The sequence below is a fragment of the Cnephaeus nilssonii genome, assembly GCF_951640355.1.
Source record: "Cnephaeus nilssonii genome assembly, chromosome: 6".
Taxonomy (NCBI): domain Eukaryota; kingdom Metazoa; phylum Chordata; class Mammalia; order Chiroptera; family Vespertilionidae; genus Cnephaeus; species Cnephaeus nilssonii.
The window spans coordinates 106,075,133-106,361,133 of record NC_137077.1 but is presented as its reverse complement, the minus strand read 5'-3'; the positions used below and the strand labels follow the sequence as shown (position 1 = coordinate 106,361,133).

General features: G+C 44.6%; 1 protein-coding gene and 2 pseudogenes across 10 annotated transcripts; all 3 read left to right on the top strand.

Moving 5' to 3' along the window:
* Window positions 1-97,855: 97,855 nt before the first annotated feature.
* LOC307102392 (tubulin beta-4 chain-like) lies at window positions 97,856-98,835 on the top strand (annotated as a pseudogene). The gene has a single exon. The product of its transcript is annotated as a tubulin beta-4 chain-like (transcript).
* Window positions 98,836-98,889: 54 nt separating this feature from the next.
* LOC307101447 (tubulin beta-3 chain-like) lies at window positions 98,890-99,483 on the top strand (annotated as a pseudogene). Its single transcript has one exon. The product of its transcript is annotated as a tubulin beta-3 chain-like (transcript).
* Window positions 99,484-102,989: 3,506 nt separating this feature from the next.
* MICAL3 (microtubule associated monooxygenase, calponin and LIM domain containing 3) lies at window positions 102,990-284,954 on the top strand. 8 transcript variants are annotated; one of them, XM_079774887.1, is made up of 38 exons: window positions 105,555-105,894; window positions 108,830-109,037; window positions 111,068-111,184; window positions 111,582-111,683; window positions 112,245-112,400; window positions 113,386-113,486; window positions 117,997-118,254; window positions 118,650-118,765; window positions 120,342-120,468; window positions 122,819-122,915; window positions 123,880-124,027; window positions 127,992-128,188; window positions 129,918-130,030; window positions 130,126-130,188; window positions 130,648-130,818; window positions 132,529-132,612; window positions 135,674-135,772; window positions 137,845-137,901; window positions 140,908-141,015; window positions 143,385-143,492; window positions 144,074-144,260; window positions 170,218-170,306; window positions 171,066-171,153; window positions 209,434-209,629; window positions 220,016-220,260; window positions 221,958-222,044; window positions 223,934-224,071; window positions 225,450-225,512; window positions 238,123-238,215; window positions 238,999-239,145; window positions 239,545-239,627; window positions 240,857-242,693; window positions 243,211-243,305; window positions 249,505-249,615; window positions 251,627-251,720; window positions 279,024-279,123; window positions 279,254-279,327; window positions 279,414-284,954. In XM_079774887.1, exons 1-38 carry the CDS (start codon window positions 105,631-105,633, stop codon window positions 279,596-279,598), a joined length of 6,606 nt encoding a protein of 2,201 aa, XP_079631013.1. In that variant the 5' UTR covers window positions 105,555-105,630; the 3' UTR covers window positions 279,599-284,954. The 8 variants fall into 8 exon arrangements, with proteins under 8 accessions (XP_079631007.1, XP_079631008.1, XP_079631011.1 ...); XM_079774881.1 differs by lacking the exons at window positions 135,674-135,772; window positions 137,845-137,901; window positions 140,908-141,015; ... (1 more) ...; window positions 221,958-222,044; window positions 223,934-224,071 and adding exons at window positions 102,990-104,238; window positions 208,236-208,286 and having other exon boundaries at window positions 279,414-283,646; XM_079774882.1 differs by lacking the exons at window positions 135,674-135,772; window positions 137,845-137,901; window positions 140,908-141,015; ... (1 more) ...; window positions 221,958-222,044; window positions 223,934-224,071 and adding an exon at window positions 104,316-105,254 and having other exon boundaries at window positions 279,414-283,646.
* The last annotated feature ends 1,047 nt before the right edge of the window (window positions 284,955-286,001 follow it).

Genomic DNA, 286,001 nt, shown 5'->3' with positions numbered 1-286,001 from the left:
GCCCGTTCCCGGCGGGGCCGCCGCGGGGTCCTGGAGTTGGGTGCGGCGCAGACGTGCGGGCCCCGAGTCCAGGGAGGTTTCAGCGCTTTGTGGAAGCGGGAGCGGGCCTCGGGTGGAGGGCCTGGGAGGCACTTGGTGCAGCTTCTGGAGGCTGATGGTGGGTGGGGCCTGCCCGCTGCGGGGCCCCGGCCTTCCCCGGCGCTGGGGACCGGACCCTCCTCGTCGCCTGTGGCCGGGCGGGTCGTCAGCCTCCACGGGTAGTCCTGTCCGGAGAGCCTTGGTCTGCAGGCCTGGGGCGGGGGCCGAGCGGGCTGTTGAGGTCTGTGTGGCAGATGTCCAGGAAAGGACCTCAAGGTCTTTTTCCTTTTATGTTCGCGGACAGGGTGCGATGATGGCAGCCACACGCATCACCTATCTGTGAGCCACCCCTCCCCTTCCCTCACTGCCTCGCCAGACCTCGCTGTCGGAGGTCTGCCGGCACATTGGAAAACCCTACTTTACAGACCGCCTCCGGGAGCCCCGTGCCCAGATCGAGGCTCCCCGGTGTTAGCAGGAAGCAGACGCCGTGGCAGCCGGGGGTTCTGGGAGGATGGTAAGCTAGACAACGCAGTTGTTGGGCCCTCAGGCAAGACCTCTTACCTCATCCCGTCCAGGACATGGACATGGACTGGCCTTATATCTTGGCTGATTTTTCTCCACAGTCATAATTCAGGGAAAGCGTTTCCACTGAATACAAACCACATTTATGTTCTTTCAATGTTGGTGTTTAACGCAGACGTTAATTATGGTTTACATGAAATGCGTTAATGCAGAGGAATGTTAATGGTTTACATTAAGTGCAGAGGATTGGAGGTGAATTGTAATAGTGTCTTTTTTTTTTTAAGGCTTATCACTTTTTTTTTTCTTAGTGGGATATGGATAAAGAGAATGACATTTAAACATCAGAACATCAATGTGTATTTGGTCCCATCTGACAGTTTTCAACATAGACAATCATTTAGGATGACAGCTTGTAACCTGGGAGTGAGAATGAGTTGGGTTTTATAGTGAGAAAGTCTTCGTACTTGGAATTGTTGCTGCCAGCAGGAAGGCTTTGCTTTCTCATTACCTGGCCACACATATGCCAGTTCATTGTTGTGGTTGCCTTTCCCTGTGAGCACATCTGTAAAAGGCCTTTAAGAGGATCTTATGAATTCCTTATTTGTCAGATGTGCTCGAGTCAGAAATCTGGCTCAGGTTGTTTTAGCCCTACATTGAATTCTTGTGATCCAGGCTTAAAATTTTTTTAAACTTTTAAAATAGTACATTAAATAGCATGAGTTAATTCCAGAATTTTAGGGAAAATGTAGTTTGGGAGTTCCTCTTGCGAAGGATCTTTAGGAACTTGAACTTGGTTCCTAGCCAATACTCTTTGTGTTCACAACACTAACCATTGAAATATCTAGGACTTGATTACCAGATTGTGACTCCCCCCACCCCCATCTTCCTGGTATGGTTCCCTGGTTCCCTCCCTGGTGATGGCTGTTTGTGGTGTTTCTAAGTGTGGGAGAGAAAATAGGCTCTAGAGTACATAGTAGGTGTTTAATAAATGTAAGTAATCTTTTTTCTCTCTGAACATTTGTGGGTGATGAAATTGGATGCAGTTTGATTACGTGCTCCCCTCTTAAGTTAGGAAGATTAGCCCCTATCAGTCTTCTTCTCATCCTAACCTCTAGCTCTCACATTATAATTTTTATGTTGGGTTAAAAATAAAACTCAAACCTCTGGACCTAGAAATGAAAACTAAACAAGGAAAAATTGAGCACTTCCTCCTGGCTTGTGTTGCAATTTTTCAGAAAGGATGGTACACACTTAAGGACAACTCTGTGGGTCTGTTGCGTAGTTTGTGGGTGAGGATTTTGGTTGTTGCTTTGACATGTCCAAGTGGAACCATAAACCTTTCCTAATTTCTGGCACTGGCATCAGAGCTGGGCCGGATGGGAGAGGCCTGACTGGCAAGTAAGGGCAGTTTAAGTTTGATGGGCTCTGCCTCTGACCTGGGCTTTGTGAAGAGCAGCTGTTTACCTCTTGTTGCTTCTAGCAGGCTCCATGTGAACAGATTAAAAGGCTATCAAGGCCAGCCAGAGTGGCTCAGTGGTTGAGAGTGACCTATGAACCAGGAGGTCACGGTTAGATTCTGTCAGGGCATATGCCTGGGTTGTGGGCTCGATCCCCAGTGTGGGGTGTGCAGGAGGCAGCTAATCAATGATTCCCTCTCATCATTGATGCTTCTATCTCTCCCTCTCCCTTCTTCTCTGAAATAAATAAAAAAAATATTTTAAAGGTTATCAAAGAGTTCTTAAAAGAGTAAGAAACATTACTGGCTTATTTACGTCATATTATTGGGCGTTACATTTTAATAATAATCATGCTCTGAATTTACTTACTGCTTTTCCTTTGAAGAAGTGAAAGCTTTTTCAAAACCTGTTATCTCATTGATTCTTACTTTGTGAGGTCATCAAAGTTTAGTACAGTATATTATATCCATTTTATAGGTGAACAAATGGAGGTAACATGATTTACTCTGCCTTTTGCTCGGTGTGGGTTTCTAGTTCAAAGACCTAGAACCTCTTATTGCCCTAGCTCAGCTACTTTATGATTTTTATTTCATGTATTTAGTTGTGTTTTTTTTTAATTAATTAATATTTTTTACCTTTTTTTTAAATTAAGGTATTATATGTGTACATATCTTACCATTGTCCCCCCGACCCCACTCCCATACATGCCCTCACCCCCCAGAGTTTTGCATCCATTGGTTATGCTTATATGCATGCATACAAGTCCTTGGGTTGATCTCTTATCTCCCCCACCTCTCCCTAACCTTCCCGCTGTAATTTGACCTTCTGTTTGATGCTTTACTGCCTCTGTATCTATCTTTTTGTTCATCAGTTTATAATGTTCTTTATTATCCGTAAATGAGTGAGATCATGTGGTATTTTGACTGGCTTTCATTGACTGGCTTATTTCACTTAGCATAATGTTCTCCAATTCCATCCAAGTTGCTGCAAATGATGAGAATTCCTTCTTTTTTATGCCAGCATAGTATTCCATTGTGTAGATGTACCACAGTTTTCTGATCCAGTCATCTGCTGACGGGCACCTAGGCTGTTTCCAAATCTCAGCTGTTGTAAAGTGTGCTTCTATGAACATAGGGGTGCATATATCCTTTCTGATTGGTGTTTCTAGTTTCTTCGGATATATTCCCAGGAATGGGATTACTGGGTCAAATGGGAGTTCCATTTTCAGTTTTTTGAGGAAACTCCATACTGTTCTCCACAGTGGCTGCACCAGTCTGCATTTATTTAGTTTTTTAACCAAACTAGTCTGGGATCCTAACCTCTGATTGGAACAGAACCTTTTACCCAGTTTGATCATTACTAATCACTCATTTATTTCCCTGTGAAAAAGAAAAAGGGAAGATTTTAACTAGTGACATAGAGATGTGTTAGTTTGTTTTCAAAATAGGTAGGTTTGTCTCAAAAGCAGACATACAGAGGTAGGGGAAAAAATCAATCTGCTTTTTAGCATTATAAACATCATTTAGATAAATGGTTCCTATGGACAATTATATAGTAACTAGAGGCCCGGTGCATGAAATTCATATACTGGGGTGTGTGTCCCTCAGCCCAGCCTGCACCCTCTCCAATCTGGGACCCCTCGAGGGATGTCTTGACTGCCCATTTAGGCCCGATCCTACTGGGCAGTCGGACATCCCTCTCACAATCCAGACTGCTGGCTCCCAACTGCTTGCCTGCCTGCCTTCCTGATTGCCCCTAACCTCTTCTGCCTACCAGCCTGATCACCCCCTAACCACTCCCCTGCCAGCCTGATAGATGCCTAACTGCTCCCCTGCCAGCCTGTTTGCCCCTAACTGCCCTCCCCTGCAGGCCTGGTCGCCTTCAACTTCCCTCCTTTGCCGGCCTGGTCACCCCTAACTGCCCTCCCCTGCAGGCTTGATCGCCCCAAACTGCCCTTCCTTGCAGGCCTGGTCCCTCCCAACTGCCCTCCCCTGCTGGCCATCTTGTGGTGGCCATCTTGTGCCCACATGGGGGCAGCCATCTTGTGTGTTGGAGTGATCGTCAATTTGTATATTACTCTCTTATTAGCTAGGATAGAGGCCTGGTGCATGGGTGGGGGCCAGTTGGTTTGCCCTGAAGGGTGTCCTGGGTCAGGGTGGGGGTTCCCTTGGAGCGTGGGGTGGCCTGGGCGAGGGGCCTGTGGTGGTTTGCAGGCTGGCCACGCCCCCCCCCCCCCCCCCCCCCAACGACCCAAATGGAGGCCCTGGTATCTGGGATTTATTTATCTTCTATAATTGAAACTTTGTAGCCTTGAGCGGAGCCAAGCCTCCTGCTTGCTCCGTGGCCACAGCCATTTTTGTTGGGATTTATTTATCTTCTATAATTGAAACTTTGTAGCCTTGAGCAGAGGAAGCCAAGGCAGGCCAGGGCTGCAGAAGCTTGGCTTCCTCCATCGCCGGGGGCAAACCAAGCCTCCTGCTCTCTCCAGCTCTGTGACTGCTGCCATTTATGTTGGGATTTATTTATCTTCTATAATTGAAACTTTGTAGCCTTGAGCGGAGGCCTGGGCCTGCCAGGGTGTGCAGAAAGCTTGGCTTCCTCCATTGCCAGGGAAACCCAAGCCTCCTGCTCCCTCTGTGGCTGCAGCCATCTTGCTTGGGTTAATTTGCATACTTGCTCCTGATTGGCTGGTGGGTGTGGCTTGTGAGTGTAGCAGAGTGATGGTTAATTTGCACATTACTCTTTTATTAGATAGGATAACTGTCACTTACTGAGTATTATTGTGGACCAGACACTGTGCCAAGTGCTTTGTATACACACATCATTTCTAGTCTTCAGGTAGGTCTAATCACTTGTATTTTACAATAGAACTATTCCAGAGAGTAACAGGTCCATAAACCCAGTCAGTTGCAGAGGCTAGATGACTCCAAGTCCTGTGTGTTTAATTACCTAGCTAAAATGGTGAAGTGCAAAGGGAGTGAAAGGAAGAGGAAATGGAGAAGAAAAAGTATGGGACGGGAAAGAAATTCGTGAGATGGCAACTTGAATCAGGCTCCAGGATTTACTGTATACAGTGTGCCCAGCCTTAGTGGGCAGAGTGGGCACAAAGAAGTTATGGGCTTCAACCACCATTAGGGAGCCAGGAAATATAAGAACTTTAATTTACACACTGGGACTTTCTTTCAGCACATTTAGTAAGCAAGTACTATATACATATAAGGCAAGTGCCAGATAATAAGATGATGTTTACCTACAAGAGGCCACCACAATTCTACCGGAGGCAGACACAAATGCAGAAAACCATAGTGTTGTGATAAGTGACTTAATTGGCCAGGGAGCTCTGAACATGAAGTGGTAAGAAAATTTATACTGCCCTGGCCAGTGTGGCTCAGTTGCTTGAGAGTTGTCCCATATACCAAAAGGTCGCTATTCTGTTTATTTTTTTTACACTTTGTTGTTTTTTGTTTGTTTGTTTGTTTGTTTTGTTAATCCTTACCTGAGGATATTTTTCCATTGATCTTTTAGAGCGTGGAAGGGAGAGGGAAAGATAGAGAGAAACATCGATGTGAGAGAAACACATCGATTGGTTGCCTCCTGCACTCTTGGTTGCCTCCTGCACTCGCCAGGGCCAGGGCCAGGGCCGGGGCCAGGGCCGGGGCCAGGGCCGGGGTGGAGTCTGCAACCGAGGTACATGCCCTTGACCGGAATTGAACCCAGGACCTTCAGTCTGCAGGCCGATGCTCTGTTCACTGAGCTAAACTGGCTATGGCAAGGTTGCTGTTTTGATTCCTTGTCAGGGCACATGTCCAGGTTGTGGGTTCGAACCCCAGTCCTGGTGTGTGCTGAGGCAACCGATCTATGTTTCTCTCTCACATTGATGTTTCTCTCCCTCTCTCTTCCTCTCTTTAAAAATATATTTTTTAAAAAGAAGGGGGGAAAAAAGAAAATGTATAATAACTGGCAAAATAGTTCTTGATTATGTTTTGTTAATTTTGCATACATAGATTGAGAATTCCTAGAATTTACCTACCCCCTGTGGCTATTGTTTCTGGATTGTTTGTGTTTTTGCAAACAGAGGATCAATTTACAGCTCCTCTCCGAGGACCAGCCCTGCACCTTGGTTGTAGGAAAGGCTGGGGCCACCGCTTCTTCCTGCAGGCTGCCTGTAGGCCCATCATCCTGTGGATCTGTTGGGCCTGGCAGACTGTCTTAGCAGTCACTGCTTACCTGGAGTCCCTGCTCCAGTGGATTGGCAGCCCTTGCTAGAGGAGCCTGCTGTCAGGTTGTGCTCTTTTCCAGGTGTTTCAGCAGGGGTGGGAGTAGTCCTGGGTATGGAGTTACTTAACTGATGCTTTGGGAATTAGAGGTGACCATGTTATCTCCAAGGCTCTTTTCTCACCCTAGAACCACAATATTGCAGGGACCTTGGAACCCGGTGGTAGCCTTGGAGTGGTGTCTGCCAGGCCTCCCACTCCTCCATCTTCCTTAAGTCCATTCAAATAGAAATTACTTACGTTTTCTAGAAATGAGGTAAGCAACTTCTGACAGTTGCTCTGCTATATTAATTGAGTTGACTCGGTGTGGTAATAACATTTAGACCTTTTACATGCTGCTAAGGAAAAGTTCTCTCTGTCCATGACAGTGACCCCAGAGAAGGGATCATCAGCTTAAAAAAAAACTTGATGTATAGAAATGTGGATTAACTTCCAAAATACTGTGTGTGTCTATACTTCCTGGCTTTAAATTTAATTCTTCACAGTATAAGAATTTGGCAACAGAATTTCTTCTCTAGGAATTTAAAATTTTACTTCTCTAGATGTAACTATTTTAGGAAGTCTGATCTCCCACCATTGGTGGGAATGACTGCCTGTCCCTTTTACCTGCCTTGCCCTTTCTGTTGCCCACCACACATGCAACCTTAGAGCCATGGGTGTTACTGGGCTCTGCCCTCCAGGCCTCCAGGCCTGTTATCCCCGCTGTTGGTGTGGCAGACAGAACCAGGGCTGTCATGGCTGCTGTCAGAGCTGGCCTTTGCTCCTAGAGCATTAACTGCACAGGAGTCATCGGGAACGCTGCCAGCGGTGCTGCTTCACTGAGCTCCTTGTGCAGTGGCTCTCCTTTCATGCTTGTCTCCAGGCTGGTTTTTGCAGGCTTTTGTGGGATCCAAAGGCTTGGGCATAAGCATAGGCAGGAAAACCCAGGGTGGAGTAAGATTGTTCCCTATTAGTAAAGGAGGTCAAGGAATTTGGCTAAAATCCTTACTTATATTAAGGGTTATATTGAGGTGTATGGGAAAGGTGGGAAGGGAACTAATTTATCAGGAGTTTGTTTTATAAATACACCTTATGACAGGATCTCCTTTAATTCTTTCTTTTTTAATTGATTTTTTTAAGAGAGAGGAGAAACAGAGAGAGAGAGAGAGAGAGAGAGAGAGAGAGAGAGAAACATCAATGTGAGAGAGAAACATCAATCGGTTGCCTCCCCTCAACCCCCGTACATGCTCTGACCAGGAATTGAACCCTCAACTTAGGTATGTGCCCTGACCTGGAATCGAACCTGCAACCTTTTGGTGCATGGGATGATGCTCCAACCAACTGAGCCACCCAGCCAGGGCAATGTCCTTTAATTTTTACAATGATGATGCATTTAGGTTGGGAAACATGGGGCTCAGTGAGGTTAGATGACTTACATGAGCTCTCTCACCTGGTAAACAATGGAACTACATTAGGTTAAAAGAAAAACCTCCAGCCCTGGCCAGATGGCTCGGTTGGTTGGAGCTTTGTCCCATACACCAAAAGATTGCAGGTTCAATTCCCAGTTAGGGCACATACCTAGTTGTATGTTTGATTTTTTCTCTCACATTGATGTTTCTCTCTCCCTTCCTCTCCCTGTAAAAATCAATAAAAACATATCCTAAAAACAAAACAAAACAAAACAAAACCCAGTATGTCTTGGTTAAGAGCATGAACTCTAGAATTAGACTGTGTATGACTTTGGGTATGTTCTTTAACCTCCCTGGGCCTCAGTTTCTTCATGTATGCAATGGTCTTAAGCATTTAGAATTCTGCCAGGCACTGGGTAAGTACACAGTGAGCACCCTAAGTGTCAGCTAGTACTATTTTTGATCCACACTTAGGAAACTCAAAGTGGAATTTTAAGACTTTGGTTTCCTTTCATCCACGAACAGCCTCCAGGGAGCATGAGGGGGTTTGTGCTTATTAATATGAGTTCCCTCAAGTGTCTCCCGCCCCCAACTCCTGCTCTCTATTTCATTATTCTCTGCCTTATCTCTGGCTCTGCATTATTTTTCTTATTAGCAACTCTTTAGACTTCTTGGGATAATTTGCTCATTAAGTTACCATTTCTTAGGCTCCCCCTACATATGTTGAGCTATACTGGGTATTAGGGCAGGGCACAGTTTGTAGAAGTGTATGACATTATCCCTGCTCATGAACCACTCATTCGGATAAAGGGGGAGGAAAAACAATAAAATACCAAAATGGGACAGACAGGTGACTTCATTGAGAATTTATTGTATACCAAGCACTGGTTTGATGTTTCCATGCACTGTCAACCCTGCAGGTTAGGTGAGGCTGCAACATCCCACTTGACCAATGATGACCCCAGAGGTCATCTTATCCAAGATCACACAGACTGGAGTGAGAGGAGCCTGGGGTTTGAACCCTAGTCTGTACTGACTGTCATGGACCTGTGTAGACTGTGTCCCAGGTCATTGGTAGGATTATCTAGATGAGATGAAGGGGTGCTGGGATGAGCAAAGCTTAGGGTTGAGAGTGAGCCTGGTGGGGTTGGGGGAGAGTTTAGTATGTATGGACTGCTGTGCCAGGTTCTGGGAGGGGAGTAAGATATGTTCCTTGCACTCAGGAATCTTACTGTAGCTGGAGAGACAGACACACAAATAGGTGATTTTAGTGTAGAGTGGTAAGAGATTGATGAGGGTAAGTATAGGGTGCTGTGGACGCAGAGGAGAGGGAACCGGGAAGTGTTCCTGGGAGGTTAAGTTAGCAATGAGCTTAGCAGTTGAAGGCCAGAAGAGTTTTCTAACAGGCAGAGAACAGCATGAACAAAGGCATGGCCTTATGGGCTTTTCTTGCTAGAAGCAAGTTTATTCATCTGGTCTGATGGATGCTATGGCACAGTGTGTAGTATAGGCAACAGGGAGTTCATCAGAGGTGTCTAACACGGAACAATAGTACGAAAGTAACATTTTATGTTCTTTAATTGCGTGGAAGTGCGAGAGATGACAGGCAAGCAGGACCAACTATGGGAGAAGCCAGCAAACTTTTTACTATAAAGGGTCAGAAAGTAAGTATTTTAGGTTTTAATGGTCCATAGGTCTCTGATGCCTCCGCTCTGCTATTGTAGTATCAAAGCAGCCTGACAACTGGTAAATGAATGGGTGTGGCCATGTGCCAATGAAGCTTTTATTTATGTCCCCCAAATTTGAATTTCATATAATTCTCACATGTCACCAGTCTTTTAATTTTTTTTTTTTTGCCTCAGCTATTTAGAAATGTAAAAGCCATCTTTCACTTGCAGCTTGGATTTGGCCCACAGCTCATGGTTTGCCCACCCTGAGCAACTGGTGATGTTCAGGTTTGCCAAGACCAGAAACTGGAACCGGATGTTTGTGATGGAAATAGAGAGGAAGGGACTTGATACCAGAGAACTTTGGTGAACACTGATTAGATAGAGGAGATAAGGAGAGGTCAGAGCCCCAGATAACACTGAAGTTTCAAGTTTGGTGCCTGCCCAGCCCCGTTTTGGTAAACCTGGTCTTGTTTTCCATGTACGAAGAATATGACTTGATTCTGAAGAAAACCCCAGAAAATATGTCCTGATTTTAGGGAAAAGCCCAGAAATAGCTGGTGTCTTAGGTGCTCCCAGATTCTATCAGCATGGTTAATTGTTCTGATTGTCTCCCTGTGAGTATCACAATGCCAGCCACCTTGCTGCCTTGGCCTCCAGGTGTTTTAGGCCGGAAGTGGCTCTTGCTGTGACTGGGACCGCCTGCCCATCTATCTGTCAGAGAATAGGTAAAGTTCCATTTTTGGATAACTCTTTATTTTGGTAATATTTCAAATTTATAGAGGAGTTGCAAGAGCAGTACTCGGTGCCCCTTCTAGCTGTTACCTACATTTCTTAATTGCATTTTATTAATTGTTTACATTTTGCCCTGTGTGCTTTATCTTTCTCCCCCCGCCCATATATATGCATTTTTTTACCCACTTGAAAGTTGGAGACATTGTGCCCCTTTAACCCCTATTTACTTCAGTGTAGGTTTATCAAGAATAAGCGTACCCTCTTCTATAACCATATTATAGTGATCAACATCAGGTACTTAACATTAATACAATACTATTATCTAATAGTTGTTTTTGAACCTAGCACCCCTCCATAGCTATTACTCTAAAATTACCTGTCATGTGTAAAAAAATAATGCTACTGCTCCCTTTAACAGCATTATAGACACAGGTAGGTACCTGCTCTGCTCTGGAACTCACACTCCCATCATTTACCTAACTGAGCGGCTGCTTAGTGGGTAAGGACCAGTAATTGCCTAAAAAGAGAAGCAGTGTAAGAGCTGAAGGATCACTTGTTATCTTGAGCTTCCAGCTGCTAGAGGGCAGGCACTATGTTTTGCTTCACATAGCACCTGCCATTCCCTGCTGTCTTCATGAAAAAGTTAATCTCCTAAATGGAACAGCAACCACAGTACTCAAGATCTCAATTTTAGTTACAAACATGTTCTTTCTGGGACCTCCACTGCATCTCAACCTATAGAAAATGATTCTTCTAGGATGGATGGTTTTTTCTAGGTTTGATCTGGAAAATAAAATGAAATTAGATTGGAGTAATTTATTTGGGAAATAAAATGAGAAGAAAAGGTATCCTATCATTTCTGACTTAGTTCAAAAAGAGATTTTCTTTTTGCTACTTTAAAAGACTGAAATCAGAGATAGGGCAATGTCTAATGCATATTTTGTAAAAATAAGAATATTATTATTCTAAGTAGCTAGAGCTTGCTTACTTCCCTGGGAACTATGGGAAAAGGAGTCTGGAAATACTGCACACGATGAGAAAGGAGTACAGAGAAGGCTCTCTGTGTAAAGGGGGTGATCACTGCATTTAGCTACATTCTCATTGATGTAACTAAATGCTTGTGTCTTATTATGCCTGTGTTGACGTGTTTGGTACACTGTGTCACTGTGTTTGGTTCACTGTATCAATCATTACTGTCTGAGAAATCCTCACTGTCTTAGGTCTATAAGGTTCTGTGCTGGGCATGAGAGGGGATGGGTGGGCCACAAAGGAGGATCAAGCTCTCATGGCCTCTACATTCCCTGATTTCCCAGACTAGATGAGAAAACTTTGATTCATTTGCTGCTGTGCAGTGAACTCAGGGGAATCACTTAATTGTTCTTTGTCATAGTTTTGCCATTTGTAGAGAGATGTTGGCTGTCAGCTAGTTTAAAGGAACATAACTAGAGATAAAATTTGAGTATAATCTTGGCAGGTGTGCTTGGAAACAAAGACAAGTACCATTTATATACTGATAGTTGCACAGTAGTGCCCTTAACACAGATGGAGGTCACTGTTCTCCACTAGTGTTGGAGGACTGGTGGGCAGAGGTATCAGAAGCTACGCAGAGGGGATCTGCTCGTCTTCGTGGACCTTATGGTTCATGGAATCTACAAGGCATGGCAGAGAGATTCAATAAACTTCAACTTAAAAGTACCAGGGACAAACAAAGAGAGTTCACAGAACAATTTGGGAGTCAAGATAAATAATAAAAGAGCAGCTAGTAAACACCAGGGAGATGCAGAGAATCGGGTACAAATCATGCACAGGCATTCTGCTGCTCAGAATGCAGTAGTGCCTGGCTGGTGTGTGTCAGTGGTTGAGTGTTGACCTATGAGCCAGGAGGTCAAGGTTTGATTCCTGGTCTGGGCACATGCCCAGGTTGCCGGCTCAATCCCAGTAGGGGGTGTGCAGAGGCAGCTGATCAATGATTCGCTCTCATTGTTGATGTTTGTTTGTTTATTTATTTATTTTTACTTTTATATCTTTTTAAATCTTTATTGTTGAGAGTATTACAGATGTCCCTCTTTTTCCCCCCACTCCCCCTCCACCCAATTCCCTACCTGCCCCACGCCTTCACCACCCTATTGTCTGTGTCCATAGGTAGTGCCTATATGCATATAAGATCTTTGGTTAATCTCTTCCTGCCCCCTTCCCCCTTCCCTCTGAGATTCCTCCGCCTGTTCTATGTTTCCATGCCTCTGGTTCTATTTTATTCACCCTGTTATTTTGTTCATTAGATATCTTGTTCGATTAATTTTATATTTAATTGTTGATAGATATATATTTTCTGCCATTTTATTGTTCATACTTTTCTTCTTCTCCTTCTCCTTCTCCTTCTCCTTCTCCTTCTCCTTCCCCTTCCCCTTCCCTTTCTCCTCCTCCTTCTCCTTCTCCTTCTTCTCCTTCTCCTTCTCCTTCTCCTTCTCCTTCTCCTTCTTCTCCTTCTCCTTCTCCTTCTCCTTCTCCTTCTCCTTCTCCTTCTCCTTCTCCTTCTCCTTCTCCTTCTCCTTCTCCTTCTCCTTCTCCTTGTCCTTCTCCTTCTCCTTCCCCTTCCCCTTCCCCTTCCCTTTCTCCTCCTCCTTCTTCTTCTCCTCCTCCTTCTCCTTCTCCTTCCCCTTCCCCTTCCCTTTCTCCTCTTCCTTCTCCTCCTCCTCCTCCTCCTCCTCCTCCTCCTCCTCCTTCTCCTTCTCCTTCTCCTTGTCCTTCTCCTTCTCCTTCCCCTTCCCCTTCCCCTTCCCTTTCTCCTCCTCCTTCTTCTTCTCCTCCTCCTTCTCCTTCTCCTTCCCCTTCCCCTTCCCTTTCTCCTCTTCCTTCTCCTCCTCCTCCTCCTCCTCCTCCTCCTCCTCCTCCTCCTCCTCCTCCCTCCTCCCTCCTCCTCCTCCTCCTCCTCCTCTTAAAGAATACCCTTCAACATTTCCTGTAGTTTTGTGGTGATGAACTCCTTTAGATTTTTCTTGTCTGTGAAGCCCTCTTTCTGACCCTTAATTCTAAATGAGAGTTTTGCTGGGTAGAGTAATCTTGGCTATAGTTCCTTGCTTTTCATCACTTTGATTATTTCTTGCCACTCCCTTCTGGGCTGCAAAGTTTGTGTTGAGAAATCAGCTGACAGTCGTATGGGTGCTCATTTGTAGGTAACTAACTGCTTTTCTCTTGCTGCTTTTAAGATTCTTTCTTTGTCTTTAACTTTTGGCATTTTAATAATGGTGTGTCTTGGTGTGGGCCTCTTTGGGTTCCTCTTGTTTGGGACTCTCTGCGCTTCCTGGACTTAGAAGTGTATTTCTTTCACCAGGTGGGGGAAGTTTTCTGTCATTATTTCTTCAAATAGGTTTTCAATATCTTGCTCTCTGCTCCTTCTGGCACTCCCATAATGCTAATGTTGGTACACTTGAAGTTGTCCCAGAAGCTCCTTACACTGTCTTCATACTTTTGGATTCTTTTTTCTCTCTGCTCTTCTGATTGGGTGTTTTTTGCTTCCTCATATTGTTGATTTGATTCTTGCAATCCTCTACTCTACTGTTGAATCTCTGTAAATTATTTTTTATTTCAGTTAGTGTATGCATAATTTCTGACTGGCCCCTTTTTATGTCTTTGAAATTCTCACTAAGATCCTTGAAAGTCTCACTAAGTCCCTTGAAGCTCTCCTGAAGATCCTTGACTAACCTTACAACTGTGGTTTTGAGCTCTGTATTCAGTAGTTTGCTTTCTTTCATTTGTGACATATTTCTTTGTCTCCACATTTTGACTGCTTCTCTTTGTTTGTTTCTATGTATTAGGTAGAGCTGCTATGTCCCCTAGAGTTGGTAGAGTGGCCTTGTATAGTAGGTGTTTTGTAGGGCCCAGTGATTCAGCCCCCTCAGTCACCTGAGATGGGCACTCTAGTTGCACCCCTGTGTGGGCTGTGTGCACAGTCTTTTTGTAGTTGAGCTTGATTGCTGATGGTGTCACTGTGAGGAATTGACCTCCAGGCCAATTGTCTGTGAGGACCAGCTGTGACTACAGTGGGAGAGATGCTGTGCAGAAAACACCCCTTTGGAGCAGGACTTGTTTCAGTGAGGCTTTGGTGGTCACTGAGTCTGCCCCTGGACTGTGTCACTTGTGGATGTGTAGAGTTGTAATCTGCTATGGTCTGAAGCTGTGCACTGGGTGCACTGGCTGTAGGATCTCCAGGGAGTTGCAAGTCAGCCACTTCCTGGGGCCACCCGGCAGGAGCTACAGAGGGATCTGTAGATGGCCCCTATTTGCTATTTTTATTGGGCTTGGAGGTGCCCAGGTGAGGCCCAGCTGTGCAGCAAGGCAGGCTGCTGCTGGTGCCGGATATTGGTCCTTATATTGACAGGTTTGGGGCATGCTGACACCAGCTGCTGCTTGTTTGAGAGATTTTAGCAAAGTCTGAAGCCTGAGCCAGTACAGACCATTCATATGGAAAAGCTGCTGCATGCAGGTTGGGTGGGGCTGCAAACTGGTGGGGTGGGGTGCTAGGGAATCCCCAGCGCAGAACAAACAGTGTACTCCAGGCTGATGGAGACTCAGATATGGCTGCCAGTCAGCCCTGGGACAGAGTAGGTCCCAGCACAGGAACAATGATCCCTGTGAACACTCTGGTCTGGGAGAAAGCGATCCTGAGTTCCTGTCCTGATGCCAGACAATTGAGTCTTCCCTGTATGTGTCTGGGTCCCCCAGTGCCTCCCGGCACTAGAGATCATAAGGGTTGCGTCTGAGTTAATTTGTGGGCTGGCCCTTTAAGAGGGACACGTGGGACTCCAGCAGCCTCCTTGTCACTAAGTCACAATTCCGCTGGTTTTTACATCTTGGGCAGCCTACACAGTGACGATCTCTCTCCCAACTAAAACAGTGGCACATGTGGGTGTCAGACTAGCCCGTTCAGTGCCTCCACTCCTCCTACCAGTCTAAATGTGCTTTCTTCTTTACTTCTCTAGTTGTAGGACCTCAATTCAGCCGTCTTTCAGGTGGTTCTGAATGATGGTTGTTCTGTATTTTAGTTGTAATTTTGATGTGGTTGTGGAAGGCTGCAAGTACCTGCATTTACTTACACTGCCATCTTGGTTCTTCCCTCATCATTGATGTTTCTATCTCTCACACCCTTCTCTGAAACCAATAAAAAAAAAATATATATATATATATATATATATATATATATATATATATATATACACTATATATTTTTTTTATTGAAATGCAGTAGTTGCTATTCCCCTCACTCCCTCTACTCAAGCTTCTCTGGCACCTTACAGTTACTCCCAACACTCCAGGCATACCCTTGCCTCAGGGCCTTTGCACAGTGTTTCCTCTCCCTGAAATACTATTCCCCAAGATGGTTAATTCCCTTAGCCATTGAATTCCTTTTTTTAGATGTTACTTTCTCCATGAAAGCCTCTCATGCCACCCAATTGAAATTTCAACATGTCCCCTTTTCCCTAGTACTCCTCATTCTTTTTATCCTGCTTTATATTTTCCTTTTCTCCAGGGTACTTTCCACCCTCCAGCATGCTTTACTTAAAGTTTATGGAGAGGCATAGTAAGTATCCTGGGCACTGGATCCAGACTGCCTGGGTTTAAGTCTTGCCTTCACTAATGTCCTTCTTTATGCCACCTTGGGTAGATTAGCCCCTTTAGCTCGGTTCATTTGTAAGAATGATACCTAACTCAGCTTTTTTATGAAGATTAAATGAGTTAACAGAGTAAGCGCTATATACGTGTTTGATAACTACTGCTTTTATTGTGTTTCCTCCCACTAAAATGGAAGCTTCGTGAAGTTGGAGAACTTTATCTGTTTTGTTCTCTAATGCCGTGGTCACCAACTGGTGGTCATTGAGGTCCGAAAGGTTGGTGACGCTGCTCTCATGTATCCCCAGCATTTAGAACAGGGCCTGGCATGCACTGAGTAGGTTGCAGGTGAGTTGGTCAGGAAAGGGAAACAGTGAGGGGTGGTCAGCTATGGATAGCAGAGGCCTCCCTGGATTCCCAGTCCAGCTCTCTACTTAATGACTACGTAATTTGGACAGGATCTTTCTTAAAATTACAAAACAAAACAAAATGTAATAGTTTAGAATGTTTTTAAACAACTTTCATTTTTAGACAAGATATTTTGACTTCCTAGTATACATTCATAGCTTGTTTCCAACTCCCCTTCTAATACTATCTAATTTTGATTTATTAATTTTATCTTGTCAGATACTTGCATTCACTAGCATAAATCCCATAGGACTCAGTGGTAATTTCTGATTTTTTTTTATTCTGGCTTTTCCATTTTTGGCTTCTTTATTTTGATTAATCTCTTACTTGCTTGCTCTGGACCAGTGTCTTAATCTCGCCAAGTTTCAGGCTAATGCCTCCCATGTTAGAGTTGTTAGCAGAATTAGATAAAATAATATACAATGAGTACCAAGCATTATATCAGCCTGGCTGGTAGCAAATGATAAGTGTTAATTCTTTTCTTTCTTCAGCACTACTGGAAGAAGTGAATCAGTGAAGGAAGTGGTTGTTGGTCAGGAGGGGTGGGGGAAATCCTGAGTTGAGGTATGGAGAGAAGGACAAAAACAAGATGATAGGTAGAGGTGTGATCATCACAGGCCAGCTTGACTGGGATGGTTAGTAAGAAGGAACTCTTTATTGTCAAACTTGATGCTAAGATGAGGAGTTTAGATTATTTTTTTATTACTTTATTTTGACATAACTATAGAAAAGTGTACGAGTAGTACAAGGAACTCTTGTTTACCCTTTACAAGAACCACCGATTGTTTTCTTTTTGTCTATTTGCTTTTTCATATTTTTCTCCTCTCTGTATGAAGTAGAGACATTGCACCCATTGGATCCCTAGATACTTGTGTTTTTCCTAGGAACTGGAATATTCTCTTAGATTTTGACAGGGACCCTTAGGTTCTTAAATAAGAATGTGGCACGATGTGAAAAGTACTTGGGGAAGACGGCAAGGCCTGTGGGCAGGCAGTTTGGAATAATTTCCACTGGAGGGTTATGAGGACATTGGTGACTAGAAATGGAAAAAGGGTTAGAAACCCAGGATAGGTGTAGTGGAGCCTTGGGTGTGTACTGCTTGGGGCGGGTGGAGGACTAGGACGAGTGGAAGGGAGAGGGGGCTCATATGCTATTAAAAGCAGCACTGCTTTCTGGGGAGAAGAGCCATGTGCATAATCTGAAAAAGCAAATTTAGCTTTATTTTATACTAGAGGCCTGGTGCACGAAAATTCATGCACTGGGGGGCGGGGTGGTCCCTCAGCCCAGCCTGTGCCCTCTTGCAGTCCGGGACTCCTCGGGGGATGTCTGATTGACAGATTAGGCCCGCTTCCCCGGGGACTGGGCCTAAGCTGGCAGTCAGACATCCCTTTGGCAGCCCGGGAGCCCTCGAGGGATGTCCAACTAATGGCTTAGGCCCGCTCCCCGCAAGGGCCTAAGCTGTTAGTCGGACATCCTTAGCACTGCCACGGAGGTGGGAGAGGCTCCCGCCACTGCCAGTGCACTGGCCAGCCATGAACCGGCTTCTGACTGAGCGGTGCTCCCCCTGTGGAAGTGCACTGACCACCAGGGGGCAGCTCCTGCATTGCATGTCTGTCCCCTGGTGTTGAGTACGCGTCATAGCGACCAGTCGTTCCGCCATTAGGGTCAATTTGCATATTACCCTTTTATTATATAGGACTAGAAGCCCGGTGCACGAAATTTGGGCATGGTAGGGTCCCTAGGCCTGACCGGCAATCGGGGCCGATCGGGGCCTTCTGGCTGCTGGCCAGGGCCTTCCTTTATTCTGCGCTGCCCCCTGGTGGTCAGAGCACATCATAGTGAGCGGTCCAACTCCCTGTCTCCTGGTTGAACTCCCGAGGGGACACTTTGCATATTAGCCTTTTATATATATAGATTTGGGAATATGAAAATCATTCTTCTCTTTTTTTCTTATTATAGTCTGCGAAGATAAAAATCTGTATTCTTAAAGGAGCAGCTGGGACATGCTTGTGCTTGTCAAAGGCATAGAGATGCAGTATGGTCTGAAGGACACTGCAGTTGCTGATTACTTTATGCTTTCTTATAAAGATAGTAAGTAGAGATGAGCATTCAGGTAGTCTGGCATAGATCTAGGTAGGGATCATTAGTGGTTAGGTGGGGTGGATGGTGGGAAGCCAAGGACCAAAACCAGCTTTAGGAAGGGGAATCTATAGGGAACCAAGGAGGAGTAAAGTCCAGAGGAAGAAGCTTAAAGGGAGGGTAGCAATAGCAATTTAAAAAGAAAGAAAGAAAGAAATAGAATTAAGGAAGAGGACCCAGCCCTGGCTGATGTGCTCAGTGGTTAGTGTCTGCCCACACACCGAAGGGTCATGGATTTGATTCCTAGTCAAGGGCACATACCTGGGTAGCAGGTTCAATCCCTGGCCCCAGCTGGGGCACATGTGGGAGGCAACCAATCTATGTGTCTCCCTCACATATCTCTCTCTCTCTCTCTCTCTCTCTCTCTCTCTCTCTCTCTCTCTCTCTCTCTCTCTCTCTTCCCCTTCCCATCCTGCCTTCTATTGTCTCTAAAAACCAATGGGAAAAAATATCCTCTGGTGAGGATTAATAAACAAACAAACAAAAAAGAAAAAGAAAGAAAGAAGACCCAAGCTGAGCCCGAATAAATCCAGTGAGTGAGCTCCCAGCCGTTCTCAGTACCAGCTCAGTGCCCTCTGGGGCCTGGAGGTACTGGTTGGGCTCTGTTTTTCCAGAGCCGTAGCCAGAACTAAGGAACACCCTGGGAATACTGCCACACAGGGTGCTAAACCAAATCAGACTGTTGAAGGATTTCAAATTAACTTCCGAGGGCCTAAGAATTTTTGTGGAAGAAATACCTCAGAGAGACTGTATCAGAGATTGTTTCTTACATTTGAGCTTATACTAATAATTAAAAGCCCACCCCCCTTTTCAAAGATAATGTGTTCTATGGAAGATGGTCGTATTTTCTGTAGCTTTCAAAATTTCCATCTGTAGGAAAATCTTTTTACAGGCAAGTCTAGATTGCCTCTGGAATAGCAGATTCTTAGGAGTGAGGTCACTACAGGGTTATATTATACTTTGTTCCTTCACATATGCATTGAGCACTTTTTGAGTAGTAAACACTGGGAATATGGTAGCAGTGAACCATGAGGGCCAGAGCCTGCTCAGTCAGACCTCGTGGTTACATTTTCAGGAATTCTGCAGCCATTATTAAAAATGAATTCTATAAACTTATAATTAAATAGATTATATTAAAAACAAGGGTAATAAATACTCATATCTTATCACTTCCTCATTATTTTAGCAATGACTATGCTCTTACATCTCTTGTAGCCACATGGTAGAAATACTATGTAATTATGAATGATGGCACACCTCTTCCCAGCCATGTGTCTGTGTTCAGAGATGTCAAATTGGTGGTTTGAAATTGGCTGTGGTGGGAGTATTTACACCACGGAAACCAACAGACACTACAAATCATGGCTTCATTTATTGTTTTGTTCATTGTCTCAGAAAGTGATGTAGAAATGTTAACATTTGCAGTTTAAATTTAAAGTGAATAGCACCCTAAAAATTGAGGAAATATTTTTCTTGTAGTTGAAAACTAGGGTCCAACTCCTCAAATAATTTGTTCCGATCATGTTTGATATACATCTTCCTTGTTCCAGTTTTGTTCTGTTTCTTAAAGTAAATGAAAATATCAATCACCATTCACTTATCAATTTTATCCATAGTTTGGCCGCAGAGATGAGACAAAAGTCTATGACAGCATTCTGTGAGAATCAATTGGCTATATGGAATTAGCAGTAAAGAGTATCATATATTTTATTGCTACATACTTTATTATATATTACTATATATTTATTACTGTATTGTATATTTTTTACTGTTGTATGTAATGCATCTTTTATGTCAGTAAAATTTATAATAAATGCATATGTATATAATATATATATATTTCCTATACTAGAGGCCCGGCGCACAAAATTCTGAACAGGGGTGTGTCCCTCAGCCCAGCCTGCACCCTCTCCAAATCTGGGACCCCTCAAGGAATGTCCGACTGCCTGTTTAGGCCCAATTCCAGTAGGGTTGGGCCTAAACGGGCAGTCAGACATCCCTCTCACAATCCAGAACTGCTTGGCTCCCAACTGCTCGCCTGCCTGCCTTCCTGATTGCCCCTAACTGCTTCTGCCTGCCAGCCTGATCACCCCCTAACCACTCCCCTGCCAGCCTGATTGATGCCTAACTGCTCCCCTGCCAGCCTGATTGCCCCTAACTGCCCTCCCCTGCAGGCCTGGACCCTCCCAACTGCCTTCCCCTGCTGGCCTGATCGCCCACAACAGCCCTCCCTTGCAGGGCTGTTCCCTCCCAACTGCCCTCCCCTGCTGGCCATCTTGTGGTGGCCATCTTGTGTCCACATGGGAGCAGCCATCTTGTGTGTTGGAGTAACAGTCAATCTGCATATTACTCTTTTATTAGATAGGATAGAGGCCTGGTGCATGGGTGGGGGCTGGCTGGTTTGCCCTGAAGGGTGTCCCGGATCAGAGTGGGGGTTCCCTTGAGGTGTGGGGCGGCCTGGGCGAGGGGCCTGTGGTGGTTTGCAGGCCGGCCATGCCCCCCGGCGACCCAAGCGGAAGCCCTGGTATCTGGGATTTATTTATCTTCTATAATTGAAACTTTGTAGCCTTGAGCAGAGGCCAGGGCAGGCCAGGGCTGCGGGAAGTTTAGCTTCCTCCATCACCGGGGGCAACTCAAGCCTCCTGCTCGCTCCGTGGCAGCCACCATTTGTGTTGGGATTTATTTATCTTCTATAATTGAAACTTCGTAGCCTTGAGCAGAGGCCAGGGCAGGCCAGGGCTGCGGGAAGTTTAGCTTCCTCCATCACCGGGGGCAACTCAAGCCTCCTGCTCGCTCCGTGGCTGCCACCATTTGTGTTGGGATTTATTTATCTTCTATAATTGAAACTTTGTAGCCTTGAGCGGAGGCCAGGGCTGACCAGGAAGCTTGGCTTCCTCCATCGCCGGGGAAACCCAAGCCTCCTGCTTGCTCCATGGCTGCAGCCATCTTGGTTGGATTAATTTGCATACCCGCTCCTGATTGGCTTGTGGGCGTAGCGGAGGTACAGTCAATCTCCGTGTTTCTCTTTTATTAGTGTAGATAATGAAAGGGTACTATGCAAATAGACTGAATGGCAGAACAATTGAACAACCAATCAAAGCGTAATATGTTAATGATATGCTAAGGCTGCTCAACCGCTTGCTATGACGTGCACTGACCACCAGGAGGCAGACAGTCATCTGGTTGACCAGTTGCTATGATGTGCACTGACTACCAGGGGGTAGATGCTTTGATCGGTAGGTTAGCTTGCTACTGGAGTCCAGTCGATCAGGACTGAGTGAGATGGGCTGGACACGCCCTGGAGCCCTCCTGCGGTCCCTCCCTGGCCCGATCATGCATTGGTGGGGTCCCTCAGCCTGGCCTGTGCCTTCTCGCAATCCGGGACCCCTCAGGGGATGTCGGAGAGCCGGTTTCAGCTCGATCCTGCAGGCCACTCCCCTTGGGAGGGCACCAGATGCAGGGCTCATGGCTGGCGAGCACTGCTGTGGCAGCGCGAGCCTGCGGTAGTCATAGTGGGGCCGGGATGAGTGGCAGCGTTGGACTGCAGGTTTCGGCCCAATCCCTGCAGGTCACCCAGAGGGACCCCACCTGTGCACAAATTCGTGCACCCGGCATCTAGTAGGAACATAATTTTGGAGACTAGGTTGTTAAGCATTTACCAGCACATCACCAGAGTTAAATAATCAGTGCCTTCAGGGAGTTCCTTAGTGGAGGAGATAGATATATAATCACAGAGATACCTAAGTGTGTGAAGGGCCATTGAAAGTCCAAAGAAAGTATATGATAAGGTACTTAATCTAGGCTGGAGGAGGAGTTCAGGAAGACCTCAGGGAAATGATCCTATATAATAAAAGGCTAATATGCAAATAGACTGAACGGCAGAATGACTGGTTGCTATGACGCACATTGACCACCAGGGGGCAGATGCTCAACACAGGAGCTGCCCCCTGGTGGTTAGTGCGCTCTCACAGGGGGAGTGCCACTCAGCCAGAAGCCTGGCTCATGGCTGCTGAGCGCAGCAGTGGCGGCTAAGCCGTCAGTCGGACATCCCCCAAGGGCTCCCGGACTGTGAGAGGGCGCAGTCCGGGCTGAGGGACCCCCTCCCCCAAGTGCGTGAATTTCGTGCACCAGGCCTCTAGTACTATTTATATTAAGCACAGATTACAGGTGACTGGGGAATGTGAGAGCACCTGGGGCAGAGGGAACAGCTTCTGGTGAGGTGTGCAGGCTTGAAGAGCAAAAGGAGCAGTTCCTGTGACTGGAGGATAAGAGCGAAGGAGGTGGGCATTCTGGAAAGAAAGGTGGGTGTGGACCAGATTGTGTGCGTGCTAACTGTAGGTCATGTGAAGGTTGTGTTAACAATCTAAGGATTCTGCTTTTAGGCAGGTTGGCTGCTCAGTTACTACAGACACTAAAGGCAGTGCTCCATTTGGCTGACTAGATGTGGCTTCAATAAAGACGTGTTAATATTTTTTTGTGAAGTGAATAGTTAAATTGGACAAATGTGAATTACCATCTTACTGTGTGCAGGACTTTGTGCTAATCGTTTTCAGGGACACAGAAATTGTAAACATTGTCTTTGTCCACTGGGAATGTATTACGTGGGGGAGCAGCCAGATATATGTAGAGTGAACTATAATATAAGGTGACTGTGAACAAAATGCTGTGGAAGAAGCAACTAATTCTGATTGTGGGGTGGGGAAGGCCAATTGGACAGGCATGACAGTGAAACAAAAATGTGGGTGTTTGAGTACGAGTTCATTGTTTCGTGAAATTGAAGAATTGAAGTCATGGACAAAAAAGGTTAGTGGAACCGAAGTTTACTGAGAGCATCCATGCTGTAAGAAACATGCCTGTGATTTATCTTCATAGAAAAGAAACAGCATGTGTCCAGGCCATTACTTAATTTCCCCAGAGCAAACAGGATGTGGGGGTGGGGAGAGAGGATGAGAGCTGTACACGAAGCTGACAGCATCTGTCCTCAGAAGATTACCCTAGACAAAGGGTAGGAGGCAACTAGAGAAGGCCCAGCTCATTTTTAATTAATTAATTAATTAATTAATTAATTTCTTTATTGATTAAGGTATCACATATTTGTCCTCATCCCCCCATTCCCATCCCACACCCCTCCCCACACATCCCAGCCCACTTTTTAAAATAAACCAATGGGAGACAGCAAGACCTAGGTGACCTATTAGGAAATAGGTGATCAAATAGTACTCAGCCAGTGAGGGACTGGAGGAGGGTCTAAGTAAATAGGCTGTGTTTCTTGCCCTTCTAGTGATCCTGTGCAATGGACGGCCGCTCTCAAGAGTGTTTCTTAAAAGACTCATTTTCTCCATGAGACTTTTTCTGTTTCCTAGTCCGTCATTTGAAATTTGGACAGGTGAGCCATTTCTCACAGTGCAAATTGAAGGCTATTAGTCCGCGCGTGGAGTCCCACATGGCCACAGCCACGCGGGTGCAGGGCGGTGCTCCTCCGCGGCAGGAATGCCAGGAACCCATTACCTGCTGGGGGGGAGGAGGCCAGAGGAAGCACAAGACTTCTAATCTAGGCCAGTGACGGGCAGCCTTTTGAGCTTGGTGTGTCAGACTTCGCCAGAAAACTGAGCATAACTCGGGTAGTGTGTCACTTTGAGGAAAAAACATTATTTCGCAAATGTTTCATCCTCAGGAGCAGCAAATGTTTCATCCTCTTAGGCGGCCGCGTGTCATCAGAAATGGCTACGCGTGTCAGTGCTGACACGCGTGTCATAGGTTCGCCATCACTGATCTAGGGGGGTGGATACAGCCTTGCTAGCTCCTGATTGGTTCTTTTCAAAGAATTCTGCAACATCCTTGGGGTTGGTTTATATGTCTTACTGCCTTTTGATTGATTATCTGCAAGCTGTCTGTCTTAGCAACATTCACCCATTTTAAAGTTTATGTCTCCTATGTGTGTGCCCTTCCTTTCCTGCCTTAGTAACTCCACCTACCTGGCTTTTCTGGTTTTATTTCCTCCTCCCGGCCATGGTCTTGGTTCCTGACTACCTAACTTCCCTCTGTCTCCTCAAAAATAGCTTATAATAATTTACTTGGGAGACCCCAGAAGAATAATCCACTTTTGCCCAGAGCCCTTACGGTCTTTATTCCTGATTTATCCCCATCATCTACTGCCCTGGAGTCTGCTTATTTCATGAATGCTAATTCTGCCTCTATCAGACTCCTAGAGAGGGCCACATCTATACTTCCCTCCCGGTCCTCCTGGCACCTTACATGCTTTCAGAACTATGTGTTGGTTTTTTTATCCACCAGAAAAGCATCATAGAATAGGTTTAGAAGAGACACTAGACAAAGAATATCAGCCTTATGTTTAGGAGATGTACTGGGCTGGGAGAAGGTTCTGAAGAGGGGCTCATGTCTCCTCCAGGTGGGACTGTTGCAGAAGTCCCTGAATGCAATGGAGCATTCTTCTAATGAAATCTTCGGCAAAAAAAGCTCAACACTTCTTTTTCTTTTACTAACATTTGTTGAGTATCTACTATGTGCCACGTCCTGTGTTACTTATGAGACTATAATGACACATAAGACATGGTTACTGCTGTAGTTGAGTCTTGATTGCTGTTAGCACATCAGTTTTTTAAAAAATTATTTATTTATTTATTTTGCTCTCAGTTTTTTAACAGCTTTATTGTATTATTCATATACCATACAGTTCACTCACTGAACGTTTACGATTCACTGGGTTTTAGAACATTTTTGTTATCCCAAAAAGAAACCTTTTACCCATAGCAGTAACTTTTTACTTCTCTTCGGTCCCCCTTCCCCCAGCCCTAGGCAATCATTAATCTACTTTCTATCGATATAGATTTGTTATTCTGGATATTTCATATAAATGAAGTCACACAATATATGCGATTTTGTGACTGGCTTCTTTTACTTGGCATGATGTTCATTTTGTAGCATGCACGAGAACTTCTTTCTTATGGCCAAGTGATATCTCATTTTATGGGTATACTACACTTTCATTCAACAGTTGATAGACATTCCACTTTTGGTATTTTGAATAATGTTGCTATGAATATTCATGTACAGGTTTTTGTGTAGACATATGTTTTCATTTCTCTTGTATATATACCAGGTACATACCTGGGAGTGAAATTGCTTGGTCACATAGTAACTCTATGTTTAACATTTTAAGGAACCTGCTGACTGTTTTCCAAAGTGGTTGCACTATTTTCTATTTCCACCAGCAATGTGTGAGTGTTCCAATTTTTCCACCTCCTCAGCAACATTTATTATTATTTGTCTTTTTTATTATAGCCATCCTAGTGGATGGTGAAGTGTTATCTCATGGTGTGTGTGTGTGTGTGTGTGTGTGTGTGTGTGTGTTTGTATATCCCATTGACCAGACCTTACATAAATTAATATGTGATTATCCCATTAAATCCTACACCTATCCAATACCACGCCTAGTTATTAGAATATTATTATTATTTTAAAAACGATTTTTATTGATTTCAAAGAGGAAGGGAGAGGGTGAGAGAGATAGAAGCATCAATGATGAGAGAGAATCATTGATTGGCTGCCCTCTGCATGCTGCACACTGGGGATTGAGCCCACAACTCAGGCATGTGTCCTGACCGGGAATTGAACCGTGATCTCCTGGTTCATAGGTCAACGCTTAACAATTGAGTCATGCTGGCCGGGTGAGAATATTGTTGACTATATTCCCTATGCTGTACTTTATATCCCCATGACTGTTCTGTAACAATCAATTTGTATCCCTTCACCTTTTTCACCCACCCCTCCGAATGCCCCTCCCATCTGGCAGCCAACAAAAAGTTCTCTGTTTCTGTTATGCTTGTTTAATTTGCTTGTAGATTCAGTTGTTAATAGATATGTATTTATTGCCATTTTATTGTTCATATTTTTGATCCTCTTTCCTTCTTCTTAAATAAGACCCTTTTACATTTCATATAATACTGGTTTGGTGGTGATGAACTCCTTTAGCTTTTTCTTGTCTGGGAAGCTCTTTATTTGTCCTTTGATTCTAAATGAGAGCTTTGCAGGGTAGAGTAATCTTGGTTGTACTAGTAGGTCCTTGTTTTTCATCACTTTGAATATTTCTTGCCACTCCCTTCTGGGCTGCAAAGTTTGTGTTGAGAAATCAGTTGACAGACTTATGGGAGCTCCCTTGTAGGTAACTAACTACTTTTCTCTTGCTGCTTTTAAGATTTTCTCTTTGTCTTTAACCTGTGGCATTTTAATTATAATGTGTCTTGGTGTGGGCCTCTTTGATTTCCTCTTGTTTGAGACTCTGCTATTCCTGGACTTGTAAATCTGTTTCCTTTACCAAGTTAGGGAAGTTTTCTATCGTTATTTTTTCAAATAAGTTTTCAATTTCATGCTCTCTTAGTTCTCCTTCCAGCACCCTCATGACGCAACGAAGTTGTCCTAGAGGCTCCTTATACTATCCTCCTTTTTTTTGGGGGGGGGGTTCTTTTTGTTGTTCTGATTGGGTGTTTTTTACTTCCTTATATTTCAAATCACTGGTTTGATTCTCAGCTTCATCTACTCTACTGAACCCTTTGCACTCGCTTGCTTTTTTCGATTCCTTTATTCTACTGCTAACCGTGTCGAGTCACACTCGACATCCGAGTGCAAAGGGTTAATTTCCTGTAAATTATTATTTATTGCAGTTAGTGTAGCTTTCATTTCTAACTGGTTCTTTTTTATGCTATTGAGGTCCTCACTAAGTTCCTTGAGCATCCTTATAACCAGTGTTTTGAACTCTGCATCTAGTAGCTTGTTTATCTCCATTTTGTTTAGTTCTTTTTCTGGGGTTTTGTTCTGTTGTTGCATATGGGCCATGTTTCTTTCTCTCCTCATTTTGGCAGTTTCCCTCTCTTTGTTTCTACATATTAGGTAGAGCTGCTACATCTCCCAGCCTCCCCGATCACCCCAGCTGGGCACTCGAGGTGTGCGCGCCCCCCCCCCCCCCCCAATGGGCTGTATACCCTCCTGTTGTAGTTGAGTCTTGATTGCTGATAGCACATCAATGGGAGGGATTTATCTAGGCCCATGGTCGGCAAACTGCGGCTCGCGAGCCACATGGGGCTCTTTCACAAAATGCCATGGCCTGGGCGAGTCTATTTTGAAGTGGCATTAGAAGAAGTTTAAAAAATTTGGCTCTCAAAAGAAATTTCAATCGTTGTACTGTTGATATTTGGCTCTGTTGACTAATGAGTTTGCTGACCACTGACCGAGGCCATCCAGCTGTAAGGACTGGCTGTGACCACTGACCACCAACCTCTAACCACCTTGGAGGATCAGCTGTGTGGAGACCCACTGGACAGAGCAGGACTTACTTCAGTAGGGCTCTGGTACTCGCTGAGTCTCACCTTGAATATGTTGCTTATGGAGGTGGCTGGGTGGTGGTGCTTCGACATGGTCTGAAGCTGTCCATTGAGTGCACTGGTTCTAGGGCCTCCTGGGAGGTGTAGGCCAAGGTCAGCCACCACCTGTGTTCTGCCCAGGGCCACCAGGCATAAGCTACAGAGTAATCTGCAGATGACTGCTTCTTGTACTGGGCTTGGAGGTGCTCAGATGAGGCTAAGCTATGAACCAAGGCAGGCTGCTGCTAGTGCTGGACCTGAGGCCACTTAGTGAGAGGTACTGGGCATGCCGAGACCAGATTCTGCTTAATTGAGAGATTTTAGGGAAATCTGAGGCATGAGCCAAGACAGGTCATTCCTATGATAAAGCCACTGGAGACTGGTTGGGTAGCCTAAAAGTGGGGTGGGGCAGGGTCTCAGGGGATTATCAGGGTGGGATAAACAGTGTAAGCCAAGTTGATGGAGTCTCAAATATGGTGCCCCTCTGCTGGTTCTGTGGGGCAGGGCTCATCAAAGGAACAATGGCTTCTGCCAGCAATTCTGTCTGGGTGAAAGCACTTCTGTCGGGGAGAAAGCTGCTCCTCTAGCCTTCGCCTTGATGCTAAACAATTTAGTTCTTCCCATATGTCTCTGGTGCCTTTCAAGCTGCTGTCCCTGTGCTTGTGCTCAGAGGGAATAAGTCTTAGTAAGTCCATGTGCAGGCTCTTTAAGAGGAACTGTCTGGGACTCCAGCAGCCTCAGCCCTCCTCAGCCTCAATTCCCGCTGGTTTTTACAGCTAGAAGTTGAGTAGAACCCTGAGCTTGGGTGTCTGGTGTGGGGCTGGGACCCTTGCTCCTCAGTGGGGACCTCCACAGCCAAGGTATCCCTCCCAGTTTTTGTCCCCCACATGTGGGTGTGGGACCAGCCCCTTCCAAGTCTCTGTCCCTCCTACCAGTCTCAATGTGGGTTCTTTAATTTCGTAGTTGTAGGACTTCCATTCAGCTTGATTTCAGGAGGTTCAGAATGATGGTTGTTCTGTGGTTTAGTTGTAATTTCGACACGGTTGTGAGAGGAGGCGAGTACCGTGTTTACCTACGTTGTCATCTTGGCCACCAGCAGTCCTCATTGTGGTTTTGATTTACATTTTCCTAATGGTTAATGATGCTGAGTAGCTTTTTGTATGTTTATTGGTCATTTGTGTGTCTTCTTTGAAGAAACATAATCAAATCTCTAGCTCATTTAAAAATTTGGGTTACTTAATTATTAAATTGTAACAGTTCTTTGCATATTGTGGATATAAGTTCCTTTTCACATATGTGATTTGCAAATATTTTACCCCATTCTTTTCACTTTCTTAATGGTGTTCTTTATGCTGTAAAGCATAAAATCTTTTAATTTTTATGAGTCAAATTTTCCCTCAGTTCTTGATAAACCCAGATTTATATGACAGATTTCTAAGCTTTCAAGTGTTTCTGTTATATTTCTTTGTTGTTGTTATTTATTTTTTTTAGTTATAGATTTTTAAAATTATTTTTTGTTTTTTTCTTTATTGATTAAGGTATTACATATGTGTCCTTATCCCCCCAACCCCCCCCCCCCAATCCCCCACTCATGCCTCACCCCTTTGAAAGTCTCTAGAGTTGAATAGTATATAACCAGTTTCATAACTTTTAATACTCAGAGCCTCTTATGTTGGTGACTTTGTTTTAGCTTTTAAACTTCCTCCGCATATTGCTGGTGAAAAAAACCCATCAGCTGATGATGATTACTGAACAGGTTGATTTGGGGCTAGACTTCTGAGAATAGTTGGAAGCAAATGTATTGAGGTTGTATTTAAGCACATGCCAGGAAAATGGAGCACTGTCATTTCCCATTGTAATGTCAGTCAACTCCCTTGTGTTATCTAATATTTTTCAGCTTTATTTACTCTAGTATATGGCATAGAATTTAATAACAAGAAATGCATTGGGTTATGTAGATAAATTACCAGAATGAAAAGCTTAAACTGCCCTAACCGGTTTGGCTCAGTGGATAGAGCATCGGCCTGCGGACTGAAGGGTCCCAGGTTCGATTCCGGTCAAGGGCATGTACCTTGATTGCGGGCACATGCCCAGTAGGGGGTGTGATCGATGTTTCTCTCTCATCGATGTTTCTAACTCTCTATCCCTCTCCCTTCCTCTCTGTAAAAAATCAATAAAATATATTTTTTTAAAAAGAAAAGCTTAAACTATCTCCTATGCTGATTCCTACAAAATAACTTAGCAGTCCACCCTCTCCCTTTATTGTTTTGACAAGGGTAAGAAGTATGACATTTAAAAAATATCAATATTTTATTGATTTTTTTTTTACAGAGAGGAAAGGAGAGGGATAGTTAGAAACATCGATCAGCTGCCTCCTGCACATCCCCTACTGGGGATGTGCCCTTGACCGGAATCGAACCTGGGACCCTTCAGTACGCAGGCCGATGCTCTATCCACTGAGCCAAACCTGTTAGGGCAAGAAGTAAGACATTTTTAAAAATTAAATTTATTGGGGGTAACAGTGGTTATTAGGATCATATAGGTTTCAGGTGTAGATTTCTCTGCTCCAAGATCTGTATATTGCACTGTGTGCCCACCACCCGAAGGCAAATCTTACGTCACTAAATATTAGGCTCCCTTCACACACCCCAACCCCCAAGGACATTTTACTTGCACAATAAAGTTCGCTTTTAAGTCATCTGTAACATCTATAACAGTAAGTACCTTTCCTGGTCGCTAAGGGAGGGAGCAAGCTCAGGAGGTGTGATCTTGGATAGGAAACAACGTGTCCAAGATCACATTCCCACTGGTAGGTGGTAATACTGGGTTCACTTTTGGGGAACATACTTGTGATTACTTGCAAATGTGTTATTTCAGAGCCTTATTTGTTTTGTACCCTGTTAACTCTTTCTCAGGTATTGTCATTTCTAAGATGGGGTAAATAAATGTGTTGGGTTTTTTTCTTTGCATGTAATCTGAACAAGTGGATTTAAATCATGTAGCTGGGGGATAGAGGTGGGTGGTGGAGCATAGGAACAAAAATGTGAGGAGAGGAACTTTGCTAAGGAAAAATGGAGAATGTGAGAAGTTCTTTTTTTCCAGATGCAACAAAGTTGTGGGAATTTATTAAAAAGGAAATGAATCAAGTATGGGATAGTACAGTTAAAAAATTCCCAGGCTTGTTCATTAAGTATTACTCATTGGGCACCAAAATGCTTGGATGACTTTTTAGTAGGTGTAATTTTGAGATGAAGCATGGTTCCATATTCCTTTTTGTTTTGTTTTAATCCTCACCCGAGGATATTTTCCCCTTGATTTTTAGAGAGACTGGAAGAGAGAGGGAAAGGCAGAGAGAAATATTGATGTCAGAGAAACACATCGATTGGTTGCCTTCTGCACGTGCCCCAACCAGTGCCCAGGCTGGGGAGGAGCCTGCAACTGAGGTATGTGCCCTTGACCATAATTGAACCCAGGCCGATGCTCTACCACTGGGCCAAACAGACTAGAGCCCATATTCCCTTTGTGGATGGAGTTGCCTGGGATCAAGTGGATGCTACTGGGTGTTGATGGCATCTTGGATCGTTCCGGTCTTTCTCTTTTGTAGAATACAGAACCATTACATATGGTTTTATGGTCACAAGTTAACCTGAGGGTGACAGTTCTTCTTCCAGCAGAGGAGAGCAGTTGGGGGAGACCAGGCCAGCAGAGGAGGGCAGTTGAGGGGGACCAGGCCTGCAGAGGTGGGCAGTTGGGTGGGGGGTACCAGGCCAGTCATTCTTGGGATGTTTTTGGAACCTGTGATACTTTGGCTTCTTTGCCTACATTATTCTTGGTGTGGGGACAGATTTTCATACTTTGAAGATGGATCTGATATGGTTAGATGCAGGCTTGGGTTCAGTTCTACTGTCTGCCACTTAAAACTATGTGACCTTGAGTACAATACTAAATTTCTGGTTTTTCATTTATAAAAATGTCGATAACACCCATCTCAAGCTCTTATTGTGAGGATTAAGTGATATTGCGTGAAGTTCAAAGAATAGTATGCAAAATAGTACTCATCACATAGTAAGTATGTATTAAATGTTAGCTATATTGTTGTTGCTTTGAAACAACCAAATCATTAATTTCCACCCAGCTCTTGTAAATGAAGTAGATGATCAAATTGGCAGCAGTATTTTTAGTAAAACATAAAGTATGAAAAGAAATAACAACAATACTATTCCCATTTAACATCTCATGTGTTAGGCCCTGTAGTGTGTGTACATCCTCCTATCTAATAAAAGAGTAATATGCAAATTGACCGTCACTCCAAGACACAAGATGGCCGCCCCCATGTGGTCAAAGATGGCTGCCCCCATGTGGACACAGATGGCCACCACAAGATGGCCTGCAGGGGAGGGCAGTTGGGGGAGACCAGTCCAGCATGGGAGGGCAGTTGTGGGCTATCAGGCAAGCAGGAAGGGCAGTTAGGGGTGAATGGGCCAGCAGAGGAAGGCATTTGGGGGAGACCAGGTCAGCAGGGGAGGGCAGTTGGAGGGTGCCAGGACTGCAGGGGAGGGCAGTTGGGGGGGGCAGACCTGCAGGGGGAGGCAGTTGGGAGGGACCAGGCCTGCAGGGGGGGGCAGTTGGGGGGAACCAGGCCTGAAGTGGAGGACAGTTGGGGGAACCAGGCCTCCAGGGGAGGGCAGTTGTGGGCGATCAGGCCAGCAGGGAGGGCAGTTAGGGGTGACAGGGCCAGCAAGGGTGGGCAATTAGGGGTGACTGGGGCAGCAGAGGAGGGCAGTTGGGGGAGACCAGGCGAGCAGAGGAGGGCTGTTGGGGGGGACCAGGCCTGCAGGGGAGGACAGTTGGGGGGATACCCACACCTGCAGGAGAGGGCAGTTGGGGGGGGGGGACTAAGCCTGCAGGGGAGGGCAGTTGAGGGGGCAGGCCTGCAGGGAGGGAAGTTGGGGGGGACCAGGCCTGCAGGGGAGGGTGGTTGGGGGGGGACCAGGCCTGCAGGGGAGGGCAGTTGGGGGTGACCAGGCCGGCAGGGCAGTTAGAGGCAATCGGGCCAGCCAGGAAGCAGTTAGACGTCGATCAGGCTGGCAGGGGAGTGGTTAGGGGGTGATCAGGCTGGCAGGCAGAAGCAGTTAGGGGCAATCAGGTAGAGGAAGGCGAGCAGTTGGGAGCCAGCAGTCCTGGATTGTGAGAGGGATGTCCGACTGCCCGTTTAGGCCTGATCTTACCAAAATCAGGCCTAAACATTCAGTTGAACATCCCTCAAGGGGTCCCAGATTGGAAAGTTTGCAGGCTGGGCTGAGGGACACGCCCCCCATTGCACGAATTTCATGCACCAGACCTCTAGTACATATATATAAATACTAGAGGTCTAGTGCACAAATTCGTGCACAGGTGGGGTCCGGCCGGCCTGCCCCAATGGGGGCCGATCGGGACAGGCCAGATGGGAGAGAGGATGTGAGAGGTTGGCTGGTCGGCCCGCCCCTGATTGGGGTGGAGGTGGTCGATCGGGGAGGGGCTGTTGGGGGGGAGGGCCGTGGGAGGATGGGGGCCGATTGGGGCCCGATCGGGTCAGTTGGCCACCTCAATGCACGTTATAGCGACTGGTCATTCCAGTCGTTCCGGTCATTCCATTGTTCCAGTCGCTTGGCTTTTATATACTATCTAATAAAAGAGTAATATGCAAATTGACTGTCACTCCAACACACAAGATGGCTGCCCCCATGTGGTCAAAGATGGCTGCCCTCATGTGGACACAAGATGGCGGCCACAAGATGGCCAGCAGGGGAGGGCAGTTGGAAGGGACCAGGCCTGCAAGGGAGGGCAGTTGGGGGCAATCAAGCTTGCAGGGGAGGGCAGTTAGGGCTGACCAGGCCAGCAGAGGAGGGAAGTTGGGGGCGACCGGGCCTGCAGGGAAGGGCAGTTGGGGGGACCCAGGCTTGCAGGGGAGAGCAGTTGGGGGGGACCAGGCCTGCAGGGGAGGGCAGTTGGGGGGAACCAGGCCTGCAGGGGAGGGCAGTTGGGCGGTGACCAGGCCTGCAGGGGAGGGCAGTTAGAGGTGACCAGGCCTGCAGGGGAGGGCAAGCAGGCTGGCAGGGGAGCAGTTAGGCATCAATCAGACTGGCAGGGGAATGGTTAGGGGGTGATCAGGCTGGCAGGCAGAAGAGGTTAGGGGCAATCAGGAAGGCAGGCAGGTGAGCAGTTGGGAGTCAGCAGTCCTGGATTGTGAGAGGGATGTCCGACTGCCCTTTTAAGCCTGATCCTACTGGGATCGGGCCTAATCAGGCAGTTGGACATCCCTCGAGGGGTCCCAGATTGGAGAGGGTGCAGGCTGGGCTGAGAGACACACACCCCTGTGCACGAATTTCGTGCACCGGGCCTCTAGTGTATAGATAAATATAAATAAACTAGAGGCCCAGTGCATGAAATTCATGCACAGGGGATGGGGGGGGGGTCCCCTCAGCCCAGCCTGCACCCTCTCCAATCCGGGAATACTCGGGGGATGTCCGACTGCCAGGCCTAAACCAGCAGTCAGACATCCCTTTCACAATCCTGGACTACTGGCTCCTAATCACTCATCTGCCTGCCTACCTGGTCACCTCTAATTGCCCCCCCTGCCGGCCTGATCACCCCTCACTGCCTCTGCGTACAGGCCTGATCGCCCCTAACTGTCCCCCCTGCCGGCCAGGTTGCCCTCAACTGCCTCCTCCTTGGTGGTCTGGTTGCTCCTAACTGCCTCCCCCCCCCACTAATCTGGTCACCCCTTACTGCCCCCGCGCTGGCCTGGTTGTCCCATGCAGCCTGCTTGTTCAGTCGTTTGGTTGTCCCTCACTAACTCTCTTGCTGGCCTGGTCGTAGGCAGCCATCTTGCGAGAGTGTGAGGGTCAATTTGCATATCACCTCTTTATTATATAGGATCCTATCTAATAAAAGAGTAATATGTAAATTGACTGTCACTCCAACACACAAGATGGCCGCTCCCATGTGGACACAAGATGGCCAGCAGGGGAGGGCAGTTGGGGGGAACCAGGCCTGCAGGGGAGGGCAGTTGGGGCAACCAAGCCAGCAGGGGAGGGCGATTAGGGGCAATCAGGCCGGCAGGGAGCAGTTAAGCATCGATCAGGCTGGCAGGGGAGTGGTTAGGGGGTTATCAGGCTGGCAGGCAAAAGCAGTTGGGAGCTAGCAGTCCTAATAATGTAAAGAATCTTTAACATAAATACCCTTTAACTATTCAAAGGAAATAAATGAAGTTAGGGGCAATCAGGCAGGCAGGCAGGCAAGCAGTTGGGAGCTAGCAGTTCTGGATTGTGAGAGGGATGTCCGACTGCCCGTTTAGGCCCGATCGAGGGGTCCCAGGTTGGAGAGGGTGCAGGCTGGGCTGTGCAGGCTGGGCTGAGGGACACCCCTCCACCGTGCACGAATTTCGTGCTCCGGGCCTCTAGTACATAAATAAATATATGGCATCATTTAATTCTCATAACAATCATGCAAGGTGGTTTTATGAGCATCACTGAGGGCCATGCTCATGGACAGGTAGCTGTTCAGTAGAGCTAATCTTAGTCACACATCTCTCAGGAACTGGGCTTTCTCTTGTCTGTGTGTATCTTGGGAGCCAAAGTAACAAGAACGTCATTTTTTCCCTGGCCGGGTGGCTCAGTTGGTTGGAGCATGGTCCTGTACACCAAAAGGTTTCGGGTTCGATTCCCAGTCAGGGTACATACTCAGGTTGCGGGTTTGATCCATGGTCAGGGAGCCTATGGGAAGCAACTGGTCTATGTTTCTCTCACTCCCTTCCTCTCTCTAAAAATCAATAAAAACATATCCTCAGGTGAGGATTAAAATACAAAAATCAGTGCTTACTTTGGCAGCACATATACAAAACTAGAGGCCCGGTGCATGGGGTGAGGGAGGGTCCCCTCAGCCTAGCCTGCACCCTCTTCAATCCAGGAGCTCTCGGGGGATGTCCGACAGCCAGTTAGGCCCGATTGGATTGGGCCTAAACCGACAGTTGGACATCCCTCTCACAATCCTGGACCGCTGACTCCTAACAACTTACCTGCCTGCCTGCCTGATCTCCCCTAACTGCCCCCCACTGCCAGCCTGATAGCCCTAACCACCTCTGCCTGCTGGCCTGGTTGCTCCCAACTGCCCCCCCACTCCCGCCGGCCTGGTTGACCCCAGCTGCCCCCCTCTGCCATCCTGGTCGCCCCACGCAGCCTGCTGTTCAGTCATTTGGTCACCCCTCACTGCCCCCACTGCTGGCCTGGTTGCCCCATGCAGCCTGCTGATCGGTCATTTGGTTGCCCCTCACTAACCACCCTGCTGGCCTGGTTGCCTCACACAGCATGTTCGTTCGTCCGTTTGGTTGTTTCAGTTGCAACTGTCGCTTAGGCTTTTATATAGATAGATTGGAATGATACAGAGAAGATTACACTGGCCCTTGCAAAAGGATGACACCCAAACGTGTGAAGTGTTCCATTTTTTTTTGCATTTTTTAAAAATAAATCTTTATTGTTCAGATTATTACAATTGTTCCTCTTTTTTACCCCATAGCTCCCCTCCACCCGGTTCCCACCCCACCCTCTGCCCTTACCCCCCCTACTGTCCTCATCCATAGGTGTACGATTTTTGTCCAGTCTCTTCCCGCAACCCCCATACCCCTTTCCCCCCGAGAATGTCAGTCCACTCCCATTCTATGCCCCTGATTCTATTATATTCACCAGTTTATTCTGTTCATCAGATTTCTTATTCACTTGATTTTTAGATTCACTTGTTGATAGATATGTATTTGTTGTTCATAATTTTTATCTTTACCTTTTTCTTCTTCCTCTTCTTAAAGAATACCTTTCAGCATTTCATATAATACTGGTTTGGTGGTGATGAACTCCTTTAGCTTTTTCTTATCTGTGAAGCTCTTTATCTGCCCTTCAATTCTGAATGATAGCTGTGCTGGGTAGAGTAATCTTGGTTGTAGGTTCTTGCTATTCATCACTTTGAATATTTCTTGCCACTCCCTTCTGGCCTGCATAGTTTCTGTTGAAAATCAACTGACAATGGAATGGGTGCTCCCTTGTAGGTAACTAACTGTTTTTCTCTTGCTGCTTTTAAGATTCTCTCTTTGTCTTTTGCTCTTGGCATTTTAACCCTTTGCACTCACTTGCTTTTTTTTCGATTCCTTTATTCTACTCGGGATTTAATTTTTTAAATACCCCAGATTTTACAAGCGCGGCAGTAGAATAAAAAACTGGAGTTTCTTTTCATACAAACTTATTTATTTGGATTTTTTTTATATTTCAAATTATTAATACATTCAATAACTGTCACACTCGACATCTGAGTGCAAAAGGTTAATTATGATGTGCCTTGGTGTGGTCCTCTTTGGATTACTTTTGTTTGGGGTTCTATGCGCTTCCTGAACTTGTAAGTCTATTTCTTTCACCAGGTGGGGGAAGTTTTCTGTCATTATTTCTTCAAATAGGTTTTCAGTATCTTGCTCTCTTCTTCTGGCACCCACATAATTCAGATGTTGGTACGCTTGAAGTTGTCCCAGAGGCTTCTTACACTATCTTCGTATTTTTGGATTCTTTTTGCTTTTCTGGTTGGGTGTTTTTTGCTTCTTTGTATTTCAAATCTTTGACTTGATTCTTGTGACCCTCTAGTCTGCTGTTGGATCTCTGTATATTATTTTTTATTTCAGTCAGTGTATGCTTAATTTCTAGTTGGTCCTTTTTCATATCCTCAAGGGTCTCACTGAATTTATCGGCCTTTTCTAGAAAATTCTTGAAAAAACCTTATAACCGTGGTTTTGAACTCTATATCCAGTCGTTTGCTTTCCTCCATTTCTTTCATTTGTGACCTGTTTCTTTGTCTCCACATTTTGGCTGCTTCCCTGAGTTGATAGAGTAACCTTGTGTGCTAGGTGTCCTATAGGGCCCAGTGGCTCAGCCTCCCTAATTACCTGAGGTGGACACTTGGTGCACCCCTTTGTGGGCTGTGTGCACAGTCTTGTTGTAGTTAAGCCTTGATTGTTGTTTGTATCACTGGGAGGAATTGACCTCCAGGCCAACTGGCTGTGAGGATCAGCTGTGTCTATGATGGGAGAACTTCTGTGCTGGAGACACCCTTATGAGACAAGACTTGATTCAATGGGGCTTTGGTGCTCACTGAGTCTGCCCCCTGAGTGTGTCCCTTATGGATCTGGGGAGTTGTAATCTGGATGGTCCCACTCTGACCCCTGGGTACACTGGCTTTTGGATCTCCAAGGAGGTGCTAATTTAGCCTCTGCCTGAGGCCACCCAGCAGGAGCTACGGAGAGATCTGCAGATTCCTCTTCTTTGTTTGGGTTTTGGAGATGCGCAGATGAGGCCCAGCTGTGAAGCAATGCAAGCTGCTGTGGGGCCTTGGGCCTTCTTTTGGATGTTCCTGGTGTCACTGACTCAGCTGCAGTTTGTTAGGTAAGTTTAGATTTCAAAGGACCCGGCCTTTCATATGCAAAAGCCTCTATGCACAGTTTGGATGGGGTGGAGTCTCAGGGCAGACCAAACAGCAATGGCTTTCCGTCAGCCCTGCCCTAAGAGGCCCCTGGGTCTCAGTGTCCCGAGGTACTCACTCCAATCACCTCTGAGAGAAAGCCACCCTCGAGTTCCGCCCCCTGCCAGACAGTCCAGTTTCTGTGTCCCCAGAGTCTCGCCCCGGAACTGGAGTTCAGAGCAGTCGGGAGCTTTGTCTCCCTCCTACTTGAAAAAGACAGATGCGAACTCAGTTGCCAGCCCTCTCTGTGCGCCCGCCTCCGTACCTCTGCCTTCCGCAGTTCCTCTGAGTCTCAGTGTGCTTTTCTCTTCCCTTCTAGTTGTAGAATTTCCACTTAGCCAGTCTTCCTGTGTTTCTGGATGATGTCCATTTTGTCTTTTAGTTGTAGTTTTGAAGTTGTTGTGTAAGTCAGCAATTTCAGGTGTTTACCTATGCCGCCATCTTGGTTTCTCCCAAGTGTTGCATATTTAAAAACAAAAACAAAAAAAACACAAAAGTTATTCTTTACCCTGGGACTGTTGTTTCAGTTATTCACATAAAGCCATGGCCCAAAGGGAGATAGGATATCAACCCTTTTGGTGTGAGTCTTTTCAGTTGCGATGATTGAACAGCATCAAGGAAGACTTCAGGGGACTTGTGTTTTACAAAGGCCTATGATCACCTCTTTTTAAGCCAGGCCTTATTGGTCTCTCTTCTACCCACAGGCAGATAGATACCCACAGCCTTAACAGTCACCCCAGGCTGGGGGAAAGGGTGCCAGAGCCTCATGTCCCCTCCTCACTATCATAATACAGGCTGCCTCAGGGTGGGTCAGGATCTGTATGACCCTGCCAGTATCCTAGCCTCTCTTAGGAACATTTGCCTAGTTACATATTCTCTAGAAACAAATCGAGATAATATGATTTGCAGAAATCTTCCATTCTCTGGGTTTCCTTTTCACTTTTGACGGTGTCTTTTGAAGCCTAATATTCCTTTGCCACCACTCCAACTGCTCCCTTTGCCCTGTCCTGTTTCCCATCCTGTGAGGATTGGCAAGTATGATGCTACAAGATACCAGAGAAGAGGGAGGTAGCAGCCCTTACCCCTGTATGTACACACTTCTCTTCTCCCTCTTAAGGTAGTTCAACCCATGGGAGAGTTAAGATTAAAGACCTGAAGTTCATTAGGCATTGAGTCTCAAGGTAAATCTCTGCCTTAAAGACTTGGAGACTGCAGAGAATGGCTGAAGGCTTAAAGCAGCCTGATGTGGACAGTCCAGGTGGGTTCTGAGCAGAGCACAGATATAGAACTGCCTAGTGCTACTGAGCAGCAGGTATGTGCGGGTGGTGAGAGTACTGAGCATGGTAAGTTGCTTTCGGTTCTGGCAGTGCCAAAGACTACATATGTTGACAGGTCAGGTTATAGTTACTTTGGGAACTGTGACCTTTGAATTTCCTGTCTTACACATGAAATTTCAGTTGCATAATTTGCCTCTTCTTGCCCTCCTGCTTGGCATTTAATTTTTTATCTCAGTGAATTAGATCCATATCTCTCTGTCCAACCTTCTCTTATTAGGGCAGTCTCACTTTTCTTCTCCAGCTCCCCTAGAGTGTCAGGCAGGAGACCAGCAGGGAGGGGGTGGGCGGGGGGAGGACCCTGGCCTGTAGGTATTTTCCTTATATCTCCAGGCCAGTCCCCTAGGCTGGGTGAACCCACCTGGAGCTGCCTCTGGGATGGATGGCAGTATGTTTCAGGGTGGGCCCAGCTGCCCTTTCTACATCTGTACTTCTGTGCACACTGCTCTGCGTGTAAGCCGCACTCTGTCCAGACGGCTTAGCCGAATTCTCCCCAGACTTCCGTTTCCACTTGGAGTTCCTTCAACTCTAGGAAACCTGTTTCACCACCATAGCCTAAAATTATCCCCCTTCCAATGAACTCTGTATAACCTGAACATTTCATTTGGCCTCAGGATATTTTCCTTGTTTCAAGAATATTTGTCATTTGTGTTGAAGAGTAGTCTGGTTTCTTTTTTCTAAAAATTAGATTATAAGATTCTTGAGGGTCAAGATTTGACATCATTGCATTGTTTGTTAATGGTCACTGGATCTGCTGAAATAAACATGTATTTTCTTAGTGTCTGCTATGAGAAAAGCCGTAGGCTGGGAGCTATGAAAGACATAGGAAAAGCAAGGTCTTTAAATTAAATTAAATTAAATTAAAAGGTCTTAAAAAGAGGTGATCATAGGCCTTTTTAAAACACAAGTCCCCTGAAGTCTTCCTGGATGCTGTTCAATCATCGCAACTGAAAATACCTAGACTGGCCTTGCAAAACTTGGGTTTGCCTGCCTGCCAGCTTCTTCTTCATCTCCCAGTGAACTCTAATCCACTGGCCTTGATCCCTGGAAAATCTACGAGTCTGTTCTGTTCTCAAACCTGACAGACTGTGTACGTGTGAATACTTCTGCCCCCAGAGAAAGCTCCTACCTTTACTTAGTGCCATTCTTCCAGCCTCAGTCAAGACATCACTTCATTACTGAGGCCTTTTCTGATGACCTCAGCCAAGGATGCCCCTTACATTCTGTTATTATTTTCCTCCAAAAACCTTTTTACAATCCAGAAGTGTCTACTGAGCCTTGACTGGTGTGGTTCAATAGTTAAGAGTATTGGCTCAGGCACCGAAGGGTCGCAGGTTCGATTCCTAGTCAAGGGCACAAACCTGGGTTGCAGATTCCATCCCCAGTCCAGGTCAGGATGTGTGTGGGAGGCAACTGATCAGTGTGTCTCTCTCACATCAATGTTTTTCTCTTTCCCTCCCTTTCTTTCTCCCTCCCTCTCCCCCTCAATCTCTCTCTTCCATATTCTCTAAAAATCAGTGGGAAAAAATACTGTCCAGTGAGGATTAATAAAACAAACAAACAAAAAAGAAGTATAGACTGATTTGTCTATTTGAATTATTGACATTTTTATACTAATGGTTATCACTCCCATCTGAATTTCCATTTCTGGGACATAGAAGACAGCATTTTATTCACATTCTGTACTTAGACCCATCATGATGTCTGGTATTTACTAGGTGTACCAGTTAATAATAGCGGATTTTGTAATAAAAGAAAACAGGATAATTTGAAGAGAAACATCAGAAGTGCTGTATTCAAAGTAATGTCCATCGCTAGCTACACATTTTCCCCATCTTTCAGGTAAGTTGTGGATACCGTCCCAATAGAACTTTCCTTGTTTTGAGGCAAACCATTCAGAGACCCAATTTTCCACTTCATATGTTTTGAAGTGCTGCTCAGAAAGTGCGTGTGCCATCGATTGGAACAAGTGGTAATCTGAAGGAGCAAGGTGTGGTGAATATAGCGGGTAATACTTCCCAGGCAAATCTATTAACGTGTCTTCAACAGGTTTTGAAGTGTGTGATAGTGCATCATCATGAATCAAAATTACTTTGCTGTGTCTTCTGGCACACTCTGGTCGTTTCACGATCAAAGCGTGGTTAAATTGATTATTTGTTGTCGGTAGCGATCAGTATTAACGGTATCACCTGGTTTTAGAAGCTCATAATACACCACAAAATGCAGAGCATTGTCTTCTTTCCAAAGCGATTTGGCCTTGAAGTTGATGTTGATGGTTGACCTGGATCAATCCATGATTTTGTGCGTTTGGGATTCTCAAAATCCACTTTCCATCGCCAGTCACAATTCGATACAAAAAAAGACTTTCGTACCGTTGAAGCAACATTTTACTGATGATTTTTCGGCTTTCCTTTTGTCTTTCATTCAGTTGATGTGGCATCCTATTTTCCTTCCTTTAAAATCTTTCCCATTGCTTGTAAATCATTGGAAATTGTTTGCTGAGCAACGTTCAACCTTTCTGAAAGTTGTTTTTGAGTTTGACACGCATCTTCATCTAATAATGCTTGTAATTGTTGGTCTTCAAACATTTTCAGTTGACCTGTTTGTTCTTTGTCTTTCACTTCGAAATCATCAATTTAAAGTGTTTCAACCAGCGTTCACAAGTATCTTGAGATGGAGCATGTTCACCATAAGCTTCGTGAAGTATTCAGCAGCACTTTTCTTCAAAATAAAGTAATGAATTATAACTTCCCGCAAATGCTCTTTTTTTGGCATGAAATTCGACATTTTTAAGTGTAAAAATATCTATGATGTTAACAACTTAAGAAATTTGACATATGAAGTTTTGAAGCTGTTGTCATTACAACAAAATAGCATACATATCAAATCACATATATATCAACATATGTGTAACTCCATCTATGGAAAAAATCCGCGTTTTTAACCGGTACGCCTGGTAGTAGACTCACAGTAGACGCTAAATGATTGAGTGTTCTTGTAGAAATGTATGTACTTTTTTTTCAGGGACAAGAAAGAAACATAAAACGACGAGCGATTTATCCTCTAGTTACATTGCTTTGGTTTTATGTAGTAGACAGGCCTTAGGGAACCACCAGTGTCCCTGTCTTGAGATGAAAATTGGAACTTCTTTGATCTAGACAAAATACATGTGCTTTTGTTTTCCTTCTTTGTCCTATCTTCCTTCCCTCTTCCGTTTTTGGCTTGTCTTAGAAATAATTTAAGGCAACGTGGGCTCTTGATCTGTGCTGTACGATGAGGAGGGTAGGCAGGACTATTATTCTCTTGTGTAAAATTCTAGACACTTATTTTGAAACCTTTGGGATACTCAATTTTCCTGAAACTCTCAGAAGTATTTTTAGAAGCAGCCTATGCCACCAAGAGATATGAGAAGCAGAGCTCTTAGTTTCTGCTCTTTGCTGATTCCCCCAGAGGGTATGTGTGCTTTTCCGAATCTTTGATATCTCAACTTTCCCATGTACTGGATATTGTTTATGACTTGCCTGTGAAATCCTATCTAATAAAGAGGAAATATGCTAATTGACCCTCATGCTGTCATAAAGACGGCGGCGCCCACAGCCAATAAAGAGGGAATATGCTAATCGACTGCCCTGCCCTCAAAGATGGTGGCACCCACAGTCACAAGATGGTGGTGCCCAGTCTCCTCAGCCCCGCCGGGGTGGCCGACACATGGCAAGCCTGGGCCCGCCCCCAGGTGGGCCTGGCCACTCTGCGATCCTGCCTCTGGAGTCCCCCAGTCCCCTCAGCCCCCCAGCCACCCAGGGCCGGCCCGAGGCGCAGGCAAGCCTTGGATGGCGACTGCCCAGCTGCCTAGGGCCGCCCGAGGCTCAGGTAACCAGGGCCGGCCGAGGATTGTGCTGCCGGCAGTGGCAGCAGCAGAGGTGTGATGGGGTGTCGCCTTCCCCTGATCGTCCGGTCACCTCCCGCCCCTGAGGGCTCCCAGATTGTGGGAGGGGGCAGGCCGGGCTGAGGGACCCCCCCTCCAGTGCATGAATTTTCATGCACTGGGCCTCTAGTCTTTAAATAAAGAAACTTAAGTAATGCCTACAAAACACCAAGTTCATCAGGGAGAAAAGAGGTGCTTTGTAAATGCAGAGTATAATTATTAATCAGATTTTTCTTTCCACTTCTTTGTCCTGGGTTTGCCTTCAGCTCTGCTCAGACTGCGAGGATTAACACACAGAAAATAACCAGACCATCCCTTCCAACCCCCTCCTGGCACAGTAGCAACAGACTGGAGATAAATACAACTTTCTAAGCCAGTTATTTTCTGACACCCTGAGGCAGCGATTTTCAACTTTTTTCATCTCATGGCACACAAACTAATTACTAAAATTCTGTGGCACACCAAAAAAATTATTTTTTGTTGATCTGACAAAAAAAATAGGTATAATTCTGATTCAGTCACATTGGACTGCTATTGTTGTGTTGGCTCTTGTCATTTTTTCATTTGACAGTCAAAGGAAAAAGAGGTCTGTGCCCCTGATGGTATTGCATGTTTTAAAAATTATTTTTGACACTCTGGTTAAAAATCCCTGTTCTAAGCGACTGTCATTAGTGTAAAGGTGGCAGCAGTCTCTTTGAGCAGCACTTTGAGGGAGTCTTGCTCCTTCTGGGTATCTCTGGCCTCTATCGCCTTCAGTCCTGTGTGGCATTTTCAGCTGCCTTTGATACCCACTTTTCTTAGCCTGGCCAGGAGAGGGGACGGGTTCCCCTTCATTAGCCCCCACTAGTGCTTTTGAATACTAGTTGGGAGTGGATATCAAGTTCTAAATATGTCTTTCAGTCCACTTCTGAGTGAGCAGTTAACCAGCTGTGGAGCCCACAGGTTTAGGGTCTCCATTCTCCACCCCAGTTTCCACTGGTCAGTGCTGCCTTTGGCAGTCAGATAAAGAGGCCCCTGCAGACAGAACTGTGTCCATTTTACTAAAGCAGCAGATTTTATTTGTTTTTAAGCTTTAGTTTTCACTTCTTAAAAAAGTATCAGATTTCAACAGTAATATTATGTGTACATTTTTGAAAGAACAAATTCAGAAGCAGAATTTGATAATTATCCCCTTACTGTCTCTTTCTGTGTTCCCTTCCTTCCAAGAAGACCTATTCCCCAATGCCTGTAATATTCTTGGCACACAGTAGGTCCTTTAATAGTCCTTAAATTAGGCATGGTAGGAAGAAGTATCAAGCCTAACTGTCTAAACCAGCAATTTTCAACCCTTTTTCTCTTATGGCACACATAAACTAATTACTAAGAATCTGTGGAACACCAAAAATATATTTTTTGCTGATCTTACCAAAAAAGGTATAATTTTGATTCATTCATACCAGATGGCTATTGTATTGGCTGTTGTCATTTTTTCTTTTAATTGGTTTTTTTTTTTTTTTAGAGACAAAGACATTGAGAGAGAAAAAACATCAATGTGAGAAAGAAACATCGATCTGTTGCCTCTCATATGTGCCCTGACTAACCCACAACCTGGGCATGTACCCTGACCGGCATGTACCCACCACCTTTTGGTGTATGGGAGGATGCTCCAACCAATTGATTCAAACAGGCCAGGGCTGTTGTTGTTGTTTTTTATTTGATAATCTAAGGGAAAAAAGGTCAGTGCCCCTTGATTAGTCAGGTGTTACATGCTTTAAAAATTCTTGCAGCACACTGGTTGAAATTCACTGGTCTAAGCCATATAGTTTAGCAGGATTCACAAAAATGTAGAAAAATGTTTTTTTATTGTGTCTTTCTAGTTCCTATTTATCTTGTCCTCTATTTTAGCATCCCACCCCATTTTGAGGCAATACTTCCTAAACTGTGTTCTATGGACTGTTAAAAAGTGTTCTGGAGAAAATTAAAACATGTTCATAATCAAATGATTGGATTTTACTATTTTTTTTTGTAAGGGGAAAAATTATAAAGCTTTTAAAAACTAATTATGTTCTTCAACTGTTAATTCAGCCGTCAGACCTTTTATTAGTTGTGTTTTTTTTATTAAAAAAATTATTTTTTAATTTTAGAGAGGAAGAGAGAGGGAGAGAGAGATAGAAACATCAATGATGAGAGAGAATCGTTGATTGGCTGCCTCTTGCACACCCCCCACTGGGGACTGAGCCCGCAATCCAGGCATGTGCACTTGACCGGAATCAAACCCGGGACCCTTCAGTCCGCAGGCCAACGCTCTATCTACTGAGCCAAACCAGCTAGGGCTGGTGATTTGTTTTGTTTTTTAATGAAGTCTTTTTATTTATTTTTTTAAATTGATTTCAGAGAAGAAGGGAGAAGGGGAGAGAAAGGGAATCATCATTTTTTTTTTTTTTGCTATTTCAGAAAACTTTATTTTTTTATTACATATATTTCCTTTTTTTACCCCCATTGACCTTCCCCCAGCCTCTCCTACCCTCTGTCACATGCCCTCATCCCACCCGCCCAGTGTCTTGTGTCCTTTGGTGTGCTTATATGCATGCATACAAGTCCTTCGGTTGATCTGTTTCTCCTCCCTCCCCAACACTCCCCAGCATCCCCGCTGTAATTTGACAGTCTGTTTGGTGCTTTACTGCCTCTGTATCTATCTTTTTATTCACCAGGTTATAATGTTCTTTATTTTCCATAAATGAGTGAGAGCATGTGGTATTTTTCTTTCATTGCCTGGCTTATTTCACTTAACATAATGCTCTCCAGGTCCATCCATGCTGCCGCAAATGGTAAGAATTCCTTTTTTTTTATGGCAGCGTAGTATTCCATTGTGTAGCTGTACCACAGTTTCTAATCCACTCATCTGCTGATGGGCACTTAGGCTGTTTCCAAATCTTAGCTATGGTGAATTGTGCTGCTATGAACATAGGGGTGCATATATTCTTTCTGATTGGTGTTTCTAGTTTCTTGGGATATATTCCTAGAAGTGGGATTACTGGGTCAAATGGGAGTTCTATTTTTAGTTTTTTGAGGAAACTCCATACTGTTCTCCACAGTGGCTGTACCAGTCTGCATTCCCACCAGCAGTGCACGAGGGTTCCTTTTTCTCCGCATCCTCGCCAACACTTGTCGTTTGTTGATTTGTTGATGATTGACATTCTGACAGGTGTGAGATGGTACCGCATTGTCGTTTTGATTTGCATCTCTTGGATAATTAGTGACTTTGAGCATGTTTTCATATGTTTGTTGGCCTTCCTTCTGTTTTCTTTCGAAAACATTCTATTTAGGTCCGTTGCCCATTTTTTTATTGGATCATTTATCTTCCTTTTATTAAGTTGTATAAGTTCCCTGTAGATGTTGGAGATTAAACCTTTATCAGGGATAACATTTGCAAATATGTTCTCCCATACAGTGGGCTTTCTTTTTGTTTTGTTGATGGTTTCTTTGGGAATCATCATTGATGAGAGAGAATATTGATCAGCTGCCTCCTGCATGCACCCCAATGGGGATTGAGCCTGCAATCCGGGTATGTCTCCTGACCAGGAATTGAACCTCCTGGTTCTTAGGTCGATGCTCAACCACTGAGCCTCACCGGCCTGACCATCCATCAGACCTTTTGATTTGTGATTAATAAAATACAAATTTATCAAAAATGTTATTGAATTTATAGGTTGGATCACTAGGCATTTTTCATTTGTCATCCCATGCCAATCTAAGTACACCGTACTACCTCTTGAGCTCTTTTAGTATTTTTGTAAATTTTAATTTAAACCTGTTTTGTGGTCAAATCTTTTTGAGTAATGTTGGACTAGCATGGAACCAGTCTTATCTTTAAGACTACAATAAGTCTTCACTTAACAACATCAATAGATTCTTGGAAACTGCAACTAATTGAAATGACATCTATCAAAACCAATTTTACCATCAAATAATTGATATCAACAGTTTTAAGTTCCTACAGCAAAAACATTACTATTGGTCAGAAAAGCATTGCTAAACTTCTAAATAAGGACTCAAAACATCCTATCTAATAAAGAGGGAATATGCAAATTGACCGCCACTCTACCACAAAGATGGTGGTGCCCATAGCCACAAGATGGCAGTGCCCAGTCCTCTCAGCCCCGCCGGAGTCCCCCAGTCCCGAGGGAGCGGGGGCAGCCGCTGCAAGTGGGCAGCATGAGTGGCCTGGCGGAATGCTTGCTTCGTTGCCATGGCGACAAGGCAAGTGTTCCACCCCGGCTGCAGAGGGCTTCTGGGCAGCGGGCATGGAGCGGCTGCGGAGGGGGTGGTGGGAGAACGCTTGCGTCGTCACCTGGGCAACGAGGTAAATGTTCTGTGCCCAGCCGCAGAGGGCCTCTGGCCAGGCCGGGCTCGGAATGCTTGCGTTGTTGCAGGTCAGGCTGAGGGGGACCTCCCCCCCGCCCATGCACAAATTTCATGCACCAGGCCTCTAGTTTATAATATAAAAAAATGAAATAAATGTGAGTTGTACATACATCTAAGAACTACTAGTAAAAACAAGTAAGAGGATTATTTTTCAACCCACCTAGTCCAGTTCAGAGTTGCATGTGGCCAAAGCCACTCTCGGCAGCTCAGAGCACAGAGCAGGATCCACACTAGACAGAACACCCTTCCATCACATGGTGCACTCACAGACATACACATACTCACTCAGATTAGGACAATGTAGACTCTCCAATTAATCTAACATATACATTTTTGGATTATGGGAGAACACCCACACAGACATGGAGAGAATAGGCAAACCACACAGACTGTAGTTCCATCCAGGAACCAAAAAATTTTTTCTCATCAGCATTAGAATGAAACGATGTTGAACAAAATAACTATTGGAGGACCTGCCGTACCTTGTGGACTGTGAGTAGTCATGGTGATCACTGAGTTATCTGCTATGTTGGACACTGTCCTAATCACTTGAAAATAGTTATTTACTTTGAGCCTCCCTTCAAAACCGTTATATTCCTCTGAGTTAAATGGCGTTAGATCTCTATTTTACAGTGAGGGGCATGTACGTTTGGGCCTAGTAAGTCTTGGATTCCGGGTTCACGTCTGGATCCTTGGAGCTCTGGAGCCTGTGCTCTTTCCACATTACCTCTTCGCTGTGTCCTTTCAGTATTGCAGGTCTAAACTCTGTGCCAAGTCACTAACCCTTCCTCCCTTTACCTGAACATTCTTATAGAGGCAGGCTTTGGTACTTTGCTTTGCTACTGCATTTCTCCTTTGCTCATGCTGATTCTCTCGTGTTCCTTCCTTTCTAATTCTTTGTGTCCATTTATCTTATCCATCTTTCAGGATCTTTTCAGATCCACCTTTTCTTCTGTGAAACTTGTCTGGATCTATTTACCTATTTTTACAAGCATTGTTTTTCCTTCTAATAGTTAAATATTGATTGAAATTAAATTAAATGTTTATTGAGTTGAATCTGTTAAACGTTTGTCACCTAACCTCTTCCTTGCTTCTGAACTCCTGCTGTCAGTAGGAATCTATGCCAGTGATCCCCATGAGTGTGTATGTATGTGTATTCACAGGGGCTAGGCTTGTGAATCCTAGGTCATCAAATATCATAGCTTGAGTTAATGCCATCTCAGGCATATATGTTCTACTTTTTTTGCAGTGTATGTGGAAATTCATTGAAAAATATGAACTCATAGCATTTTTATTGTCAGGACTTACTCAACCAACAGGTTGTAAGTAATAGCCTATAATCTATACTTATAATAGGGTAATATGCAAATTGGTCGGGCCGCCATCATGCAACGACTGATCAGCAGGAGGGTGGGGCAGCAAGCTACAAGTGGTGGAGAGCTACAGGAGGGTGGGGCAGCAAGCTATGTGCAGCAGAGAGCTACGTGTGGCGGCGGGGGGGGGGGGGGGGCGCCCAGCTAAGGCAAGCGGCAGCGAGCTACTAGCACACAGATTCGTGCGCAGGGCCACTAGTATAATGATAAAAAAATAGTTGATGGTAAAAGGGAGTCATCATGCCTCCCCTCGCCCCTGCAACCCCTTCAAATTACCTGGGAACCTCTGGCTATACTATTCCTTTGGCATTTATGTACTTTTTGTATTTATAGCTATTTTATGAGTTGCCTTAATTGCTTAGGTAGATTGTGAGCCCCATGAGTGTGGGATGTCTTACATGCTTGCACATGGTATCCAGGAGGTAGTTGCAGATTTTATTTAGTCCTGAAATGCTATTTACCTGCTCCACTGTCTTATCCACTCTAATATTTTATTTTCTCCAGCTCTCATTTCTTTTTTTGTGTAGTTTTTACAAATCCCTGACTTCCAATGATTTCTCACCAATGAATTGCAACTACTTATAACTACTTGTTGAGCTCCACCTGCACTTATAGCAAGCATTAGGCTAGGCTGTGGACAGTATGTTATTATTTAAATAATTATTTATTTAGCAGTTTTGCTAGACATTGTGGAAAATGTTTTAGAACTTATTTCTCTCACTAGAGGCCCGGTGCATGAAATTCGTGCACGGGGGTGTGTGTCCCTCAGCCCAGCCTGCACCCTCTCCAATCTGGGACCCCTCGAGGGATGTCCGACTGCCCGTTTAGGCCCGATCCTACTGGGATTGGGCCTAAACGGGCAGTCGGACATCCCTCTCACAATCCAGGACTGCTGGCTCCCAACTGCTTGCCTGTCTGCCTTCCTGATTGTCCCTAACTGCTTCTGCCTGCCAGCCTGATCACCCCCTAACCACTCCCCTGCCAGCCTGTTTGCCCCTAACTGCCCTGAAGGCCTGGTCACCCCTAACTGCCCTCCCCTGCAGGCCTGGTCCCCCCTAACTGCCCTCTCCTGTAGGCCTGGTCCCCCGCAACTGCTCTCCCCTGCCGGCCTGGTCACCCCTAACTGCCCTCCCCTGCAGGCTTGATCACCCCTAACTGCCCTCCCCTGCAGGCCTGGTCCCTCCCAACTGTCCTCCCCTGCTGGCCATCTGTGGTGGCCATCTTGTGTCCACATGGGGGCAGCCATCTTTGACCACATGGGGACAGCCATCTTGTGTGTTGGAGTGATGGTCAATTTGCATATTACTCTTTTATTAGATAGGATAGAGGCCTGGTGCACGGGTGGGGGCCAGCTGGTTTGCCCAGAAGGGTGTCCCGGGTCAGGGTGGGGGTTCCCTTGGAGCGTGGGGTGGCCTGGGCGAGGGGCCTGTGGTGCTTTGCAGGCCAGCCATGCCCCCCGGCGACCCTAGTGAAGACCCTGGTATCTGGGATTTATTTATCTTCCATATTTGAAACTTTGTAGTCTTGAGCGGAGCCAAGCCTCCTGCTCTCTCCAGCTCTGTGACTGCCGCCATTTTTGTTGGGATTTATTTATCTTCTATAATTGAAACTTTGTAGCCTTGAGTGGAGGCCTGGGCATGCCAGGGTGTGTGGAAAGCCTGGCTTCCTCCATTGCCGGGGAAACCCAAGCCTCCTGCTCGCTCTGTGGCAGCAGCCATCTTGCTTGGGTTAATTTGCATACTCACTCCTGATTGGCTGTTGGGTGTGGCTTGTGGGTGTAGCAGAGTGATGGTTAATTTGCATATTACTCTTTTATTATATAGAATTTACTTTTTAGAAATACTCTATGAAACCGTACTGTTTTTACATCCGTTTTATAGATGAGTTACCTCAATGTGTGTATGGTCAGGATTCAGTCTCAGTACAACTTGCAAGCCTGTGCTCAGAAGCCTTCTGGTGGATCCCATAGGTTGTTTGTTCCCCTAAGGAATTTGCCATTGGAGAAACAGAAACAATGGTGCATATGTTGCTTGGATATGAATAAGTAATAAATTGTTTGGTATTGCAAAGGAGCTCAGAGGCAGAAGAACTCAGGAAAGATTAGAGGAGGTAAGGGGGCTCTGTGAAGAGGTAGTCTTCTGGTGGGCTCTGAAGTATGGTTACATAGAAGAGGAAAAAAGAGTTCAGGTGTGGGGACAGGATGAAAGCGGCCTGAGTGAGAAGGATGTGCTGGTGGGCAGTGGGGGTTGGATGAGAGTGGGGTGGCCCAATTGGAAGGCAGAGTATCTCAGGGAAAGTGGGAGATGAAATTGAATAACTAGAACCAGAAGGATTTGAAATCACATAAGAGACATGAAGAGGAGATAATAAGCAAATCTTTATGGTTTTGAGCAGGATATGACAGGATGAATTTTCTGTTTAAGAGCCGTGAAGTTGGCAGCAGATGGCAGATTCCTCATAGCATGATGGTTGCCATCAAACTCTCCTGTCTAGTTATTTTTTAATTCTTCTCTCCCTGTGTGCCCTCAGGATCTACTTACCTGAGTTAAGTTACCTCTTAACCTCTTCTGGGCCTGTGAACAGCCATCTGTATAGTGAACGGTCCATGTTAGTGGATCAAACCACCCTAGAGTGTGGAAAAGTGAAAAAGTATAGAATGGAGGTCAGAGACCTGGATTTGATCCCTGGTCCTATAGCTGGACACAGGATCTAATCTTTCTTCATTCTTTTTTCCACCCACCTGTAATTTGCAGATAATAGTGACAACTCATAGGATAGTTTTAGGATTAAGATGCTAGCAGATAGAAATATAGAGGCTGTTTAATGTAGTGGTTCTAGACCTCCCTGTGATGAAGTGCCAGCTATGTGACTTTGGACAAATTTCTCAACCTCTCTCGGATTCCTTTTTCTTACTTATAGCATCAGGGTTATACTATAATTGTACCTACCTCACAATGAGAATTAAATGAGGAAAGATAAATAGCTGAATAGCTCTTTCAAACAATGCTTGGCACATGTTAATATAATTAATAAATTATATCTGCTATTATTACTATCATTACCATCATCACCATCATCATCATCATTATCACCATCACCATCATCATAGTAGTTGGTATGAGCAGGTGTTTTCTTTTAAGGCAGAAGACCAAAGAAAAAAAGCCTCCCAAATACATGGTAAGAAACTACCTCTAATCGCAGTGTAGAAATGGCGTACCTTCGTTGCTTCTCTTAACTACTGAAATGATCAATTTCAGGATCTTTTTGAGATTACAGGTATTACTGAAATCCTTATAAAAAGTCGGTCATTGTTTTCTGATATAAGACTCTTGCAACACAACTTTTCTCACAGAAATATTTCCCTTTTTTAAGTAAAAAGGGGACGGAGGGAAAAGAGGAGAATGCCTGGATTTCCTTCAACCACAGTTTTCTGTCTCTGTCCGAGGACTTCTTACCTCTGTGAGCAGGAGCCACCTGCCTGCATGGGCCAAGGTCAGCCCTTCTGGATCTGCCCTGAGACTGAGTGGCCTGAGGTCCCCACTGTGAGCTCTGTCTGCTCTATGCCCCTTTAGCTACAGCATTTCTGTTTAGGAATGTTTTCTTTCCCTAATCCCAGGCCTAGAGCAGCCACGATTAGCTTCAGCGGTGCAACTATATTCAGCAGCCAAGGCCAGTGTCTTGTGGCCACTCCTTCTAAAAACCCCTAACCCCTGTTCTTCCCCAGCAGTTGTGTCTGAGTCTTAAATTTATCTGTTTGGAGCAATTCCTTTTTTTTTTTTTAAACAAAACTCAATCATTGGACTTTGTCTTTTGTAGATGAAGTGAGAGTTGTTTTCTGAGGACTGGCTCATACCAGCTACCAGCTGCTTTTAAATTGCTGCAGGTCTTTAAAGAGACAGTTTAGTTTTGGACCAAATTTCCTACCCACAGAACCTTGTTGTCTGTAGGATTCTAGTGTAGACTATGACAGTGTTGAGTGGGTGACACCTGGCAGAGGTACATGAGTTTGGTTTTAAGGCTTTAATCTCCCATGGGGTCAAAGTCTTGTAGAGTTAATCACTTTCTCTCTTTCTCTCTCTCTCTCTCTCTCTCTCTCTCTCTCTCTCTCTCTCTCTCTCTTTCACACACACACACACACACACACACACACACACACACACACACACACAGTTGGCAGTATGTGTGCCATATGCAGAAATGGTGAACAAAACCCAAACACACATTAGCCATACTGGCTGATGATCAAACAGAAATAAAACCTCATCATTTGGAGGCCTCTGGCATTGGCAGTGTGTCCTATGTGGAGAGTATCCTCAGTTAGCAGTTACTTTGTAAAAGACCAAAAGATTAGGCTGTACATATTTGGCCTCAGCCATACAAGATAAAAATGCAGTAAGAAGGATGTGACGGAAGACAGCCTGTTGGAGGAAGGACTAGGTCCTGCAGAACACAGAGTGAAGAATGGTAGCCTCAAGCTGGCCTTCTTCCAGCTTTGTCTCTTGGATTTTGCACTGGAGCTGAGGAGGAGGGACTAAGTTTTGGGGTAATGACTGGCTCCTTTCTGCCTTCTTGTTAGAATACAGAATCCCAACTCCAGTAGTAATACCATGTTGAATACTCCATTTATAATGCCCTAAAATTTGGGGTTAGATAAAAACAGACCTCCATCTGCCTTTGGGAAAGACTAGAAGGAAGTTTCTCTAATAGTATCTTGCTTGTTATTGCCATTGCATTTAAAAATCTGTGAGGCGCTCAGATTTTGTCATGTATTATCCTATCTAATAAAAGTAATATGCAAATTGACTGTCACTCCAACACACAAGATGACTGCCCCCATGTGGACACAAGATGGTTGCCACAAGATGGCCAGCAAGGGAGGGCAGTTGGGGGTGATCAGGCCAGCAGGGGAGGGCAGTTGGGGGGGACCAGGCCTACAGGGAGGGCAGTTGGGGGCAATCAGGCCTGCAGGGGAGGACAGTGGGGGAGATCAGGCCAGAAGAGGAGGGCAGTTGGGGGTGACCAGGCCTGCAGGGGAGGGCAGTTGGGGGTGACCAGGCCTGCAGGGGAGGGCAGTTGTGGGTGACCAGGCCTGCAAGGGAGGGCAGTTAGGTTTGACCAGGCTGGGAGGAGAGCTCAGTTGGGGGGAACCCAGGCTTGCAGGGGTGGGCAGTTGGGGTGACCGGGCTTGCAGGGGAGGGCAGTTGGGAGGGACCAGGCCTGCGTGGGAGGGCAGTTGGGGGCAACCAGGCCTGCAGGGGAGGGCAGTTGTGGAGGACCAGGCCTGCAGGGGAGGGCAGTTGTGGAGGACCAGGCCTGCAGGGGAAGGCTGTTGGAGGCGAGCAGGCCAGCAGAAGAGGGCAGTTAGGGGTGACCAGGACAGCAGAGGAGGGCAGTTGGGGGGGACCAGGCCTGCAGGGGAGGGCAGTTAGGGGCAATTGGGCTGGCAGGGGTGGACAGTTGGGAGCGACCAGGCCTGTAAGGGAGGGCCGTTGGGGGTGACCAGGCTGGCAAGGGAGGGCAGTTAGGGGCAATTGGGCCAGCAGGGGAATATTTAGGCATTGATCAGGCTGTCAGGGGAGTGGTTAGGGGTGATCAGGCTGTCAGGAGAAGCAGTTATGGGCAATTAGGCAGGCAAGCAGTTGGGAGCCAGCAGTTCTGGATTGTGAGAGGGATGTCTGACTGCCAGTGGGATCGGGCCTAAATGGGCAGTCCGACATCCCTCAAGGAGTCCCATATTGGAGAGGGTGCAGGCTGTGCTGAGGGACACACCCCCCCGTGCATGAATTTGTGTGCTGGGCCTCTAGTCTACATAATGAAAGAGTAACATGCTAATTGACCGTACCTTCGCGACACCCACCAGCCAATCAGGAGTGAGTATGCAAATTAACCCAACAAAGATGATGGGCTAATTTGCATACTCGGGCGCTGAGTGTCTGGGGATGGGATGGGTCGCAGGCGTTCCGCACCACCCCAGCCGCTCCAGGCCTCTGGGCAGTGTGGGAAGGCGGAAAGGCGGCTCCAGGCCGGAGTGAAGGCAGTGCTGGCAGCCAGGGGAAGGAAGGCCCGTTCTTGCATGAACTTTCGTGCATCGCACCTCTAGTAAATGCAATAAGGGTGGCAACCAGGTCCTTAAAAAAGGACTATGTGTATGGTATATCTGACCTGGTTGCTGAATGAGGGAAGAGGCTACTAGCCCAAAGTCAGGAGCATCTTACCTTGAAAGTCTGAGATTCTGTCTGTGGCATTTTATTTGGGTGTGGGTTAGGATGGGAGATGACTCCCTCAGTGCATGTGACCATTGTCTTCATTGGAGCCTGACTTGCCAGGTTTGTGGGGACTCCTGAGGATTATAGAGTACTTGAGGTTGGAAGTGGTCTCAGATGAGTGAAAAATCTTCCTTAGTGCCAAGGGGTATCAGAGGTACTCTTCAAGCCCCAGCCCATTTCCCCATCACTTGGCCACGTTAGGGTAAGGAACAGAGTAGTGGGCACATCACGTGTTAACAACTGCTTACCTTACTTTTTGGGGAGGTAGGAATTTTCAGATCTTTCCCTGATGTTTATGTAAAACAGACAGGAGCAAAATAATTGCCATGAATGAACAGAGATGGCTGTCTTTTAATCTCACGCATATGTGTTCCCAACAGAGTCTTCCTTTAAACATTCTGTGTCTAGGAAAGTTGTGGATAAAGTTAAACCAATGATTAGAAGTATTTGTCAGCCTTCCTACCCCTGAACAGGATGCAGATAATAAGTAAAGTCAATATTTGGTTTGTATACCCTCTGTATCTAATCTGCTTTATTATTTCTTTCTTCAAAATGTCTTGAAATTGGTTATCCCAGCACCTAAAAATACACTTGCCAAAATTGCTGCTCAGTGTTTGTTAAATTCCTTTTCCTTTTAAAATTCCTGTTCTTGTTGCCACACCTCTAATCTGGTCCCCCTTCATCTCATGTCCAATGGATTGCCCAGGCCTCCTGTACACACCTATCTGCAGTTCCACCTTCCTTGGTACCACCCTCCTGGCTATCGCCAGACCATTGTGCCTTGAAGGCTGGATGTTCGTACTCATGTCTCCAGTGAGCTCTCCTGCCTGACCAGCACCGCTTTCACCCTCCTCCCAGTACCCTGCATGCGCTCTGCTAAGTTTTGCTCTAGCTTTCTATGTCTTCTCTGTACCCAAAGGACCTGGCCTCTCTTCTCTGCTTATCAAATCCTAAGCATCCCTACCCTGACAGCTTGGCCTACAGTTTAGAAAATGTTTGCTTGTTGGTTATAGTGCTCGTGTTAGTTTTTTTCCCTTGATTAGATTGTAAGCTTCTTGCAGGTAGCATATTATCTTCTTTTCTGCTTGCCTCATTCAGTGGTCATCATACACTTTGTGAACAGTTAGCAAACCCTTCAGGATATAGCTTTTACATTTTGCTTTTGAGTTCAACTGCATCTTTTAATACTTCAAATGTTATTATAATGTATGGCCCTTAGGAATATGTTGGCTGTAATTCTATTAAGAGATTTAGCTTATGGTTGTTGTTGTACTGGTGTATGAAAACTTCTACAGTTAATCTCCAGTGTGGTACTCATTTCAATACACATGAACTGTACATTTGTGCAGTGTCTTTACCTTAAGAATGACTCTGTGAATGCACTTTGTAGCCTTTTGTGGGCAGCAGGGATGGGGTAGTAAAAGAAGATAATTCCACGTTAAAATTATTTTTTTAAAAAACATTGGTCATGTATTGAGCAGAAACAGTGTTCATAACATTTTCCTGGGCTTAGGTACGTTGTTTTAGAGATCTTTATGTATTCTATATACACTGTAGTGACCTAACAGAAAATTGTAGCATGTCATTGCAAGCTTTCTCTGCTGTCACCAATGAAATTATTAAAAAACAAATTAAAACAAAAACAACAACAACAACAAAATAATTAGCAAACCCTTGATTCACAAACTGAATCACTGGCCTAGAAAATATTCAGTAAGACTGGACTGTCTGGAGAGAAACCAAGATGGCGGCATAGATAAACACCTAAACTGCTGCCTTGCACAACAATTTCAAAACTGCAACTAAAAGACAAAACAGACATCATCCAGAAGCACAGGAAGGCTGGCTGAGTGGAAATTCTACAACTAGTAGGAAAGAGAAAAGCACACTGAGACTCACAGGAGCTCTGGAAGGCAGAGATACAGAGGTGCGTGGGCGGAGAGGGCTGGCAAATGAGTGCGCAGCTGGCTTTGTCAAGCGGGAGGGAGACAAATGCTCCTGACCTCTCTGAACTCCAGTTCCGGGCGAGACTCTGGGGACCCAGACTCATACGGGGAGAAACTGGACTGTCTGGCAGCAGGCAAAACTCGAGGGTGGCTTTCTCTCAGAGGTGCTTGAAGCGATTACCGTGGGACACTGAGACATGGGGGGCCTCTTAGGACAGGGCTGACTGGAAGCCATAGCTGTTTGCTCCGCCCTGAGATCCCACCCCATGAAGCCATTGTTGGTTGCTCCGCCCTGAGACTCTGCCCCACCCAAGCTGAGCGCAGAGGCTTTTGCATATGAATGGCTGGGTCCTTTGAATTCTAAACTTACCTAACAAACTGCAGCTGAGTCAGTGAGACGCAGAACATCCAAAAGCAGGTCCAAGTCCCCACAGCAGCTTGCATTGCTTCACAGCTGGGCCTCATCTGCGCATCTCCAAAACCCAAACAAAGAAGAGGAATCTGCAGATCTCTCCGTAGCTCCTGCTGGGTGGCCTCAGACAGAGGCTAAATTAGCACCTCCTTGGAGATCCAAAAGCCAGTGTACCCAGGGGTCAGAGTGGGACCATCCAGATTACAACTCCTCAGATCCATAAGGGACACACTCAGGGGGCAGACTCAGTGAGCACCAAAGCCCCACTGAAGCAAGTCTTGTCTCATAAGGGTGTCTCCAGCACAGAAGTTCTCCCATCATAGACACAGCTGATCCTCACAGCCAGTTGGCCTGGAGGTCAATTCCTCCCAGTGATACAAACAACAATCAAGGCTTAACTACAACAAGACTGTGCACACAGCCCACAAAGGGGTGCACGAAGAGTGTCCATCTCAGGTAACTGGAGAGGCTGAGCCACTGGGCCCCATAGGACACCTCGCACACAAAGCCACTCTACCAACTCAGGGAAGCAGCCAAAATGTGGAGACAAAGAAACAGGTCACAAATGAAAGAAATGGAGGAAAGCAAACTATTGGATATAGAGTTCAAAAACCATGGTTATAAGGTTTTTTCAAGAATCGTCTAGAAAAGGCCAATAAATTTAGCGAGACCCTTGAGGATGTGAAAAAGGACCAGCTAGAAATTAAGCATACACTGACTGAAATAAAAAATAATATACAGAGATCCAACAGCAGACTAGAGGGTCACAAGAATCAAGTCAAAGATTTGAAATACAAAGAAGCAAAAAACACCCAACCAGCAAAGCAAAAAGAATCCAAAAATATGAAGATAGTGTAAGGAGCCTCTGGGACAACTTCAAGTGTACCAACATCTGAATTATGGGGTGCCAGAAGAAGAGAGAGAACAAGATACTGAAAACCTATTTGAAGAAATAATGACAGAAAACTTCCCCCACCTGGTGAAAGAAATAGACTTACAAGTCCAGGAAGCACAGAGAACCCCAAACAAATGTAATCCAAAGAGGACCACACCAAGACACATCATAATTAAAATGCCAAGAGCAAAAGACAAAGAGAGAATCGTAAAAGCAGTAAGAGAAAAACAGTTAGTTACCTACAATGGAGCACCCATACGACTGTCAGCTGATTTTTCAACAGAAACTATGCAGGCCAGATGGGAGTGGCAAGAAATATTCAAAGTGTTGAATAGCAAGAACCTATAACTAAGATTACTCTACCCAGCACAGCTATCATTCAGATTGAAGGGCAGATAAAGAGCTTCACAGATAAGAAAAAGCTAAAGGAGTTCATCACTGCCAAACCAGTATTATATGAAATGCTGAAAGGTATTCTTTAAGAAGAGGAAGAAGAAGAAAAAGGTAAAAATTATGAACAACATACATATCTATCAACAAGTGAATCTAAAAATCAAGTGAATAAAAAAATCTGATGAACAGAATAAACTGGTGAATATAATAGAATCAGGGGCATAGAAAGGGAGTGGACTGACCATCCTCGGGGGGGAAAGAGGTGTCGGGGGTGTGGGAAGAGACTGGACAAAAATCATGAGAAAAGTGGGGGGGGGTGGTAAGGGCATGGGGTGGGGTGGGGTGGGGTGGCAACTGGGTGGAGGGGAGCTATGAGGGGGAAAAAAGAGGAACAACTGTAATAATCTGAATAATAAAGATTTTTTTAAAAAGCCAAAAAAAGAAGCATTTTCCCACCATTACCCATTTTTTAAAAGAAATATATTTTATTGATTTTTTACAGACAGGAAAGTAGAGGGATAGAGAGTTAGAAACATCGATCAGCTGCCTCCTGCACACCCCCTACTGGGGATGCGCCCGCAACCAAGGCACATGTCCTTGATCGGAATCGAACCTGGAACCTTTCAGTCTGCAGGCCGACGCTCTATCCATTGAGCCAAACCGGTTTTGGCTATTACCCCATTTTGAATTATTTTTCTGTAGGTCTTACTTTCTATTTGGGGCTAAATGTTCAGGATCTAGGAAAAGAAACCTCAAACATTTTGTAAAGCTGAATCAGTCCCCTAGCCGGTTTTCTCAGTAGATAGAGTGTTGGCTTGTGGACTAACGGATCAAGGGCACATGGCCAGGTTTCAGGCTTGATCTCCAGTAGGGGGCGTGCAGGAGGCAGCCGAGCAATGATTCTCTCTCACTGATGTTTCTATCTCTCTCTCTCCCTCTCCCTTCCTCTCTCAAATCAATAAAATATCCTATCTAATAAAAGAGTAATATGCAAATTGACCATCACTCCAACACACAAGATGGCTGACCCCATATTATGAAAGATGGCTGCCTCTATGTGGACACAAGATAGCCACCACAAGATGGCCAGCAGGGGAGGGCAGTTGGGAGGGATGAGGCCTGCAAGGGAGGGCAGTTGTGGGTGATCAGGCCAGCAGGGGAGGGGAGTTGGGAGGGACCAGGCCTGCAGGGAAGGGCAATTGGAGGGGACCCAGGTCTGCAGGGGAGAGCATTTGTGGGGGACCAGGCCTGCAGGGGAAGGCGCGGTCAATTTGCGTATTACTATTTTATTAGGTAGGATATATATATGGATATATATATATATATTTATATATATATATATATATATATATATATATATATATATATGTAAAAAGCTGAATCTTATGGTATTGCAAAGGACCGTTCTGCTCTTTTGAAGGTAAGATGGTGGTAAAGGGGAGGAGTAGCTATAGATATGTGTAATGTGGTTGTTGGTGGCAGCAAATGTGGCATGGGGCTCAGAGACCTTCCTCCCCATATCACACTTGCTGTCACCCACTACTGCATCACACCTCTCTGAGGGTAGGCACAGCCTTGGGGTGGGTATGGGGTGCAGACCCTTCAGCCTCTCTGTCTTTCCCTTTCTTATCTCCTGTTTTCCCACCTCCACCCCCAAGTCTGGACAACTCTCGCCATGTTGGAGATATTACTGCCTTTTCAAGTAGCACAAGTGTGAGGACCAAACTCTAGGAGTTGGTGTATGTATTGAGAATGTGGGCTTCTACTTTATCACGAGCCCTCTTAAGCTGTTTTGGACCTGTTGAGGATTGATAAGGGGCTCCAAGAGCATTTCCTGTGGGTCTGAGACCATGTGCCCATCCACGTAGGGAAGAATCATGGAGTCAATAGTTTAGAAGCAAAGTGGAGGCTGAGAGGCTGATCTGGAGATAGGTGTTCTCGAGGTCAGATCTTGAGTATGGGAGCAGACCTCTGCCAGGTGGCCCTCTTCCCCAGAGGCCGACAATTCTGCACAGTGAAACTGGCCATGGGGTTATTTAGGGAGGAGGTTTCTGTAGTTGCTCTCTTGTTAGTTTGTTCATTTATCTTCTCAGTTCTTCAAGTCAGAAATCTTTGGATTATCCTCTCTTACTCTCACACCTAATATTTTATTCATTAGTAAATTCTTTAAATTTCATTTTCATATTTTGATCCAGAATCTGACTACAACCTATATTAATACTTCTCTAGGCCATGCCACTATCACCCATCCCCTGGCTTTTTTGTGTGTGTTTTGTTTTTTCCCAGTAACCTTCTAACCACTTTCCCTGTACCGCTGCCCTTGTAGCCTTAGATTGTCAACACAACAGCCAACGTGGTCCTATTAAAATCCGGGTTGCAGTCTCTTTTTTCTTGTTTAAATGTCTGCAGTGGTTTCCTAATGCCCCCATCCCACTCTGATGAAAGCTAAAGCCCATCTTGTTTTACACATGCTGTCCCCTTGCCTCAGAGGCTCCCAGGTAACCCTGGCTGGCTCCCTTAGTTTTTTGTTCTGCTTTCACTTTCCTTATGGCTTCTCAGACCATCCTGGTTAACATCATCACCTCTTCTCAACCCATACAGCACTTCCCGTCCCCCTTCTACCCTGTTTTCCCTTCATAGCATGTACTTCCTTTTAATATGTTAGGGTTTGCTGTGTCTTCTGTCTCTACCACTGGAATGCACGCTCCAGGAGCACAGGAAGTTCTGTTTGTTTTGTTCACTATTCTATGCCAAGTGCCTGGAGCATAGGAGTGAACAGGAAATACCTGTTGGCGTCGGGCATTTATTCTGCATCCATTATGTGCTGGGGACCAGGCTCTGGGGCCCATGCATGTATACACACAGAGGAATAAAACTGGTTGCTACCCCTACTGAGCTCACTGAAAAGTGATGGCAGTGCAGTGAGAGTAGTATTGAGGGAGTAGAGTAAATTCTGTGGAGGTACCGAGGGAGCGGTGTCACCCCTTGAAGGTGAGCATGACTTCCCTGCAACTGCTCTGCTATTCTTTGTGCACATCCTGTCTTCATCTTTTCCTGTGAGGCAGAGAATTATCAGCTTCCTTTTGCTAATCAGTCATTTCACAAATATTACATGCTTTTTTTGCATATTAAGTACATTTCTGGGCACTGTTATACTGCTGGATCTTGAAGGCAGGGGAGGTATCATGAGTATTTTGTCTTTATGCCAAATGAGTCCAATTCCTTTAACCTTTCCTTATAAGACCTGTCTTCCATCCAGTTAATTATTTTTTCCCTGTACCCATTCCAGTCCCCCACCCCCACCTTTATTTATATTTGTTTTTCTGTTCTAGAAGGATTCCATCCCAACCAGGAGGGAAAATATTTCTTTAACCTACTTAATGCTTTACTAGCAAGAACAATCCTACCCTTCCTCCCTTCTCCAAATGGTAGGCAGCCATTATAAACCACCCCTGGTGCCAGCTGCATTTCACACCACAAAACAGGCCCAAGGTCCAGAGCCACCACCACCTTAGCCCCCTTCTTGTGGTCAGTTCTGGCCCACATATAGTTCAACTTGACCTGTCAAGGGATATCTTTGGTGTTTGGGGTAGAGAAATGCATCTGTTCCAGCTTTAATAGAAGAGGATGAGGATTAAATCTTAGACCAGCTGAGGAGCCATCTTTGGAAGGAGGACAGAATCATGCTGTAATTTGGCTTTCTTTTTTTTTCCTCTATAACTACTCCAGACATTTGTCATCAACACTATGGAGAGTGTTCATTTCACCTAGCCTCTGACTCTGAGGAATTTACATTTTGGGGAACATAACACAGTTAACAATGTGGCCTGCAGACCTAAAATCACTCTAGTAAGAGTGAGTCTTATTTGGTGAGTTAATGAACTGTGTTAAGAGATTTGCTGAGCTTTGTATTAGTAGGGCTTTTCTGCAGGGGTAGAATTAGAAGATAGCTGGCTTAAAAGTGTTAGAATTTGATTGTTAGGGGATTTACATTATTTAAGTAAAATCTATAGGTTTATATCATTCAGGGTTCACTTAAGAGATCAAATCATGCCATCTTATTGGATCTTTTTATCCTGAGATTTCAGTTTTGGGTAATGGGAAATATTTAGTTTCTTGGGGGTGAATATTTCTTCCTTTTTAACTCCCTCAGAAAAGCTCTGCCCTTTTATTAGTAGCAGGACTGCTTATCACTGAACTCCAGCCATGGCAGTTTTCTGTAAGCAGGCACCAGTTGATAAGCTGCCATGGTGGAGTCTGTCCTGCCTCCATATAAGACTACATGTAGCCCCGTGCACGAAATTCATGCACGGTAGTGGGGGTGGGTTCCCCCTCAGCCCAGCCTGCACCCTCTCCAATCGGACATCCCTCTCGCAATCTGGGACCACCTAACTGCTCACCTGCCTGCCTGCCTGGTTCATAGGTTGACGCTCAACCATTGAGCCACATTGGTCGGGCTAGCCACCATTTATTGAACACTTACTTGGTGTTAGGCATTCTTAGTGGCTAAATGCATTATCAGTTAACTAGAGGCCTGGTGCATGACATTTGTGCACTTGGGGGAGTTCTCTCAGCCTGGCCTGTGCCTTCTCGCAGTCCAGGAGCCCTTGGGGGATGTCCCACTGACACAGAGCAGGCCTAAGTCATCAGTCGGACATCCTTAGTGCTGCTGTGGAGGCAGGAGAGGCGCCCGCCACCACCACTATACTTGCCAGCCATGAGTCTGGCTTTTGGCTGAGTGGCGCTCTCCCTGGGGAGTGCACTGACCACCAGGGGCAGCTCCTGCGTTGAGCATCTGCCCCCTGGTGGTCAGTGTGCAAATAGCAACGGGTCATTCCACCATTCAGTCGATTTGCATATTAGTCTTTTATTATATAGGATTCTTAATAAAGTACTATGCTGTGGGTATTGAGTTTCAGAGAGGCTGAGTGACTTGATTAAAGTCACACAGCTAATTAGTAGCAAAACCAGGATTTGACTCTAATTCTGTTTGACTCAAGCCTATGCCCTTACCCATATCAGAAATCTGCTTCTCCTCATTATTTTATTCATTCAACAAGTATTTTAATGCCCACTAAGCATTCTTCTGCTGGAGATAATAGCAGTGAGCCACACAGGTAAAAATCGTTACCTTCATGGAGCTTATGTTATAGCAAAGGGTAATTTTCCACTTTCTTTCACAATCAGTTTACTATACAATGAGTGGCCAGATTATTATGATCTCTGAACGCATAATAATCTGGCCACTCAGTGTATATCCTATCTAATAAAAGAGTAATATGCAAATTGACCGTCACTACAAGACACAAGATGGATGCCCCCATGTGGACACAAGATGGCTGCCACAAGATGGCCTGCAGGGGAGGGCAGTTGTGGGCAGTTAGGGGTTACCAGGCTGGCAGAGGAGGGCAGTTGGGGGTGACCAGGCCAGCAAGGGAGGGCAGTTGGGAGGGGACCCAGGCCTGCAGGGGAGGGCAGTTGGGGGAGACCAGGCCAGAAGGGGGGGAGGGCAGTTGTGGGGGGACCAGGCCTGCAGTGGAGGACAGTTGCAGAGGACCAGGCCTTCAGGGAAGGTCAGTTGGGGGAGACCAGGAAGCAGGGAAGGGAAGTTGGGGGCAGGACCAGGCCTGCAGGGAAGGACAGTTAAGGGCAACCAGACTGGCAGGGGAGGGCAGTTAGGCATTGATCAGGCTGCCAGGGAGTGGTTAGGGGGTGATCAGGCTGGCAGGCAGAAGTGGTTAGGGGTAATCAGGCAGAGGCAGGTGAGTGATTGGGAGCCAGCAGTCCTGGATTGTGAGAGGGATGTTAGCCTAAATGGGCAGGCTAACATCCCTCAAGGGGTCCCAGATTGGAGAGGTTGCAGGCTGGACTGAGGGACACCCCCTCTTGCACAAATTTTGTGAACCGGGCCTCTAGTCCTATATGATAAAAGGCTAATTTGCAAATTGTCCCCTCGACCAGTAATTTGACCAGCAGGCAGGCCGACCAACCGCCCATGTCTCCTCCCCCTGGCCAGGCTGGCCAGACCCCACCCATGCACGAATTCATGCACCGGGCCTCTAATGTACACACACACACACACACACACACACACACACACACACACACACACACACTGAGTGGCCAGATTATTATGCGTTCAGAGATCATAATAATCTGGCCACTCAGTGTATATATTACATCTTTCTAGCCCTATATTTTATATAAATACTAGAGGCCCGGTGCACGATATTTGTGCACGGGGGTGTGTGGGTGTGTGTGTATGTGTGTGTGTCCCTCAGCCCAGCCTGCACCCTCTCCAATCTGGGACATCCCTCTCACAATCCAGGACTGCTGGCTCCCAACCGCTCGCCTGCCTCCCTGCCTGCATGATTGCCCCTAACCGCTTCTGCCTGCCAGCCTGATCACCCCCTAACCACTCCCCTGCCAGCCTGATCGACACCTAACTGCTCCCCTGCCGGCCTGATTGCCCCTAACTGCCCTCCCCTGCCGGCCTGGTCACCCCCAACTGCCCTCCCCTGCAGGCTTTGTTCCCCCCAACTGCCCACCCTTGCAGGCCTGGTCCCTCCCAACTGCCTTCCCCTGCTTGGCCATCTTGTGGTGGCCATCTTTGACCATATGGGGCGGCCATCTTGTGTGTTGGAGTGATGGTCAATTTGCATATTACCTCTTTATTATATAGGATTATACTTCTTTCCCAGGATATTTCTTTAATGACTCTTTTTTTTCTCAAAGACTAAAATGAGGGATTTCTTGCCCTGGCCAGTGTGGCTGTTTGTTGGGCATGGTCCTGTGCAATGAAAGGTTGTTGGTTCCTTCCCCGGTCAGGGTACATGCCCGAGTTGCAGGCTTGATTCCCCAGTAGGGGGTGTACAGGAGGTTGTAGATCTATGTTTTTCTCTCACACATTGGTGTTTCTTTCTCTCCCTCTCTCTAAAAATTATTTTTAAAGAAGAGGGGTTTCTTGTTTGTTGGATATTGGAATATTGATTCTTAATACACTTCCTACCCTCACTCCCCAAACCATCATAACTGGTCATGGGGTAGGTAAGATAGAGCACTTTATGGGAGGCCTGGGGGTCTTGGGAGCTTACCCATACCTGGGATCTGGCCTCGCCTATCAAACCACTTCCCTTCTTTCCCAGGGAAGGATACTCCTGGCTTGTGTGGAGTTCTTTTGCTTATTCTCCCTACCTCCCACTCTGAGAAGTTGTTTTTGAGGTGGGTGAGAGTGATGTCAGGAAATCAGTGGTGGTTTAGTTCTGTCTCCTCACCTCCAGAATTGTAGCAAATTGTAAAAGGCTGGGAGAGTGTAATGTGGTGGAAGATTTAAGGAGGAGGCATGCTATGCTGCCTTTGCATGTCAGAACTGATCATTTACTGCAGAGATTTATAATCTGGACACTGGAATTTCTTTGGTGGTGCCTCTGAAAATGAAAACAAGATTGTGGAAAGGGTCTGGAGAAAGGTAAATGGGGTACTGGGAAGGCTGGGGTCCACCTACCTGTATTTCAGTCAGAACACCCTTTACCTGTTCTAGATGTTGGGATGGATACTAACAAAACATTAAATCACTTAGCTAGTCCAATCCTGTCTTTTTTACAGAAATGGAGTCTGCAGCCTTGCCCAAACAAGTGTTATATCCAAGGTTGGATGGTCTAATGAGCTGTTGAGTCAGTGCAGGAATCCTGTTCCCATCCTTCAGGTCACTTCCACGTTTGTTTCATGTCAGATAATGTGAGTGGAGTTCTGAGTGATCTGACTCTTGCTGGGCACCTTCACAGTATGTTAACATATTGATTCTCTAGAAGTGAATTAGTAGATTCCTCTCTTAATATCTCATAACAGAAAAATGTTTGACTTCATGGCATACTTTAGCAGTCATTTCATTCCTCAAAAGTCATATTTGACCTTAAATAAGTCCACAGTTTCTTTTTGGTGCTTTGAGTTTTTCCTTTCACAAAAGGGATAATAAATTCTAGATATATACAATGGAGTATTGACATGAAAGGAAGAGTGTCATAAAGGGCCTCTCTTATTTTTCCAGTCCCTTTAGGAGTAAAGAATTGTGTTTTTACAGTACTTTACATCTTATGAAGCATTTTCACACACTATCGAATGTGATCCACAATAGTAAGGTAGATAGAGTTTGGATTGTAATTTCCATTTTGTAAATGTGTAAATGGATTTAGAGAGGTTTTCTAACTTACTAAATGACAGAGCTCTGATTCAGATTCCTGTTCCTAATTCTGAATACAGTTATGCCATACCACCCCACCTCTTCAAAACAGACACAATGTGCAAGCTATGGGGTCATCAGGTAGCTTTTTCTTGCTTCTGGGCATTCATTTCTGTTTGCTGAGGAACTTACTGAGAACATCAGTGCCACTTCGTCTGAAACAGCAGAGGAAGTGACCCAGCCAGGAAGTTGGGCCACATCACCCGATGGCACAGTCGGAGAGACCACTATTCTGTCCCTTCTCCTGGGAGACCTGTGTAAGGAGGCCAGCATAGGGTGGAGCTGACAGTAAGATTTCCTTTCCTGTTCATTATGGTATGGTAAGTACTTAAAAATGTCTCATGAAACATTCTTTGTCTAGTAGCTGAGTGTGTGCCAAAGTTCAAGGCATTAAACATCTGAGTGTTAACCAAGTAGCCAAGCAGTTGGTGCTGCCTTCTGAAAGATGTTCATTCACCATGGGTGTTACCCTTTATTTGATCAACAAACTCAGGTTATTCCTTACTTCAAACTTATTCTCATGCCAGTCAGTAAGAAACTCTTACTCTCAGGACTCTTCAAAGAGAATATTCCTGGCAATCAAGGTTTGATACAGTTTAGGAATATTTTAACATTTTAAAAATAGATAACTATACCCTGAATGATCTGTGTGTTTGTGTTTCACCTTTGCCTGAGTTTCCCCCCCTCTTTCTAAAATACTTTTTTTTCCTTCCTGACACTTCACCCAAACTTCTCTAATCTACTCAGTTCTTTCTCTAGGGCTCTGTTTCTGATTGACTGGCTCAGGCAATCCTTTGAATGACTTTAGCTCCTTGTTGATCAGCATAGGCATTGCCTAGGAGCTTGTTAGAAATGTAGCTTCTCAGGCACCATCCAGACATACTGAATCCACCTGGGAACAGGATACCTCAGTGATTTGGTGATTTGTGCGTATGGAGAAGCATTTGCTTATAGGTCTCATGTTGTATTTATTTATCACCATTTATTATTAACTAGAGGCCTGGTGCACGAAATTCGTGAACGGTGTGTGTGTGTGTGTGTGTGTGTGTGTGTGTGTGTGTGTGTGTGTATGTGTGTGTGTGTGTGTCCCTCAGCCCAGCCTGCACCCTCTCCAATCTGGGACCCCTCGAGGGCAGTCGGACATCCCTCTCACAATCCAGGACTGCTGGCTCCCAACTGCTCACCTGCCTACCTGCCTGATTGCTCCTAACCACTTCTGCCTGCCAACCTGATCACCCCCTAACCACTCCCATGCCAACCTGATCGATGCCTAACTGCTCCCCTGCCAGCCCGATTGCCCCTAACTGCCCTCCCCTGCCGGCCTGGTCCCCCCAACTGCCCTCCCCTGCCAGCCTGGTCCCCCCCAAACTGCCATCCTCTGCCGGCCCGGTCACCCCTAACTGCCCTCCTCTGCTGGCCTGATCGCCCCCAACTGCTCTCCCTTGCCGGCCATCTTGTGGTGGCCATCTTGTGTGTTGGAGTGATGGTCAATTTGCATATTACTTCTTTATTATATAGGATTAACTGTTTCATTATTTCTTCCTCCCCTTTACAAATTCTTCTTTTTAAAAAATATGTTTTTTTATTTTATTGATTTTTAGAGAGAGAGGAAGGGAGAGGAATAGAGAGGTAGAAACATTGATGAGAGAGAAACTCTTACCCCTCCTGCATGCCCCCTTCTGGGGGTAGAGCCTGCTACCTAGCCATGTGCCCTGACTGGGAATCGAACCAGTGACCTCTTAGTTCCTGGGTTGACACTCAACCACTGAGCAACACTAGCCAGACCAAATTCTTCTCTTTTTAATCTCATTGTAGTACCTGACCCAACTTTGGCACAGAGTAGGCACTAATTAATATTTGTAGATTGACTGGGAGTCACCATTTATTAAAAAATTTGTCAGAGCATGTAGGGAATTGTATGAGAAGTGTGACATGCATGCTCATAAAAATTTACTGCTGAAAGAACAAGAAAAAGTATGAAAGGACACAATAAATTTTAATTCACCAAGTGAGGCAATGTTGATGTAAGGGGCATAGTCATTGGAGCTAGCCAACCCTTAGATAAATTTTCCCAGCTCCATCACTTACTATCTGTGTGTGGCCTGAGAAAATTTGATTATCCTCTCCTAACCTTAATTTATTTATCTGATCTCTAAAATTGGGGTAACATAATGTTACCGAGCCAGGGTTCACTGTTTGACATGTGCAGAAGTGAATACTATTGCACTGGCCTTTGAGAAATGAAAAGAGGTTTTATTGTTAGGTCAACTAGCAAGGAGAGAGGAGGCAAAGCCAGAGCTCAGGGCAAGATTTAAGGGTTTCAACACCAGATCTTTTGGCACTGGACCCTTTGCTTCTAAAAGGGTTCCAGTGTTTACTGTGGGTTCTGTTCACGTCCAGGTCCTTTGGTTCCATGGCAGGGAGCATTAAGGGCTCACAAGTATTACTTCGGAGTGGTGATCATGTGTTACTCTAAGTGCTGAATTCAAGGTTTAAACGTTGGTCCTGGGTCTTGTTAGAAACATGATAGGACCAATTTGAGCTGGTTCTGTGGTTACTCTTAGAGTGCTGAAGATAAAATGAGATAATGTAGATAAAGCATATAACATAAGTGCTTGGTGAATGGTAGCTAGATGGTACAAAATGAATGTATTTAGGGACTCAATAATAACTAGAATTTAAAATTACTTTAATTTGATTCTTGCTAATCTTTGAGATACTTTATGTTTTATAAAAGGGACAAAATTTTTTCTAAGAGTCAGGTTACATCTGCTCCCCTCCTCCCCCTGTATTGTTTTATGATTTCCAGGATGGGCCATAAGCAAGGTTCCTATCTGTGTCTGTTTTCCCAAGAATACCCATCTCATGGAGGAGGAGTGCCTGCTGTCAAAATGGTGTTTGATGGACATGTGAGGATGTGTATGGAGCAGGAGCTTGACGGAGGGAAAACACTGCCTTGCCATGCCCTGCTTGGAGCACTGCGCCGATTCTATCTCTACCCACCCCACCCAGTATTTATGCTTCTACAAGTAAATGTAGAAAACAGACTATTGAAAGACGGAATCTGAACTAAATAAGTGTCCTGCTAAAAGGACAAGAAAACGTATCAAAAGACACAATAAATTTTTTCCCTTCCCCAAGCTCTTGCACTTCCTCTGGACAGGGAGGGGGTGAAGGGACTTGCCAAATTGTAAAAACGATTTTTTTCTTTAATGGCAGGCAGCAGAAGGGAAGATGGGTGGTACAGACATTTGGTAGGTCAGCTGGGGACCTGTAAGCTGTTGTGCATTTACTTTGTTGGAGCAAAGGCTTGAGCGCCTGAGACCTTAGCATGAGTGTCCTGTATCAGTGCTGACAGGGTGTGTTTTACCTGCTGCTATTGAGCTCATGATGTATTGGGTGGGAGGCATGGAATCTGTGGATGAATTTAAAAATTAATGTCAAGCTCTTTGAAGATGAAAATCATTATGTTCACCAGCTGGACCATCATTTTCTGTGCCCTTGATTTTAAATAAAATAGAGGGAATGCCTTCTGTTATGCATTGCATCTATTTCATCCTCTATACCGGAAGCTTGTTATAAATCATGTTAACATTTTAAAAATTCAATACTTAAAATTTTACAATGCCAAGTCAATGAGAAATCAGATTTAACAATCCACTTTTCAGTACACGTTGGTAATTCTATAACAGCTGCCAGTATATAATACTGTGAGGTTTAATGAAAGGAGTTTAGAGTAAGGCATGTATCCTAATGTTTTCCTGTTTTCTTAAAAGGATCTCTTTTCTCTGACTTACTTGCTTAGTAAAAAGAGAACGCTGGACCAACTCATTGGAGTCATGGTTGTGCTGGTGGGCGGCTTTGGTTCCTCAGGTTGAGTGACTGTCTTGGCTGGTTCAGCCTTCACTGCAGGGATACAGGCTGCAAAGTGAATGTGCGCAGTTTGCCATGGGCTTGCCCGAGAGAACAAAGGGGAGAGGGTATGCCAGTCCCGCCTTGTGGCACAGCAGCTTTGCACTGAACTTAGATGGATAACAATTTACGTATAGTATTTCTCTTCTGAAGTCACACTCCTGCTTTCTTTGAAATTTAAAAAATTTCTTCCCTCCCACTTTTACTCCAAGCTCTTCAGTCCATACTCTGAAGTCTAAAGAGTAGAGAGGCAATCTCAGCGCTCTCAGCCCCACCTTCCTGCTTGGTGTTAGGGTTCTGTGTCCTCACTAGCTTAGTTTGCTGGAGAACAGAGGGAGGAGCATTCCCGAGGAACAGGACAGGAGGAACCAGCTGCTAAATATAGGCAGCTTAGGAGAACCTGCCGACTGCTCTCTAGTCAGATATGGTCCTCCTGTGGTTACCGAGCGCAGAGTAGGATGCACTTTTGGAACAAAGAAGAGAAAATATGTCAACCCTCGTTGAAAGGAAGAAACAAACATTACTGCAAAATATAGGCTTTTACTACAGGTAAAAGCTTTAATATAGGTAAAAGGAACTTGGTGACTTTGGATGTGTGTTCTCTGGTAATTTGGGGGATATGTGTGTGTGCAAGTGTGCATACTTGTATGACATTGAGAATATTCACTGTGAGGTGCTACGTACGACATTCCGGGGTGGTGGTAGGTCTTCTCACAGAGGTTTTTCGTGAGAGATCTTTTGTATATATTTAAGCAGAGATGTGTCCCACTGACAGAGCAACTCTCCTCACACTTAATAGAAGAAACTCCCACAGGTCATCTTTGTACAGTAAATGCACAGCCTGGGTCACTGTTTCACACAGGAGGCATACCAGCTGCAGAGCAGAGGGTCAAAAAGCAAGCTGTGCCAGCTATTCTAATATGATCTGCAAGCTGTCTCATTTGCCCTTTTTCTGTTTTAAAAAAGTAGGGATCCCAGTCAGACTGGTGTGGCTCAGTGGTTGAGCGTTGATCCGTGAACCAGAGATCAGGGTTCGATTCCCAATCAGGGCACAGGCCCGGATTGTGGGCTCGATCCCCATTAGGGGTTGTGCAGGAAGCAGCCAATCAATAATTCTCATTATTGATGTTTCTTTCTCTCCCTCTCTTCTTCTTTCTGAACTCAATTAAAAAAATTTTTTTAAAAAGAAAGAAATATTTCCCAAATCATGGAAAATGAAATCTTCCTTGGCCTCCCAGACTATAAAGCAGATGCAAAAGGAACTGCTCTGAGTAAAGCTGGTGAGAGTCCCTAAACTCCTGGGGCAGACAGAGGGGACCCCAAGGAAAACAACCTCAAGTACTTGAGATGTGACCAGCTCAAATATGTCTGCATGCCACATTCTCTCCTAATGCTTAATACCCTGTTTTTGCCAGGGAGGGTGTTCTGTCTCAACCTTCAGACCAGATTTTTAACAACTTACTAAGGTTATTGCTTTTGTATTCTTCTGGGCTTATTTCTGCCTTTTCCATCACCTGAGAAAGTAGCTGTGCTCTCAGCAAACTGCCCTCAACCCTGCTCTGACACCACGTGGCCAGACCCTCCATCATACTGACCGATAGTGAAGTGCTCATGTGGTGCTTGGCCTTTATGCCTCGTTTCATTTCTTTTATCTTGGTCTGGGAGGTAATTATATCTCTCACCCCTCTTTCTCTGATTTCTGGGCAGAAGAGAAGCCTTGTCTGTGGTCTTGGATGTGGTAGGCTGGCCTAGAAAGGCATTCTTGGGTGGGTGAAGAGAACATGGTGGAGATGGGCACACTGGTGCTGCTGGCAAGCTTGTGGGGGGCACCACTGCTTTCACAGAGCCCCTGTGTCTCCCTGAGTAGCAGGGTCCACTTTCTCCATTAACAGCCGAGTCTCAAGTGGTCACTTCTCTGGTAGAAGAAAGCACTTCCTCATGTGGATCTTGCTATTGTTTTATTTAGGGAAACCCAGGGAGGATCTTAGTTGGTGCCTGTGTTCTGGCTCTTCTTTTTCCCATAACAAGTGACTGTCCTGTTCCCACGATTCATTGTGGATCGGTGCTCAGAAGGCGCACAGCAGATGTTGGCACTCCTGCTTCAGGTGTGCCAGTCAAGAAGAACCTTGCTATCAGAGGAGCCAGGGTGAGCCATACTCAAGGTGTCATTTGAAATTTATACTTTCATGTACATTAGTTGATAAGAGAAAGGGAATACAAGCCTTTGGGTGGCTTTAAGATTTAGGTTATGGTGGGGGGTGGAGGAGGTATAGGGGGAATAAATGGTGATGGGAAAAAATAAAATAAAGACTATCAGCTGGCAGTCTTCTCACTCCACTACAGGCCAAGCAGAACCAGGGGAAATGGATCTAATGGCTAGATTAACTCTGAAGTTAATAATTAGATCATATATTTTTTGGCTTAATCTTAATTTTACATCTAGTCATACCTTTAAAAAAATAGGACCCTAAGTTTCACTGCTCATGATTGAGACATTCGTATTTAATTCATACTCATTATTTAATTCATATTTAATTTGATAGTATATTTATCATTTATAGTAAGCTTTAAGAGCTTAGAGGGGTGCAGTGACATCAGAAGTAAATAGCACAGTGATTTATCAGCATGGTGTGCCCCATTCCATCCTCAGATAACTCTGTGAAGACCCAGCATCAGACCTTCAGAAGTCTAGGCATCTCCTAACACTTTCAGATGCACTGTTTTCATTTACAAATGCTGTGTTTTCTTATGTAGCTGTAGGTGAGCTGTATAGTGCCCATCTCTTGAAATCCAGTTGCTTTGGCCTTTGATCAGAGCCGAGTGCTTGTCCTCCTTGCTGCCTGGCTGTGTCCAGCAGACTTGGCCAGTGGATTCTCAGGAGAGCTGGCTGGTACACACAATTGTCAGGGTGAACTTTGCATGGAATGTTTGTTGCCTTTGTGCCATTAGCAAAGCGTGGGCCAGGTCAGCCATGCTCTCCCTGCCTCCAACTTTATTGTTCAGGACCTAATGTAATAATATGCTTGAATTGGCAGAGAGACCACATTAAGCTTAGCTCTGTGGTTGTAAACAATATTTGTTCTGTGAGTTTTCTTCTTCACCCCCTACTCCCCTGGAGCCCTGTGCCCTCTGTCACTGCCACATTCTAACTTTAGCTAAACAGCTTCATTCATAATATGGTCCATATTTTCTGGGGGAAAATGAACTGAAAATAACAAGCTGTGGTGCACAAGTAAGGCTTTTTAATTTCTGTGTAGAGATTTTAGCTTATGTCTATACTAGTGACCCGGTGCACGAAATTCATGCACATTAAAAGGGGATTAATTAGAGGAAATAATTTAATATTGCTATTTGCCCTTTCTCTATAATAGAAGTGTCAGAGATGAGCCCTGGCTGGTTTGGCTCAGTGGATAGAGCATCGGCCTGGGGACTAAAGGGCCCCAGGTTCGATTCCGGCCAAGGGCATGTACCTTGGTTGCAGGCACATCCCCAGTAGGGGATGTGCAAGAGGCAGCTGATTGATGTTTCTCTCTCATCGATGTTTCTAGCTCTCTATCCCTCTCCCTTCCTCTCTGTAAAAATTCAATAAAAATATATATTTTTTAAAAAGTGTCAGAGATGAAAAAAAATTAGTAAAATGTATATGAAAACCTTCCTCCTGTCAGAGTCTGGGGCATACCACGGGACCCAGAGTCCAAGTCCCCGCCCACCCACATGCACCTCAAAATTGCCTGAAACCCAGACCCGGCCGCCCTCCCCCATTGGGCTAGATCCAGACCCAGCTAGTCCCACCCTTGTCAAGCCCTGCCAGGCATGGGGCATAGCCTCAGGTCCCCTGGTGCCAGGATGGGGGACGTGGCGTGAGGTCCCCCAGCCCAGACTGGGGAGCGTGCCTTGAGATCCTCCATCAAGCCCCGTCAGGTGGGGGACATGGCCTGAGATCCCCTGTCAAGCCCCACTGGGTGGGGGGCATGGCCTGAGGTCCCCGACCCAGCACTGGGGGTGCACCTTGAGGTCCCCCATCAATCCCCGCTGAGTGGGGGGCACGGCCTAAGGTCCCCTGTCAAGTTCCACCAGGTGGAGGGCACGGCCTGAGGTCCCCCGGCCTGGCACTGGGGCGGGGGGAGCAGCCTGAGGTCCCCCAGCCTGACGCCAGGGCAGGGAGCGCAGCCTGAGGTCCCTATCAAGCCCTGCCGGGTGGGGCGTGTGGCCTGAGGTCCCCTATCAAGCCCTGCCGGGTGGGGGGTGCAGCCTGAGGTCCCCTGTAAGCCCTGCCGGGTGGGGGATGTGGCCTGAGGTCCCCTGTCAAGCCCCACGGGGGTGGGGGAGGGCGTAGCCTCAGGTCCCTGCTGATTGCTCGTTAAGGCTCCTTATGGGAACTTGGTGTCAGCTGTGGGTGCAGCCATCTTTGTGATGGAGTGATGGCAATTAGCATATTCCCTCTTTATTAGATAGGATAACCAAAGTGTTTTCCTTTTAATCCCCACTCCCTTCACTGCTTTGAAACCCTATTTGAAAACACAGCCCTGGCCAGTGTTGTTCAGTGATTAGAGTGTCAGTCCATGCACCAAAAGCTCATGAATATGATTCCTGGTCAAAGGCACGTGCCTGCGTTGCAGGTTTAATCTCCGGGCCTCAGCTGGGCCTTGGTTGGTCGTGGAGTGTGCAGGAGGCAACCAGTCGATGTGTCTCTCTCACATTGACCTCTCTCTTTCTCCCCTCCCCCCTTCCCTCCTTCTTTTCCTATCTCTACTCCATCTCTCCCTTCCTTCTCTTCTCTTTAAAAATCAACAGAAAAAATATCCTCAGATGAGGATTAACAACAACATAAAAAGTTAAAAAAGAATATCACATACAAGCTCAAGTAACAAAAGTAGGAAGATTATATATAATTACAACAGTAAATTAAGGGATGCACACACACAAAAGAAGTAAAAAATAATAACAAAAACAGAAACGTGGAGGGGTTAAGTAAAAATGGTAGTGATTTTAGAATGTATTTGAACTCAAGCAACCATCAACTTAAAATAGACTGCTATAAACATAACTTGATATATTTGAAACACATGGTAACTATAAACCAAAAATCTACAAGAGAGATATACAAGAAATAAAGAGAAAGGAATTTAAACATAAAATTATAGGAAGTCATCAACATACAAGAGAAGAGAAGAAGAGAAGAACTACAAAAACGATCCATAAACAATAAAATGACAGTAACTTCATACTTATCAGTAATTATTATGAATGTGAATGGACTAAATGCTTCAATCAAAGGATGATTGGCTAAAGAAGATATAGTACATATACACAATGGAATATTACTCAGCCATAATAAAGAGTGAAATCTTACCATATGAGACAACATGGGTGGACCTAAAGGATATTATGCTAAGTGAATTTAGTCAGACAGAGAAAGACAAATACCTGTAAGTTCACTTATATGCAGACTCTAAAGAACAAAATAAACGACAGAAACAGACTTTTATACACTGAGAACAAACTAGGGTTACCAGATGAGAAAGGTGTTGTGGTGCTGAATGAAAAGTGAAGGGATTAAGAAGTACAGATTGGTAGTTATAGAATAGCCACAGGGATGTAAAGTACAGCAATAGGGAATATAGTCTATAATCTATAACAATAAAAGCATAATATGCTAATTAGACCAGACAGCCAAAAGACCTTCCAGACGTCCTTCTGGATGAAGCTGCGGGGGCCGAGGCAGAGGTGGTTGGTGGCGATCAGGTAGGCAGGCAAGTGGTTAGGGGTGATCAGGCAGGCAGGTGAGTGGTTAGGGGCAGGCAGGCAGGCAGGCAGGCTGAGGTGGTTAGGGGTGATCAAGCAGGCAGGCGAGTGGTTAGGGGCAATCAGGCAGGCAGCCAGAGGTGGTTAGGGGCAATCAGGCAGGCAGGTGAGTCGTTAGGGGCGATCAGGCAGGCAGACAGGCAAGCAGTTAGGAGCCAGCAGTCCCAGATTGTGAGAGGGATCCTGGATTGCAAGAGGGTGCAGGCCAGGCTGAAGGACCCCTCCCCCCCTCCCCCAATGCATGAATTTCATGCACTGGGCCTCTAGTATTATTATAATTACTAGTGGCCCGGTGCATAAAATTCGTGCACGGGGAGGGGGTGTTCCTCAGCCCGGCCTGCACCCTCTCCAATCTGGGACCCCTCAGGGGATGTCAGACTGCCGGTTTAGGCCCGATCCCTGTGGGATCGGGCCTAAACCGGCAGTCTGACATCCTCTCACAATCTGGGACCGCTGGCTCCTAACCACTCACCTGTCTGCCTGCCTGATTGCCCCTAACTGCCTCTGCCTGCTTGCCTGATCTCCCCTAACCTCTCTGCCTGCCAGCCTGATTGCCCGTAACTGCCCTTCCCTGCTGGCCTGATCGCCCCAACTGCCTCTGCCTCAGCCCCGTCACCATGGCTTTGTCTGGAAGGTCTCCCAGTCTAACTAGCATATTACCCTTTTATTAATGTAGATAGAGGCCTGGTGCATGGGTGGAGGCTGACTGGTCTGCCCTGAAAGGGCCAGGTGGATACTAAGACTATTGGGGGGATCACTTTGTAAGTTATATAAGTGTCTAACCTCTGTGCTGTACATCTGATATCCTATATAATAAAGAGGTAATATGCAAATTGACCCTCACGCCCTTGCACAAGATGGCCGCCCCATGTGGTCATAGACGGCCACCACAAGATGGCCTGCAAGGAAGGGCAGTTAAGGACGACTGGGCTGGCAGGGGAGCAGTTAGGCGTCAATTAGGCTAGCAGGGGAGGGGTTAGGGGGTGATCAGGCTGGTGATCAGGTAATCCTCTCCATTACCTCCCAAGTAAAGGGAGGTAATGGAGAGGATTTTACCACTGGTCGCTTGTTATGTGCCTCAGAAGAAGTTATTTCATCTCTCTCAACACCTATTCTGCTCATCTGTTGAGTGGACATTCGGTCTGCCTTCCATACTCAGAATGATGTGAGGCGTAGTAGGATTGCTTTGAGAAGCATAAAGTGCTGCCTCCATAGTGGAAGAGTTGAGATCACATATGAAGACTTCACTCCACTCGTTATAGAGGAAGCTGGTATTGAGAATCAGCTAGAGAGGAAATCTGCAAAAGGGTTCAAGACTGAGCACATGTTGTTTCTTCCCTCTTCTCATCTTTTAGACCTCTGTTTTAGGTTACCTGCTCAGAAAAGCTTCTGTGACCACATTATTGTAGGTCCCCTCCTATTATTCGAAGTCAATTTAACCTGTGCATTATGTTCCTGGCCCTCATATTTTGTATTTATATGCTTGTTTGCATACTTGTTTATTGTTTGTATTCTCCACCAGACAGTACACACCCCAAGGAGGGGAGCACTGTGTTTTCATTCATCAGTGTAAATTCATGCCATGCACAGGACCTGGCATATACTGCACACTCTATAAATAATTTGCTGAATGAAGTAAAAGGCAGCAGAGAAGACATGTTGGTCTTCTGCCTGGAAAACAGCTACTTTGGGTATGCACCGATATATATCCTATTCTTTTTGTTGTTGTTGTTAATCCTCACTGGAGGATATTTTTCCATTGATTTCTAGGGAGAGTGGAAAAGAGAGGGAAAGACAGAAAGAAACATTGATGTGAGAGAAACACATCGATTGGTTGCCTCCTGCACGAGCCCTGATCAGGGCCCAGGCCGGGGTGGAGCCTATAATCAAGGTATGTGTCCTTGACCGGAATCGAACCCAGGATCCTTTGGTCTGTAGGCCGACACTCTATCCACTGAGCTAAACCAGCTAGGGCAGTGGTTGGCAAACTCATTAGTCAACAGAGCCAAATATCAACAGTACAATGATTGAAATTTCTTTTGAGAGCCAAAATTTTTAAACTTAAACTTCTAACACCACTTCTTCAAAATAGACTCGCCCAGGCTGTGGTATTTTGTGGAAGAGCCACACTCAAGGGGCCAAAGAGCCACATGTGGCTTGCGAGCTACAGTTTGCTGACCACGGAGCTAGGGCATACATCCTTTTTTTTTTTTTTTTAAGATTTAGTTCTTCAGTCTCAGTAGACACATTTTAAAAATATATTATATTGGTTTTTTACAGAGAGGAAGGGAGAGGGATAGAAAGTTAGAAACATCGATCAGCCGCCTCCTGCACACCTCCCACTGGGGATGCGCCCGCAACCAAGGCACATGCCCTTGACCGGAATCGAACCTGGGACCCTTTAGTCCGCAGGCCGATGCTCTATCCACTGAACCAAACTGGCTAGGGCCATACATCCTATTCTTGTGTGGATACCCAGATGCAGAGGACTGTCTACCTGAGTAGACATCACTGGTTTGCAGGCTTTAAATGCCACAGACTGGATTTTTTTTTTAATCCTGTCCCAAGGATATGTTTTTACTAATTTTTTAGAAAGAGAGTAGGGAAGGGAGGGAGGGAGAGAGACGGCTACCTCATGTATGTGAACCGACTGGGAATCTAACCAGCAACCTAGGTATGTGCCCTGATCGAGAATCAAACCTGCAACCTTTTGGTATATGGGATGATGCTCCAACCAACTGAGCTACCTGGTCAGGGCCAAAGGCTGGATTTGTGACTCATGTCTCCCTACCCCCACATGACCCTTTCTGCCCATTTAGAGACCCTAAACTCATTTGCATTCAGGTTTACATTGAATTTTGTGAGTTGGCCTTCAAAAGGGAAAGCTCACTCTGGACTATGGAACTTGGTTCCAGGGAATTGATAGCTTGCCAGGCAGGGAGCATGTGTCCTATGTGCTATTTTTAAAATGAACCACCCTGGCTCTGGTCAGAAGCCACACTTACTGGGCGTTCAGCTGTCTGCCAGATCTTATGCCAAGCAGCTCTATGTTAGGGTATGTGAGATGTAGCCTAGATTCCATTCATGTGTCTGCTAGATGGTCCTCAGATTAGTGTTTACTCAGGATACTGAAAAGATGCCATTTGGGGGTTATTATTATTATTTTTTTTTACTATGTTTTTAATGTTAGTGTAATGTATTTTCTTAAAATACTACAAATTTTAAGTGTACAACTTGAATTTTTATATGTATAAACATCAATATGTATGACAGGGTTCAACTGGGAGTCAAGCCACTATGAAACTTGAGGGATAAGGGATTTTTAAAAAATATATTTTTATTGATTTCAGAGAGGAAGGGAGAGGAAGAGAGGGATAGAAACCTCAATGATGAGAGAGAACTATTGATCAGCTGCCTTCTGCATACCCCACACTGGGGATTGAACCCACAACCTGGGCATGTGCCCTGACCAGGAACTGAACCGTGACTTCCTGGTTCATAGGTCGACTCTCAACCCCTGAGCCACACTGGCCGGGTGGGATAAGGGATTTATTATAAGAATTAGACCTTACACAATTGTGGGAGGAGTTGGGGAAGTGAAGGTTAGAGTGTAGGCGGGGAGGGTGGGCTGGAGTTCAGAGAGGAGTGCTAACCAGTCTGCTTGACGAATTGGCATGGGTGGGCAAGACAGAACTTACAGGGAAATCTGAGAAGCCAGGCACGTTCATTGCCGAAATGGAACCAACAAAGGGGAGCTTCTGGGGTGCTCTAAGGGAAGGTGTTGCCTCTGGGTTGCCAGATTTCTGGTGGTGGGCCTGGGGCTGTCGGTTTGCAGGGTCAGCAGTGAGAAAGAAGAGCTGGGTATAGTATGCAAGAGAGCAAGGCAGGCTGGAACCTGCCAGGTATCCCTGTCTTTGTCCCCCACTCCATTGGACTGCTAATACCTTCAGAGAGCAATGCTTATTGCTTTAATTCCATCTTCTAAATCTCACGCAAGTTCTTTTTTTGGCTAATTCTTAACTGGAGATTCCGGGATTCATACTTCCCAGCTTAACCAAGCTGACACAACACTATCTGGCATATTGTGTAACCACCATCCAGATCAGGATCCCAAAGGTCCCTCTTGCCTTTTCCCAGACAGTAGTACTACGCACACTCCCCAGTCATTATTCTGACTGATTCCTGCACCATAGATTTGAGTTGTGTTTGTTCTTGATCGTCATATAAATGGAGTTGTGCAATATATTCTTTTCTGTATCTGCCTTATCTTGCTCAACATTGATCTGTGAGTTTCATCCATGTTTCAGTAGTTCACTCCTTTTCACTGCTGCATAATATTCCATTGTTTGCCTATAACTGCAGCTTATTTCTCATTTTGCTATTTTTTATCTTTGTGTGGTTTCCAGTTTGGGAGTATTGAGAATAAAGATTCTCTAAACATTCTTCTTCTTGTCTTTTGATCAACATGGACATTCATCTCTTTCGGATGTATCCCCAAGAATAAAATTGCTGAGTTTTATGGTAGATTTACATTCAGCTTTAAACTACTGCCAAACAGTTTTCCAAAGTTAGTTGTACCAGTTTCTACTCTGTGTCTGAGAGTTCCACTTGTTCCATGTCCTTGCCTATTCTTGATATTATCTGTCTTTATTTTTGTCATTCTAATGGGTGTATAGTAATGGTTGGCATTTTCCTGATGATTAACGATATTGATTCAGATGCTTCTTGGCAATTTGAATGTCTTATTTTGTAAAGTACTTAGTCAGGTCTTTTGCCCATTTTTCATTTAGTGTCTTTTTTTCCCCCTATTGGTTTGTACACATTTATTACATATTCTGACATGAGGCTTTTCTTAGTTACAGGTAGCCCTTTGGTTTTAAGGAGGCGTGTTCCTTCTCGGGCAGGGAACAGATGGGGTTCTGGTAGTTATTTATTGCTTCTTTCTCAAGGAATTAATACAGTGGAGGATTGGAAGTTAGCAACCTAGCTAACATATGATTTTTCAAATAAAATATTGAACCCACAAGTATTTCTACTGCTTTTTAAAGATACAACTTCACTTGAACAGTGAAAGTATATGCTCATTGAAAGATGAAACAGAGGGCCGGAGACCAGGGACCAGGACACAGGCTTTATTGGAGAGAAGACCCTGCCGGCTCCCTTCCAGAGGGAAAAAGGGAGGGCGTGCCGGGTGAGAGCGCCTTTTGAGGGGAGGGAAGGAGGGGATGGGGCTTACTTAGGGCACTCAGCACACGCTGATTGGTGGTTTCATGTAAGGCACATGATTAGGCACCTAGGGACTTAGGAATCGGGGGCTTAGGGTATTTGGCAGGTGCTGATTGGTGCTTCAATGTACAGTCCATATAAGGTGTTCAGGAATGTTCAGGCTGCAGGTGGAGTTTACGTCATACTCAGTCCATCAGTTGGGGGAAGGGAGGATCTATCACTCATAAACCAAAATTTTAGTTTATTTATAAAGACTTGAATGTTTGTTGTAGGTCTGTCATTCTGCTAAATGCTGGTGATAGAAACCTGACTAAGAGAAACTTGTTATCCTATAAGAGCAGAGTCTACTAGGAGGCGTTTGTGGGACAGGAGAAAAAAGAACTGTACCTACGAGGAAGGGAAGAACGAAATTGATCTGAGGAGGGCTCAGAGAAAATATGAAACTGAAGCCCTGATGGAAAAGATTGAAGAGGTTGAATGTATGTGCATAGGTGGTGTGAGAAATGGCTCACCCATCTGAATTCAAATGATGGGCTGGGAAACAGAAGCATGGCGAAAATGAGACTTGTAATAACACTCTTGAGAGCAGGTGTCCATTGTACGGCACACACATGGGGCAGGGAGCATAGCCTATTTATTTAGACCTTCCTCCAGTTCCTCATTGCTGAGTCCTATGAGGTCACCTGTTTCCTCCTATGTCTCTTAGGTCTTTCTGTCTCCCATTGGGCCATTAAAAAAAATGGGCTGAGATCTTTCTAGTTGCCTCAACTTCCCTGTGTTTAGGGGAATCTTCCTGGAAAATGTGCTGTTGGCCATGTGCACAGCTCTCATACCTTCTCCCCACCCCCACATCCTGTTTGCTCTGGGGAAATTCAGTAACTGCCTGGCCACATGCTGTTTCTTTTCTATGAAGATGAATCAGAGGCATGTTTCTTACAGGTGGGGAAGCACGTTGTGAGCTATGAAGGCAAGAGCATGGCATGTCCTGGAGCAGCAAACAGGTGTGAATGGCCAAAACATGGGGTGGGTGGTGAGAGAGAGAGTGATATGGGTGTGCCAGCATAGGCTGGCAGCCAAGGAGTTTAGTTTGTCAGCACAATGGTCTTTCAAAGTGTGTAAATAGCCTGGCTGTTGTGGCTCCGTGGTTGAGCTTCAGCCCATGCACCCAGAGGTCGCCAGTTCAATTCCTGGTTAGGGCACATACCTGAGTTGCGGCCTGATTCCCCAGTATGGGCCATAGAAGAGGCAGCCGATTAATGTTTCTCCCTCTTTCCCTTCATCTCTCAAGTCAATAAAAACCTGTGTTGTGTGTATTTTTTAAGTGTGTAAACAGGGGAATGGCATGATTAGATTTGTTTAGAAAGAACACTGAAAGAAACATGATATATGAATTGGAATTTCAAACTTGAGGCAGAATCTATAAAATAGCAGCATTATTCCTCATAACCAAAAGATGAAAATAACCCAAATGTCCATCAATGGATGAATATGTACATACAATGGAATGTTATCTACAATAATAAAAGGGTAATATGCTAATTAAACCAGACATTCTTCCAGACGGCATTCCAGACGAATGGGCCCAGACAAAGCGAAGCATGGGTCCCAGTGCCTACCGGCAGCCGGAGGGAAGCCACCCGGGTCTTGGGTGCCTGCCAGTGGCTGGAGGGAAGCAGCCCGGGTCCTAGGTGCCTGCCAGCGGCCAGAGGAAAGCCAGCCTACTCCCGAATTTTTGTGCATCGGGCCTCTAGTTCAATAAAAAGGAATGAAGTTCTGGTACATGTTACATTACCGATAAACATTGAAAACATTGTGCCAAGTGAAACAAGCTAGATACAAAAGGATAAATATTATATGATTCCACTTATATGAGGTACCTAGAATAGGCAAATTCATAGGGATAGTAAGTAGAGTAGTGGTTATCAGAGGATAGAGGGGAGAGGAGTTCAGGGATTATTGTTTAATGGGGACAGAGTTTCTGTTGGGGGTGATGAAGATGTTCTGGAGATAGTGGTGATTGTTATACAACATTGTGAATGTACTTAATGCTACTGAATTGTATACTTAAAATGGCTTAATTAGTAAATTTTATGTTTATATACACTGAGAGGCCAGATTATTATGATCTCTGAATGCATAATAATCTGGCCACTCAGTGTATATCCTATATAATAAAAAGCTAATATGCAAATTGTCTCGACCAGGAGTTCGACCAGCAGGCAGGTCGGCCAACCGCCCATGTCCCCTCCCCCTGGCCAGGCTGGCCGGACCCTACCCATGCACAAATTCATGCACCGGGCCACACACACACACACACACACACACACACACACACACACACACATATATATATATATATAGACACACACTAGGGTTGCAATCCAGGGGGAGTGATAAGTTTGGTAGAGAAAATAAGGAGTTCTGTTTTAAGTAACCTGACTTGGAGGTGCCCTCACATATTCCGATAGAGATGTCCAGGAGACAGTTACAGAATAGTGCAGAATGAAATTTTTAAAAAGTGGGCCAAGGACAGAAGAAACCTTGGAGCCCTCATTATTTATCAGTGTGGCGGAAGTCAGAGTGTCCAGAGAAAAAGCAGAGGAGACTTCAGTTGTATAATCCTTTGTCCTTTGCCAGATTGACTTTTTGGTTGCTCCTAGTGAAGTCAGACTTACCCTCTGGGGGTGTTCCCTCTCCAAGCCAGACTGTCCCAGTTGGGCACAGACATCTTGGGGTGCTGAGGTAAGGGAGGTAAAATGGATTCATTTCCAAACATTTAAGCTGTGTATTGGGAATTTCTAGACCTTTAATCTTCTAATCTGTGCTAATTTTCTGATTCCACTATCCTTTCCTTGCTTCTTTTGCTTACATTCTACATTTAACCAATTAACTGCCACGCGTCCAAAGTGGAAACCATCCCCACACGCCACGATATTTTGAATTTAATTTAAAAAATCAATTTGCACTGAATATTATAAAAACAAATATATTATTATTTGTGTGTTCTTGAATATTTTCAGCTGAAAATTCTCATGAAAAATGATTTTAAAGTTTGTCAGGGCTGCCACTCAGGGAAAACTTTTTTTATATGTGCACGTGGCTTGTAGGGGCGATTCACTGCTTGTGTCTACAGACGCTTACGGAGTGCAATAGGTTAAATAAAAATTAACAACTCTGGCCCTGGCTCGTTTTGCTCAGTGGTTAAAGTGTCAGCCCATGGACCAAAGGGTCAAGGGTTCGATTCCCGGTCAAGGGCATGTACCTGAGTTGCAGGTTCCCTCGCCCTGGTGGGGGCACATGTGGGAGGCAGCCAGTCGAGTGTCTCTCACATTGATGTTTCTCTCTTTCTCTCCCCCTCCTCCATCCCTTCCACTCTCTCTAGAAATCTATGGAAAAAAATATCCTTGAGGGAGGATTAAAACTTTTTGATAGCTTTTGGCCAACATCAGTCTCAGGATAAAAGGCATCTGTAACCCTACAGTCTCATGGGTAACATCAATTAAGATGCCTATGCATTTATTAAAGGTCAAAGCATTTTTTTCATAAATTTCATTGCTTTTATTGTTTGAGCAGAAATTTAGATGAGTAGGTTTGAGATTCATACCCCATTGCTCTCCATTGTGCCTTTGAAATCATACAGCTGTCATGAGAAAGGAACAATGTGTTTCAAGATTTAACTGAAATACATTTGATTCCTTGGCTCTAGTACTTAAGTCTGTCATGGTAAAGAGAGATTTGTGCAAGAGTGCTACTGAGACATTGTTGCAGGGAGGATGCCAGGAGTTATAAGCAGATAAAGAATTTCTTCGTTTTAGTTTGGGTAGCTCTATTTTCTGCAGTAGTTACCTTAAAAAAATTTCCAGGTCCCCAAGCCAAACCCAGCCATGTGCTTCTCATGCAGAGGGAAGATGGCTGTGACTTCTTTCTGTGGCCTATGCTCTGAGTTCTTCCTGTTGCCAACTTGGCACCAACAGCAAATGGATACGAACTTCTTTCTTCATATCCATCAGCCCCGTAAACCTGACTAAACCATACTCATCTTCAGATTTGGGAGTTACTAAAAATCCCCTCTAGAGTGATGGAAATGTTCTTAAAATAGATTGTGATGATGGTTGCATAGCTTGGTAAATTTACTAAAAATTATTGACTTGTACACTTAAAACAGATGGATCATCTTGTATGTAAACTATGCATCCCCTCCAGCCCTCGACTCTGTAATCACCTCTCCTGCCTGGGTACTAGTCTTTGTGGGCAGCTAGAACCCTGCTTGAAGTCCTCACAGTCCATGGTCAAGTACTGCAGAGCTTTGATGTCAAGAATTTGGCAGTTTGTGGCTCTCACCCAGCTGCTCTCCACTTGCTCTTCCCAGGATGTCTAGTACCTAATCTGGTTGGCATAGCTACCATGAATAAGTCAAGCCCATTTACTAGTATATTTTGAGGCTATAAGGTGAAAAGCTCAGATTCTCCAGGGTCCAGGTGCCAGTTATCCAGTTTCTGGTTTATTCAGATCCCATGGACTCTCTTTCCCCCCTGGCTGTTTGGCCATTTTATTGTTGTTAATGCTCAGGTTACAAATTAAGGATGGAATTTCTGGAAAGCTAAATCTCACAGTATGGCCATTTCTCAACAGTTCCATTTGAAGATTCAGTGAGAGAGGAAGTTAATTAATGATTCCAGTCATCTATATATTTGCTAACCTCTTCATTCTCTTCTGCTTCCCCCGCCCCCCAAAATTATCTAGATGATTGAAAATGATGTAAATATATTTTTCCCTGCCTTTACCCCAAGTGCCGCTCTATCCAGATGGACTGCAGTAATATGAAACAAGTTTGGTTCACTAATTATTACTACTTTTCTCTTCAGAAGCCATAAGCTTATGATAGCAAAGATCTTGTCCACCTTCACTGTTGTTATGTGCGTGCTTGTCACACCCCAGGTGGTTTAAGAAAATGGCATTATTACTAACAGAGATTGACGCTTTAATATGAACGAGTGAGTTAAATTGCCCCATCCAGAGGCTGCCATTTCTTTCCCCGATATATTTTTATTTATTTCAGCGAGGAAGGGAAACGGGGAGTGAGATAAATCAGTGATGAGAGAGAATCATGGATCGGCTGCCTCCTGCACACCCCCTACTGGGGATGGAGCTTGCAACTCAGGCCTGTGCCCTGACCAGGAATCAAACCATGACCTCCTGGTTCATAGGTTGACACTCAACCACTGAGCCACACTGGCCGGGCAGAGGCTGCCCTTAATGTCATTTTAGCAGGATATTTATTGAATTCCTATTGCCTTCACACTGTAGTTTCAGATGCTCTGGGGCTTCTGATCAGATGTCTCCTGAAACACAAACTAAGGCCCTTCAACAGTCTTTATAATGTTTAGTATCTGGATCAAATATCTGTTTACTTTCACTTTCCCTGTCCTGAAGTGAGTGAGATTCTAAATGTTGGGTATATTCAGGCTGTTCCCAAAGGGGGGACCTGAGAGCGTGGGATGCACCCAGGTCAGTTTGGTCATGCTTGGCATTGACCGGTCCTGAGTCATGACTGCAGGCATACAAGTCCTTCAGTTCATTAGAGGGCAGATGGCATCTTTTGGTTGCCTTCCTGGTAAGGATGGCTTTCCTGGAGTCAGACTTGCCTAAGCCATAGCTGCTGAGAGGGTCAAGAAGTATGTACACTGTGTACTATCCCCTACGGAACACTGGGCTCACTCAGATTTTAGATTTCAGTGCACAGAGCAAGCCAAAGTATTGCGTTCTGTGTACCACAGCCAGCAGGTCAATTAACAGAAGTCCCCTGTGCCTATAATAAATTAGGCAAGGGTTTAGAAAATCAGGTGGTGGGCAAGGAATAACTTGTAACATGAAACGCTGTGGCTGGACTAGAGAAGAATGCCTGAAGGTGGCCCTGAGTCTTTTGGACATCAGGTGTTGGCATTGTATATTGGGGTTATTCCATCTAATCTCATTGGTGCTGAATTGAGCAAAGATTAATTAGTCTTCTGTAGAAAAACTTTGGTAGATGACTGGCTTTGAGCCCACAGTAATTAGAATTTTGGAGCCCAAAGGTCTCATGGCAGTTAATAGTTGGATATTGGTTTTAGAAGAAAAGAACCTAAATTGTGGCTGTACTTCAGCACCCTCTTGGATAGGGTGGGAGGTCATCTCTAGGGCAAGGGAGTGGTGTAAGTAGAAGTTGTGGGTTATATACTTTCAAGAGCCTGTCAGGGTACAGCTTGGAGAATTTGCAATATTCTTTAAGCATAAGAAAGAAAAGCTTGTTGTTGTTCCCTTTCTTTGGATGTTTCATTTCTAACCAGATGGACTCTTTGCAGTGTGAAGGGGTAGCTGCAGGAATGAAACAATAGTTAATGAATAAATAATACAAGAATTAACTTTGTGTTTCACGTATTCACAACTACTTTTGCCCACCTCTGTATATTCTGTAGAGCTGGTTTAAGATTGGCCTTCTTGGTTTCTTCCTGCTGTGGAGACAAATGAGGTTTTCTCCATGAAAATTGTTGAAAATAATCAGGACCTTGGAGCCAACTAGCCCTACTCCCTCCTGTGGCCTGGAGTCCAGGCAGAGCTCTCAGTTCGCTTGGTGCGTGGGATGGAGGTGGAGTGGGAACCTCTGCCTTGCTGGAAATTAAGATCCTTTTCCTTTGTTAGCTGTCAGCCTCTTGAAACAGCTTCTTACCAGTCCTGTTTTGCAGCCAGTCTTCTCCAAAGAGTGCGTACGTGTCCTTGGCTTTATCTCCTTCCTCCCCCATTTCCATGTAGGCACCCTGTGGAGTATCTGGTGAATCTTTTTCTTTTGGACTATCTGACACTTGCGTACTTTGAAATAACAATACTAGTAATTTAGGGGTCTTCTGATATCTCAAAAAGGTAAATATCATCCTGGAAAGTGAATCAAAAACAGTAGTTCTTTTCATAATCAGTACCTGTACAAAGATGCCTTAGCGAACTCAGTTTGGGCTACTTCTTTGTTCTTTTCTCACCCCCCTAAATCAATAACAAGTTAATTACGAACTAAACATTACACAAATACCTTTTCTCCTTTTCTGTACTTCTGTGACATTAGACCTTGTGTCCCAAGTAAGCCTTTTATTAGTCTTTTGCTTTTCCCCTGGCGCCTGCTTTTCCATGGGCATGTGCACTGACTACAGGTATAAACATGAATCACCCTTCTGCTAACCAGTGCCACATAACTTGATGTGTAGACAGTCAATACTGTCATTGTGGAGCAAGTGGGAAGTGTTGAAAGGGAGGTGTGTAGCAAGGTGAAAGGAAGTGTAGAGGAGAGAGTGATTAGCTTTGCCTGGTGTTGGGGTAGGTGGGGTCATTTTGGTGCAGTCTGGAATAAGTAGTAGAAGTCTCAAGTGGACAGGGAGGAAAGACATAGTAGACAAAGGGAACAGCATGAACAAAGTCGAGGAGGCTCCTAAGACTGTGGTACATTCTTGAAACAAAGTATGAGCAAAGAAAATGGTTTGTTTGGAAGTATAGGAAATAAGGCCAATGCTAAATTTTGATGGGCATTTTGAACCTTGCTGAGGGTTTAGATTATTCCTTAAAGGCAGTGGAGGGCTGTAATAGGATCACATTGGCTCTTAAAAAAGAACACTGGCACTCAGGTGGAGGATGGATTGGACAGGAATTAAAATTAAGAGGCTATTGAATATTCCAAGCTAGAAATCACAGGTGCTCCCACTAAGATAATGGCAGGGAGATGGCTTTTATAAGATAGAGGTCCTCAACAGGACTTTGCTTTGGGTTGATTGGATTGAGGGGTGGAGACAGAGAAGGTCTTGGATGACCCTAGATTCCCTTTTGGTGGCTGGATGGTGATGGCTGTATGACTATATGAATTGGTGGAAGAGAACAGAAGTATTCTGTTTTGGACTACTTGGTTTGAAGTACCTGTGAGATGTCTAGATGAAGTAGTTTAGTAGCATCTGGGTCTCAGGAGCAAGGTAAAAAATGATAAAAGTTAAGGGGTTATCCATTTTATGAAGGAGAGAGGCAGATGAACTAATTGGAGCCTTCTCAGAGAACTGAGCAGCAGTGAGAGTAGTAGTAGGAGAAGCAGGAGTCAGAGCCAAGGGAGGGAGAGTTTTTAAGAGCCACAGAGTGGGAACAACTAAGTGAAGGATTAAAAAGTGTCTGGCCTAGCCGCTGTGGCTCAGTGGTTGAGCATTGACCTCTGAACCAGGAGGTCAACTCTTCGATTCCTGGTCAGGGCACATGCTAGGGTTGCCGGCTCGGTCCCCAGTTGGGGGCTTGCAGGAGGCAGCCAATCAATGATTCTCTCTTGTCGTTGATGTTTTTATCTATCTCTCCCTTTCCCTACCTCTCAGAAATCAATTAAAAATACATATTTTTTAAAGTGTCTCAACCTTTCACAATTAAAATGTTATTGTTGACCTCAGTAGAGTGATGGAGACAGAAGCCTGATTGTAGAGGGAATGAAAGATGAACAGAGTGAGGTCATTAGGAGATCTTAAAGTATTGATAGCAAGAGTAGACTGCTCTTTCAGGAAAGCAAGAGGGGTAGCCAGTAGTAGCTTGGAGAACACAGTTTAAAGAGAGAGATTAAAGATGAGAGAGACCCAAGCATACCGGTAGACTAAGGGAGAAGTAAATTATAGTGAGGAGAAAGTTTAAAATGTATGACAGATAGACAGATGGTGGTGGTGATGCACAACAGGTATACACTTAAAAAATGGTTGAAATAGAAACGATTTTATAATAGTACGAGAGGCCTGGTGCATGAAAATTCATGCACTGGAGGGAGTGTCCCTCAGCCAGGCCTGCCCCCTCTCACAGTCCGGGAGCCCTCAGAGCCAGGAGGCGACCCAGTGATCAGGGGAAGGCGACGCCCCATCACAACTCTGCTGCTGCCACTGCCGGCAGCACAAGCCTTGGCCGGCCCTGTTTACCTGAGCCTCGGGCTGCCCTGGGCGGCTGGGCAGCTGCCATCCAAGGCTTGCCTGCACCTTGGACCAACCCTGGGTGGCTAGGGGGCTGAGGGGACTGGGGGACTCCGGAGGCAGGTGCTGAGGGGACTTGGCGCCACCATCTTGTGGCTGTGGGCACCACCATCTTTGAGGGTGTGGCAGTCAATTAGGATATTCCCTCCTTATTGGCTGTGGGTGCAGACAATTAGCATATTCCCTCCTTACTGGATGTGGGTGCCTCCATCTTTGAGGGCAGGGCAGTCAATTAGCATATTCCCTCCTTATTGGCTGTGGGCGCCGCGACCTTTGAGGACAGGGCAGATAATAGCATATTCCCTCCTTATTGGCTGTGGGCGCCACCATCTTTGAATGGTGTGAGGGTCAATTAGCATATTCCCTCTTTATTAGATAGGGTAATAGTCAATGCACCATGATTCAGAGAAAAACAAAGGGGATGGTCTGCAGAGCCTCACACAGGTGTCGGAGGCTTCTCTGGGGTAGGGCAGGGTTGGGATCATAAGTGTGAGGGCACGCTTGCCTCTCCTCTGGGCCATGTGAGAGGCAAAGGTACTGACAGTGGAAGAGGTGAGAATGGAACCAGAGACCTGAGAATGCAGAACCAGGTTTATAGGAACCAGTTCGGGTTCTGTAAAAGAATTGCTGGGCAGCATTGAGGCCCTACCTGTGGTTGGAGGTGATGGTGTGGTGTAGCCACATTAATCTGCACTACTATTTTCTCTCCAGCAGTTCCGAAAAGTTCTTTTTGTCTCATCTCCATCCCTATTTCACTTCTGAAGCTGGTATTTCAGTTATCTAGTGATCTATCTCTATTTGCCTCTCTCTCTTTCCACCTAATCTCCCAGCAACCTTACCAGAAGCTGGTGAAGAGTAAAATGCATAATAACCTTTTGGCTCCCCTTTTTCATCCTGCCTTGAATAAAGAAGTGTTGCCTCTTCAAACACCCTGGGCTTATGATAGTTTTGTGGTTTTCTGATGCAGATTTTAAAAACACACAACTTGGATTTCGAAATATTATGGGTCCTTCAATTATCTCTGGGGAGGGCTGGGGGCTGTCGTATAGCATTTCATGACACTGATACCACTCTTCTTTCAGAAACCAGTGTGTGTGTGTGTGTGTGTGTGTGTGTGTGTGTGTGTGTGTGTTTCATAGGGGACAGATACTCGGAAACAATTTGGCTATTGAAAACAAAGATGCTTCCAGGTCTGGTTCCTGTCCGAAGCTGGGTACAGGAGCCTGCAGGGCGGAGCATATGTAAGGCAAGTCCAGAACAGGTAGTAGTCATGAGAAGGAACAGGTCTCCAGAAGATCAGAGGGCAGAAACCATCTGGATTCCCCTTGTAAGATTTCTGGATCTCTGTGTATATGTTCCTTCTCCCACCCTGGTGGCACTTGCCTGAAGACATTCAATCCATTTGCATTTGATTTGACTTATGCTTCAGATCCTAACAGAATTTTGCCTGAATTTCCCATCTTCTGGGCAGGCTACAGAAATTCACTTATCTATCTATTCATTAATTCAAGAGGCAGTTATGGTGTACCTGCTTTGAATCAGGAACACATTCTAGGTGCAATAGTGAAGCAATGAACAAAATGGCAAAAATACTTACTCTCATAGCGCTTAAATGCATTCTAGAGAGGAAAACAAACAAACAAATAACATTGATAGTATGTCAAGTTGTGGTAAGTGCTTTGGGGAAAATCAGGGAAAGAGGAGCAGGAGGATGTGGAGTCTGTTTTTAATGGCAAGGTCATGGAAGGTCACACTGAGGTGATAGTCAAATAAACACCCAAAGGTGGTGAGGAGGCATCTCCATTAGAAGGCGAGTGCTCTTAGAGGCAGAGAGAGGCTTTTTCCCTCTGTTATTGTATTATAACAATACAATAGATCCTAGATAGATGCTCAATATTTTTTGAATGCATGAATGGATTTGGGAGAAGAGTATTTTCAAACAAAAGGAGCAGCAAGTGCAAAGGGTGAAGTGAAAATGTGTGTTCAGTGTGTACAAGAAGCAGCAAAGAGCAGTGTGGCTGAAGGGTGAGTGAGGGGAGCAGCAGAAGGAGGTGACAGAGTTAGGGTGTGTATGGGGTACAGATCTTGTAGGGGTTCCCTGAGATCTTTTTTGTTGTTGTTGTTGTTGTTAATCCTCACCCGAGGATATTTTTCCATTGAATTTTAGAGAGAGTGGAAGGGAAGGGGAGAAACAGAGAGAGAAACATGAATGTGGAAGAGACATATCGATTGATTGCTTCCCGCACGTGCCCCAACCAGGGCCAGGGATTGAGCCTACAACCTAGGTACCTGCCCTCAAGTTGACCCTTCTGTCCATGGACTGACAGTCTATCCCCTGAGCCAAACTGGCTAGGGCTCCCTGAGGCTTTTTTAGGGGTCCATGAGGTCAAAACTACTTTCACAATACTAAGGTAATGTTATTTTCCTTTTCACTCACATATGCTCATGTGTACAGTGGAGTTTTCTAGAGGCTACATGATACGTGATCTTGTAACAGAAGGAATGCAGAAGGCAGATATGAGAATCCAGTTGTCTTCTTAAGCCAGACATTAAGGAGAGTTGTAAAAATGTAAAACAAATTTATTATTCTCACTAAAATTTTGTTTGGAAAATATTTTTTCATAAAATATGTTACTATTAATGAATTGTTATTTTTAAATGAATTAATAAATATTTGCTTTTTTCAGTTTTAACTCCAAATATTGTAAATATTGATAGATCTTTGGTCCCTCAATATTTTTAAGAGTATAAAGAAGCCCTGACACCAAAATTTTGTAGAACACTGTTACAGGGCCTTCTAGGTCATTGTGAAAGGTTCGCTTTTATGCTAACACTAGAGGCCCGGTGCATGAATTTGTGCACCAGTTGGGTCCCTAGGCCTGGCCATGGGATCGGGCCGTAACTGGCCCTCCGACATCCCCCAAGGGGTCCCAGATTGCGAGATGGTGCAGGCCAGGCCAAGGCACCCCACTGGTGCACAATCAGGGCGGGGGAGGGACGCAGGAGGTTGGCCAGCAGGGGAGGGACCACGGGAGGGCTCCAAGGTATGTCCAGCTCATCTCGCTCAATCCCGATCCGCCGGACCCCAGCAGCAAGCTCACCTACCAGTCAGAGCATCTGCCTCCTGGTGGTCAGTGCATGTCATAGTGACTGGTTGACTGGTCAGCTGTCTGCCCCCTGGTGGTTAGTGCACATCATAGCGAGAGGTTGAGTGGCCTTAGCATATCATTAGCATATTACACTTTGGTTGAGTGGACGACCAGACACTTAGCATATTAGGCTTTTATTATATAGGATGGGGAGCTGTAGCCATGGCTCTGGCTGAATCAAACAAGATGAAATTTAGTGAAGATTTTTTATTTTTAAAAAAAGGTCCCTATAGATCTTGAAAACAAAGGGAGACGTGTTTTAGAGGTAACCCATTAGTAATAAGAGGACTTTGGAGTTTTACTGTATGATGTGTGTCAGCAGTTAGGGGCACATCCCAGAAAGCTCTTTTCTAAATGGGGTTTATGTTCTATTGGAGTAGATAGACGATAAGCAAACAAATCATATATCCTGTGTCCGGGGTAACAAATGCCAGAGGAAAAATAATGCAAGGTGAGGGGAAGGCTTGTGCTCTATCATATAAGTGATCAGGAAAGTTTTCCTCTAAAAGATGGTATTTGAGCAAAGACCTGAATACAGTGAGAAAAAAAAAAGACGTGACCATTTGGGTGGAGAGCATCAGGCAGAGAGACTAGGAAGGGCAGAGACCCAAGATGGGCAGCCTGCTGGGGCTGCTTGATGGTCAGGAAGGAGGCCAGTCTGGCTGGACCATAAGAGAAGGTGGTAAGGCATGAACAAGAAATGGGAGAGGCAGGTCACTCGGAGGCATATAGGCCATAGTAAGACTGTTGTATTTAACTCTGAGATGGGAAGCCATTGGAGCATTTGAGCAGAGGCATGAACTGATTTGATTAACATTTAAGTGAATGCTCAGGCTGCTGTGTGGAAAATATTCAGGGTTGGGGTGGAGGGATTTGACAGTGGAAGCAGAGAGAGCGGCTCTTGCAGTGATCTAAAGATGGAGATGAGTGAAGATGGTGACTTTGATGAGGATGGTAAAGGAAGAGATGGTGAAAAGTGGTCGGACTTGGGCTATATTTTAAAGATAGAACAGACAGAAGTTTCTGAAAAATTGATTATGGGATGTGACAGAAATTAGGGTAATTCCAAGGTATTTGGATTGAGCAACTAGGTGGATGGTGGTGCCCTTGCCGAGATGCATAATACTAAAAAAGAAGCAGGTGGGAGGTAGGAATGGAATCAAGAACTTGGTTTTGTGTGTTAAGCTTTTGTGTATGCCTGTCAAATTCCAAGTAAGCAATTGGTTCAGAAAAGAGAAAACAAATATTTGGGTGCTATTGACTATCTCTAGTATAAAATGGTATTTAAAGACATGGGACTGGAAGAATTCATAAAGCAGAGTTTTTTTCTAAGTGGGTTATATCTCATTAGTGGGTCATGAAATCAATACACTGGAGACCAGCAATTTTAAAAAGTGAAATAGAGAATATCAGAATATCTCAGTAGTAAAGGTAAATTTATTTTGTGAACATTGTTTAAAATTCCACTTATATACATATACAGAAAGAGAATTGTATGTACGATTTTAAAAGTTTGAAAGTCACTGATGTTTAGTGAGCGGATGGAGACTCAAATGACCCATGGCCATTTCAACATGCAGAGGTTGGAGATACGTAAGGGACCAGCAAAGGACACAGGAAGTGGCTAGCAAGGCAAGAGTGTGGCATTCTAGAGGCCAAGATGACGTGTGATGAGCTGTGACTTGTGCTGTGTATAGATGGGTTGAGGAAACTAGGGTTGCAAATTGACCATTGTATTTGACACTGTGCAAGTCATGCATGTCCTTTGTCCTTGAGGGTATCGTTGAGGAGGCATTACTGTGGAGTGGTGGGGATGAAGCCTAATTGTTGTAAGTTCCAAGGTAGTGAGAAGAGAAAGTCATGACCATGAGCACAGACAGTTCTTTCAGAGAGTAGAGTAAGCTAATCAGAGGGGATGGAAAGAGGGGGTCATTTATGTTGATGGTGATAGTTCGGTTTGTAGGGAAAGGATTGCTGCAGAAGGGGACCAGTGAAGTGGTAGTGTGGTTGAGGAAGAAAGTGGGGATGGGATCAGTTATACTGGTGATGGTTGCTTCAGGTAGGCATGTGGTTAGTTGTCTGTTCATTGTCATAGGAGGGAAGACAGATGAGATGGGTTTCAGTTGCCTTTCAGCAGCCAGTAGGAAGAATTACTGTGAAACAAGACCACCCTTACTTTCATTTATGAAAAGGCTCCATTTCAAAGGAGCAGATATAGGGATAAATCATGAGAAGAAAAAATAATCCTGTATGGTGTGTCTTTCCTAAATTTATTTGAAACTATATATCCATTGATAACTGGGCAGTTATCTTCCTAGCAGACAAGGTCTGTCTGTGGTCTGTCTATTGATTACAGATTCTGGCTCTCGGGCAGCAAGGAGCTGGAGCATGCATCCTGATGTGCTTTTATTTCTCACTCTGTGTTCTCAGGTGGTAGCAAAACATGGCGGCAATGATTTCTTACTGAGACATTTCAGGTTCTTTAAGCTGCAGCCTCCCCATAGATTCTCCCTCATGGGGCTATGGTGAAGATTCAGTGAGATGAGGTATGGGTCTGACAGCTCGCAACTTGTCGGTATCTTAGTTATTTTTGCTGTTATTGATGAAAGTCCTTCTATCTTTCTTGTTTTAACATCTAAGTTTGGCAGGAACTTATTAACGTAGATCTTATTTCTTGAGCCCCTCCCACCCAATGCCACACCTTCCAGAACAGATGGAATGGAACAGATAGAATAGTAAAGCGTGATGATGGAACAAAGAAAGTTTTGAAACATTTTTCTTTCAGGAAACAGCTATCTGAGCTCTCTCATTCTGTTATATAAGTGGCCATTTATTTAGACCTTTTGTTGCTGGGACGATAAACTACTAGATAGTAATAATAATACTACCATTTACTGGCTCTTGCTATGTGCCTGGCACTGCTAAACAGTTTGTATCCATGACCTTAATTCTTGTGATTTATTTCATACATGAGGAAACTATTTATATGACACTTGGCTTCGCAATGCTCTTTTTGACTTCTTGTTTCTCCGTGTTATCTGGGGCATCAGCATCAGCCATTATGTATAGTGGGTGTTTGGTTCTGACTTGGTGACAATCACAAAGCAGAGATCACTTCATTTCTGATTCACTTTATTTCTCTGTTGTGAAGAAATAGGTTGTTAAAAAAGAAAGAAACAAAGACAAAAAGAAAAGAAATAAGTTGTTAGCAAAGAGAGTGAAATAAAGAAGTCAGAGAAGATGTAACAGAGGGCTACACCAGTGTCTTTTAGAATTGGAAACTTGGGAGAGAACTCAGGGCCAGTCTGGTCCAGGCTCATCTGAGAGCCCTCTGTAGAGGGCCGTTCCACAGCCAGGAGTAAGGCTGTGTGAGAACTCATAACACAAGTGCTATGTTCTTGCTCGTTGCTCTTATTCAGATATCAGACACACCCCTGCCTTGCTTACCACAGCTGCCCACCACAGGACGGAGCTGGAGGGAGATTATGCACATCCAGGTCAGGCAGTGTGGCAGCAAGATCCAGGGCCAAGTTCTGGGAGGTCATCAGCAATGAGCAGAGTATAGACCCCAGTGGCAACTATTTGGGGGACTGGGCCTGCAGCTGGAGTGCATCAATGTCTACTACAATAAGGCCTCCTCTCACAAGTGTGTACCTCGGGCCATCCTGATGGACTTAGAGCCTGGAACCATGGACGGTGTCTGATCTGGGGCTCTCAGGCATCTCTTCAGGCCTGACAACTTTATTTTTGGTCAGAGTGGGCCCCAGCAATAGCTGGGCCAAGGGTTACTCCATGAAGGGTGCTGAGCTGGTAAACTGTCTTGGACATGGTGCAGAATGGGTGTGAGAATTGTGAATGCTTCCAGGGCTTCCAGATGACCCCGCTGGATGAGGGCACGGGGTCTAGATTGGCACACTTCTCATCACCAAGATGCACAAGGAGTACCTGACCACATCCTGAACATCTTCAGCGTGATGCCATCGCCTAAAGTATCAGACACAGTAGTGAAGCCCTACAATGCCATGCTGTCCACCAGCTGGTGAAGAACACCTACACGACCTCCTACATCAACAACAAGGCCCTCTATGACATTTGCTTCAGCACCCTCAAGCTGACTGTGCCCACCTACAGGGACCTCATGAGCAGAGTCACCAGCTCCCTTGACTTTCCTGGCCAGCTGAACGCGCACCTGTGCAAGCTGGCCGTGAACATGGTGCCCTTCCCCCACCTGCACTTACTTTTTTTAATATATATTTCAGAGATGAAGGGAGAGGGAGATAGAAACATAAATGATGAGAGAGAATCATTGATCAGCTGCCTCCTGCATGCCCTCTACTGGGACTCCAGCTTGAAACCCGGGCATGTGCCCTGACCAAGAATTGAACCATGACCTCCTAGTTCATAGGTTAATGGTCAACCACAAGCCATGGCAGTCAGGCCCTACCCACATTTCTTCCTGCCCAGCTTCGCCCAGCTCACCATCTAGTGCAGCCAGCAGGACCGGGCCCAAACAGTGCCTGAGCTCAACCAGCAGATGCTCAATGCCAAGAACATGATGGCTGCCTGCTACCTGCAACCTCTGCCACAGCTACTACCTGACTGTGTCCACCGTTTTCCATGATTGCATCACATGTCCATGAAGGATGTGGACAAGCAGATGCTGGCTATCCAGAGCAAGAACAGCTGCTACTTCATGGAGTGGATCCCCAACAATGTGAAGATGACTATGTGTGACATCTTGCCCCATGGGCTCAAGATGTCCTCCACCTTCATCAGCAATAGCATAGCCATCTAGGAGCTTTTCAAATGCATCTCAGAGCAGTTCACAGACATGTTTTGGCGCAAGGCCTTCCTGCACTGGTACACGGGTGAGGGCATGGATGAAATGGAGTGCGCTGAGGCCAAGAACAAGAATGACCTGGTGTCCGAATACCAGCAGTACCAGGACCCCATGGCCCAGAAGAAGGGCGAGATGTATGAAGACCATGAGGAGGAGTCCAAGACCCAGGACCCCAAGTGAAGCACCTGGAGGGCCAGGCCAAGGCCTAGAGCCATGTAGCCACTGATGCCACCCCAGCCTTGCCCTACCAGCTCCCATCAAGTCACCCTAGGACTTCTAGTGTTACTCAGTATTTATGGCACTCAGCTCTGTCTTCCCACCAGAGGTCATTTCCATTTTTGTGTCATTCATTTGTCTCTACTTTGTCAGCTCTGGGCCTGAAATTTTGTTTTGTTTTTTTACTGGTTTGTGTTCATATTTGGGGGGTTGCGGTGGGGAGACTTAAAAATTTTATTGCTGTCAGATTTAAAAAGAAAGAATATCACTCCCTGCCCAGGCTGACCATAACATTGCCAAATACAACTTTTTGGTAGCATATTCGGAATCTCCTCTGTCACATATCTCCCATTCTCCTCCACTCCCCCAGCCACACAGGCCAAAGCTAATGCATCACCTCAGGATTGGTCCAGTATGGGGCTGCTGGGTTCCCATATAGAAACCTGAGGTGGGGTTCTGTTCCCCTCATCAACTCCACAGAAACAGTACATTTCCACTATATGTCAGGTCGTAGCTCCATAGACTTGGTCCCCCAGGCAGCTCTGCCCTTGTAGAAATGCAGGTGCTGAGGAGGTCTGGTGACTAAAGAGCAGCTCAATGGAATGGAGGGGACATGCAGGTGAGGGTGGGGCTGTTTTCCCATTACCTGGACATCCTACTGAGTGTTAGTTTGGTGCTAAATGGAATGGAAAATCAGGAAAGAGTTGAGGGTGGAATACCTCAGAAACTAGAGGATTAAGAATATATGAGGAAGACTGCTTTCCTTATTGTATTTTGAGCTTTCTTCCTAGGTACCTAATGAACCTTCCTTAAGGGCTACGAGAGAGATGAGAAGCTATTGGTACAGGAGCTGGGAAGGCGACAAGCAGTTTTATTCCTAGGTGATCTAATTCAGCTAGCCCATTGCTCCCCTGAGCAGAGGGCCTCAGTATCCCCATCCACAGATGATAGTGGCCTGAACAGCCCTTGTTTCAGAGACATAATATGAAGGAAACTCTATAATCTGAAGGCATTTATCATCTAAACTAGAGGCCCGGTGCATGAAATTTGTGCATTGGGGAGGGGGTCTCCTCAGCCCAGCCTGCACCCTCTCCAATCTGGGACCCCTCGAGGGATGTCCACCTGCCGATCTAGACTGGCAGTCGGACATCCCTCTCACAATCCTGGACCGCTGGCTCCTAATCGCTCACCTGCCTGCCTGCCTGGACACCCCTAACTGCCCACCCCCTGCCGGCCTGATCGCCCCTCACTGCCTCTGCGTGCTGGCCTCGTCGCCCCTAACTGCTCCCCGCTGCCGGCCATGTTGCCCCCAGCTGCCCCCTCCCTGCTGGCCAAGCAGCCTGCTGTTCAGTTGTTTGGTCGTCCCTCATGGCCCCCCCCTGCCGGCCTGGTCACCCCACGCAGCCTGCTTGTTCAGTCATTTGGTCATCCCTTGGGCTGGCCCTGGGCAGCTGGGGGGCTGAGGGGACTGGGCACCGCCATCTTGTGGCTGTGGGCACTGCTATCTTTGAGGGTGTGGCAGTCAATTAGCATATTCCCTCCTTATTGGCTGTGGGAACCACCACCTTTGTGAGAGTGTGACAGTCAATTAGCATATTTCCTCTTTATTAGATAGGAGGATTCCCTCCCAGTGACATCCCAAAATATGCTTCCTATATGCCTACTTCTAAGATCTATTTAGACAAGTCAGACTTCTGACTGAATGAGCTGGGAAAGAAGTGTTTAATAGATATCCTACCTAATAAAAGGGTAATATGCAAATAACCATCACTCCGCTACGCCTACGATTGGGCCGGTGGGAGGCTGGGGGGCGGGACTCGGGGTGGCCTATCCAGCCGTTGAGAGGCGCGGGGGCGGGACTCCCGCGCCTCTCAACGGCTGGATGGGCCGCCGCTGAAGGGGGACCGATGGGGCCGGCGGGAGGCGTGGTGGGAGCGGCGGCGGTGCCCGGTCCCACCCCTCAGCGTTTGCGGGTCGGAGCGGTGGCGGCGCCCGGTCCCGCCCCTCAGCGTTCGCGGGTCGGAGCGGCGGCGGCGCCCGATCCCGCCCCTCAGCGTTCGCGGGTCGGAGCGGCAGCGGTGCCCGGTCCCACCCCTCAGCGTTCGCGGGTCGGAGCGGCGGCGGCGCCCGGTCCCGCCCCTCAGCGTTCGCGGGTCGGAGCGGCGGCGGCGCCCGGGTCCCTCCTATCACTGAGGGGATGGTGGCGTGGGGCCTGGCAGCTCCTGCCCCACGCTGCTGTCGCTGCTGCTGGGGTCCAAGCCCCCACCCTGAAAGAAGGCGGAAGGAAAACTGGTGCCAGTAGCCAGGTGAAGGAAGTTCTGTTGCACGATTCTTCATGCAAAGGGCCTCTAGTTTAAAATAAGATTCAAAGATTTTGCACATTGCCTGGTTTAATGGTGCAGTGGCTAGGGAGAAAATTGACTGAACTCGACTCTGATTGTATACTCTTAAAGTATAATTCTTACTTTGTTGTTTTGTTTCTCTTTTCTTTTTCTATTTTTAAATATAATTCTCCCCTGTCCCTCAAATAACCACCCATCTATTCTAAGAGCTAGAGATTGAGTGTTCTCATAACCAGCCATGAGTCAGTGACAACCGATTTTTTGCTTCTGTTGTAAATAGAAACATAAACACTGCTCCTGCATGTACTTTACAGACAGCCTCTCCAGCACTTCCCTCACTGCCAGAGGATGTGCACGACTTCTGAGTCAGCAGTCACCTGCCACGGGACAGAGCAGCATGCAGAATGTTGTCAACTGGTAGAAATTGCACTGATATTTGGGATATAGCATACACAGGGGTGGTTCATGAAGAGCATGATCAAGATTGACTTTCAGAAATGAGGGAGATAACAGGAATGGCCCTTCTGCAATTTTTCCCAGCTGCTCTAAGAGTGAATCAGAATGCCAGATGAGTCCCTGTGATAAATGAGACATCCGAGTCTGTAGATCTACAGAACAACTGTTCCACCCTGAGTGTCTTCCCACTGCTGTCATTTGGCTTGCAAAGTAGGAAAAGTGAGGCAGCCCGAGGGAATAACTCTAGTGTAGTCTTACCTTGGGTGCCTGTCACATTGTTCCAGGAACCAACTTACCTCTATTTATCTGTTGTCATTAGTGACCCGCAGGTCTAAGTCCCTTCAGCTGGGCACTTAATACTTGCCTGCCACTTGGAAGCAGGCCCTTGCTCAGCTGTCTGGGAGTTGTGGCCGAAACCTGTAAATTTCAAAGTGTGTTATATCAACAGAAGGGTTAGGGGCCAGTTGTTAGTGGAGGTGTTCATCTGTGCTGGCATTTGATTTGGACTCTCTGTGGTGGTTAGCAACTCTTCGGAAGTGAATATTTATTTCAGAGTGGGCGATAGCCAAACAAAAGCTGCTAGCCTACATAGGAGAATGCTTCTCTGCACAAAAGCATGAGACTCTTTTAGGGAAGTGTGAGCATAAAGTGGGCCTTAGGACGGGGAAGGGCTTTTGGAAGCACATATTGCAGGATCTTTAATGTGTTGGTTTTAGCAAGAAAATTATAGTACTGAGTGCTCCAATTCTGGGAAGGAGTGGAAGGTGGCTGCTGCTTAGGAACAACAACAACAACAAAATCATTTTCTTTCTTGACACAAGGCAGAAAGATTAGACCAGATATATGAAAGCTTTCCAAACACTGTGACTGGTGGAGTTAAAGTTGATGATGAACACAGGTAGGGTATGCAAAGTGGCTTGCAGAGTGCTGTCTGTTTGCCAGAACAGCAAATAAAGCTACAGAAATATCCACAGAGAGGTCCCTCGACAGAGCAAACACTCTAGGACCTTTGTTTCTAGTCCTTAGTTATGACCTGTCACCCTTCTGCCTTTGGATAAACACTTGGTTTTTTTTCCTGCCCCTACAGCCATCTTTTGACTATCATTTCTAAGATAGGCCTTGATTTGTAAGAAAAAGAATGGGCTCTTTATAGGAAATTTAAAATATTTCTCTTTCTGTTAAGGCTACCTAGAATAAACTTTTATTTAGGGGAAACTGGAGGTAAATTCCAGTTAATTCCACTCCTTACTGGATTCTTGGGCAGGTAGATATTGGAAGTTTCTTAGTAGTGTAGTTTTTATATCCAAAGCTAGGAGGGGTTATTGAGTAAGTGATATTATTTGGGAGGAGAAGCCAAGTTACCATCTTTGACTTAGCCTCCACAGTACATGAAGAGAATGCATCTGTTGACATAGAAAACAAAGGGAAATGGCTGTTCCTTGTATTCAGTTATTAACTTTCACTCATGAAACTTAAGATACATTTTCAGTTGATTTGGTTAACCTTATGATATCACGGTGAGGTTTGGAGCGAAGCAGTATGTTACTTCTACTTCACAAAAGGGGATTCTGTTCTTCAGAGGCCTACTCAATGTAAGAGCTTCAGGAGAGAACATGGATCTCTTCCCGTGTTCTCAGTCTGGAACTTGGTGCCTGTCTTCTGAGAATGGATTTCATTAGCACATACAGTTTGGTGGCTCCCACTATCCTTGGGTTGGTTCATTAACAGTGGGTTACTTCTACACCTGAACACAGTGGATCAACAACTCACTTCTTCCACCTGCCCCCATCTCCAACAGTAAATCCTCTTTAAAGCAAAGTTCCAGTGTCGTCCTGTTTTTCACACTAGTGGTCAATTGGAGATGCTCCTGTGGTGGACCATCATGACTACAGCACCAGAAATGAGCACTGTGACCATGAAGGTATTCTTGGCACTAAACTGTGAAAACTTCAGAATTAGAAGAGAGTCTTACTGCCTTGCCCTCCCTTTCTGTTCTTCCTATGGATTGGTTTTGGTCTTTGGCCCTTTGCCTCCTTCCCTCCCAATTATGCTTCTAAAGAGCGATGATAAATAAAACATGGTACAAAAATTATGAAAAAGACCCAAGGGAGTGAGTGGATAAAGTAGGACCTAATGTACCATCTGTCATCTTAAAGCTTCTTCCCAGCAAACACAGGATGGTGTGTGTATGGATAGATGTTTTTGATAAGTGGAACATATAGACATCATCATTATTATTGTCAAATATATCTGTGGGAAAGTGGAATGGCTATAAGATCTTCCCACCCTGCCATATACTATATGCAGTGGCAGGACTTTTTCGGTCTTTAAATCCCTGCTGACTTTGATACTTCTGAACTTTGTGCTTTTTCAACTGCTATGACACTACCCTTTGGTTCTCTTCAGACCTCTTCCTGTGCCTCAGAATCTTTTTCTAGCGAGCTCATCTATCTCTGCCAGCTCCTTACAAGTTTATGAGTCCCAGGTCTTATTTAAAGCCCATGGCTCTTCTCTTACCACAGACTCCCCTTGTGTTCAGCTATCATTGGTTCAACTACCACCTGTATGCTAATGATGCCTAAATCTACGGCTGGGTCCCTAGCTACTCCCCAAGCTGCAGATTCATACCTACCTGCCTAGTGAGCGCCTCCACAAAGGCAGCACAAACATATCAGGTCTAAAAGGTAACTCACCACCCCACCCTCACAAATGAGTTCTTCTGTTTTTAATCCACTGGCCTGATGTCTTTCTTTCAGGAAACCTGGGGATCCTTTTTGACTCTTTTACTTTAAGAGTCACTCACAAGCCTTCCTGTTTCACTTCTTTTCCCAGGTCCTACACTTCTTCCATGCCTGCTAACACTTATTTACCCTGAAAGACTCAGCTGTCACTTCTCACAGGTTCATCTTCAATGAGGACTCTCTCCCTATGACTTAGGTCCTCTGCCTTAATGTTCCCAAATCCCTTGTGCCTCTCTCACTAATGACACTTAGCATAGTACATTTAACATTTTGTTTATGAATCAGTCTCACCCACTAAACTGCAAATCCTTTGTTATACTAATCTTTCTTTCCCCAATACCTCAGTGCCTGGAGTATAGAAGGTATGCAATATACATTTGTTGAGTGAATGACTAGAATGCTTTGGAATTCCATTGAAAAAGAGTTATGTCTCCTAGAAAATATTTGTAGATAAAATTTGGATTTGCTTACCATTCCTTTTCTTTATTTTTGTTAGATTAATCTGACAGTGTCAAGTGGATCAACCGCCATCCCACTGCCCCCTTTGTGTGGTGTGCTTAGGGTGGGGAAGCATGGAGGAGAGTAAGAATGAGACAATGAATCAAGCACACACCCTCTTTGACCAGTTTGTGCAGGCTTCCACCTGCAAGGGGACGCTTAAGGCCTTCCAAGAGCTCTGTGATCACCTGGAACTGAAGCCTAAGGACTATCGCTCCTTTTATCACAAGCTCAAGTCCAAGCTCAACTACTGGAAAGCCAAAGCCCTCTGGGCAAAGCTGGACAAACGGGGCAGCCACAAAGACTACAAAAAGGGAAAAGCATGTACTAACACCAAGGTAAGCTTTGGCTATTCTGAGGCCTTGGGGTCATTGACCTAAGGATTTAACCAGTAAAGAAAAGATTCTGAGTAGGGGTAGGCCTTGAAAAAAGGATCAAGTAGAAGCTGACTGGGTGAAAAATAGGCCAAGTCAGCCATGATCTAGTATAGGAAGTCAAACCTTATACCTTGTGAAGGTTTATGGAGCCATTATTTATGTTCATTTGACTGTTCCATGTGCCAAACTTTATTCTTATTTCATGTATTCATATTTTGAACACTCAGGGTTTCAACTATTTCAGAATAACTTTAATGGTGTAGCAACTTCTTTTGCTGAGGCTTTGTTTTGAATCTCACATTGATCAGCTGCCTCCTGCACACACACATACCCTGCCCCCCGCCCCCCACCGGGGATCGTGGATACATACCCTGCCCCCCCCCTCCCCCCCACTGGGGATCATCGATGCAGGTCATTTAGCAAAGAAGTAGCCGGGCCCTGTAAGCATCCTGTACAAACACGGCTTTATGGTGCTTGGCATATCAACTTTACAAAGTCATTGTTCTATACTCAGTAACTGGGAAAGGTATAGATGGTATCTGCCAACTTGGTAATTTGCCACAGGCTTCAGACCTCTTTTTATCCATATTTCAAAAGTATGTTTTCTTAAGCAAGGGCCTTGTGAACCAAATTATTTCCTTTGGCTTCTTCACAAAATTCAGAAACAGTGTTTTCATGAAAAAGGTAGACCTCGGCAAAGACCTGAGCTATTCAGTCAGCTGTGCAAGGAAGGGTAGGTGTGAGGAAGTAGAGAAAGAACAATGCATTTCCTGCTTTCCTGCTTATATAAGAACACATCTTCTGGGAAAAAGCTAACACATAAACAAAGTTGCAAATGACTTCATGATTATGTCATTTTTGCTCTTTCATGAGCTTTAATTTGCCTAGTGTAGGTACTTAGAGACCCATCCCCAGTGGATTTGCATATGGTTAAATTTTTTACGTAGTTTTTTATAGATTTCAGAGAGGAAGGGAAAAGGAGAGAGAGAGAGATACAAACATCAGTGATGAAAGAGAATCATTGATTGGCTGCCTCCTGCACACCCACACTGGGGATCAAGCCTGCAACCTTGGCATGTGCCCTGAGTGGGAATAGAACCGTGACCTCCTGGTCCATAGGTCTATTCTCAACAACTGAGCCACGCTAGCCAGCCCATTTAGTTAGATATTTATCAGCAAAATTCAAGAAATTCAAAGTCATGACTTTAAGAGTGAGTTCTGGAGTTTTATTAAGTATAAAAGGAATTCAAAGCCAAAATATTGCATGTTCTGGTTTTTTTTTTCTTCTGCACATACAATGCAAAGTAGTTAAGTGTCCAGTCTCACCCTGAGTACTTCCGTAAAATATGGATTTTCATGATCATTTTCCTGGACTTTCAATCTAAAGATATGATTTAAGAACTTTTTTCAGCCCTAGCTGGTTTTGCTCAGTGGATAGAGCGTCGGCCTACGAACTGAAAGGTCCCAGGTTCAATTCCGGTCAAGGGCGCATGACCAGGTTGTGGGCTCGATTTCCAGTAGGGGACTTGCAGGAGGCAGCTGATCCATGATTCTCTTTCATCATTGATGTTTCTATCTCTCTCTCCCTCTTCCTTCCTCTCTGAAATCAATAAATATATATTAAAAAAAAAAAAAAGAACTTTTTTCAGCACATAAAACTTTGGCTCTTGGATGTTACTCCTGGGAATCATTTGAGTGAAAGAACCATTCCAGGACTCTAAGGTTGCAAGGACTATGTATTTAATAATCTGTGTCTTCTTGGACAGAAATCTGCTTGACTTAGAAACCTCCCAAAAGATCCTCTCCTGCCCAGCCAGTGTGGGTCAGTGGTTGAGCATCAACCTATGAACCAGGAGGTCATGGTTTGATTCCTGGTCAGGGCACATGCCTGGGTTGCAGGCTTCATCTCCAGTGGGGGGGGGCATGCAGGAGGCAGCCAATCAATGATTCTCTCTCATCATTTATGTTTCTATCTCTCTCTCCCTCTCCCTTCCTCCCTAAAATCAATTCTATATAGTAAAAGCCTAATATGCTAAGTGTCCGGCTGACCAGTCAGCCATTCAACCAATCAAAGAGTAATATACTAATGATATGCTAAGGCCGCTCAACCGCTTGCTATGATGTGCACTGACCAACAGGGCAGATAGTCAACCAGTCGACCAGTTGCTTTGACATGCACTGACCACAGGGGGCAGACAGTTTACTGATTGACCAGTTGCTATGACATGCACTGACCACCAAGGGGCAGACGCTCCAACTGGTAGGTTAGCTTGCTGCTGGGGTCCGGCTGATTGGGACTGAGCAAGATGGGCCAGACATGCCCTGGAGCCCTCCTGCGGTCCCTCCCCTGATGGCCAACCTCCCACGTCTCTCCCTGGTCCCGATTGTGCACTGGTGGCGTCCTTCAGCCTAGCTTGCACCCTCTTGCAATCCGGGACCCCTTGGGGGATGTCAGAGAGCCGGTTTTGGCCCCATCCCACAGGCCAGGCCTAGGGACCCAACTGGTGCATGAATTCGTGCACCGGGGCTTCTAGTAAAAGTATATTTAAAAGCAAAAAAACAAAAGATCCTCTCCTGTTGATGAAAAATGAGATGTGATTTTCAATTGTTTGTTGAAACTATGACCCATTTAAGTATGTTCCAGATCTACAGGGTGAACATGTGCTAAGTTTGTATCCAGCACTGACAATTATGTCTTCTTTATTCATAGCTACCACCAGCTTTTCTTCAAACCATTGCAAATGTCCTGCTGTGACCCAGATTGGTTGGAAGTGGAGAGAATAGCCCTATTTTGGGGCTTTAGGGGATGATGGTTATGAGATCATGAAACTTTTCTAGAAATGTGAGCTTTCTCAAGAGATGCTTCCTTTGCCCTGAAAACAGCTGTGTTTTTCAGTGTCTCATCATTGGAGCTGGCCCCTGTGGTCTCCGCACAGCCATCGACTTATCCTTACTGGGAGCTAAGGTAGTTGTTATTGAGAAACGAGATGCCTTCTCCCGCAACAATGTCTTGCATCTCTGGCCATTCACCATACATGATCTGCGAGGTTTGGGTGCCAAGAAATTCTATGGCAAGTTCTGTGCTGGAGCCATTGACCATATCAGTAAGTAAAACCAGTTCTTTTAGTACCTGTTGTATAGAAACACTCTGCTTGGAGTCAAAATACCTTCCATGTGTGGTTCTGTAACCTAGAATGATTTAACTACAAGGAATTTAGCTTAGGGATTTCTAAGTTAGGTCTTGGACTCTTATTTAGCACTTACAATGGTGGGATAGACATTGGGGCCAGGCTAGGAAATAAGATGACCAGTGAGGGCCTTGACCAGACTCTGGTTATCCTTAGTCCAGTAGAAGCAGAACAAAGCACGCCGTTTGTTGGAATGTGATATGAAAGATGCTGTACTAGAATAAGAACAAAATGCTGTGGGGACACAGATCTGCGGAAACCACGGTTGTAGAAGAAACAGACTCCTAGTTTGGTGAATAGCAAGTTGATAATGCGAGTTCTTTGGTTAGATGATTCTCATGAGGTTTACAGCCTAGGGCAGTGATGGCGAACCTATGACACGCGTGTCAGCACTGACACGCGTAGCCATTTCTGATGACACGCGGCCGCTGAGGCAGCTGCATGCCGAGGATGAAACATTTGCTGCTCCTGAGGATGAAACATTTGCGAAATAATGTTTTTTCCTCAAAGTGACACACTACCCGAGTTATGCTCAGTTTTTTGGCGAAGTTTGACACACCAAGCTCAAAAGGTTGCCCATCACTGGCCTAGGGAGTTCTTGCTATACTCTTGTCATATTCAAGCTTTGAAGTAAATAGAAGTTAATGCAGACGGTGATTTTGTTTTCATGACTGTATGTGTTCATGAAAACAGTGTCTACATTATGAGGTTGAAGTGTGATCATTATTCCAGAGAAGACTTATCAAGGAACTTTTGTTCTGAGCTCCTTCAGATGTGTCCTGTAAATACAGTCAGCTATTAAACCTTTTGCTGTTTGAAGTGGCTGTGCCAGTTTACCAAACACTGGCCACAGCTGCCACATCCCCTAGGCAGAAGAAGCACTCTGCCCACCTTTTGGGCTGAAATGTTTAAAGCATCTTGGAACCCAGTTGTTTACAAATATAAAATGTGTGCTAACATGGGATTTAATGAGTCGCTGCATGTGTGACTCTGAAGGCGTCAGGTTGTAAAACCTGGGGAAAATAATCAAATGATCTAGAGGAGGATTTGCATGCACTCCTAGCACATTAGCCGCAGGCTACAGGTAGGACTGGTTTTAAGAGAGGACCAGTGGTCATTCATTCAGTGGATTTATCTACCTTATGTGTGGCAGGGTATGTCTTGGAGCTGTGTCCTACGTCAGGGACTAGATTTTTATCTCGTGTGTCTGGCATCTGGCAGATTCTCGCTGAATATTAACCATTTATACGCCGTAAGCGTCTATAGATGCAAGCAGGGGACCTTTTTAATTAAATTCAAAATATCATGGCAGTTGACTGGTTAAATAAATAAATCTCACTGATAATGGAGCAAGCTTTTCATTCATTTTGAACCTTAGTTTCTACAACTATAGACCAGTACTGGGCAGAGGAATGGTAAGAGACTACTAAGCTTGCATTGAAGTTCCCCTTCTCACCTTGCAAGCATCTGTGAAGATCAGTAAGGTAATAAGATGAAGGAGAACTGTCTGGAATCCCAGGAAGTAGTACAGCCCCCTTTGAATCTAACTGGAAAGCATACATGTGGGTGTACATCTTCTGGTAACTACCATGTCCTGTAAGTATTGTAGGTTCTGCTACATAATTGTAGCTCTAACTGAATCAGGAGAGCATGTAAATGAGAGTCTCCTGTTGGCCACAATTTCATGTTAACTCAGAGCTTTCGCTTGTTTTAAATATCTCACCCAAGAGGTGGGAGTGGGCTTGTGTGTCTCTCTAGAACATTTCTTGCCCTTAGTAAAGAAAGAAGCTTTGAACATGGCTTGGAAAATGCCTCCTGTTATAGGAAGCATTGAAAATCTGGATAAACTCTGCATAGGTGGACAGGTGGAAACGTGAGCAGTGACTGCTAACTGGTATTCTTTTTTTCAATGTGCCCTAACTTGTGTTATCTTTTTGTTTACCCAGGTATCCGTCAGCTTCAACTAATACTTTTGAAAGTAGCATTGATCCTAGGAATTGAAATTCATGTCAATGTGGAATTCCAAGGACTCGTACACCCTCCTGAGGACCAAGAAAATGAACGTGAGTTGAATTGGAAAAGGGAGGAGTAGGGATAAAAGGGCATCAAATGGGTGAGAAAAGATGAGATCAAAGCAGAAAACTATAGGAATCTGTGGGTTGTTTTCAGAACTAGTTAAAAAGGCTTTTCTGTTTGTGTAGCCAGTATCTTTTGAGGAACTTTTGATTTAATGAGGAGGCCTTTGAGATAGAATTAGACATTGCAGGCACTTGTATTCATTATAGAAAATTATATGGTGGGAATGTTCCTTTGTGAGGCGTCTTTCTTTCTGTGGTTTGTACCCTGTGCTTTTAAATTTACTGTTTTTGGTTTGGTGTCTGTCTACCTGGCTATCTTGAGATGTCTTAGATGTATGAATATGATCTGAATGACAACCTTCAATTTTACTTTGGTCTACAGGGATAGGTTGGCGGGCACTGGTGCACCCTAAAACCCATCCTGTGTCAGAATATGAATTTGAAGTGATCATTGGAGGGGATGGCCGTAGGAACACCTTGGAAGGTATTGGTCATTGTTCCTTTTCCTGGTTTATTGCAGAGTGAAGGGTGACTTTCTCCAAACCCTGGGATGAGAATTTGTGTCATCAGAGAGGATCTACATATATGTGCTACCTACTCTAATTTAATGGCAGCCCCAGCCTTCCCTAGCCAATTGGTACTTGGTTTACTTCTTACAGGGTACTCTTGTTAGGGTACTAAGAGACAAGCTATACTTTGAGCAGTTGGCACTACAGAATTAAATCTCAGTTTAATAAAAAGATGGCTTCCCTTTTTTAAAAAAAAAAAAAGAAAGAAATTCCTAGTATTGAATAACATTCTGGTTAGTCAGATTTCAAATTTTTTGTTAGTGTGTAGGAGACTTTGACTTCTTTTCTGGATTGTTATAGTCTTTGATGGGTAAACACCTTATTTTCAGGTTGAGAAGAGCTGCCCTAAAATTTTTCCATTGATTTTTATCATCTATGTTCCCAAATGTCATCATCAATACCTCCTTCCTGTTTGAAGTGATATTCCTTCCTCTCTAGCCAACTGCTGCCACATCTGAAAATTTCTTTCCCTCCAGGATTTCGTCGGAAAGAATTTAGAGGCAAACTGGCCATTGCCATTACAGCAAATTTTATCAACCGAAATACAACAGCAGAAGCCAAAGTGGAAGAGATCAGTGGAGTGGCTTTCATATTTAACCAAAAATTTTTCCAGGAGCTCAGGGAAGCTACAGGTTGGTATCAGTGCCTTGAAAGGAATAAGGATAGAAGTTTAAATAACTACTTGTGGCTTTCTCTAGGATAGTTTGGTGGGGTGGTTGGTCATTGGTGTTACTGTGTCCTTTACCCATTGCTCTTTCCTCACTCCCATGCTTTGTTCTGCATGTAATGCTTTCCATAGCACTGATTGCTACTCTAATGTTGTTTATGCTCATCACAGGGACTGGGATACTCTGGATTGGGTTTTTACTATATTTGTGTGTTTGTTTTTAAGTGTTCATGCTGTCTTCTACCAACTCTTCTCCTACCCCTTCCTCTACACTGTGGCTCTAAGAGATGGTGTTTAATGCAGTAACCTATTGGCTGGTAGTTCTCTGGTTTATTGAGAACCTGACTTAGGCACTGAGTGTACTACTTTGTCTTGAAGTAAACCACATGCTAGATAGGAATGAAATTTTTATATGATAGCTTTTGAATAGATTAACTTAGATGTTTCGACGCAACAAAAATGTACAGCAGATTCTAATTCTCTGTTTTCTAGAACATGATTTCTTTCCATTACATCTATTTTTTTTTTAGATTAATTGAAATTAAAAGCCAATAGTTCACTCTGTGCTTCCAGGCATCCAGTTGTCTGTCCTGTTCTAGGAGATTCCCCCAGTTGCCTTGATGACTATAAAAGAGGCTTAACCTGATAACTAACCTAGACCATCTTACTAAGGGTTAATCTTTCTTTTTCTTTCAATCTTTATATATTTCTGCTTACTATTGATCATTGTTTTTAGGATAACTTAGAGTGTCAAGTTAACAGAGCAGTACAAGGATAAACAAAGTTCCCCCTCTTTTTATGAACTGAATGTTCAGGAAGTGAGAATCTGGGCTCAGACATCTTTTTTACTTTCTCTTTCCCCGCCTGGAGTTTTACAACCCTGGTCTCTGTGGACCCGTGTACAATCTCTCTGGCTGCCCTGATATACCTTCAACATTTTTGTTTTGCAGGTATCGATTTGGAGAACATCGTCTACTACAAAGATGACACACACTATTTTGTTATGACAGCCAAAAAGCAGAGCCTACTGGACAAAGGGGTGATACTGCATGTAAGTGATAAATTTCTTTTAAACCTCTTTTTATGTTGTACTCGTTACTATGATCACCAAGAGAAAAAATTTTATTGTCAGATGAGTTTTCCTGCAAGGGAATGAAAACTAGCCCCTAACTCATCTCCTGGTAACATGTACTCTAATGTTTTTTAGTTAAACTTAAAAAAATACTGTTTATTATGGAAATTTTCTAATATAAACAAAAGTAGAGAAGATCATCTGATGAGCCCCCATGTGCCCATTATCTGGCTTTCAGAATTATCAACACATGACCAATATTGTTTCACTAGAGGCCTGGTGCATGAAATTCATGCACTGGAGGGGGTGTCCCTCAGCTCAGCCTGTACCCTCTCCAATCTGGGACATCCCTGGGACCCCTTGGGGGATGTCCAACTGCCGGTTTGGGCCAGATCCTGCATTTGGGCCCGATCCCACAGGGCAGTCGGACATCCTTCTCACAATCCAGAATCCGGGACTGCTGGTTCCCAACCGCTCGCCGCCTGTCTGCCTGCCTGATTGCCCCTAACCGCTTCTGCCTTCCAGCCTAACACCCCTAACTGCTTCCCTGCTGGCCTGATTGATGCCTAACTGCTCCCCTGCTGGCCCCATCTCCCCCAACTGCCCTCCCCTGCCAGCCCAATCACCCCCAACTGCCCTCCCCTCCTGGCCTGATGGCCCCCAACTGCCCTCCCCTGCTGGCCCGATGGCCCCCAACTGCCCTCCCTGGCCTGGTCACCCCCAACTGCCCTCCCCTGCCAGCCATCTTGTGGCGGCCATCTTGTGGCGACGTCGCGCGACACCACCTAGGCTTTTATTATATAGGATTAGTACCCAACTCACTCCCCATTCTTGCAATTGGGTTGTTCCAAAGCAAATCTCAGATAATTCAGGAATAAATATTCAGTTTAATTTTAGGTGATTTGATTTGTGGTTCTAGAGAATGACATTCCTTAAGATGATGATCTGAATAAGAAATCAGAAAAACACAGGGTAGAGGGTTCCTTAAGGAGAATTTCTTAAGTCTGATTTGGTCTCAATGTGAGAATTACTATCCCCACATGTGCAATTCCCAGCACACACTCATGGCTGAATTTCAGGGTGTCCTCTGTCTCTGCAGGATACTAATGAATCTGGTCACTTTAATCTGAAGTATACTGTAGCCTTATCTGAGAGCAGTAGTAGGGGTGAGCATATGAACATGTACCTGTAGCACAGCCTCTTTCCACTTGTTAACTTGTATCTGCTTCTCAACCTTGTGGTCCTTTATGTCTACAAGGAGAAACAGGACCAAGCAGTGTGTGCAGCCCATTCTGCCAAGAGCATAAACAAGATGTATTTGAATGTTTTATCAATAAGAAATAGGCAGTGTGCCCATTGGTATCAGTGGAAATTATGTAGGAATGATCTGGAATGCCAATACTCTGATTTACTTTTCCTTATTGTTTATTTATTTTTTTTAGAGGGCAAGAGCCATCCCTTGTGTGTGTGCTGCCAAATACTAAGTTCATTCTGACCACTTACTTCATGGTGAACAAACTGTTTCAAGGGCCAACTTGAGTATTTGTGTTTTGGCTTTTAACATCTTGTAGTGGTAGCTGAAAGTACCATCAGGGGCACTTGGAAACCATAGGCCCCACTTTAGGAGAATAAAGATTTGGCACAGTATGCCAGGAACCTCCAAAACAGAAAAGTAGTTTTTCAGCCCATTATGTGGAAAATCCCTTTTCTCTCATTTTTGTTTTTCTTTGTTGGGGGTTCTATAGAGCCTTTCCGAATCTTATTATTAATTTTAAACTTCTGTTCCATTTTGAATATATTTCTTCCCAGTCCCCTGGACTGCTATAGCTCCCACCTCCAAAACCTTTTGGCACTGAAGCTTTGAGCTCTTTAGGGTTTGTGGAGTTATGCAAGTTAAGTGTTTCATGTGGTCCCAGTTGCCAAAAGCTATTTGCTACCCAGAAGGTAATAATTGCTGATAGTAACATAAACTATAAAGTGCTTTTTTAGTTTACCAGCACTATCACATAAGTTATTTTATTTAGTATTCAGAATAACTGTGACGTGGATTGGACAGTATCAAAGAAGCAGTAATTTGCTCCAAGTACATGGAAAAGCCAGCACTAGGCAGCAAGGCCTGGTCTCTTTTAGAAACAGCCTCCCTCCTCACTCCCCCCCTCCCCCCCCCGCTTTTTTTTTTTTTTAATTCTTTATTGACTAAGGTACTAAATATGTGTCCTTATCCCCCCTTGGCCCCATTTCCACCCCCCTGCTCATGCCCTCACTCCCCTAGTGTCTGTGTCCATTGGTTAGGCTTATATGCATGCATACAAGTCCTTTGGTTGATCTCTCCTCCTTCCCCCAACCCTACCCTGCCTTCCCTCTGAGGTTTGATGGTCTGATCGTTGCTTCTCTTTCTCTAGATCTGTTTTTGTTCATCAGTTTATGTTGTTCGTGATATTTATCTTTCTCTGACTGACTTATTTCACTTAGCAGAATGCTCTCCAGTTCCATCCATGCTGTTGGAAATGGTAGGAGATCCTTCCTTTTTACAGCAGCATAGTATTCCATTGTGTAGATGTACCACAGTTTTTAATCCACTCATCTGCTGATGGGCACTTAGGCTGTTTCCAAATCTTAGCTATTGTAAATTGTGCTGCTATGAACATAGGGGTGCATATATCCTTTCTGATTGGTGTTTCTAGTTTCTTGGGATATATTCCTAGAAGTGGGATTTACTGGGTCAAATGGGAGTTCCATTTTTAGTTTTTTTATGGAAACTCCGTACTGTTCTCCACAGTGGCTGCATCAGTCTGCATTCCCACCAGCAGTGCACGAGGGTTCCTTTTTCTCCACATCCTCTCCAGCACTTGTCATTTGTTGATGGTACCTCGTTGTCGTTTTGATTTACATCTCTCAGATGATTAGTGACTTTGAGCATGTTTTCATGTCTCTTGTCCTTCTGTATGTCCTCTTTTGAAAACTATCTATGTAGGTCCGTTGCCCATTTTTTGATTGGGTCGTTTATCTTCTTTTCATTAAGTTGTATGAGTTCCCTGTAAACATTGAAGATTAAACCCTTATCAGATATAACATTGGCAAATATGTTCTCCCATGCAGTGGGCTTTCTTGTTGTTTTGTTGATGGTTTCTTTTGCTGTACAGAAGCTTTTTATTTTGATGTAGTCCCATTTGTTTATTTTCTCTTCAGTTTCCATTGCTCTAAGAGCTGTATCGATGAAGATATTGCTTTGGCATATGTCTGAGATTTTGCTGCCTGTGGATTCCTCTTAAGATTTTTATGGTTTCCCGTCTTACTTTTAAGTCCTTTATCCATTTTGAGTTTTATTTTTTTTTCATGTATCCGTCTAATTTTCCCAACGCCATTTATTGAAGAGACTGCTTTGACTCCATTGTATGCTCTTGCCTCTTTTGTCAAATATTAATTGAGCATAGTGGTTTGGGTGAATTTCTGGGTTCTCTATTCTATTCCATTGGTCTAAATGTCTGTTCTTGTGCCAGTACCAGGCAGTTTTGAGAACAGTGGCTTTGTAATACAGCTTGATATCTGGTATTGAGATCCCTCCTACTTTGTTCTTCTTTCTCAGGATTGCTGCAGCTATTCGGGGTCTTTTTTTATTCCAGATGAATTTTTGGAGAGTTCTTTCTATGTCTGTGAAATCTGCCGTTGATATTTTAATAGGTATTGCATTGAATCTGTAGATTGCTGTGGGTAGTATGGACATTTTAATGATGTTAATTCTACCAATCCATGAACACGGTATGTTCTTCCATCTGTTTATGTCTTCCTTTATCTCTTTTTTTCAGTGTCCTGTAGTTTTCTGAGTACAGGTCTTTTACCTCCGTTAAGTTTATTCCTAGGTATCTTTATATTTTTATTGTAATAATAAATGGGATTGTTATTTTAATTGCTCTTTCTGTAAGTTCACTATTGGTGTATAAAAATGCCATAGATTTCTGGGCATTAATTTTGTATCCTACTACATTGCCTAATTCATTTATTAAGTCTAATAGTTTTTTGATGGAATCTTTAGGGTTTTGTATGTACAGTATCATGTCATCTGCAAATAATGACAGTTTTACTTCTTCTTTTCCAGTTTGGATGCCTTTTATTTCTTCTTCTTGTCTAATCGCTATGGCTAGCACTTCCAATACTATGTTGAACAGGAGTGGTGAAAAGTGGGCATCCCTGTCTTGTTTCTGTTCTTAGGAGAAATGAGTTTACTTTTTGCCCATTGAGCATGATGTTGGCTGTAGGTTTGTCATATAAGGCTTTTATTATGTTGAAGTATGATCCCTGTATTCCCACTTAGCCTTCCCCTTTTTCTTTTTAATATATGTATAAGACTTATTTTGGAATATGAAATCACTTTAGGGGAATGGGAAAAGCGGTGAAAAACTTGATTATGTCCTATATGTGTAGTGTGGCTTGAGCTAGCTAGACTTGTACCTAGACTTTTCCACCAAGCTTCTTTCTTCTCTGGAGCTAGGACTATGCCGACACAGAGCTCTTGCTTTCCCGGGAGAATGTGGACCAAGAGGCTCTGCTGAACTATGCCAGGGAAGCAGCAGACTTCTCCACCCAGCAGCAGCTACCATCTCTGGATTTTGCCATCAATCACTATGGGCAGCCCGATGTGGCCATGTTCGACTTCACTTGTATGTATGCCTCTGAGAATGCTGCCTTGGTGCGAGAGCAGAATGGACACCAGTTACTAGTGGCTCTGGTTGGGGACAGCCTCCTGGAGGTGAGTATTAAGGATGATGGCACGTAATAGTAGTTGCAAACAAACCTAGGTGCTTTGATTGTGGAGTGAGTGTCTACAACATTATACCACATAGGTGAATTCCCTGTAGGAGTTATATTTCCTGATATAGGGAAGCATCACAGGCCACGGGGAATCCAGACTTGCTAAGTAGCAATGGAAATCCTGCAACATCCTTGACTTGCCCTTCTACCAATTTATGAAGCAGAAACTTCCTTGACTTGCCCTTCTACCAGTTTGTGAAGCAGAGAAGTCCAGTATCTGAACAGTTGCCAAAGACTACTTTCAATAGCAATCTCTTTCTTAGTTCCTTAGTTTAGTTTCTCTCTTTTAAAATATAAATTATTTTAATTATTTGTTTTGTATCTCCTTGATAGCCTTTCTGGCCAATGGGAACAGGAATTGCCCGGGGCTTTCTAGCTGCTATGGACTCCGCCTGGATGGTACGAAGTTGGTCTCTAGGAACAAGTCCCTTAGAAGTCCTGGCAGAGAGGTAATGGGAAGTAACCAGGGGTTCCTTTTGTGAGAAAAAATGGAGTGGTGAGTGGTTTGCTCTTAAGACAGAACACAAGTTCATTCTTCTATCTCTCTTCCTGTTTTAATTAAAGATGTTTTCTTATTCAAGAGAGGAAAGGCAAGATATTTATTCAAGAAATTGTAAAATGTAAAGATTATCTAAGTGTTTTTCTCTTATCCCTGTCCAAACTTAATTTGTTGCAGACTAATGGTATCTGAATCTTTGTATATCATCGAAGGATGGTATCTGTGTCCTTTATGACAGTCACATAAATGAATACATAAAAATAGTACATTAAATCCTCTCGTTCTTAAACTGGAAAGATGTAAACTAATGAAATCAATGTGGTAATAGTGATACAGAATTTTTGGACTGGAACCTGGATTCTTTGTCTGCCGGAATCGAAGAATGAATCCACGGACAGAAAGTGGTATAGAAAGGTGGAGATTTATTGAAGAACAAGTACAGACTCCCACATGGGAAGAGGGAAAGAGTCCCACAGAATGGACTCCCACTGAGTTCCTTTTCCCTATGGCTTATAAAGGCTGCAGATCCTGGTGCCTTGATATCCCCTCTGATTGGTCACTATTCCCTTAGACTGGTTACTGTGGTAACTCCTGGGCTCAAAGGTTGAACCTCACATGGGACATGTGAGGTTCTCCTCCCTTCCTTCCTTATTGTTTTCCCATTCCCTTTGGGCTTTCTTCTCCCTCTGGATGAAGGGCTTCCTTCTCTTTATTCTGTAAATATAGACCTTTTGCTGTTCCCGCTCCCTCATTCTGTGGAAATGTACCTGTTGCAGCTTTCCAGCTCCCTCATTCTATGGAAATGTACCTTCCGCTGCTCTGCAGCCTGTGCTTTCCTCCATGGTCCCCTTAATTTCCAAAATTTCTACAATTTCCTAAACCTGTCCTATCTTACCCCTAAAATTCCTGTTTCAATGGGGACATACTCAAATAAAAGATGAGATTAAAAGTGACTTTGAATTCAAAGGAAAATACCAAACTGCTTGTAAACATTTCTCAAGTTTTCAAATGTCAGATATTTTGAAGCAGATTATTTCAAGTAAGGTAAGAATCCTGGGATTTGCTGATAAAGAACAAATACCTTAACCTGAAAAACTAGAGAAACAAGATTTCCTGGATGAAATTGGTGGTTGATGTCATTTTAAGTCTGTTACTTAAGGCACTCTGGGTAATTAGATGACAAGTTCTTTTTTCATCTGTGAGTCTCTTACATATTAAATATTGGCATACTTGAAAAAACAAAACAGTAAATTACTTGCCTTTTAAATTAAGGTCAAACGTTTTTATCTCTGCCCACAGCAATGTCTTTGCTGTTCTCGTTGACCCTTAACCAGGCATGTGAAATCACTGAGCTGGTGGGAATGGGAAGCAAGAGCTGATGTAGGATTGGAGGAAACCAGTCAAGGATGAAGATTTATCATCCTTCAGATAATTTGGGGATTGTCAAAAAATAGAAATATTCTCAAAGGAGAAGGAGATGTTCGTGGTGCTTGTCATGCCCTGAGTATATTGTTGTGTTATTGCAGGGAAAGCATTTATAGGTTGCTGCCTCAGACAACCCCCGAGAATGTGAGTAAAAACTTCAGCCAATACAGCATAGACCCTGTCACCAGATATCCCAATATTAACATCAACTTTCTCCGGCCAACCCAGGTAAGTGTCTTCTAGTCAGTGATCTATATCTGGGTCCTTTGAAATTTGCCTATTAATAACAAACATATAGACAACTTTTCCCTCGAGTAGGTTCAAGTAGATGTCTCTCTGAGTTGGTTGAAGTAGAAATTATTTCCAATCAACAAATTGAGCAGCTAAGGCAGAGAGTTGTTGAATAATTTGCCAGAAGATCAAACGTGCCAAAAATGATGGGTCCAGGGCTTTATCCCAGGTCTCCTGATTCAAATTGTATCTTGTAGGGAAAGAGCACTTGTTCACTAGTTAGGAAATGTGACTTCCACTTGCATTATCACCAACAGTCTCTTGTAACTTGGACTGGTTATTTCACTTTCTCTGAACCTCAGTTTCTTTATTTGTAAAGTGAAGGTAATCATCCCTGCTACTCACAGACAGGATCATTGTGAGGACAACTGAGATTATTCACTGGAAAGAACTTTAAAAGATAAGACACTTGCTACAATTAAAAGTTATTGTTGGTCATTTTTGTACTGAATTATTTCTCAGAATATCTAAAGCCTTATAATTACATTAAGAATGACATAGTTTAGCCGAAACCGGTTTGGCTCAGTGGATAGAGCGTCGGCCTGCAGACTCAAGGGTTCCAGGTTCGATTCCGGTCAAGGGCATGTACCTTGGTTTCGGGCACATCCCCAGTGGAGGGTGTGCAGGAGGCAGCTGATCGATGTTTCTCTTTCATTGATGTTTCTAGCTCTCTATCCCTCTCTCTTCCTCTCTGTAAAAAAATCAATAAAATATATTTAATAAAAAAAAAAAGAATGACATAGTTTAGACAGACGTTATGATAATTTACAAAGCACAATTATCCCAAAGAGCCCATCAGTTTTTAGAAAATATTCTGTTCAACATATTTGCCAGTGTTCTAGTGTAATTGTTTATTCACTTTCTACCTGAAGTTGACACCTTTAGGCCTTCTATACTTATGTGTGGTAAGTCTATAAGACATCCATGAAACCTACTAATAGAGAGCAGCACTAGTGGTCCAACATACCCAACAAAACAAGTGCATAACAACACCAAAAAACATATAATAGGCTTTATTCATAATATGCGGAAACAACCTCAACATCCATAAGCAAGCAGTAGAATGAATAAATATATTGTGGTATATTTTACAATAGAACATGTACAGCCATGAGAAAGACTGAACTATTTGCTACATTCAACATGAATGAATCTCAGAGTCATTAACAGTGTGCAAAAAAAAATCCACATACAAAAGAATATGTACTTTATAATTTCATTTACATAAAGTTCAAAAACAAGCAAAATTAATCCTTGGTGATAGAAATCAGAATAGTGGTCACCTTTGGGATCAGAATACTGACTGCAAGCCTGGAGATGTTGTAAAGTTTGATCTGGGTTGTTATATGGGTACTCGAGGCCAGGTGCACAGATTCGTGCACCAGCGGGGTCCCTTGGCCTGGCCTGCGGGATGGGGCCGAAACCAGCTCTCCCAACATCCCCGGAGGGGTCCTGGATTGTGAGATGGCGCAGGCCAGGCCGAGGGACCCCACCAGTACACGATCGGGGCCAGGGGAGGAACGGGGGAGGGCTCCAGGGCCTGTCTTGCTCAGTCCTGATTGGCCGGACCCCAGCAGCAGGCTCACCTACCAGTTGGAGCGTCTGCCCCCTGGTGGTCAGTGTACATCATAGCAAGTGGTTGACCGGTCAACTGTCTGCCCCATGGTGGTCAGTGCATGACATCGCAAGCGGTCGAGCTGACTTAGCATATCATTAGCATATTATGCTTTGATTGGTTGAACAGATGACTGGACACTTAGCATATTAGGCTTTTATTATATAGGACATTTATTTACAAAAATGCATCATTTTACTATATGTATTATCAATTAAAAAGTAGATTTTGCCCGCCAGTGTGGCTCAGTGGTTGAGCATAGACCTATGAACCAGGAGGTCACAGTTCAATTCCAGGTCAGGGCACATTCCAAGATTATAGGCTTTATCCCCAGTAGGGGGCATGCAGCAGGCAGCTGATCGATGATTCTGTCTCATCATTGATGTTTGTCTCTCCTGCCTTCCTCTCTGAAATCAATAAAAAAAAATTTAAAGTAATTTTTTTTTTCAAAATAGGTCCAACAGAGACTATCAGAAGGACTTCTATAGCTGAGTAGCGAATTTTTAGCACAACTTATGTATTTATTTATATGTAACCTAAGTCATCATCATAACTTCTGTCTAAACTTTGCCCAGTCTGCTATCACATTCTTTCATCTGTCATTCTCTTCTCAGGTGGGAATTTGTTACTTGTTTCATTTTCCTTCTTTACAACTTTTTACATTTCTGCCAGGTGCGCCATTTATATGATACTGGAGAAACAAAAGATATTCATCTGGAAATGGAGAACCTGGTGAATTCCCAAACTACCCCAAAGTTGACTCGCAATGGTGAGTTCTGATAATGCCCTTTTGAAATACAGCTAACCTATCCAGAGACGTCTGTAATTCTTTATTGAGCTCTTAGTGTACATAGTACTGCATAAGGCAGTGGTTCTCAACCAGACATGATTTTGCCCCTTAGAGGATATTTGGTAGATTCTGGGGACATTTTTTATTGTCTTGGGTTGAGGAGGATGTTACTGGCATCCAAGGATGCAGCTAAACCTCCTACTGTACACAAATCAGCTCTCAGCCAAAAATATCAGTTGTGTCAAGGTTAAGAAACCTTGATCTAAGGTATTATGAGGAAATAAAGAGAAACCAGATAGAGATGCTATTGATAAAGAGAAAAGGGCAGCATGTGGGCAACATGCCAGCTAAGGTTTTGGGGGTAAGGCTTTATGGAAGAAACAGCGGCATTTTAACTGAGTACTATGATATTGCCAGGATACAGTGATAGAGATAAAGGCCATTTCATATTTTGTGTGTATTGAAGGGCCCCTGAGGATTTGTTTTAAAGGAGAGTGATGTGAGAATACCTCTACATGTAAGATGGCATGGAGAAGGCAAATGGCATTATAATAATAGTCAGCTAACAGTTGTAAAGGCCTAACTCTGGTATTGATATTGAGGATGGAAAGAGGACAGTGGACCATAATTAGAAGAAATCTCACTTTAGGGTCAGGTACAACTGGGTCCCAGTCCAATCTTTGCCATTTGTGAAGTGTGTGGTAATGATCAGGTTACATAGTATCTCTGAACTTCAATTCCTTGTCTATGAAATGAGGGTAACAAACAGCTACCTCGCATTATGGTCATGAGAATTTTGTGACATGCATAGCTGGTTTATCACGATGCCTGACAACTGTGTTCTTCCTACCTTCAATAATTTTTCAAACTGGATATGTGTAGTACAATATTAATGCTACCAAGTGACAACACTTTCATTAATATTTTTTTTTTGTTCTTTTAGAGTCTGTACCTCGTTCAAGCAAACTGCTTGGTTGGTGCCAAAGGCAGACAGATGGCTACACAGGGGTCAGTGTGACAGATCTCACTATGTCTTGGAAAAGTGGCCTGGCCTTATGTGCAATTATCCATAGATACCGCCCTGATCTGATGTAAGTTGTGACCAGACTTTCTGTTTCATTTTATATTCCCTAAGGATCTTAGAGTACCCTGCTATCAAGTAGCCAAATTTGTACTTTTTTCCTAGAACAAAATACATAGTAAGATATTTTCTCTAAAAAGCAATGATTAATTTCGACTTAGTTACATTTAAAACTCTGAATGTTAAGTATTATGTAGCTCAACAAAGAAATGATTAGCTGAGTTTTTAACAGCACTCAAAAGGTCAAAAATTGGTTTTAACACCCACCTGGTGTATTAACTTTACATAATGGAAAACTCTGTTTATTGGCCACAGGTTGAACTCTTCATTTTAGCCAACTTGTCTCTCAAATGTTATTGGTCATAAGGAAAACCTGGCTAGAACATTTGGTTGGCTGATGGCAAATGTGTCAGGCACTACCAACAAAACAATTAGTGCTTCCCCGCTTTATAATGGTTCATTGGTATTCTCTTACGTTAAGGATTGCACTTACTGCTAAGATACTTCGTCAGTCCTACAAAACTCAGGTCACCTCACCCACCTACACCAGTAACATCTCCTCTTTTTACCATTCTTGACTCGTCCAAGTGCAGAATCAGTACAATAGGATGACCCCAAGTCACCTGCGGGTACTGGTGCACCCAGGCTTCCACCACGGGCATTCTCCCAAACAAGAATATTTGGAAACAGAAGCAGAGCAGGTTGAATTATTTTGGCTGCCTGTTCTTTTATAAGGTTCACTTAAGGGCCCAATTTTGGTGTGTTTATTTTAATGATTCCTTAAGAAATCCTAAAGGATACAGTTCCTATTTATATTGGGTTATGAGTTAATGAGGCAAGAGCTGTAAAAACAGCCTTGTATAATGTGATTTAGGAATGGGATTTTTTTATTGGTTTGGATAAAGGTAAGTGACCTCTGTGCTCTTCTACCTTAGTTTATGCACAGCTGACAGTAGGGCTTACCCCACCAGGAAAAAAAGGGGGTGGGGAGGTGTAAGATTGGAGTCGCTCAAGGATTTACTAGGTGTACCGGTTAATAATGCGGATTTTTTTCCATAGATGGAGTTACACATATGTTGATATATATGTGATTTGATATGTATGCTATTTTGTAATGACAACAACTTTCAAAACTTCATATGTCAAATTTTCTGAAGTTGTTAACATCATAGATATTTTTATGCTTAAAAATGTTGAATTTTGTGCCAAAAAAAGAGCATTTGTGGGAAGTTTTAATTCATTACTTTATTTTGAAGAAAAGTGCTGCTGAATACTTCAGGAAGCTTATGGTGAACATGCTCCATCTCAAGATACTTATGAACGCTGGTTTAAACACTTTAAAAGTGATGATTTCTATGTGAAAGACAAAGAACGTCCAGGTCAACTGAAAAAGTTTGAAGACCAACAATTACAAGCATTATTGGATGAAGATGCGTGTCAAACTCAAAAACAACTTGCAGAAAGATTAAACGTTGCTCAGCAAACAATTTCCGATCGTTTACATCAATAGGAAAGAAAGTCTTTTTTGCATCGAATGTGACTGGCGATGAAAAGTAGATTTATTTTGAGAATCCCAAATACACAAAATCATGGGTTGATTCAGGTCAACCATCAACATCTACTACAAGGCCAGATCGCTTCGGAAAGAAGACAATGCTCTGCGTTTGGTGGGATCAGGAAGGTCTGGTGTATTATGAGCTACTAAAACCAGGTGAAACTGTTAATACTGATCACTACCGACAACAAATTTTCAATTTAACCACACTTTCATCATAAAACGGCCAGAATGTGCCAGAGGACACGGCAAAGTAACGTTGCTTCATGATGAAGCACCATCACACACTTCAAAACCAGTTAAAGACACGTTAAAGATCTTGCCTGGGAAGTATTAACCCACCCGCTATATTCACCAGACCTTGCTCCTTCAGATTACCACTTGTTCCCATCGATGGCACACGCACTTTCTGAGCAGCACTGAAGAAGTGGAAATGGTTTGCCTCAAAATAAGAAAAGTTCTATTGGGATGGTATCCACAAATTACCTGAAAGATGGGGGAAATGTGTAGCTAGCAATGGACATTACTTTGAACAAAGCACTTTTGATGTTTCTCTTGAAATTATCGTGTTTTCTTTGATTACAAAATCTGCCATTATTAACCGGTACACCTAGTAGGCTGACACAGCGAGCAAGGAGGAGGGAAGTTTATTAGAGGGAATAGGGCATGGAGCCACAACCAGGGAAGGTTAGGACTCAGCCCTCACTGTCCTTGGGCTTGAATTTTATGCACAAAAATCGCAAGGGGCGGAGCCTGGGAGAAGTAAGTGTTCTAGCCTGATTAGATGGAGTTCATGGTCCTTCGGACTGATTGGTGCTGGCCATTGAAGCTGTGGGCTGTAGGCGGCCGTTGTTGTCGTTGGCCTGCTGTCTCACCCTCAGGTGCGGCTGCCTCCTGCTGTGCTGGATAGGGTGACCGCAGGCTGTTCCACGAAATGAGTCTGGGGCCACTTCCTCGTTCAGGACTTTCTAGTCCGCCTGAGCCAAATGCTCTCTGCTGGCCTGTCAGGAGGAAGCGGGAGAGCTTGAGAAAGATTGTGATAAATGACAAAGAAATGCTTAAAAGAAGGGCCAGGTGAATCAGTTCTACTCCCAAAGGAAGGCAATAAAAAAAGGATGGAGTCAGAAGTAACTGACTTCAAAAATTGGTTTTAACACCCACCTGGGTTTATTAACTTCATGAACTCTTCGTTTCAGCCAACTGTCTCTCAAATGTTATTGGTCATAAGGAAAAACTGGCTAGAACATTTGGCTGGCTGATGGCAAATGTGTCAGGCACTAGCAACAAAACAAAACAATTAGTGCTTCCCCGCTTTGTAATGCTTCATCAGTATTCTCTTACGTTAAGGATGCACTTTCTGCTAACATACCTCGTCAATCCCACAAAATTCAGGGAGAGGGACACATTCCTGTTGGAATAGACCAAAGGCTGTCTGGAGAAAGCCTACGTTATTTTCTCGTAACAGAAGACAGAGCAGTGAGTAGGTAATTTGGCACTGTTTAGACCATGGTGACTTCATTCAAGATGAGCCTTGAGATTATGAGGTTTAAGGAATTTTTTGAAATGGAGTCAGTAGGTTAGCACAATGTAAGGCCTACCCAGTGCATCTGAAATCACCTGAAGAAGAGTGTTCTCAGTTGTTACTTACGATTGAGTAGTAAGAAGCTTGAAATCTGGTGGGAAATGTTTGTTCATCTAAATACTTGGGAAATTTTAAGAGATTTAGCAATGGAAAAATCTTTTGAGCAAAGTTTTGGAATTCCCTTTCAAATAGAAGGCTGAGTAAGGTTTATCAGAGGTGATTTAACACAGCTATAATAGCTTGTCAGGTCCAAAGGACATTCACTATGCATAATAGTCCCAGGACTTTAAAAATAGTCTGATCCAAATAGGATTTTTATCATTATTTAACATCTATAATAATAAAAGGGTAATATGCTAATTAGACTGGATGTCCTTCCGTAGGAAGCCAGGGCCAGAGGAAAGCCAACCCGGGTCCTGGATGCCAGAGGGAAGCCGGTGCTGGCAGCGGGGGGGAAGAAAGGCCTACTGTTGCACGAATTTCATGCATTGGGCCTCTAGTTAGTTTAATAAACATAGATCACACACAAGATGCAAGGGAATAATATTAATGATAGTTCCTTTATTGAGCTTACTATTTTAGTAAGAAATTTATGTAATTGCAAAAATTAGGATGGTTTTTTTTAACTTTCCCTCTTTTTTTTCTTTATGGGTAGATCTTTAATCATTTTTTCTCCTTGAGGATGATTTATATTTCAAGTTTGCTCTCAGATTTCAGTGAAGCACTGCACATAGGATTTTAGCTGAGCAACCAAGAAATGAGGAGACTTCTTGATACTGTTTTCTGGTGTGGGGACAAACACTCCATCTTGATATGTTTTCTTATCCTGTTTCTCAGAGATTTTGATTCTTTGGATGAACAAAATGTGGAGAAGAATAACCAACTGGCCTTTGATATTGCTGAAAAGGAACTGGGCATTTCTCCCATCATGACAGGCAAAGAGATGGCCTCAGTGGGAGAGCCTGACAAGCTGTCCATGGTGATGTACCTGACCCAGTTCTACGAGATGTTCAAAGACTCGCTCCCCTCCAGCGGTAAGGACTGAGGGCTCTGGTGTGGGAGTCTTTCGTGTTCTCTGTTGTTGCCTGGCTTGCTTGCTTTCCCTGTGTCCTACATGAGCACCCACAAAAGCAAACTTGTACTGTTTTTACTGGCCAGCTATCAGGGTAAGTTCCTGGGATTTTGCTCCATTGTTTTTTCCTTCTCAACCACTCATTCTTACCAAAATCTTTCTCACTATATCTATAAATATGTAAAAATCATTCCTATCCAGAATTTTTTTTCTTGACTATTATTTTCTCATACTCTTTCTTTCTGAACCAGCCTTTAAAATATATATATATATATATATATATATATATATATATACACACACACACACACACACACACACACACACTTTTTTTTTTTTAAATTTTAGAGAGGGAGGGATAGATAGAAACATCAGTGATGAGAAAGAATCATCTATCGGCTGCCTCCTGCACGCCCCCCACTGGGGATCGAGTCCACAACCCAGAATCAAACTGGGACCTCCAGGTTCATAGGTCAACACTCAACCACTGAACCACACTGGCCTGGCAGAACCACCTTGTAACACTTTGCAACCTGGCTTCTGTCATTATTCCTCTGCTAGATTGTTCTCCTTGGTCATGAACAATCGCCCATCCATGTTTTTTCACTTCTCATCTCTTATGTCCTTGGCTTTTTGCATTGATCAACATTGTGGAATAACATCTTTTGTCTGAAACTCTCTTTTCCTGGCTTCTGTGATCCTGCACTGGACTGGCTTCGTTCTCTTCCTTCAGTAACTGTTCCTTCTCTGGCTTCTCTTTCTTCTACATTTTAGTGTTTTCCAAAAATCTTCCTTGACTCTCAGCCCAATATCTCAGTCTGTCAGCATGCTACAAAAAATACTTCTGTTGTCATTTATTGTCTCTTGGAATAGCATAATGATTAAGAGTGTTGACCTAGGTTTACATCCCAGTACTAACATCTGTTTAACCTTAGGCTAGTTACTCAGTTTTCCTGTGCTTCAGTTTCCCCATCTGTAAAATGGGGCTTTTTCTATATATAACTAGATTGTGATATACTAAGAAGAACGTTTACAAAACGGAAACACTTAATAAATGTTAGCAGTATATTATTAGTTTCAATTATTTAAAAAATTACTATTATTACTAATAAAACATTGGAATCCACAGTTTGTGACTCACCAGTGTCTTCCAGCCCATGTACTCTCATAGATAGATGTTTGTAGCTTTTTCTGATTAGACACACAGTCTTTACAATGGAAGTCCACAGCTCTAACATCAGTGTACTCATTCATGGAGAGCCCCCTTAGTGTGCAGGCAAGTGCACGGGGTATGCATACACCAAACCAGTGGCCCTTCGCTGCCTGTCCTCCCTCCCTTTCTCTCTGCCCTGAAAGTTTATCTCAAAGGTGAGGCTTCAACACTCTACTGTAACTTGTATCATGGGTGAATTCCAACTTTTGAAAAGCAAAAATGGAGGTTTTTGTGACTGACGTGGATGGGGAAAGAATTGGTATTGTGTATGTTGATGGAAAAAAGAAGGCTCAGTGTATAAACCTAAGTATGCATTTTCTTTGTAAAATTTCCTGCTAAGTTCCTCATACTTTTGTCATAGCAGATGAACCTTTAGAGCTTTTGGAAGTTCTGGGAGCCACCTGCAGGCAAGGCAGTTCTGGCCCGTACTTTGAGGCCCCCTCTAAGGCTATCGTCGAACGTTGCTTTCTGTCCACAGATGCCTTGGACCTGAGTGCTGAAGAGAAAGCAGTCCTGATAGCCAGCACCAAATCTCCTATCTCCTTCCTAAGCAAACTTGGGCAGACCATCTCTCGGAAGCGTTCTCCCAAGGTAAATGGAAAAGGTTGTTGTTTTTCACCAGCTGCAAACCCAATGGCGAGATATAGTGACTAGAATAATGCAGTTTGGCTACTCTCTTGGTATAGGACAAGAAGGAAAAGGACTTGGATGGTGCTGGAAAGAGGAGAAAGACCAGTCAATCAGAAGAGGTGAGAATTATATGGGATTTGTTAGAATGGTTATACTCAATTGCCCTTTTCGTCTTAAAACCTTAATTTTCAAATTGATGTTGCTAGATCTTTTTATATTCACCCTTTATGAGAATTTTTGTGAGCAGCTGCTTTTTCTGTGGGCTTTTGCCTTTGTTTATTTTTTTTGTAGAGCGTCCAAGGGAACACACACACATGTGCACCAGAGCTTTCCTGTCTCTTTGGAATCACACATCTGGCAAAGGGCATTGGCTTTCCTGGGGTGTGATAAGCCCAGTAAAAGTCTGAGTGCCTCTTTGTGTTCCGTCTTGAGATTAGGACTTTGAAGAGAGCTGTTACGGTTAGCCTAACGCAGGAATACCAGCCTCCGTGCGAGGTCCTCGCTGTACTTCTTCTGTGAGGGAAGGGCATTTGGGGGCTTCTCTGACAGAGGCTGGTTCTCTGGTGTCGATTGATCAGGAGGAAGTGCCCCGTGCGTGCAGAGGAAGATCCACATTAGTGAGCACTCTGCCTGACAGGAGGACTGATGTCACACTCAGCAACCAGAACAAAGTCAAGTACATGGCAACCCAGCTGCTGGCCAAGTTTGAAGAGAATGCACCTCCACAGTCCACTGGCATAAGGAGACAGGTAAACCCATCTCAGCCTTGCTCATCCACACTTGATCTGGCTACATAGGAATGAGGTACCTTTTCAGTTGAATGAGATGGGATATGTTACAGACCCAAGGACTCATGGGCTCAAGACTGGTGTCTGATTCTCCCCGTGTCTTGACTGTGGCAGAACAGAACATTTCAGAAGCTCCTCGTGCTTTCAGTACTGCTTCATCCTCACCATTCAGGTCTGAGGTATCTGTGACAAAATTCTGCAGAGGGATTTTAAAATTTATATGTATATACCTATTCATATGTATATGTTCACATTTAAATTATTAAAAACATACATGCTTATTAAGGAAAATGTTGAAAAGTATGATAAAGGGTAATTAAAATATCTCAAATTCTGTTAATATTTTGTTATAGTTCTTTCTGATCTTTTTTCTTTAATGCATTCTTATTTTCATAGTTGAGGTCATTCTTATCATACACTTTTCCATTCTGCTTTTTTTCATGTAACTTTGGTCATATTCCCACATCATTCCAAACTCTTTACAAGCACCTTTAAGTGTGTGCCGTACTTCTCTTAACTCCCCTCTAGTGCTGGATGTTCAGTCGTTTCTCATCAACAAACATTCTTGTTATAAACTGCTTTTTTTGTGTTGCAGATGACTTTACTAGGTTCTCCTTGAACTAGGTTGAGAATATGAACTTTTTTTTGTTGTTGAGAATATGAACATTTTAAAGATTCTTCATGGATACTGGCTTGCATTCTCCTAAGTCAGTGAAGGCGAACCTATGACACGCGTGTCAGCACTGACACACGTAGCCATTTCTGATTTCACGCGGCCGCATGCCAAGGATGAAACATTTGCTGCTCCTGAGGATGAAACATTTGCGAAATAATGTTTTTTCCTCAAAGTGACACACTACCCGAGTTATGCTCAGTTTTTAGGCGAAGTTTGACACACCAAGCTCAAAAGGTTGCCCATCACTGTCCTCAGTCATGCCTGAGGATGCTGGACAGGAGCCTTGTCTCTCCTCCCGCTTATCTAAAAGTCACTAAGACTTCTTGCAAGAGGAGATGCTGGGATTTTGAAATTTACACTGAAAGTTTCTTGTAAAAGTCCCTGGTGATTTGAGAGAGCCCATCCTCTGCATCCTTTCCCTCTTTCTTCATCTTCTCCACATGCATTAATGGTTGTTCCTGTGGACAGACTAGGGTGGGCACTGACTTACTGACTGTGCTTGGAGTCTGGCCTTAATAAACTTCTCACATCTAGCCATTGGTTATGGCTCACAGAGAAGATGATGATATTCGTTCCTTGTTGGCTCTGGCAGCCCAGGTCCCACCACCTTGGGAAGGCTGGAATTATTCTCCATTAGAGGAAGTTTGCCTCTAAGAGATAGTTGCTTCCTCATTTTGAGTGAAAGATTAGTTTTCCAAATCAGAATTAGTAGTTTAGGCTTATAACATTGAGCTAGGGAAAAGGATAATGATAATTACAGCTTCTGTTTTTCCTTTTTTTATTTGTTTATATTTGCTTTTGGTTTGGGGAACAGGGTGTTTGCTTTCCTTTATAAGCAAAGCTTTCTAAGAATTCTATGTCTTCACCACCACCCCGGTATATAGATGTATGTCTGTCCTCCACAAGTACCTTTTTGTGTCTTCTACTTTAATATATTTTATTTTGTTTTGTCTCCATGTCCTGTCCCCCACCCATACTTGGCCTGTGTGTCACAGCCAACACAAGAGCGTGGGGTCAGCCAGCCGTCCTACTGCCTACCTGAGCAGGGTCTCCCTGCTCCCACCCCACAGTGGAAACAGGTAAAGGAACTGCCCAGAAACCAGAATGGGTGCTGCATCCCAGGCCTTCCCACCCTGTTCCTCCTCCTGAGCTAGCCACGGTAGCTTAAGCAAAGGACATCTCTGTGCCCATTTGAGTAATGACTCTGGTGAAATTGTAATAAACAATACTGTTTGTATTGCATGATTTGTTTAACTCCTTGGGATTTGAGAAACCAGTTAGCAGGGTGGGCTGTCAATTTTATGAAACTAGCAGAAGCTATGTGGTTAATTGTTCAGGTACCCTAGCCTTTGGGGTTTTGCTATTATAGCGTTTATTCCAAGTTGACTTCTTGTTCATATGTGTCCTTATGACCATATTAAATAGGAAAATGTTATCCAGGAAATCGTCTTGAACTATAATTTTTATTTGGTTCAGAACCTAGACAAAGATTCTTGTTATAAAGCTGCTTTTGTGTGTTGCAGATGACTTTCCTAGGCTCTCCTTGAACTAGGTCGAGAAAATTGGCATTTTCTTGGTGTTTTGTATACATTTAAAATACTCTTTTTAGAAATTTTCACTGAAGTAGTTAGTTGTCGGATCTCCTAGAGAGCTGCTTCTCATAAGCAGTACAGACTAGGACAGAAAGAGGAGGAATGGCACTGGTTGATAACAGGAAACATTAGAGGGACTGGAGGCCTCTCTGTACCTCCTCCACATCACAGCTGACAAGCTCCTCTCCAGTGGGTGCACTGGAATTGTCTTGTGGGTTGGTATCATTTAAGACTAAGATTCTGAGAGGTCAAAGGAATATGCCTTCGATTCCTTCTTCTGCTAAGAGTGACAGCTATTGCTGGGAAGCACTGAGGAGTGACTGGGTGGGTAATTTTTTTTCCTAACCTTTCTTTTAAAAATATGCTGCATTAAAAGCAAGCTCATGAGGCTGAGATGGAAGCTTGGGAACAATGGCCAAGCTCATGAAGCCAAGCTGCCCCTTTCCCTCTGCTTGGGGGAGATTTGTGCAGGAGTGCTCATTAGAAATTTACTACCATTTTCTTTCCTCACCCTTTCCTTAAAGTCTAGGTGGAAGGTATAATTAAAAGGTAATCTTCAGTTGAGGATCTGCAGAAGGGGAACATGAACTCTAACCCAGACCTCCTGAACTTCAGATTCTCAAGTACTCACAAAGGCATCAGAGAGGGAGAGCAGAGAGGAAAGGAGGGCAACTGTAGTACATGCAGAGGGGTGAACAAATGACCCAATGGCATGTGCCTGGGCCACTGCGGGTAAGCTTGCGAAGAAGTCTCAGGGGCAGGAAGTGTGACCCAGCTGAGGCCTCTGTCCTGGTGAAGACTGGCACATCAGCTCCCTGCCTGATGCAGCCATCCTGAGGGATATAAGGAGCTTAGTGCTTATGGCCTTTCTTGTGTTTTTCATGTTTATGAAGGATCTGGCCCCTCTGGCCTCATGCACAGTGCTACATGGAGACAGACAGCTAGCTTGTCACCTGGGTAAATAGATGGTAAAAATTAGTGAAGTAGAATACTGCTAAGCTGTGCAGGCAGCAGACTAGAGCCATTAAATCCAAACATGGGTTCTGTGGAGTGGGTCCGGAGATGACAGTTAGAAAGAGCACCTGGGTGAATAAGTGAGAAACCATGAGCAATGAAAATCCTGTTAGATCCTGTGTGCTTCTTGTTATATAGAGTTGGGAATTGTAAATTTACTTGGCTGTGAACTATAATTCACAGTTCTTACATCCATGTGAAATGTATTGTATTCACATATAATTTTTTCTCAACACTATAGCAGGAATGGTTTCATGAATCTTGGCCTTGTAAATGTCTCTGTAAAAAGATAAAACATTGGAAGGCAATGCCAGATGCTACAGAAACCTAGGGACAGGGACTCCCGTGGTGCATTGGAGCCCTCTGCTTCTGGCTCACCCTAACTGCCGACCCCATTTAACGCCCTTTAGGAATTGGGCAGGGGCTGACTGGCAGCATCTTATCATGACTCACTTTGTGTTTCTCTTGAAGTGGTTCAAGAGAGGCAGGAGGGTATGGCAAGCACAGCAGTGATGGCTGAGTTGGCACCAGGACCGGTTTTTACGTAGGTCATAGTATGGGAGGGAAATGAATAATGATGCTGCTTACCTGTGACTTCTGATTTTTTACCTTCCTGTGGAAACATTGTGGCTCCTCCCTCGCCACCCTTTTGTCTTTTGATCTCAGAAGTGCATCCTACAGGCAAACTCCTCATTACCCAGCCTTGGTTTACAATTAGGTTGTCATGGGAAGTGGGAACAGACAGGGGAACTGCTTCCCTAGTCCCACTAGTTCTCTCAGACCTGTGTGCTGGCCCCACATAGTCTTTCTGGGCTCAAGGAAGTGAGGATTCCTCTGACCTTGGAGTATGTGATTATTTTCTAAGTCCTGCAGGGTTCTCTCAGTCATAGATTCTCAAGGGAAAAGATGGGACAAGATTGGAGAGGGATAAGATGGGGAGATAATCTGTGGACATAGGTATGGCTTTCAGGTAGTGGAAGATACTTAATTTTTATATCCTATTTCCTGTACTTTCTTGCATTTCCTTGGTAGTTTTCCAGAACCTTTTGAGTATGAGGGGACTCAGAAGAGGAAATAATGGCAAGGTTTTCTCATAGTTGGTCCCGAAGGAGAATGCTGCTCTGCTCCTGTTGGGTGGCAGGTGATAAGCCATTGGAAGGGTCTGCATGACTCCCTTCTGATGATGGCCTGTGTGTCCTTTCTCTCTACTTATAACCAAAGTCATTTCTTCTGTCCTCCAACTTTGATGATATATAGTCTTGATCCCTGGTGGTTTAGAAGGTACTACACTGCAAGTCTGTCCCCAAGACCAGCTGCACCTAACAACCAGCGGGAGTCTGACCTGAAGACCAACAACAGACTGTGACACACCACCCTCCCTGACCATACAGTGATTTGCTATTGAGGATGGAGGGGCCGGGAAGGGGGCTTCTGATATGTTTTTTTCAAATACCCCTTCACCCTTCCAGAACCAGCCTAAATGTGGCCACTGTTTCACCAGTCTTCTCTCTGTTTGTGTCTGTTGGTATAAAAGCGACGCGAAAAGGAGCATTCTCGGACCTGCCCCAAAAAAGTGATTGCACTTTCTCCACCCCCTACTCCACCTCCCTGTCGGGCACATGGCGGCCAGCAGGTGACCTCCTCTGCATGCTCCATTGTCCTATCTGTGTCTTTCTGCCTGCCTTTGTAGGTGGCTAGGGTAGAGACTAAATCAGGACTCCCTCCTTTCAATTACAACTTAAAAAAATAGAAAAACCATTTGTAGAAACCATTTTTGTAGCAGTAGCAACCTTTATTGCTACAAATGAGCAAATTCCTGATTGGACCTCAGAAGAGTACAAATTACATTCAAACCCTGGGTGGTTTAATCTAGACCCATGTCATGGGAATACAACCATACAATCACAAACTAAAATTTAAACTATATTTGTCACAGACATGAGGTTCAAACCCTGGAGAGCAACATATTTTTATATAACCCTATTTAAAGCAGCCATTTTTGCCTTGCTACCGAAGGAGATTGAGTTAAGATAAACTTTTGGAAGCTTTTTATAGGGCTTCACTCTATGGGTTTGCTTCCTTCTGATTTTGATAACCCTGCCTCTTGCTTATCCAACTTCTTCCAACAGACACTGCCCTTCCCATCCACCCCATTCACACTCAGGCAGATCATTCGAAACTGCTTTATAGTAGAGTTAACTGGAGCAACAAGGTTAACGAGGATGACAAGCATACATTTGTGGCAAACACTCTTACATAAAGTATATTTACAGAATTGCTTTGCTGACCTTTGTAGTATATTGCTATAAAGTAAAATACAAATTTTAAACGTAGGATCTATGGGAAGGCATTTTCTCAACTAAGGTGGCCTATTTTAAAAGTGACACCTCCATAATGTGTCTGATTTTTAAAGGCCCAGCCTGTGCCCCTGGGTCTAAGAACGGAGCTGCTGTAGGTGTAGTGCTACCCTGTCCCATATCTCTACATAAGAGCTAATATTTAGGAGCATTCACTGTGACCCAGGGAGTATTCTAGGCTCTTTTCATGTGTGATATCAAGCAGTTCTTACAATAACCTTACAAGACGTACTATTATCTCTATTTTACAGATGAGGAGACTGAGTCATAGAGTAGGGAGGTAATTTGTACAAGGTCACACCGATGGGTCCAGGAACAGATCTGGATGGTGTGACTCTGGAGCCCAAACTCTGGCCTCATCCTGCCTGTGGAGACAATATGCTCATGGGCTCTGGACAAGAGTAGCCATACCAGAAGCTTTGGATCAGTTTCCCACCAGAACGAGGCCATAGGTGAATTTTCATTATCCAAAGAGTGATAGGAGCGGCAGTTCCTGTCCCCCCACCCCTAGGATTGCTGCTTGAGTGGTTGCCTCAAGTCAGCGGAGGCAGCCATGTTCCTGCCTTACAGGTTCCTACCCAGTCATGTGTATTTTCCTGCTTACTGAAAACACTTCTAGTCTTTATCCTCTTCTCTCTTGACAAAAATATGTGTTTGTCCCATGTTCCTATGAAGGGACCACTCCCCATCCTGCACTTCCCTCTGGATTTTTCTAGCAGTCATGTATTCCAGCCAATTTCCACCTCCCACCTTCCCTTTATGCTGTCTATGGAAAGCTTCACCCTTTAACCTATCTCTCCTTTTAAACCTCCCACTTAATGCCTCTGATTTTGTACCACCCTGTGAAAGAAATATGTTTGTTCCACCTTTATACTAAGTAGTTCTTTTTTTTTTAAAAAAAAAGATTTTTATTTATTTTTAGAGAGAGAGAGGAAGGGAGTGGAAGAGAGAGAAACATCGATGTGAGAGCAACAACTATCAGCTGCCTCCTGCATGCCACCTACCCGGGATCGAGCCTGCAACCCAGGCATGTGCCCTGACTGGGAATCAAACTGGCAACCTTTCAGTGCACAGGACGATGCCCAACCAACTGAGCCACACCAGCCAGTGCCGTACTAACTAGTTCTTTATTTATTTATTGGGAGCCCAGGTGGGCAAAATAGCTGTACCAAAAGTTGTCCTTGGGTCACCGGGTTTGATATAGATGGGATTGTGGTTCCTTGGGATGGGGCTTAGTGGAAGGCCGGGGATTTGTGTTGAAGTGAACTCTAAATTTCTGGCACTGTCACTTAGTAGTTCCAAATAGAGCATTTTGATGGAGCTTAAATTTTTGCTTTGTTGCCAACAGACGTACAGGGATCTTGATGCTGACAGCTGTGGCAAGCAGAGTCCCCATCATGAGAGGGTAAAAGAGCATGAACCATGGCATGGGATGCTGCTGAGAGCCACACAGTTGGGACACGCTGGAGGGGTGGGGGGCAGAGGGAAGGTGAGGATGGTCCCTTCTCCCTTTGCTTTTTGCACTCTTTCGTCACCCAGCCAAGAGCCAGAGTTGTTGTTTTTTGTTTTGTGTTTTGCTAACAGTGTTGATCCTTGCAGGTAGCATTCACCCACCCAGAGTTCAGATCAGGTATGAATCTGTATTATTCTAAAAAGCCCAATGACTTCCCATTTCTGCCAGCCTTTCTCATTCCAATATATGTGCCGGTGGCAGAATAGCATTTGACTACCAGGTATGACTTAGGGCAAGGCTCTAGATCAGGCGTCCTCAAACTACGGCCCACGGGCCACACACGGGTGTTTTTGCCGTTTTGTTTTTTTACTTCAAAATAAGATGTGTGCAGTGTGCATAGGAATTTGTTCATAGTTTTTTTTAAACTATAGTCCGGCCCTCCAACGGTCTGAGGGACAGTGAACTGGCCCCCTGTTTAAAAAGTTTGAGGACCCCTGCTATAGATCAAAAAGCAGGAGGTATTTGCTTAGCTCTTTTGACAGTGGAATAACTTGAGGTAGAAATACTGAGAGAGTTCTTACTGATGTAGGGATTTCTCACGTATGAAGACGACAGAGGGGAAAGAAGGTGATAACAAGATAAGGTTGCAATTAAAAGGCTTTAGCCAATCTTTCCTGAAAAACTAAAGGGGGAGATTACTGTTTACACCTGGCCATTGTATAATTTGATGAAAAGCAGAGATGGCCCATTTTAAAAAGCCTGCTTATATTATTAAACTCTTTTTGGTTGTTATTGTTACCTGTAAATATGACCTACGAGTGGCTGTAGCTGTGCAGCTGCTAATTTCACATGGATCTTTTTTTGTTGTTTTGTTCCACATGGGTCTTTTGAAAACTTTTACCTCCCCTTCTGCCTCTGCTCTCTGAGAAGTGTAATTATGGCTCAGCAGCAAACCTGGTTACTTCTCGTATCTATTGGGAAGTTAGCCGTAGTGCTGTCTTCCTATACCTTGTCACTGAGCCAAAAGCAGGCGGGCTGGACTGCCAAGAGCACTTGGTACCAGGTGCTGGGGTAGCAGGAAGGAGACTTCCTAAAGTGGAGAGTGGGCATCTTTTCATCTCTTCACCCACGGCCCAGCTCTGCTTTGTTCAATCTTGGCACTGCTTCCTCTCACGAGCTCTGTGTGTGTCCAGCCTCTGTCTTTTTCCCAGGCTATATTCTTCTCAAAAAGAAAACTAGCCATTTCACTGAGTGGGGCAATGCCCTACATTTTGGGGAATATATGTTTAATGAGGTTTTAATGATTTTTACTGAAACTGTGAAATGAAGAATGGAGAGAAGTATCCTCCTATATAATAAAAGGCTAATATGCAAATTGACCTAACAGTGGAGTGACTGGTCGCTGTGACACGCACTGACCACCAGGAGGCAGACTCTCAACACAGGAGCTGCCCCCTGGTGGTCAGTGCACTCCTACAGGGGGAGCGCCGCTCAGAAGCCCTGAGCCGGGTTCATGGCTGGCAAGTGCAGCAGCGGTGGCTGGAGTCTCTCCCATCTCTATGGCAGCGCTAAGGATGTCCAACCCATGGGAGCGGGCCTAAGCTGTCAGTTGGATATTCCCTGGGGGCTCCTGGGCTGAGGACCCCCCCCCCCCAGTGCACGAATTTCGTGCACGGGGCCTCTAGTTTTGAATAAAAGGAGAATTGGGCAGGGAGAGAATATTAGAAGTCTAGGGCTGTGGTGCACAGGAAGAAAGATAGCAAAATTGCAGGGAGCTTTTTTCTTCATTTTACCAAAAGGCTGGTTTCCAGATTCTTTAGTGCAAGCTCCTGTCTAGATGTTTTTAAGGGTCACTTATGTTCTCTTGCAGGACTTTCTACTATCCCCTAATTGTGCCTGTGCACTCACCTGCTCTCTGCCCCACCATCTTCTCAACTCCTCCCTTCCCCCATTAGCTTCCATTGCTCTGCCACCCCTGGGAAAGCTTTGTCTTCTTTATAGTCGTCTACAGTGATCTCCCCTGCTCCTCCTTGGGCCCGCGAGTTCTGAGTTGAGAGCCTATGAGCTGGCTGAGCAGAGGGTGGTGACATTCACATTGTCACCCCTCTAAGCTATGAAGTTAGTGTGGGCTGATGTAGCAGCGCAATAGGTCTGCTTAGGGGTAGGGGGACAGAGGGTCTCCTTACCATGATAGTACTCTTCTCTCCCCTGCAAGTATTTCACCCTGAACCTGCTAGGAAACTAAGCAGTCATTGTTAATGCCCTTGGCCACCTTCAGTGTCAAGGGACTGACTGCATGGGCCTCTCACTGAGAGGAAGATCCTGACCCACTTTTGTACACATACTGCATGCAGTCTGCCCAGGACTTGGGGGCTCAAGTCTTTTCTCCAAATAATTTCTGGGATTTGTCTGGCTCCTTGGTGAGAAGAGTTTCTCTGAGCACTAGCAATAGGAGGAGGAAAAGCAACATCCCTAGGCTTTATGTAGAAGTAGCAAGCTTCACTCTAAATTTGCTGTCTCTACTGTCTGCTATTTATAAGGCTAGTGATAGGTGGTAGTATCTCCTGCCCAGGAGAAATCCCAGCTCAGGCTGGTGAGAGACTGTGCAGAGCACAGAGTATGTGGGTGAGCAGGACTGCCTCTGGCCACCTTTTGGCTGACAGCGTTATCCACATGGGGAAAATGAAGTAAGAACACCAAGAGATGACGGGCTTTTAGAGTGCTCGTGGCTATGGTGATCATATTCTAGCACAAGGAGGAAGGGTGAACTAAAAGCAAAATGCAAGCCTTGATTGAGCCACTCATGCTTCTGGGTACTAAGGATATGTCTTTACTATGTATTTAAATAACGGTCTAAAGTTTAAAAGGACCCAAAACTGGCCTTATGGTCAGGCCAATGTGTAACTTACTTAAAACGTTTCCTTTGATTTTTTTTTTTCTCCATCTTGTATTTTATAGCCAGGGCCTGAACCTTCTCGACGATTTTTTGTCCACCAGTGGGAGCTTTCTCTTAATCTTCGCTCCTCCAGCCGCCCTGCCTCTCCTTCCTCTGACTCCCTCCGACAGGTAGCAGGCCTGGAAATTGGCAAAGCTGTGTTTCTTCTTAAGCCTCTGCTCACGTCACCTACACAAATGCCACCTGGCCCCAGGGGTATTGCAGAGCTCTGAACTTTGCTTGTCTCCTATAGGAATCCAGTTGTGTGTGTGTGTGTGTGTGTGTGTGTGTGTGTGTGCAACAATCTGTTTTACATTTGGGGTTTGTAAGCATAAACTTAAGTTTAAGAAGCTACTAGCTTTCACTGCATCAAGTTTTTTGACATAAACCCACTTTTATTATATTTCAACTATATAAAAAAATTATAACTATTTTTCAGCCATTAGCTTTTTTAACTCCAAATGTCTTTGTATGAATATGTATTACAAAATATGAACCACAGTGTAATTAAATCTTTTAAATGGAGTGGTGACTATGGCAGTGTCGTGGGTGCGTCATGAATTGTGATCATTAAGGAATGAACCCTGCTATGTCCTACAGGGGACCTGAAACAGCTGTACAGTAGTTTACAGAGAACAGAGGGCCTCTTTGCCTTTCCTATTTGTTTCATATTCTCGTGCCTATAGCAGATCATGGACTATATGTGTGGAAGCATGTGCATGTGTGGCAGAAAAAGTATAAAGCCAGGGATTGCTATGTCGTCACTATTTCTTAAGAATAAGAAGAAGGAAACCATCTGTTTTTTATGCCAGAAACAAATAGAACTTCTTTTGGGGGGATGCTTGTCAGTATTATCACATCACTGAGAACTGAATGTGACAAATGCTTTGCAGGCCGGCAGCCCTGAACTGTCTTTACTGATTATAGGATGTACTGACAGTGCTGATTTCTGGTGCAAGAAAAGGGCTTGTTCAGTTTCCCAGCCTCATATTTGACATCTGGCCCACGCCCTCACTTACCTGTTGCAAAATGAATGAAGCTGTTAAACAATCTGCTCAACTCTGCCTGCTGTCTATCTGTTCCAGGCCTCAGCTCTCCTAAAGACTTTAATCTGAAGAAAGTTTAATTTAAGCCACTTGTTATTCTTAACCACTATAATGCTATAGCATTAAAGAGCAAATAGCAACAATTCTTGAAAACCTCCTTAACTTAAATCAAAAAATATAACTCACTTTTCAGTTCCAGCTAAACCTTAGAGAATTGTTTGCCCATTTTTACATAAAGTTAGTGTTCTCCTACAGTGCTTCTCTTGTTGGTTCCTGCTAGCCCAGAGCATGCCATTGCTCAGGCCAATGATTCCCTCACACATGGCTTTGTGTTTGTCCATGCAAACCAATTTCTAACCAGAGTTATTGGCATCCCCAAGGCAACTGCTTCTGGTGTGCTCTAAGTCAGAATTAGAATCAGGCTCCTCACACTTGGCAGGCAGAACCTACTCCACAAAGTTTATGAGAGGAGTGTCACACACATTAGGTGTCTTGGCCATCTCCACTGGAAGGGTAACCTGGGCGTGGATCTCTAAAGGACTGCCAGCAAGACTGACCTCTTTCCCTGGGGACAGGCTTGAAGTTAGGTTTCCTAGCAGGAAGGTTTACAATGGAAACTTGATAGTTTCTTCCTGTTACTTCAATATTGAGTAGATTGGGGGTTTTGTCTTGTTTCAACCTATAAAAAAAAATCCTGTGGAATAGAAACATATTCTGACAACCCAAGACTAAACTGAGCAACTTGTCTATATGCTACAGGTGTTAGCCTCCTGCAGCTGTGTCTAAGATGCCCAACCCAGTCTGGAGGGCTTTGGTGTTAGTGCCTTGGTGGAACACAAAATCAACAATGAGAATAGGCTGAGAAAGGGTCTTTCAGATAAAGCTCAGGAATATTTTATGTATGTGACAGGGCTTATGAGTGAAGTATTAATAATGAGGAAGAAAGTTATCTATTAGCCAAGTAGAGAGTCAGCCTTTGTAAGAATGAGCTTTCTAAATGAGGAAATAACTTCACAAGCCTCCAGACCCTTGAATCATGCTGTCAACAGTCTGACATCTGCTGTTTGGATGGGCATCATTCCTCTCAAGTTCTCTATATGTAATTTGAGTCACCAGGATATAGGCCCTTCTTACTTTCTTCTGTATTTGCATTCATTCCAACTTCCTACCTCCCCATTCCACAACACTGTATATTCCAAAAAGACCTGAAAGACTATGCTCTTCCTTAATGGATTTAATTGCTCCTGCCTCTGCTGATTGCTCTATGTGGACATTGACACCTGTGTTTCTCACCACCTTGTTTCTTTGTCTGTACACTGTGTGGGCATGGTTTGCTGCTGCACCCTGTATTCACTTTATACCTTTCAAAGGGTTTTTTCCTGTCTTCTTAATTTATTTATTTTTTCCTTCTCATTTCCCTTCATTCTGGTCATTTTATAATCTCCAACCAATAGAAGTATATAAAGATGTACACGGGTGGAGTGAGCTCATTGGCTGAGCAGATAGCCAATCAGCTTCAAAGGAAAGAACAACCCAAAACCCTTCTAGACAAGAAGGAACTGGTAAGATATACTAAGGACACTATCTGTAGATATAACACAGCTATGGTAAACACACCTCCTTCATTCTAAGTAGTGTAGTAACACACAGTATGTGCCAAATGGTATTTTTTTCGAGGTTGTCTGAATTTTGTAGCTGAATTCCTAGGATGGTGATAGTTGTTTTAATTAGAATGTTGTGTGGGAAAGCATACTTAATATCTCTAAAAGTGATTGCTCTAGAGTCCAGGGGACCCACACCCATGTAGAACTACATGAACACTTAATATATATTTTTATGTTACCTTCAAAAACAGTTGTCAAAATAACTTGGTTTGATTTTTATAAAATTCTGTGAAACAGACTCAGGTTTCTCCTGGCTTGAATCACATGGATTCAGAATCCACTGGTGCTGTGTGCTATGTGGAACACATGGGACAGTCACTGTAGTAATGCAGCTGCTCTTTGGGAGAGCCAGGAGCAAAGTGAGCATCTTAGTCAGACTCCGAAGAAAATCCCTTAGTGAGGGTTGGTTTCACCTAAGAAAGGGTCGTGCACCTCCCGGAGACATTGCCCTGACATGTGTGCCTCACATCCCTTTATAGGGCTCAGTAAAGAAGGAGTTTCCACAGAATTTGGGAGGCAGCGACACGTGCTATTTTTGCCAGAAGCGGGTCTATGTGATGGAGAGACTGAGTGCCGAGGGCAAGTTCTTCCATCGGAGCTGCTTCAAATGCGAGTACTGTGCCACCACGCTGCGCCTCTCGGCCTATGCCTATGACATCGAGGACGGTGAGTCTGTTTGACTTGAGGCCATACTTAGAAACTGAACTTAGGGCCCTTTTTTCCATTTGAGCGGATCTTATGGCCTCTTATGCTCTTATGTATACATTTTATCATTCTGCCTCTCCTACCCCTTCCCATTCGTCTCCCTCTAGTCTTTGTTTTTTTCTCGAAAACTCTTATAAATAGTTCACCTGAGTCATCAGGCTGTATCATAGCATTACTATGATGATGGCAATGAAAATGGCATGCACTTACTTAAGTCACTTTCCTGGCGTCACAGACACTTGCTTTCTTACCTCAGGTGGGATGTTAAGCTGTAAGGGACATGATGTGGGTAAGTCTTTCTTGTCCCTACTTTAGAGAAGGAAAATCACAGGCCTATGAAAGCCACATTTCTTGCCTAAGATCAATGACAACAGGTTGAAACCACATCCCACGCCCCTGCGTTCTCAGACTTTTGCCTCCTGAAAATGACACCATTGTGCCCACTGTTCCCACATCTCTGTAGCCTAGCATCTATCTGGTGAATTGAGAACTCATGGCACAGCGCTGAAACCTTACTTACTGTGGTGTTCAAGTCTTGGCCTTTTGTGATCGTTAAAAGTCCTTGATAGGGCAGAAGATAGAAAATTATCCAAACAGAAAACAATGCCTGATAGATACAGATAACAATGCCTGCCATCTGAGACCCTTTAAGGTTAATCAAAAAAAGGTCACACTGATGATCCTACATCCCTGTCTGCAAGATGGTGTAGAAACTTCATGAAAGTTAGTCTTACTGATTCAAAAGGAACGAAAAGCCCTAGATTAATAGGAGAGGGAAGTCAGTCCTCATAGGGGTGACATTAAGTCCATCACATCAATAAGTGTTTTCAGGAGATAAAGGATACAGGAGAGGGACACCATGCAATTAGGAAATAGTTACTTCCGTCATCCAGACCCTCCTCCTAGTGAATAAATAGGCTGTCAAACCGTCAGAATTAACCAGAAAGGAGCCAAAGTGGTGAACTGAGAAAAGTTAACTTACCATTAGGACACCTGTTCCTTTTGTTATATTAGTGAAAAGCACCACCCAGGGAGGAAAAATCTAAGACAGTTGTCTAGATAAGAAAAGTATGGTATCAGGTCATGTATTTTCTGTTCCACTGTTCCCGCACACCTGCTCTTTGAATAACAACTTTGATCTCCAAGGTTTGGGGTTGGTGGATGAAGCTCACTCATTGCCTTTTTAACTCTCCTCCTTGCTTGGATTATTTTAGCCTTTTACTGTATAGTCTGCCTTGAAAGAATCCTAAAAAGTCCAGCCAGTTGGTCCACAGGTATTTTTGACCATAGGCTATGGGCTCATTGTTGCCACATTTTCTTGAGGACACAACTAAAGTGTGAAATTGCTTTAAGGAGCTTATATTCTGATTGGAATGATAAGACAAGGGCAAGTGAGGCAACAACAAAGAATGATAGAATATATGTTAAGGGCGGAATTATGTAGTATGGATTATAACGTTGTACAAGTTCAGAGGAGGGAGGAATCTTTGAAGTCGCTATTCATTAGGAATGACTGAACTGACCTCAGGCTCAACTCAGAGAGTAGAGGGAAGAGATGGTATATGAGGCAAGAGGATGAAAGGAGCTCAGTGAGAATGACTGTGCTGTGGGGACAGGATGCGTCTGGCCAGCCTGGTAAGTGCATTGCTCTTGACACTGAAGCAGGGAAGACAATGGGTCTAAACCAGCTCCCCAAATTTTAACCCCAAAGAACTTTTTATCAGCTCCATCAGCTCAGCCTCTCCACAAAGGACAGGTGAACTAAAGAAAAAAATGGAACTTTAGGGGTCCTAAAATTTTAACCTGGTCTCCAACCAAGTTACTGTGTGATTCAAACTCTGACTCTATCTGAGCCTCAGATAAGAAAAGAAAAGCTGGGGAAGTTGTGGCTCAGGACAAAAGAAAGTACCCGGGCGCTGTGCTGGGCCTTTAAAGTATATCAGGTCATTTCATCTTTATACAACCCCAGAAAGTGGCTAGTTTTGTTATTGTAATTTTACAAATCAGGAAACTGAGTTCAGAGAAGTTAAAAGTTGCTTGTCCATAGTCACACAACTAGTAGGTGCTAGTTTGCACTAAATGGCCTTTCTAGTTAGATGTTCTGGGAATGGTAACTCTGGGTCGATGTCACCTCCAGACTGGTCAATTGAGAACTACATACTTCAAAAAATTGTGTGTGTTTTACCCTTGTCCCTGTTTATTCTTCCTTCAGCTCTTTTAAAAGGATACAGACTGCCCTAAAAGTAAGCTATGCTTTCTCTTGCCAAATACTAGCTTATGTTTTACTGCTGACAACTCTGAAGACAAGAACTCCAAGTCAGACAGTATTTGCAAGTCTTTCCCTGTCATCTTGAGGAGAGAAAACACATGCTGCCTGCTGAAGTGGTCTATGAAGGGCCACCCTTAGTAGGCATAAGCCTGAAATAGTCTGCGCTCTTCATCACTGCCCATCCTACCCTGACCACCACTGCATCTGCCACCTTGACTGCTGGTCTCTGTGGCTCCACCATTGCCCCTACAGTCTGCTTTCATAAAGCAATCCGGGGGATGTACTAGTAAGTCAGATCTTACCAGTCTCCTGCTTTGTTCCCTTCCTATCTGCTGCAGTTCCAACAGTCTTCACAGGCTTAGAGCTTCACTTGTCTGTCCCAGCCTGTATCTCCAGTCTCTCAGCTTTAGCTGTACCCTGGCTCATTGTATTACTCCCACACTGGGCTCTTTTTCATTCTATAAACATGGTTAGCCATTGCTACCTAAGGACTTGGCACTACCTGTCTCCGCTCCTGGAATGTACTTTCCCATATCTTCTCAGGGTGGGCTTCTTGTCATTCACATTCCCTCATACTGTACTCTAAGCATGTCAAACTCAAAGGCTAACACGGGCCAAATAAACAATGTTTAGGTGTTTGTGGGCCACAGAAAAACAAAAGCTTCCATTTTCATAGAAACATGGGTTTGTTTCAGTAGAGACATGCTGAATACAAAGGGCTGAAATAAGTGAGTAATCGTTAACATAAAATAATAGAACATTTTAGTAAAATATTTTTAACATTAACTTATCAGACACTGAATAACTGCACAAATTAATAAGCGTAACGCAAATAAACCTATTTTTCTTGTTCTCCAAAAGGGAAATATTTCCTGTTGCGCACACCAAACAAGTCAGTATAAGACTAATGACATGGCCATCGGCTACTAAAATATTCGCTGCCAGTATTAGTGGAGAGAAATGGTGCGCCTGCGCATAAGGGAAATGAATGCAACACGATTATAATAATCAGTCATTGGCGAATGTTGTAGTTCGTTATTAATAACTAGTGGCCCGGTGCACGAAATTCGTGCAGGGGGCAGGGAGGAGGGTGTCTCTTAGCCCGGTCTGCACCCTCTCCAATCTGGGATCCCTCAGGGGATGTCTGACTACATGGACTATTTGGATTTTGAATTCCACATGGTCCATGTACCATATTTGATTTTACAGTTTGAAAAAGTCTTCATCCAGAATTTCTGCCTTAACTATACGGTCAATGTCATCTTCTGTTCATAATTTGGATTTACTATCTAATATAAATAATATATGAGCGTGAGGCAGTCTGCGTTTCTGAAATTCAGTGACATGAATTTTAGCTATAACTTTACCAAATAAATGGAATTTACATATATCATTTAAAAGAGCATTCAGCTTAATATTAAAACCTCTGGCTACCAAGTCAGGTCTGTTTTCAACTTTTTGCCAGCATTGTAAATTGTTTGTAATATTTGCCCATTTGAGGTTGCATGTCATGGTTATGAATAAATCAGGCTTGCCATACTTCATTACCATTTCCATAGCATCCTGATATCGCTGCTGCATATTTCTGGGACTACCCTCAAAAGATGATGGAAGTATTATCATTTTACCAAGCAGCACATTGTCATTTTCAGATCTACATGTGAGATAATCCATCAAACCACTATATTTTTCAACTCTCAACTTAGATTGGTTTGCTTTAATGAAATTTATCAGATTGGCCTCCATATTTGAATATGAATCCACAATAAACTGTTGAGTTAATTTTCCTGCATTTAAAATAGTATTGAACATGTCCTGCACAGATAGATGAAATCCATAATACTGCATTTGTGTGACTCGTGTCCTTACATTTTGCCTAGTATCATTGTCGATTACACTGTTGTCTCTGAGTCTTAATGTAATATCCGTTCCCCCAGGCTTTTTTTGCCATATGGAAAAAGAGTAGGATATGTTATTGCATCTAATGTAGGAAACAGCATACTGATTTGTTTCATTTTAGTGGCACTCAGATTATTGAGATCTGGTTTACAATGAATGAGCAAGTCCCTTTCAAAAGGAGGTTCTCCATATTCGTTTCTGAATATGACAGCAACCTCGATTACACGGGGATAATTATATCTACCTGGGTCACTGTTAAGATTGTATTTAATTGCCATTGTTACTTTTGTGGGAGCAATACCTTTTGCTGCTGCTTCAGATTGGGCTTCCTTTTCTACCTCATGTAGCATCTTGTACGATTTTGTTAATTTGTTTATTTCATACATGAGGTTGTTGATGTTGATCATGAGTCTTTCTGAGCAGCCCTGGTTTTCTGGCATTGTTAATCTTTTACTTGTCACTTTGGCCATGTCTAAAATATAGAGTTGAGCAAACTTCTGAGAAACACCATCCAAAGGATGTAAAGTTCCAGTATGGTGATAAACTTGTCTGTGTATTCTAAAACAGTATGGCCCATATCCTGGTGGCGATGCAATATTTGCACCCATTGAAGCAAAAGCAAAAGAACTATTTATGGAACGAATATTTTCCATGAAATTTTACTGTCAGAATCTTCGTTTGTCATTAATCTTTTTAAATATGCCAAGTATTCTGGAAAATGTATATCATTTGGACAAACTTTACCTTTGCTACAACATCGAGTAAATTTTCCATCAGATGGTCTTTCATCAGAGAAATTTAGTGATAGGCAAAATTGACATGTAAGATTCATTCCACTACAACTATGTTCAAGAATTGCATCCTCATGTACTCCATTTTTGCTGAGAAGGCAGTTCCTACCAGTATTGGTAGTACTTGTTGATGACTGCAATTTAGACATAGTCTGTTGTTGCCGCCGCCTTCTTTCAGCTTCAGAGGCACGTTGGTCTTCAGACATTTTCTGTCAATGATGCTGGTTTCTTTTGGCTGCAGAGCTACGTTGTGTCAGTAGTTGCTCTTTAGACATATTCCCACCTCCCTGCTGTCAGGGTCTGGGATTCAGGTGAATGAGAGTCCTGGCTGTCAGGTCGCTAAGAGCTGGCTGAGCTGGCTGATTCTGGCTGATCCTGTGGGGGATGGGACTCCCTCCTCCCTGCTGTCAGAGTCTGGGCCGGTGCCCACCAGGACACAGCGTCAAGTCCGCCTGCGCTGGGAGACCCAGAGTCAAGTCCCCACCCACTTGCATGTGCTTCAAAATCCTGCGAAATCCAGACCTGCCTGTGCCCACACAGACGGACACAACATCACGCCGCACGGAGCCACGGGACCCTCCGCGGAGCTGCCTCCGTGTTGCGTGGGGCTGAGGGAACCCGGTGGATGTGGCGCAGAGCATCAGCTGGGACCCGCCCCCCAGCGGGGCTGAGGGAACTCCGGCAGTGCGTGGAGCTGAGGGAACCCTGGTGGCAGGTGCGCAGAGTGGTCACTGGACCTTCCGCCCCCACCCCCCTCCCCAGCAGGGCCACGGGAACTGCAGCGGCAGGCATGTGGAGCAGCCGGCCCCGCCCCCACTGTGCACACTGCCATCTTGTGATGGCATTACAGCATGATGATTAATTTGCATATTACCTCTTTATTATATAGGATTATGTATAACAGAATATTGTAAAAATTAAGTTACGAAATTTTTATTAAAACGTTTCTTACATACCGCTATATTCGCTGGGGTATAAAAATATTCACCGTGGGCCGCATGCGACCCACGGGCCGAGTTTGACATGCTTGCTGTACTTCCTCCTCAGAGTGGCATTTGCAGACCTCCTGGTCTATAGTATTCACTACCACCTGCTACTTATTCACATGTCACCTTCTCCATCCAAGCAGAGACTAGTCTGTCTTCTTTTTAAAAAATATCTATTTTTTTATTGATTTCAGGATGGAAGGGAGAGGGAGAGATAGAAACATCAATGATGAAAGAGAATCATTGATCTGCTGCCTCCTGCACACCCCCTACTGCGGATCGAGCCAGGAACCTGGACATGTGCCCTGACCAGGAATCAAATGGGGATCTCTGGGTCCCTAGATCAACACTCAACCACTGTGCTACACCAACAGGGCTAGTCTGTCTTCTTGACTGGAGCATTCTCAGTGTTTATAACCTGTCATATAATAGCACTCAGTATGTTGTTGAATAAATGAATACATGGCCCAGTTTACTTTTAGCCATCTCTTTTCTCCAATTTCCTCTTCTAGTAACTCCTGTATTTAATTACCAAGATTCCTTAATTTAGACCATGTAAAATCAGTGACTTGACTGAATCAACCATAATGTGTAGTTTGTTTATAACATTAGCATAGTTGTATTTTTTAACTGAGATAGTCATCCTAATATATAAAAACCCTGGGTGGTAACAACCAAGGCTCGACCAACCTGAAGTCAGTCCTGCAGTCAGTGCTGGGTTGCCATGGCAACCCAGTGCTGACTGCTTCTGCTGCGGGCGCAGTGCCCCAGCAATGACTGCTGAGGAGGCTGCGAATCAGGGCCAGAGAGAGGCCTGAAGAGAGAAGCAGGGACTGATCCTTTGCCTCTGAGGCAGCTTTTGATCAGCACTTGCCTCTGTCTTTCTCTCCCAGTCTGGCCAGCTGCCATGCCTCCATTTCTTTCCAGGCCTCCACCGTTGACAGGCCCAGAGACGCTGACTGGCATAGGAACTGACAAATCAGAAGCAAATGTGGGTGCTGTGAAGAACCAAAGGCTGCCTAGAAGGTGGAGCTTCTAACGCTGACTGGCATAGACACTGACCTATCAGAACCAAATGTGGGTGATGTCAGTAGCCAATGGCTGCCTATGAGGCGGAGCATCTGACTCTGATTGGCATAGAAACCTACCAATCAGAACCAAATCTGGGTGCTGTGGGGAGCCAATGGCTGCCTAGGAGGCGGAGCTTTTGACGCTGACTGGCATAGAAACTGACCAATCAGAACCAAATTGTCCAGCAGAGGAGGGCAGTTGGGGGCAAGATCAGGCCTGCAGGGAAGGGCCGTTGGGGGCGAAATCAGGCCAGCAGGGGAGGGCAGTTGGGGGCAACCAGGCCGGCAGGGGAAGGCAGTTAGGGGCAACCAGGCCGGCAGGGGGAGGCAGTTAGTGGCAATCAGGCAGGCAGGCAGAGGCAGTTAGGGGCAACCAGGCCAGCAAGGGAGGGCAGTTACAGGTAATCAGGCTGGCGGGCAGAGGCAATTAGGGGCAATCAGGCAGGTAAGCAGTTAGGAGCCAGCAGTCCCAGATTGCGAGAGGGATGTCCCCAATTGAAGAGAGTGCAGGCTGGGCTGAGGGAACCTCCTTCCATGCACGAATTTCATGCACTGGGCCTCTAGTCATAGTATAATGGCTAGAGCCAGGCTTCTGGTCCTGTCTGAGAATTATTGAATGGGGGACACTTTAGGCGGGTTGCTTAGCCTTTCTGTGCCTCAACTGGAGAAAGGTGGATAATAGTACCAACGTCATTGTATTTTGAGGATTAAATGAGTTGATGTAAAACAGTTATAAGGCCCCCAGCCCAACCCCCTCCCAGATGCAGGCCACGGGAGCCACCGGGCCACCAAGTCTGCTGCAGTGCTCGCCGGTGCCCACCAAGTCCACCGCCTTGCCAGTCGACCCGCAGTGGCAGCTGCGGTGTAAGGGGCAGCTCGCACTCTCCCGCAGTTCCGCCTGGGGCATCTTCACTCACCTAGCACTGTGGAGAGGTGTGAGGAGAGGGTGCCTGCGGAAGGAGGCACCTGCGGGGCTGCGCAGGGATTAGCGCTGGCTCCTGGCACTGTGGGGTCCCCTGCAGGCCAAAGTCCCCAGGGCCTACCAGGGCAGCGCAGTTGCAAAACTGAGTGCCTGTGGCTGGTGTTCTACCCTTCCTTAAGACTACCTCACACTCTTTCTACTTGAGGACAGACTCTGGCTCGACAAGCTGACTGCACAGACTGCCTTCTCGTGTTTCCATAGCCAGAGACATGGCCTGACACCATTGATGACCAGTCTCAGGGCCCTTGGGTGACTGGCTGGTGCACCATGGAACTTAAAGTATGGGTGGATGGGGTTCAGAGGATGGTTTGTGGGGTCACTGAAGTCACAACTTGCCAGGAGGTTGTAATAGCCTTAGTTCAAGCAATAGGTCAAACTGGAAGATACACTCTAATAGAAGAATGAAGAGATATTGAAAGACATTTGGCACCTCATGAATATCCCATCATATCCTTAAACAAATGGGGACAGAATGCCAGTGACATGCAATTTATTTTACATCAGACAGGACCATGAGTCCACTTCTCTGCTGAGTAATGTCAGGCCACCTGGTTGGTAGCCACATTGGAATCACATGGGAGGAGGGAGGTGTGTTTCTTAAAGAATGAAATAAAAAACAGACAAAAAAGTAGTATATGATCCAAGCACTAATGCATTTTGTCCTTTCCTAATTACATTTTATCTTAGCCAAAATTAAAAGTGAAATGGTTTATTACAGATTGTAAAAGGAGATTGTATCCAAGCTGAAGAAAAAAAAAATAACCCATGACTGGACTTCCCTTGTAGCGGAATAAACAGTGAGCTTTCTGGTCCTTTGCTGTGAGATGTTCCTGACAATAGCTGTAGTGTCTCTGAGTTTTGGTTAAGTGCCAGAAGCTAGTGGGAAATTCTGTTTCAGAAAACGTACTTTGTGTATGAATATTATTTGAAATTATGAAAGTTCATAAACTATTTTTCTAAAAGATTTATTCAGCCTGGCCAGTATGGCTCAATTGGAGCATCGTCCTGTACACTGAAAGGTGGCAGGTCTGATCCCCAGTCAGAGTGAGAATGGGAGGCAACCAATCAATGTTTCTCACATCAGTATTTCTGTTTTTCAAATCAATAATTTTTTTAAAAAAATATTTATTCAGTGTTGCAGGGGAGTGCCAGTAAAAGAAAAACAGAAGTCAGTTACCTTGAAGGACAAGAAATATAATCAGATCACCAGGTGAAAGGAAAACAGGAAGAATGCCATTTCATCTTTATTTACTTTGAATTTTAGGTTCTCTCTCTCTCTCTCTCTCTCTCTCTCTCTCTCTCTCTCTCTCTCTCTCTCTCTCCTTTCTCTCCTTTTTCTCCCCCCAACCCCCAGCTTCATTGAGATGTGATTGATAACATAACATTGGGTGAGTTTAAGGTAGGTAGGCAACATGCTGTTTTGATACATTTATTAATTGTAAAATGATTACCACCATATTATTGCTACCATCTCTATACTATCACTTAGTTACTAATTCTTTTGTGTGGTGATAACATTGTTTTTTATTTTCATTTTCTTTATTGATTAAGTTATTACATGTGTATCCTTATCCCGCCATTGCACCCCCACCCACCCCCACTCATGCCCTCACCCTCATGGTGTCTGTGTCCATTGGTTAGGCTTACATGCTTCCATACAAGTCCTTTGGTTGATCTCTCCCCCTTACCCCTGTCTTCCCTTTCCTTCCCTCTGGGATTTGTGGTCTGATTGATGCTTCTCTGTCTCTGGATCTGTTTTTGTTCATCTGTTTATGTTGTTCATTATACTCCACAAATGAGTGATATCAGGTGATATTTATCTTTCTCTGACTGGCTTATTTCACTTAGCATAATGCTCTCCAGTTCCATCCATGTTGTTGAAAATGGTAAGAATTCCTTCTTTTTTACCACAGCGTAGTATTCCATTGTGTAGATGTACCACAGTTTTCTAATCCACTCATCTGCTGATGGGCAATTAGGCTGTTTCCAAATCTTAGCTATGGTGAATTGTGCTGCTATGAACATAGAGGTGCATATATCCCTTATGATTGGTGTTTCTAGTTTCTTCGGATATATTCCCAGGAGTGGGATTACTGGGTCAAATGGGAGTTCCATTTTCAGTTTTTTGAGGAAACTCCATACTGTTCTCCTCAGTGGCTGCACCAGTCTGCATTCCCACCAGCAGTGCACGAGGGTTCCTTTTTCTCCGCATCCTCACCAGCACTTGTCATTTGTTTTGTTGATGATAGCCATTCTGACAGGTGTGAGATGGTACCGCATTGTTGTTTTGATTTGCATCTCTCAGATGATTAGTGACTTTGAGAATGTTTTCAAATGTCTCTTGGCCTTCCTTATGACTTCTTTCAAAAGTATCTATTTAGGTCCGTTGCCCATTTTTTTATTGGGTTTTTTATCTTCCTTTTGTTAAGTTGATTGAGTTCCCTGTAAATGTTGGAGATTATAAACCCTTATTGGTGGTAACATTGACAAATATGTTCTCCCATACAGTGGGCTCTCTTATTGTTTTGTTGATGGTTTCTTTTGCTGTACAGAAGCTTTTTATTTTGATGTAGTCCCATTTGTTTATTTTCTCTTTAGTTTCCATTGCCCTAGGAGCGGTATCGGTGAAGATATTGCTTCGGCATATGTCTGACATTTTGCTGCCTCTGGATTCCTCTAAGATTTTTATGGTTTCCCGACTTACTTTTAAATCCTTTATCCATTTTGACTTTATTTTTGTGTGTGGTATAAGTTGGTGGTCTAGTTTCATTTTTTTGCATGTATCTGTCCAATTTTTCCAGCACCATTTATTGAAGAGACTGTCTTGATTCCATTGTATGTTCATGCCTCCATTGTCAAATATTAATTGAGCATAGTGGTTTGGGTCAATTTATGGGTCCTCTATTCTATTCCATGGTCTATATGTCTGTTCTTGTGCCAGTACTAGGCAGTTTTGAGAACAATGGCTTTGTAATACAGCTTGATATCTGGTATTGAGATACTTCCTACTTTGTTCTTCTTTCTCAGGATTGCTGTAGCTATTCGGGGTCTTTTTTTATTCCAGATGAATTTTTGGAAAGTTCGTTCTAGGTCTGTGAAATCTGCCGTTGGTATTTCAATGGGGAGTGCATTGAATCTGTAGATTGCTTTGGGTAGTATGGACATTTTAATGATGTTGATTCTACCAATCCATGAACACGGTATGTTCTTCCATCTGTTTATGTATTCCTCTATCTCTTTTTTCAGTGTCCTATAGTTTTCCGAGTACAGGTCTTTTACCTCCTTAATTAAGTTTATTCCTAGGTATCTTAATTTTTTGGGTGCAATGGTAAATGGGATTGTTTTTTTTTTAATATCTTTCTGTAAGTTCACTATTGGTGTATAAAAATGGGCATTAATTTTGTATCTTGCTAAATTACCGAATTCATTTATTAAGTCTAATAATTTTTTAATGGAGTCTTTAGGGTTTTCTATGTACAGTATCATATCATCTGCGAATAATGACAGTTTTACTAATTCTTTTCCAATTTGGATGCCTTTTATTTCTTCTTCTTATCTAATCGCTATGGCTAGCACTTCCAGTACTATGTTGAACAGGAGTGGTGAAAGTGGACATTTCTGTCTTGTTCCTGTTCTTAGGGGAAATGGTTTTAGTTTTTGCCCATTGAGTATGATGTTGGCTGTAGGTTTATCATATAAGGCTTTTATTATGTTGAAGTATGATCCCTCTATTCCCACTTTGCTGAGAGTTTTTATCAAGAAAGGGTGTTGGATTTTGTCAAATGCTTTTTCTGCATCAATTGATATGACTGTGATTCTAATCTCTCAATTTGTTTGTGTGATATATCACATTTATTGATTTGTGGATATTGTACTATCCTTGCATCCCCGGGATAAATCCTACTTGATCATGGTGTATAATCTTTCTGATGTACTGCTGGATCCAATTTGCTAGAATTTTGTTGAGGATTTTGGCATCTATGTTCATGAGGGATATTGGCCTGTAATTCTCTTTAATTTTGTTGTCTTTATCTGGTTTTGGTATTAGGGTAATGCTCGCTTCATAGAATGAGCTTGGAAGTGTTCCTTCCTCTTGAATTTTTGGGAATAGTCTGAAGAGGATAGGTTTTAGCTCTTATTTAAATGTTTGTTAAATCTCTGGCCCAGGGCTTTTGTTTGCTGGAAGCTTTTTGATGACTGCTTCAATTTCTTCCATAGTTATTGGCCTATTGAGATGTTTAGATTCTTCCTGATTGAGTTTTGGAAGGTTGTATTTTTCTAGGAATATGTCCATTTCCTCTAGGTTGTCTAGTTTGTTGGAATAGAGTTGTTCATAGTATTTTTTAACAATCATTTTATTTCTGTGGGGTCTGTTGTTATTTCGCCTCTTTCATTTCTGATTTTGTTTATTTGGTTCCTCTCTCTTTGCTTCTTGGTGAGCCTGGCTAGAGGTTCATCAATCTTGTTTATCCTTTCAAAGAACCAATTCTAGGTTTCATTGATCTTTTGTATTTTTTTTTTGTCTCTATGTCCTTTATTTATGCTCTGATCTTTATTGTCTCCTTCCTTCTGCTCACTCTGGGCTTTTCTTGCTCTCTTTCTAATTCTTTATGCTGTAGAGTTAGATGATTTATTACCATTTTTTCTTGTTTTGGGGGTAGACCTGTAGAGTATAAACTTCCCTCTCAGGACTGCTTTCACTGTGTCCCATAGAGTTTGGATTGTTGTGTTTTCATTGTCATTCATTTTTAGGATGTTTTTAATTTCTTCTTTGATACTGTGGTAACCCAATCATTATTTAATAGCATGCTGTTCAGCTTCCAAGTGTTCCAAGAATTTTTTTATTGATCAACCAAAGGACTTGTGTGCATACATATGAGCCTAACCAGTGGTCAAGGACAACAGGGGGGTGAGGGTATGCATGGGGAGGGGTGTGGGATGGGAATGGGGGATGAGGACAAATATGTGATACCTTAATCAATAAAGAAATTTAAAAAAATAAAAATTAAATTAAAATAGGAAGGAAAAAAAAGATGTCAGTTAAGTCCATCTGGTCTAGTGAGTCATTTATGATTGCTGTTTCTTTGCTGATTTTTTTGTCTAGAGGATTTATCCAGTGATGTCAGTGGTGTATTAAAGTCCGCTACTATGATTGTATTGTTGTCAATCTCTCCCTTAGTATCTTCCAGGAGGTTTTTGTTTTTTGTTTTTTTGTGTATTTGAGTGTTCCTGCATTGGGTGTATATATGTTTACCAGGGTTATATCCTCTTGTTGTATCGATCCATATAGTATTATGAAGTGGCCTTCCTTATCTCTTGTTATGGCCTTCACTTTCTGGTCTATTTTGTCAGATATAAGTATTGCTACACCAGCTTTTTTTTTTTCATTCCCATTTGCCTGAAAGATATTTTTCCATCCCTTCACCTTCTGTTTGTGTGAGTCCCTTGTTCTGAAGTGGGTCTCTTGTAGGCAGCATATATATGGGTCATGTTTTTTTATCCATTCAGCCACTCAATGTCTTTTGATTGGAGGATTTAGTCCGTTTACATTTAAACTTATTAATTGTAGGTACTTGTTTATAGCCATTTTTATTTTTGTACCTGTGTTCCTTCTTCCCTTTTTATTTCTTCTTTTTACATCAGTCCCTTTAGTATTTCTTGCATTGCTGGCTTGGTAGTGATCAACTCCCTTAGCCTTTTTTTGTCTGTGAATCTCCTGATTTCCCCTTCAATTTTGAATGGTAGCCTTGCTGGATAGAATATTCTTGGATTCAGTCCCTTGCTTTGCATCACTTTGTAAATTTATTTCTATTCCTTTGTGGCCTGATGTGTTTCTGTTGAGAAATCATTTGACAATCTAATGGCAGATCCCTTGTATGTCACTTTCTTTCTCTCTCTTGCAGACTTTAAGATTCCCTCTTTGTCCTGAACGTTTGCCATCTTAATTACGATGTGTCTTGGGTCTTTTCGGGTTCATCTTGTTTGGGAGTCTCTGCGCTTGTGTGACTTTTTTCTTCCCCACATCAGGGAAGTTTTCTGACATTATTTCTTTAAATAAGTTTTCTAACCCTTGTTCCTCTTCCTGTTGTTCTGGCACCCCTATTATTCATATGTTGCTTTGTTTCATGTTGTCCCAAAGCTCCCATAGGCTCTTCTCCTGTCTTTTAATTTTTTTTTTCCAATTGCAGTTCAGTTTGGGTGTGTTTTGCTTCCTTATCTTCTAATTTGCTAATTCGGTCCTCCACTTCTCCTAGTCTACTGTTGAAACTTTTCATGGTGTTTTTTATTGCTGCTATATTACTCTTTATTTCTTCTCGATTCTTACATAAGTTGTTGATTTTCTCATCCATCTGGTTTATGAACTGTGTGACCCTTATTCTGAATTCTTTTTCTGGCATATTGCATGCCTCTGTTTCACTTAGCTGTTTTTCTGGTGATTCCTCCTTTTCTTTCCTTTGGGGGTTTCTTTGTCTCCCCATTTTTGCTCTCATCGACAGATCTAGGTGTCGAGTCATGCAATGGCTGCTCCTCAGGCGGCAGCGGCTTCTGTGGTCAGCGCTGCTCACAGCAGTGGTGGCTCTTCTGGCTGGCAGGGCCAGGCTGCTCACTCAGTTGCTGCTCTTCGGACGGGGGCGGGCTGCTCATGAGGCTGCTGCTCCTCGTATGGTGCGGGCTGTGTGTGGCTGCTACTCCTTGGACAGGGGCGGGTCACTTGCAGCGTTGCTGCTCCTCAGACAGGGAGCAGTCCACGTGAGGCTGCTGCTCCTCAGACTGGGGCGGGCCGCTCGTGGGGCTGCTGCTCCTCGGACGGGAGCAGGCCGCGTGAGATTGCTGCTCCTTGAATTGGAGCATGCTGCTCACGGGGCTGCTGCTTCTCAGATGGGGGTGGGCTGCTCATGAGGCTGTTGCTTTGGTGATAACATTTGAGATCCACTCTCTTGACAACATTCAAGTATATATGATGCAGTATTATCAGCTATAATCAGCATGCTGTACATTAGATCCCTAAGTTTGTTCATCTTATAACTAAAACTTAATCCCTTTGACCAGTATCTCACCATATCCCTCATCCCTCAAGCCCTAGCAACCACCACTCTGCTCTCTATCCCTGAGTTTGTCTTTTTACATTACACATGTGATATCATATAGTATTTGTCTTTATCTGCCTTCAAGGTCCATCCAAATTGTTGCAAACAATAGTGTTAGGTCGCTGAAGGAGGAACGCACAAGGCCAGAATGGTGAGGGATTACGAATTTATTCCATCATCCGCACACCTGGTGGCTGAGTCCCAGATGGCTCCATCAGCCCCAAAGACTGTGATTCAGAGATGTTTAAAGGACTATTGGCTGGCTTTATTTGGTCAGAGAATTCTCTGTGCAGGTCCGGATTCTGGGAAAGTCCGGAGGGGAGAGAGAATGGTATTAGCAAGTGGAATGGGATCTAAGCAATTTGAATGTCCATTGTGAAGTGGCCTAAAGGTCAGTTCCCAGGGGAGTGGTATCGATTCAATTATTTGATTAGACTTAACATTCCAGCCTTTTTGTTTTATGGAATCAGGACGAAGGTCATATCTTCTGTATTTCCTTCCTGCTGAGGGGGGACATCGAGATCACAGGGGAATAGACTTTGATAGTAGTAGGCTGGACAAGGGGTCACAGCAGCATGATTTCCCCAAGAGACTGGTTGATAAGGCTTGAAAATGGTCCTGCTGAGTGACTTGGAAGATAAAAGCTGGTCCTGAGGCAGCCACAACATCACTTGTCTTGTTTTGCTGCTTTTCTGGGCCTGGAGCTGAAATATAACTGAGACCTAGATGTCATCTTTAGGGAGGTCTTAGTTGCCTGACTAGTTATTTGCTAGGGGAGGATAGGTTACCCTGGGGGCAAGGTTCTTATTTTCCCAGTTTTGCCCCTGGCTAGCATCCAGAGCTTTCTGGCCCATTGAGTTTCTATACCTATACCTGGCCCATCATCCTTCCTCTGGGTGTCAAAGGGCCAATGAGGTCTGGGAACAAAAGGAGGTTTTGATGGTGTCTAGGGGTGATATTTCCTGAGTGCAAATAGGGCTTGTAACCTGGTGGAGATGAACTGTTTTATAAAATTTAATATTACTGGGGCAAAAGCTAGACGAACAAGAATTATGATAAATGGCCTGGTGGAAGGAAAGAGACATTAGTTTGGAAGACTGTAGTCTAATATACTAAAATGAGCTTTATCTTCAAATCATTTACTCTTAAGTGTCCTGGTTTAAGGAAGATAGGGTTTTCTAGATGACTTCAAACTTCTTGGCATCTGGATTTTCTAGATGGTTGCAAACTACTGTTTTACTATCTCAGTTTCCCTATTCTGCTTGTAACCTTAATTTTCCAATTACAGCCAGCATTGCTTAGATTAACATTTATGAACACTCTCACTTTCAAGAAACATAACTTCAACAAAGCACAAGACATTACATTAACAGTTCCAAATCTACTTTATAGATTTTCTGTAACAAAAGCTAAAATCAGGTGAACTTAAAACTTATTGAGATATTTAGATATTTATCATTTAACCCAGCAATGCTCCAAAGCTTTTAAGTTGCCAAAGAAGACTTTGGGAAATTATGTGTAGGCATATGAGGCTGGAGAAAGGCTGAGCGGGAGAGTGAGCAGGCCCTACAGCCTGTTCTAGGACTGAATTTTTCAGGCCTCCAACTACTTGGATTTAAAACTGCCACATTTTTCCTTAGAGATAACATGCTAAGGTTTGGATTATAATGAGTTCAGCTTCTGATAGTAACTGGACTGTTAAGCATTTGCAGTTTTAGTAAAGAAACTATTCTTTGGGAGGGGGGAGGGTAAGAAGGTGCTGAGGAAAGAGCAGCTTTTAGAGCATTAAAGAGGGTGATAATGCTTGCCTTGGAATCTAAAGGCTCAGTGAGGGGGGTCCCTTCGCCATGTCTGTCATAGAGGAGTTTTGCGAGAAGACTGAAGTTGGGAACTCAGAGGGGCGAGTACCCGAGAGCCCGAGAAAGGAGAGTATTTCTTGTTTAGAGGAGGGGACAGTCATGCAGGAGATACGGTGTTTACAGTCTAAGGAATGGTACGGCTTTGTGGGGTGAGAGTGAAAGTGAGGTAGGCAACTGTGGTTTGGGACAACTGGGCTTTATGAGGGGATGCCCGGTAACTCCATTTAGACATTGAGATAGAACTAGAAAGGAGTGAATGGGGGTATTTAGTAAGATGCAGTGTAGAGGTGAGGTGGCTAATGGCTGTGAGACTAGTCTGTCAACCCCCATAATAGAGACTGAGGAGTGGACAAGGGTCCTAGCCAATTCGGAGAGGGCAGAATAAGTGGCCCCAGTGTCAGTTAAAAAGGAGATCAGCTTACCTGCCACCACAATCATTACCCGAGGCTCTGTCCTGGTGATTAAGTCTGTGGGGCCCTGTCAGGGCCTGGGCAGCTTCAGTCTTTGGTGGCCAGTCCCAGGAGGTCTGGGAGCTCCAAACCGGATCCAGAGGGCAGCCTTGCTGAGGTCCAACCGGGAGGGGCCAGGCTATAGTCTGACTCCAGTAGCCTTCCCTTCCGCACCTTGGGCAGGGCCCAGGTGTGGGTCTCGGATTTGGACAGGACTTGGTCCAGTGTCCTCTCTTGTTGCATTTGAAGCACGGGCCCAGAGGAGGCTTAGCTCTGACTTACCGTTGGTTGGAGGACTTCATTTGGGGTTCATGAGAGTGGTGGCTAGGAGCTGGAAGGCCTACTCTGGGCCTCAGCCTTTGCCTGATCTCAACTTTGTTTTTGAATTTGGGTCTCCTCGTTTCTATTATCCAAGACCTTAAAGCTCAGGTTAACAAGGTCTTTTTTAGGGTTTTGTGGACCTGTGTCTATTTTTTTTTAATTTGCAGCATATGTCGGGGGCTGACTGGGATATAAAATGGGTGTTCAGAAGAAGGGCGCCCTCTGGGGAGGTGAAGTCTAAGGTGGTAAATTTCTGTAAGGCCTCAATGAGGCAGAAGAGAAAGAGAGCTGGGTTTTCGTCAGGGCCTTGAGTGATTTCATTAACTTTGTCAACATTGACCATAACACCCTCAGTTCCTGCTACCTCCCAAATGGATAGAATGGGCACAGGAATAGAAGAGGCTGTTGAGGAAGGTGGTCTTTGGGTGGGAATATTAGGTGGGAAAAGGCTGTTTTAGAGCTTGCGTTCTTGGGATTTGGGCTCTCAGGGGATGGGGAAAAAGGTAGTTGCTGGTTAGAAGGGTCTAGGTTTTGGGAATCTAATGTAGGTGAGGAAGGGATGGGTAAGGGGGTGGAGGTCGGTGGTCTGCTGGGTCCAAAGTAGATTCAAAATCAGAAGTGTTAGAGGTATGATGTTTGGTGTGAAAGGAGAAGGTTCTGATGGATAGAGCAGGACTGAGAGAGAGGATAGGGACTGAAGGGTGAAAAGGCTTGGATGTAGGGAATCTCTGACCATTTTCCATTGCAGTGACAGCAATTACCTAAATTGTGCAATGTGTTCAAATTAAAAGTGCCGTTTTCAGGCCATTGAGACTTATTGTCTAGTTTATATTGTGGCCAAACAGTGTTACAAAGTAAAATGAGGTGGTTGGGTATGATCTCCCCCGCGAGTGTGCAGAGGGAGAGTAGCGTGGCCCACAAGAGAGGGAAAGTGAGTGATAGACCACAATCCAAAGGTGACTGTTTAGGGCAGGGATCCCCGCTGCTAAACAAATCACCACGAGAAACGAGAGGTGACCCTCGGGACTAGGCCTCCCCTATCCAGAAGGACCCAGAGCCAAACGGCTGAGGAGTCTTGTGGCCCAGCGCTAGGACTTTTGAGACGAGAGACTTTTGAGAAGTCAGCAAGAGAGAGTGGGCAGAAGACTCGAGACGAGGGGAATTGTAGGATGTCACTCACCTAGAGAAGATTGGCCGGTGTGGGATGGACGGTCAGCAATGGAGAAGGAGAGGTTCCTGATCCGGCGTCCTCCGTGGCTGGTTCGGGAGGGTCCATAGGGAGGAATGCCTAATGGAGGCCAGCAATTACGTCACCCGAGTAGGATTCGAAGGTAAGCCCAGGTCTAGCTGCCACTGCCTACTGCTCTCCAAGTAGCAAACTAAGGGTGATTGAAGCTAGGGCGATGGCTCCCCATCCTCATGGAACCCCCTTGCATTTTGGCACCAAATGTTAGATTGCCGAAGGAGGAATTCACGAGGCCAGAATGATGAGGGATTACGAATTTATTCAATCATCCACACACCCAGTGGCTGAGCTCCAGCAGCCCCCAAAGACTGGGAGTCAGGTTTTTAAAGGACTCTAGGCGGGCTTTTTCTGGGTGGAGAATTCTCTGTGCAGGTTGGGAGGGGAGAGATCATGGAATGTGGTCTCAGCAAGTAAAGTGTGGTCTCAGCAAAAGGGAATGTCCATAGTGACATGGCCTGAAAAGTCATTTCCTGGGGGAGGGATATCGATTCAATTGCTCCATCAAACCTAACAAATAGGATTTTCTTTGATTGATAATAATATTTTATTGTGTATATAATCACATCTTTTTTATCCATTCATAATCAGTGGACACAGGTTGTTTCCATATCTCGGCTATTGTGATTAATGCTGCAATTAACCTGGGGGTGCAGATATCTTTACAAAATCTTAACTTCTGTTTCTTTAGGTAAATACCCGGAAGTGGGATTGCTAGATCATATGAATCTTATTTTTCATTTATTGAAGAACCTCTATACTGTTTTCATAGTGACTTTACCAGTTTACAATCCCAACAACACTGTACAGGAGTCCCCTTTTCTTCACATTCTCACCAACACTATTTCTTTTGTTGACAGGCATTCTAACAGGTGTGAGGTGATACCTCATGGTTTTGATTTGCATTTCCCTGGTGATAACTGATGTTGAGCACCTCTTCATCTACCTGTTGGCCATTTGTATCTCTTCTTTGGAAAACTGTATATTTAGTTTCTCTGCCCATTTTTTAATTAGGTCATTAGATTTTTTGCTATTGAGTTATATTTGTTCTTTACATATTTTATATATTAACCCCTTGTCATATATATGATTGAAAAATATTTTCTCTTATTCCGATGGCTGCTTTTTCATTTTGATGATGGTTTCTTTTGCTGTGCAGAAGCTTTTTAGTTTAATGTAGTCCCACTTGTTTATTTTTTGCTTGTTTTGCTTGTGCCTTTGCTTTCGTATCCAGGAAATCCCTTCCAAAACCAATGCCAAGGAGTTTTCCCTCTGTTTTTTTCTAGGAGTTAGTTTCAGGTCTTACACTAAGTCTTTAATTCATTTAAGTTTATTAAGTAGATTAAGATAGAGGTCCAATTTTATGTTTCCACATGTGGTTATCCAGTTTTTCCAGCATCATTTTTGAAGAGACTCTTTTCCTAATTGAGTATTCTTAGCTCCCTTGTCAAATATTACGTGGCTAGAAGCCCAGTGCATGAAATCTGTGCACTGGTACTGGTAGGGTCCGTAGTGCTGGCAGTGGCTGGCTGGGTATTGCCTCCCTTCCCCCTGCTGCCTGCCATCACCGGCCTGCCGCTGCCACTGGCTGGGGCCTCCCTCCCCCTGGCTGGCCCGCCCCCTGGTCGAACTCCTGGAAGAACTCTCAGTCGAGGGGACAATTTGCATACTACCCATTTATTATATAGGATTATATATGTGTGGGCTTAGTTCTAGGATCTTGACTCTGTTCCATTGGCCTGTGTGCCTATTTTTATGCCAGTATCATAGTGTTTGATTACTATACCCATGTAATGTAGTTTGAAATTGGGAATATTATGGCTCCAGCTTTGTTCTTTATTCTCAGGATTGCTTTGACTAGGGTCTTTTGTGGTTTCATACAAATGTTAAGATTTTTTTTCTATTGTTGTGAAAAATGCCATTGGTATTTTCTTAGGGATTGCATTGAATCTGTATATTGTTTGGGGTATTATGGATATTTTAATAATATTAATTATCCTAATCTATGAATTTAGTATATCTTTCCATTTGTTTGTGTGTTCTTTAATTTCTTTAATCAGTGTCTTGTTATTTTTGGTATACAGGTCTTTCATTCCTTGGTTAGATTTATTCCTAAGTATCTTATTGTTTTTGATGCTACTTAAATGAGATTGTTTTATTTCTTTTTCAGATGTTTTGTTGTTAGCATATAAAAATGCAGTAGCTTTCTGTATGTTGATTTTGTATCCTAAAACTTTACTGAATTTGTTGAGTAGTCCTAGAGGTTGTTGGAGGAGTCTTTAGGATTTTATATATATAAGATCATATTATCTGCAAACAAAAACAATATTACTTCTTCCTTTTCTATTTGGACACCTTCTATTTCTTTTTATTGTCAGATTACTCTGGCTAGGACTTCCAGCACTATGTTAAATATATAAAACCCTAAGCGACCGTTATGACCAAACGACCAGAACGACCAGTTGCTATCTGGGGGCAGCTGCTTAATGCAGGAGCTGCCCCCGGTGGTCAGTGTCCTCCCACAGTGGGAGAGCTCGCTGCTCAGCTGACCGACCCTTCCGAGCGGTCCACCAGCCTGGCAGCAGCCACTCCCTCCCTCAGTAGTCCTGCAGGTCCAATCTCCAGAGAACGGGCCAGGCACCGACGGACCAGCGCAGCTGGCGAGATCCCAGCAGCACTGCAGGCCTCCTGGAAGTCGGCCTTGGGCACTGCACTCCCTTCCCGCCCCCCCCCCCCCCCCCCGCCCCCGACACTCCGCAAGGAAGAAACAATATAAAAGCCGTCTGGTGGCTCCCGACAACCAGCACGAATGTTAGGGGGATGGATCTGGGGGACGGATTCGGATCCCCTACTGCCCACTGGGAGGGCCGATCGCGTCCTGGCTCCCTCTACCCCTTGGGAACCCCACCGCCCCCTTCGGGACCCCACCGGGCCTCTGGTGTTAAATAAGAGTGGTGAGAGTGTGCACCCTTGTCTTGTTCCTGATTTTAGAGGAAAAGCTTTCAACTTTTCACCATTGAGCATGATGTTAGCTGTGGGCTTATCATATACTAGAGGCCCGGTGCACGAAATTTGTGCACTGGGGAGGGTGTCCCTCAGCCCAGCCTGCACCCTCTCCAATATGGGACACCTCGGGGGATGTCCAACTGCAGGTTTAGGCCCGATTCCTGTGGAATCGGGCCTAAACCTGCAGTTGGACTTCCCTCTCACAATCCGGGACCACTGGCTCCTAACCGCTCACCTGCCTGCCTGATTGCCCCTAACTGCACCCTTGCTGGCCTGATTGACACCTAACTGCTCCTCTACAGGCCTAATTGCCCCCAAATACCCTCACCTGCTGGCCTGATCACCCCCAAGGCTTTTATTAGTATAGATATGACCCTGTACAGAAAATTTTACTAACCCTGCTTTACAATAAGGGCTTGACGATTGAATCATTAGGACCAGACACCAAGATTTCCTTTCTTTGAATAGTGGAGGGAACAGTTATCTTGTCTTTAAGTTGCCCCGAAATTAAAATGAGATAATGACTTAGAAAAGTATAAAAGCACCATATAAAGACAATTCTTTAAAATGAAAAACACTATTTTTATTCTCCCCTTCCTTCCTTTACAGCTTTTATTTAAACTTTGAAATTTATAAAAATTTCACTCCAGTTTTCATTTCTTTACATTCAACATTATTTTGTATTGGTTTCAGGTTTTATATTAGTTACAGAATAGTGGTTAGACAATCATATACTTTACAAAGTGTTCCCCGATATTTCTAGTACCCACCTGGCATCATACCATCATTACAACACTATTGACTATATTCCCTGTTTAAGTGACAATGGGTTTACAGGTTCCTTTCAGTCTTTCTTTTGTGTTGCTTGTCCTTCCTTTTCTTTCTCACTTCTTCCCTCATTTTCTTTATATAGTATCTCAATTGGCCATCAAAGCTCAGTGAAGGCACTGGGACACGCTTAATCCATTTTACAGACCAGGAAACTGAGGCCAATTCCAGTTGGCTGTGGAACTTGACTCAGCACACAGGAAGCCCTCAGAGCCATGCTCTTTGTGCTTCCTAAGGGGCAGCCGCCCAGCAAACAGAACAAACCTTCCAGTCAGGCTTCCAAGCCTCTTTCTCAAGCACCTCTTCATTGCGGATGCTCCACATTCTTTCCTCTCCCCGTCCCCTGCCCCCCATTCTTTACTACCCCCGCTTCTCCGGAGAAGGTGGAAGGCTTCGCACTCACTGCCTAGGCATGCTCTGCCATGGGGCAGGGCACCGCGGGCTTGCTTTTGGGTCAAGGCAGGAGCAGGAGTCACTGCCTCTGAAGTGTGAAGGCCGCCTGAGCGTGGCCGGTTAGCACTGGGAGCTTCTCTGAATCACATCAGACAGTCCAGTACCCTGCAGTGCAGCACCCCTCCACTGAGGTGGCACCGCCCCTCAACCCCAGCCTCAGGGGTGAGGGTCCTTACCCCTCTGCCCGGGAGTCCTTCCATGCCCCTTGATCCCTGGCTGGGCTCTAGTACCCACCTGGCATCATACCATCATTACAACACTATTGACTGTATTCACCCGCATCTTGGGGCCACTGCAGAACCTCTGTCTCTCTGCAGATGAGGCAGATTCCCTTGGTCTCCGCGAAGCTATGAAATCTGTGGCCAGAGGCCAGGTCTGGGTCTTAGCAACCCCCTGCCTGCAATGTTCCCAGGGACCCCCGGGAGTGGCTAGGCGGTCCAGCCTCACCTCCCCGGTGTGGCGATGTTCCCAAAGCCCCATGGGAGCAGCTAGGCGGTCTGACCTCACCTCCCTGGGGCGGCGATGTTCCCAGGGACCCCCAGGAGCTGCCGGTGGCGATGCTCCCAGGGACCCCCGGGAGCAGCTAGGCGGGTCCAGTCTCACCTCCCCGGGGCGGCTTTGAACCCGGACCCCTCCTGTGCCTTCTGATGCTGCCCACCCCACTGCCTCCCCGGCCATGGGGTGGTACCTTGTGGGCGGTGTCTGGCGCTGCCTGCAGGGCCTACTCCACTCCCAATGGACCCGTACCCCTGGAAGCAGGCCATGGTGCTGCCTGCCCTGCCTTCGTATGCAAATTAACCGCCATCTTTGGTGGGTTAATTTGCATACTCACTCACTCTGATTGGCTGTGGGCATAGCGAAGGTACGGTCAATTTACATATTTGTCTATTATTAGGTAAGATGGTCTTTATTATGTTGAGGTATGTTCCTTCTATACTGAATTTGTTGAACATTTTTATCACAAAAAGATGTTGTATTTTGTCAAATACTTTTTTTGTAGCAATTGATATGATCATGTGATTTTTATCTTTCATTATATTAATGTGGTATATCACATTTATTGATTTGCATATGTTAAATCATCCTTATATCCCAGGAATAAACCCCAGTTTATTATGCCAAGTGATCCTCTTAATGTGATTGAATTCTGTTTCTTAATATTTTGTTGAGAATTTTTGCATCTATGTTAATCAGGAATATTGGTCTATAATTTTCTTTTCTTGTAGCTACCTTATCTGGCTATGGTTTCGGGTAATGCTGGCATTGTAAAATGAATTTGGGAGTGTTACCTCTTGTTCAGTTTTTTGGAAGAATTTGAGAAGGATTGCTGTTAATTCTTCTTTAAATGTTTGGTATAATTTACCAGTGAAACTATCTATCTGGTCCTTCGCTTTTCTGCTTGGGGAGGGTTTTGATTACTGAATTTATTGATAATAGACCATTTGATATTGGTCTATTCAGATTTTCTATTTCTTCATGATTTACTCTTAATAATAGATTGAATATTTCTAGGAATTTGTCTCTTCTAGGTTATCCAGCTTGTTAGCATATAATTAATTGTTCATAGTAGTTTCTCATGATCTTTTGTATTTCTGTGGTATCATTTGTAATATATCCTTTTTCGTTTCTGATTTTATTTAATTGAGTTCTCTGTTTTTCTGAATTAGTCCACTTAAGGTTTGTCAGTTTTATTTCTTTTTAAAAAACAGCTCTTAGTTTTATTGATCTTTTCTATTGTTTTTCAAGTTAGGTTCTCTTATTTTAACTTTGAGAATGGAAAGGTTCATTTCTCAAAAGAGCACTTTATACAAATGAGAAGAATAAGTGGGATTGCTCCTGTTTCAACAGTCTGTATAATAAGGTCTACCCTTTAATTTTCAAAAGACGTGGCTCTTTAACTGGGAAGAAAGAAAGTTAAAAAAAATGACCCTTTGTGACTAAATCACCACCAGGGTCATGGGAAAAGCCAAGATCAGTGTTGTTCATCATTTTGACCATGCCCACCCTAGCAAATACATGATACATTAGGACCCAGGAAACAAATGTAGTCACAGCTAAAAGTTGCAAGAAATAATACTTAATTCTGATTTATGCACCACTCTAATGCTTTTTATTCTATTGTATTTTGTTTCATTCTATTTGTAGTCCATTGCAGGGTTTTTTTGGTTTTGTTCTGCATTGTGTTGTTTCTAAGTGCTGACCCTAAGCCATTAGGGGTCATAAGCTGCAGTCTGACCAGTGCTGACAAGGGCAGCAGAGGGGTCCTGTCCGAGTTACTAACATTCAGTGCTGTCCACCCCTGCAGCCTCCACACCTCCACCCTGCATTTGTATTCATTCTTGGTTTCCCCACAAATGTCACTCCCAGCTTTTCATGTGACCATATCTTTGTTCTGCATACACTGCCACTTTATTTGCTGGCCCTGCCATGTAAGCCTTAGATCTTTGTTCTGGGCACTGATTGGCTGATGGCTCAATGGCCTTCACAAAGGATAAAGGGGAGAGGAGAGCTGAAATCAAAGTTTTACAAGAAGCCTGAACCTGGAAAAGGCTAGGGTGGTGATGATGCTCATGGCTTGAGGAGACGGATAGAGAATGTGCCAAGACCAGGAAGTCAAGTTCAGAATTATAGCGTTGTGCTCATTCCCCTTTCCTCTGCCTCTTGCTGCCTGCAGGTAAATTCTACTGCAAACCACACTACTGTTACCGACTCTCCAGCTCTGCACAGAGGAAGAGACCAGCAGTGACTCCTCTGTCTGGAAAGGTAATGGTAATCCATCTCTACGTGGGGAGAAGCAGCAGGCACTATGTATTTAGGTGTTGTGACAGGTCAGTGTATAGCCAGCAGAACCTGCTGAATGGCCACTGAATTGCCTTTCCTATAAGTGGGAAAGGCTTGTTTGAGAGATGGTCATAGTCCATTTCGGGGAGGGAACCAACTTTTCAATCCTAATCTAATGCTGCATTTCACTGAAGTAATGTTCTATCCACCACCTGAGTTGGATTTAGAATACTGTGTCAGACCTTCCCTTCTGCTCACTCTGTATAAAAGAAGACTTTTGCCTTTGTAAATAAGCATCTCTCTGAGAAAAGGACAGCCTAAAAATGAACTTAGTTGTAAATAATCTGCTCTGCCTGCCAATCCCTTTCAATTTCTTTCTTGTGTGAATAACTTTTTCCTTCTCTCTTTTTTTTTTTTAATGGGAGTAACTAGCTCCTCCCTCCATCTTTACTCCATGATGTCTCCTTGTCAGGGAGCAGGCTAGCTAATGCTTACTTGAGAGGCTTCTGTTGACTGAAGAAGGACTTGTAGGAAAAGGTATACTTGGGTGGAGCTAGATTTTGACTACTCATGACTTCCATGTGAAATATGTCCTGGTTTTTTAAAGAAAGACTTACTTTGTGTGGAATATAGCTCTGGGTTAAAGGTAAGAGCAACAAACTAACTAGTTGGGATGTCATTGCCTCCTGAGATTCGAATGCTTCAGTCAGTCACTCTTCTTTTTCTTTTTTACTTTCCTAGGACGCCAGAGGACCCCTGCAGGATGGCCCCATTGCAGACGCAAATGGATCGGCCAGTGCCGTCACCAACCCTGCTGATAGAACTCCAGGTAGCCTCACTTCCTTGTTTGGCTGGGTGGCACGTCACTCTCTTGGCCTCTGTGACAAGGCCAGGGGGATGAGCCAGCACCTCCAAAGCAACATCTCTTCGATTGGGCATCAGGTGGCCCAAAACCCTTTGGACTCCTTTTTCATGTGCCAGCTGCTTGCATTTGGAGTCCCCTTTCTCTATGGCCTGTCAGAGGTGCTGGTACAAATCAGAGGGGAGTTTTACTGGCAAACTGTGTGCCAGTAGGGGCCCCATCTGGTAAGCATCATCACCCAAGCTTCATAATGTCTACTCAGTATCTCAAAAGTATTTCTATAGTCTTGTGGCCTACCCACCTCCATCAAACACATGAAGGTGGTTGCTCTAGACTCTGTCTAGATAAACAGGAATTCTAAACAGGCTGTTTTTGTCATTGACCCAGGTGGTAATTCAGAATTACAGGGCCTTCTTATAGCTCCAGTTTGGGACTCTTGACATAGCACTGAGTTTGATAAGGCCCCATTATCTGGATTTATGTTCTCTTGGACTTGAAATTCTTGCATCCCATTCCCTGTTTAGGTATCTAGATGAACTGATACTTCTCTTCTTTTTGACCTATAACCATTAAAGGATATGCCCTGTCCTGATCATTTTGGGGCATTTGAACTTCTAATGAGGATCAAGCCCTAATTTGTTCTACTCTTACTAACCATTTCCTTGTGTCAGGAGGTGAATGATACCATCCCTCCCTCTAAAAACACATTTATTCTGATCTTTGCAGGGCAGGACTTGGCTCATTTTGAAGAATTGTGTTTTCCCCCCTTAAAATTGCCTATCTATCTATCTATCTATCTATCTATCTATCTACTCCATGTCAAACCAGCCTGTGAGATATGTTCATAGTTCCATAAGCTGATGCCCTCAGTACAGCCCAGATTGTTCGCAGGCCAGGGTCACTGTGTAAGAGAGAAATCAACAGGGCCATGTTTTTGTCTATCACACATTCCATCTTATTCAAAGCAAATATGTCTCAAGCATCTATTTACAAACTCTTAAAAATTACCATATAAAAACTAAGATTATTAGCTAATGCCATAAACTAAGGAGAAGAAATTGGGGGTGGGAAAAGACAAGAATTACCCACTCAACCTTCAAATGAAAGGTTCCCAGGGTTGCTTCTTTTTCTGTATGTAAGAACTAATGTGAACCCCATGTGTTCTGGGAGAGAGAATGTGCTAGAGGCTATGTGATACCCCAGTGAGGTGATCTGGAGGCTGACTCAGGTTACCCCAGCTGAGCTAGGTAGCTTGGCTCCTTCTACTGTGTGCGCCCTTATTATAATCTGGTGAAACTCTTTTAAGTGCCCTGCAGATTGGACCAACAGTTTATAGCAAAGTTTAAGCCATGAATGACTTTGAAACCTTCTATAGCCTTGAAACCCTTTATCGTCTGTCTCTTTCATCAAGTGCTGATAGCCCTTTGCAGAACATGGGGAAGCACTGGAAGAGAAAAATAGCCAAAGGGATCCAAACAGAGGTTTGGGCTCTGCACTCTAGAATGTGCATTTAACCAGGTCTTATTCCAGCAGAGATGGATTTTCCAAAGAACCTGGCTGCTCAGTAAAACAATTCAAGGAAATTAAACTTTCTTTTTGGGTATAGAGTACAGAACATTCTTTAAAATGAATAAACACCATGAAGTTCAGGTTGTTCCTGAGAAAGTTGCATTTATTCACTTTCCCTACTGGTTCAGTTTGCCATTTTATTGTCTAGTTTGAAAGCATTTTATTGTCTAGTTTGAGTTGTAAAGAATTAAGGGTTCCATTGAGAAGAATACTCTACAAAGCAGGGAGAGAAGACGAGAGATGATTAGGCAGTCACCTTTGCAAAGTGACCCCCCCCACCCCCCAGGTCTTGATAGGGAAAAAAAAGTAGAGAGTTGGCAATGTGGTTAAAGAATCAAAGCCCTGCCCTAGCCGGTTTGGCTCAGTGGATAGAGCGTCGGCCTATGGACTGAAGGGTCCCAGGTTTGATTCTGATCAAGGGCACATGCCTGGGTTGCTGGTTTGATCCCCAGTAGGGAGCATTCGGGAGGCAGCCAATCAATGATTCTCTTTCATCATTGATGTTTCTATCTCTCTCTCCCTTCCTCTCTGAAATCAATAAAAATATATTTTTTTTAAAAAAAGAAAGAAGCCCTTAGGAAAAATTCAATCCCCATGGTTCTTGATTCTAAAGGTAACTTGCCTGTTACAGCACAAGGGGTTCAAGATGTGGCATCCCCAGGAACGAGGCAGGTACTGTCCCCAATTTAAGGGACTCTAGAGGTGGTAAGAAGGCCAGGACTCAGTGCTGACGAGATGCAGTTAGTATCTGCCTCTGGAGACACGAGCTTTTGGAAATCACAGCTCTGAGTCTGAACATGTTCCAAAGCAGCAGCGCTCCCCCTGTGAGGTGCCTAATTTTGCTAGCCTCTGTAGAAAAGGAGCAGAATCATGGGTGGTCTTCTATAGTCGCCATGAAAGAGATTTTTTTTTCTCTCCTTTGATAGGGATTTCCTTCTTTATATCCCAAACTGAGCACTGATTGGTTAACCAGAATTCCCTTTTGAAAGGCTTCGGAAGAATGCAGGTGCTTTAGTTGTACCCAATGTGTGTCACAGGCAGCAGTCACTAACCCAGACCATGGCAGATGTCCTCTGCTGTGCTCCAAACAAGGAAAGGCTGTAACTGAGTGAACTTGATCCTGCCATGTACAAATAAACCATCCTCCTACACTCATACCCAGGGGTCAGAGCCTGAAAAGCTATAACTGTAGCTGGCACGTGACCCTGCTGTGCTTTTGCTTTGTGCCTTCTCTTTATTTTGTGGCATCCCTTATGTTCTTTTCCCCTCATGCCAAAATTACTACTGTTGCCAAAAAAAAACCAAACACAACCCACAAGTTAAAAGACCCTACTGTGGGTCTGCCCTACAGTGTTATCTTTCTCTAGTAACCTAGTCTGTAACTGCTACCTGATTTAGTATTTGGAGGACATTGTTCACAGTATTTTTGTTAAGTGCTTTTAATACAAAAAACCCTCTTTTCTGTTCTCAAATCTTAGCTGCTTTGTTTCCAAGCTTATTATTCTTAACTGCTACAGATTAGTGGGCCTGGCACAGATATTCCTTTCCTCAGAGTACTCCGCCTGGCTTCAGGAAAAGTTATATCTCATGTAGTCTATAACCAAAAATAAAGCATAAAAGCTATGGGGTGTCATAGCAAGAAACCAAAGAGCTTCTCTTCTAGTACAGGCAACAGAGATGGAATGGAAGAAACACTTAGTTGTATCTTATTTTATGGAAAAGGTGATCTTAACTTAAAAAGGTACCTAGCAGAATAACTCATGGCCGGTGCCTACTCCCTGTCCCCAGATACCCCTTGCATAATCCATTAGGTTTCATAGTGCGGATGCTGAATGGGCATTAGAAAATGCAGGCATTTCTTTGCATACCAGCTAGATTGGCCATGCTTGTACAAGGAATTCTGTTCGGTCCTGGGGCTCCTGTCTGGCAGGAGGTAGTTAGGAAATCTCAATGCTTCCCCTATAAATCCCTTAGGGGCATTTTTGGAGAACCTTTAATAGAGCAAAGAGGTTTTGCAATCCAGCTTAACACCCCAACCCTGCCCCAAGAGTCATAGTTAATGGTGATGTGTGAATATTTATTTACATACACTTATCTATTTTTATAGGTTTAAGTTCATACATATGAATAGATATTTAGATAATTGCAACCTAAATAATAACAATATTGATGAAGCTGTTTCTAAAGCTTCCTATTCCTTGGTTCTGGAAACCAAGGGATTGTACTTTAAGAGCCATGCCATTGGCCTGGCTCAGTGTTCTGGTCAGACTGGCAGGGGACAGAGTAGCCAGCATACCTATAGCTCAGAAAATGGGCAGTACGCACTCTCAGCCTCAGGAAATTGATTCGGGAGCAAACTAGGAAAGTCTGGGTTCTGTTGCTGGTGAAATGCCGCAGAGAACCAACACCCTACCTAGCCTCTGTTGTGCTTTCAGGCTTAGGTCCTTGTTCCGCTGAGCTAGTCGTTGCAGCTTGCTGCTGGCCCTGGTGCTCAGTGTATCTCTGTAGACAGTGGAACGTTTTTAGTCCCTCCTAAAAGGGGCCCCAGAGTGGCCTTGAACGCATGACCAGTGAATTAATGGGTACCCTTTTCCACCGCCATTCAGCTCAGGGTAGAGGAAGGGTGCGCAGGTAAGCAGCAGGCGGGGTTCTCACAGCAGTGAGAAACCTGAGCAAGGGAGGATGAGCTGTGCCCAGGAGCCCATACCCTTCCCACCTCTGGCCTTTGAAGCCTTTATATTTTGCCCTTGTTTTTAACCTGTGCTGTTGTGAGTTTTTGGTGTGTTTCTTTGTGAGTTTTTTTTATTTCATTATGTAACTTTGTTTTTGTGGTTTCTGTGAAACTAAGGTGTTGTGATTTTAATTTTTTTTAACAAATGTTACCATTCTTAATTAAGAGAATAAATTCCAAACAATCTTCAGGTTTCTGAGTTTTTCTTTTCCTTACCCTTTTCCTGGCTGGAGGATGGGAAAGGGAGTAGCTCAGACTGGTCTCGGAGTTGGCTTGAAATAATTGTGGGGTGGGGTGGGATGAGGTGAGGTAGGGTGGGGTGGGGCAGGGCAAGGATTAAGCAGAAGTGTATTAAAATGGGGAAACGGGGTATTTACACCTGAAATATAGATTCTCATTGATGGCAGAGCCCCTGTTGGGGCAGCGGGAGACTTTTACTTTGTAGTAGCTGCCGGTAGAAAAGAGCAGGAAACAAGCGTGAGCGGCGTGAGGGCTGGAGCAGATGAGTGGTGTCTGCCGTGGGGACACACAGCCTCTGTTTCTGACTCTCGCCGGCTGCTGTGGGGACGGGGAGCAGTCCTGTCTCCTCTGCCTGGACCTTTTCCTAAGGTGCAGTGACCTGCTCCTGGTGACACTGAAGGCTCTTGTTTTGTGCTCCCTGGCTGGCATCTCTCCCGCAACACCTTTGCTGTCACCTGGACACTGAGCTAGCATATCCAGTTCTGCTCGTCCACTCAAGCCTGGAGGGTGAGCCTGTCCCCTTCTCACACACTGCTGTGCCTTCGTAGCAGCGGCCTGGTGTGCTGGGTCAGCATACTGACCACAGTGGCACAGCCCAGCTTTGGTGCCGAATTGGTCCAAGAGGGCAACTTGGTGGGAGAGCACTCAGTGCCAAGTCTGCTCCTGCTGGGCTCTAGGAACTTGGGTGTCAGTTGTTAAAAAGGCCTTCCTGGCCTCCTCCACGCTGAAGCAGCTCTCCTGGGACCGGAGGAGTTCCTGGGTTTCCCCACAGAATAGAGCAACAGAGTACTGGGTTCTCTTGGTGTTCTGGCTAACCAGTCCTCCCTGTCAGAAAGGGTCTGCATCCCTACATAGCTCCCACCTCTGCCTGAACACTGTCCTTGGTTTCATTGTACTCCTCAGAGCACGGTTGGCTCAGACCCTTATCTCAGTAGAGAGTTTGAGTGGCCTCTTAGCCTGTTCATTCCCACCCACCCCCAAGTCTTCAGGCTATTGCTCCCCATTCTCTGAAATAAGTTGGTCAGTATCTGGGTGCCCGAAAGAGGCTGAGAGAAAAAGCATTGGGATGTGGAGTATGCAGTAAGTCACAGTAAATTGACTAAGAATTTATTGTGATGAGTGATGAGGAAGGACAGATAACATGTATGTGTTCTTCTGACTGAAGCCTTTGCTACTGTTGCCCTCCCATGTTCCAATAAGAAAAGAGGGGAGAGCCATTATTATTTAGGACAGTGTCCTGAAGCTTCTAAGAAAGGTGGTGACAACAGATGTGACTCTGTGCCACCCTTTGTGAAGATGCTGGAGAACTCCATTTGAGTCTCAATTTCTTTCTGAAACTTCTTGAAATCCGTTTCTTTTTTTTCTCTCATAAATTCCCTGGTGATTACCCCAATTTAGATACTCCCTAGGAGGGATCCTATGGTGCATACATGAAACAGTACTGGCAATGGAAATGGGACATTCTTTTTATACTGAAAAATAGGGCAGGATGATGCCATGTAGGGCACATGCCCCACAAGTGTCCCCCTGAGGTACAAATGGAAGAAAAATACCCCCATGGGGCTTTCTTAAATGTAACAGCCAAGCAGGGGATTTCAGGAAGAATCCTCCCCGAATTCCAGTCTTATAAAACTAAAACTTCATCAAGATTCCAAAACCAGTTCTTACCTTGCACCTCAGACCCAGTCAACCAGCCAGCCCACAAGTGCCAACAAGTAGATTAGTCATAATGAAACAAGGGGGAGGAGGTCAGATTGGCGCCATGGGCTGCTGGGTCCTCTTGTTACGGCCCACGGTTTTCAGCTGTGTGTGTTCACTGCCCATGCATCTTTCTTCTCAATTGCTCCTTGTCTCTCACCACTGATGTTCTGGATGGGACAGGTTTTTGTTCATAAACATCTTGCATAAGCCTGGAAAGAGGTGGAGCTCCAGGCATATGCCAATCTCTTTTAATTACTTCCAGGTTTCACTAGCCACATGAATACCATCTCTTTTTACTTCCTGTGGGTCAACTTCCACATAGCTTTGCATATTTTATGAACATTTTCTAAATATTTCTGAGGCCCTTTAATGGGCAAGAGGTGGAATCAAAACCTAACTCAAACTAACTAATCTCAACCTTGCCTTTGATGTTATTGTTCTCCTCCCAGCATTGGGGCAGTATATTCAGCACTCCCAAAATGTGAGGAAGACTCACCGGCTTCCATTGGCCCCTCATTGGCATAAAGGGAAGTTTTGCCGATGAAGTTTCACCTTTCAGCAGATAATCACATGAAGCTGTCCCAAGTGTGCCTATTAATTGACTGAGTTCTTTATTCTGTACTTCAGTAAAAATATCAGAATTATTCCCACTATCACTATTATTTCATAGTATAGCCTGATTTCTTTTAGGTCCTTGCCTGGAACTGTAATATATAATAATTATTTTATAGTAACTAGCCCCTGTGCTCGCTTCGGCAGCACATATACTAAAATTGGAACGATACAGAGATTAGCATGGCCCCTGCGCAAGGATGACACGTATAGTAACTAGCCCCTGTCACCAGAAGAATTCAGGCCCTTACTCCCAGTGCCACCTGTTTCTATGGGATTCCAAAGCTATCTTCCCAGCACCCAGCATCCCAGTGTTACTGGGCCCCTCCAAAGCCATCTCCCCAAGAAAGGTGAGCCCAACTAAAAAGTAAGGTGGTCCCACCCTAACCGGTTTGGCTCAGTGGATAGAGCATCGGCCTGCAGACTCAAGGGTCCCAGGTTCGATTCCGGTCAAGGGCATGTACCTTGGTTGCAGGCACATACCCAGTAGGGAGTATGCAGGAGGCAGCTGATCAATGTTTCTCTCTCATCGATGTTTCTAACTCTCTCTCCCTCTCCCTTCCTCTCTGTAAAAAAGCAATAAAAAATATATATATTTTAGAAAAAGTAAGGTGGTCCCACAATTATTTTTTTTTAAGTACTAGTATTTTTTTAAATATATTTTATTGATTTTTTTACAGAGAAGAAGGGAGAGGGAGAGAGAGTTAGAAACATCGATGAGAGAGAAACATCGATCAGCTGCCTCCTGCATACTCCCTACTGGGTATGTGCCCGCAACCAAGGTACATGCCCTTGACTGGAATCGAACCTGGGACCCTTGAGTCCATAGGCCAATGCTCTATCCACTGAACCAAACTGGTTAGGACGCACAGTTCAATTATTGAAGACCAGTACTACCAGGCAAGGACCTAAGGGTACCAGAGCCTCAGTGGGTTTTGGTTATTCTCAAAAAACATGACAAAAATCAAGCTGTTTCACTGACAAAGGCCTACATAAATGTTTTCATTTAGTTCTCATATTCTCTCTTTCTTTTTTCTTTTTTTCTTCTTTTTTTTTTTAGTTCTCATATTCTTTCAAGGTTAACAAAGCCAGGAATACTGTTGAAGTGAATTCCAGAGTAGGGTGATCTCTTGGCATTTGGTAATTGCTCAGAATTTAAACTCTAACTGGGACCTTAAGGAAAGGATGTTGTCTCTAAGAAGCTAACCTATCATGGGTTCTTGGACCTGAGCTCAACCTAGTTACTAGGGAATAGCTGATATTGACTATAATGGAATTGGAACAGCTAATTGTTTTCTAGAACTAAGGATCTAGAAAGACCAGTGTTGGGGAGAGACCAGCTATAAAATATACTTCCCACCATTTTACCAAAGACTTATTTGAGTTAATAGGTTCTTCTTTTAAAAGTAATCTCTTGGTTGGTAAAATGGTGGGAAGGCATAGAACCATGGAACAGACTGTCAAATCTCAAAGGAAAGGTGGGGGGAGGGGGTCAGAAGAGATCAACCAAAAAACTTATATGCATAACCCATGGACACAGAAAATAGTATGGTGAAGGCCTTGGGCTGGTGGCTGGTGCAGGCTAAAAGGGGTCAATGGGGATAAAGGGGGACATCTTTAATACTTTCAATAATAAAGTTTTGTGTGTTTTTTAAGTAAATAGTCTCCTGGAACTTGGTCTAATGTGAATTACTCTAAACCAGCTACCTGCCTGCCTTTTAGCTGGGTTCACCTTTCTTAGGAAATTGACATTGGGAAGCCCAGTAACACTGGGACACGGTGTAGGGAAGTGGCTCCAGGGCAGTCCAAGCCTCAGAGGAGTAGGCTGGGCTGGGTGCCTGGATAACAGGCTGCAGGAGATGAGAGCCAAAGTCTTATTGACTTTGCTATGATGCCAGAGCTGGCAACCATGTTCCATGCTGCTGAAATACCTGAACAAAGGGCTGTTGATATTTACAACCAAGAGAGTCTCCTTCTCTGCTGAAGTCTTTTCCTAAAAAAACTATAAGGAGACCTGTCCGGTGTGGTTCAGTTGGTTATGCGTCTTTCCATGCATCGAGAGGTCACTAGTTTGGTTCCCGGTCAGGGCACATACCCGGGTTGTGGGCTTGATCCATGGTAAGGTGTGCAGGAGGCAGCTGATAGATGTTCTCCCTCTCCCTTCCTCTTTATCTAAAATCAATAAAAGCATATTTAAAAAAAAAATTTTTAAGGAGAAAAACTTGAAGTGTGCTAACTCATGTTTTCCTCCCATGTGGTTAGTACTAGTTAGTTTACCATAGTAGCCTTTGTCATACTAATTCAGAAAACTTGAGGAAGACACACACTAATGATAAGAGCTGGCTTGTAGTAGTCACTAGGTACTGGGCACTGTCTAGATGCTTTGTGTGTTAACTCATTAATTCTCATGGCAGCCTATAAGTGGGTATCATTTTGCAGATGGGGAAACAGGCAGTCAGAACAGATTTTACAGAAGACACAAGAGTACAGTGTGCCCACTGTGCTTACACAACTGCCCTTCTTCCTTCGCTACAACCTCAACTTGTCAGCATGTAGTAAGAGGGAAGAGTGCTATGTGTTTAACTCCACAGATAAAATTTTTATTAAACATGCATGAATGCCCTGGGATTCTTATTCTTGGGATATACATGTCCCCCAATTTGCAATGACCCCTAGGAACATGCATTTGGAAAGATAGTAGTATATTAAAGAGTAAAGGGTTTCATAACTGATATGTGAAGGGGAAAAATAAAAGACTGTAAGGAGCCTGGCCGGTGTGACTCAGTGGTTGAACATTGACCTATGAACCAGGTCACGGTTTAATTCCCAGTCAGGGCACATGCCCGGCGGGCTCGATCCCCAGTGTGGGATGTGCAGGAGGCAGCCAATCAATGATTCTCTCTCATCATTAATGTTTCTATCTCTCTCTCCCTACCTCTCTGAAATCAATACAAATATTTTTTAAAGACATTAAGGAAGAGAATAATAATCATTGAATTGACTGTAAATAATATGAAATGGACTCTTCAGTTTCTCCTTATCAATTCTTTTTTTAATTGAGCTAAATTGGTATATAAATTTTAGGTGTGCAACACTGTAATTCAGCATCTGTATACACTACAAAGTGATCACAATCAAAAGTCTAGTTGCTATTCATCATCATACAATTGACACACTTCACCCATTTTGTCCCCAAACTCTGTCCCTCTGATTACCACCAATCTGTTCTCTTTACTATTTGGTTTAATCAGGTTTTTGTGTGTGTTTTGTTTTGTGTAGATTCCACAAATGAATGAAATCAAATGGTCTTTGTCTCTCCATCTGACTTACTTTCACTTAGTAGAGTACCCTCAAGATTCATATCTATGTTTCACATTTCATACTTCATATCTGTTATGGCTGAGTAGTATTCCATTGAATATATGTACCTTATCATCTTTATTCATTCATCCACTGATGGACACTTAAGTTGTTTCCATATCCTAGCTACTGTAAATAAAGCTGCAATGAATCAACTCTGGTTTTGATCACTACAAATAAAATCAAGCCTAAAATTGTATTAGTAATAGTAAGCCTAGAACAGTTTCTCCCTATGTCCCTCCCAATGGAAACATAACCTATCAGCAGTCTGGAGGAGATGGGGATTATGCTCGAGGGTGAGGGGATATTTGTTGTTCTCTGGTCCCAAGTGTGACTACTTCTAACTTATAAATCTTCTCTCATTCTCTTTCTGTACTATGTTATTTTATTACACTTTTATAAAAGCCCCCAGAGGTGATTGAGCTCACATTTTCATTCTCTTGCTGCTTTTACAGCTACCATTCACAGTCCTTGTAAGAAATTACCTGCCCTGCCCCTGAGTGGAGTGTGGGTATAAGGATAGAAAGAGATGATTGTCTGCATCTTTTTGTACTGACAGGAGAAGAAAATGGAAATTCTTATCTAACTTTGGACTGAACTCACATAAAATGACTGACCTTTAAATCTTTAGAATAAGTGTACATATCATTGCAGATAAGCAGTTTTGGTTTTGTCCTGTTGGATAAAAATTTGATTCAGGCACCAAAATGCTTTCAGGAAGTCTCCTGAGCATGTGCAGGCACAGCCTTGGAAGGGTATGGCCTGACAGAGCGCCATTAGAGGTCATAGATAGAATGTTTTTAGAAACTGGGGGGAAAAAGAAGAGTTGAGAACATAGGGCGAAAGAAGATGTGTTTTTCCACGTTGTGTCTTTAAGTCTAGTTTAGTGAGAGGACCTACTATAATATGTCACAGAGCTATTCTATCTATCAACAGACTTAGCATCCAGCTAGGAAGAAGTAAGTGAAAAAGGAAGAGTTAATCAAACTTATTTTTAGCCTCTTTTAATTTCTATTTTGGCCATATAGTAGGGCTCAAATGCAAGACAAATGTGGGTATGTGTGGTTGCTCTTAAGTGGCATTGGAGAGATTGAGCAGAATCATGGTCTGCAAGTGGAGTTGTGCCATAAGATGATGAAAAGTTCAGAAGTCTCATGTTGCTCTGTGTGTGGGCATTGGAACTGGTTCGCTTCTCGGTATCTGAAGATCTTCCCCGGGTTTTCTCTCTATGGACAAGCCAACAGCTGTCTGTCTGGCATGGCAATTCTCAGTTGATCCTTCCATTGTATTTCCATTGTCAAGATGTCTTACCTTGGCAACAAACATGAGGATTCACAAGTTTACTTCTCTATGGTTTTAATGCAACTAATCCAATCAAAGCATGAACAGAGTATTTGATGGGTTGGTTGGCCTATTTGGTGAGAGATTAGAAGTAGTTTGATATACCTTCTAGACCAGGGTTTCTCAAGTTCAGCGCTGTTGACATTATGGGCTGTGTACTAGTAATTCTTAGTTGCAGAGGCCTGTCCTGTGTGTTGTAGGATATTTGGCGGTTTCCCTGGCCTCTTCACATTAGATGTTAATACAAACCTCGCTTCCCAGATTGTGACTACCAAAAATGTCTCCAGACTTTGACAAATGACCCATGAGGAAAATCACCCCAGTTAATAACCATTGATCTAGACCAGTGGTCGGCAAACTCATTAGTCAACAGAGCCCAATATGTACAACGATTGAAATTTCTTTTGAGAGCCACATTTTTTAAACTTAAACTTCTTCTAACGCCACTTCTTCATAATAGACTCACCCAGGCCGTAGTATTTTGTGGAAGAGCCACACTCAAGGGGCCAAAGAGCCGCAGTTTGCCGACCACAGATCTAAACTAAAGTCAAAAGAAGAAAGGACATGACACTGACATACAGTTAACCTCAATTCTATTGTTGCCATAGGAGATCGGGAAGGAGAGTAAATGAGGATGATAGAAGGATACAGAACACGTTGAACAGCAGTGGTCTTTGCTTATTACCCACCCCATACAACTGGGAACACATACTTCCCAGGGTGTGGATACTTAAATACATGTAGATACCCTCTGTCAATATTGTATGTGCTAATGGACATTTACAAAACAGTTTAGAAGGCAGGACTTAGAAATAAATTAAGAACAGATGTTCTAGTGGGTTTTTTCCTGTACCACAATGAATTGTCCCTGTACACCCAAAATGTTCCCATCCTTCTGTGGTGACAACAGCCTCAAAGAATTGAGCTGGGTATAAATGGAACAAGCATAGATCTTGAAAAGAAAAGATGCTAATTTGAATTTCAGTTCTGAAGATTAATTGCCATCTTTGGTCATTAACTTCTCTGAGCCTCAGTTTCCCCATTTTATCCTACCTAATAAAAGAGTAATATGCAAATTGACCCTAACTCTGCTACATCCACAAGCCACACCCACCAGCCAATCAGGAGCAGATATGCAAATAAACCCATCCAAGATGGCTACAGCCACAGAGAGCAAGGTTTCCCAGGCAATGGAGGAAGCCAAGCTTTCTGCCTGCCCTTGCCAGGCCTAAGCCTCCACTCAAGCTACAAAGTTTCAATTATTGAAGGTAAACAAATCCAAACAGAAATGGCGGCAGCCACGGAGCTGGAGAGACCAGGCCAGGGTTGCCCCTGGCAATGGAGGAAGCAAAGCTTTCTGCACACCCTGGACAGGCCCAGGCTTCCGCTTAAGGCTACAAAGTTTCAATTATAGAAGGTGAATTAACCCCAACAGAAATGGCTGCCGGCCACAGAGCGAGCAGGAGGCTTGGCTCCGCTCCAGGCTACAAAGTTTCAATTGTTGAAGGTAAATAAATTCCAGATACCAGGGCCTCCACTTGGGTCGCCAGGGGGCGTGGCTGGTCTGCAAACCACCACAGGCCCCTTGCTCAGGCCGCCCCACGCCCCAAGGGAACCCCCATCCTGATCCGGGACACCCTTCAGGGCAAACCAGCTAGCCTCCACCCCTGCACCAGGCCTCTATCCTATCTAATAAAAGAGTAATATGCAGATTGACCATCACTCCAACACACAATATAGCTGCCCCCATGTGGTCAAAGATCCTGCCCCGATGTGGACACAAGATGGCCACCACAAGATGGCCAGCAGGGGAGGGACCAGGCCTGCAAGGGAGGGCAGTTGAGAGGGACCAGGCCTGCAAGGGAGGGCAGTTGGGAGGTGATCAACCCTGCAGGGGAGGGCAGTTAGGGGTGACCAGGCCGGCAGAGGAGGGAAGTTGGGGACAAACAGGCTGGCAGGTGAGCAGTTAGGCATCAATCAGGCTGGCAGGCAGAAGTGGTTAGGGGCAATCAGGAAGGCAGGCAGGCTAGCAGTTGGGCGGGTACAGGTTGGACTGAGGGACACTCCCCCTCCGTGCACAAATTTCATGCACTGGGCCTCTAGTAAAATTATAAAATGGAAAAAAAATACTACCTGCTGCTCTCTAACTCATAAGGTTGTTATAAAGAGAAAATAATCTAAAATGTATGGAAAGTTGTTTATTTAAAAGCATTCTAGGAAAATCAAACATAATTATTATTGGTAGGGACTCCAGAAAATTCTGGAATAATCAGAGGGAGAGAATGATTTAGGATTATTTCTTCTGACTGGCTGATGGTCTTTCTCTCTGTGGGGTTGGGACAGGATGGCCCATCAGGATGTATTCCTAACCAGCAAAGACTTGGGGAAACAAAACAGTAAGAAGGGCTCTCTCGTCTTCAGCAGCATCTTCAGCAGCATGGGCCAGGGGGAGTTGACGTGCCCTGCATGCCAGCTTTTTTGAAGCGTTGTTAAATCTCTGCAAGTACTTGGCTACATTTGTCATTGTTTTTCCTCAGCTTGCATGGATGAAATGTGAAGTCACCTACTAATTCCATGACACTCTAGGGCAGTGGTTCTCAACCTTCCTAATGCCGCGACCCTTTAATACAGTCCCTCATGTTGTGGTGACCCCCAACCATAAAATTATTTTCGTTGCTACTTCATAACTGTAATTTTGCTACTGTTAATGAATCGTAATGTAAATATCTGTGTTTTCCGATGGTCTTAGGCTCTACAGCAGCGGTTCAGTTGACACAGATATTTACATTCCATCGGAAAACACAGATATTTGCATTACGATTCATTAACAGTAGCAAAATTACAGTTATGAAGTAGCAACGAAAATAATTTTATGGTTGGGGGTCACCACAACATGAGGGACTGTATTAAAGGGTCGCGGCATTAGAAAGGTTGAGAACCACTGCTCTAGGGCCTCTACACTATAATGAAAGAGAAACAGAGAGAGGGTTTGCATTACACTGAATTTTTAACACCTAACTTCAAAGTTAGGACTGAGCAGGATTTGGTTATCTTTATTTTAGGCAGAGCTAGGGTTACACATGGTCCTAAAGACTGTCTGGATCTGTTCTGATTTGAGCCACAACCCTCATCCCCAAGGACCTCAGTGCTACCTTGTGGCCCATTTGCAGGAGAGGTGGTCTGATTTTCTCTTTTGGAATGAGTGCATGAAGGGGTGTGTTATGGGTGAGCAAAGAGCTGCTGACACTGCAGCACCACCTATTAGAAAGGGCTCTTCCCGAGTCTAGTTTTGTGCCCTCTTGTTCCATTGGCCTTCTAGGACCTCTGTCCTTAAGCATTGTTTCTTCTCCAGGCCAGTTTCAGTGGCCCTCTTAACAGAAGACAAAGGTATAAATAACTATGATAGATATCAGTATTAAGTGGTCCTTGTGGGCATTCCTGGAGGTGATTTTAGTTCCTTTCCAAAAGTTATCTTTGTCTAACCAAGAATGCTTTTTGTGAGGTTTTGTATCTTTAAAAGGATAGCCTTTTGTTGGAATGTGGGTTTATCCCTCTTGATAGTCTCCCCCCACCCCCGCCCCCCTTCCCCCCACCCCCCTCCGGCCAGATGTTGAAAATCACTCTCATAGCTCAGAGACCAAGCCTGAGTAGCTGCCACATCTGTGCCGCCTCGGAGCCAGCTTTGGACACACCCTGGATGAAGTGCCACACGGGCTTTGCTCTGGAGGATAGGGGGGATCAGAATTTAAATCTGCCATCTTGGGAAAAGCACATCAGCTAGGAGTGCCTGCATTCAGATTCATGGTCCTTCTCTGCCTTTCCACCTCTCCCTTTGCTTTTATTATTGGGTCTGGTCTTCGAGTTAGCCAGCTGCTCCCTGGAACTAAACCACTCTCCACCATGAAGTGAAATCCTGATTTTCGAACATTAGTCATTTCAGATAGTCTCTTTTCCGGGCCTTAATGCATACACACTGGCATCTTTATAGGGTTTTTTCCTTAGGTGCTGTGGGAATTGTTACTCTCTTGGTAGGCTCACCTTTTACACAGGGATGGCATTCCCCATTTTCTTGGGGATCTGGACAGCATTAACCTACTTGAAAGACATAGAGGTTTTAAGTTTTCTGTGTTATGATAAGGAAAATGAGACCAGAATATGTTCAACTAATTTCTTTAAGTTATGGTGAAGTGTTATTCTATCTTAGATAAAGGATTAGAACTTTTATTCAAAATGTTTTATTGAACATCTACTCTGACACACTGATAGGCACCAGAAACAAAGACGACTATAATGATTCCCTCCCAGCAGAGCCCCTGGTCAGACCTATGAACAGGAAATAAATGTGTAATAAAGATACATATACGAGTCCTTTGAGAGTGCAGAGGTGAAGCCAATAGGCAGAATTAGTTCGCAATTAGCTTACCTTGTTGAGCCATGTTTCTCTTTATCTACCTCAGAATTTCAAAGATCAGCCCCACAATTGGATTGATTTGATAGATTACTGATGTTTAACTGTATAGAATCTCCTGGTTTGCGAGACACATACATGAATGTTAAAATAGGTAGCTCAAGCTCCATTGCACAATAGTTACCCCTTTCTAAGATCTCACCTTCAGGTATGTGAAGATGGGCAGCCAAACAAGGAAAGTAGAATATTAACTAGAATACACCTCTCATGGCATTTAAGAGAAAACACAACCAAATCCCAGTACTTTAGACATACCAATACCAAAGGTGGCCGTTTGGTCGGCAACCCAACTGACTGTTAAGGATCAAGTAGAGTTTTATCTGTGAGATATTATAACACATGAAAAAAGATATCATCAAGCCTTAGCTGGTTTGGCTCAGTGGTCAGAGTGTCAGCCTGTGGACTGAAGGGTCCTGGGTTCAATTCCGGTCAAGGGCACATGGCCAGGTTGCGGGTTTGATGACCAGTAAGGGGCGTGCAGGCGGCAGCCAATCAATGATTCTCTCTCATCATTGATGTTTCTATCTCTCTTTCCCTCTCCCTTCCTCACTGAAATCAATAAAAATATATTTAAAAATAAAAAAGATATTATCAAGAGAGCCATGCAATGCCCTGATAGAATTTTTAATGGAGAGCAGGGTGTTTACCTTAAAGGAAACCTCTTTACTTCAGCCAGATAGAGTGACATATACCAGGATTTTCACCTGCCAAAAGGCAACTTTGAGGGATATTGCAATAACAGTAAAGATAATTTAACATAAAAATAAAAGTTCCGTGGGATCACACAGAATGAGAGCAGAGGACTGTGGTGATTAAAGAGCCCTCAGTGTCCCTAAGGAATATGAGCACATGCCCTCAGCGTTCCTGAGACCAGCATTCCCGTCTGCATGATGTCCCCTTTCCCCTCTGGGTGGTTTTTCCTGGTACAGTTCTGGTTTGTTCCCTACTGGGGTTTTTTCCTCCTTGGACTCTCTGTTGTATAATATTTAGCTTAGAATTTCCCAACTCTTGGTAATTAAATTAAATATCTCCAAAGCAACGGAGCTCTCCCTTGAATTCATATGACCTACTTTTCTCCATGCCCCCACATAAAAATATAGTTACCCCAAGTGAAGAATAATAAATAGTTCCTGTGCAATGGGCAGTTAACAATTCTGTCCTGTGTGGTTGGGTGGAAGGAGCCTCATTTCTGTGTATACACTCTGGTTTAGTCTTGGATCTGCTTCATTTGAGCCTTCGGACATATTGTTTAATATCACTGAGACTCAAAACCCTCAGTGTAACAATGGTAATAATACTGATTGATGGGAGTGTTAATGACATTTAGTGGCCAGTGTATGCAACGTGCTTGTCATGAGGCCTGACACAGGTGGTTGTTCTTATTCCTTCATTGCCTGTTTCATAAGCAAAGAAACATCTTACACCCTCACATCATGTGATGTTGGAAATTTTCTGGGACCTCCTACTCCTTGCCAGTAGGAAGTCACAGAAGAGACTGTTAGAGGGTAGATGGGTAGGGACAAAAGTCATCTTGCCGTAACAGTGCCTTGGAAAGTTCTTTCTTTGTCCTCCAAAGGAAGAGAAACCCTTTCTATGCACTACTGCAGTGCTTGCAAAGTGTTTAGTGCCTGCTAAGGATGAAAAATAGCTATAAAAGGTATAAAAATGTGAGCCCAGTCAAGCAGAGTCTTCCAAGACAAATTAATTGAGGGCGAAAGAGGGGAAAAGCCCAAATTGGTGGTCCCAGGCACCTTTTAATAAGCAAAGAAAGGTCTTTAATAAACTTCAGGGCCTTTTAACTAAGCCCCATTAAATCTCTGCTTCCTCAACCAGGCTCTAGGCTGGGAGTGGCCTCCTCCTCCTAAACATATGCTGAAGCCCTTCTCCCACAGATGCCAGATCACATTGTTCAGCTTGACCAGAGCAGTGATGAAGTCCCCGAGGCAGAGAATGACCCACTCCATTATTTCAGGTTTATAAGCCAAGATGACACTCAATGTGGATGCTGGGTGCCTTGCCTGCTTTTCAGACAGCTACACAACTTAGACAGGAACTTTAGCTCAAAGCAAGATGGAAGGAGTAGACTAATCTCCCACGCTGATTCTTCATTATTACCCACCCAGCTCAAGTCACTGGGGTCCAACTGCAGCTTAATACATTCCAAAAGAAGACCTTATCCCATGTGGGAAATGTCTCTGGGCGAGACAGGGGCTCTGTTTTACAATAGCCACCACTCCACATGGTTTCATTCCTATTTCTTAGTATATGAGGAAGCACCGGAGAATGCAGCAGCTGCACTATTTCCACCTGAACAGAAAGAAGACAGAATTGAGGCATAGATCCGCCTTGAAGCCTTGGAAGGATTGGGAGTCTGTGTGGGAAGGGACACCCTAACTTCCCAGGGTGATTTTTGTGACTCTTTCCAATGGCAGTAAACTAGGCAATGGGAAAGCCCCTTTAACAAATTTTGCATTGGGTGTGGGAATTTAATTTATATTGCCAGCCTGATAATCTCCTTTCTTCTAGAGTTTTCATCTTCCTTTACCTCCCTGAGACCTTATAGTTCAGACCTAGTTCACGGCTTGGTGCGTTCCTTAGTGCAAGATCATGGACAGGCAAGGTTTGGGGTGGATGTGTGAGGAGAGTATGTGAAATGAATTTAGTTAATATTTTTTTAAAGTGAAGTCACAGCAAAAATATCCAGGAACTTTTTAAATTAAAATTATTGGAGTGACATTGGTTAATAAGATTATTTAAGTTTCAGGCTTACAACATTATAATCATTCATATATTAAATTGTGTGCTCACCAAAGTCTATTCTCCTTCCATCACCATATGTTTAACCCTTTTACCCTTTTCATCCTCCAGCAACCTTCTTCCCCTCTGATAACCTCCAGACTGTTGTCTTTGTCTAAGAGTTTGTTTGTTCATTTGATGCTTTCTGTTTTACATCCCACATTTAAGTGAACTCATATGGTTCTTGTCCTTTTCCATCTGACTTAGTTCACTTAATACTCTCAAGATCCATCCTTGTTCTCACAATTGGCAGTATTTCATCTCTTCTCATGGATGAGTAGTATTTCACTGTATTTATGTACCACATCTTCTTCACCGAGCCATCCATAGAAGGATACTTAGGTTGTTTTCATGTCTTGACCATTGTGAATAATGCTGCAATCAACATAGGGGTTCATATAATTTACAAATAAATATTTTAAAATTTTTGTGTAGGTGCCCAGAAGAGGAATTGCTGGGTCACAGTAGCTTATTAATTTTTGAGGAACAGCCAAGATGTTTTCTATAATGGCTGTACCAGTTTACATTCCCACCAGTAGTAAATAAGGGTTCCTTTTTCTCCACAACCTCTCCAACACTTGTTATTTCTTGTCTTATTGATAACACCCATTCTAACAGGCATGAGGTGGTATCTAACTGTGGTTTGATTTGCATTTGCTTTATAGCTAGTGAAGTTGAGCAGCTTTTCATATATCTGTTGGCCATTTGTATGTCTTGGGAAAAGTGTCTGTTCAGGTCTTCTGCCCATTTTTAGATAGGACTGTTGGTTTGTTTTTTATGTCAAATTGTATGAGTTCTTTGTATATTTTGGATGTTCACCCTTATTAGAGATTTTGTTTGCAAATATTTTCTCCCATTCGTCAGTCACCTTTTTCGTTTGTATGGTTTCTTTTGCTGTGTAGCTTTTTAGTTTGATGTAGTCCCATTCATTTATTTTTGCTTTTATTTCCCTTGCCTTTAGGGTCAAGTTTATAAAATCCTCTTTGAGACCAATTTAGTACCTATGATTTTTTTCTGTGTATTTTATTGTTTCAGGTCTTATATTTAAGTCTTTGATTCATGTTGAGTTAATTTTTAATGTATGGTGTCAAATAGCAATCTAGTTTCATTCTTTTGCATGCAACTTTCTAATTTTCCCTATTGTAGAGGCTTTCCTTTCTCCACTGTATGTTTTCTGGGGTGAAAAATAGGTATCAATTATGTCTCTTTGGACTGAGGTGTCATTTAAGGCTGATATTTCCTTATTGATTTTCTGTTTGAATGATCTATTCATTGTTACTAATGTGGTATTTAAGTCCTCTACTATAATTGTATTTTTGTCAGTCTCTCCCTTTAGTTCTGTTAGCTGTTGTTTTTATATGTCTTGGTGCTCCCAGGTTGGGTGCATAATAAGTGTTATGTCTTCTTTATGAATTATCCCCTTTGTCATTATAAAGTGTGGGTTTTGCCATGACCAGCATGGCCAGAGAGCGAACGAGACCTGAGTAGCGGTGACTGGGGATTGAGAAAAAGAGACAGACACAGAGACAGTAAGTAAAGCTGGGACCAGGTGGGACACTGTTCTCGGATGGAGAGACAGTGGCCCAGAGCTAGTGCAGCGTGTTTATTATATACAGCATGATACCAGCACGTTTTACTAGAGTTTAAAACAAAGGAAATTATGTTAAGTCTTTTTTTTTTAAATATATTTTATTGATTTTTTACAGAGGAAGAGAGAGGGATAGAGAGTTAGAAACATCAATGAGAGCGAAACATCGATCAGCTGCCTCCTGCACACCCCTCACTGGGGATGTGCCCACAACCAAGGTACATGCCCTTGACCAGAATCGAACCTGGGACCCTTGAGTCCACAGCCGACGCTCTATCCACTGAGCCAAACCGGTTTCGGCAAATTATGTTAAGTCTTGCTTTAAAGATCAGGCTGCATTCTTCATTCTTGTGGCTTCTTGTAATTGTCAGGTCTGGCTGGACCCGGATAATTGCATCCATCCCTGGTGCCTGGCTAAACCTAGATAATGGCACCCACCCCTGGCACCTGAACAAAAGGTCAGGACTGACAACATTCCTGCCTTTGGCGAGGTATGTTTCCAGGACATGGCTATGCCGATGCTGCTGGATTCAGCTGACAACCTTTACTCAGGTGTTCTCCCAAGCGCTCTCTATATCTCCCCCTTTTTTATTTTTTAAATGCAGTTTATGGACATCTAATTGGAGCCTTCAGACTTGGGATCGCAGGAGCTTGCTGCTGACTGAAAGAAAGCAGAATAATATTAGTGGTACATAAAGGAATCCTATTAGGTACCAGGCGGTGTGTTTTAATATATTCTATGGGTTAAATCCTTTTAAATCATCTAGTAATTCTTTTGCTAGCTTCACAGGAGATATAATCTCATCATGACTATTCTGAATGGCTTGAACATGTTTGTGTAACCGCACTAGGTCTATACTGATATTATTATGATGCCATACTCCCTGTAGTGCATTTTGATTTTACTCCAATTCCACAGAGAATTGTTATAGTGTGCTGAAGTTACACAAATATACGTAGAAGTAGCATGGCTATCTAATCTTGAAGCTGCTATCTACTCTTGACACTTTCTAATTGATTGCCTAGTCTATTACTACAGCTTCCAAAGCATTTAGCTTTGTTTCTAGCTTTTTGTCTATATCTTCTTGATCATGAAGTGTAGCCGAGGTGTTCTGAGCCAATTCATTAACAAATTTCGCATTCTAGATGTTTTGGGTCAATGCAAGAGAAGCAGTCACAGCAGATGCGATAACAGTAACTAGGGTAACAAGACCAAAATAATAAGTCCCAAAGCACACATTTTCTGGGATAACTGATTGTGCAATTCCTGCAATGCCTGGATGCCCATATCATGATACCATTTTCCTATTGTGTTGGTAGGAAGCATAATAAAAGAAGGCTGCTTTAAAATTAATATATCTTCATTCAGATTATGCCTGGAAACACAGCTGGTAAGGTTACAGTGATGGCATTGGACAGCATAATGGGTGCCTTATGGTGATGTTCACATTTCCAGTCACCAATACATATGGGGGCTGGACACAGGCTCGTAAGCCATAGCAAGGGCTCTATGAACACACTCCTTTAATATCAGCTAAGGAAGAGCTAGTAAAATTAAGAAAGTCAAGGGCAGGAGCTAAACGCCAAAGATCTTTCTGCAAACCTCCTGTTTCCATGGTTAGGGCGTTATCCACAAACCCTCCTGGTGGCATAGACTCGTGATGGGAATGTTTAGCATCAAGCCTGTGAGACCAATTCAGTACATACAAGTCAGGGCCAGAAATATTATGTCTCACTGGTACAGGGTTGGCACAATCTTGCCATTGAGGAAATGCACCCAGCTCGAAGTGGTGCTATTAGGACAGTAGGGAAGCGGGGGATGCTTATCTGATAGCCATCTGGTGGTATTAGGAAACCCCAGTTCAGTAACTGTCTGAATATATTTTCCCAAATCCCAGGGGCCTGTGACATTAGCAACTTTTGTGCTCCCATAGGATGTCTTATTTTCTTGGCCAAGCTGTAAACATCCCGAAGTCCCTGTTTTAGATAAACAAATTAGGGAGCTCTCCACTAAAGCCATTATAAGTATAATCACCCTGGGAAGAAGGAGTTCTGTGTTGGTCGGAGCTCCCCCGACCATATTGGTGTTGTTAGTAAACACTGGCACTGTTTCCCCAGTCCAGGTGGCTGGAATAACCACAGGGGTTCTGGAACATATGTCGAGTAAATTTCTGCTGCAGCTATATCTACCTGGCAGCTGACAAGTGCTAGCATAGCGACAAAAAGGGTGGAGGAGGTTACCTGAACCCCTTGTCCTTTTACTACTTGTTGAGCAACGATGGTCAGTTTCTTCAGTTGACCCCATGTGGGGACGCTAGCTTATCGGGTGGCCTTGGTCACCTGCCCTCTGCTCTTCTCCTCCTTCGGAGTCAGTGGCTGAGCTGGAAACATCACCATAGGTGTGATCTTCAGCTTCTCTAATGGAGGGATGAGTTGTTCTCCCAGGTCTATGGTCATGATGCGCCGCTCGCTCTGGAACCCAGATGGGGTTAGAGTAAGGTGACCAGATTTTAACATTGGTAAAGCGGGACACCATTGACCGGGGGGCGGGGAGGGGGGGTTCTTGATTAAAAATTTGGTCTATATGGAGCAACAAAAATTTTCATAGAACGCAAAAATAGTATTGTAATATATTTTTTTAAATTTCAACATAAGTACAATTTACAAATATAATAAATAAAAAATTATGTATAGTATTATTTTATTCTTTGGCATATTTCTCATTTGAGTGAATTTTTTTAGTAGATTGCTGTCGTTGTTTAAAAGGTCATGAATTTGCCGTAACGTAAGTCGTAAGTGTCACTTTCAAGGCCGGCGCTAGACTTTTTGCCGCCACTATAAAATATAAATAATACGAGTACTGTCTGCTAAATTCAAGAAAATTTATGTATTTATGAAATAAATAAATAAATTACTTACCTAAATTATCTGAATAGCTGATTTGTAATGACATCACTTGTTTAACTAGCTTACTAGCACGCAGTACGATGTGTATCGTCTGAGAGACAGTTACAAATGTTTTCGTCGTTGCCAATCCCCAAAAATGCCATTGTTCATTAAGTCCAAACAATGGTGGTCGAATTCTAACAACTGATCAACAATGCGAACTTTGATAAGCAGTTCTCAATAATCAGTTCTCAACAATTATTTATTATTAAAGTTTAACATTATAAAATTAACAAAAATAATATAAAACTCATATCCTGGCTAAATAGCCACATGGCTACTGAAAACCATATAGTCCCTTCCCGTTCTCCCGCCGTTCCCTAGCTTGTCGTGCATTCTTTCCAAAAATTGGGACTTTTTAAAAACGCTGCGGGACGCGGGACAAATTGTTAAAAATCGGACTGTCCCACCAAAAGCGGGACGTCTGGTCACCTTAGGTTAGAGCAGTGATGGGCAACCTTTTGAGCTTGGTGTGTCAAACTTCGCCAAAATACTGAGCATAACTCAGGTAGTGTGTCACTTTGAGGAAAAAAACATCATTTCGCGATATTTATAGTTTAAATAACATAAATGTATAATTGTTATATATAATTGTATTTAATAAACCAAAAACTAAATATTTAACTTACCTGCTTAGTGACTTCTTTGTTCATCGTCAGTCAGTTTCTTTTGTTGGTCTTGATATTATTTACCTTTTGTGGGGTGCCGTGAACTAAGATAAGTGAGGGGGAGGGGGAATTCTTTAACCTGCCTATTAGTGACTTTTTTGTTGCTGAATTTCATTGGCTAAATCTTCAATTGAAGGTTGGTATTTTGTACACTTCAGGCCCAAGCAAGCGCTACTAACTTCATCTGTCAATCTGTTTCTTTTGTTGGTTTTGATATTATTTAACACTGAGAATAAGGCCTCACAAAAGTATGTAGAGGGAAAAATTGTGAGTAAAGCCATTGCTACATTTTTCAGGGTGCTAAAAGTGTCTGGTAGTCGGTTCAGGCACTCCAAATTTCCTGTTCGTAGTGGCACTCCTCTTGATTCTCCCAGCGGCACCTTTCCAGATTCTCAAGCTTTGACCTCAAGTTGACAAACACCTGAGCCCAGATACTGTCTTGAAATTCTGCAAGTTGCATCTCCAAATCATCAATTTGCATCCATTGGAAACCATTTAATTCCAAACTACTGTAGACTACTACATCAGGATACTTAATTATTTTCATGGTCTGTTCTAGACTTCTAAAATTGACTAAATCTATCACTAAACTGGTCAAGTAACGAGTCTAAAACATGCTGGTACTTCATATGCAAGAGTTCCATTTCATTTTGTACAGCTGCACTGGCCTTCTCAAAATACTTTGTTACTCGAGGAAAATACTTATAAGTTTTAGTTTCTACATCTTGCAGTGATTAATTACATGCTTTGCACTTTCCCCTGTTTGGGGAGTACCCAAAATGAAGTGTGAGTATGTGTCCACGGAGACATGGATCCACCGAAATCTGCCAAATTCAGGTACATGAGTGACATTCATCTGTCAGATTTGGTTAGGTTTAAGTTCTCAGGGATTTATTCCTAATGCTAGCACAGGGAGGTGAATAACACACTGGGGGCATTGCTTAACGACTTGGCAAGCCTGCTCTTGGGAAATATGGAATTCCTTGCATAAGGCAGAGGTACTTTGATGATGCAGGGCATATGTGGCCTACGCTATTTAATCAATTTCCTTTTAACATTTCTTTCTACAAACTTCCTATAACTTCCACAGACATTCTTACAACTTTCAGAAACATTTTTACAACTTTCACAGATAACCATCTTTAGAAACCACCTTCTTTTCCCTTCAAAATGCATAACCATGCCTAAGACCTTCCATTAAGTATTTCTACTCTAATACTCTTTCTTTCTGTCATACCTTCAGCAACTTGTACCGACCTTTTCTTTCTTTTTTCTTTAAATCTTAATTTTTTCAATGATAACCAAAAAGTAAACAACCAACATTTCCTAGATTGACATTTATCAACACACTTTATATGCACTTTTACTTTCTAGAAAATATACATTCAACAAAGTACTAGAGACCTTCTGTAATAAAAGCTAAGAGCAGGTGAATTAAAACTTGTCTAGCAATCAATGTTTCCATTTTTTATGTTATTTTAAAATATTTAGATGTTTATCATTTAACCCAGCAATGCTCCAAAGTCTTTAAGTTACTAAAGACTTTGGAAAATCATGTGTGGGCATATGAGGCTGAGAAAAGGCAGGGGGAGGAGGGGCAGGTCCAGCAGCCTGTTCTCAGGCCACTAGCGCCTTGGATTTAAACTGCCACATTTTCCTGAGAGATAACATCTGAGGTTATTGTTGTGACTTCTTTACTTTTACCAGGATAAGGGCAACTGGCCCCTTCCTCAGTCTCCTCTTGAGTGACTGGACTTTTATTATTAACACTAGGAGCCCGTTGCACGAAGTTTCGTGCAATAGACTTTTCCTTCACCTGGCTGCCGGCACCAGTTTTCCGCCAGCAGCAGTTTTCCTCTGGCCACCCGCCTATCAGAGCGCCTCCCGCCAGCGCGATCGGCCACCCCGAGAGGAACTCCGATCGGGAGGCGCTCCGATAGGGCGGGTGGCCAGAGGAAAACTGCTGCTGGCGGAAAACTGGTGCCGGCAGCCACGCAATCGGCCACCAGCGTCTTCCGCAGCGCCGGCCGTTTAAGCCGGCGGGAGGTGCGAGTCCCCGCCCCCCCCCCTCCTACCGCCAGCCAATCGGCCACCCTGAGTCCCGCCCCCCGTGCCTCCAGCCGGCCCAATCGTGGGCGTAGCGGAGTGATGGTAATTTGCATGTTACCATTTTATTAGGTATGATATTTCTAATTATTACTAAAAAGCTTTATCACTAATTCTTCATTTTAGTTACATCTATTTATTATATCTTAACAACTGTGAGATTATAAAGCCAATTATTTTCTAAAGCATTTTCTTGACCAATTTTGTAACAGGGATAACTCAATGTGAGTATTATTTTATTATAATTATATTAAAACTTAAGCCGGTTTTAATATTAAAGATTTGGTCTTGACCACAGAATTAATTATTTTCAATTTGGCCATTAAATTTTTATATTTTAGTAATGCCACAGAAGTACAGAAAATACTTTGAATTGTAGAGAAAATGCTGGGGGGACATGCCTACTGCTCGCCTATTCCCATGCTTCATGTCCCCAGGGCTGGCCTGTGCGGGTTTGTGATGTCACAGGCAGGCGCCAGACTACCCAATCCCAGTAATACCAACACTGCCTACTGGATGTTTAATGGACGTGATGCCGGGCAGGGCTTGGCAAATTTCTCTACCCTGCCAAGTTCAGCAAATACCGCCTCTCATTCTGCCTGGCCTGGAGACTGAAACCTTGGTGGTTTTTGTTGTTTTCTCAGAGTAAAATCGCCCTCTCTTTTTCTTTTTTTTCTTTTCTCCTCCCGCTTTGCCTCAGGTGGGAAAGATAATGGTTTGTTAATTACAGGCAGGCTTGGAATTAGCTACCCTTTGTTTAAACTTCCCTGGGTTGCAGCCTTTACAAATTTTACACTTTCAAATTAATCTTAAAATTTTAACCCAGCACAGCAAAATCATAAATTGGGGAAGAGCAAATTAAAGTCCTTAAGCCCTAGCTGGTTTGGTTCAGTGGATAGAGTGTCAGCCTGTAGACTGAAGGGTCCTGGGTTCGATTCCGGTCAAGGGCACATGCCTGGGTTGCGGGCTCGATCCCCAGTCGGGGGCGTGCAGGTGGCAGTCAATCAATGATTCTCTCTGATCATTGATGTTTCTCTTTCTCTCTTTCCCTCCCTCCCTCCTTCTCCCTTCCTCGCTGAAACCAATAAAAATATTTTTTTAAAAAAATAATAAAAATAATAAAGTCCCTAAAAGTTAGAAAGCCAAAATTGTATTACAGACATACAGATAGAAATCTTACTAGCTAAGAGTTTCTGGTGGCCTGAGAGGGAGAGAAAGAATTATTGGCAGCTGCTGGGAAATTCCTTCAATCCCTTCTACGTGGTTCAGCCCACTACAAGTAGCTTGAGCCTCCAGCAAAGTGAAATATGGAGTTGCTTTCACTTTCAGCCAAGCGCTTGCATCCAGCCGTAAAGGCTGGGTTGCTACGAGCAAAACCTTTCTCATTATCTGAGTAATCCTGCTTCACCTCAAACTTTAGCTCCCACTCATAATTAGGAGGTAAAACTTTATCAGGCGGGCTTTTGACTGCAGTCGCAGGAGTGATGGGCAGAGGATGAGGCAGCGCAGAGGGTGGAGGTAGTGTTTTTATTTTTATTTATTTTTTTAAAATATATTTTATTGATTTTTTACAGAGAGGAAGAGAGAGGGATAGAGAGTTAGAAACATCGATGATAGAGAGACATCGATCAGCTGCCTCTTGCACAACCCCTTCTGGGGATGTGCCCGCAACCAAGGTACATGCCCCTGACCGGAATCGAACCTGGGACCCTTCAGTCCGCAGGCTGACGCTCTATCCACTGAGCCAAACCGGTTTCTGCGGGAGGTAGTGTTTTTAGAGATTCACACCCCTCTACTGTATGTTGCAAAGCCATAGCCACACCCTGTTTAGACATTCTTAAACTCTATTGTGCCAGATCAAGGCAGTCATGAATTAGAGACGATAGTATGAATGTAGGAATAGGAATTTTTTCTGGACCTTCATGCAACTGCTTTCCAACCTTTTCCCAAGTTTGAAAGTTAATGGTTCCTTCTTCAGGAAACTAAGGGCAAGTTTCATTAACAAAATTTAAGAAATCAAGAATTTGACTATGCTTAATAGAGCATCCTCTAGCTTTGAGCATTGTCTTAAGCATTTGAGAATAGAGGTCTCTCTCCTGAGACCCTGTATTTCCCATGTTTTACAGCCAGCTATATCAATCTGCTTCTTACATTACTTCTTGAATTCGTTATGCACGCACCTCAGAGCCATCCCGTCTTAATGCTTAGAGTTCCCCTGTACTCAAGTCCCTGTCTGGGCACCAAATATGGGTTTTAGCTGCAGGCAGCATGGCTAGAGAGTGAACGAGACCTGAGTAGCGGTGACTGGGGATTGAGAAAAAGAGACAGACACAGAGACAGTAAGTAAAGCTGGGACCAGGTGGGACACTGTTCTCGGATGGAGAGACAGTGACCCAGAGCTAGTGCAGCGTGTTTATTATATACAGCATGATACCAGCACGTTTTACTAGAGTTTAAAACAAAGGAAATTATGTTAAATCATGCTTAAAGATCAGGCTGCATTCTTCATTCTTGTGGCTTCTCATAATTGTCAGGTCTGACTGGACCCAGATAATTGCATCTACCCCCCTGGGTGCCTGGCTGAACCTAGATAATGGCACCCACCCCCTAGCGCCTGAGCTAAAGGTCAGGACTGACAACATTTCTGCCTTTGGTGAGGTGTGTTTCCAGGACGTGGCTCTGCCTACGCCACCGGATTCAGCTGACGATCTTTGCTCAGGTGCTCTCCCAGGCGCTCTCTACAATAAAGTATCCCTCTTCGTCGCTTATTACCTTTTTTATCTTTACATCTATTCTTTTTAATAAAAGTATGGCTACCCCTTCTTTCCTCTGGATGTCATTGGCTTGGAGTATCACCTTCCACCCTTTACCATGAGCCTCTTTGTCTTTGCCACTGAGATGGGTTTCCTGAAGGCAGCAAATAGTTGCTTTGTTTGTTGTTTTTAACCCTTTCTGCTACTTTGCCTTTTGATTGGCGAGTTCAGTCCATTTACATTCGGGGTAATCATTAATATAAGAGGATTTTCTATAGTCATTTCAACTTTTGTTTTCTGGTAGCTCTGTGTCTTCATTGTTTCTTTTCCCTTGTGTTTCTGTTTGTTATTTTAGTTTGGAGGTTTTCTATGATGTTTTCCCTCAGTTCTAGATTTTTTTGTGTGTGAGTACCATTACATTTGTGCAAAAAAATAAAAAAGTTTAGTAAGTACAGTAGTGCTTTTTCTTCTGAATGTATCTTATCTCCACTCACTTGTGCAAGTTCAATCCTTCCTTTCCTCCTCTTTTATGTTTTTGTTATCACAAATCATCCTTTTTTCTATGCTGTGCATTCATTTCCAAATTGCAATAGTTTTTTCTTTTTTAAAATGCTTTTATTTCCTTTAATATTTTTGTTATATTTAAGTATTTAATACCTTAGTCTGGACAAGAGTTGCAATTTCCTGCTTCTGTCTTTTAGTCATCTTACTCAAATCTTGTCTCCTTTTGTCTTTTGGTTTTAGGTAGAAGAGCACTTTTCAGCATTTTTTGTAATGCAGGACTTGTAGTGGTAAATTGCCTCAGCTTTTATTTGTCTGGAAAAGCCTTTATTTATCCTTCACATGTAAAGGATAAATTTTCTGGATATATTATTCTTGGCTGGTGATTTTTCTTTCAATAAGTTGAATATTTGACTTCACTTTCTCCTCATTTATAGGGTTTCTGTTGAAAATTTTGATGACAGTCTAATAGGGTTTCCTTTATAAGTTACTGTCTCCTTTTCCCTGGCTGTCTTGAGAATTCTTTGTTTATCATTAATTTTGAACAGCTTTAACCTTTTGCACTCGGATGTCGATTGTGACTCGACATGGTTAGCATCGGTAGCAGCTCTTTTTATACTCTTTGAATGTATCAATAATTTGAAATATTAAAAAATCCAAATAAATAAGTTTGTATGAAAAGAAACTCCAGTTTTTTATTCTACTGCCGCGCTTTGTAAAATCTGGGGTATTTAAAAAATTAAATCCCGAGTAGAATAAAGGAATCGAGAAAAAAGCAAGCGAGTGCAAAGGGTTAATATAATATGCCTCGACGAAAGCCTTTTTGGATTGAGATAATGAGGTGTTCTGTTAGCTTCTTGGATTTGAAGGTCCAGTTCTTTCCACAGGTTTGGGAAATTCTTGTAAGGATTATATGAATATGCTCTCTGTTCCCTTTCCCTTTCTTCTCTTTTGTGTGTGTGTTGTTTTTTGTTTGTTTGGTTGTTTGTTTGTTGTTTTGTTTTTTTACTCTCAATTCTCTCTCTTCTATTTGAGCCATTTCTAGATTTCTATCTTCCATATCACTAAATCTTTTGTCTATCTGGTTTGCTCTATTTCCTAAGATTGCTAGTTTATTCTTCATCTATTGAGTTTTTCAGCTCCAGAATTTCTATTTGGTTCTTTTTTTATAGTTTCAATGTCTCTGATGAATTACTCCTTTCATTCCTTTATTTTACTCCTTATTCCTGAGCTTGTTGAATTGCTTTTCTAAGTTTTATATCTTGAGGTTTTTTTAGAACTGCAATCTTGAATTCTCTATCATTTAAATTACAGTCTTCCATGTATTTAAGTTTATTTTCTGGAGGTTTTTTATTTTCTATCTGAACTCCCTGTTACCTTATTATTCATTGTGTTTGGTGGATTATTTCTCTGCCAGGGCAGTTATGGGGATGCAATCTTTTTTTTTTTTTTTTTTGTAAGTACAGGCAGTCCTCGGGTTACGTCGGAGATCCATTCCTACGGCATGATGTAACTCAATTTTTGCCGTAAGTCGGAACCCACCTACATAAGCACCTACGTCACTCACATGGAGCACATACACAGCAATAATGAAGTGAAACAGTAAAAAAAAAAAAAAAAAATTAAAAGATAACAATTCCTGACCTTTACTTGTGGTAAATAAATAATAAAAAACAGAAAGCACACATGTACATATGTCAAAATGACGGAACTTTTTTTTTTTTATAATACTGTAAATGGGAGATGATGATGTAAGTTGAGTCCAACGTAACCCGAGGACTGGCTGTATTGGACTTCACTGTTAGCAGGTTGATAAATAGGGGTATTTCTTTTGTTTTCCAGTAGTTGGTGCTAAAGTGCTCGGTTTTATTTTCCCTTACCTACACTACTGGGGCTTCTGGGATCTCTGTGGGGTGGTGTCACCTTGGCCATGGACAACACCTCATATTCCCCAAGGAGGTGAACATCCTCTATGAGCCAGTCACTTCAGTCTCAGGGCACCATGCCCATGGTGGCATGTGACAGGCGATGGGTCTCCTGGCCTGTGTGTTCCCCGCACCTGTTTCCTATAGCCAGAAGCTGCTAGCAGAGCTGCTCTGTCTGAGACGACCCAGCAGCCTCTACCAGGCTCCACTGTCATGGGTATGAAAGGGGTAGGCACTGGGAAGGGAGTTCATGCGTCTGTGGCTGTTTTTTTCCAGTGGGTTTAACCACAATGAGAACAGACCACTTAGGCTGGAAAGATGTTTCTGCCCTTTCACCAAGTAAGGATTTTAATGCCAGGCGGGCCACAGGAAGTGGGCGGGGGGGGGGGGGTGATTCCCAAGACTATGGATTTCTCTGAGCAATGCTGGGGACATATGGAATGCTGCCACCCTTAGCACTGCTTCTCCGCCCTGACACTGGGCTCAGCCTCCATGTGTGCCAGCCACCAAGTCCTCATTGTCGTCTCTGCCTCTCCAATTTGCCCTGTGGGAGCTGCACCCTGACCCTTCATTGCTGATCACATCTGCTGGGGGCACAGCAAGCTCTGAACTGCGTCTGTGGTTCCCATCTCTGTCTTTCCTCCATCCCATCTCCCCTGCTCACTTTCATATGCACACCTTCAGATGTCTCAGTGCCCATATTCTTCAGATGTATTTGTGTGTTGAGCAGGGAGGAGTCCTTTATTAATTACAGATGTCCAACTTGTAACTTCAAGGGGAGAGACCTGGAGGTCCTCTCGCACCGCCATGACGCTTACCTCGCTCTCTCAAGTAACTTTTGATAAGAAACAGAAGCAAGAGAGCAACTGTAAGGGAGAATCTCTATTCTAAAATGGCAGGCATGCTTTTCTCCATGTTTCTTCTTAAAACATGGCCACAGTTCACACCTTTTGACACCCTGGGCGATTTGTCTATCCTGGCAGGTAGGTAGTAACCGTATTCCATGAGAATGCAAGCTTCCCAAGGGCAGAGGGGTAGTCTGTTTTACTCACTGGCATGCCAGAACACCTAGCACAGTGCCTGGCTAGAAGCAGGTATGCAAATAAGTATTTGTCGAATGAATAGTTGAATAAATTCAACCATTGAATAAATTCATCGAATGAATGGTTGAATAAATTCAACCTAGCATTCATCCTATTTATAGATATGGGGAATGTGATGAAAATCAGTCTCGGTTCACTGTGCCCTTCCCTAGGTCCTTGTCAAACTTTTAGATTTCATTGAAGCTTTCCCAAGCTTATAAAGAAGGAAAGTAAAATGGAAAAAAAAAAAACGGGCCAGAAATTAATAGGGGCATGGTGAGAAAACGCCTTCAGTTGTCCCCATCTCTTAATTGGTACCATTCACAGTTGCCCAAAGTCCTACAGTGTCCTCAGCAGTTCACTCCCTGGTCCTGGGGCTTTGTTACTACTGTAGGAGGGCAGGGGGAGAAAAGCTGCCTGCTGAGGACGCGAGTCTCATCTATACCCTCATGTCTCTCCGGGAATCAGACAGGTACAAATGAAGGCTTTTGGCAACTCTTTGCACATCAGCTGAGAGCATGTTGTCCTGATAGGAAAATATTTCCTTCAGGGTAATGTAGTTGTCATGCAGGCAGCAACTGTTCCCAAACAGAACCTTTAGGCCAGGCCCAGAGCTTTTTTCCTATTTAGGATGCTACCCAGATCCCAGGAGCTATTTCCTTGTGGTATGTGTGAAGCTGGCCTTGGCCTCCAGTGACCTGAGATCTGCCTTCCCTTACTTAGTGAAGAACCAGCCTTAGGAATCATTCCAAATCTTTCGTCTCACTTTTAGCTGGAAAGTCACTGTGTGGTTGTTGCTGCACTAGTATGTGAAGTGGAGGGGCCAACTCCCTGGCTCCACTGGTTAAACTTTGGCTTGCCAAACGTACATCTGTCAGTGTTTCCCCTTTGCTCTCCTAGGCTCTTCCATTAGTTGATAAGAGAAGGGGGACCTTGAGGGACGGGTGGTTTGGTGTTTGTTGTGACCATCTGGTCTTGCTCAGGAAAAATAACCAAGGATGCTCATTTTGTTAATTTCTTTAATTTTCCATTTTGAGGTTTTAAGCATATTTTGGCAGTTGGTGAGTTTCATATATTTGCTGAATATCCTCTGAGTGCTACCTTTCTTGGAAAAACTGAGCCTCCACGGGGACCTGGCCCCAAGGAACATCTTACAATGCTTTTCCTTGTTGCAGCAAGCTCTGGGCAAGATTAGTTCTGCATCGTTAAACCCAGGGCCTGGTAGGACTAGACCAGTGAGCTGACTCTATGTCTTCCACCTCAATTTTTCCAAAATCTCTGATGGAACACTTCTTACTGTTTTCATGGCCCAAAGCTTCCTTTCTTTGTGGTACTGATATGTGAATAATCTGAATAGTTCTGAGTGCCTCTGATTGCTTTTTTGAATATTATAGCCAATCCCAGAATAAATCGACATTTTCCCTCCTCAAATCCCAGACTCTGGCCTTTGGCTGCCAAGTTCTGTTGCTTGATGATTCATAAGTCCTCAGAACTTGTAGAAACTCCAGAGAAATAACACTGGGAGTAGGACAGCATGTGATTCCAAATGCCAGATTCTTTGTTGTAAGATGCTCTCATGAAGTTCTCTGTCCTTCATCTTGAAAATTGCAATATAAGGGGGAGGAGATTATGGTGAAGACTCCTGTAGGGGATAAGAATAGGACCCTTTATGAAAACACATCATTCATATCCTAAGTCAAGGGACACTGTGGTAGTCTTCTAAAATAATGCTGCCCTCCTCGGACTCAGATCTTGGCCCCACTGTTCACTAGCTCTGCCACCTTGGGCAGCTTATTTCATCTCTGAACTTCAGTTGTTTCATTTGCAAACTGTTACCTACCTCACAGAGCTTTATATATATATGTTTTTATTGATTTCAAAGAGGAAGGGAGAGAGAGATAGAAACATCAATGATGAGAGAGAATCATCGAGCCCACAACCCGGGCATGTGCCCCCGGCCAGAACTGAACCCAGGACCCTTCAGTCCGCAGGCCAACACTCTATCCCAAGCATGCCAAACTCAAAGTCTAACACAGGCCAAATAAACAATGTTTAGGTGTTTGTGGACCACAGAAAAACAAAAGCTTCAATTTTCATAGAAACATAGGTTTATTTCCAAAGGGCTGAAATAAATGAGTAATCATTAACAAAATAATAGAACATTTTAATAAAAATATTGTTTAACATACCAGATACTGAGTAACTGCACAAATTAGTAAGCGTAATGCAAATAAACCTATTTTTCTTGTCCTCCGAAAGCGAAATATTTCCTGTTGCGCACACCAAACAAGTCAGTCCAAGACTAATGACGTGGCCATCGGCTTCTAAAATATTCACTGCTGGGGGGGTGAGGGCATGTATGGGTGTGGGGTTGGGGGGGCAATGGTAAGATATGTACACATATAATACCTCAATAAAAAAAATAGTAAAAAAAAATAAAATAAAATAAAAATAATTCACTGCTAGTATTAGTGGAGAGAAATGGTGTGCCTGCGCATAGGCATGTAAGGGAAATGAATGCAACACGATTATAGTAATCAGTCGTTAGAAAATGTTGTAGTTTGTTATTAATAATTATGTATAACAGGATATTGTAAAAATTAAGTGACGAAATTTTTATTAAAACTTTTCTTACATACCATTATATGGGCTGGGCCACAAAAATATTCATTGTGGGCTGCATGCGGGCTGTGAGTTGGACATGCTTGCTCTATCTACTCAGCCAAACCAGCTAGGGCTCACAGAGCTTTTTTATGCTGGCCAGGCTAACTCCATATTCCTCCAGTACCATTTCCTTGAATACCCTGGGTGGACTAAACTGCCATTTTATGTATTCCCATCTTGCCACATGCTTCCATAAGTCATAATACTTGATAGCTGCATCAGACTGAAATGATTCCTGTACAGGACTGTCTCTCCAGTGACTAGCCTATAGCTCTTTAAGAGTAAAAAGTGTTTTTTCTGCTTTGTTTCCCAAGGTTCTAGTAAAATACCTAGCAAACAATATGCATCACCCACTAAAACAGACATCAGTTCTTGAGTGTTTTTCTACCTGAATGTGCTTGATCACTTTACCTCGAAATTGCTTACTATGAATTAATGAGGTTAGTTGTTTGTTTCCTCTGACGTGAAAGTTCTTATTTTATTTTTCTTCTCCCACCCAAAAGAAATACTGGGTTTTCTTTCATATTTATGGAGTTCCCCAAAATTTTATGCTTGTGTAGTACTTCACATTTATTTCCCTTTCTCATCTGCTTTCTATTTAAGGACAGTTGTCAAAAATACACGATAGGAAGGAAAAACTCCAATGGTTTTAGAGTCAGGGAATCCTATCCTTCTCATCTTTGTCATATTGGGTTTTGATGAGAAAGAGGACAAGAAGACCAGTATTTGGAAATGCTATGAGGCAGCATAGACAGTGCCTGTGTTGGCTGGGGCCTGGCAGGGCAGAATGTCAAGGTGGCATCCACCTGCTGTTTCCTACCTCTTTTTTACTGTTACCTACTTCTAAGGATGCAAAGACTAGGACAGTAGGCATGTGCACAGGCACAAGCAAACCCAAGGATTGGTGCCCAGACCCTATTGTTGTGCATTCTACCTAAATTTATAAATGAACATGCCCTGTGTCTTGCTTTTCAGTAAAGATTCTCTAGTAAATGTGAAAGATGCTGTTTGGTGGAAGACCCTGGTAATTCTGCAGATGCACAAAGACTTTATTCTGTGACTACCTGGGTTTATAAAAAGTTCTTTCTAATGATATTACAAAAGAGATTTGGCACATTGTACACTATGTGCCAGGTTTCCAGAACATGTTCTCCACAGCTTGTCATGTCACAGAAATTACTAAATCACTATTCCACCCCTTTCTTTTAGTCCTTCAGTACAGAGGTTCTAGGTTTTGCCTGACACCTATCACCTGACAATGTTGTTGCCTGCCAAAATCCAGTATTATCTTTTCGAGCTCAGAATGTCTTAGAAGTCAGGGACTTGCCCCTGTTCAGGATGCAAAGCCATTCATCACCTGCTCCCACCTCCATTTCTGTGTCTTCTCTCCCGCTTCAGATTCACTGCCATTGAAGGTCTAATAATGCCAAACTGCCTTTCTCTGTTGCCATACCTTATCTGATACTGCTGCCTCTGCCCAGAACTCTCTTCCCATCTTTCTTTGTCAACTAACTGTTTGCAGTCCAGAACCAATGAATACAACATACCTACATAAGAATTTATACAAATCGGTGGTGAAAATGTCCAGTAGGACATTGGATCCATCACTTAACTCATATTTGCTGAATACTGCCCATGTTATTAAGCTTAAGTAGAAGAGGAAGATAACATGTATGGGGCACACATACATGTTTATATGTATATAATTTCATTCCATGTTCATAATAATCCTGGGAGATGACACCATCCTTATTATACATCAGGAAATGTGTTCTTAGTTGTTACATAATTTTCTTAAGGTCCTCCAGCCTGTCACTGGTGGAGTCAGGTGTCTAGCCTGGATTTGTCTGACCCTAAATCTATGTGCTACATCATATTATAGTGAGCAAATTAAAGAATAAATCATTTTTGCCCTAGCCGGTGTGGCTCAGTGGATGAGCCTGTGGACCAAAGGGTCCTGGTTTCGATTCTGGTCAAGGGAACATACCTCTTTTGCAGGCTCCTCCCAGCCCCAGCCCAGCCAGGCCCTGATCAGGGCGCATGCAGAAGGTAATCAAATGATGTATTTCTCTCACATTGATATTTCTCTCTGTCTTTTCCTCTCTCTAAAAAATCAATGGAAAAATACCTTCAGGTGAGGATTTAAAAAATAATAAAGAATTTTTTTAAATTTGGGTTAATGAGGTGCATCAAAAACTAGTGATGGTGTAAGGGAGATAGAAACTGTTCTGGATTGACAGAAACTAAGTGGCGATAATAGATACAACATTTAAGAATTCAGGTGTGAGTCCATAGTGGTACTCAAAAAAATAAAAAGAAATGGGAAAAGTTCTTTACAAAAGAATGCTAGTGGAGAAGGAATGTTAGAATATTTAAAATCACCAGGCAAAGATCACCAATGGATACTAACGCCAGTGGATGAAAGGATGATGGGAGCAGGATCGTTCCATGTTTCTACATGTCACCGCACAGATTACTTACCAATTGCAAAGGGGAACGTATCTCTTTACAACACAGAAATGAGTGGGCACCACCTTAACCAAGCAGTTGAGCCAGTGTCACCAGGAGAGAGGCAGCCTGACTGTATCTGTCCTGACCAGGTGCAGTGAGAGGGCCACAGCATCACCTACATGGTATTCTTGTTAAGTGTTCACTGTGAATCTAATCATGGGGAGACAGACAGATCCACAGTGGGAGATGTTTAGCAAAACAAGCAGCCTGGCCGCCTCAGTGAACCAGCCAGATGTAGTGCAGGAACCTTGATTAGATCCTACATCAAGGGCGGGGCCACGGGAAGGACTCACCTTTTTCAGTGAAAGGTGCTTTAGAGCTTCTTCGAGGTTCATCTCAAGTTTCCATCACTACCACCCCAAGGTGATACAGGAGAGCCAGTGGCCCTCCCCTGAAGTGCAATCTTGTTACTTCGCATATTTATTGAAGTTTTGCCACTCTCAGACCAGGGTCCTCGCCTGGCCTCCATCAAATCCGTGACCTTGTTGACTCCTCTGGCTCCCTGACCTGCATGGGGGGAGGGGCGCTGTCCCTCCTTTCACTGAAATGAGCAGCGGCTGCCTTGGGTGCTTAGATAGCCCTTCCATCAGTGCCTTCTCCCTCCCTTCACCCCCATCGTCCACACAGCATGGATTCAGTTCCTGTCGTTTGTCATAGAACTTTCCTGTCTTTGCTCGTCTTGCAGGTTCAGGTGTGGATGGCCTGGAGGAGCCCAGCATTGCCAAGAGACTGAGGGGCACCCCTGAGAGGATTGAGCTAGAGAACTACCGCCTGTCTGTAGAGCCGGCAGAGGAGCTGCAGGAGGTGCCTGAGGAGACACAGGCCGAGCACAACCTGACCGGCGCGCTGGACAAGGGCCTGGAGGAGGACGTGGCCAGCAGGTCAGCCTGTGCGGGAGCTGAGGCCTGGTTTTCCTGTGTGTTGCGTGTACCTGTAGCTTTCCCAGCAGCCTCTTCCCCTACTTGGGGAAAGCAGCATAGCACCTGCCAACAGCATGGGATCTGAACCAGACTGCCTGGGTTTGAACCTTGTCTGTGCCACCCACCAGCTGTGTGACACTAGGCAAGTTATGTCACCTCTGTATGCTTCTGTTTTCTCATCTGTGAAACAAGGGCCATCCTAGCACCTTCCTCACAGAATTGGTGTGAGGTTTAAATATGTATATAAAGTGTTTAAAACGGTATAAGCACACCTCGTTTACTACACTTTGCTTTATTGTGCTTCACAGATGTTGCATTTTTTTACAAATTGAAGACAAGGCCCTCCACCAGCACAAAGATTATGGCTCACTTTGTTGTGATACTGGCTTTAATTCAGTCACCTGGAGCTGAACCCACAATATCTGTTCAGGGCCTGCCAGTGCTCAGGCACATGTAAGCACTGTCTTGATTACTTTGCATAATGCTGGACCATTTACAAGGGACTTCTGTCTCCATCACCTCACTTGGTCATCCTCTCAGGAATCCTGTAAAGTAGACAAGAACATATATCTTGTCATATACAGCTAAAGTAGTAATGGTGACTGAGATAAGGATTAAGGATTGACTAAGATTCAAACTCATGTTTTCTGGGTCCAAGGTTCTTCCTGGTTTCCCTACTGCCTATTGATTCCTCCTCCCCTCTTCCATTTAGGTCCTTATCTCTTCAGCTTGTTAGCCAGTAAAGATCACAATCCATATGACTTAATTCAGAGATTCAGTAAGTATTTATTGAACACCTATCACCTTACGTTTTGCTATTCATTGAAAAGGTAACAGAAAAAATAGTGACAGACACAGGTGCTTCCCTCCGGTTATTGTTTACAAATACAGTGGAGGGAAAAGAATTCCACACAGGAACAACAGTAGACCTGAAGCAGTGTGCTGTTGGGAGCTGGTGGTTCCATGGGAGGAGCACCAGGGGTGGAATATCTGGCTTCTGTTATAACTTAGCCACCATCTCGCTGTGCTATTTTGGGAAAGCTGCCTCACCTCTCTGGGCTTTATTCTTTCCCCTATACCTAAAGAGAGGAGCAGGATATGTGTGTCCCAGGAGCCACACACAGCAGCCAGTGGTTTCATTCTTGGCCAGTCCCAGTGTTTGAATTATGTTTAACTGAGTGATGCCTTTGGTGAACATGCATGCTCCAACCCCTACCACACCCCTGTGTTTGCTGTCTTTACCCAAGGGCTTTATTCTCAATACCTGCCCAGGCCTGCCAGTGTCAGTACAGAAGGATTCAAAGTGCTTAATAGAAGATTATCAAGGAGCTAGAGAAACAAATATAAAACATATAAAAGAGAAACGAGCATAAAAAAAAGAATGCAATCAAGATAACATTTCTGTAAAAGATGGAATAATATTGGTATTGGCCAGACTCTCCTGCAGAGCTGCCAAGTGGGACCACTTCCCGCGACCCCAGACTGATGGACACACACTTCTTTGTAGCCATGAGAAAGGGAACATGTGGGGATAAAGAAAACAGCTTTTTTTTTTTTTTCCAAGATCAACAAATGTTTTTACTAAGCTGTTTGCTGGCATAGCTCTTTTCAGCTGCACTCCAGCACCTTGTCCCTGGTGCCAGACATGCTGTGGGTGGACTGCCTTTGGGGCTGGCCTCACCAATAGCTCTCCCATGCATTCTGGGGCAGCCTCCCCTTTGGTACCTGCATTTCCGCAGCCATCACTACATGCATGTTGTTGTCATGCATCCCTGCCCATAGAGACATACCACTCCCTGCTGCATCCATGAGAAGAGTCCTCGCTCACAGTCAAAGCAGAGCTGGTGGCATGGCCTCAGGTATGGGCCAGATCACTTTCCTACAGGAATAACTTGTTCTCTGCTGTCATTTATAAACAGGAAATTCCAGGAAGGCTAAGTCATGCCTCTACAGCAGGGTGTGATTGGATGGGTAGAATAGAAGAATATGATATCAGTTAGCATCAAACAGTACAATAAATGCCTTTATCTTACTTAAATTTGAGTTTTAAAAAAATGAAAGAAACAACTAGCATTAGCTGCATACAGAATAAAACATGGTCTCTTAAAGGGGAAATGCTCTGAGGAAGGAGCGGGAGACTTGGCCTTGTTTCCCACAGGGAAGCTGAGGTACAGGGAGTGCATGCCAGGCAGTGGCACATGTTTTTTCCATTTTCCCTGTAGCACCAAGCAGTCAGGTGCGTTTTCAGCCCTCAGTCCTTCCTTTATGAGGTGTTGGTCTTAAAAATGAGAAATGACAGAGTTTTAAGGAATTAAGCAGTCCAATCCAGAAACTCACTTTTTTGTTGTTGTTAATCCTTACCTGAGAATATTTTTTTCCATTGATTTTTTTTTTAAAGAGACTGGGAGGAAGGAGGGAGGGAGGGAGGGAGAGAGAGAGAGAGAGAGAGAGAGAGAGAGAGAGAGAGAGAGAGAAACATCCATGTGAAAGAGACACATCAATTGGTTGCCTCCCGCATACACCCCAACCAGGGCTGAGGATCAAACCTGCAACCCAGGTACGTGCCCTTGACTGGGAATCGAACCCACAACCCTTTGGTGCACGGGGCCAACACTAACCACTAAACACACTGGTCAGGGCCAGAAACTCACTTTTGACAAGTTTAAAGAACTTTAGGTGTCTACTATGGGAGGCCAGTGCAGTACGATGTTTCAGAACATGACTTTGTAGTCAAATCAGAACTTAATCCTAGCTCTACTAGTTGTAGGCAAGTTACTTTGTCTTTCGTGCCTCAGTTTCCTCAACTACAAAGCACACTGCACTGCATGGGTTTGTTATGAGGATTAAATCAAATAAAGCAACTGACAGTGTCTCACTGGCAACAGTTACTATTACTGCTCTCCTTATCTCCACACACAATATAGGTGCTCCTCCCCAGGAGGGACGGGCTGGGCTTCTTCCATTCATTTCCTTAAGTAGTTTACCTGCCAGAAATTGGGTTTGGCTCAAAACCACTTGCCATAGGGAAGTGCTCATCAAAAATTGCCTACATCAGAATTGCCACAAGGACTTATTAAAGCACACATTACTGGGCAGTTCCTGATCCAGTCAGTATGGGCAGAACCCAAGATACCTATTTCTAAAAGATTCCAGTGATGCTGTGGTCTAGAAACCCCACTTTGAGGTCCATCACTCAAAATTTTCCTGATGAAAACGCCACATGGGACACTTAGTAAAAAGATGATTCCTGCCCCTCCCCTGGAGTATCAGATATAGTGGATTTGGGATGGAGGCCAGGAATATCTGTTTTTAACAGACATTGGGTACTTCTTACCATGGGCTTTGTGAGTCAGTTCACACAATTGGAGACTATAGCTCAGGCCTGACCAGCTTATGACCCTTTTTTTGGAGTGGGGGAGGGGGAGCATCTTCCCAAGGAGACCCTAGAAATAGTACTTTTATTTTCTTTGGAAGAGACCAAGTGCCCAGACCCGAGAAAACTGGCTTTATGGTTTTTGGATTGTTTCTCCCTGATTGCTTATCTGGAAGACTGCTTCAGGCAATGAAGATGACTCGTGCAGTGCCCTCTCTGAAGTCTTTCGTGTTTACACATTCCTGGCTCTGAAGAACAAGTCAGTAAGAGCTGGAGCTGACAGCTCCCAATGGACAGCCAAGGTTGTCCCGTCTGGTGCCCCCGAATTCTATGACAGGCCAGCACAGAGGGCCTTGCCCTCCATCAGAGAAACACCGCCAGGAAAAGCCTCTCCTTCAGGGCTGACCTTAAATATGTGGAAATTCTTGACTGCTCTTCTCTTTCCTGCCACACGCCTCCTCCAGCAGAAGCAGTAATGTGAATCATTACTGAGCACATGCCAGTTTTAGCGTGCATTAAATTTCCACCGTATAAAAGATTGCTGGATGATGTTCACCCCCAGTAGTCTGCTCAGCTGGGGAGTGTTTACATGGTTGTCAGAGTGGGCGGGATCTAAGAGTGGCCAAGCAGGACAGAAGATTGCACAGAGATTCACTGATTATAAGTACATTAATTTAAAAGTGAAAGCCATGATTCCCCATTTTCCCTTGAAAACATCCAGGAACTTCAAGTGGAATCCCATACAATAGCCTGGTTTATTCGTAACAGCGCCTGCCCAAATCCCTGGTCTCCACCTTCTGGGGTTTGACCCAAGCAGCCAGGACTTGCTGCTGCTCCTCCTCCTGGTTTGCTACCCTGACAGTTGCTAGTGGCTGAAAAACTCTTGGGTTCTTGGAGAACCACTCAAGAGGGCATAGCATGATATGGTGTGGTCGCTGAGGGGAACCCTGATTTCTTACACAAATGATCCAGCATCTTTACATGTCAGTTTCTGCATTTATGAAAATGGGGATAATTATAGTAGCCATGTCTTAGAGTTATCACGTAGTTCTGTGAGCTAATTTGTGTGTAGTACCTGAGTAGGTCACCAGGGCACAATGAGTACTGGCTATCACTGTTATTATTGTCTTGAGATCTGGCCTCCTAGACTAGCGGAACCTCTGTGGAGTAATCCTCATCTTGTTAGAACCTAGTCCATGTACCCAGCTGTTGTGCTTCCTCCCACCCGACCCCATCATGGCCTCAAAGAGAGGAAAACACACCTGAGAGCCGTTTCAGGGAAGGTGCTTTGAGATGAGTGAGTGGGTGTAAATTGTAGCATGGAGGATTTTTGCTAGATATTAGTCTACTGAAAGGGGCAGCTCCTTCTCATGGACACTGTACCAAGAAGCTTCAGAGGTACCATCTCTGACACCTGAGAACTTAGGCGGATCCTGCCCTGGATTTCTATGGTGTGGTCCCTTATATTCCTTGCCCATCTTGGCTGTGTGGTGACCCAGGGGAATCCAACCTAAATCAAGTAGTTACATGGAACAATATATTGTTACAAATGACAGAGAGCTGATCTTAATGACTGGCTTTTCTGGCCCTCATCTCTCCTAGGAGGCTGAGTCCTAGGAGGTTGCCTGTCCTTTCTAAAGGACAGAGGAGTTGGTTGTCATGATTATGCTTTGCTCTCATATAGTGATTCTCCCTACTTAAAGTTTCCAGGTTGTAGTCTAAGGAGGGTAGGGGTGTCCTACAGATTCCAGCCTCTTCAAAGGCCAGATTCAGAAATTCAGACACTGGGAGCAGGCAAATACGTAAAATAAGCCTTGAGGTACTGAATTTACACTGGAAATCTTGCGTGATATATGGAACCTGATCAAACCCAGAAAATTATTCCAAGATCCTATGGAAATGACTGCCAGGAAAGGAACACTTGGCAGCATCTGTCCTTCGCGAGAGTGGGAAGGCTGGCTTGTCTGTCTGTTTCCAGATGCATATAACAAAGACCTCTCGGAAATGGCCTGAGAGCTTGCCACTTAGGAAGAGAGGCAAGGGTTGGCCTTTCCGTCCTATTTTTTTTTCTGTCCTATTTTTTTATGCTCTGTGCCTAACTTGCTACTCTCCCAGGGTCCTTGAGCTGTCATTAAAACTAGCCACTGTGGCACTCACAGCTTTAAGGGCGTCCTCACTGCTCGCATTATGCACAGTGTAGCCCTCCTCATGAGTACAAGGGACAGGGCTGCACTAAGGCCCCTCCCAGGACGCTGCAGCCACTGAGGTAAGAAGGCCAAGTTGGCCTTCCCTCTGCCCACCTAAGACTTAAGATGAGCATAAGAAGCATTCTTATCCTTATTTCATGTTCAAAAGATATTGAATGACATACATTGGGCTACATGTTGTTTATTAATAAGAAAATAAGCAAGTGAAAATATAAAGGTAAGGTGAAAAAAGTAATACCTAAGTAAATACTGAAAAATAATCAAAATCCAGATGCCAAGCTTTTTGTCTGTAGTCTAAATTCTTATATCTACCCACTTTATTTTTTTTAAATTTAATAAATCTTTGTTGTTCAGATTATTACAATTGTTCCTCTTTTTTCCCCCATAGCTCCCCTCCACCCGGTTCCCACCCCACCCTCTGCCCTTACCCACCCCCCTCACTGTCCTCATCCATAGGTGTACAATTTTTGTCCAGTCTCTTCCCGCACCCCCACACCCCTTTCCCCCTGAGAATTGTCAGTCCACTCCCTTTCTATGCCCCTGATTCTATTATATTCACCAGTTTATTCTGTTCATCAGATTTTTTTATTCACTTGATTTTTAGATTCACTTGTTGATAGATATGTATTTGTTGTTCATAATTTTTATCTTTACCTTTTTCTACTTCTTCCTCTTCTTAAAGAATACCTTTCAGCATTTCATATAATACTGGTTCGGTGGTGATTAACTCCTTTAGCATTTTCTTATCTGTGAAGCTCTTCATCTGCCCTTCAATTCTGAATGATAGCTTTGCTGGGTAAAGTAATCTTGGTTGTAGGTTCTTGCTATTCATCACTTTGAGTATTTCTTGCCACTCCCATCTGGCCTGCATAGTTTCTGTTGAGAAATCAGCTGACAGTCGTATGGGTGCTCCCTTGTAGGTAACTAACTGTTTTTCTCTTGCTGCTTTTAATAGTCTCTCTTTGTCTTTTGCTCTTGGCATTTTAATTATGATGTGTCTTGGTGTGGTCCTCTTTGGATTCCTTTTGTTTGGGGTTCTGTGCGCTTCCTGGACTTGTAAGCCTATTTCTTTCATCAGGTGGGGGAAGTTTTCGGTCATTATTTCTTCAAATAGGTTTTCAGTATCTTGCTCTCTCTCTTCTTCTGGCACCCCCATAATTCTGATGTTGGTATGCTTGAAGTTGTCCCAGAGGCTCCTTACACTACCTTCATATTTTTTTATTCTTTTTGCTTTTTGCTTTTCCGGTTGAGTGTTTTTTACTTCTTTGTATTTCAAATCTTTGACTTGATTCTTGTGTTCCTCTAGTCTGCTGTTGGGTCTCTGTATAATATTTTTTATTTCAGTCAGTGTATGCTTAATTTCTAGTTGGCCCTTTTTCATATCCTCAAGGGTCTTGCTAAATGTATCGGCCTTTTCTAGAAAATTCTTGAAAAACCTTATAACCATGGTTTTGAACTCTATATCCAGTTGTTTGCTTTCCCCCATTTCTTTCATTTGTGATCTGTTTCTTTGTCTCCGCATTTTGGCTGTTTCCCTGAGTTGATAGAGTGGCTTTGTGTGCTAGGTGTCCTATAGGGCCCAGTAGCTCAGCCTCCCCAGTTTCCTGAGGTGGACACTCTTGATGCACCCCTTTGTGGGCTGTGTGCACAGTCGTGTTGTAGGTAAGCCTTGATTGTTGTTGGTATCACTGGGAGTAATTGACCTCCAGGCCAATTGGCTGTGAGGATCAGCTGTGTCTACGCTGGGAGAACTTCTGTGCTGGAGACACCCTTATGAGACAAGACTTGCAAAAGCCTTTGTGCTCAGCTTGGATGGAGCCGAGTCTCAGGGCAGAGCAAACAGCAATGGCTTCCCATCAGCCCTGCCCTAAGAGGCCCCTGGATCTCAGTGTCCCATGGTAATCGCTGCAAGCACCTCTGAGAGAAAGCCGCCTTCAAGTTCCACCCGCTGCCAGACAGTCCAGTTTCTCCCCGAATGAGTCTGGGTCCCCAGAGTCTCACCCGGAACTGGAGTTCAATGCAGTCGGGAGCTTTTGTCTCCCTCCCGCTTGAGAAAGCCAGCTGTGCACTCCGTTGCCAGTCCTCTCCGCGCGCGTGTCTCAGTACCTCTGCCTCCTACAGCTCCTCTGAGGCTCACTGTGTTTTTCTCTTTCCTTCTAGTTGTAGAATTTCCACTCAGCCAGCTTTCCTGTGGTTCTGGATGATGTCCGTTTTGTCTTTTAGTTGTAGTTTTGAAATTGTTGTGCGAGGCAGCAGTTTAGGTGTTTACCTATGCCGCCATCTTGGTTTCTCCCTATCTACCCACTTTAAACTGCCTCCCACTAATCCTCCATCCCACTACAGTCATGTTTTGCCTTATTTTATCATGATGTGTTTCCATCTTATCTCTTTTGAGAATAAAGATCTTTTCTATGTCACATTTATGTTTCCTGCAATGTCTAGGAAGTGCATTATAAGTAGAAAATATTCAGTAAATTTTAGTTGGGTGAATGGATGGATGAATGAATGAATGAATGAAGTAGGATTCACCAAACAGCTGCTTATAGTAAGGAGTTGGCTCTTTTTATTTCTGTGTCCACTGGCTGAGCTTCAGTAGAAGCTCAAAAATGTTGAATGAATGAATGAATGAATGAATGTGTAATGAGTAACCAAATAGATAAATGGCTAGCTAGAGTCCCAGATTGTAACACAAGCACAATAAAAATCAGTGAAGTCCCTAATCTCCACAACATGCCTACAAGGCAGGTACTAACATTGCCCCCTTACTGAGGCTTGGAGAGCTTAAGTAATCAACTCAAGGTCACACATCTCATAAGTAGCAGAGCCACTATGGCCCTATGAGGACCCACCCACCTGAGAAGCAGGAATGCAACCCACAGGAATGCCCTTACTTCTGACCCAGCTGGCATGTGGAAGTTCCACAAACCACCCTTAGGCTCAATAATTTGCTCAAAGGACTCAGAATCACTGAAAGGTGTTATTCAGGGAAAGAGCACCAGTTTAAGTCAGCCAAGGAAAGACAAGCATAGGGCAGAGTCCAGGAAGGTTCCGGTGCAGAGCCTCCTGTGCATTCTCCCCATGCAGTTGCGACAGTGTCATTTTCTTGATGGTGATGTGTGATGATACCCATGGAGCTTGGCTCTCCAAGCCTTCCCATTTAGAGTTTTTATTGGGGCTTGGTAACTAGGCAGTGCTTTATCACAGGCAGTGCTGCTGCCCTTTGAAACTGATTGGTTGACTGATGGACCAATTTCTCATGTGGTTGTAGTTGCTCTCCAGATCCACTGCGTGACCCAGAGCACTCACCCTAAATTACTGGCCTTTCTGATACGGCCAGTCCTTACCCTGAATCACATTAGTAGACTATCCACCATGGCCCAAGGCCCCCAGAAAAATGGGCATTCCCACCCAGCAGGGCATTCTAAGGCTAAGTTCACCCCCCAGAAGCTGAGGTCAGGGGCCCAACCTCTCTTTGAGCAGGTTAAGTTATTTACTCCACAGGCATTGATAGCATAGGTGGTGGTTGGCATGTCCTCATCACAATGTACTAACCGTCCCTGCTCTGGCTGAGGGGAGAGTTACCCACTATCACAGGAAGTGGGCCAGCCGCCCACCCATGCCTGATGCTCCTGGGTTATGAGGCTCCATCGTGCCAGAGGTTGGACCATGGTTTATTATGAAAGCCCTTTTCCTCCAGTCCAGTCAGCTACACATTTCTCACCAAGAGAAAAGAATCTACTGGGGAAAAAAACTGGTAATTACCTACCATCAAACAGGTCTGAGAAAACTGTACAGCTTGTGCAGTGACATTTGGGATTTTCTTACTGCCATGGAGCCCCACAGCATTGTAGGGCACCAAGTGTTTTTATTCCTACACTTCCTGTTGTCCTGCTGTGAGCAGGGAGGAGGGTGGTGCCTAAAGAGTAGAGCTTCACATTTGGGGTTTGTGTAAGTCATAGTGAGTGTTTATCACAGGCAGTGCTGCTGCCATTAGTAACTGAGCCAGGCTGTGCTGTGAAGGGAACAGTGATGTGAATGCAGCTGCTTGTCAGAGAGTGATGACCCAGGGGTTGGGGTATTTCCGCCCTGCCCCCACAGTCCTTGCACTGTACTGTGCAGTCACTGGGGCCTTTGCTGCCATATTACCTGTCTGTTTCCCGCAGTATCCAGCTCAAGTCATGGCACATGGTGGGGACTCAAGGGACATTGTGAAATTGAGTGTGATACCTCCCCTCCAGAACCTGCATCTTGCCTGCCAGCTAGAGTGTGGTTAAGACTTCATTCATGCCTCTCATGGCACCTCCTCCTTCCTCACTATGGCTCTCATGAGAACCTTCCTTCCGACCCACCTGAGTCAATTAGAACTGAGTTCCTCAAACCAAATAGTGGATCATCATGAAAGGAGACTTACTCTCCATTCTTGATTCCTGGGGTCATGAGTTTACATCAAAATGGGCCCACAACCTGCAGCTTCTGAGGGCCTCCGTGAGACCAGACTAAACAGACCACCCACTAGACTGGGCTGTCCCCTCACATGGGTTAGGTCATCATAGCTCACACGTAGGTATGCCATTTTGCCCTCTGTTCACTCTCCTCCCATCTCCTCGTGTGTCTTACTGAGCAGAGAAGTAGGCTGGTCTCTCCAAGGTTGTCCTCTCCCCACCCAGCAGTGCTTTGTGGGACACTTTGCCTCAGACGTGGCTTTTAACCATCTCGTTCATGGTTTTGTCATTCCCTCACTTTGGTTGTGTGATTGTTTCCCCACAGCAGTTCTGAGTCTGAGATGGAGGAGGAGGAGGAGGAGGAGGAGGAGCCTCCACTGCCTACCTCGGACCTGGGTGGCGTTCCTTGGAAGGAAGCTGTGAGGATCCATGCTCTTTTAAAAGGAAAGAGTGAAGAGGAACTGGATGCCTTGAAGAGCTACGAGCCTAACAATGACAATGAGGAGGAGGACTACGATGAGGAGGAGGGAGAGGAAGACTCTGACGAGGAAGAGGAGGAGTCTAGTGAAGGTCAGAAAGCAATCTCTTCTCCTATCCCGGACCCTGTCCGTCACTGAAGCAGCCTGTTTCATGCCTGAGCATGAGAGGTTTCTTTGGCTGGAGTCACTTGACGTGCTTCCACAGAGCCCCAGAGATATCCTTCCTGTCTCTCTCTGAACTTAGATACAGGGGCAGAGAAGACCATCAACAGTGGAAATGGTGTCCCTTGTGCACGTTCTGAGTTGAAATTGGATGGTAGAAGGCCAAATTAGGTTCTTTATTCTCCTCTCCTTCTCATTTTCTATTTTTTCCCCTTTAGTTTCAGCGAATGAGGTTTATTTTAATGAATAAAGGGAATTTAGCTTTCTACAGGATTCCCTAACACCTAATCCTCGATATTGCAGGCTGCAAAGATTGAACCTCATTGAGGAGGGAGCTGGGAGCTGGAGGCCCACTGAACAGTATTTAGTCAATGATGTATAGTAGCATGTTTGGATCAGTGTCCTGAGAAGGAGCATCAGTTTCAGCATCAAGTTGGTCTGGTTGGCTCTGAAATGTTCTCTTGGTTTGGACTCAAGATGTCTTAACTCTGTCCCTATATCTGGCTCTGTGTGTCCTTGAGTGAATAAGAAAGAACTTGCTGGGCTTCCTTTTCTTGCCTGTGTAAGAGAGGGTCATTCTTTCCCTCTCCTGGCTGATAGGTGGTAAAGAAGAAAACGGGCAGATAGAGACCTGAGTTCCCCTCAGGGCGATGCCATGACTATTCCCTGTATGCTCCCAGGAGGCATGGTGAGCACCAGTTCCTCCAAGCCATCAGAAGAGCAGTCAGTTCTGGACAGCCTGGGCACGTGGAATTGGCACTAGATGGTTCGGCTACCCCATCCATCCCAGGGTCTATTTTCTCTGGCACAGCAACGACCAAGTGCTGGCCAGACACAGAGTCCTTGCCAGCCAGGATGCATAGTACTGAGTAGTCTCGGGGGGCTGTGTCGCTGTAAGACCCCAAGCCTGATTAGGCACAGCAGACAGAAAGAAAGCACATGCTGACATGACCTTGAGGTGCCCGCATCAGCATGAACTGTCAGAGGCAGGGCATGCACTCAGGCTCTCTAAGGAGTTTCTCTCCACCTGGTTCTTCTGCTGAGGTCGGACCCACCAGGTAGCACTGCCCCTCCCTCCTTACTCAGTTTTATGTGCAGAAGGAGGCAGGCCCTGGGCCAGGAACCTGACACTGGGTTCTTTTTTCCATATGCTGTGTCTCTGGCATATGGCCGTGACTGGCCTTATATCCCTGCTAGTCATAGGGGTTGAGTGTGTTCACAGCTCTTTTGGGGAAAAGGTGTTTTGTTTGTATCATTCCAGATGTCATTATCTCCATTTGATGATTAATATGTTCGGTGGCCTGTAGCCCCAGACATGGCTTAGGATCACAGCCTATTCCTTTACAGGAGCATTTAGCCCTGCCTTCCCTCACACAGACTTAATTTCCCAGACCTGACCTGGCATCAAGACCAGGGAATGGGCTTTAAATAGAGAAACACACTTACCAGCCAATCTGCCAACACCTGTGTGCCTTGAGCAGTGGACTTCGGTGCCTGTGTAGACAATGACAGGACATTATTGCCTTGCAACTGAAGATAACTCTTGTTCTTCTCTTTTCTCCCTATTTATCCCCACATGGGATTCTTGTTGCTGTGCTTGTGGGTGTCTGATTCCCCCTTCTGTAGAAGGGGAGTATTGCCCCTGGGACAGAGAACTACAAGGCCAGTGGCTCCAGTGTCTGTCAAAGGAAGAAGATTCGGGTACATGTAAAGGTACCCATTCTGCCTCTTGCCCACCTTCTACCCTGGCTCCCTGGCAGCCATTCACAATCTGCCTCCAAGAGCAGGTCCCACATGAAAATATCTGTGTTACAGAGCTGCACTGACAGGCTTCGGCACATATCCCTGGGCCCAGTCTTCATGAATGGTCATGTACAAAATAGCACATGAGACAGAGATTCAAGAGGAAGTCAGAGAAGACTCCAGAAGCAGCCTTATTGGATGTGGCCCCATCAATGCCCCTCATACATTTTGCTGCAAGTTCCCCTCATCCAGTTAAGACTGGCTTCTTCTCTAATGCAGAAAGCCTCACTTCACATCACAACTCCCAGCAGTGGTTCAGATGTCCAGAACCTCCCTGCATGGTGCCTTTTAACGTTTCCCTGGGAAAGAAAAGTGATGGCAGATAAGTCCTCAAGGCTTCAGGGAGAAGATTCACTCTCTTTCCTTTGTTGCCAGGAGGATGAAAAGGGGCTCTACATTTTTCTCTTTAACTTATCTTCCCTAAGACATTCAGTCTGTTTGGTGACTTTGCTGTAATTCAGCCCCATCCAGCACCATAGAGACTAACTGGCCTTAGAAAAGTCCGTGAATCTATAGTGACCTGCAGCTCTGTGTTTAACATAGCATACTGCCCATATCCACATTTGGTGATCTTTTTGGCACTTTCTGCCTATATCACATTTTCTGTTGCTTGTAAATTAATAGATTGTCTTTATAGTAATGAAGCCAAAGCAGATTATACAGTTAGATTGTTGAGAGCAGGTTCCCATCAGGAATGACAGAGTCCTTCAGATCAGGTGGCACCTGCTCTTGCTGCCTGAAAAGCCATCCTCCCTTCTATAGTATCCCTTCCCCAATGTTTCTGGCTGTTCCTTTATTTTAACCCAACTGTATGGCCTGGTCCAAGCACTGATTACAGGGATCCCACAGGGCAGGGCCACATGCAGACCCCTTGGGCTCTGACAGCAAGAATAAAATGAGGGACTCTGGTGAGTTCTCATTTAGCTGAGAAACTGGGTCTTGTGACCAATGGGACACCAAATGGAATCTAAAGACAAAGGGCTTTCACCTCAGAAAACACAGAGCGGTATTGTCTGCCATGTACTTCCAAAGCTTTGGGAATTTACAGGGTGGAGCTCTGCCTCCTCTCCAACCATGCCTCCTAATTCCGTCCTCTCCCGTAGCTGTACCCTGTGTGTGCCGCACGAGGCCTTTTCTAAAACGGGTGGGAAGTTTTCTCTCGCTAGCTCCAGAAGATAAAAACTGAAGTACCGAGAAAGTACATTTCTATCCTGTGTGAGTTGGCTGGTTCATGGCAGAATGGCACTGTCCCATTCCACCTCTCTCTTGACTCAGCTCTCAAAGGGAAGCATGGCAGGCGGCAGTAAGCACCTTGCTGTGTGACCAACAGAAAAAGCATGAATGATGCATCCCCGGGGATCTCCCACTATGCTGGGTAACAGCTCAGAACGCATGAGCTCTGGAAAGATGCCCTCAGGGACCAGTTGTAATCTGCTCTTTTTTTCTAATTTGGCATTTGGGTCCCTCGAATGCAGTTAATGCAAGAAGAGCATCAGAAAAGAAAGTTCTTTCAGAATTGGAGTTGAATGTATGAATCTCATTGAAATTAAGTGTATGTGAAACTTGAAATGACTACATCAAAGTAGATGAGTAGAAGTCCCTTGTGTGTGTGTTTGCATGTGCCCACATATTCTCAATTTTTGCCTCTTTCTGATTCAAACTGATCCTAGCAAATATGGTAACTTTTCTGTTTCCTTTTCTGTGATGTTTCATTCCTTCCTTCCCTTGACTGTTTATTTTCTCCTTTCTTCTTCCCCATCATCTCTCCCTTTCTCATCTTCCTTGAACCTGGTCAGTAGCTGGGAGCCAGCGGCTACAGCAGATCATAAATGCAACCGATCCCTTGGAAATCCAGGCTGATGTGCACTGGACACATGTTCGTGAGAAAGAGGAGGAGGAGCGAATGGTACCAACCTCTGAGCCCTCCACTTCCAGAGGTAACTGCTTCAGGATCCAAGGACCTGATGCCCCTAGGAGCATTTTCTGTCTCTGCACCCCCTTTCCTTGCTGCAGAGGATTTTTCTGTCAGGGCCAAAGCCATCAGTTTAATCAAATGTAAGAGCTGACAGAACATTTCATTTTCTTGGTGTTAATGGTGGCCACTGACCTGGGCTTTTGTGTGAGAATATGTAAAGTTCTCTGTGGGTTAAGAGGTTATGGGCTCCTTCTCCCTCAAAGCAAAATAGAAAAATGAAACTTGATCTTGAAGAAATTGAGAATTTGCTTTCTTTCCCTCATATTACTAGGCAGGGTTATTCTTTCTCCACTTGATAGAATATTCTGGTCCTTTCCTCACGGAGTGTGTCTGGGTGTGAATGTGCATTGGCAGGTTGGGGGCAAGGGAATAATAGTTTGAATGGAAATGAAGTTTTAAGAAGAAATTTGTATCAAGGAGACTCTAAGTATTTAGCATAATTTCTAATAGTTAGCTCTAAGTTGTAGGCAAGATGATCTGTGTTCCACAGTAGGATGAAGATGAACCTTATTCTGGATTCTTTTAAGGAATAGCAAGCAATGAAAGAAAAAAAGGGGGAGGGCTGTGTCAGCTGCCATGTCGTTCTCACACCTTCTGACCTTCCCATACCCATCTTCCAAATACAGATCATCAACCTCTGTCTCTTCCTGTTGGGAATTGATGGAGAACCACACACCATGCAAGTCTCTGAGTATACAAGGGGGTGGTCCCTGCATTCATGAAACAGCCTTCAATGGGATCATTTGATTCTCCTCTGCCCCAAATCTTCACCTATCGGCAAAAACAACCTCAGTTAACTATTTCTGCAGCAATATAAATGTATCCAGAAGCGTCCTGGCTAATATGGCTCAGTTGATTGGGTGTCGTGTGATTCGATTCCTGGTCAGGGCGCATGCTGGGGTCGGGCTTGATCCCCAAAAGGGGGCATGCAGGAGGCAGCTGATTGATGTTTCGTTCTCATCGATGTTTCTCTCTCTCTCTCTTTCTCTCTCTCCCTTCCTTTCTCTAAAAATCAATTTTAAAGTCTTTTTTTTTTTTTTAATGTACTTAGAAGCTATGCAGGAGAGGAGGAGAGAGACCCTGCTGACCTGGGACAATGTCACACTGCCCTGCAAGATAGAGCTATCTCTGCAGCCTTGAAACTGTATTGCCCCGCCCTCTGTCCCCTGTGTTTTCTTTCCTCTCCTGGACTGATACCCTTGTCAGTTCTGGATAGGCCCCTGGCCGTAACATCATCTTAGTTTCCCTTTTGTTTTGGACTTTAGGGTTGCCCTCAACTCTCCTCATTGGGAACACTTATTCCTGTGTAACTTTGTATTTATCATCTGTTTTAAATTCAGTGCCTGACCTTCCCTCCATACGCCGTGCAGCAGTTCAGGCCTGGCTGGAGACAGTGTCCGGAGGTAGTCTGGTGATGTTTGTTCTATTTCCACTCACCATAACAACTGTTTCTTGGCAGCTCTGCTGATATCTTAACACTAGAATTCTGATCCTACCACTAGTGCATGCCAAGGCGGAGGGTGGGGGAATGTGCATGCCTCACTTAGGCAGCCCATCCTTGCATGGACAAGACACGCACCCCACATTCTTCAGGGAAGATCCAGAGGCAAGCAGTAGTATAGACAGGACAGAGACAGACACTGATTTTAATTAACAGAGGTTGGGTAAAAGCCAAAGCCAAAGAAACATTTTTAGCACTGAGCTCTAAAGTGTGTAGAAATTGAGTGTGAAAGTAAAGGAATAAAAAAAATAAAGTAAAGGAATCAGTTAATATTCCACAGACCTACTGAAATATTAGAGAAGGAGGCAGTCAGTACTCAGGGGGACCGATGGAACACTTCTCTGTGAAAAGGGGAAAGCGAAGGAGAGCAGGTGTTGTTCAGCTAAAAGCAGATAGACATGCTGGGCATAATCAGCTGGGTCCTCAGACTAAGGTGAAAGTATCTCTTTCGGTAATTAGGCCAAGGGGTAGTAGCTAAGAAACCTCAGTTGTCCTTCTGAAACTTTTCTGGAGAGGTTTCTCAACGAGGGGGTTCCTGGCATTTGGGGCAGGACAGTTCTTTCCATTGCAAGATGCTTAACACCCTTGGCCTCTACCCTCTAAATGTCAGTGCAGTCTTCACTCCCACTCCCATCCATAGAACAACCAAAAGTGCCTCTATACAATACCAATTAACACTCAGGGAAGGGCAGAAGTGACCCTGGTTGAGAACCACAATGCCAGTGGTTATTTCTGGGATGGGCAGGATTCGAACTCATGGATCTTACCACCAGCCTCTTCCCAGTCCAGCACATTGTCCTCATAGGCAGCAGGGGGAAGGGGCATGAGCACACCATTAGAGGCACCTTCTTGCATAAGGCAGGGAGAATGAGCCAGAGCCTTAGCTCTGAGTATAGGAACTGCTGCTCACTCTCTCCTAGTCAGTTTGTATCACCAGGATGGTTGAACAAGACTGAGGTGTCAGGAATTCCTAGCTGGCGGCTAAGTGTGGCAGCGATTTCTGGCTTCTGTAGTGTGTGGCAGCTTCTAGTCCCCTACACTCCATCTTAACCTGGCTCTAACCCCCAGTTCCATCCCCCAAGCTGTGTCTCTCAACATCTGGTGCTGTACTGATACTCCTCACTTATTTGTGTTGATATATGTGACAGTGGTTCTTCTCAAGGACTATAAACTTCTCACCCACCTGACTCTCCAACAGACCTTTCTTAGTAGAAACTCATAATGAGAAACACGTGAGTATGAAGGTCAGGCCTGTGCTGAAGCCTATGCATTTCAGTATGCCTTGCCCTATGCAGATGGGGTGTCTGGTCCTTGGTCTCCTCTGTGCTTACCAACAATAGTGCAAAGTTACCACCTGATACCCAGGCACTCAGAGTCATTTGAGCACACATATTGGTACAATGAGCCTCTCCACTACAGGCCCAGGTTGAGTTCCCACCAGGTTGGGGTGGTGCCAAGTAGAAAGATTCTAGGGAAGGAGCAGTGTCTGCCAGCCTTGTCAGCAGTGGGGTAGTACAACCACGAACTTGCTCTCTAGACAGAAAGCTCAGGTGTGAGGAGCACGGAGATTTGTCTGTACCTCAGAGGTCCCACTTTCTGGTGTTGATGAACTAACTTCTTTGAGTGACCCATGGCAGTGTTACCACACAGCAGTTTTAGGCTGTGGAAATATTTGGGTCATTTCCCTCAGTCTTCTCAGCAGATGCCATTGTCATAGGAATGCATCTTGGTGCTGCCAGCTCTGTGAGCTGCTCTGCTATCTCAAGGGGCAATGTGACATTATCCGTTTGCCAGCCTAGAACTTGTCCTGGAACACTCCAGACCTCTTTAATATAGTTCTCCAAAGCTGCATGTAAAACCAGCACCCAATTTTTAGTAAGCTCAGTATACACAGGATGGTACACAGCTTTTAAGGAATTATTAAAAGCAGAAAGTCAAGAAATAAAACATTGCCAGTGTCTTCAAAGTGCCCCTTCCCTTCTTTCTACCCCAAAAGGTAGGCACTTCCTTGATTTTCACTGTACCCTGACCTCAGGGACCATGCTTACGTTTATGCCACACTCACTCTACTCATCGTTCAGATGTGGGGTACAGATTCACAAGGCTGGCCTGTGAGCAGACAGTGACCTAGTCATTACATAGCTGTCCTCTCCAATTCAACACAGCCTTGTAAGAAATCCATCCAACTGTGCTACAGCCAGTTCCTCTGCCACCCACCTTCCCTTGGGCTTTGATCCTCACATTCTTGTATATGCACACCAGAGCATAAGCCCTTTTCCTAAATGAAAACCTTTAAGAATGATTTGAGGGAGATTAAAAATGGCAGCAGAATAAGTGGATGCTGCACGGACATACTGCAAGGACCAAACTGGAATTACAACTAAAATACAGAAAAACTTCCTGAATAATCAACAGAAGACTCGCTGGAGAGAACCCTATAACCAAGGATGGGAAGTAGAGACTGCATAGAGACTGATAGGAGGGGCGGAGGCATGAAAGGACTGGCTGGGCTCCCACACACAGCAACTGAAGTTCCAGAGAGAGATCTTAGCTGTGAGGGGTTGCCACTGAGAACTCTGGGGTCAAATCCCCAAGCTGGGCCCCTAAACAGAAAGCACCAGAACTGAGATGGGTACCCACATAACATCTGAATGTGAAAAGCATTCAGGTTGCTGTCTGCCAGGGAGAGATGGCTGGAAATGTAGGCACCCTCTTAAAGGGCCAATGCACAACTGAAGCTGATGCAGTGCAGTGTACATTGCGCTCCAGCAGAGGGAGGGCAGAGTGGATTGGAGCTTTGTGAGCAGAAGCCAGGATCAGGAGCTCTGGGGTTAGAGCTCAAAAGGTAGACACCCCAATGTCCTATGCTGAGTCATTCCCTCATGCTGCAAAGATCATTTTATCATGCAGACATTTGCAATACAGGCAGCTTTGCCTAGGGGGAAGACAGTTGACATACCCCCGTGGTCGGCATACTGTGGCTCTCAAGCCACATGCAGCTCTTTGGCCCCTTGAGTGTGGCTCTTCCACAAAATACCACGACCTGGGCGAGTCTATTTTGAGGAAGTGGTGTTAGAAGAAGTTTAAGTTTAAAAAATTTGGCTCTCAAAAGAAATTTCAATTGTTGTACTGTTGATATTTGGCTCTGTTGACTAATGAGTTTGCAGACCACTGACCTACCCTATTGGAAAACACCTTGTCCCACATGAGGAGTTTCTGAGGGCCATTAAGAGACTGAGAATAACAATTAGCCTCCAGGCAAAAGCAATTGCCCCACCCTTTTGAAAAAACACTCACCACACCTGTGGAGGATTGCCTGAGGGATATTCAAGACTGAATCCTATCAGTTGGTAGACAGAGGTGATCTCTGGAGGCTTAGAGTCTTTGCCTGATCATATTAGTCAGAAACAGCGCTTGACACTGTCCAGCACTAGAGATTGAGAGGCATAGCAGATCAACCTAATACATAGACACAAACCCAAACAGGCAGCCAAAATGAGGGCACAAAGAAACAACCCCCAAATGAAAAATAAGAACTCTCCAGAAGAAGAGATAAATGTAATGGAGATAAGAAATTTATCTGATATAGAATTCAGAATAATGATGGTAAAGATGTTCAACAGCACGAGAAAAGATACAGTAACTATGAAAACAGAAATAAAGAATAGCAGAGCCGAAACCGTTTTGGCTCAGTGGATAGAGCGTTGGTCTGTGGACTAAAAGGTCCCAGGTTCGATTCCAGTCAAGGGCATGTACATTGGTTGCGGGCATGTCCCCAGTGGGGGATGTGCAGGAGGCAGCTGGTCGATGTTTCTCTCTCATCGATGTTTCTAGCTTTCTATCCCTCTTCCTTCCTCTCTGTAAAATATCAATAAAATATATTTTAAAAAAAAAAGAATAGCAGAGCACAAAGAACACATTGGAAGGAATGCACAGCAGGTTAAAGGAAGTTGAGGATCAAATTAGTGAATTATAAGATAGGGTTGAAAAAAGTCACTCGGAGAACCAAAAAGAAAAACAAGAGGACAGCTTAAGAAGCTGTGGAACAACATGAAATGTAACAATATTTGAATAGTAGGTGTGCCAGAAGAGGCAGAAAAAGAGAAAGGGAACGAGAACGTGTTTGAAGAAATAATGGCAGAAAACTTCCCTAACCTGATAAAGGAATAAGTCACACAGTCCAGGAGGCACAGAAAACCCCACACAAGAACCCAAACAGGCCCATGTACAGAAACATCATAATTAAAATGACAAAAATTAAATAGAGAATCTTAAAGACAGCAAGAGAAAAGCAAACTATTACCTACAAAGGAGCTCCCATAAGGCTGACACCTGATTTATCATCAGAAACTCTACAGGCCAGAAAAAAATGGCATGAAGTACTCAAGGTAATAGAAAGCAAGGATCTGAAACCAAAATTACTATAAACCAAAATTACTTTGAATGAAAGGCTATCATTCAAAATAGATGGTGAAATAAAGAGCGTCCAAGACAAAAAAAAAAAGGGCTAACAGAATACGTCACCACCAAGCCAGCATTACAAGAAATGCTAAAGGGACTGCTGTAATGAGAATAAATAAAGGGGGAAATCTAAGGATACAGAGTTGAAATGGCAATAAATAAGTACCTGTCAGTAATAATCATAAACATAAGTGGATTAAATGCTCCAATCAAAAGTAATAGGGTAGCTGAATGGATATAAAAACATGACCCAACTATATGCTGTCTACAAGAGACCTGCCTCAGAACAAAAAACTCACACAGGATGAAGGTGAAGAGATGGAAAAACATTTTCCATGCAAATGGAAATGAAACAAAAGCTGGAATAGCAATACTCATATCTGACAAAATAGACTTCAAAATGAAGGCTATCACAAGAGATAACAAAGGTCACTACATAATACTAAAGGGATCAATCTAACAAGAGGCTATAACCCTGGTAAACATAAATGCATCCAATATAGGAACACCTAAACATATATTTTAAAAAAAATACTTCTAGAGGCCCTAGCCAGTTTGGCTCAGTGGCTAGAGCGTTGGCCTGCAGACCAAAGGGCCCCAGGTTCAATTCTGGTCAGGGACACCTAACTCAGTTGCAGGTTCCTCCCCAGCCCGGGCCCTGGTCAGGACGCATGCAAGGGGCAACCAATGAATGTGTTTATCTCACATCCATTTTCCTATCTATATTCCCTTCTTTCTTCCACTCTCTCTAAAATCAATGGAAAAATACCCTTGGGTGAGGATTAAACAAAAATAATAAGAAACTTCTAGAGGACTTTAAGGGAGAGATCAACAACAACACAGTCATAGTCGGGGGCTTTAATACCCCCACTGACTTCACTGGATAGATCTTCCAGACAAAAAATTAACAAGGAAATGGTGACTCTAAATGACACACTGGATCAGATGGATTTAATTGACATTTATAGAACATTTCACCCAAAGCTGTGACATTCTTCTCAAGTGCACATGAGTCATTCTCAAAGATAGACCACATGTTAGGAAACAAGAATAGTCTCTACAAGTTGAAGAACATTGAGCATCAAGCATCTTCTCAGATCACATTGGAATGAAATTAGAAATCAACTATAGTAAAACTTTCAAATACATAGAGGCTAAATAGCATGTTGTTAAACAATGAATAGGTTACCAACTAGATCAAGAAAGAAATAAAATCTTCCTGGAAACAAATGAAAATGAACACACAACCCAAAATCTCTGGGACACAGCAAAACCAGTACTGAGAGGGACTACTTCAAAAAAAGAAAAATTAATAATAAACTATTTAACCCTACAACTTAAAGAACTAGGAAGAGAACAACAACAAAAGCCCGGAGTAGGTAGAAGGAAGGAAATAATAAAGGTTGGAGGAGAAATAAATGACATAGAGACTACCAAAAAAAAAAAATCAGACAAGAACTGGTACTTGGAAAGGATAAACAGTATTGATGAGCCATTAGCCAGACTCATCAAGAAACAATCAGAGAGGATGCAAACAAATAAAATCAGAAATTAAAGTGGAGAAGTAACCACTGATACCATAGAAATACAACGGATTGTAAGAAAATACTATGAACAACTACTAGTATATGCCAGCAAGCTGGACAATGTGGATGAAATGGAAGAATTCCTAGAAAAATACAATCTCCCAAAACTGAATCAGGAAAAATCAGAAAACCTGAATAGACCAATAACAACTGATGAAATAGAAGCAGTAATAAAAAATGAAAAAAAGAAAAGAAAAAAACTCCCAGCAAATGCCCAGGACCAGACAGCTTCACAGGGGAGTTTTACCAAACCTTTCAAAGAAGAACTAACACTTATCCTCCTCAAACTTTTCCAAAAAATCCAAGAGGAAGGAACACTTCCAAGCTCTTTTTATGAGGCCAGAATTACCCTTATTCCAGAACCAGATACAAACACTAAAAAGAAAGAATTACAGGCCGATATCCCTGATGAACACAGATGCTAAAATTCTCAGCAAAATATTAGCAAATCAGATTCAGCAATATATTGAAAAGATCATACACCATGTCCATAAGGGATGCAAGGCTGGTACAATATTCGCAAATCAATAAATATGTTACATAAACAAATTGAAAGACAAAAATCACATGATCATATCAATAGATGCAGAAAAAGCATTCAACAAAATCCAACACCCATCTTAATAATAAAAGCCCAGGATTGTAACGACCACTCACGACCAAATGCTGACCATCCAGAAGTCAGCGCTGGGTTGCCCAGCTGCAGCCTGGCGACCTAGCACAGACTGCCCAGGTGGCTGAGACCCAGAAAGTGAGTCAGGGTCTGATCTGAAGCCTCAGTGGAAACTGTTGATCAGTGTACTTACCTCTCTTTCTCTCCCTCTTTCTTTCTGATCTTCACCAGCAGCAAGGCTTTTCTTTCTCTCCCGGCCTCCGCAGGGGCTGCTGTTAAGCCCCGCCTCTTTGATCAGGCCCAGAGATAAGCCTGGAGATGCTGACTGGCATAGGAACTGACCAATGAGAACCAAATCTGGGTGCTGTGGGGAGCCAATGGCTGCCTAGGAGGCGGAGCTTTTGACGCTGACTGGCATAGAAACCAATCAGAACCAAATCTGGGTGCTGTGGAAAGCCAATGGCTGTCTAGGAGGCAGGGCTTTTGATACTGACTGGCATAGAAACCGACCAATCAGAACCAAATAAGAGTGCTGTGAAGAACCAATGGCTGTCTAGGAGGTGGAGGTTCTGACGCTGACTGGCATAGACACTGACCTATCAGAACCAAATGTGGGTGCTATGGGGAGCCAATGGCTGCCTAGGAGGTGGAGCTTCTGACGCTGACTGGCATAGGAACCGACCAATGAGAACCAAATCTGGGTGCTGTGGGGAGCCAATGGCTGCCTAGGAGGCGGAGCTTTTGACGCTGACTGGCATAGGAACCAACCAATCAGAACCAAATCTGGGTGCTGTGGGGAGCCAATGGCTGCCTTGTAGGTGGAGCTTTTGACACTGGCACAGGAACCAACCAATCAGAACCAAATTGGCCAGCAGAGGAGGGCAGTTGGGGGCGAGATCATGCCGGCAGGGGAGGGCATTTGGGTGCAACCAGGCCAGCATGGGAGGGCAGTTAGGGATGATCAGGCTGGCAAACAGAGGCAGTAAGGGGCAATCAGGCAGGCAGGCAGGGGAGTAGTTAGGAGCCAGTGGTCCCAGATTGTGAGAGGGATGTCTGACTGCCGGTTTAGGCCCGATTCCTGGGATCGGGCCTAACATGGCAGTTGGACATCCCGCAGGGGGTCCCCAATTGGAGACGGTGCAGGCTGAGTTGAGGGAACCCCCCCATGCATGAATTTCATGCACTGGGCCTCTAGTTTTTGATAAAAACTCAGCAAAGTAGGATGGGAATAGAGGGAGCATATCTTAACAGGATAAAAGTCATATATGGCAAACCTATAGCAAACATACTCAATGGGCAAAAACTAAAACCATTTCCCCTAAGAACAGAAACAAGATAGCAATGTCTGCTTTCACCACTCTTATTCAACATTAGAGGCTCGGTACATGAAATTCGTGCACTGGGGAGAGGGTTTCCTCACCCCATCATGCGCCCTCTCGCAGTCCAGGAGCCTTCAGGGGCAGTCCGACATCCTTAGTGCTGCCGCGGAGGCAGGAGATATTCCTGCCACCACCACTGCACTTGCCAGCCATGAGCCTGGCTTCTGGCTGAGCAGTGCTCCCCCTATGGGAGCACACTGAACACCAGGGGGCAGCCCCTGTGTTGAGCATCTGCCCCCTGGTGGTCATTGCACGTCATAGTGACTGGTCATTCTGCTGTTCGGTCTATTTGCATATTAGCCTTTTATGCCTGTGGGATCGGGCCAAAACTGGCTCTCCAACATCCCCCGAGGGGTCCCAGATTGTGGGAGGGTGCAGGCCTGGCCGAGGGACCCCACCGGTGCACAATCAGGGCTGTGGAGAGATGTGGGAGGTTGGCCAGCCAGGGAGGGTCCGCGGGAGGGCTCCAGGGCATGGCCGGCCCATCTTGCTCAGTCCCAATCGGCTGGACCCCAGCAGCAAGCTAACCTACCAGTCGGAGCATCTGCCCCCTGGTGGTCAGTGAACGTCATAGCAAGTGGTTGAGCAGCTTTAGCATATCATTAGCATATTACGCTTTGATTGGTTGAACAGCCGACCAGTCAACCAGACAGCATATTAGGCTTTTATTATATAGGATAGTACTGGAAGCCCCAGATATAGCAATCAGACAAGAAGAAAACATAAAAGTCATCCAAATTGGAAAGAGGAAGAAAAACTCTCATTATTTGCAGATGACATGATATTGTGCATAGAAAACCCTAAAAACACCACCAAAAATCTACTATATTTAATAAATTAATTTGGCAATGTAGCAGGATCAAAAAAACCCACCCAAATTCGATGTCTTTTTATACATCAACTAGAGGCCTGGTGCATGAATTTGTGCACAGGTGGGGTCCGGCCAGCCCACCCCAATGAGGGCCAATCGGGGCCAAAACGACAGGGGGAGGTGATGAGGGTGGGACCGGCCAGGGGAGGGGCTGCAGGAGATTTTGGGGGGGGCCAATTGGAGCCCCAATCGGGCCGGTTGGCTGCTGCAATGCACGTCCTACCAACTGGTCATTCTGTCCTTCCGGTCGCTTTGCTTTTATATACATATATACTAGAGGCCTGGTGCATGAAATTTGTGCACTGGGGGAGGGGGTGTCCCTCAGCCCAGCCTGTACCCTCTTCAATCTGGGACTCCTCGAGGGATGTCCGACTGCCCGTTTAGGTGGGATCAGGCCTAAATGGGCAGTCGGACATCCCTCTCACAATCCGGTACTGCTGGCTCCCAACTGCTTGCCTGCCTGATTGCCCCTAACCACTTATGCTTGCCAGCCTGATCACCCCCTAACCATTCCCCTGTCAGCCTGATCGACACCTAACTGCTACCCTGCCAGCCCAATTGCCCCCAACTGCCCTCCCCTGCCAGCCTGGTAACCCCCAACTGCCCTCCCCTGCTGGCCCGGGCACCCCCAACTGCCCTCCCCTGCCGGCCTGGTCACCCCTAATTGTCCTCCCCTGCCGGCCTGGTCACCCCCAACTGCCCTCCCCTGCCGGCCTAGTCGCCCCTAACTGCCCTCCCCTGTCAGCCTGGTCACCCACAACTGCCCTCCCCTGCAGGCCTGGCCGCCCCCAACTGCCCTCCCCTGCAGACCTGGTCACCCCCAAGTGCTCTCCCCTGCTGTCTGGTCTCCCCCAATTGCCCCCCCTGCTGGCCAGGTCACCCATTACTGTCCCCCCTGCTGGCCTGGTCACGCCCAACTGCCCTCCTCTGCTGGCCTGGTTGCCCCTAACTGCCCCTCCTGCCGACCTGGTCTCCCCTCACTGCACCCTCACCCCCCCCCCCCCGCCAGCCTGGTTGCCCCCAACTGCCCCCCTGCTGGTGTGGTTGCCCCCAACTGCCCCTCCCCCTGCCGGCCTGGTCACCCCACACAACCTGCTGTTCAGTCATTTGGTTGTCCTGCACTAATCCCCCTGTTGGCCTTGTTGCCCCATGCAGCCTGCTGTTTGGTCATCCGTCTGGTTGTTTTGGTTGTGACAGCCCCTGGCTTTTTATATATTAGGATAGGTAATGAATTCTCAGAAAGCAAAACGGAAAAAAAGCAATCCCACTTATCACTGCAACAAAAAAATTAAGATACTTAGGAATAAATTTAACCACAGAGGTAAAAGACTTGTACTTAGAAAACTATAGGACACTAAAAAATGAGAGAGAAGATATAAACAAGTGGAAGAATATTCTGTGTTCTAGGATTGGTAGAATCAACATCATTAAAATGTCCATACTGTCCAAGGCAATTTACATATTCAATGCAATCCCTACTAATAACAACAGCATATTTTACAGATCTATAACAAATACTCCAAAAATGTATATGGAACAAAAAAAGACTCCAAATAGCTGCAGCAGTCTTAAGAAAGAAGAAAATATTTGGAGGAATCACAATACCAGATATCAAGTTATACTACAAAGCCACCATAATCAAAACAGCCTGATACTGGCACAAGAACATGCATGTAGATCAATGGAACAAAACAGAGAACCCCAGAAATCAGCCTGAGCCATTACGCTCAATTAATATTTGACAAATGGGGCAAGAGCATACAGTGGAGTCAAGACAGTCTTTTCAATAAATGGTGTTGGAAAAATTGGACAGAAACATGCAAAAAAAAATGAAACTAGACCACCAATTTACACCATACACAAGAATAAACTCAAAATGGATAAAAGACCTAAATGTAAGTCAGGAAACGATAAATATCCTAGAAGAAACCATAGGCAGCAAAATCTCAGACACCTCTCATAGCAATATGTTGACAGATACATCTCCTAGGGCAAAGGAAACTAAGGAGAAAATAAATAAATGGGACTACATCAAAATAAAAAGCTTCTGCACAGCAAAAGAAACCATCAACAAAATGAAAAGGGAGCCCACTGTATGGGAGAACATATTTGGCAATGATACATCTGATAAAGGGTTAATATCTAAACTATATAAGGGACTCATACAACTTAACAAAAGGAAGACTAACAATCCAATCAAAAAATGAGCAAAGGACCTAAATAGAAACTTCTCCAAAGGGGACACACACGGGCCAAGAGACATGAAAAATGCTCAAAATCACTAATCATCCGAGAGATAATAATTAAAACAACAATGAGGTATCACCTTACACCTGTCAGAATGTCTGCTATCAATAAATGACAAGTGCTGGCGAGGATGTGGAGAAAAGGAAACTCTAGTACACTGCTGGTGGTAATACTGATTGGTGCAGCCTTTATGGAAAACAGTATGGAGTTTCCTCAAAAAATTAAATAAGGAACTGTCATTTGACCCAGTGATCCCACTTCTAGGAATGTAGCCTAAGAAACCCGAAACACCAATCAGAAAGAATGTATGCATTCCTGTGTTTGGAGGAGCACAATTTACAATAGCTACGATCTGGAAACAGCCCAAGTGCCTATGAGTAGATGAATGGATGAAAAAGCTCTGGTACATTTCTACAATGGAATACTATGCAGCAGTAAAAAAGGAATCTCTTACCCTTTGAGACAGCATGGAGGGACCTGGAAAGTATCACGTTAAGTGAAGTAAGTCAGAGAAAGACAAGTATCACATGATCTCACTCATATGTGGAATCTAAGTAACAAAATAAGCTGATGAAGGGAACAGTGTACAGAATTTCGGAGGGAAAGTGGGAGAGAGTGGGTAGATGGGAGGTAATCAATCAAAGATCTTGTATGCATATATGCATAACCCATGGACGCAGACAGTGGGGTAGTGAGGGCCTGGGGCAGGCGCCAGGGGTAGACTGGAGGAGGTTGATGGGGGGGGGGGGGGGATATGTAATACTTTCAATAATAAAGTTTTTTAATTAAAATAAAATAAAAACAATGATTTGTGGATTGCTATGCTTCGAACACTAGAAGAAGCCATTAGGACTCCTGACAAGTGAGTACTGTTAGTCTTGGATAACACTGGCATGTCACAGCATCCTTTAAAGCATGCTCGTTACTTTCTTAATTGCTTTTTCTTCAGACTGTTAGTGTAAGTTCTAAGTGTTCAGATGGTTGAAGCAGCTGTGCGTGTGCGTGTGCGTGTGCGTGTGCGTGTGCGTGTGTGTGTGTGTGTGTGTTTTAGGGGCTGGTTCCTCAGGAGAAATAAAGTTGATTAGTGCTTTGCCGCATTTTGTAGCACTAAAGGGCTAGTCCTGAATCCAGAAAATGAACTTTAAATATCCCCTTATCCCTTCCTATTATGCTTTAGAAAAGTATTTCTAAATTATCCCCAGCGAATCTGCCACGTCTGCCAGAGTTGGTCCTGCCCCTGCTCCTAGTGGTCTTCGCGTCGCAGCCTGGGAAGAAGCGCTGCTGCTTTCCCACCGGCAGGGGCGGCCTCCCTATCCTTCTTTCCTTTCCTCCCTCTGACTGTTTCTGCTTCACAGTCCCGGTGGGTGAGGATGGCCTGGAGGAAGATGTGGACTCAGAGCCAGCAGAGAATGGGGACACGGGGGACACTGGTGCTGAGCTGGATGATGGTATGGGGACCCCCAGAGCCTCCCCTTTCCACCATGGTGAACACCCTGTTCCTCACGTCAGACATGCCAGAGTGCTTTGAACTCGGGAAAGACAAAAACAATCCACATTAATCAAAAGCAGGGAGCGCAGGGGAGGCAGCGGATAGATCTCCTGGTTTGTCCCATTTTCGGTCACTAACTTGAATACCTGTTATTTCACTCTCCCATACGCCACCATTCAACATCGCCTGCATTCATTAAGTTGTGGTTGAGAAACTGAGCAGATTTGGGGCTTTATACAGAGCCTTTAATCCAGTAAATGCTCTCTGAAAGCTAGATATAAGGAGATGGTATTTTAAGAATGATAGCCTGGTTGGTTGGGAAACAAGGGCAAAGGATTAGGCTGGGAAAAAAGAGAGGAACAGTCCTGGTAAGATAGTGAAGGGAGCACGGCCTCAGCTGTGGTGGTGGAGTGGCAGGGCTGGGCAGTGCTAATGGGAGAGAAATGCAAGTGGGCGGTGGGCCCAGCAAGCAAGGCCTACCCTCCACAAGCATGCTCACGGTTCTGCTTTCTGTCGTGCCTATCACGTGTCATCTGGCTATATTTCAGAAGATAGTGAGTACTGTGTCACAGAGGAGGTACTTGTGGCTGAGTATCAGGACCTGGGTGAGGACCAGCAGGCAGGGCCCCGCTGGGGAACAGAGCCTGGTCCAGGCTACAGTCATGCTGTTCTCCAAGGAAGGCAGGAGACTGGAAAGGGGCAGGCCTCACTCAAGTTCCGTGTTCTCCTTTTCCTTTGCCAGATCAGCACTGGTCTGACGACATCCCATCAGATGCTGAAATAGAGTTTTGCAGGCAGCACCAAGAGGTGGTAGAAGCGGAGCTGGAGCTGAACGTGTCAGAAAACCAGGACGAACGACCCCCTGCCACTCCACAGCATAACAAGAGAGGTAAGTCTACTGTCCCAGAATTCCTGCTGAGAGCCACTTGAGGACTAGTGGCACCACAGGCACCGGTCACGAAGCAGAGCGGGCATGCGTCCTACCAGCCTCAGATAACGGCCTCCCGCCCCTGTGCACGGCCCTGCACGTGGCTTTACCAACAGCCCCTTTCTGTGTGTTATTTGGAGCTATGAAAGGGTAGCAGGTACAGCTCAGACCTTTCTGTCACAGACCATACACGTGACACAAGCAGGGGCTACATACAGGACGCCCTGGGGAAGCACATTCCCTTTCTTCTCCTTTCCATCTCTGCAGGCGGCCAACCAATGGGCCATCCCCACCGCAGAGCTGGCTGGAAAAGGGAATGGAAGTTTTTCCTCTTGTCAATCCTATGTCTCTTCTTTTCAGGTCCCTCCCAAGTCTCCAGTCCTACCTGGTCCCCTTCGGAACAAGCTGTTCTGTTCTCTCCTGCCCACAGCCCCGTGGGAGAGGTAAGAGTGGGAGCCCCTTTTTTTGGCTTCTTGTGCTAAGTGGGGTTGTTGAAAACAGGAGTGAGGTTCCAGCTCAGTTCTCGCCTGTGAGGACAAGGCAGCATCTCCCTCATCCTGCTCTGTACCAACTCCAAACCTGGGTCATCCTATTATTGTATCATTCTTTGTTTTGTACACATATCATACCATTTCAAAAATAAGTTTATTTTTAAGTTAAAGCAAGAATATTTGTGGAATCATTGGTTCAATATTACAGATGCATTATTTCTTAATCTGTTAAAATGAGCTATGAATTTTATTTTTTCAAATATATTTTTATTGATTTCAGAAAGGAAGGGAGAGGAAGAGAAAGATAGAAATATCAATATTGAGAGAGAATCATTGATCAGCTGCCTCCTGCATGCCCCCTATGGCGGATCGAGCCCACAACCAGGGCATGTGCCTTGACCAGGAATCAAACCATGACCTCCTGGTCCATAGGTCGAAGCTCAACCACTGTCTGGGTTGAACTATGAATTTTAAAATTAGAAATACTTATCCATATTACCAGTGGTATGTGAACCACACACTAAAGAATACTATATGAACACATTATAATAATATGTCCCATGGAATATGTTTTAGAAAATGCTTTCTGGAGAAAAGATCAGAGAGGGAAGTCCAAACTGAAGACTGTGTCTGCTTGCTCTGGTCTTTGAGATTCTAAGAAGCGAGATGAATTTGGTGATTTCACATCTGAGATGGAAGAGCTTTACTGAGACAAGTGATGGGAGGACAAGGCATAAGGATACATGCAGGAATATCTGGATCTTTTAGCTTCCTGGGAAGGACAGTTTATAATACAGACTGTAAAAAAAAAATAGATGTTTTTAATCGTACCATGTTGGCCACTGTGTTCGTACATCAGAGATCTCGGAGCTCTTGAGGAGTGGGAGCTGAGTTCAGTGTCCTCGGACCGGCACTCACTTTAGTGCACATAGAATATAGGATGTTTTTGAGGTGAGCCAACCCCTGAAAACTGAGTCTGTTCAACTAAGTAAGTGGTTCTGAAAATTACAGAAAGTGAGAAAGGTTCTCCTGGAGCAATTTGATTAATAGCTTAAAGGATGGAGAGGGGAATTTATTTCAGCAAGCACAGGCTCTTTGAGAGAGAAAGCTCCCTAAGGGATCTTTGTGATCATTAAGTCCCCGCCCTCTAAACAGCTTTCATCTGTCTTCTTTTTCTGTAGGGGGCCCGGATTCCACTCCCCTCTGAGGCTACCAAGGTGAAATTGCCCAAGGAGCACCTTTTCCCAGAGCTTTTGGTTTCCAAAGCAAAGTTCAAAGCAGAAGTTCCCACTGATCAGAAAGCTGTGCCCTCTCCCATCCAGTCCCAGCCAGCAGCTCTGCTGGAAGCCAGGACACATACCTCTCCAGTTAGTTCACAGGGCCTGTCCCCATTGGCCACTTCCACCATCACCCCCACTCAGCTCCCCATTTGCTCCCAGCCTAAACCTTCCTGTGAGGCCACCATTCCATCCTCCACCAAGTCCCCCATATGCTTCCAGCCTGTTCCAGTGAAAACATCCACTCCCTTCACCCCCCTCCACATGAAGAACCAAGGGGATGCCAAGGACAGACTGGGCAGCCCTCTTGCTATGGACGAGGCCCTGAAGCCAAACGACTTGGTGGCCGAGTTCTGGATGAAGAGCGCGGAAATTCGCCGCAGCCTTGGGCTCACACCCGTGGATCGGAGCCAGGGGCCCAAGCACAGCTTCCCCTCACCTGCCTTTACGCCATTGTCCCTAAAATCCTATTCAGTTGAGAAGTCTCCTCAGGATGAGGGGCTCCATCTTCTAAAACCTCCACCTAGGAGACTGGCAAAGTCAGATAGTGACCAGCCCTCTCTGCCAACCCCCAAGTCCCCATCTGACAGAGAACTAAAAAGCTCTCACGAGGAGCGAAGAGACCTGTCCAACAGTTCTGGGCTGGGACTTCATGGGAGCTCCTCCAACATGAAGACCTTGGGCAGCCAGAGCTTCAATACCTCAGACTCCACCATGCTTACTCCACCCTCCAGCCCGCCTCCACCCCCACCCCAGGATGAGGAGCCCGCCACTCTTCGAAGGAAGCCATATCAGATATATGGGCAGAAGGAAACCAAACCCAAGGCCTCCGTAATCCCACCCCCCCCACCTGCCACCTTTATGCGGCCCCCCCGAGAGCCTGCCCAGCTGCCCTGGGAGGAGGTACGGAAGTCATTTGTAGAGAGTGTAGCTGAGATCCCCTTTGCTGATGACGTGGAGGATACATATGATGACAAGACCGAGGACTCAAATCTGCAGGAGAAGTTCTTCACACCCCCTTCCAGCTGGCCCCTCTCTGACAAGCTCCTCCCCCCACCCCTAGCCACGGAGAATGTCAGGTTGCTTACTCTAGAGAGCAGGGTCCAACTGCAGAAGAGGGGGCTACCTATAGTCTCTCCAGAAGCCAAGGAGCTAGCTGAGGAGCGCATGCGAGCCAGAGAGAAGTCTATAAAGAGCCAGGTGTTGAGAGACGCCATGGCCAAACAGCTGAGTCGGATGAAGGAGATGGAAATTGGGGCTGAGACCTTCAGGCCCCCAGGAGGCACCTGCCACAAAGCCTCCTCAATGCCCTCTAAAGGCAAAGCCCTTGGCCTTAAATCGCCTAAACACCCGGTGCACAAAGGCCCTGAGGAGCCCACCGTGAAGCACAAAACCACTAGTGAAGAATTCCTCTCCCCCACATTGGACTCTGGGGCCCCAGATGGTTCAGTCACTTCATCTGAGGGCTCTAGCGGGAAGAGCAAGAAGAGATCATCACTCTTCTCCCCCCGTAGAAACAAGGAGAGAAAATCTAAAGGTGAGGGCCGGCCCCTGGAGAAACACAGCCCAGATCTCCTGGAGGAAGCAGCTGCCAAGCCCAGGTCCTTGTGGAAGTCGGTCTTCTCAGGGTATAAGAAGGACAAGAAGAAGAAGGGTGACAACAAGTCCTGTTCCAGCACCCCTTCCAGTGGTGCCACTGTGGACTCTAGCAAGCACAGGATGTCTCCAATAGTGAGAGCAGGTATATCAGCACCAAGGGACCCCTCCTGGGGCAGAGCATAAGGTGTGCGTTCTTCAGTCATTTGGTTCTTCTCGAAAGGTCCCTTCCCCATGCCACTCCCACAAGGGTCTTTAGAGCTGTGCTGACAGAGTAGGGAGAAAAAAACTGAACCAGGAGTTCACAGAACATACTCCACTTAATAGGATAATTCTAAAAATCAGCCTGAAGCTGGGTAAGGGAGACAGGAGGTTTATGCACTTCCTAAAGTCGCTCACCCTAACGGAGGGCAATGCTGCTGGGAGTTCCAGGCAGTCTCTTTGGGCACCATCTATTCAGTGTTGGTCCATCCTGCCTGAACAGATGTCAGCATCCAAGTTCCTGGCTCCCCAATATGGGAGAAGTCACTCAAACTTGAAAGAAACCAAACCTCCACCCCACTCCCCCAGGCTACTCTTGTGAGTGTAGAAATCAGGAAAGCACCATGGTACTTATGGACTGGTCACAGTCTTCACTCTGCCCCTTCTATCCATCCCCACAGAGCTGCAGCTGCGGGACCAGCTGAGTTTCTCCGAGGACTCTGACCTCTCCAGCGACGACATCCTCGAGAAAGTCTCCCAGAAGTCCAAGCGAGAGGTACACAGGCCTGGTCAGCAGTAGGGCTTCAGAGGGGTTGGGAATCTCAACTCCTGTCCTCTGTTGAGTGTTGGTCTTTAATAAGGTGGAAGAAAGGAAAGCAAATCTCAAAGCAAGGGTGGAATACGAGCTCCCAGCAGACACATACAAATCCTGAGCCTTGCTCAGGGGTCCAAGTAGGAGACACAGAAGGGATCTATCTCGGGCTTTTTCAGTGAGCAGCTAGGGGTTATTGGCTTCTATGGCAAGAGTTCCTGTGTTCAGTTCTGGTGAAGACAGACATTTCTGCCCAGAGATTCATTCTGTCTTTAAAAGCATCCCGGTGTTGTCCACTCATTCTTTTGTCCTCAGAAATCCCACGTGGAGTGGCGCCCACAGTGCCCGGAGTGACAGGATAGTTGTTCGTTCCCAGGTCCAGCCAAGGCTTGGAGGGGGAGCCTTCCTGCTCCATCTCCATTGTCTAGCCATGGGCACACACTCACCCTCCTGTCTAAAGCGAAGGTCCAGCTACATTCAGCTCCTTTTTTTTGAATGAAAAACTTCCTCAGAACATTCTGTACCTTCTTTCCAAGGCTTTCCAAGGCTTAGATTTGAGTCTTCCCTCTCCATTGACTTCCAGGGAGGCCATGGCCGGTTTGTGTCCAGTTCTCTCCTCCTGGCTTGATCCAGTTCCTCATTTAATAACTTTGCAAACCAGAGGAAACCAATCTTTCAGTTCTCATTTCATTCTTGAGTTGTTCGTCCCCCCCTCCCCCCCTTGGCCATGCCAGCTCTGTATCTGTTCATTCTCCTAGTTGGACACCTAGAATGGGGTTTGATTGACTCATGAGTCAGGCCTCCCATCCCACCCCAGCCATCTGCAGAGCTTCCCCATGTCCCAGCCAGGCCACACTGGGTTATGGTTGGGGTCTTGTGTCCAACTCCCCACAGCAACCTGGCATCAGGTGCTCCCTGCTGTGGTTCCCACACAGTAGCTTTCGTACTAAACTGAGAAATCCTTCTGGGTATGTGAGTGTGTTCTTAAACACTGCCTTAGGGGTCCTGAAGGGGTTCTGTCAAGAAGGAGAATAGTAGTCCAAGGTTCACTTTGCCTCAGTGCAGACATTCAGCCAGTTGGTCGAAAACTTCCATCTGTGGTTGCTTTTGTGGTCAGGTCTCTCCACAGTTTCTCTATTGACTAAAGAAACCTCCTGGCAAAATGCTGAGGGCCAGACTACCCAAGCTGGCTATACCAAGGCCGTCATCTGGGTAACACATCTCACTGACCACAGCCTCTCCCTGGATCTCCAAGGCCTGGAGCATACAAGGAGCTCCTCCCCATCTACGTAGATGACAGGTCATGGACTCCACTTCCTAGAACCCAAGCACTTTACGCTCCACGTGCTCCCCACAGAGATGGGCCGTTTGCTGGAGGCTGTGAGGGATGCTAATGTCCTGACTCCCACTGCAGTGTGCAGCCAGGCTGAGCAGGAGCAAGGCACTGTGTATTTTTAAGAATAGAAGCTAAAGGTAAAGGGATTGAGAAGTACGGATTGATAGTTACTGAATAGTCATGGGGATCTAAAGTATAGCATAGGAAACACAGTCAATAATATTATAACAGCATGTATGGTGCCATGTGGTTATAGGAAATGTCAAGGGGAATACTTTGTAAATTATACAATTGTCTAATAACCACTGTGCTATACACCTATAACTAATACTAAATAATCTATATATATAAAAGGCAAGCAACCTGAATGGTTGAACGACCGGTTGCTATGATGCACACTGCAGCAGCCAACCAGTCCGATGGGGGCCCTGATCAGCCCCCCCACAACCTCCCATGCCCCCCCCACCGCCCCGCCGGCCCCACCCCCAGTCACCCCCCATCGGGGGCAGGGCTGGTCAACCTCCAGCGGCACCCTTCCTTGGCCGGCCTGGCCCCTATCAGCCCCCCCCCCCACCCCAATCAAGGGTGGGGCCGGCCAGCCAACCTCCCACATCCCCTCCCCACCACCAGCCCGGCCCCAATTGGCCCCCATCGGGGTGGGCCAGCTGGACCCCTCCCATGCACAAATTCGTGCACCGGGCCTCTAGTATTAAATGTAAACTGTAATTGAAAAAAAAAGAATAGAAGCTAAATCAGGAAAACAAACCTAAACAAAAACAGCCAGGAAGGACACTTTGGAAATTTAAGGAATTGATCTTGGAAGATATGCACCAATACATAATATTGGCACATCAATGCTAAATTCTTAAAAGCTATTAAAGCACTGTAGTCATTTAGGAAAATGTCCCTGTTCTTAGGTTGTATGTGTTGAAATTTTAAGGGATGAAGGATCTTGATATCTACAAATGAGTCAGAAAGAAAGATAATATGTAAAGCTTGTATCTATCAAGTGTGTACAAAATCACTTAGCAAATCTAGGTGAAGGTATTCATTGTCCTCCTCTTTCAACTTTTCGATAGGTTTGAAGATTTTCAGAGTAAGAAGTGAGGGGAGCATGGGGGTACCTAAAGTGAGAATGGGGTTTGATTGACTCATGAGGGAGCCTCTTGCTCCCTGGACAAGCAAAGGTGGGGAAGTGGTTCCCCTTACATCACAGACCCACCCCTGAGTGAGGCAGCTATGAAACGAGTGCCTGAATTTTCTTTCATTTTTAAAAAACAAAAGTAAGTTATTTTTATTTAAAATGTTTATATAGAAAATTTAAGATAATACACATTTTTTTAATTTACCTTGTAGCCTTACCAAGAGATAACTCGTGTTTACCTCTTTTCTTTGCCTCAGTCTGACTAAATACAACTGAAGTGGCCTCTTCTTGAGTGCTTTGGCCCAGCCAAGAGCATGTGCATTTGCTTTCTAACGGACCCAGTCCCAGTTCACTGCAAAAGCATTGCTCTGTGACTGATCCGCTCTTTTGGCACACCACAGATATGTCATGATTTTATGCTTCTATCGCTGCCTCTACCAAGGTAGTACTCCCTCCCTTCCAGGAATCAGTAAGTGACTGCCCCACGTCAGCCAGGGTACAAACGCTGAGTGCCATTCCTTAGGTGGCAGTTATGTGGCGCCTATGGAATTTCTCACATGCTGCTTGGGGAGCCTGTCTGTCTTCTTTTTCTTACTTGTTCTAATAATGATGTTTTTTCTCTTATCATGGTTGGTGAGAGAGAGGAGTCAGTGAGAGGCAGAATCAACATGCTTACATTTAAATGTGATCACTAGGAGGCTAGCTCATGCTTCTTGGGGTCAGTATGCTCTTGAAATGCCAGCTGCACAGTGGTGGGCGCCCCAGTGCTTCAGAAGAAGCAGGCAGGCCACAGAAGTACATCCTAAGACTCCAGATCTCCAGACCTCCACCCCTCCCTCCCTCCCTGACTGCCTCTCAACCTTGGAATGGGGATGGTAAGGAAGCCAGGTAATTAACCTCGGCTCTGAGCAGCTCTGCACAAGACTTACTGGAGTAAGAGGTTATAACTACTGCCTGAGATGTTTTTTATAAATATCAGTTATTTCTGCTATCTCAGGTTTCTTTCACTATGTATAATCAAGAAATGACCCACTCCACCTCCATCCCAGGGTTGTTGGTGACCCAGGGGGCACCCCTGACCCTGTTCAGGAGCCCTGCCAGTAGAGAGCCTTTTGAAAGATAGCATTAGGTTGCTACTCAGCATGCTCTGGTGACAGGAACTCCCCACCACCTGTCCCCCATCCCAGCACCAATAGCATTCGGTGGGAAGGAGTAGTCTGAATCTCCATGAGCAAATGAACTACTAAATGAGAAATAGCATCTATAACTATATGTTCAAATAGTTTAATTTATACATGAAAGAGATTGAGAAGAAAAAAGGGAAGTTTTGAGGCAGAGAAAGAACCTGTCTTCACGGGAGAAAAGTGAGCCCAGCTCTGGCCCGTGTGCCTCAGTTAGTTGAGCATCATCCCATGCACAGAAAAGTTGCCGGCTCAATTCCTAGTCAGGGCACATACCCAGGTTGCGGGTTTGATCCCTGGTCAGGAACCAACCAGTCGATGTTTATCTCTCCCTTTTTCTGCCTCTAAAATCAATAAAAACACACTGGGAAGGAAGGAAGGAAGGAAGGAAGGAAGGAAGGAAGGAAGGAAGGAAGGAAGGAAGGAAGGAAGGGAGGGAGGGAGGGAGGGAGGAAGGGGGGAATGAAAAGGAAGGAAGGAAGGAAGGAAGGAAGGAAGGAAGGAAGGAAGGAAGGAAGGAAGGAAGGGGGGAAGGAAAAGGAAGGAAGGCAGGAAGGAAGGAAGGAAGGAAGGAAGGAAGGAAGGAAGGAAGGAAGGAAGGAAGGAAGGAAGGAAAAGAAAGGAAGGAAGGGAGGAAGGAAGGGAGGAAGGAAGGAAGGGAGGAAGGAAGGGAGGAAGGAAGGAAGGGAGGAAGGGAGGAGAAGGAAAAGGGAGGAAGGAAGGGAGGAAGGAAGGAAGGAAGGAAGGAAGGAAGGGAGGGAGGAGAAGGAAAAGGGAGGAAGGAAGGAAGGAAGGAAGGAAGGAAGGAAGGAAGGAAGGAAGGAAGGAAGGAAGGAAGGAAGGAAAAGGAAGGAAGGAAGGAAGGAAGGAAGGAAGGAAGGCAGCCAGCCAGCCAGCCAGCCAGCCAGCCAGCCAGCCAGCCCAGGCCTTCGTCAGAGTGGGACTCACTAAGATGCAACTGCAAGAGTCTACACCCAGGTTCCTCACCTACCAGCCCTATGTGACATGGTGAAAACTAATAAGTTTAGTCTTTGTGTTTATTTTAAACTTCTAATCTTACTCTATCGCTTATTCTATTTTTAATTATTATTATTGTTACTATTCTGTTTTGGTTTTCGTTGCTATCCCCTTAAAAGTCAATTTATGTACCACACAGCTTAGCATTCAGGAGATAATATGCACCAAAGGTAGTGTCTTGTTCCCCTTGGCTGGTCACTGTTGCATGTGTGTCCATGATTAACCATGGGGCAGGCCCCAGTCCTAGCCCTGCAGCCATACCCTCACTAACTGTTCATACGTGCATGGAGCGGTCACATACACTAGCAGCAGAACTTTCTTTAGCTGTGTCATGAAGGAGGGTGACATACCCTGCTCTTTGCTGGCTGGAGTGCATGTGGTAGTGTCGGTCTGAGTAGCTGGGGGACAGGACTGCCCTTTGGGACTGGGTGCTGCAGGAAAGGGGAATTCATGAGCCCTTGGTTCCTGATCTGCAAGGTGACATGTTTAGGGCACTGGAACACCACTGACACCCTTAAGGACTACCTGCTCAGTTGGCTCTCCATTATCCCTTGTTTTCTTAGAATAAAGATTACTAGAGTACACACCTGAGTTGAATTTTGAAGTCTCCTTTAAAGTCTATAAAAGACTCCTTTTTTTTTTCTTGGAAGCAATAAAAAAGGTGTTATGAATAGAAGCAACCCCCCCCCCCCCCCTCCAGCATTTGCCTCTCAGTGATTGCCCAGAGTTTATTCAAGGCATCTGACACTCCCTTGTGCCTTCATTTCCCACATTTGCAGGTGGAATTGCTCAGGTAGTTCCATTCGTGGAATTGCACTGGATTTGGCTGGTTGCCTCTCGGATCTTGTTTCTACTGAAACAGCCCCGCTCCCTGCCTTCCTTTCAGTAGTTGCTGTGCAGAACCCAGAGTCAGGACAGGTTCGTGTCCATAGTTTCTTCTTCAGACCATTAGTCAGTTTGGGATTCTCTCAGACTTAAAATAGAAGCATCCTTGTTTTCTTTACTTCAAATGTTACTTCTTAAAAGAATCTTATAAATATTGCTTATCTGAAGAAAGTGGTTTTTGATACCAAACAAAAAATGAAAGGACCTCAATTTTTCTTTCCCTGTATATATCCTAGAAGAAGGCATGGGAAACATCTTACCAATATATTTACCCTAAAAAAGTCTTAAAAAGAGCAGACATTCTTATATGAGAAACAGTGGTACCAACCATAAAGAAGCGTATGTCCCTTTGTTGCATTAATTCTCTGTCAGTACTCCACTGAGCCTTCTGTCCCTGTCACAGTGGGAAAGCATCTCACTTGTGGAGCTTGAGGTGGACCCTGTGGCATTTAGGGCTGCAGCCTGGAAGTCTTCGCATGCCGCTGGCCTGCCTGTTTGCCCTGCAGGCACTCTGCAGCCTGGAATGGTGCTCTCTGTCCTTGTCAGCCAGTGCCCAAACATCTCAGGCACCTGACTGAGGAAATCTCTTGTTCTCTCCAGCCAAGAACTTACACAGAGGAGGAACTGAATGCCAAGCTGACCCGGCGTGTGCAGAAGGCAGCTCGGAGACAGGCCAAGCAAGAGGAACTTAAGCGGCTGCACCGAGCCCAGGTAAAACCAGGAGGGGTCACACCACAGCACCCTTGTTTCCAACCAGCTATTCCTTATTCGTGATGAGGGAGGGAAAGGAAGGCAGAGCAGAGGTAGATGGGGTGTCCCACTACCTGAGAGGACAGCCCCAAAGGCTCAGGCCACAAACCCCTGGCTTGATACAACTACAGAAACCTCGATTTTGTGGAGTTTTAGGTAGAAAGGGAAGAGCCAAGCTTTGAGTTTCTAAATTCCTTACTCTGGAATAATTTAAAGTCAACTAGTTCAATTGTCAGAATAATTATTGAGACAATCTGTGACCTGACAGCCTCTGATGGGCCTGGGATTTAGAGGTCAGAGTAGTGTTCCAGTCATCAGCCTCTGTCTGCAGGCCTCACAGATCCTAGACCATTCTAGATTGGGGATGGTGAGGACTAAATAATTTCTGTATACAAAGTCTTAAAAAGAAACCTAAATATAATACGGGTTTTTAATAAATCATATCTATCTACTTGTATTCATAGAGATTAGTACACTAATCAAAAGCTATACAACAATGAGAAACACTAACAGAAAATCCAAATACCAATGAAGTATTCCTCTGAATTCCATGTTTCATCAAGAATCAAAAACCACCAGTCTTTTAGTCCTTGTCTTGCACATTATCCCATATGCACATTATCTGCACTGATACGCCACTGGCTGCTGCTGCTTTGGGGTTGAATGTTCTTCTGATTGCCCATTGTTAGTCCCCATGTAGCACGCAGGAACTTCTCATTACAGATTCTGGCTGGGTGCTCCATTCTAGATTTCTTTCTTCTTTTTAATCTTGGAGAGAGAGGGTGTCTGCAGTAGTGTCCAAGAACCCCTGATAATGCTTTAACAATATCACCATCAGAAAGATCCCTGGTCAATTGGAGAACATTATGTTAAGTGAAATAAGCCAGTCAATGAAAGAAAAATACCACATGATCCCACTCATTTATGGATAATAAAGAACATTATAAACTGATGAACAAAAAGATAGATACAGAGACAGTAAAGCAACAAACAGACTTTCAAATTACAGGGGGAAAGTTAGGGAGAGGTGGGGGAGATAAGAAATCAAACGAAGGACTTGTATGCATGCATATAAGCATAAACAATGGACGCAAAACTCTGGGGGGTAAGGGCATGTATGGGTGTGGGGTGGGGGGGGTAATGGTAAGATATGTACACATATAATACCTCAATAAAAAATAATAATAATAATAAAAAATTAAAAAAAAAAAAAGATCCCTGGTCAGTGTGGCTCAGAGGCTAGAGTGTGGCCCGCGCACCGAGGGGTTGTGGATTTGATTTCTGATCAAGGGCATGTACCTGGGTTGCAGGTTCTATCCCCAGCCCTGGTTGGGGGTGCATGTGGGAGGCAACCAACAATGTCTCTCTCTCCACTCCCCCTCTTCTACTTTCTCTAAGGAGCAATGGAAGAAATATCCTCGGGTGAGGATTAATACCAAAAAAATGAAGAAGCAGAAAGGTCCTAGGCTGTAGTATTTAATTCCTTCTCACAGGAATTTAATCTACTTCCTCTCTTTGAACTGCCCCGAGAGAGGCTGGTCTTTCCTTGATGTGCACCCATATACATGCTGCTGACTGATGATGGGCCCTGGAGACATGTTCTTCACACACTGGGCATGACGCCCATTAACTAGAGCCTTTCCAATTTTAAAAAATATATATTTTATTGATTTTTTACAGAGAGGAAGGGAGAGGGATAAAGAGTCAGAAACATCGATGAGAGAGAAACATCCATCAGCTGCCTCCTGCACACATCCCACTGGGGATATGCCTGCAACCAAGGCACATGCCTTTGACCGGAATCGAACCTGCGACCCTTCAGTCTGCAGGCCGAAGCTCCATCCAATGAGCCAAACCAGTTAGGGCCCAAATTTTTTACCTTATTAGCTTTTTCCCCTCTGTGTGTTTGCAGGTTGTTGGCCTCCTGAAGGCTAGGAGATGAGAGGGTCTTCTGTTGCTTTATTCCCCACAGATCATCCAGCGGCAGCTGGAGCAGGTGGAGGAGAGGCAGCGACAGCTGGAGGAGAGAGGTGTTGCTGTGGAGAAGGCGCTCCGCGGGGAAGCAGGTACTGTCTGGGCTGTCCTGTGAGGAGGTTGTTCCTAAGGGAAGCCCCTACCCCAACCCCCATAGTAGGGCTAGTTTTTTATCACCTCAGCTTCTTTTCCAGTAGGCTTCTCTGGGTCCCTTCATCACTGAGATTTGGGCTTCCTGTAAAACAAAGGAAAGAAAAGCACCTCTGTGTGTAACTGCCCCAAGGCCCACACCTGTTCTTCCACCCTGTCTTAGAGCTTCCATTTACCTGTGGGATGAAATCTCAGTCTACTTCCTCTGTTGATGGCAAGCACTGGGCCTTCTCCCTTCCTCCTCCTCTTTTCCCGCCCCATCATTTTCTCTGGAAGAAAATAACTGGGAATAAGGGAGACCTATACCACAAGAAACCATCATAGAACTGCACAAGCAGAGCCCCTGGCCTGCTCTCCACATGCCACCTTCTGTTTTTGGCTCTCCAGGCTCCCTCTCCTGCCCAAGCTGCTCAGGGTATGTGAGGACGCACGCCCCACAGTGCACTCACCACCTACTGTGGGTTGAGCACACGTATTTCCCAGTGTGAGCCCAGGCTCTGTATTTCCTGGAGTCTGGTTACTCAAGGCAGGGTGGGAAGGCTCGGAGGACTGTGGCGGGCCAGCACTGAGTAGACATTGGGAAATAGCTGTGAGGGCCATTGTGCTTGGTGACTGCCGTTTCTGGGGAAAATCCAAGTGTAGTGCGGAGATACCCGCTGTTCACCCAAGGAGTGTGTGGGGTGGGTTAAGCACAGTTGGGCACAGAGAAAGCGAGGAGTTATCCGGAATTCCAAGGGCTAAGAATCCTATTGGTGCAAGACCTGAAACCACTGGGGCCAGCCCCAACCGTAGCTCCAACACAGGCATGGAGTGATTGAAGTCTGCTTTTTCAAGAATCCACAGTCTCTGGCTGTGGAAACCTCCATCTCTTGTAGAGAGCACAGGTTAAGCATTCAGGTTGTGAGGCTGGGGATCCAGAGAGGTAGTAACTTAACTTTGCGGCAGCACCTTCTTCCTTCCTTATTCTCGTGGCAGAGGGCCATGCTGTGTCTCCTGGTAGGCAGGCTGCATGTAAACCAAAGAGCCAGGGATGGGACCAGTTGCTGCCATCGGATCTTGCTACAGAACTGACCAATGGGGAGACCTTGCAGGATGTGCCTGGTGTAAAGATGAATTCATGGGGTTCTTTAAGACTGACGTTCACATGGAGGGAGTCAGGGTCAGACATAGAAGTAGGTGTTTTTCCAGGTTCAAGGCCTAGAAATTGCAGTTGAACAACTGACTCAGTGATGACCTTCAGGTGAAGAGATGGGGTGGGGGGAAAAGATGAGGGTGTGATGTTCTTGGTTTTGTGCCTTACTGATGCTTGACTTACTGCTTGAAGCCCAAGTCACCAAATGAAATGCAAATACTTGAACCACTGAGGAGCCAATGAGCCAGAAGCCTGGGATGTGTGATTGCAAGGCAAGCACTGGCTCTGTGTCAGGAGTGGAGGTTCAGGTTCACCTAAAAGGGTCCCTGGCTTCCAAATGAAGCTGTGATGTATCCACCATCCAATTTGTGCTCCGTGTCCTGCATGCTCTGACTTGGCCTCCTCAGTTAAGCCTGAGCCCCTGGAGGAAGTTGGCCCAAACCTACCAGAGATGCCCTGTACCTGCTATAAGCAGCTCGCAGGGCCTGCCCTCGCTGCTTTCTCTTCTTGCAGAAGAAATCAAGAGGGAGCCTGGGCCCATCGTCCCTTCCACCCTTCCCCACTGATCCCTTCTGCCAAAGGAGAAAGTGAAGGGTAGATCTCCCAGCACACAGTCAGACCAGCTCAGCAGGGTGTGCCTCCTTGCTCACAGAGTCGGAGGTTTGAGTGGCCACCCCAGGGCTGATGGTTCCCGTAAAGGACTTGCGGGCCTGCCAGCCGCCATGCAGTCTGAGCCTGTGATGGTGCTTCAGTGTTTCTGCCGCAGGCTGCGTGGTTCAAACTGCTGGCTACCGGGGACCGGAAAAAAACGTACCACTGAAGACTGGCAGAGATTTTGCCAAAATTCCTCTTTCTAGCTGTTTAGATAATTTTCTTTTCATAAACATATACAGCCAGGATTTTATCTGAGTCATTGGTTTTCAAACTTGTTTTTTAACAGCAGAACCCTTTTTACAAACCAAATTATAAATTCAAGTCAAAAAGAATTACTTTAAAATGTTAATCAACACAAATTTGAAAATTTGAAAGCACTGCCTCCACTTGCAGTTCACACCTGTGTAGGGAACATCCTGACACACAGAGGTAGTTGCTGCAAATGGTAAGTTTTTAACAGCTCACCTGGAGATCTCAGGATATACATAGTTTAAATGATGCAGATGCTTGACACTAAAATAGAGTACTAGAAATTGTTTTCACAGGTAAATCACTGACAAATCTAATAGTAGTTCATATTCTTCATAAAGAGTATATCTCAGATAAAAGCTCCCAAATATACAATGAACACAAACCCAGCTATGCTATGATATTGTGGTTTGTGTGTTACCCACCTAGAGGACCTCATTGTGACAAAAGCTGCTTGAGGCTGAGAGAGAACTCTCTTAGGATGCTGACCTGTACACTTGTACAGGAGTACTCTACTTGCCAGAATGTCAATGAATGAATAAATGTCCTCTTCCCTAACACATTTACAGGGCGTACAGATACCTGCACAAAGAAAGCAGAAGAAACATGGTCCTGAGGGCTTCACAAAAGCCATTTTACCTGGTAGTACAAATTAATGTGTTGATGGTCTTCGGTGGGTTAAAAGTTGGCATATCAAACATTTGAACATGGAGTAACTTATTTAAGTTTTTAAAAATAAGGTAAAAGTATTTGTGAATCAGGTATTTGGGAGACCCCTGGAGTAGCACTTGAAAAACCCTAGGGTTCCACAGAACATTTTGAAAACCACTATTCTAGTCCATACTCTTCCCAGCAAGGCTTTACCAGAAATCTCCATCCAAATTCATAAACATCTATTCTGTTTATGGAGACAGGCTTCAGCAGCTCCATTGGGAGGTTTTCTCAGGATGCATTTGGGAAATTCTAAGACTATAATAACTCTTACCATAAGAATATATTTCCAAATATGTTTGTTTTCCTTTTCTTATTTAAGCACATCACTTCCAAGGCCCCCCTTTTGTCAGATCTCCCAGTAGCCCTGTTCCTACTTGGCAGAGATCACCTGTGAGGCAAATCTGTGCACACTGGCCACTTCTTCCTCTGCTGCTTCAGCATTACTCCTCCTCTGGTTAGTTCGGTTGCTCCCAGCTAATCTTAGTATAGCATGACAGTCTGGAGTCTTCCAGCTCATTTCCCCCTCATCAGCCCCTTCCCTGGGAGGCATACATCTGGTCAACTTATTTTTTGGTCTCACTGGCTGAGGGGGTCAGACTGCCCAATTAGCCAAAATGCCTTCCAGAGGAGAGATCTGATATGGACCTGCCATCCATTGGTCTCAACTTACCCAAGGCTCATGAATATCCAGGCCACCAGGGTTAGAGTCAGAGCTTTCCAGCCAAGAGCAAGACTAAGACTGACATGATTTCTGATCTGGAGCATCTGGAAAGCCCTTTTTGTTCATGGAACCCTGATTCAAACTTAAACCAATGGGTCAACCTTGAGCATGAGTTGAAAAATCATTCCAGGTTTGCATTCTACTTTCTTGTGTGTCCATTCTTAAGGGGGAACCCTGTTAGGAAACAAAAGGCTGCTAGGATCAGCATTCAGATTGTGAAATGTAGAGGAAAGGGAGAGAAATAGCAGCTGACCTTGATTGTGCTCTGCATTTGCTTATGATTCTGCCCAAGTCCGGTCCCTCGGCACAGCCCAGCCTCTGCATCTCAGGCACGTAAAGAACATAACATCCTTACCGGAGAGCCACATGGAGCTGAAAGGCTAGGAGTGCCAGTGGCCAGCAAACCTCGAAGAGCCTTCAGGCAAATAGCCACAGCTCAGTTCCTGCTTTTAGAGAGAAGGCTGGCTGAAGTTAGGGTCTAACCTCAGAAGAAAGAGCATCTCCTTCCTCTCATCCAGCACAAAAGTGGTTCTGCGAGGAGTTTGGTATACTCACCAGTGGGGCCACATGTGTGAATTCTTGAGAGAGCTCTTTAACCCTAAGGACTGGTGTCCTTGCCAAGCTTTTTTAGGTGGTTTATGTCTTGCCTTCAGAGCTCAGCCTGGGGTCTCTAATATTCAGTAACTAAAGAAGTAGTTGCCCCTGATCTGCCCTTGAATTTTTAAAATCTTCTTAGTTAGATAAGGTTCAGTCCTAGCAGGGCCAGAATTCCCAACAAATCCAAGGCCTTTTGTCCTAACTAATCATTCGAGTTATAAACAGAATCACATTGATATTGGCTATTAACTCTGTCACCTGTGGTTAGTGAACACTCCTCCCACCACCAGGAAATACATATAGCTCAGCATGTGTGCACACAGTGCACTTTCAGAGAGATGCATGCTTTCCAGCTGTCTCTCTTCTCCCTCTTTCTGTCTCTCTTTGCTTCTGATACTTTTTGATATTGATTGCTTTGGGTAGGGGGGCACAGGAGGGTTTTATCAGATCTAGTAACTCTCTCTTCATCAATTCCTTGTTGTAGACTATTGGGGAGAGTCTTATTACAGTGACCTCATCGACTTGCATCTGGGTGGTATGTATAGCAGCATCTGTTGCTGACACTAACCCTGCTGACACCCTTCCCTCACCCGTTCTCATTAGTCCCTGCTCACAAATGAAAGAAGAAACCAACCTGTTAACCAAATGGCAAACACAGGCTCTTTCCTATCTCATAATGGAGCAGGGTCCTCCCCACTGCCATATATACTCCAAAGAAGATCTGAGGTAGCTTTTGCTGTCCAGGGTTCTCTTAATTTTTTATAATAAAAGTTCACCTACCCCATCAACCTCACATCTGCATTCTGGTCCTTCTGATAACATTTTGGTTGTTTGACAACCAATACACGCACACGCACGCGCACACTGTGTGTGTGTGTATTGTGCCCTGACCAGCAACCTCTGCCTTGGATCTCATCCCTCAGAAGTTGGAGGTGTCATATCTACCAGGAAGCTCACTGCTAACCACACTCGAGAACCAAACATCTGAAGAACTCAGCCTCAACCATTTTCATTAGGATGTGCTCACGTTTCCCCTAAGAGAATCAAGTGCATATAAAGGTGCCACTTGTGATTTCTATCCAAATTCACCAAGCTTGAGGCTATGTTGACAGATACCTGTAATAATGCCCCTCCCTCTTTGCTCTGTCCTGGCACTTCCTTCACAGTTGTTTTCATTGAACACAGGAAAAGGCTAAGAAGGTGGTTCTCAGCATGGCGTCCCAGGACCAACATATCAGCATCATGACTTGGGAACTTGTTAAATATACAAGTGATCAATCCCCACCCAAACCCACCAAATCAGAAACTGGGGTTAAGGCCTGGTTATCTGTATTTTAACAAACCTTCCTGATGATTCTCAGACCCTCTAAAGTCAGAGAACCACTGCCTTAAAAGAAGTCAATATTTTTTATGTCTTGCTGCATGAAACTTACCATTTGTATCAGATTAGAGAAATAACCAGTCCAGGAGTCTCATTTCTAGACTTTGGGCAGTTTTGCTCCTGGAAAGTGAACGTCTTGTCAAGAGGAGAGCCAGGCGGCTGCTTCTGAGGTTCATGGTAGGAGGCCTCTGGCATTCCTCTTCTGGAGTTCCTGCCTTCTGAAAGGTCTTCATCTTCCCTCTCAGAAGTGGCCTTAAAACTCACGAACTGGCAAAAATCATTCTCATTTTTTACCACAATCTCATCCTTTTAAGAAAATCACTTTTTAGCTCATTCCTTTAAAATCCAAAGGTATAATTCTGTGGTTCCTACTATGAGACAGTACCATATTCTTAGAGAACCTCCATCAGTAAGGAGGCTGGCTCTTGGCTTTGTTGGGTGGGTTGGGAGTGACTGGTCTCTCTGTCCAACCCCATTGTCCCATGGATTCCACCCTCCACAGATTCCTTCAGTGCCCCAGAGCTTCTCAGGGACTTCCACACTCATGGCCATTCATGCTGTAAAAGGGCTGATACTTACATTCCAATTAACAAAACGCATTTCTTGTTTAATGTCTTTGATTCCTTTCCTGCCGCCTCCTAACACTCTTGGGGGATGTTTATGTCATTTTTTAAAAATGTTTTTAATTGATTTCAGAGAGGAAGAGAGAAATAGAAACATCAATGATGAGAGAGAATCATTGATTAGCTGCCCCACACTGGGGATCGAGTCCGCAACCTAGGCATGTGCCCTGACCAGGAATCAAACCATGACCTCCTGGTTCATGGGTTGATGATGCTCAATCACTGAGCCACGCCAGCCAGGCTGTTTATGTCATTTTTATTAAGTGACTCTCAATATGTGAAAATATGTGGTTGGATTATTGTTGTTTTTTAATTCAAAATATCCTGGAAGGAAATGTCAAAATCAATTTATTTAAAAGTATATTCACCCTTCCCTCCCAGTTTAAGATGCTGTTGCCACACTGATTACCTCATATGTCTAGTTTTGTTTTCTTTATCCCCATTGCTGAATGATAAATGTAGTTGGCTGTTTTCATTTCTGTGTTCCTAAACTCCCAACTACTAGCCTTTCAGATTTAAAATTCCAACAAATTCTAAGGGAATAATAAATAAATAAATAAATAAATAAATAAATAAATAAATAAATAAATCTCAGTGTGTCTTCTGAATTATGAAATGCCCCCATCCAACACCTGATAACCCTGCTACTGGATTCTCATCAACTCATCATTTCTTTTTCAGCTTACGTGATTTCTGTGTAAACGTTAGACTGCTCCTGTGGGTTCTGCTCACCACAAAGAGGCTGCTACTGCCCTAACAATGAAGCATGAGAGAAACATCCATTCCAAAGGGAGTCACTATGAACCCAGCCAGAGAGCAGGGGTCCTCCAGCCCCACTCCCATCAAGCTCCAGGAGGAACATTTAGATAACAGAAATAGGTCCCTTTCAGATTCTGCTAATGTTTTCTTCTTGGAGCACTTGGTAATATTCATTATTTTAGGGGAGGAAATTATCCTTTTAAAATCTGAAGCCTGAAATGTCAAATCTGATTGCTTCTCTACTATTGCATCCCCAGAAGGCCACCCAGAGACCCCATTGCTGGGCCCAGCTCTCATCAAAGCTCAGAGAAGTCCAGACTCCTAATGCCTGCCTGGTGCTCTGCCCATTACACTATATTGTTCCAGTAGGGTCATTTGATGGCCATCAGCTGACTATATAAAGGCTCCAAATCTGTATTCGAAGTCTCTTTTTGAGCCACAGAGTACAGAGAATAAAGATCCTTTCTTCACTTAGCTGAACCTTGTTATTTCAAAACAAACCATTAAAATGACAGAATGAGCCTTGGGCCAGAGAGATGACCTCACCCCCTTCATCTTCCCAGGACACTAGGCAGGCTCCCCACCCTACCCAGTCAGCACATTTTGTTGCACCAGACAGATAGATGACTGGAAACCTTTATATAAAAACCATATCTCTGAATAACTAAATTAAAAATGTACAGGGAGGGGGTAAATGAGGGTAAAGTTGTATGGGAAATAATACAATAGTTAATGAATAATAATATAAGAATAAAGTCTGTGTTTCATATACTCACAACTGTAAACCTAATATTGCTTATCCTGTATACACCTAATTTCTAGTTTTCAAAGATTTCACCTGTTGATTGATCTCAAAGGGAAATTGAAAGAACATGAATGGTTTAGAAATGTAGCATAAAGGACTGGAAAGTGGTCTTTTATTGTTGCTGGTGAATTGGGGTGAGAGGCACAGAGGGCCCCCCACAAGCCTGCTTATTTCCTTCCTTTCTGGGTCTTCCTGTTCTGTTTGCTTCTTTAATTTGATGTTCTAGATTTTGGCTTGTCTTTTTGGCTGTTTTTGCATAGGAACTTTAAAATCCTTGAGATTTCCCAACATTCTTCTGTGTACATGTGTGTGTACACTTGTGAATGTACACACATATTGTATGTGCACGCACATGGGTGTGTTGGATCGCAATTCTTATATTCTGTTTTCTTGGGGTTTTTTTTTCTCTATCTTGCCTTTATTCTAGAGATCCATTCTGTACTAAGTTATTTTTAAATTAATCCTTATTGTTGAGATTATTATAGATGTCCCTCTTTATTCCTCCCATAGCTCCCCTCTACCCAGTTCCCACCCCACCCCAGGCCCTCGCTACCCTATTGCCTGTGTCCATAGGTAATGCATACAAGCATATAAGATCTTTGTCTAATCTCTTCCCGCACCCCACACACACTCCCTTCCCTCTGAGAATCGTCAGTCTGTTCCATTTCCATGCCCCTGATTCTATTCCATTCACCAGTTTATTCTTATTCTGTTCATCAGATTTTTTATTCATTTGATTTTTTAGATTTACTTGTTGATAGATATGTATTTGTTGTCACTTTGTTGTTCCTGTTTTTTATCTTTACCTTTTTCTTCTTCTTCCTCTTCTTAAAGAATACCTTTCAGCATTTCATATAATACTGGTTTGGTGGTGATGAACTCCTTTAGCTTTTTCTTGTCTGTGAAGCTCTTTATCTGACCTTCAATTCTGAATGATAGCTTTGCTGAGTAGAGTAATCTTGGTTGTAGGTTCTTGCTATTCATCACTTTGAATATTTCTTGCCACTTCCTTCTGGCCTGCATATTTTCTGTTGAGAAATCAGCTAACAGTCTTATGGGTGTTCCCTTGTAGGTAACTAACTGTTTTACTCTTGCTACTTTTAAGATTCTCTCTTTGTGTTTTGCCCTTTGCATTTTAATTATGATGTGTCTTGGTGTGGTCCTCTTTGGATTACATTTGTTTGGGGTTCTGTGTGCTTCCTGGACTTGTAAGTCTATTTCTTTCACCAGGTGGGGGAAGTTTTCTGTCATTATTTCTTCAAATAGGTTTTCAGTATCTTGCTCTCTCTCTTCTTCTGGTTCCCCCTCCCCCATAATTCGGATGTTGGTACGCTTGAAGTTGTACCAGAGTCTCATTACACTATCTTCATATTTTTTTTATTCTTTTTTCTTTTTGCTCTTCTGGTTGGGTATTATTTACTTCCTCGTATTTCAAATCATTGATTTGATTCTCGGGATCCCCTAATCTACTGTTGAATCCCTGTATATTATTCTTTACTTCAGTCAGTGTATGCTTAATTTCTGACTGGTCCTTTTCCATTTATTTATTTATTTGTTTATTTATTTATTTATTTATTTTTGGCATTCTCACTAAGATCCTTGAAAGTCTCACTAAGTTCCTCAGAGGTTTTTAAAAGATTCTTGAGTAACTTTATAACCATAGTTTTGAACTCTATATCCAGTAGTTTGCTTTCTTCCATTTCTTCCATTTGTGACATGTTTCTTTGTCTCCACATTGTGGCTGCTTCCCTGTGTTTGTTTCTATGTATTGGGTGGCTGCTAAGTCTCCTTGAGTTGATAGAGTGGCCTTGTGTAGTAGGTGTCCTATAGGGCCCAGTGGCTCAGCCTCCCCAATCACCTGAGGTGGACACTCTTGGTGCACCCCTTTGTGGGTTGTGTGCACAGTTTTGTTGTAGTTGAGCCTTGATTGCTGTTGGTGTCACTGGGAGGAATTGACCTCCAGGCCAATTGGCTGTGGGGATCAGCTACAGCTACAGTGGGAGAGCTGCTGTGCAGGAGACACCTTTATGGGGCAGGACTTGCTTCAGCGGGGCTTTGGTGCTCCCTGAGTCTGCCCCTTGAGTGTGTTACTTGTGGATGTGAAGAGTTGTAATCTGGTATGGTCTCACTCTGACCACTGGGTACACTTGGCTCTTGGGTCTCCAGGGAGGTGCAAAGTCAGCCACTGCCTGGGGCTACCCAGCAGGAGCTACAGAGAGGTCTGCAGATTCCTCCTCTTTGTTTGGGGTTTGGAAGTGCCCAGACGAGGCCCAGCTGTGAAGCAAGGCAGGCTGGTGCTAGTGCCAGTTTTGGGGGCCTTTTATTGATAGATTTGGGGCTCCCTGACTCAGTCACAGCTTGTTTGACAGGTTTTCAGTCTGAGAAAGGACAGACCATTCTTATGCAAAAGCCACTAAACACAGCTTGGGTGGTGTTGTAAATTGGGTAGGGTGGGGTCTCAGGGAATCACCAGGGCAGAAGGAACAGAAATGGCTGCCAATCAGCCCTGCACTGGGAAGGTCCCAGCACAGGAACAATGACCACTGCTAGCACCTCCGTCTGGAAGAAAGCTGCCCCGTGTTCCTGCCCCGATGCCAGACAGTCCAGTTTCTCTCTGTATGTGTCTGGGTCCCCCAGAGCCTCGCCCGGCACTGGAGCTCAGAGGAAGTGGGAGCTTGTAAATTCAGTTGGAGGTGCCGGCCTTTTAAGAGGAGCAGCTGGGTCTCCAGAAGCCTGTATGTCACTCAGCCCCAGTCTGCACTGATCTTTACTGTCTGTAGTTCTTAGGGCCCGTAGGGACTTCTTTTCCCAGCTCTGGGACCCTGGGCTGGGGGTGTGGTGTGGTGCTGGGACTCCTTGCTCCTCTGGGAGCCTCCGCAGAGGCAATCTCCCTCCCGATTAAAAAAGCTGCACACCCAGGTGCCGGACCAGCCTGTTCAGTGCCTCCGCACCTCCTACCAGTCTCAATGTGCTTTCTTCTTTACCTCTCTAGCTGTAGGACTTCCACTCAACCAGCTTTCCCATGGTTCTGGATGATAGTTCTGTATTTTACTTGTAATTTTGATGTGGTTGTGGGAGGCAGCACGTACAGGCATTTAGCTATGCCGCCATCTTAAGATTTATCTGTACTAAGTTTTATAACACAAGGCACTCCCCTAGCCTGTCATATGTATATAGACTGAGCCTGCTGGGACATAGACCTTCCAGCTTACCACTCTGCAGCTTTGCAGCCAGCCACCTTGACTCCCTTGTAGGGTCACAGCATTTGTCATTGCCCCTGGGTTTGGGACTGGGCACCTCAGTTTTACAAACAATGCAAAGGCTACCTCATGTCGGGCATGGCATTTATTGATATGGAGCAAATAGGTTTCTGGGTTAAGGAGTCAGAACAGTTGAGTATAATCTTAGTCAACAAAATATTGGGCCAATCTTCCCTTGCTTCTGACTACATATCCTGAACAACGCAGAAAGGAAAATCAGGCTTGGCCAGTGTGGCTCAGTTGAGCATCATCCCATACACCAAGAGGTTGCTGGTTCCATTCACAGTCAGGGCACATGCCCGGGTTGTGGGCTTGATCCCCAGTAGGGGGCATTCAGTAGTCAGCTGATGGATGTTTCTCTTTCATAGATGTTTCTATTTCTCCCTTTCCCTTCCACTCTCTTGGAGGCCAAGAGGAAATCAAAATAAAAAAGAATCTCTTCCTATTTTAAAAAAAGATTTGCTTTATAAAAAAGAAAGATTAGTGAAAACCCTATTCCTTATACCTACATCACCAAGAAATTCTACCAATCTGGCTTTCTGCAAGTTTAATCTGTTTGATTGAGCTCGGAAATGAAAGGTAATGTCCCTGATGTTTCTTAGGGGAAAAAAGAATGAAATTCTGGTAGTATCAATAGATTGAATTGGATAAAAAGGTACTTCTGCAATGCTGAGTCAGTTATCAGTAAATATTGTGGCATTATAGCCAAAAACAAGTGTGAGAAATGGAAGTCTGCCCCAGACAGTTGCCCACAAAGACTAGCCCAGGGTCCCTGGAGCAAGAAAGTGGAGCTTCAAAATGCGACTGAGAAGTAAGCATGCCTCTTGCCTACCCATGATACCTTGGAGGCCAAGAGGAAGTCAAAAATCAAACAGAATCTCTTCCTATATGTAGGATTTTCCAAAAGTAGAGCTGGAAGGGAAGTACTTAACTCTGGGGTGCTTTACAGATTTTTGTGCATGAAACCAGCTGTGGTGTATCAAAAGGGAAGGGGCAGAGATTCTGAGCCTAAAAGGATGATATTGTATGATGGTTGTGACTTGATTATTTGGAATTTTGTATTTTCCTGTGGAAATACAATTATAAATAGTAGCTCAGCTCACAAAAAGCCCATTTTCCTCATAATGTTTCTAGTATACAGTATTAGGCCCTAACATTCTAGGTCATACAGGGTTTCTGTTTGTTATGTTTTTTTAATCTTTATTGTTGAAAGTATTACATATGTCCCTTTTTTCCCCAGTTGACCCCTTTTAACCCACCCCCGCCAGGCCTTCACCACCCTGTTGTCTGTGTCCATGGGTTATGCATATACAGGTTCTTTGGTTGATCTCTTCCCACCCACCCACCCCCGCCTGCCCTCTGAGATTCCACAGTCTGTTCCAAGCTTCTATATCTCTGGAACTATTTAGTTTATCAGTTTATTTTGCTACTAGGAGCCTGTTGCACGAAGTTTCGTGCAATAGCCTTTTCCTTCACCTGGCTGCCGGCACCAGTTATCCGCCAGCAGCAGTTTTCCTCTGGCCACCCGCCGATCAGAGCGCCTCCCGCCAGCACGATCGGCCACCCCGAGAGGAACTCCGATCGGGAGGCGCTCCGATCGGGCGGGTGGCCAGAGGAAAACTGCTGCTGGCGGAAAACTGGTGCCAGCAGCCACGCAATCGGCCACCCCAAGTTCCGCCACCAGCGTCTTCCGCAGCGCCGGCCATTTAAGCCGGCGGAAGGCGCGGGGGTCGGGGACTCGCGAGTCCCCGCCCCCCGCTCCTACCGCCAGCCAATCGGCCACCCTGAGTCCCGCCCCCCGTGCCTCCAGCCGGCCCAATCGTGGGCATAGCGGAGTGATGGTAATTTGCATATTACCATTTTATTAGGTATGATTAGATTGCACATATGCATGAGATAATGTGATACTTGTCTTTCTCTGACTGACTTATTTCACTTAGCATGATATTCTCCAGATCCCTCCATGCTATCTCAAAGGGTACAAGATCCCTCTTTTTCACTGCTACATAGATTTCCACGGTGTAAATGTGCCACAGCTTTTTTATCCACTCCTCTACTCATGGGCACTTGGGCTGTTTCCACATCTTAGCTATTGTAAATTATGCTACTATAAACATTAGGGTGCATATATTCTTTCTGATTGGTGTTTCATGTCTCTTAGGATACATTCCAAGAAGTGGGACCGCTGGATCACATGGCAGTTCCATAGTTAATTTTTTGAGGAAACTCCATACTGTTCTCCACAGTGGCTGCACCAGTCTGCATTCCCACCAGCAGTGCACTAGGGTTCCCTTTTCTCCACATCCTCACCAGCACTTGTCATTTGTTGATTTGTTGATGGTAGCTATTCTGACATGTGTAAGGTGATACCTCATTATCATTATAATTTGCATCTCTTTGATGATGATTGGTGACTAGGCATTTTTCCATATGTCTCTTGGCCTTCACTATGTCCACTTTGGCTTTAGAGAAGTGTCTATTTAGGTCCTATGTCCATTTTTTAATTAGATTGTTTGTCTTCCTTTTCTTAAATTGTATGAGTTCCTTATATATTTTGGATATTAACCCTTTATCAAATGTATCATTGCCAAATATGTTCTTTCATACAGTGGGTTCCCTTTACATTTTGTTGATGGTTTCTTTTGCTGTGCAGAAGCTTTCTATTTTGATGTAGTCCCATTTGTTTATTTTCTCCTTAGTTTCCTTTGCCCTAGGAGGTGTATCTGCAAAATGTCTGAGATATGCCTATGGTTTCTTTTAGGACTTTTATGGTTTCACAACTTATTTTAAGTCTTCTTTCCATTTTGAGTTTATTCTTGTATATGGTGTAAATTGGTAGTCTAGTTTAATTTTTCTTCATGTATCTGTCCAATTTTCCCAGCATCATTTTTTGAACAGACTGTCTTGACTCCATTTTATGCTCTTGACTACTTTGTCAAATTTTAATAGAGCATAATGGCTTGAGTTGATTTCTCGGGTCTCTGTTCTATTACATAATCTATATGCCTGTTCTTGTGCCAGTACCAGGCTGTTTTGATTACGGTGGCTTTGTAGTATAACTTGATATCTGGGATTGTGATCCTTCCAACTTTGTTTTTCTTTCTCAAGATTGCTGAGGCTATTTGGGGTCTTTGTTGGTTCCATATAAGTTTTTGGAGTATTTGTTCTATATCTGTTAAATATGCCATTGGTATTTTAATAGGGATTGCATTAAATCTATAGATTGCTTTGGGTAGTATGGTCATTTTATTTTTTTTATACATTTTATTGATTTTTCACAGAGAGGAAGGGAGATGGATAGAGAGCTAGAAACATTGATGAGAAAGAAACATCGATCAGCTGCCTCCTGCACACCTCCTAATGGAGATGTGCCCGCAACCAAGGTACATGCCCTTGACCAGAATCGAACCTGGGACCTTTCAGTCCGCAGGCCAACGCTCTATCCACTGAGCCAAACCAGTTAGGGCTGTATGGTCATTTTAATGATGTTAATTCTAACACTCCATGGACACAGTATATTCTTCCACTTTTATTTTTCTGAGTCTTTTACCTACTTGGTTACGTTTATTCCTAAGTATCTTAATTTTGTTGTTGTAATGGTAAAGGGGATTGTTTGTTTAGTTTCTCATTTGGACAATTCATTATTGGAGTATAAAAATGCCATCAATTTCTGGGTATTAATTTTGAATCCTGCTACATTGCCAAGTTCATTTATTAAATCTAGTAGTTTTTTGGTGGAGTCATTAGGGTTTTCTATGTACAGTGTCATGTCATCTGCAGATGACAGTCTTACTTCCTCCTTTCCAATTTGGATGCCTTTTATTTCTTCTTCTTGTCTGATTGCTATGGCTAGGACTTCCAGTACTATGTTGAATAGGAGTGATAAAAGAAGGCATCCCTATTTTGTTCCTGTTTTTAGAGGAAATGCTTTTAGTTTTTGCCCATTGAGTATGATGTTGGCTATAGGTTCATATGGCCTTTATTATGTTGAGATATGCTCCTTCTATTCCCACTTTGTTGATAGTTTTTATTTTAAAAAAATGTGTGTTGGATTCTGTCTAATGCTTTTTCTGCATCTATTGATATGATGTGATTTTTTTTGTTGTTGTTAATCCTCACCCTAGGATATTTTTCCATTGATTTTTAGAGAGAGTAGAAGGGAGAGGGAAAGACAGAGAGAAACATTGATGTGAGAGAAACACATCGATTGGTTGCCTCCTACACGAGCCCAACCCGGGATTGGACCAGGCAGGAGCCTGTAACCAAGGTACTTGCCCTCAACTGGAATCGAACCCAGGACCCATGGTCCACAGGCCCGAATATTGTACCAACCTTGCATCCCTGGCATAAATCCCACTTGGTCATGGTGTATGATCTTTTTAATATATTGTTGGATCTGATTTGCTAATATTTTGTTGAGGATTTTAGCATCTATGTTCATACCGATATTGGCCTGTAGTTCTGGTTCCTTGTCGTGTCTTTATCTGGTTTTAGGATTAGGATAATGCTGGCCTCATAGAAAGAGCTTGGAAGTGTTCTTTCCTCTTGGATTTTCTGGAATAGGTGTTAATTATTTTTTGAATAATTTGGTAAAACTCCCCTGTGAAGCCATCCGGATCTGGGCTTTTGTTTGCTGGGAGTTTTTACTTATTTATTACTTCTCCAATTTCATCAGTTGTTATTGGCCTATTCAGGTTTTCTGATTCTTTCTGATTCAGTTTCGGAATATTGTTTTTTTTCTAAGAATTTGTCCATTTCATCCACATCGTCCAGCTTGTTGGCATATAGTTGTTCATAATATTTTCTTACAATCCATTGTATTTCTGTGGTGTCAGTGGTTACTTCACTGCTTTCGTTCCTGATTTTGTTTACTTGGGTCCTCTCTCATTGTTTCTTGATGAATCTAGCTAGCAGTTCATCAGTCTTGTTTATCTTTTCAAAGAACCAGCTCTTGGTTTCAATGATCTTTTGTATTGTTTTTTTAGTCTCTATGTCATTAATCTGCTCTAATCTTTATTATTTCCTTCCTACTACTTACTCTGGGCTTTTCTTGTTGTTCTCTTTCTAATTCTTTAACTCAAGGGTTAATTGTTTATTATTAATTTTTCTTTTTTGTTTGTTTGTTTGTTTGTTTGTTTTTTGAGGTAGGCCTGTAGTGCTATGAATCTCCCTCTCAGGACTGGTTTTGCTGTGTCCCATAGATTCGGGGTTGTTGTGTGTTCATTTTCATTTGTTTCCAGGAAGTGTTTGATGTTTTTCTTGATCTCCTTGATAACCCATTCATTGTTTAATAACATGCTATTTAGCCTTCATGTGTTTGAGTGTTTTTACTGTAGTTGATTTCTAATTTCATTCCACTGTGATCTGAGAAGATGCTTGATATGATTGCAATCTTATTGAACTTGTAGAGACTTGTTTTGTGTCCTAATATGTGGTCTATCTTTGAGAATGACCCATGTTGAGAAGAATGTATATTCTTCAGCTTTGGTGTGAAATGTTCTATAATTGTCAATTAAATCCATCTGATCCAGTGTGTCCTTTAGAGTCACTATTTCCCTGTTAAATTTTTGTCTGGAAGATCAAAGATCTATCCAGTGAAGTCAGTATGGTGTTAAAGTCCCCTACTATAGCTGTATTGTTTTCGATCTCTCCCTTAAAGTACCCTGGAAGTGTTTTTTATATATTTAGGTGCTCCTATATTGGGTACATATATGTTTACCACGGTTATATCCTCTTGTTGGATCATTCCCTTTAGTATTATGTTGTGACCTTTGTTGTCTCTTGTGATGGCCTTCATTTTGAGTCTATTTTGCCAGATATGATTATTGCTACTCCAGTTTTTTTATTTTATTTCTATTTTCATGGAAAAACTTTTTTCCATCCCTTCACTCTCATCCTGTGTGATTGTTTTGTTCTTAGGTGGGTCTCTTGTGGACAGCATATAATTGGGTCATGTTTTTTGTATCCATTTAGCTACTTTATGTCTTTTGATTGGAGCATTTAAACCACTTATATTAAAGATTATTGTTGATAGTACAGTATTATTATTGTACTTATTTATTGCAATTTTAATTCTATATGCCTATGTTTCTCTCTGTACTTCTCATTACAGCAGTCCCTTTAGCATTTCTTGCAGTGCTGGTTTGGTGGTGATAAAGTCCTTTAGCCTCTTTTTTTGTATGAGAATCTCTTTATTTCACCTTCTGTTTTGAATGCTAGCCATGCTGGGTATAGTAATCTTGTTTTCAGATTTTTGCTTTCATTATCTTGAGTATTTCATGCCATTCCCTTCTGGCCTGTAGAGTTTCTGATAAGAAATCAGGTGTCGGCCTTATGGGAGCTCCTTTGTAGGTAACAGTTTGCTTTTATCATGCTGCCTTTAAGATTCTCTCTTTGTCTTTAATTTTTTGGCATTTTTAAATTATTTTTATTGATTTCAGAGAGGTAGGGAGAGGGAGAGAGAGCTAGAAACATTAATGATGAAAGAGAATCATCGATCAGCTGCCTCCTGCACACACCTCACAGGGGATCAAGCCCACAACCCAGGCATGTGCCCTGTCCAGGAATCAAACCATGACCTCCTGGTTCATAGGTCAATGCTCAACCACTGAGCCACGCTGGCCAGGCAGCATTTTAATTATAATGTGTCTGTGCATGGACTTATTTGTGTTCTTCTTGCTTGGGACTCTCTGTGCCTCCTAAACTGTTTCCTTCGCCAGGTTTGGGTAGTTTTCTGCCATTATTTCTTCAAACATGTTCTCTATCCCTTGCTCATTTTCTTCACCTTTTGGCACACCTATTATGTGAATATTGTTATGTTTCATGTTGTCCCACAGCTCCCTTAAGCTGTCCTCCTGTTTTTTAATTGCTTTTTCTTTTTGGTCCTCTGAGTGATTTTTTTCTGCCCTGTCTTTTAATTCACTGATGCGATCCTCGGCTTCCCCTAATCTTCTGTATATTCTTTCCACTTAGTTCTTTATTTGTGCTGTGTCTTTCTTCATAGTTACTGTACATTTTCTCATGCTATTGAACATCTTTGCCATCATTATTCTGAACTCTATGCCTGATAAATTTCTTATCTCCATTTTATTTAGCTCTTCTTCTGGAGAATTCTCTTGTTCCTTCATTTAGGACTTGTTTTTTTGTCTCCACTTTTTCGCTGCCAGTTAGGATTTGTGTCTGTGTATTAAGTAGATCTGCTATAACTCTCAATTTCTAGTGCAGGACAATGCCAGACACTTTTTCTTAGCCTCACTCAAGGATATTTTTCCATTGATTTTTAGAGAGAGTGGAAGAGAGAGGGAAAGATAGAAATATTGATGAGAGAAACACTTCAATTGGTTGCCTCCTCATCCTGAGGAGGAGCCTACAACCCAGGTACGTGCCCTTGACTAAAATCAAACCTGGGACCCTTTGGTCCTCAGGCTGACAACCCTCTATCCACTGAGCCAAACCAGCCTTAGCCAAACCAGCCTGGGCAATGTCAGACCCTTTTTGTGACTGGCCCTGAGTACCTTGTTTGGCACTATCTGCAATCCACAGCTTGTGACTCTCTCTGCTGGGGCAGGATGCCTTTGGAAAGGACCAAGATGTGCACCAAGGTCTGCTTTTCATAGCTCTGGGCCCAGGATTAGATGAGGAAAAGACTTAAAACCTCCTGAGACCTGCCTCTGCCTCCAGTTCAGTTGACACTTAGACTTGATTAGCCTCAGGCTATTGACCACAGTGTAGAGCAAGAGGTTTTCTAACAGGGGGGCTACTGCCTTCCCCCTTAGGCAAAACTGCTTAGATAGCAAAATTCCACCACCAGAGAAAAACTTCCCCCGAGCATGAGGAAATTACTCAGCACAGGAAACCAGGGTGGCTGCCCTCCAAGCTCCCACTCCAGAGCTCCCAATCCTGGCTTGCTCACTCAGCTCCAGTCCACTCTGCCCTCCCTCTACTGGAGCCCATGGTGAGTGGCGGCACACAAAATTTTGTGTTGGCCCTTTAAGACAGCAACCCTGCTACTTTTCACAGCCAGATGTTATGTGGGCACCTTTCTTAGTTCTGGTGCTCTGGGCTGGGGAGCCCAGCTTGGGGTTTAAGACCTCAGAGTTCTCGTGGGAACCTCCCACAGCTGAGATATCCCTCCAGAACTTCATCGCTGTCTGTGGGAGCCCAGTCAACCCTTTAGCGCCTCCGCACTTCCTACCGTCCTCACCTCTCCTTGTGAGAAAACTGCCAGACCTTCTTTGCCACTCAGTCTCAGGGGATTTTGACAACCAAAAGGACTGAAGTCATGTTAGGTTTGCGTACATCACAGATGAGCATACACACTCAGGGTCCTGAGGCTGGGTTGGTTAGTTTGGTGTTTTTCAGGTAGGCTAACATTTCATTCAGTTAACTGATAGGGTAGGAGGGGAGGGGGCAGTGCTTTGAGGTGAAGTGTCTTGGACAAAGCCTTCATGAGGAAGTCAGAGGAAGATGGGAATATAGAAAAGACAAGTGTAGAGAAGGGGGAGTTGCCAAAGATTGTTTGCTTTTCCCACCTGCCAGCTGCTCCACAGCCCTGGGCCACACAAGAGGCAGGACCTGGAGTGAGGTGTCTAGTGGGTCAGAGGCAAAGTGGTAGTGTGGAGAGCACCCCTAACTTAGAAAGGCAAGATCTTGAGTCAGGTCCAAGCTTCACTGTATCCCCACCCAGGTCACTTATCCTCCCTTGGCCTCTACAACTGGAGGAAAGGGTGACAGTACCACTCTTTTCCAGACCTGGCATTATGAATAGGATCTGTGTGTGACTCAGTTTCCAGTAGCTACCTATTGTTAGATTTACCTAGAGCAGTGGTTCTCAACCTTTCTAATGCCGCGACCCACAGGTTGAGAACTGCTAGCAGGGTCACCTAAGACCATCGGAAAACACAGATATTTACATTATGATTCATTAACAGTAGCAAAATTACAGTTATGAAGTAGCAACGCAAATAATTTTATGGTTGGGGTCACCACAACATGAGGGACTGTATTAAAGGGTCGCGGCATTAGAAAGGTTGAGAACCACTGCTCTAGAGCCTTTGTTGCCCCTTTAAAGAGGGCAAACTTAGTTCAGCATGGGAAAGGAAATCCAGATTTTAGTCAGACTGTGCCACATTTAACTTCTTTGATCCTCAGATCACCCATTTCAAAATAGAGATACTAATAGTCATTCAGGTGGCCACCAATGTGTGGATCAATGAAATAACACATGTGAGAGTGTTTTGAAGTGATAAAGTACTATCCTTGCTTATTGCATGCATCACTGGAATATGATGAAACATACCTTACTATTTGACAATATTCTGCTGCTCTTAAATTCACCTGTCACCTGCTCCCAGTGGTCAAAGTGAATGGGTGCTAAACAGTTGCTGATGGTGGTCACATTTCCAAAGGAATTTCTGTGTCAGCTGAAAAAAATATTAGTTTGCTGCCAAGGTGAAAGATGGAGCATATAAGCTTGCAGAGTGTTGAGGACATGCAGAGCAATGAGGATGAGAGTGTAGAGCTGCTGATAAAAGGCTTTCAACCAGAACCAAGTCCCAGGGTTTTTCAGAAGTGATGATGAGCCTAGAGGATGCAGAGGTGGTTTGTGAGGTTATAAATATGGTAGCTGTTGCAAAGAGACAGAACCCTATTTTTAAAAAGTTTGCCATGAGCTTGACTACATCTTTTCCTTTAGAACTAGTGGATCAAATCCTCTATTTCTCACATGTCCAAAAAAGGCAAACAAATGGCACTCAAAAACAAATCCTTTGCTTCCTATGCACACTCACCTGAGAGCCAGATCTGGGAGGATGCCCTTTATTTGACTGTTGTTTCCAGTCAGTTTTCCCTCCTCAATTTCTTCTTTTTAGAACAATATCTATTGGTTATGTTTTCTGTTTATTAAAATAGTATACATTACGGAAATTTCAGAGCATGCAGAAAAGTCTAAAGAAGAAAGTCATAACCACACAGTGTGAGTTTACCCAGCTCCCTTCTGGCCATTTCACATCCTGCCCTCTGCCCCTTATTATAGAACTAGAGGCCCGGTGCATGAAATTTGTGCACGGAGGGGGGGTGTCCCTTAGCCCAGCCTGCACTTTCTCCAATCTGGGACCCCTCGAGGGATGGCCGACTGCCCGTTTAGGCCCGATCCTAGTGGGATTGGGCCTAAACGGGCAGTCGGACATCCCTCTCACAATCCAGGACTGCTGGCTCCCAACTGCTCACCTGCCTGCCTTCCTGATTGCCCCTAACTGCTTCTGCCTGCCAGCCTAATCACCCCCTAACCACTCCACTGCCAGCCTGATTGATGCCTAACTGCTCCCCTGCCAGCCTGTTTGCCCCCAACTTCCCTCCTCTGCCGGCCTGGTCACCCCTAACTGCCCTCTCCTGCAGGGTTGATCACCTCCAACTGCCCTCCCTTGCAGGCCTGGTCCCTCACAACTGCCCTCCCTTGCAGGCCGGGTGCCTCCCAACTGCCCTCTCCTGCTGGCCATCTTGTGGTGGCCATCTTGTGTCCACATGGGGGCAGGATCTTTGACCACATGGGGGCAGCCATATTGTGTGTTGGAGTGGTGGTCAATCTGCATATTACTCTTTTATTAGATAGGGTAGAGGCCTGGTGCAGGGGTGGGGGCCAGCTGGTTTGCCCTGAAGGGTGTCCCGGATCAGGGTGGGGTTCCCTTGGGCGTGGGGCGGCCTGAGCGAGGGGCCTATGGTGGTTTGCAGGCCAGCCACGCCCCCTGGCGACCCAAGCAGAGGCCCTGGTATCTGGAATTTATTTACCTTCTACAATTGAAACTTTGTAGCCTGGAGCGGAGCCAAACCTTCTGCTCGCTCTGTGGTGTGGCAGCAGCCATTTCTGTTGGAGTTAATTCACCTTCTATAATTGAAACTTTGTAGCCTTTAGTGGAGGCCTAGGCCAGCCAGGGCAGGTGGAAAGCTTGGCTTCCTCCGTTGCCGGGGGCAACCCTAGCCTGCTCTCTCCAGCTCCGTGGCTGCCGCCATTTCTGTTTGGATTTGTTTACCTTCTATAATTGAAACTTTGTAGCCTTGAGTGGAGGCTTAGGCTGGCAAGGGCCGGCGGAAAGCTTGGCTTCCTCCTTTGCCTGGGAAACCCAAGCCTCCCTCCTGCTCTCTGTGGCTGTAGCCATCTTGGTTGGGTTTATTTGCATACTCACCTCTGAATGGCTGGTGGGCGTGGCTTGTGGGTGTAGCGAAGGTGTGGTCAATTTGCATATTACTCTTTTATTAGGTAGGACTAGAGGCCCGATGCATGAAATTTGTGCAAAGGGCTCGGCCCTCACAGCCCCAGCTGCCTCCCCCCACCCTCCCTTCCCCCACGCCCCTGCTTCGTCCACTGTTCATTCTGCTGTTTGATCTAATTAGCATATTAGCTCTTTATTATATAGGATGCTTTCTTCTTTTTGAACACTTGTTTTACCTGATACCCCCTTTCCTAATTTCTGTTCTGAATATTCTGTTACTGCATATTGTTGTCTGTATTGAAAAAGGTGTATGAGGATGTAGTCTACATAAAAGAAGCTGAAAGCTTTATTTTGTGATTACCAGAAAATTGAAACACATTTTTAAGTATATGTGCAGGTACATACTTCCTTATTTTAGGTGTGCTTTGGTTGTGTATCATTTCACTGTGCCTTGCAAATGTATATGGACACTGTCCACTCTGCACCACAGACTGGAGTAACATCTGTCCCGCAAAGTGATGTTGTATTTCATGGGATTTATCCAGGTATGTTGAGCACCAACACAGACTCTACATTTTTGTAACAAAGAAGGTTGAACATAGACTAGTTATAGAAGGACTACTTCTTCCTTCCCCAGCACATCAGCTGGTCACAGTCATATCTGTTAGGACGCTGGATATAATCAGCATTTCACACACATATGCACACACAGTGTCTGCCTTTAGTTTTGTTTTTTTTGTTTGTTTTTTTTTGTTTGTTTGTTTTTTTAATATATTTTATTGATTTTTTACAGAGAGGAAGGGAGAGGGATAGAAAGCTAGAAACATCGATGAGAGAGAAACATCGATCAGCTGCCTCCTGCACACCCCCTACTGGGGATGTGCCCGCAACCAAGGTACATGCCCTTGACCGGAATCGAACCTGGGACCTTTCAGTCCGCAGGCCGACGCTCTATCCACTGAGCCAAACCGGTTTTGGCTGTTTTTGTTTTTTTTTTAATATATTTTATTGATTTTTCACAGAGAAGAAGGGAGAGGGATAGAGAGTTAGAAACATCGATGAGAGAGAAGAAACATAGATCAGCCGCCTCCTGCACACCCCCTACTGGGGATGTGCCCGCAACCAAGGTACATGCCCTTGACCGGAATCGAACCTGGGACCCTTCAGTCCGCAGGCTGCCACTCTATCCACTGAGCCAAACGGGTCAGGGCCTGGCTTTAGTTTTGAAGTTTACCAGACACCAGATTCACTGCATAGCACAAAGCAATATGGAGATCACTGTGAGAGGCTTAAAGGAAAAGGAAAATGAGGCACCTGCAGAACAGCCTCTCAACCCTTCTGGTGACTAAACCAGAGTTACTTCTTACTCCTGTTCTAATTGTAAAATCACTCACTCACCTGCACACGCGCACACACACACACACACCGCCCCCCCAGAGTCCTTGAGGTGTCTCTGCTGGGGAGGGTGTTCCCTGTCTCCAGTGTGACATGTGGTTCTGTGATGGTCCCTGTGAGCTCCTCCTCTTTCTTGAGTGACCATCAGGTCTCTAAGTCTCACAGGTGTTTCTCTGCACACTGTCTTCTCTCAGCTCTTCTCAGCAGTGTTCCTGTGGGTTGGCATGTCCTGTCTTACAGTCCAAAGTGTGACAGCCTTTCCCCACCTATGGCATTGGATCCCTCTGAGCAGACGGAAGGGATGGAAGCAGAGGGGTGGTTTGCTCTCCCTGGCCTGTGGGGACAGTGAAACAGACTGGTGGAAGTTGCTTCTGTGTGGACATGTTCCCCAGCACATCCTGGCTCTGCATTCAGAGCATTGCAGATGTCAGAGCACGGGCAGCCCCCCACAGACTCAGCTGCTTTCCGTGGGCATGGCAGCCCAGTGGTCACAAACCCTCAATACCCCTTAGACTTACACAAGCTTAGTTGTGACTGGGGCTCATGTGTCTATGAAGATGAGCGCAGGTTTGGTTGGTTGGCTGAGGTTATCACCTACAAAACTAGAAGCAGTTTTGACCACATATATAACAGTCTGTTCCACAGAGGTAGGCAGACCTATCTAGGGGCTTTGGGCAATTTTAAGGAGGGAACCCAAAACCCAAAAGGCCACTGTATGGTAATGCCCAGTGTCACCTCCCTCCCCGTGGGGACTAGAGGAAGATGGAGCAGCCCTTACTGGGAGCTGCCCCGCCATCGGGAAGGGAGCATGTGCATGTGCATTCCTTTTTTTTAGCGACGTACCCACATCAAGAATGGCCACCCAGGCCTGGGTCTCTTACTGAGTTTCCATGCCGAAAAAGGGACTTAATTCATTTGTAGACTTTGTTTCCCTTTTTTCTGCCTTTCCATTTCTTGTATTTTTTTTTCTTTTCCTCCTTTTGTTCCTTTCTCACTTTTATGCTTTTTGTCCTCTGCTTATTTTTTTTTTATTTCACTGTCTCCCTGTCCCTCTTCACTTCCAAACTCCTCCTCCTCTTTCTTTTTGTCTCTCTCTGTCTCCTCCTCTTCTTCTTTGTTTGGTCCTTTTTGAAGTTGAGCCCAGTGGCGGGACTCCACGGCGTAGACCTCTCTCCTTCTGCCCTTGCTGTGTCCAGGAAGGTAACGTAACTCCCAACCTCATCCCCACTGCCTCTCAGGCCATAGTAACAATAGTTAAAGAGGGAGCCACACCCAGCTGTCTTTCTTTCTCTGACACTTGATAGCCCTGTTACAAAACTTCATGAGTATGTGGCAGTTTCTTACAAGGTACAGTATCCCTTTGACTGTCTCAGGGGAGAAACGGGGTATGGAGTGAAGCCAGAGAGCCTCCGAGGCAGGCCTCTCAGCAGCAGCAGAGAGTCCCATGATATTGCACCACCATTTGTGGTTGGACCTTTCAGTCTCAAGTCCAGCAGATAGAGGGGCCAGGTTCACAGGTGAGGAACCTCCTGCCTGTGTGGCAACGATTTGTATTGGTGGAGTCGAGGAATACTGTCCTTACAAAGACTGGTCTATACAAATGTCCCTGAGTTCTTTTCCCAAACAACTACTGAAAGCAGACTTCTCTACCCTGTGTCTTGCTGAGTGTGTGTGGTATTTTTTTTAAGTTTGTCTGATTTGAAGTCTTTTGTGGTGATAAGATTGTTGTTGAAAAGGCATGTGGGAAGGGGAAGGGGAGTGTGTTCATGACTAACCCTTGCTAATCTCTTCCTGTGCTCTCCATGGTGCTCACATTTGACTTTCACCCACCCCACCATATACTTTTGCTTATTGGCTGTGAACAATCTACCAAAGCTCATGAGTGGTGTTTGGAGGTTTCCCTGTGGAATTTTGGGGAGGTGGGAAGGAGGAAGTGGCTTCCTAGTGCATTTACAGCTTGCCACACTGGATAGCTTGCATGCCTCAGGCTCCATCCTCCATGGCCATGTGGGCACACTGTGCAGAGACACTCAGAAAGGAATGCATGGAACTGAGCTGTAGGCTGCTTTAACAGCCAAAGAGCCAAGTCTATTGGGTTGGGTGAGAAGAGCTTTGGTCCCCAGACACTCCGACACGCACTCCACAGTAGCAGGCTTGACAGTCAGAAGGGAGCTTCCATCCTTCAGAGTAGGACTCAGGGGCAAGACTTCACCTTGGGAGCCCAGCTGCATGTGCGCCACACAGTGCATTCATGAACCCCTGCTTGTAAGAACGTGGCTCATTTCTGCCTCTCCAGAGTGTGGCCCCATTGAAAGACTAACTGGCTTGGGCCTCGTGTGTGTCAAGCAAACAACACTGCAGAGAGAGAGTTGTCTTTGAACAATGTGCACAAAGTCAGGGGTGAGGAATGTAGGAAAGCAGTGAGTGAGGAGCTTGATACATGAGAGCCATCCCAGCTGAGGGTGCACTCTATATGTTTCTAGGTCTAGTTTTTACTGGGATAGAACATCCAACCAAGTTACTCATAAAATGGAAAGCACTTTGAAAGACTTCCCAGTGCAGTGCCTCTTCACCTGGGGCCCATGGATGGATTCCAGGAATCCTATGAACACCCAGAAATTCTGTTTGAAATTAAATTGTTGGATGTATATGCATGCATTTTTTTCTAGGAAGGGAGTCCCTAGCTTTCCTGAGATTCTTGAAATGGTTTGTAATAAAAAAAATATTAAATAACCACTGACATAGTTTGTCATTTGCCTTCAGGCAGGACCACACTATAGCTTCTTTGTGCTCCAAGGAAAAGGCGTTTTCCCTCTTTGGGTAGTTCGATTCCTTGGAAAGTTCTTTTGTCCATCCTCCTGCTACAGTGAAGCCCAGCGGGGTCAGAATACTCCTGGTGGAGGTCTAGGTCTCAGCAATGCCATGGTGCAGGGCAGCCTGAGTTAGGCAGGTGCCAGCCCAGACACTGCTGCTAGGGTTGGGTTGAGTGAGTGTACCACCTCATTTAGTCTAGGGTCTGCTATTGTTTCTCTGCCCTCAGTGAGAAATGTGCTAGCCTTCCTGGGATGTAGCTCATATACCACATAGGATCCAATGGAAGTGTGTTTGGTCGGGATAAAAGAAATGATGAGGCCCCAAGGGGGCAGTGCCCAGAAAGAGCTGAGTTAGTGAGTGTGACTTAAAAAGAGACCAAGTGTGGTGTATAACTTCACATTTACCTCCGTCATTAGGCTGGTTTCTTCAAAGCAGGCCTAGTACATAGCAAGTACCAAGTAAATATTAAATGGAAGGAGGAAGGAAGGAAGGAAGGAAGGAAGGAAGGAAGGAAGGAAGGAAGGAAGGAAGGAAGGAAGGAAGGAAGGAAGGAAGGAAGGAAGGAAGGAAGGAAGGAAGGAAGGAGAAGGGAAGGGGAAAGGGAAAAAAGAAAAGAGAAAAGAAAAGAGAAAAGAGGGCAAAGCACTTAAAATATACCAAAGGAAAACCACTGAGCAGGAAAGGTCCTGACCAGGTTACTGAGAGGTGAGGGCGGGCCTGGGAAGGACAAACTCAAAGCACAGGCTCAATTAGGCCCTGGGGGTGGGCATGGCGCCCCCTTCTGGGCAGCAGGCAAACGCTGAACCTGGCTTGGGAATGTTCCTGCAGCATCTCGCTCTGCTCTCTTTGCACATTTGCCCCAGTGTGATGATGACTCCTGCTGGCCAAGTAGACAGCAAACCCTTTGTGTGCCTGACTCTCGCTCTTTCTGCAGGCATGGGCAAGAAGGATGACCCCAAGCTGATGCAGGAGTGGTTCAGGCTGGTGCAAGAGAAGAACGCCATGGTGCGCTATGAGTCGGAGCTGATGATCTTGTGAGTGGACCCAGCTGTGAGCTCAATGCCTATCATGGCAGGAGCACAGCTCCTTCCTAATTTAGGGGGTAAGGAGATATGGTCCCCGAGTCACTATTGCTTGTCTCCTTCCCCTTTCCTACTTTCCCAGCGCCCGGGAGCTGGAACTGGAAGACCGGCAGAGCCGACTGCAGCAGGAACTGCGGGAGCGAATGGCAATGGAAGGTAAGAGGGGAACAAGGCTGAGCTGTACATGGGTAGGCTGGGTGTAGCCTCCTGGCCCTACAGACCTGTCTTGTGCTACCGTCCAGATCACCTTAAGACCGAAGAGGAGTTGTCAGAGGAGAAGAAGATCCTGAATGAGATGCTGGAGGTGGTGGAGCAGAGAGATGCCCTTGTGGCCTTGCTAGAGGAACAGCGCCTCCGAGAGAAAGAGGAAGACAAGGACTTGGAGGCTGTCATGCTGTCAAAGGGCTTCAGCCTAAACTGGTCCTGAGCTCCCACCATGCTCTGCTAGCTGGTCTGTGGAATCCGCCTGACCTAGCTGGGCTCTTCTACACCACCTAGACCCAAGATCTGAGAAGGCCTAGCAGCTCCTGGGAGTTTGCACTCAAATGTCCATGCCTCTTAGAGAGCAGATCAAGTGTCTGTGCTGTGGGGAATCCCAAGTGAAGAGTATCTGAGGCGGCTCTGCCTCCTTGAATAGACTCACCCTGACTTCCTGATCCAAGGAGTGAAGGCCATGGAGTGCAGAGGATTAATGTGGGGAAAAGGAAGTTCCCCAGGAATGCGCAGTGACAGCGCCCCTCCTTGAGCAGGCACGTGTGATGAGAGAAGGGAGCTGCTCCCCCTCTGCCAAAACCACAGCCCCCAGAGTGCACCCCACGGGGAGGGAGGGGCAGCTGTCTTCTTCATGCTCCCGAAGCGCCGCCAAAGAAACAGGAGAGTCCCGGGAAACCACCTGTGAACTGAGTGAGAGGGCGTGGCCAGTCAGGGTGATGCCTATCCTGCGTCACCTGGAAGCTGAGGGGACCCCAGCTCCTGAATAAGGAGGATATAGGAGGAGTCTGCTCCCCAGCCCCACACCACACACTGGACTCCACATGGCCAAATGCCCCGGGCCTCCCTCTGACTATGGCCTGAGGGTTGTGTATTGCTGCATTTTGCTTTTAATTCACAACCATTTTAACACTGGAAAATACTGACTTTGGGAGATGGGTGAGGCTCTACATTTCAAGCCCCAGTCACTGTTCAGTACTTCAGTTGGGGCAGAAGTGATCCTCCTTGGTGTTTTTCCTGCATTTGCACATTGAAATGAAGCTGACAATCTAGCAAGACACTCAGCCACTTCAGACTCCTTTTTTCAATTAACTTATTTTTTTAATACTTGAAAAAAAATTCATTTTTATATCTTTACTAAAGACACTGATCACCTGGCACCTGGTATGGAAGTGACAGAGGTAACCATGCCAGCCTGCCTGCATTCTTGCTACATCCATCTATTTATTAGCTCACCTTCTTTATAGAGTTACTGACCCCACTGACATCAGAAAGCAGTGAGTCCCTCATGGGGTCCCCCCACTCACAGCTCTTCTGTCCCCTCTTATACTTTGTTTCTGGATCTTCCTCCTCCTCCACCTGGTACCCTGTTCTCTGGCGCCAAACTTGATGTCTACACCACCTGCTTGTCAAGGAGACATGTCAGCACCGTTTGAAGCCAGACCAGCAGGCACAGCTGCCACTTGTCTCTCCCTGGGGGAACATTGGCTCTGCAGAACCCGTTTGTTCTCAGTGTTGGTACCAGGGGTTTTTAACCTCCCGTCACACATTTATTGCAGGAAGTTGGGAGTGGGCCCTCTTCCAGGCTGGCTGAGACAGTGCCTGGTAGGACCTTGTATCCATCTGATTAGGATCCCCTCAGCCCAGCCTCAAATCCAACCGGATAGACGTGCACAGGTGGGGTCTTAGGTATTGGGGTTTAGGTTGGTCTCTCCAAACTAGTAACAGCTCCAGCCCAGACCTCCACAGTTCCCGGATCTTCAGGTGGGGGGCAGGGGACGATAAAGCACCATGTAACTAGCTCCTTGAGCCAAACGGCTTATTTCTTTCAGCTCAGCCACGGTCTGAGGAAACCTGGTGGGTCACCACGTGTCCGTCCGCAGAATTAGCTCATGGTGAGCCCAGGAGGGGGCCCGCCAGTGCCAGGCCAGCCTGGGAGGGGGTTCTAGCCACTCCTGTGCGGGGGGCCATGGAGAGAACGGAGGCACGGCAGCTCTTCAGGCCACCGGGCAGACAGATTGGGCATCCGCGCTGGCCTGGGAACGTGCATGGGAAACCACACTGTGCCTCAACTTGAACATTCGTTCTCACTACAAAGGAGCAGAGAACCTGTCTTCTTCTTCACTTTGTCCCGAAGCTGCCATCGCCTCCTGTGGGAATGCAGGAGTAGGTTGCTGACAGCCACCACAGCTCTGACTTCTTCTCTTCTTGTTTTCAGATGAGGCAGGCAGAGTCTCTGTTTTTATTCTCTTTTCTTAAAAGGGGGAGAGAAGGGTATTCTAGAGTCCATCTTTAAACCCCAGCTTCCAATAAAGTTGGACTTGGGTCAGGACCTTTATCGCCTTTGTGGCCTTTTCCCTAACCCTCCACCTCTCAAAGGCCACCATACCTGACCATGCCCAGGAGAGCTGCCTCCCTCCATTGTAGCTCCTGCTAACTCCAGGACAAGGAAGCAGTTTAGGAAGTGGCTGGGAGGGATGTGGCCATAGTGATCCTCTCTAAGTGGCTCAATGTAGCAGGGGCAGGAGATGTTACTGCCTGCCTCTTGCTGCCAGCCAATACTGCGTCCTTCCAAAGTGCACACTACTTCCTTCAGTTGCTAGAAAGGGACTGAAGACTTTGCAGAGAAGCTTTAAAAATCCACAAGCCTGTGAAATGTTCCCCTGCACAGCACTCCCAACAGTACTTTTTTCAAAGCTTCCATTTTATAACCACTGGTTTGCAGTTTATTCAGTACCTGGTGACATGCTGCATGAAATGTTTTCCAACTCTGGAAATGCATGCAGCCCCAGGCAGGTTTTTCTTCTCAAGAGTTAAGTCCCCTTGAAGGCAGGGGGAACAGGATATATATTCATCTGAAAAACCTGAGGTTGGGTGAGCCCCAAACACCAGGCCACACACAGTGGGCTCCAAGCTCAGCGTCACCTAGGGCAGCAGCAGGCACTACCACCCCGAGTCAGTCACTGTGGTGGGCTGGCCAACAGGAATGGGAGGTTCTAACCCTGCTCAGATGGCGTATTTGAGCCTTAGCCCTCAGGAGTTATTCTCCAGCTTCTTTTGACCAGCAAAGATAGATTATTCTTTATCCCTTCCCAAAGAAGACATTTTCAGTCAGGCAGGAAGTGGAAAGAATTTAAAGAAAAAAATTTCTAAAGTGGTAACAACAGCTACAAAGGGGAATGGGCCATTTTATGCACAATAAAAGTTTTAAAAGGAATACACAGTGTGTTTCTTAAGTCATGGTACTGGACTTGGCAGTGCACCAGATGCATGTCCAAGTCTACCACCTGCCTTTTTCAGGTAGGTGGTATTCATGCAAGTCATTTTATGTCTAATGTATGTGGGAATGTGTGCAAGGTTGTTTAAAGACAACTTTTTTGGCGTGAGTGTGTGTGCTTTTTTTTATTATCCTGGCTCAGCCATCAACTGTTATCACTTGCGAAAATATGAAGCAACCCAATGTGGTAAGAAGCTGCTCTTTAAAACCAAACCCCAGTATTTTCTCTTGAAAAGAAGCATGTTCTAGAAATTATCCAAGTCAGAGTGAACCTGGGTCCTGGCAGCCTTCCTTGCCGTGCTGCTTCCAGGCTTGCTGGGCGCTGGCCTTTGGCACAGCTGACCTGGGAGCCAGTGCTGTGGGGTGTGCAGCCTCCAGGCCTCATCATTCAGATATGTGAATGTCTCCAAGTTCTGTGCACAGGGTCTTGGAGAGAGCTGACATCACCCTTCTTTAGAATGGAAAAATCCTCGAGAAACTGAAGAAAATAATCCTGACTGACTCTCCTCTCTTTGCTACAAGAAGCCTCCTGGGTTGCTTTTCCAGCACTTTCCCCCTCCCTTTGTGTTGACCCATCAGGAATACAGAGCTAATCCCTCATGATGCTTCTCGGGAACAGTAACAAGGGAGAAGACAATGGCAACAGATGGGTAGAAGTGAGTCTTGCCCAGCCTGGAGTTCAGCCTGAGAGGCTGGGTCCACGACCTTCTGGCTGCATTGCCAGCTGTTCCAGGAGGAGGAAAGGGCCTCACTGACAGATGTGCACATCTCCGGCAGAAGAAACAAGAGAACCAGCATGAGTGAGTGCACTGTGGCCCTGGATTACCACAAAGAAAGACGGATCGAGGTGCATGCCTGCTGGGAAAGAAGAGGAGTTTGGAAGTCACCTGTGCTGGTCCCAAACACCTTTGTCCCTCAAAGGGGCTCGCTTTGATTGGAGCTGGAAGCAGGCAGGAGTTCGCAGCAGTTCACAGTAACCCCTGGTGGCAGGCCATGGTGATTGTGGTTTTAGGCAGGCAACCAGAAAGGAAGGCTGTTCGATTCCCCGGGAATAGCCCGTTAGAAGCACTGCTCCTTTCTGTCCAAGAAACCACCATGTCTGATGTCTGATGGCTTCTAAATCCCTTCTGATCCCTGAATCCTCATGGTCCCTTCTTAGAAATCAGAGTGGAAAATGATAAATGTGCTACTTTATGAGCTGGCCGTACTGGTTCACTTAAGGAGACCCCTCCTTTCTGTTAACTGCTCAGAAGGTCAGCCATTTTCAGTGAGGAGGGTAAGAAACCATCCTCTTAGGTGGGTTATGTCCCCCCAAAAACACACCTAACCAAGAAGCCTGGTAAACCAGATGCCTGGGGTCACAGGCCCTCCAGTGACGCTCCCAGATAGCCTATTGCTGCTGAACTTTACTAGGTAGCATTTTGTGACAGCCTCATTCCTTGTGTCCCTTGCCCTAAGATCTTGATGCAGCTGGGGCTTAAATGAGAAAGTTGGAGTCTCAGCTTCTGTGGGTAGGCCACGTGTGCTGGCTGCCTCTGCCTGAGAAGCCACGACAGACAAGGAAGGGGAGACAGAGTCCTGTGATGCATACACATGCACACATACACTCCTTTTCACACCCAGCACGGTCTTTCTGAACCAGAGTGTGCTTCTTTCTAGTTCTAAAGTAGGCCGGATAGCAGCCTTTGGCCCCAAGTGGGGCAACTGTGGTGGTGGCCCAGGCCCCAGAGCTGGGCAAGATCCAAGTTGAGGAATTTCCTGCCACCTTCAACAGCCTGGGCCTAGAAGGCTACAGTGTATTGACTGTTCTCCAGGGTCGGCAGATGGCCCATCCCCCAGGCCCAGGAGGAGAGGCCCACATAGTGCCCAGTGACTCACACAGAAATGAGGGCAAGGTTGCTGTTGTCTATCCACATGTGAGAGGACAGTAGGGGTGTGAGACCTGAAACTTGTCCCTGCCTCTTCCCAACTTCAGACATAGCCTGAGGCACATAATTGGTCAACACCTCCCTCCCTGTCTCACCTGGTAACCAGCCCGTAGGATCGGGGGAGGTCAGTTCATTAAGGGTTTCAGATTCTTGAACCAGGGCACAGACATCTTTCATGAAGGTAACTAACGTTCACCTTGAGGAAGGGTAAGAAACCTGAGGAGGGCTAAGGGGAAGGAGCTCTAGGGGCTGGCTGCCAGCTGCCCAAAATCATCTCAGATCTGGTGAGCCATCAGAGTTGTGCATTTATTTTTAATTATTTTAAATGCTGGGCTGATCTGTTTTAGGAACGTAACTTACTAGAAACAGACCACTATAGACAGGCAATATTCCTGCTGTGGAGCAAACGTGAGTGAACAACCACTGGAGTCCAGACCAAATTAAAATTTAGGGAGCCTTTAATGCCGGCCGGCTGACTGCTCTCCTTTCTCCTCACACAGAGTCCAGAGAACAGCCCTGACCCTTTGTGAACGACCATTTTTAAACACATTCACTACATCCTGTTTAAAACAATTTAAAACAAAGTAGTTTTTCTTAAGAAATGTCAGCATTGAAATAAATAAAAAAAATTTTAAAAAAGATTAGAGAGAATCATGTGCCCTGACCGGGAATCAAACCATGACCTCCTGGTTCATAGGTCAAGGCTCAACCACTTGAATTTTAATTATTTACAGGGTCCTGGCGCCTGGTGGAGTAAGTAACTGCATCCCATTATCAGGAAAGTTGACAGTGATCTATCTTGTAAGGCTTACTGGCATCCTGTTCTCAAGAAAACTGACAATAATTTATCCTGTAAGGCTATTTTGTTAGTTGCAGCTGGGATTTATGGCCAAGTCGACTAGGAGGAAGCATGCTCAAAAATTCCCACTCTCTAACAATCCCCAGAACATTCAGATGGGCTGCTGCTGGGTGTGTGCTGAGGCTGGGAAGTACTGGGTCAGCATGGACACGTGGTGCCTTCCTGGAGACAGATGAGCTCTCAGTTCAAGGAGATGCCTGTCTTTTCCCTGCTGCTTCATCTGCTGCCTGGAGAAGGAGCCCAGAGCCTCAGCTCCTGAGGATTGGTGGTCCCAGGTGTTTCTCCAAAGGAGCCACCTCAGAAAGGCCTCAGCCCCTGTTCCTGCCAGATGTGAAAGCAGCCCCACGGGTCTGCCAAGTTCTATGGGAAGATACTTAGAAGCATTGAGAAAGGACAACTTTTCTGGTAGAGGGGAATGCCCCTTTGTGCTGACTTGGCAGTAGTTACATATAAATAAGTTTATGCCTGTGTATGTGAAAAGCACTGCCGATTCTTCATGATTTTGAGTCATTGGAGCAAAGCAAAAAGGGAACCAAATAGAAAGTACCTTCTTCAG

Excerpts from the sequence above, each read along its gene's own strand:
- MICAL3 (XM_079774887.1), top strand. The coding sequence starts at position 105,631 with ATGGAGGAGAGTAAGAATGAGACAATGAATCAAGCACACACCCTCTTT. Across the intron at positions 113,487-117,996 it reads ACAAAGGGGTGATACTGCAT|GACTATGCCGACACAGAGCT; the intron begins GTAAGTGATAAA and ends CTCTGGAGCTAG. Across the intron at positions 130,031-130,125 it reads CTCGGAAGCGTTCTCCCAAG|GACAAGAAGGAAAAGGACTT; the intron begins GTAAATGGAAAA and ends CTCTTGGTATAG.